This window comes from Solea senegalensis, linkage group LG21 (genome assembly GCF_019176455.1).
Source record: "Solea senegalensis isolate Sse05_10M linkage group LG21, IFAPA_SoseM_1, whole genome shotgun sequence".
Classification (NCBI taxonomy): Eukaryota; Metazoa; Chordata; class Actinopteri; order Pleuronectiformes; family Soleidae; genus Solea; species Solea senegalensis.
Genome location: NC_058040.1, coordinates 15,799,295 through 16,023,285, shown reverse-complemented (window position 1 = coordinate 16,023,285; position 223,991 = coordinate 15,799,295). Strand labels below are relative to the sequence as shown.

General features: G+C 41.3%; 10 protein-coding genes across 21 annotated transcripts; 7 read left to right on the top strand and 3 right to left on the bottom strand.

Annotated features, from left to right (window-relative positions):
• Positions 1-2,950: 2,950 nt before the first annotated feature.
• Positions 2,951-101,889, top strand: whrna (whirlin a). 2 transcript variants are annotated; one of them, XM_044011958.1, is made up of 14 exons: positions 2,951-3,124; positions 5,007-6,652; positions 44,033-44,251; positions 47,415-47,540; positions 63,648-63,856; positions 66,006-66,042; positions 78,535-78,747; positions 80,741-80,962; positions 81,857-81,889; positions 85,853-85,927; positions 87,669-88,254; positions 88,980-89,149; positions 91,610-91,732; positions 99,970-101,889. In XM_044011958.1, the coding sequence occupies exons 2-14, from the start codon at positions 5,891-5,893 to the stop codon at positions 100,150-100,152; spliced, it is 2,958 nt and encodes a 985-aa protein (XP_043867893.1). In that variant the 5' UTR covers positions 2,951-3,124; positions 5,007-5,890; the 3' UTR covers positions 100,153-101,889. The 2 variants fall into 2 exon arrangements, with proteins under 2 accessions (XP_043867893.1, XP_043867894.1); XM_044011959.1 differs by lacking the exon at positions 81,857-81,889 and having other exon boundaries at positions 2,952-3,124.
• A 4,622-nt stretch (positions 101,890-106,511) lies between these two features.
• Positions 106,512-123,802, top strand: akna (AT-hook transcription factor). Of its 6 annotated transcripts, XM_044012647.1 has the most exons (21): positions 106,512-106,910; positions 108,556-108,625; positions 111,164-111,375; positions 111,978-112,252; positions 112,496-112,727; positions 112,812-112,886; positions 113,571-113,772; positions 113,864-113,928; positions 114,360-114,419; positions 114,495-114,613; positions 115,043-115,514; positions 115,710-115,816; positions 116,491-116,988; positions 117,928-118,037; positions 118,170-118,308; positions 119,174-119,283; positions 120,304-120,408; positions 121,566-121,640; positions 121,767-121,883; positions 122,101-122,236; positions 122,565-123,802. In XM_044012647.1, the coding sequence occupies exons 4-21, from the start codon at positions 111,987-111,989 to the stop codon at positions 122,806-122,808; spliced, it is 3,132 nt and encodes a 1,043-aa protein (XP_043868582.1). In that variant the 5' UTR covers positions 106,512-106,910; positions 108,556-108,625; positions 111,164-111,375; positions 111,978-111,986; the 3' UTR covers positions 122,809-123,802. The 6 variants fall into 6 exon arrangements, with proteins under 6 accessions (XP_043868582.1, XP_043868583.1, XP_043868585.1 ...); XM_044012648.1 differs by lacking the exon at positions 108,556-108,625; XM_044012650.1 differs by lacking the exons at positions 106,512-106,910; positions 108,556-108,625 and having other exon boundaries at positions 110,914-111,375; positions 121,569-121,640.
• A 1,308-nt stretch (positions 123,803-125,110) lies between these two features.
• On the top strand, positions 125,111-131,291 carry pkn3 (protein kinase N3). Its single transcript, XM_044012923.1, has 10 exons — positions 125,111-125,133; positions 128,178-128,289; positions 128,598-128,689; positions 128,850-129,026; positions 129,452-129,514; positions 129,595-129,671; positions 129,755-129,897; positions 129,992-130,099; positions 130,190-130,270; positions 130,809-131,291. The coding sequence occupies exons 1-10, from the start codon at positions 125,111-125,113 to the stop codon at positions 131,007-131,009; spliced, it is 1,077 nt and encodes a 358-aa protein (XP_043868858.1). The 3' UTR covers positions 131,010-131,291.
• zdhhc12b (zinc finger DHHC-type palmitoyltransferase 12b) lies at positions 131,288-137,223 on the bottom strand. 2 transcript variants are annotated; one of them, XM_044012862.1, is made up of 5 exons: positions 136,816-137,223; positions 136,014-136,153; positions 134,785-134,877; positions 133,432-133,598; positions 131,288-133,357 (listed from the first exon to the last, which is right to left on the bottom strand). In XM_044012862.1, exons 1-5 carry the CDS (start codon positions 136,910-136,912, stop codon positions 133,042-133,044), a joined length of 813 nt encoding a protein of 270 aa, XP_043868797.1. In that variant the 5' UTR covers positions 136,913-137,223; the 3' UTR covers positions 131,288-133,041. The 2 variants fall into 2 exon arrangements, with proteins under 2 accessions (XP_043868797.1, XP_043868796.1); XM_044012861.1 differs by having other exon boundaries at positions 134,785-134,880; positions 136,816-137,222.
• A 1,301-nt stretch (positions 137,224-138,524) lies between these two features.
• On the bottom strand, positions 138,525-143,539 carry uap1l1 (UDP-N-acetylglucosamine pyrophosphorylase 1, like 1). The gene is made up of 9 exons (XM_044012193.1): positions 142,995-143,539; positions 142,020-142,224; positions 141,760-141,935; positions 141,081-141,253; positions 140,795-140,988; positions 140,310-140,450; positions 140,036-140,224; positions 139,367-139,433; positions 138,525-138,883 (listed from the first exon to the last, which is right to left on the bottom strand). The coding sequence occupies exons 1-9, from the start codon at positions 143,275-143,277 to the stop codon at positions 138,797-138,799; spliced, it is 1,515 nt and encodes a 504-aa protein (XP_043868128.1). The 5' UTR covers positions 143,278-143,539; the 3' UTR covers positions 138,525-138,796.
• Positions 143,540-147,884: 4,345 nt separating this feature from the next.
• slc25a25b (solute carrier family 25 member 25b) lies at positions 147,885-158,433 on the bottom strand. Of its 3 annotated transcripts, XM_044012192.1 has the most exons (11): positions 157,495-158,433; positions 152,841-152,967; positions 152,565-152,652; positions 151,518-151,553; positions 151,260-151,371; positions 150,353-150,511; positions 150,123-150,275; positions 149,919-150,026; positions 148,607-148,774; positions 148,381-148,531; positions 147,885-148,160 (listed from the first exon to the last, which is right to left on the bottom strand). In XM_044012192.1, the coding sequence occupies exons 1-11, from the start codon at positions 157,813-157,815 to the stop codon at positions 147,976-147,978; spliced, it is 1,608 nt and encodes a 535-aa protein (XP_043868127.1). In that variant the 5' UTR covers positions 157,816-158,433; the 3' UTR covers positions 147,885-147,975. The 3 variants fall into 3 exon arrangements, with proteins under 3 accessions (XP_043868127.1, XP_043868125.1, XP_043868126.1); XM_044012190.1 differs by lacking the exon at positions 151,518-151,553 and having other exon boundaries at positions 157,495-158,431; XM_044012191.1 differs by lacking the exons at positions 151,518-151,553; positions 157,495-158,433 and adding an exon at positions 154,786-155,775.
• Positions 158,434-159,307: 874 nt separating this feature from the next.
• On the top strand, positions 159,308-163,010 carry naif1 (nuclear apoptosis inducing factor 1). The gene is made up of 3 exons (XM_044053696.1): positions 159,308-159,883; positions 160,951-161,001; positions 161,617-163,010. Exons 1-3 carry the CDS (start codon positions 159,445-159,447, stop codon positions 162,174-162,176), a joined length of 1,050 nt encoding a protein of 349 aa, XP_043909631.1. The 5' UTR covers positions 159,308-159,444; the 3' UTR covers positions 162,177-163,010.
• A 2,191-nt stretch (positions 163,011-165,201) lies between these two features.
• Positions 165,202-175,528, top strand: fam102ab (family with sequence similarity 102 member Ab). The gene is made up of 12 exons (XM_044013079.1): positions 165,202-165,385; positions 166,279-166,557; positions 170,044-170,164; positions 170,958-170,987; positions 171,467-171,583; positions 171,672-171,718; positions 172,021-172,181; positions 172,363-172,455; positions 173,335-173,551; positions 173,972-174,093; positions 174,455-174,521; positions 174,608-175,528. Exons 2-12 carry the CDS (start codon positions 166,412-166,414, stop codon positions 174,651-174,653), a joined length of 1,167 nt encoding a protein of 388 aa, XP_043869014.1. The 5' UTR covers positions 165,202-165,385; positions 166,279-166,411; the 3' UTR covers positions 174,654-175,528.
• Positions 175,529-182,617: 7,089 nt separating this feature from the next.
• Positions 182,618-185,937, top strand: dpm2 (dolichyl-phosphate mannosyltransferase subunit 2, regulatory). Its single transcript, XM_044053702.1, has 4 exons — positions 182,618-182,685; positions 183,591-183,680; positions 185,026-185,128; positions 185,239-185,937. Exons 1-4 carry the CDS (start codon positions 182,683-182,685, stop codon positions 185,292-185,294), a joined length of 252 nt encoding a protein of 83 aa, XP_043909637.1. The 5' UTR covers positions 182,618-182,682; the 3' UTR covers positions 185,295-185,937.
• A 126-nt stretch (positions 185,938-186,063) lies between these two features.
• pip5kl1 (phosphatidylinositol-4-phosphate 5-kinase-like 1) lies at positions 186,064-211,967 on the top strand. Of its 3 annotated transcripts, none has more exons than XM_044053528.1 (10): positions 186,064-186,114; positions 187,556-187,834; positions 188,660-188,710; positions 189,151-189,305; positions 190,860-190,984; positions 192,712-192,746; positions 192,836-192,891; positions 193,000-193,112; positions 206,503-206,665; positions 210,906-211,967. In XM_044053528.1, the coding sequence occupies exons 2-10, from the start codon at positions 187,556-187,558 to the stop codon at positions 211,312-211,314; spliced, it is 1,386 nt and encodes a 461-aa protein (XP_043909463.1). In that variant the 5' UTR covers positions 186,064-186,114; the 3' UTR covers positions 211,315-211,967. The 3 variants fall into 3 exon arrangements, with proteins under 3 accessions (XP_043909463.1, XP_043909465.1, XP_043909464.1); XM_044053530.1 differs by lacking the exon at positions 186,064-186,114 and adding an exon at positions 187,199-187,269; XM_044053529.1 differs by lacking the exon at positions 186,064-186,114 and adding an exon at positions 187,372-187,454.
• Positions 211,968-223,991: the final 12,024 nt, after the last annotated feature.

The following is a 223,991-nucleotide window of genomic DNA, read 5'->3' as shown; positions in this document are numbered from 1 at the left end:
ACGTTTAGATCACAGAAGCTACATGTGCTAATTATGCTAAATAACATTTGTTTACATCACAGTAGCTGTATGTTCTAAAGCTATATAGTACATTTAGATCGCAGTAGCTATTTAGATCGCAGTAGCTATGTGTGCTAAAGCTTAATGGCACACTTCAATGACATCAACTACATGTGCTAAAGCTAGCACATTCAGATCGCAGGAACTAAGTGAGCTAATGTTAAATAGAACCTTTAGATCATACGAGCTACATGTGCTAATTATGCTAAATAAATTTTTTTTACATCACAGTAGCTGTATGTTCTAAAGCTATATAGTACATTTAGATCGCAGTAGCTATGTGTGCTAAAGCTTAAAGGCACACTTCAATGACATCAACTACATGTGCTAAAGCTAGCACGTTTAGATCACAGGAGCTACATGCGCTAATGTTAAATAGCACATTTAGATCACAGGAGCTAAATGGGCTAATTATGCTAAATAACTTTTTTTACATCACAGTAGCTGTATGTTCTAAAGCTATATAGTACATTTAGATCGCAGTAGCTATGTGTGCTAAAGCTTAATGGCACACTTCAATGACATCAACTACATGTGCTAAAGCTAGCACATTCAGATCGCAGGAACTAAGTGAGCTAATGTTAAATAGCACCTTTAGATCACAGGAGCTACATGGGCTAATTATGCTAAATAACATTTGTTTACGTCACAGTAGCTGTATGTTCTAAAGCTATATAGTACATTTAGATCGCAGTAGCTATGTGTGCTAAAGCTTAATGGCACACTTCAATGACATCAACTACATGTGCTAAAGCTAGCACATTCAGATCACAGGAACTAAGTGAGCTAATGTTAAATAGCACGTTTAGATCACAGAAGCTACATGTGCTAATTATGCTAAATAACATTTGTTTACATCACAGTAGCTGTATGTTCTAAAGCTATATAGTACATTTAGATCGCAGTAGCTATGTGTGCTAAAGCTTAATGGCACACTTCAATGACATCAACTACATGTGCTAAAGCTAGCACATTCAGATCGCAGGAACTAAGTTAGCTAATGTTAAATAGCACCTTTAGATCACAGGAGCTAATGGGCTAATTATGCTAAATAACATTTGTTTACATCACAGTAGCTGTATGTTCTAAAGCTATATAGTACATTTAGATCGCAGTAGCTATGTGTGCTAAAGCTTAATGGCACACTTCAATGACATCAACTACATGTGCTAAAGCTAGCTAAGTTAGCTAATGTTAAATAGCACCTTTAGATCATACGAGCTACATGTGCTAATTATGCTAAATAACATTTTTTTACATCACAGTAGCTGTATGTTCTAAAGCTATATAGTACATTTAGATCGCAATAGCTATGTGTGCTAAAGCTTAATGGCACACTTCAATGACATCAACTACATGTGCTAAAGCTAGCACATTCAGATCGCAGGAACTAAGTGAGCTAATGTTAAATAGAACCTTTAGATCATACGAGCTACATGTGCTAATTATGCTAAATAAATTTTTTTTACATCACAGTAGCTGTATGTTCTAAAGCTATATAGTACATTTAGATCGCAGTAGCTATGTGTGCTAAAGCTTAAAGGCACACTTCAATGACATCAACTACATGTGCTAAAGCTAGCACGTTTAGATCACAGGAGCTACATGCGCTAATGTTAAATAGCACATTTAGATCACAGGAGCTAAATGGGCTAATTATGCTAAATAACTTTTTTTACATCACAGTAGCTGTATGTTCTAAAGCTATATAGTACATTTAGATCGCAGTAGCTATGTGTGCTAAAGCTTAATGGCACACTTCAATGACATCAACTACATGTGCTAAAGCTAGCACATTCAGATCGCAGGAACTAAGTGAGCTAATGTTAAATAGCACCTTTAGATCACAGGAGCTACATGGGCTAATTATGCTAAATAACATTTGTTTACGTCACAGTAGCTGTATGTTCTAAAGCTATATAGTACATTTAGATCGCAGTAGCTATGTGTGCTAAAGCTTAATGGCACACTTCAATGACATCAACTACATGTGCTAAAGCTAGCACATTCAGATCGCAGGAACTAAGTGAGCTAATGTTAAATAGCACCTTTAGATCACAGGAGCTACATGGGCTAATTATGCTAAATAACATTTGTTTACGTCACAGTAGCTGTATGTTCTAAAGCTATATAGTACATTTAGATCGCAGTAGCTATGTGTGCTAATGGGTAATGTCACATTTCCTAAAATTCTTTTCATGAACTAAAAGTTTCTGTGTGTGTGTGAGAGAGAGAGAGTGTGTGAGAGTGTGTGTGTGTGTCGGCGCAGCATAAGTCAGTGTGACATAACTCAACAGTCTCGTGACTAAAATGCAAAGAGCTGCAGTTTGTTTTGCCCGTTTATTTTCTCTGGTGTCAGAAAGGCGGGGAAGTTAATCTGGACTCAGCTGTTCTGTTGATCCATGGGTGCGTGTGTGTGTGCGTGTGTGTGTGTGTGTGTGTGTGTGTGTGTGTGTGTGTGTGTGTGTTCTGCTGATCCATGGATATGAAGAAGAGAGACTTCTGCCATCACTCCACACCTTATTTCACCTGAGCAGCACTGTGAGCGACACACTGTTATCTATCACTCCACTGTGTGTGTGTGTGTGTGTGTGTGTGTGTGTGTGTGTGTGTGTGTGTGTGTGTGTGTGTGTGTGTGTGTGTGTGTGTGGAGGAGAGAAGGCAGATGAAGAGGAGGAAACAAAATTCATCTCTGTGAATAAATTTAAAATGTGTTTCGTTCATGTTTGACCTCACAGGCTGAAGACTTGGCCTGATAAAGGGATCATTCAGGTGTCAGCCTTAATCTCAACCGTCTGTAGTCTATATGTATATATATATATATATATATATACATGTATATATATATATATATATATATATATATATATATATATATATATATATATATATATATATATCTTAACAACATGTTGACTACTTTAACTCACCTTTAGACAAACTTTTTCCGACAGGAAACTGAAGTTTGTAAACCTCTCGTTCTCCTGCACCAAACCCCAGAGAGAAAGTCAGGGATTGTAGCTCACAGGTCACAGGAGTTGTTGATCCACTGCTGCCTCCATCGGTGAGTAAATATGTCATATTTGTTTACTTGGGCATTTGAAATCCTTTGTTCACATTAACCTCAGTGAGCCAAATCTGCTGATTTCCTCGATGGACTTTGGTGCGGGAGAGTAAACCGCTTTCAAAGTGACACAAACCAGTGAACTGCATCTGAATGTGCATATTTGTACAGTAAATTGTTGACTGGTGTCGTCTCATCCGTGTAGATCACGTGACTGTGAGAGCTGTGAGCAGCAGCAGCATCAAATAATCAATCACTTTAAAACACAGGGAGCTATTTTTAGACATGGATCAATGTTTGTGTGGTTTGATGTGGATCAGTTTTATTTATGAAGACTTTTAGGAAGATTCTGTATTTTCTAAGCTTATTTAATCAAATATTGTTTTATAAAAACATGTTTTTTTATGTTTGTTATGATGATCTCTTGAGAAATAATTGATTTGTTGAGTCTTATTGTGATTAAACAACCATTTTTGACTGGAAAATGAAGTTTATCAACTGCTCACTCTTCCACACCAAACCCCATGCTGGTCCTCTGCTGCCTCGTGTGGTCACTTTGTGTCACTGAGGTAAATCGGAACGAAGAATTTCAAAAATAAGACATTTGAACTTATGAATGGAGACTCCTTCTGTGCTGTGATTTTCTCTATGGCTGATGACTGAGGATCTTTGAGGATATTTAAGGTGTTTTTTCACATTTTAACTCTTCACTTTCTGCCTCATAACTCGGACAGAATGACTGTTTGGTTTTATTTTGGAGTGACCTCTGACCTCTGACCTGATGATATCACAGCAGAGAAACAGGAAATTAAAAAAACGCTGAAGAATTCAACAATAAATTAAATGATCTCTGATGATGTTATATCTTGTAATTAATATGTTTTTGTTTGTTTTATCTGATCGTTTTAATGTTTTATCTCTTTTTTTAAATCAATAACTTTAATCTCATTATAATGAGTTTGTATCAATGAATTATGACTTTTCACCCTCAATATATTAGTTTTTTTTTACTCTTATCTCATAATTTCAGATTTGTTTGTCACATAGCTATGACTTTATCCCATAGTTATTACATTAAACATTTTTAACTTTCTTACCTCAGATGTTTTTATGGCTTATATTTCATATGAAAGACTTCTCTCATGATTATAAACTTTTATGTCATTATTTTTGATTATTTTACGTTTTATTTCATATTAATTACTTTTTAATCGTATCATACAGTGATTATAACTTTTCATATCTCATAATTTCAGTGTTTTGATTTAATAATTTTTACATTTTATTTCACATTAATGACTTTTCATCAACTTAGAGAAGACTTTATTATCGTTACACATTAGGGTTTAAAGAAATTGTGGAATATAATTATTATCATTATCTTGTAAATAACTTTTTATCTCATCATTTCAGCTTTTCTATCACATAACTATGACTTTATCCTGTAATTTCACATTTTAAGTAATAATGTTTAACTTTCTTACCTCATTATTTACATGTGTTTATGTTTTACATGACTTCTCTCATAATTTTAAACTTTTAAATCATAAATATTATTTTGTTATTATTTTTTTACGTTTTATTTCATATTAATGACTTTCTATGGACTTTATTGCCGTTACACGTTAGGGTTTAAGAACATTTATGAGATTTAATTATTATAATATTATATTTGTCAAAGTCTAAAAAATATTGACCTAACATGACCTGAGAATTCTAAGTTGTTTTTGTTTTCTGTTGCTGGTACACCTGTGTTTCCATGGTAACCACCTACATGTTATTTAATAAATAATAAATCAACAATAAATAGTTTTTTTCCCCGCGTGAATGTAATGAATTATGTGACTTTAACGTGATTTTGTTACACAAAAAAAAAATATAGCACACGAGCGGACCTCGGTGACGCACTACTGTGGCTTCACGCGCTGACGTCACTTCCTGTCAGGGACAGCGTGAGAGCCGCGGTTTGTCAGTCTCCTCTGAGCTTCTGTGGAGGAGCAACGTTCCGCTGCTGCTGGAGACACCGGAGACACCGACGACACCGGAGACACTGGAGACACGGAGCCGTGGGTCACAACTTCACCAACGGGAGGAAACAGAACCTGGTTCCGGATAAAAACTCTGGATTTTCTGTCGTTTGGAACTAAAAGCGTCACCGGAGCTGATGTTAGGAAACTCCTGAGGACTCGGAGTCAGCACCGGAGGATAAAAACAACTTTTATCTCTTTTTATTCTATTTTATTTTCTTGTGTTTTGTCTTTTTTTGTTTGTTTTTTTTTGCTGTGGAATAAATTCCGCGGCTCCGGCTCTCGCTGCTTTCAGCGGCCGCGGTTGTGGTTCTCTCCGCCCGCAGCGCAGAGCAGGTGGTGACGGTGAGAGACACCGGAGACTGTGAGGTCACCTGACCTGACCACACACACACACACACACACACAGAGGCTCAGGCTCCAGGTTTGACGCATTTTTACGCACGAAGTTTCTCAGAATATAACGAGGTTTTTGTTTTTTTAAGTCTGAATCATGTTCGTTAATGAGTTAAGATAAAGTGGAATGATTAATGATTTGGATCAAACGGTGAAGTTTCAGAGGAAGTTTACGGATCGTCGGTGAAGCTCAGAGCCGCAGAGCGCGTCCTCCTCCCGCCGCCGCCGCCATGCGCAGCGCCGCCGGACTGAGCCCGCTCCTCGCGCTCCTCCTCCTCCTCCAGCCCGCAGCGGCTGCCTCAGCTGCCCTTTAACACGCACCGCCCGCCGCCACTGCGCCACCATGAGCAGCACCGACCTGGAGCGCGTGTCGCTCAGCTCCTCCGCCAACTCCGTGGCCTCGTCCAGCGCGCGCACGCTGTCGGCCAACGTGCGCAAGCTGCACAACGCGCTCAACCTGCTGCTCAACGACTTCGAGCGCGAGCAGTTCATCCACTGTCTCAACGTCTACCACTCCAAGCGCAACGTCTACGACCTCGTGCAGACGCTCCACGTCATCCTGAACGCGCCCAGCAAGCGGCAGCTGCTGCCGATGCTGCGGCTCGTCATCCCGCGCTCGGACCAGCTGCTCTTCGAGCAGTACACGTCGGAGGGACTCTACCTCAAGTCGGATTTAGTCGCGACGAGCAACGGCAGCGCGGAGCCCGCGGCGGGACTCGACTTCCCCCGCAGCGCGAGCCCGACTCCCCCCGCCGCGCACCTGTCGCCCTCCGGAGCCGCGCCGGAGCTGCAGGTGGCGCTGCGCGGCTCCCCGGACAGTTTCAGCACCAGCAGCGACGGGACAGCTCCGCTGGTGCCGCTGCTCGGCAGGAACTTCATCCACGAGCCACCGGGGGCGCTGCGCCAGGTCAACATGAAGCGGCACAAGAGCAACGAGGGCCTGGGCTTCAGCATCCGCGGGGGCTCGGAGCACGGCGTGGGCATCTACGTGTCCCTGGTGGAGCCCGGGAGTCTGGCGGAGAAGGAGGGGCTGCGCATCGGAGACCAGATCATGAAAGTCAACGACAAAGTGTTTGATAAAGTCACGCACGCGGAGGCTGTCAAGGTAACAAGTTTTCTCTCTCTCTCTGTGTGTGTGTGTGTGCGCGTGTGTGTGTGAGCGCGCGCTGGGTCATGTTGTGATGGACAGGTGCGTTTCAAGAGGGCGGGGCCTGACCATGTACATGAGTAACAACTGAACAAAGAAAACAGAAACATTCTTCGAGTTTTATAAAAGAGAGAGGATAGTTTGTGCTTTTTAAAACATGGCTGCCAGCAAGGACACAAACAAAGTTTGACATAAGAACTAAGTTCACGTCTTTATCTCAACAGGAAACTGAAGTTTCTCACTCTGCCACACCAAAGTCCACAGAGAAAACCATTGATTTTATTAACCTCACACACACAGGAGTTGTTGATCCACTGTTGCCTCCATCACTAAGTTCAGATGTGTTCTTTTGTGATTTTGGCATTCACTCTGATTTAACTCAGTGACACAAACCGACCACACGAGGCAGCAGTAGACCAGCAGCTCCTGTGTCCCCGTGAGCTAAAATCACTGATTTTCTCCATGGACTTTGGTGTGGGAGAGTGAGTGGTTCACAAACTTCAGTTTCCTGTTGTAAGAGAGTCTAACGGTGAGATAAAGACGTGAACATGTTCTAAAGACATCAGAGATAATACATTGACCTTTGTGCCTCAATAAAACGCTCACTCTCCCACACCAAACCCCATAGAGAAAATCAGTGATTTAAGCTCACAGGGACACAGGAGCTGCTGGTCTACTGCTGCCTCGTGTGGTCACTTTGTGTCACTGAGGTAAAACTGAATGAAAAATTTCAAATGCAGAAGTCACAAAATAACACATGTGAACTCACTGATGAGGCAGCAGTGGATCAACAACTCCCGTGTCATTAAGAGCTTAAATGGCAGGTTTTCTCTCTGGGGTTTGGTGCAGGAGAGTGAATGGTTTCCAAACTTCATTTTCCTGCTGTAAAAAGCTGTTTAACAGTGAGATAAAGTATATTTAACATGTTCTTAACATATCACAGACCTTGTCTGGCAGCAGCTGTTTTCAGTGAGAGCGATTCTCCATGTTTGTTTGTTTGATTGACGACTCCACAACTTCCTGTCAGGAGGAGAATGTCATTAAAGCGTGCAGGTAACAAGACACTTGACAAGGCAGGTGGTAACCATAGACACACTGTGTGTGTGTGTGTGTGTGTGTGCGCGCGTGTGCACGCCTCGCTGCTCTGCTGTTGTGAACTAAGAATAAAAACTGGGACGACTTCAGTCCAGTTTGCTTTGTTGTCGACACAAGAAAGTGTAAAGATTCAGGGCTGAAAGTTGTGATTATTCTGTTGATTATTTTCTTTATTAATTGATCGTTTGGTTCATAAAATGTCGGAAAATGTTTCCCAAACCTCAAAATAATGATGTTCTCTAATATCTTTTTATCCACAAAGCAAAAACTGTGTATTTAAGTTTACTCTTATGGTTTAATTAAGCCTTTCACAAACTTTCCTTTTAAAGTAATCATTTAAAGTGGAAGAATCTGCCATAAAAGCCATGAATATGAAACCTTAATAGTGGATAATGAGAGAAAACTGACATTCACTGAATTTTACCATCTATGAAGTAATGATTATTCTCATAGTTGATTATTTTCTTGTTTTTTTTGTCCATAAAATGCTAAAAAAAATCTTCCTTATGTCCATAAACCAGAATGATCCAGTTTGAATGATTTCTTTGTTACACGGAGCAAAGAAAGCAGGAAATATTCATGTTTATAAAGCTGAAAAATCAGAAAACTGGTGTTTAATCATTTTAAAAAAAAACCACATGAGAATGGACGAGTCGTCGGTTAGTTGTTGAAGTTTATTTTCCACTGAGGTGATGAAAGAGCAGGTGTGAAGACTGACGAGTTAGACAAAGGCCTCACAGGATCAGTGGTTTGATGAGTCTGTTATTCACCACACTGAAAATGAATGAATGAATGAATGAATGATGCTGTCTTTTACTGTAAACACTCATAAATCTGAGGTTTGTGGTTTTTTATACGTGAGGTTAAACGACTTATGGAGATCAATAGTGTATGTTATATCGATGTTTTCTTCTTCTACGCACTTTAAAAGCAGCATTTAAAGGGCGTTGTGTGTTTTTAAGTGTACAACAAAATACATTTTAGCCACTTAGCTTAAGTCTAATATGTGTTACGAATGGGGATGTCCTACTTTTTCACTTCCGATTCGATACCGATATTGATCTGATACGATATCAGCACCCGTGTTTCACAGGTAACAGCGTGTCTTCAGAGAACACCCCCTTTGTTTTCATTATTTTGGATTAGCCCAACCCACACAGGGTGAGTGACTCGTCCCGCAGGTAAACCCGGAGCCCTCAGTCGTACTTAGCTCCGTGTGTGGAGCTTCAGGACACATTTAAAACACACAAAGCTCTTGTCATGGCTGATTTTTGGGGTATAATTAACAAACGGAGGTTGTTGAAAGTCGACAGGTGGCGCTGGTTTACGAAATAATGTTGTTTTAGCAGCTTGCCTCGGGATGAGCTAGCATGGTGCTAATGGCTAATGGAGGTTAAAGAAAAATGTTTCACCTCTGAAATAGCAGTAGCGCACACACGCTGTTGTTGTGATCATGTGATCTACATGCATCCAACACGCAGAACCACAACGGCGCTGCTGGATAGAAGTGTTGTATCGGAGATTTTAGAGGCACTCCGATATAATCCGATATGCGTATTTTGGCTGATATTGGACCGATATCAATATCGGATCGGGACGTCCCTAGTTACGAATATGTCACATGCCACATTATTTCACTGTCCAACAGGAAACTGTAGTTTGTAAACCGCTCGCTCTCTCACACCAAAGCCCACAGAGAAAATCATCGTTTTTAGCTTGCGGGGACACAGGGGCTGCTGGTCTACTGCTGCCTCGTGTGGTCAGTTTGTGTCACTTCAGTTAATCTGAACAAAGGATTTCAAACGCTGAATTTTACAAAATAACACATGTGAACGTATGAAGGAGGCAACAGTGGATCAACAACTCCTGTGTCTCTGTGATGTAAAATCTTTGATTTTCTCTATGGGGTTTGGTGCAGAGAGTGAAGGGTTCAGAAAGTGGTACAAACTTCAAGGTTTCCTTATTTTTATACTTAAATAATCCCCATATTAGGGGATATTAGACGTCTGCATGTAATCCACCCATCTCTCTATCTACTTTGGTAAAAAGCCACATATGTGATTTATTTCCACGTACAAATGAGGCTTAAACCCTTGACAATAGTGTCAGTTTGTAAACGCAGCCGTGAACCTTCTGTGTGCGTTCACCTTCAGCGCTGAACGTCATCTCAAACTGTGATCACTTGAATACTAATGAGTGAATCATCCATTCACACAATCCCAATCAATTTTGTCCACGTTTAATCCGCCGAGCAGAGATTATCGATCTTCCCGAGTCGTTGTGATGAAATCAGTCCAGACCTCAACCAACGTTCATCTCTCTTCTTCTATTGTGTTTCTTTTTTCCTTCTCGTCGTCTGTTTTCTTTACGTTCACTAAATCGTTCATTGGTGGAGTTTGGTTCAGAACAGTTTCTATGTCTCCATGAGGAATAATCACCAGCGGTTCCATTCTTTGGCACCCTTCACTTTCAGGGTTTCAGAGTGAAATGGTACGGTCCAGTCAGGGTGACAAAATGTCTTCTTAAACAGATAAAATATTTACCGTGTTGTTGTCTAATCTCGAACGAAGAGGGATTATTGATCGTGTCTCTGCTTAGATTGAGTTCAAACAGGAAGTCAGTGTTTTTAGAATCACAGATCAATAATCTGTCCACAGTGAGAAAAGATGAGAGTTTAAAACTCTGTTTCTTTGTTTCTTTAATTACACAAAGTCAAGATTCTACGACGCAGAGGAAACGTGTGTGTGCGCGTGTGTGCGTGTGCGCGTGTGTGTGAGGTCAGAAAGAAAAGATATTTTTTGTCTTCACTTTAATTCAGTTGTGTTTATTGCACACATTTCAGAGAACCCGAATGTTTTGCTGCTGTTGTCTCGTCAGTTGAAGTTCCCCTGCTTATAGTTACGCCCACTTGTAGCCCCGCCCTTGTCTTTTAATTTGCATTACCACACCCTAACCCTGGCATGACCCTGATCAGAGTCACTGAATCTCTGTGTATCTGTGTGTGTGTGTGTGTGTCTCTGAGTATATGTGTCTGTGTGTGTGTGTGTGTCTCTGAGTATCTGTGTGTGTGTGTGTGTGTGTGTGTGTGTCTGAGTATCTGTGTGTGTGTGTGTCTATCTGTGTGTGTCTCTGAGTATCTGTGTGTGTGTGTGTGTGTGTGTGTCTCTGAGTATAGGTGTGTGTCTGTGTGTGTGTGTGTGTGTCTCTGAGTATCTGTGTGTGTGTCTGTGTCCTGTGTGTCTGTGTGTGTGTCTCTGAGTATCTGTGTGTGTGTGTGTCTATCTGTGTGTGTCTCTGAGTATCTGTGTGTATGTGTATGTCTGTGTGTGTGTTTGTGTGTCTCTGAGTATCTGTGTGTATGTGTATGTCTGTGTGTGTGTTTGTGTGTCTCTGAGTATCTGTGTGCCTCTGTGTGTGTGTGTGTGTGTGTGTGTGTGTCTCTGAGTATCTGTGTGTGTGTCTGTGTGTGTCTGTGTCTGTGTGTGTGTCTCTGAGTATCTGTGTGTGTCTGTGTCTGTGTGTGTCTCTTGATAAAGGCTGCAGGTTGTCGTTTCCTGCAGAGTCGATGTCTCGCAGTTGTGTGTGTGTGTCTGTCCCTCTGTCTCCTAACAGTCTGGCTTTGGCTCACGTCCCCGTTAAGATGCTGTCAGTTTTAGACTCTCCGTCCGTCCTCCTCGTCCTCTCGGTGACACACCGTCATTACCTGTGATTGTCATTATGACATCATCATTTATTTTATTAATAATTATTCTGTTAGGAAAAACAAACCTCAACTGTTCAATTCTTTGATACAGTACTGTCAAGTGATTAAATGTCCTCACTTTAACAAAATGTCCTCACTTTAAGTGTCCTCACTTTAACAAAATGTCCTAAATTTTCTGCCTTAATCAGACTAAGGCTTTAGTCAGACTAAGTCTACATGTGTAGGAGAAAATGTATTTATTGTCCATGTACGTCTGACTCCGCCTCCACAGGTGGCGTTGTATCTGTCTATTAGCCAATGTAGCTCTGTATGTTCTGTTTCCTGTCACAGAGGTCAAACTAAAACTAAATTAAAACTAAATTAAAACTCATCCCTGGAGTATTCAGTTTCTCCAGACTGGAGACAACCTGCTGCTGCGTCCTCTGCTCAGGAGACGACAGACGCCGCCGCAGTAAATGTGGTGCAGTGGCTTCAGGCTTCACCTCCAGACTCATGATGTTCATTCACGTTAGATCTTTAATAACAGTGAGCAGCAGAGTTTGGACTGTTTTTCTTCTTCTTCTTCTTCTTCTTCTTGGAGTAAACATGTAGCCAGTTGTTGCCTGAAGGCTCCTCCAAGGTTTAACACTTCACCACAGCACAGATGAATTATTCCTCTTCCTTTTAACCCCTGACTGACCATGAGAGAGACTCACAGGGACTCACAGTTTTCAGCTGGCAGACGTTTCTGGACAAACAGACTCACTAAGAAGACTAAAAAGTCCATACGTTGTTGTTTCTGCAGCCTCTGTCTTCTTCTGTCTGCCACAGATGCTTTTATTACAGTCTGTAAAAGCTCATTAGTTTATAAAACCACTCACTTTAAATGGTGTTTTACATCACAGGAGGCTCGTGGTGTTCAGTGTGTTCAGAGTCAGAGCAGCTGCTGTTAGAGAACCACACTGGTGTTTTAATCTGAGGCCAGTCAGTACTCTCAGTACTCTCAGTACTGATACTGTACTCTATATCACTGATACTACACCCTGAATATTCTATATCACTGATACTACACCCTAAATATTCTATATCACTGATACTATACTCTGCATACTCTATATCACTGATACTATACTCTGCATACTCTGAATACTCTATATCACTGATATTATACTCTATATCACTGATACTACACACTGAATACTCTATATCACTGATAATATACTATACTCTGCATATTCTATATCACTGATCTGCATACTCTGAATACTCTATATCACTGATATTATACTCTATATCACTGATACTACACCCTGAATACTCTATATCACTGATACTATACTCTATATCACTGATACTATACTCTGAATACTCTATATGACTGATACTACACCCTGAATATTCTATATCACTGATACTATACTCTATATCACTGATACTATACTCTATATCACTGACACTATACTCTAAATACTCTATATCACTGATACTATACTCTGAATACTATATATCACTGAATACTGTGCTCTGAATACTCTATATCACTGATACTATACTCTGTATCACTGATACTGTACTCTAAATACTCTGTATCACTGATACTATACTCTAAATACTCTGTATCACTGATACTGTACTCTAAATACTCTGTATCACGGATACTATACTCTAAATACTCTGTATCACTGCTACTGTACTCTGAATACTCTGTATCACTGATACTATACTCTCAATACTCTGTAATACTTGATATGGTGATGATGGAATATTTGGAATCCGTGGTACGATTCTTGGTGTCAGAGAGAAAATGATGAAAGCTGATTGAAGAGTGTGCGTCAGCTTCACTGTCGACTGTGTGGATTTATTTTCAGATAAAAAGAAGCAGCATTTTTTCACTGACTCATGTTTGGGTCTGAATATTTCTTCCTTCACGGCAGCAGAACATTTCTGACATGATATTTCTGAAATGTCGGGTTATGGCATCAGCACCACCGTGTTCTGAGCAGCTGAGATTTTTGGTTTTATCCACAAACTTATTCAATTTGAATGATTTCTTTCTTTTATGGAGCAAAGAATCATTCGGATAATATTCACATTTCAGACAGTTCATCATTATTTTGAAATATATTGAAACATTTGATAAAATGATATTGTGATTTATCGTGACGCTGAATTATTGCTCAGCTGTAAACAAAGTTGTCAGATATTTGCGTTTAACAAACAGTCAAATGAAAGGGTGAATCTATATTTGTAATTTTTGAAACTGGTGTTATTAAAGTGTCTCTCGGGGCGCAGCAGCTGTCCGTCTTTAACGTCCAGGAGCAGATTGAAGAGTTGGACCCGCTGCAAATCTGATTAAATAAAGTGCAAACTCACAGTTGCTACTTGAGAAAACTCCGCGTTGCCCTTGAGCCCCCGGTGGAACACTTATCACCTCACCGCTCCAGCGGCTCGTTTGGCCACCGGCTCGTACTGGCCGGCGTCCAGTCGTGAGGTGTTCGAGTATAAAAGCAGTCATGGCTTGTGTTTGGACAGTCAGCATTTCCTACTCTTCTTCTTCTTCTTTTGCTTCTTTTAAAGATGTTGGCAGATTGAATTTGTTGCTTCAAGGACGGAAGTGAAAAAACAAACAAAATACATGAATGGAACATTGAGCCGTCGTGTATCGAAACTCGTCTGTAACGCGTAATATCGTAAATACCCGATATTAATTCTTACATCAAGTTTCCTCTAGTTAGTTAGCCTATTGTAGGGCTAACTAACCAACGAATTATTATTTCTGCAATTGATTTGAGTATTTGTGTTACAGTGATTTTAAAACCTCAAAATTATATTCTCTAATGTCGTGTTTTCTCCTCAAACCAAAATGATTCCGTTTAAATTATTTATTTGTTAATATGAAACAAAGAAATGAGAAAATATTCACTTTTAGGAAGCTGAAAAATCTGAAAACAAACATTCAAACTGATTAATTAGTTAATGATTAATTTAGTAATCAATTAATAAGATTTGGCGTGGCTAGCTTTGGAGCTAACATCTAAGCTAGTCTCAGAAGTTAGAAAGTGATACTAATGCAGTGATAAAGCTAACAAATGCACAGCACTGTCTCAATTTAAGTGCGTTTGGAGTGGTGCTAACAGCTAAGCTTGTTTCTTCTTTTCTCAAATGTGATGCTAACATGGAGTCTGGAGTTACTACCTTTTTAACTGTAAAGATTTAGCTAGCATAAGACGGGCTCCCATCAGCATCAAAGCAAATAAGGAAGGAAGGAAGACTGAGGACACAGCAGCTTTGCTAAAGCTATCAAACACGCTACACAGCAGTTTTGTAGACTGTTGTGTTTGTATGTGCGTTTTAACCTTTTACTCACAAACCACTTTGTTTATATGTCAACAACACTTTTGTAAAACAGTAGTACAAGTCTTGGCTGTGTTTTTCCTCACATGGCTAGCAGTGGAGCTAACAGCTAAGCTAGTCTGAAAAGTTAAAAAGTGATGCTAATGGAGTGTTTAAGCTAACAGACACTGCATTATGTGGTTGGAGTGGAGCTAACATTTACGCTTGTTTCTTAGGAACAAAAAGTAAAAGTTGTTAAATGTGATGCAAGTGTGGAGTCTGGAGTTAACTACCATCATATTTTAAAGTTTGGGACACAGGAGGACACCGGGATCAATTTAGAGTGTCCAATTAACCATGAGCAATGGGAACTGGGTTACAAGACCAATTCCCTTTCGCTCAACCCTTATTTTGCACCATATTGAAAGTTTCTGATAAGCACCCAGCACTAATGGTTGCAAGACTTTTTAGACATTTTTCCCTCTGCTGCTCGTCGGCCAAAAGTTTTAAAAAAAACATAAAGAAGTCTCTTAATCCGGTAATTAATGGTGAGTGAGTGCTTTAAGTGGATGAGTGTGTGTGTGTCCAGCTTCTGCTCAGACAGGAGGACGAGGAGATTGTGCTGAGATTGAGATTGAGTGTTAGTTTGCGTCTTTGGCTGCAGAGTGAACATTTGGCAGCGTGAGAAGAAAACAGAGCGAGAGAGAAGCACAAACACAACTGAACTGAATGTGCTGATGAAAACGGAGGAAAAATCAAGTTTTCACTCTAAAAGAGTGGAAGAGTTGACCTGTATTTTTATATGATAACGATGAACCCAGATACATCCCTATCCGGCCCGCGGTATGTCAGTCATAAACACAGATGAACAAGTATTTATGCTGTGTAGCTTTTATTTTGAAAAGCCTGACGTAGCGACATGTGACGCTAGCCAGTTACCCCGACCTCCTAAAAATGTCGAATCACGTTAAAAAAAGCAAAGTTAATTCCAAATGGCGCGTTTTCAACAAGACTTGGACTGCTTAATATTGGGGGTGTAGGGGTCGTGGTCACTGCACTGCACCACAGTAGTATAGTATAATAGTATTCATTATATAGTGTAGTAATTGGATATTTTTAATAGAGTTGATTAGTAATTGTGTTTATTGTGTGTGTTTGTATGCTGCCAAATTGACTGCTTTTTTAGATAAAAGAGATAAAATTAAGTTAAAATTCATTCAAATTTGGCCCGGCCCTCAACAATATTTTTGGTTTCTCATGTGGCCCCTTGGGGAAAATAATTGCCCACCCCTGTTCTAAACCATTCACTCTCCCACACCCAATTCCATTGAAAAAAATCTGTGAAATTCTTCTTCTTCAACTTAATTTGAACTAATTATCACATTGAATAAAACTATCTCCACTATCTTCAGTCTACCGTGTCTTAAGAATAAGTTTTGCCACAATATTTTCACTGTTAGACATAGTTTACACTGACCCCTCACTTTGTAAATGGCTCGCTCCCTGCACCAAACTCCATTGAGAAAATTGGCTGTTTTAGCTCAAGGAGACACAGGAGCTGCTGGTCCACTGCTGCCTCGTGTGTTGAGTTAGTGTCACTGAGATGAACCTGAACCCTTAGACATTTGGACTTATTGAAGGAGGCAGAAGTGGATCAACGACTCCTGTGTCCCGTGAGCTAAAATCATTGTTTTCAATGGACTTTGTTGTGGGAACATCTGTTTCACATAGTGTACTCTTAAGTTGGCGTTGATATTATAAGTTGAGTTTTTTAGTAGGATTGTTGTCCTCATATATACCTCACACAACCCCACTTCAAAAAGTCCTGAACTACCCCTTTTTAGTGGCGTTCCATTCCTCCCTATAATTACCATGTGAAATATTTAGAATTTGCTTTAATTAAGTGGGCGGCTGCTGTGGCAGGTCTCAGAAGTGTTGTTTGTTCCACGCATGTCTAATGAATATTAAAGTGTTTACCGGCGTGGGAGGCTTAATTGTGTCGGGATGAGAGACGACGGACGGAAACAAACCGTCGACGATGTCTCACTCGTTTTATTTAAACCTATATTTAAGCTTTTAGACTTGTTGATGTTTTATTTTGCCCTTCACTGCCTCCTTTTATTCTCGTGTCAGGTTTGTTTTTATCTGCTATCATGTGTTCACCACTTCATTTTGGTCGTGAGACAGATTTTTTTCCTGATTTCTGCTGCACCAAATCCCATTGAGAAAATGTGCGATTTTAGCTCATGGGGATACAGGAGGGTGCTGGTCTACCGCTGCCTCGTGTGGTCAGTTTATGTCACTTACGTAAAATCAAGTGAAGGAATTTAAACACAGAATTCACAAAGTTACACGTGTGAAGTTAGTGACGGAGGCAGCAGCGGATCAACAACTCCTGTTTGCCTGAAATCCTGCCTCCATCACTAACTTCACATGTGTTATTTTGTACGTTCGGTGTTTGAATTCCTTCGTTTGATTTGACCTAAGTGACATAAACTGACCACACGAGGCAGCAGTGGACCAGCACTTCCTTTATCCCCTTGAGCTAAAATCATACATTTTCTCAATGGGATTTGGTGCTGGAGAAATGTAGTATTTTTTCCCTTTGCTCTTCATACTGTACTGTACAGCTCCTCCCCTCCTCTCCCTGTGGTATCACATACCTCATCATTCTGTCCGTCAGCGTTAGCCCCCCCCCCTCTGGTCGTCACACCTGGGTTCCGCTGCCAAAGTGAGACTTCATTGTCGCGGGCTAATTGCTTCACGATGGATCGGCCAAATGCTCGAGTTCACGTTGAAGGTGTCCCTAATCCATCACCCGGCCTCCGCGGCACTAAATCACCGGAAGCAGCCATTAATATCTGGTCATGGAGCGTCTGAGTCTGAGCTGCGTTTCTGCTCGTTCTCTGTGTGAAGTTCAGTGAAATGATGTCTGACTCTGGGAGAACCACAGTTTGACACCCGTGGTCTAATGGTGCATTTACATCGACCGCTAAATGATTCTCAAGCAGTTTCAGACTGTGATCGTTGAGACTTTCAACTGACGAGTCGTCATCTGTGGCTCCGGCTGAAGTTCAGGAAGTTCTCGTGACACAGAAAGAGTTCTGAAATATTCTACACAAAAATGTACTCAAGGTACTTGGTTACTTTTTTAACAAGGTTGTTGACCATGTATTGTGTCGTATCATATCATATTGTACCGCATTGCGGTGTTCCATATCACGTTGTTCCGTACTGTATCGCATCGCATCGTATCATACTGTCGTATCGCATTGTATCACGTGGTACTGTATCGCATTGTACTGTATTGTACAGTATTGCATTGTACCGTATCGTACCGTATTGTATCATATCGTTCCTTATCGTATCGCATCATATTGTGTCTTAACCTGCAATCTTTTATGCCCGATCGCTGTTCTTCAGATTTGCTTAGGACGTCACTCTTCGTAACTTACTGTGTTTATACAGCAAGGTGTTGTCATGGAGACAGTTACAAAAAAACGTAGAGATTATATTTTTTGCAGAAAAGAATAGAAAGTTAAAAATTGTAGAAACATAAGACCTTAAAGATAGGGATGTCCTGATCCAATATTGATATCGGATATCTGTCCAGTATCAGCCAAAAAATGAGTATCGGATTATATGGGACTGCCTTTAAAATCTCCGATATAAGCGCTCCGATACAACAGTCCATTCCGCTCCAGCTCTTCTATCCAGCAGCGCCGTTGTGATCACGTGGGCTCTGCGTGTTGGATGCACGTCGATCACATGATCACAACAACAGTGTGTGTGCTACTGCTATTTCAGAGGTGAAACATTTTTCTTTAACCTCTGAATTCAGAGGCCATGAAGCCGCACAGAGAGCACGAGCTAGCCATTAGCACCACGCTAGCTCATCCTGAGGTGAGCTGCCAAAACAAATTTTTTTCATAAACCAGCGCCACCTGTCGACTTTCAACAGCCTCCGTTTGTTTATTATACCCCAAAAACCAGCCATGCCGAGAGCTTTGTGTGTTTTAAATGTGTCCTGAAGCTCCACACACGGAGCTTAGTACGTCTTAGCTGAGCCCTAGGACCAGCCCTGGGCTCCGGGTTTACCTGCGGGACGAGTCACTCACCCTGTGTGGGTTGGGCTAATCCAAAATAATGAAAACAAGGGGGGTGTTCTATGAAGACACGCTGTAACCTGTGAAACACGGGTGCTCTGAAAACACCCCCATTAGCACTTGGTACTTTCCTCCTGATGAAACTAACTACAACTAACTACACTACATGGCCCTGCGATGGACTGGCGAACTGTCCAGGGTGTACCCCGCCTGTCGCCCCATGTAGCTGAGATTGGCACAGCCCCCCCGCGACCCTCTGGTGGAGGATAAAGCGGTAGATGATGACTGACTGACCGACTACACTACAAAATAAGTAAAGTATGTATGAGTCGTGCTGATAGCGTATCGGATCAATATCGATATCGGCCAATACTCAAGGCTGCAATATCGGTATCGTATCGGAAGTGAAAAACTACTTAAAGACCTAAAAAAACTAACAATAAAATACTGTAGAAAATATAAATAAACAAATAAAAACAGGTAAAACCAACGTCTCACACTGAGTCTGAAGCCAAAGAGTAAAAATGTTTTTTAAGATGCGTTCGCTTAAACATGGTCGTCATGGTGTCACTGCAGCAGCTCTGCTCTGAATATCAATGAGCTCACATTCTTCTAACGTTCATTATTATTTCACTTGTGACTGTGGCTGCCTGACAGGTGTAATTATGAGACACACACACACTCACACACACACACTGTGAGCTGTGATGGACCTGTGTGTGTGTGAGTGTGTGTGTGGGCGACCAAAATGACTACACAGACTGGAAGTTCACTGGCCCTTAGGTCATTTTGAGTTTGAGGCCCCTGAGTTAAGATTTAAGTGTGTATGTATTTAAATTGGTTGTAAAATTACTTGCTAGATTATGCACCAATTTGCTCTTGTTGTGATTTATTTTGAGCAATGAAAACAGAAAATATTCACAATATACAGTATACAAACTATATATATATATATATACAGTTAGTTTTTTAAATCCCTAAAACTTGAAGTGAAATAGTTTCCCCTGGTATCTTATGGAATTGTACTGTACCCGGTTCTATCGTATCACATCGCATCGTACGTAATTTTGCAAAATGACATACATATGTAAATAATGTAAATAATAATGATGTTTCTCAAATGTCTTTTTTGGTCTACAAGCCAATTGTTTTAGTCATTTATTTGTTATATGGAGCAAAGAAACCTTTGAATGGCAGGAATCAAAGTGTATGATATGTATCTATAGATGTAAAGAATCTCACCTCATTGAACAGTTTTGCTTTTTAATGCCTGAAATGGTTTCCCCGGCCACTGCACAACTCCATTACTGCGCGGCGTAATGCGTTTGACACCGACTCAATCCCTGAAGTGTTTTTAAAAATGACTTTGTCAAACCTGAAAACCTTTTTCCTCAGACGACACAAATCGCCAGAGAAAAGAAAACACAATGAGGTTAAAGCCTGACATTTTGCGTGGTTTGAGCTCATGTCAGGATTTATTTGTACGTGTGCTCGTGTTCAGGTGTAAAAACATGTTGTCACCGGGGGCAACAGACACACAGACACACAAAAAGTTTGTGTCACTTTGTGTCCAACGCTGATTCTCCTGCACCAAAGTCCATCGAGAAAATCAGTGATTTTACATCACGGCACATGAGAGTTCCTCTGCTGCCTCGCTCAACAAGTTCAAATGCTGTTTTTGAAATAGATTAAGATAGATAAAATAGGTTAATCTAATAGATTATATTAACTTCAGTGACACAAATTGACCACAAGAGGCAGCAGTGGACCAGCAGCTGCTGTGTCTGTGAAAGCTAAAATCACTGATTTTCTCTATGGACTTTGGCCCTGTTCATAACTTCTGTTGTAGGTAGTTCTTCATTAAGAGGTGACAAATTCTTAATCTCAGTTTGGTGTTCTTAAAATCAGTTTAATGTTCTTAATCTCAGTTTGGTGTTCTTAAAATCAGTTTAATGTTCTTAATCTCAGTTCAAAATGCTTAATCTCAGTTTGGTGTTCTTAAAATCAGTTGAATGTTCTTAATCTCAGTTGAATGTTCATAATCTCAGTTTGGTGTTCTTAAAATCAGTTTAATGTTCTTAATCTCAGTTTGGTGTTCTTAAGATCAGTTTAATGTTCTTAATCTCAGTTCAAAATTCTTAATCTCAGTTTGGTGTTCTTAAAATCAGTTGAATGTTCTTAATCTCAGTTGAATGTTCATAATCTCAGTTTGGTGTTCTTAAAATCAGTTTAATGTTCTTAATCTCAGTTTGGTGTTCTTAAGATCAGTTTAATGTTCTTAATCTCAGTTCAAAATTCTTAATCTCAGTTTGGTGTTCTTAAAATCAGTTGAATGTTCTTAATCTCAGTTTAATGTTCTCAATCTCAGTTCAAAATTCTTAATCTCAGTTTGCTGTTCTTAATCTCAGTTTAATCTTTTTAATCTGAGTTTAATGTTCTTAATCTCAGTTTGTTGTTCTTAATCTCAGTTTAATCTTTTTAATCTGAGTTTAGTGTTCTTAATCTCAGTTCAAAATTCTTAATCTCAGTTCAAAGTCCTTAATCTCAGTTTAATGTTCTTAATCTCAGTTCAAAATGATTAATTTTAGTAAAACGTTATTAATCTCAATTCAGAATTCATAATCTATGTTTAAATTCCTTAATCTCAGTTTAATGTTCTTAATCTCAGCTCAAAAGTTTCTCTCCAGACCAGAAGTTCGCTCCTCATATTTTCTAGACTTCTATGTCTGAGAAGCTAATGGTTCCTCCTCTTCCTCCTCTTCCTCCTTCATTGCAGGTAGTCATTCATCTGAAATATCATTCCACATATTTCCCTCCACTTTAAACCCTCATAATTTAAGATGACACACGCGCACGCACACACACGCACACACACGCACACACACGCACATGCACACGCACACACACACACACACACACACACACACACACACGCACACGCACACACAGTGACTGCAGGGTTCTAGGAAGATTGAAAACTCAAGGGCGATTCAGGTGACATCACGTAATTCGCCCTGGGTTGAATCCTCCGCTGTAATATTTCTATCAGACGATCAGACGTGAGAACTCGCTCTGATTGGTTCAGGGTTGTTTTTTTTTATTCCCAGGGTCAAAAACAAGCCGCTGATGATCGGACACAGATTATGATCCTGACAAGGTGGCGAGAGACTTAAAATCTGCCACAGAGCACACGGATAATTGACTCCATGTTGCTGCGAGATGATTATTATTTAATCTGTGGGTTGTTGTCTGTGTTTTGGTGATGGATTGAACAGACGAGGAGGAAAAAACTGATATGAGGAGGAGGAGGAGGAGTGAGGAGGAAGAGGAGTGAGGACAGACAGCAGCAGATTGAGCTGGACCTTTTTCATCCTTTCACAGAATCCAATTCACAATTTTCACTGACATCCCTGTTTCGTTCTCTGCTGATGGATTTATTTGAACTCTGCAGGAGAGAGAGAAGAGGGAGAAGATGAGTGGACAAGAAGTCTTAAAGGGAGAGTTAAGGTTTTTTTTAGGATTGACTTTGCTGCTTTATTTCATAGTTTAACGACGTTTTCTGACAGGAAACTCAAGTTTCACTCCCCCACACCAAAGTCCATTGAGAAAATCGTCATTTTTACGTCACAGCACTCGGGAGTTGTTGATCCACGTTTGCTTCGGTTGACTAAGTTCAAATGAGTCTCTTTGTGATGTCAGTGTTTGATAACCTTCGTTCGGAGTTAACGCAGTGACACAAACTGACCACACGAGGCAGCAGCAGACCGGCAGCTCCTGTGTCTCCATGAGCTTAAAACGCTTGTTTTCTTAATGGAGTTTGGTGCGGGAGAGTGAGGGGGTTCAAAGTCAGATAAAACTTCAGTTTCCTGTTGCAAGAGACTGAACCTGTGTGTCTTATATTAGATCTAGACCAGGGTTCTCAAACTGACCCATGACCTTTGCATCCGAACATCTCGTCTGGCCACTAACCTTTTTTTGAAAAAACAACTATTCAGTAGGGTTAGGCAATATGAGCTTAAAAATATCACAACATTCCATTCTGATATTCCAATAAACACAAGTTTGTTGTATTAGTGGTAAAATATGACAGATATTTGACAGAATTTCAAAATAAAAGTGTGTGTTCATATGGGACCATACATAGTTCACAATAAAAGTGTGTTTATCATTCAAAATGAATCTATTACTAAAACAAAAACAAAACCATACAGAAATAACTCCATGTAATTAATTGGAGGGCCACATGTGGCCCACGGGCCTCAGCTTTGAACCCCTCTGCATGATAAACCTGAAGTTTGCCTTTAATGTTTGTGAAGAAGCAGGAAAAGTAAAATAAAATGTCTGTTTGTTACCTCGTGTCATGAACACTGATCTGGTCAGGACCAGGAAGTCCACATGGAGACCAAAAACCTGGTCCTAATGAGGCAGAACCTCATCTGTAAAAGGGAACTGGTTAAGTTTAGGGCTAAGATTTGGATTGTGGTTAAGTTAAGTTTAAGGGTCTGAGGAATGCATTAAATGAGTGTCCTCGCTAAGAGTGATGTACGCGTGTGTGTGTGTGTGTGTGTGTGTGTGTGAGACGTTCTTCCACATGAATAAGGGACATATTTAAGTGTTTTGTCCTCTGCTGCAGACGTTTCTCAGATTAAAGACAAAGTCGACCATGCTGCCTATTTAAAGCTGTGCTACGTAACTTTGGTTGTCGTTGTTGTTGTTACTCAGACTATTATGGACAATTATTTGTTTAGTGTATGTGAACACAGACTGTCAGGCAAAACTACCAGACCTGACTGAGGGAGTGTTCTGGTTGCTCCTTTAAACAGACCTTTAATAGGGTTTTAGGATCAGGTTCATGTTAGATTTAGGTTACCTGGTTTTCCTTATGTTGTGGGGACCTTGATCTGTTCAGAGTAAGTCTCCAGGAATGTGATGTCCTCTAAAGTCATGGAAACCTGTGTGTGTGTGAGCGAGAGAGTCAGTCCAGATTCAGGACGAGTCAATCGTTGTGGACATGAAACACTCAGTGTGTTATTGCCTTCTAACTCCAAACCCAAGGCCCCACACACACACACACACACACACACACACATGCACACACACTATTTTGCATGGCTTTAAACTTTTTAAACTTTGAGGGGACTTCAAAAATGTCCCCTCACTCACAAACACACACATATTCTCAGTGAGGACACTGATGGACATACTGCTTTTCTGAGCCCCTTTAACCCTTAATTGTAGCCTCATTTTAGTTCTAAAACCAGGTCTTTTGACTCTTTTTTTTTAGGAAACCTGTTACGTACTGCAGCTTTAAACGGGCAGCTTTTAAGAACCAGCTGCTGTGTCTTTAAACGCTGAGAGATGACTGCAGCAGAGGGGACTTAAAAAATGTCCCCTCTTTATGTGTAAGGACGCTGGATTCCACTGTTGGATGCACACACACACACACACACACATAGGCTGTGTCTCTGTGGGACATTTTCTCCTCTGTGCCTCAGGTGCTGAGTGGCGTCATTATGAAAGCAGCTGGAATTCTCATTTGCCTCTTGGTTTGAAAAAACCACCACAGCTCTATTTTCCACTCTGACGTACTCGTCCTCGTCCTCATCCTCGTCCTCGCCTTCGTCCTGCGTCTGCCGCCGTTAGCTTAGCGCGGACATGTGTGGAGACGCTGTCTTCCCATGTGTCGAGAGGACGCTGAACTTGTCTCGGCTCCAGTGAGACAGCGTTTGCTCCTGTGATGTCTCACAGAGACGTTGGATCATCGGCTCCCCCTGTGGGCCAATTACCACAGATTATGTCTTTGTGGGAACACACACACACACACACACACACGTGTGTGGTCGTATCAAACAAAAGTCTCACCAGATTAAAATGATATATGTTAAAGCTGCAGTACGTAACCTTTTGTAAACACATGTTGTGACACTAGTTTTATATTTTTCTCTTTTTATTCCATATTTTGCGTTTGTATTTTCTTGTTTTATGTATTTTTTGTTGCATATTATATTTATAATTCTGACCCTTTAGCTCAGAGGTCTCAAACTTGTGGCCCGTGGACCACATGTGGCCCCCTTATCGATTTTGTACGGCCCACCACTCAATATCAAGTTATAGTATATAGTCTTTTATTTAACTTTGCATCATGAATTATTCTTTTTGTAGATTGTTTGATTTTGAAATAAACACTTTTATTTTGAAATTGTGTGACATTTTGCGACAAACATCATTATTATTATTATGGTGATATAAAGAAGTTTAATCCTTCACCTCCAAACAGGCTCTGTGAGGCAAAACTATCAGACCTGACTGACTGAGGGAGCGTTTGTGTGTATACAGCAGCAGAGCAGGGGCGGGTGGAGACAATATGTGTTTGTACCATCAAACTGCTGAACGACAGGTTTTTTTAAAGGGACCTTTCTTGGACGCTTCTTTGTGTTTTCAGTCTGTTTGCATTCGGCTCACTTTACTAGCTCGTTGTTGCTGTTGCCGCCTTCTGTTGTGACGTAAAACAAATCTTCCTGTGTGCAGTGCAGGCAACACAACGTCAGAACGCTGCTACACACAGAGAGAGAGTTGCATGAAGTATGAAACGGGCCTTTGTTTGTACTTGAAGGTTATGCACTACAACTTTAAATCGATGATATTTAAAGGTGTAAAGAAGACGTTTGCAGAATTACGTCACAGTTGGACTTTTCTGACTTTATAAACCACTCACTCTCCCACACCAAAGTCCATAGAAAAAATCAGCGATATAAGCCCACATGGACACACGGGCTGCTGGTCTACTGCTGCCCCGTGTGGTCAGTTTGTGCCACTGAGGTAAATCTGAACGAAGGATTACAAATGCTGAAAACACAAAAATATCACGTTTGATTTTACTGATGGAGGCAGCAGTGGATCAATAACTCCTCTGTGCTGTGATGTTAAAATCGATGATCTTCTCTATGGAGTTTGGTTTGGGAGAGTGACGCTCACTTCACAAGTGGTTACAACTTCATTTTCATTTAAAAACAAAATGTTTTTTATGACTGGATTAAAAACTGTGTCTCATAAAAGAGAAAAAACTGCAAAATAAACCAATTAAGTTACACAAAACAGAGCTTTATATATATATTTTTATTTATTTACTTATTTGAGGTAAGTGTGATGTGCCTGCGTGACATTGAGAGTGAATAAGCAGTATTTGAGTTGACGCCTCCGCAGTGTCAGCGCTGGCTGGATTCTGCTCAGAGGCAACAGTTTTGTTTGTGTTTGTGAATAAATTTAGCCTAAAGCTTCAGTATGATGTTTGTGTGTGTGTGCGTGCATGTGTGCATGTATGTGTATGTGTGTGTGTATTTATAGCTCATGCTTTGAGAGCCACTCTGTGTTAACTGTAAGTGTTGCAGTGCATGAAGAAGCCTCTCTCATGCACAAACAGCTGCTTCTCTTTCAGCTCGCTGCATGTTCAAGTGTCATAACCAAAGAGATGAAGTGTGTGTTCACACACACACACACACACACACACAGAAACAACAGCCCACACATGAGATGAAATGATGGAGGATTTCACAGGATTAGGGACAAAATCCAGACAAACAGGCTGCTGCTTTATGTTTCACCTTGACTGTCAATCACATGTGACTCTCTGCTCTTTATCGTACGGCTGAACAATTACTGCAATATTTGTTTTTCAAATCACAGGGGCAGCGATATTTCTTAAAACCAAACTATCAAGTGTCGAAATGACTCTGAACTTTCTTAAATGTGTGTTTAGATCGACTCTTTAGTTTTACCATTATCTTAAAGTCTTAACCGTAAAAAAAGCCCTTTAAAGTTGTGAGAACCAGACAAAATGTTTTTTAGCATTATTGCTAACCTTAACCATAACTAGTTAATATCTAACACTAACCATAACCAGTTAATGTCTAACACTAACCATAACCATAAGTAGTTCATGTCTAACACTAACATTAACCATAACTAGTTCATGTCTAACACTAACTTTAACCATAACTAGTTCATGTCGAACACTAACTTTAACCATAACTGGTTAATGTCGAGCACTAACTTTAACCATAACCACCAATTAAATCATAGCTCTAAATTTAATTTAAATTAAATGAGGTTTTGTCTCATTAGGACCAGGTTTTGGTCTCCATGAGGACTCACTGGTCCTGACAAGGTCAGTGTTTATGAGAAAGAAAAAATGTCGCACACACGCACGCACAGACACACACACACGTGGGAGGACAGGTGACGCACTCACAGACGGGAGCTGGCACTCGTTGAATCGCAGACTGTGACACTAATGGACCTGGAGAGACAGACAGACAGACAGAGAGAGACAAAGACAGAGGGACAGACACATCTGGACCTGTTACCATGACACTCAGCCAACAGCAGCAGCCACAACACCCATTTAGAAACAGGGAAACACAACGAAGTGTTGTTGTTTAAACACAATTCAGAGCGACTGTGAAAAACCTCGTCTGACCTCTAAAACATTTTATTCCATCGTTTTCTGTGTTTTCTGAGAGTGAACGTGTCTCAATTATGATTCAAGGACATTTATGCACTAAAAACAGGATGTTCTAATATAAACATGAGGACGTACAAGACATTCACATCAGCTTATTAAACACGGAAATGTCAATAAGTGACGTCAAATGTTTAAATAAATAGCTTTTTCTGCCTTTTTCCGCTCCACAGTGACAAAGAATGACGATCAGATACGATCAGTGACAAACAGTTACGAACCTTCAGTGACGAACAGTTACGAACCTTCAGTGACGAACAGTTGCGAACAATCAGTGACGAACAGTTACGAACCTTCAGTGACGAACAGTCAGTGACAAACAGTTGCGAATGTTCAGTGACGAACAATCAGTGATGAACAGTTGCGAACGTTCAGTGATGAACAGTTGCGAACGTTCAGTGACAGTTGCGAATAATCTGTGCAATCTGTGACGAACAGTTGCGAACAATCTGTGACGAACAGTTGCGAATGTTCAGTAATGAACAGTTGCGGACGCTCAGTGACGAACAGTGACAAATAGTTGCGAACGCTCAGTAATGAACAGTTGCGAAAGTTCAGTGACGGTTGCAACGCTCGTGACGAACAATCAGTGACGAAGAGTTGCGAACTTTCAGTGATGAACAGTTGCGAACGATCAGTGACAAACAGTTGCGAACAATCAGTGATGAACAGTTGCTAACGTTCGGTGACAAACAGTGACTAACGTAACAGTTTGAACAATTAGTGTAACAGTTGCGAACGAACAGTTGCGAACAATTAGTGACAAACAGTTGCGAACGTTCGGTGACGAACAGTTGCGAACGTTCGGTGACGAACAGTTGCTAACGTTCGGTGACGAACAGTTGCTAACGTTCGGTGACGAACAGTTGCTAACGTTCGGTGACGAACAGTTGCGAATGTTCATTGACGAACATTTGCGAACAATTAGTGACAAACAGTTACAAATGTTTGGTGACAAACAGTTGCGAACGATCAGCGATGAACAGTTGCGAACGATCAGTGATCAGGTTCATGTTCCTCAGTGTAAACACACGTGTGTTCTCTTCATGAACATGTGACGTGTTGTTCTTTATCGACGTTCAGCAGCGGCTGCAGTGAGGTGATGATAACTTTATAGCCCTCGTTCACTGCAACTAATCCATTCTCACCCTGCTGGTGGCTCCTAATGGCCCTGACACACACACACACACACACGCACATATACACACACGCACACGCACACACACACAGGATGTTGTGGGCGTTCTGTCCTGGCTCAGATATCGAATCCACATCGATGAGCTCGGCCTAATTCTCCTGCCTCCGTGTACAGAGATGCTTCACAGTGAGAGCCAATAAAATCAAATGCTGCACTGACACAGGCCTGTAATGTATTCATACACACACACACACACACACACACACACACATAAGGACGTGTCCACAGACATGTTTTCTCTCTGGACACGGATAATGTTTCCGTTTAAGAGACATTTTCAGCTGATGTTTGAGTCCTCTCATCTTAAAAGTTCATTATATATCATCAGTATTTGCTCACTCGCGTAGCAAATCATGAATATTTTCATCATCTGTTTAACTGGAGATTATTTTCTTGATGAATTTATGCATTTTATTTATCCAGAAAATAATGGAAAATGACTATAGTTGTTTTCCAAACCTGGAAACGACAACGTCTTCAAAGATATTCATGCTCCTTTCTGTCTTTATCTTTTATATCACAATCGTAACATCCATCAAACGTTATGACAATATGACCTTTTGACCATATAGTGCAGAAAAAGCTGATTTTATCATGTTAACAAAAGACTCACTTCATGTCCGTTTAAGTCTACACTTTCATATAAACAGTCACCAAAGTCCATAGAGAAAATCAGTGATTTAAGCTCACGGGGACACAGGAGCTACTGGTCTACTGCTGCCTCGTGTGGTCACTTTGTGTCACTGAGTTTAATCCGCACAGAGGATTTCAAATGCCGAAGTTAGAAAATAACACATTTGGACTCAGTGATGGAGGCAGCAGTGGATCAACAAACCCCTGTGAGCTGTGATGTTAAAATTGCTTATTTTCTCTATGGGGTTTGGTGCAGCAGGGAGAGAGAGTGAGTGAGTGAGAGAGTGAGTGAGTGAGTGAGTGGTTATGAGGCAAGTTTACATCACAGTATATACAAAGTTCAGACTCTTGATTAATAAATAACTTTAAGACGGTGAAGCCTCCAGTGTGTGTTAAAACTGTTCCAGACAAAGCTGCTAACAGCTAAGCTGATTAGCTGCTGTAAGCGTGTGTGTCTTTAATGTTCATTATATATTATATATATGTTATATAATGTGTTGAAAACACTGTAGCTGGATGTCTTTAATGGCTTCTCTGCCTCATTACACTGCACTACACTTAGCATTTCAGCCGTTAATAGCCGACTGTTTTCCTGGAATGTCTGACGTTGTAATTACAGTTATGACCACCAGGACTGTAAAAGTTTTATTTTGACGGGAGCATACGTCGACATTTTGCTTGTTGTTTACGTAGTGGCTCATCTCACTTTCTACCCACGACAAACGCGACGACTGATGCTACGTGTGTGAGACGCCTCCGCTAACTCTGTTAGCTCTGCTAAGCTAACAGGTGAGCAGATACTTTCACACACTGTTTTAGTTCATTTGGTTTGTTTGTGTCAGCTCACAGCGCCTCCCTGCTGGACAACTTGGTAATTACTTCAGACAGAATGATGCGCTTCTAGGCCACATTTGTTTTCAGGTTATTTGATTAATCAATTCAGTGATTGATAACTAGCTGTCATGAAATAGTAATAAGCACACGTTAAAAAAATAAAAATAAAAATTGCTTTAGTGGTAGATAAATAGCACACACACATACACATGTCTGTAAACAGTCCATCTTCCTCGCTCAGTTTCTGTCTTTTCGCCGCTCCGTGTTCTTTTAACCAGAGCCATCTAGTGGTTGGAGGCTGAACTACACACAATATCACACGTCAATAAAGTGATTAAAAAAACAATTGTATGCAGTATTATGCCATGAAATATTGCGATATTTTGATTACGTTAGCATAGATGAGCTAACGTAAGCCTCCGATGCTGCTGATGTTTGTGTGTGTGTGAGAGAGAGAAACATGGATAGAGAGGTAACACTTGGAGGTGGAGACAGTTTATTTTGGCCCGTGTTGATTCCGCCGCTGCCTCTGGAGTTAATTTTCTGCATAGCTGAACACTGAAGGCTTGAGGAACAGCTGTGTTTTGTGTGGAGATCGCAGCACGTGAGACAGAGCAGCACCGCAGAATGCTGCAAAGGCTTTTCTCTTTCTTTTTTTCCTTTTCTTTGGCGGCGTTTGAAAGCCCCGAGGACGTTACTGCAGTGCTGCCGTCTCACCAGCTTTGAATTCCCAGGACTGTGTCCTGAGGTTCATGTCAGACGAGGTCAGGGAAGCAATTTCTCCGATTTTTCATCTCATTCATGAAATATTTGTGTCTCTGCTCAGAACACCAGGATACATAATAAACACACACACACACACACACACACACACAAACGTTTGCCCGTATGGTTGCTTTCAGAGTGGTCAGGTGGAGACGAGTGTGGACGTGTTTGCTAATGAAATAGTAAATGAAGTGTGGAGCCATGTTCTCCATGAGCGGTTTGACTGCAGAGGAAAGAGAAATGAGTGATGATGAATAATGTACATGAGTGGAAATGTCGTGTGTGATAAGAAGCACATTTGAAATATCGGCACGATCCAGCCTCACAGCGTCCAACGCTTCTGAATTCAAAAAGTTGTAGCAACATCACAAACACCGACATAGGATTACAAGATGGCTGCCAATCACGTAAAAACACAGTCCTACTCGAGTTGTAATGTAACCAAGTACAAATACTTCCTAACTGTACGTTCACATTGAGTATAATTATTTGATGGATGTACTCGTATTTGTAAAAATGTTACAAGAGAAGAGAAAAGAAAAGAAAGAAGAAGAAAAAAAGTACGATTTTAATGGCTCCAAAACCATCTGACCTGTCCTACAGGCGTCCCTCAAGGTTCTATCTTTGGACCGTTTTTATTTTTGAATTCCTTCATTACTTTGCAAACTGTGATTGCTGTGTATTTTTGTGTACTTGTACAATTACTTTCTCTTACCTGCTGAGTGACAGTTAGCAGTAATGTGGCATATTTACATCTCCTATGTACAACTTAATTGTTAAGTAGCTGCACTTAACAAAATAAATTAATATTTTCAGGTTTCTTTGCTCTTCCGTGAGGGATTTTTTAAATAGTGATGGATATTTAGTGCCAGGGCCCCAAACGGCTTCTGTCAAGAAGAAATTTCCTTCAGATTATTTTTGTTATTATTATAGTCACAAGGTTGAAAATGTAAAAGTTATATTTCTTATCATTATTACTCCAAATGAATCAGTTTTTGAGGCCTTTCCCAAGCCCTAAAATTCATGGATTTATGCGACCGCGGCCGTCGTAATTTGTTTTACGTCTTTGGGGAATGTGCATCCAAAATTGAATGAGGGAGGAGCAAATATGTGCGCCGCCCAATGTCCAAATTCACCCTGAACAGCATGTTTGTTGTACATGCATGATAACTGGTATCTTGGATTGAGCACTCACTTTTGGCGATTTTGGTGATTTTGCACCAAAGGTATTTGAACAAACTTGTTATTGTTGTTATTATTTTTATTATTTCTTGCTGGTTTATAGTGTTTTCTGACATTTTATTAATGACCGGATGAATCAGTCATTATCAAAAATCCCAAATCAGCCACAGTTGAAGAAGATTAATCCTCAAACAAAAGATTTTAGGATGCGTGAGAGACGCTCGTTTCTGCCGAGTTTGACTGGAGCTGATGGATTGAGCGTCTCAGATAATGGAACACCTCCGATCAGAGAGCGCGAGTCAGCAGCAGCAGCAGCAGCAGCGGGGAATATCGCACTTTTAGATGGAAGAGTGGAGTATCGGAAATCACTGCTGCTAATGGGAGTCAGGGACGCTAAACACTTCACAGTGACAGATGGTTTTAATGAAGACAAAGACAAACAAGTCTTGCGTACGTCTGCAAAGATAATTAGCAAAAAACGAGGAGGGGACACTTTGTTTTCCCTTAACTGTCTGTTTCCGTTTCTCATTTATTTAACATACCATTGCAGAAGCAGGTTAGATGGTATGTTTTCAATCATGAAACTCATGAAAACAGACTCTTAATGTTTATATTTTAGCACAAAACGTCGCAATTTTCTAAGCTTGTCGCATTAAAAGTTTATCATAATGACATTGAGCGCCCCCTACGCCCCGAAACAAGCAGGTACACAAGGAAAAACTTTGATTCTTATATATAAAATCTACACAAGCGTCAGTCTAAGATATTTTAGGAATATTTTTGTCACTTTTCTGACTGGAAATTGAAATATGTAAACATTTCACTCTCCTTGCACCAAACTCCATAGAGAAAATGAGCGTTTTTAGCTCACAGGGACACAGGAGCTTCTGGTCCTCTGCTGCCTCGTGTGGTCACTTTGTGTCACTGAGCTAAATCACAGAAATCACTAAAATGACACATTAGAACATAGAGATGGAGACAGGAGTGTAACAAACACATCTGTGTGCTGCCATGTACACAAAGTGACACACACTTCAGTTTCCTGATAGAATGTAAAACTAACTTAAAAATGACATTCACAGCAGCTGTTATTTAATACTTTGTACATTCAACATGAATTAACATTATTTTATGCTGTGTAAGTGTTTATGAACTAAGTAATCAATGTTTTTATTTAAATTATGTTATTTCGGTTTATGAAGTCATTAATTCTGGGGCCTATAAAATAAACTGTGAACTGACAGTTAAACATGACATTTAAGGCTTTTAAGTAGCTGTAAGTGATTTTCTTTCTTTTAGTTAACATTTACAAATTTCCCTTAAGTGACACTTTATTTATGTTTAATAACACTAAATAATCAAGCATTACTGTACTTCAGAATCAATTTATCTTTACTTAATGTAAATGGGTCCCTTTACTTTGACTTTATAGATCACATGTATCAAACTGGTGGCCCGGGGGCCACATGTGGCCCTCCAATCGATTACATGCGGCCCCCCGGCCCACTCACCACTGTGCGAGGTGATGGAATACAGACAGAATATAACTATGACTAAATGTATTTGCCGGCAATATTTTTATAATAGTGATAAGACATTCGGTTGTAATTACATATATTTAAGCTGTCTTAATCACAATTATCCCTGTCATTATTTGCTAAATTTCGAATTTAATTCTCGGTTTTTGTGCATCATGTGAATCATTTTATATCAAAACAAGCACTTTTACTTTGCAATTCTGTCTAATATCATAATGAATATATTATATTGCCCACCGGCTACTTAATAGTTGTTTTTTCCACTTTTTTTTGCCCTCTATGTCGACCCCTGCTTGACCAGACTAGATGCTCATTGGCCCCCCAGGTCATTTGAGTTTGACACCCCTGTTATAGATGTATGGAAGTACAAAATAAGCCTTAACTAAGCATTATTTAACCATTACAATAACATAAAGTCATGTCCGTTAATGAACAGTTACTGTAAAGTGTTACTTTTTAAACGTTAGAACATTCTTCTTCTTCACTTCATAATTTAGTAGAAATCATCTGTACGTGTGTGTGTGTGTGAGGATTGTGTAGGTGTTTAATGTCGTCAGGTTCACAGAAGCTAAGAAACTCACGGGTTAATGCAGCATTATTCATGAGCACCTGTCCTCCGCTGCCTCTGCTGCTGCTGCTGCCGCTGCTGCTGCTGCTTCTGCTGCTGCTTCTGCTGCTGCTGCTGCCTCTGCTGCTGCTTCTGCTCACTCTAATTGGTTGCGACCCATAAGTGTCCTCCGTGGACCTGGATGGCATCAACTCCCACTTAGTCCTGAGTGATGGTTATTTATCGGTGCTGACTGCAGGAGTCCTCCTCCTCCTCCTCCTCCTCCTCCTCTTCGTCCTCCTGGCTCCATAAAACAGCTTCCACATGTTGTTCATAAACTCATATTGAATTAACACACTAAATGGCAGGAACACAGTGTCTCCGCCGTGTTCTTCCTCGCAGACTTGTTTTTCTGTTTGTTTTGAATCATTCAGAACCTTTTAGTCTTCACTATTCATAGGACTTTATTCTGAAAAACGGAAATGCTGCTTGGTTTGGACCGTTTGAGCAGAATTTATGTAAGGAGAGAATATTGACGCACAAAAATGAAATGTTACTGAAGACGGAAATTCAAATCTGTGAATATGTTTGTAATTTATGACAGACAGAGATGACAGAGGATATTTTCTCCTCTTACTTTTAGCGAAAAGCATAAAAATTAAGTTTTTTCTGTTTTCTTGTGTGAAGCTCCTCCCCTTCCGGGTTATGTGATATCTGACTTTTTCTTTCATTTTAAGGGTTTAATCTCAGAATTCTGACTTTAATCTCAGAATTCTGATTTTAATCTCAGTTTTAATCTCATTATTCAGATTTTTTTTCCTCAGAATTGACTTTTTCGGTAATCTGAGAATTCTGAATTCTGACTTTAATCTGTGACCTAATACCCTTCCATAGATAAGAGAAAAAACAAGTCATTATCCAGTTTTTAATTTTTTCATTTTCATTTGAAAAACGAATGATACACAGATTCTATATGTTTGAAAAAAAATTTTTTTATAACATAATATAATCCTTTATTAATCCCACAGTGGAGGCATCTGCATTGACACTCAAGGTTATAGATGATAAATGTGCATTTTCACATGTGTATAGAATGTGAAATATAATATTGACAAATAAAATTATAGAAAAATACAACAGAATGTACATTATAGACTTATATAGAGATTATTTATTTAATTGTTGATATTTACAGAGTAAAGATTTTACACTTTTGTAAATAAAAGTCCTCGTATTGCTCACATGGGGCAAGTAAATAAAATCAAAATTATCTAAATTAGATATAGGGACATTTTTGTGGTCTTCTTTTTTAGTGTTTTGGAAACTTTGGCAGCCATTTAGTTTTATATAGTATTATATAAGCCCCTTTTTTGTTATTAAACTGTCATATTTGATCAGATTTAGGGAAAATCTGCATCATATATTGGCCGTCAGCCACAGGAGAACGACAGAGATGCAGGTTCTCTGTGAGTGGAAGGAACGAGGGAGAGAAGAATGAAAGTAAAAGAGATGAAAATAAAGTGAATGTGTGGGTTTTCGCTGAGGCTCTCAGCCTATTTATAGACGTACGGCAAAGCTGACACATCACAGCGGACATCAGGCCACGTGTGCTGAGATGATTCCTCACCACAGACCACAGACTTTCTTCCACAGATTAAATCGATAGAAAAAAACCCAAATCTATATCAATGTGCTTTATGACTGAGTGATGCTGTTGCTTCCAGTGTTTTATTCTTCCAGCAGCAGCAGCAGCAGTTATTCTCTCCTCTAACGACGCGTGTTTTGATAAACGATGTGGTGTAAATGCAGGATAATGCACAGGCTTACAGTTTTACCACAGGGGACTCGGTTTGTGAGTCATTTTCTCTGTAACAAAAGACATGAGAATAAAACAACAATCTCTGTCTCTCTCTATCTATCGTTCCCGCTCTCTCCCTGATTTGCATCCACTTCCATATTATGTCCTGTATCCTCTCTGCCGTGTGATCCTTAATCAAATGCACATTAAATCAAACACGTGGAGGCTGCCGAGGGTCACATGACCTCCTGCTATGGAACATTTTCTCTTATAGAAATCCATACCTGTTGTTTTTTGAGTTTGCTAGCATATTTTACAATAGCTAACTAGCTAGCATAAATAGATAGACTGTATTGATTCAAAAATAGAAAATAAGAAAAATATGTGTGTTTGCGAGCATATTTTGCGATAGCTAGCATAAAGAGAGATTTTACTGATTCAAAACTAGAACAAGTTTGTGTTTGCTAGTATATTTTGAGTTAGCTAACCAGCTAACATAAATAGAAAGACTGCACTGATATAAAAACGAGGAAAAATGTGTGTTTGCTAACATATTTTGCGATAGCTAACCAGCTAACATAAATAGAAAGACTGCCCTGATATAAAAAACGAGGACAAATGTGTGTTTGCTAACATATTTTGCGATAGCTAACCAGCTAACATAAATAGAAAGACTGCACTGATATAAAAAAACGAGGAAAAATGTGTGTTTGCTAACATATTTTGCGACAGCTAACCAGCTAACATAAATAGAAAGACTGCCCTGAAATAAAAAATAAGGAAAAATGTGTGTTTGCTAACATATTTTGCGATAGCTAGCATAAATTTATAGATTTAAAACTAGAAAATGTTTGTTTTTTGCTAGTATATTTTGCAATCATGAGCTAGCTAGATAGATTTGTTGTATTTGTTGTTGTTTTTTTCAATGGATATAAACATTTTATTGAATGCAGCCACCAAACGAACACTTCTAATTTTACCGTTAAATGTATGTTCAGTCTAATTTACATATATTCATAACTAGCCTGATATATGTTTGCGTTTCCGACTTCTCAACTGGAACATGGTGAGCTTGGGGGTGACATCACTCCCAGTTCCAACTTCCGATGTACGTAAATAGAAGCCGACATTAGTTTCTCCTTTAATGAACCTGTTGAGGAACAGATTGTGTTTTTCCTCAGTTCTCTTTGACTCAGTTCCGTCGCTGTGACGGACGCTCTGATGTTGCGCTCCGCCAGGAGCCATCAGAAACATATTTAATGGTCTGTTTTTAAGTAATTATTGCTGCTCCGTCGGAGAGACACGCTCAGATAGAGTGAATCACAGCGGTTACAACAATCCAGAGAGGAATAAAGGAGCGAGGGACTTAAACTTTGCCTTCATTTACATTTTCAATTTCACAGTCTTTCATGAAGCACGGTGGAGTCAGGCGACGCATTCCGGGCCAAAGAATAAATTACGACGACAATGGGCTTCAAGATAAGAGGCGTAAGTGCAGGACAAAAACATGACGGCACTAAAAAAGGAGATGAAAATGGATGAATGGTATCAGAAATAACGAGTTTGAAAATATAATGAGTGATAAAAAAAATGCACACGAGAAAAGACAAATTACACGACAAATGGAGAATGATCAAAACGCATTATGATGATGTCTTAAAAAAATCACCACGGTTACATTTTTAACTGTATCTATTGCCACTTTTCCACAACAGTTTTTTTTTTTTTTTGCTTTTCCATCAGTACCTGGTACCTGATGGTCATCTGGTGTCAGGGTTAACGTACATGAACAAAACTTGGTACATGTGTTTATTAGGTTGGGACTATCAAAAAAAAGTCAATAATTACCTGCAATAATGCTCTAAACCCAACAGAATGGCCGCCATCTTGGATTGAATGCTCATTGGAGGTGATTTGGGGCGAGTTTGCACCAATGGGAACAAACTTGTCCTAGTTTCTGATTTATTAAAACGTGGAAAACTCCACCACAATTCCATAAATACCCCTTAATCTAATCTAAATCCAAGTGGCAAACATCACCCATAATAATCCTGTTTACATCTAAAACAGTATATTTTTTTTTACAAATTTTGATTTAGTTTCAATCCAAAATGACGGCTTTCCATCATTGACACGATTAACGCATGTACCAACTTTTGTTCATGTATGTGAAACTTTTAAAAAAAAAAATCAGCTAACAAAAGCTTTTATGTTTCCATTTTCGTAAGCCCCTCCCACTTCCAATTGTCCACGCTTTTTCACCGAATTTTTCACCAGACCTGATGATGACTTTTGGGGCACGATAGGCCCTCGAAAATGTGAAATAAAATGATAAATGTTAATAATTATAACGCCTTCAGTTTCAATTTCCTAATTAATTCTCCTCAGTGTTGAGAGCAGTGTTTTGTCCGATCCCTTTTTTTTGATGTGTCTTTTCTTCCCTGTACATTGAATATTAATAATAGGTTTAACACGTGATCCATATTAATTTTGACTTCACAGAGGAACCTTTGCAGTTTCATTTTCACTTTTCACTTGAAACGTATGAGACAAGACGAGGATCCTTTTTTAAAAAAAATAAAAAAAACACCACCTTTTTTATCCCAGAGAACAGAGAGCTGCAGGATTCTCATCAACATTCCTGTCAAATATCAAGCTGAGTCCACAGGGGGAACCTGAGGTCTGACACACACACACACACACACACACACACACACACACACACACACACACACAGAAAAATGAAAGGCCTCCTTCACAATGTCTTTTATGCTAACACACACACACACACACACACACACAAGCATATGCCGTACAGTTCGAGGTCACCTTTGATGATTCAAGATAAATTATCACCAATACACAATAACACAAGCCAGCGAACAATGAAATAACCAAAGGTTTGTGTGTGTGTGTGTGTGTGTGTGTGTGTGTAGGTACTGTACCTACGAAATGACGACACTTTTACAATTTGAAGGAAACGGTGAATGACGAGCCAAGCAATCATTATTATTTGTCATCTAGGTAGTTATTTAATGCAAAAACAGTGACTCACACCAAACGAGAAGCAAAAATCCTTCATGGCAGGAAACACAACTAGGGCTGCAATGACTAGTTCATTATTAATTAATTACTAATTAATTAATCAACTACTTTTCCTTCAACTACGTCAGTTGAAGGAGAAAATTTCATCCTATTGAAAATATAAGATTATGTAAAAGTGTGTTTTTTCATTTGTGGAAACTGGAATGCGTTAAAATGTAAATCATTTTTATGTAAGAATGGGTTGTGATAAAGTTCTCATTTTGTACCTAAATTTTTAACTAAATGTTTTTGTTGGTTTTGTCATTTTTCCCCTTTTAATTAACAGTGACTAACCAAACAGTGTTGATAATGATGCATTTAAAATAAATACAGATAGATGATCTATGCTAGCTATAGCAAAATATGTGAGTAAACTCAAACGTTTTCTAGTGATTAATCATTAAAGTCTATATCTATGCTAGCTCACTATTCCAAAATATGCTAGCACACTCAAACATTTTCAGTTTTTAGTCATTAGTCTATCTATTTATGCTAGCTATTGCAAATCATGCTAGCAAACTCAAATGTTTTTAGTTTTTAATCAATAAACTTTACCTTTTTATGCTAGCTGTCGGAAAATATGCTAGCAAGCTCAAACATTTTGTAGTTATTAATCATTAAAGTCTATCTTTTTATGTTAGCCATCGAAAAGTATGCTAGCAAACTCAAACGTTCTCAGTTTTAATCAATGAACTCCATATTTTTATGCTAGCTGTCACAAAATATAGCAGACTCAAACATTTATTAGTTAGTAATCATTAAAGTCTATCTGTTTATGCTAGCTATCGCAAAATATGCTAGCAAACACAAACGTTTTCTAGTTATTAATTATTAAAGTATATTTATGCTAGCTATCGCAAAATATTCTTTTTATGTGGTTTATTTTTTAGGTTTAAATATATTATATATTATATACATATATATACACACACATGTACATATAGGACATGGCACAAAGAAATAAATAAAAACACCCATTAGTGTAAAGTGGCGTAACGTATTGTAGCTACTAAACAAAAGTCTCACCTAATAAAATCTACATCGTCTTTTAATAGAAAGTTTGACAAACATTTCTGACTGGAAATAAAGTTGGTTTTGTGTCGCAGCTCACAGGAGTTGCTGATCCACTGCTGCCTCCATCAATAACTTCTTATGTGTTATTTTGTGACTTTGGTGTTTGAAATGTTTCGTTCAGATTGACCTCAGTGACACAAAGTGACCACACGAGGCAGCAGTAGACCAGCAGCTCCCTGTGAGCTGATAGAGAAATCTATAGACTTTGGGGCAGGGAGAGTGAGTGGTTTACAAACTTCAGTTTCCTGTTGGAAAAGTCTGTCTAACAGTGAGATAAAGACGTGAAAAGGTTCTTTAGATATCACAGACAATAATACATTCAACTTTGTGCCACTTTATAAAATGCTTACTCTCCCACACCAAAGTCCATAGAGAAAATTTGTGATTTTAGCTGACAGGGACACAGGAGCTGCTGGTCTACTGCTGCCTCGTGTGGTCACTTTGTGTCACTGAGGTGAATCTGTAATTAAAAATGTAAAATAAAATAAAAAGAAGTCACAAAATAACACACGTGAACTTACTGATGGAGGCAGCAGTGGATCAGCAACTCCTGTGTCATTAAATCACTGATTTTCTCTTTGGACTTTGGTGTGGGAGAGTGAGCGCTTTACAGTTTTGAGTCGTATCATAGAACATGCAACAGGAAAACACGTCTTTTATGTCTGAGAAAACCAAGAGAAATGTGATTAAAGCAGCTTCTCAGCGTCGGCTGCTCTCTGTTATCTGTCTTGGCTCAGCTTCACTTGCTCGCTCTCAGTTTGAGTAAATATCCGTCAAAGACGTCCGACGTCCGAGTCCGGGGAGGAGACGTCGTAAATAACGGCCGCCGAGTGATACCGCGCTCAATACAGGAGACATGAGAGGGAGGGAGGGGGCGGAGCTATAGGAGGCCACTTTGATGAATGAGCTGGTGTAAAGAAACAAATAGTGACGGGTGGATTGATCCATGAAGCGCTCCAGCCGTTCCTGATGAACTACGTCTGTCCACAGAGTGTCCATGTCGATGACTGTGCAATTACCACTCATTAGTCATCGTTGTTGGGTTTTTTTTTGTTTTTTTTAATCTCACATGCGCGCCCCTTTAATTTCTTCTTGTGTGAGACAAGGATTTGGTGACAGGTCATTTTTCTTTTTTCCTCGCCTTTCTTTCCGTTTTCATGAATATTTCTCTCTGATCGCTGTAAAAAGAAGATAAATAGAAAGAAGGATGATGATGTAGATCGTATGTAGAAAATATCTACATTTACACTCTTTTATGCGTCACAGTCATATTTCACCTTAGTCATTGTCTTGTTTCTGTACTTGTATGAGTGCTGCAGGTGTGTTTGTGTGTGTAAATGAACAGGAGGAAGTGAAGTGAGCGATGGATCGGGAAGGAAAAGGCAGCACGAGTGTAGATGTGGCTCAGATGAAGATGTTTTCCTGCGGCTAATCCCTGAGATTGATGACTTGGTTCCATTAAGTCTCCGTGTTGGCCTCCTTGTCAATTACTCATTAATCCTTCTAAAGTATTTACTTCATTTGCAGTCGGACTGCGGCGCTTGCTCGTCTCTGTCCGTCCTACAAATGTCCACGTGCAGACACACACAAACACACACTGATTTAAAGACACTGCAATGATTTCCATTAATTTGGACAAATTTAACAAAAGCCTTAATCCCTGTCGTTAACCATAACCAGTTAATCCTTAACTCTACTTTAGTCTTAATCTTATCCAGTTCCTCAGAAATGAGGTTCTCTCTCATTAAGACCAGGTCTTTGTCTCCAAAATTGTGATTAAAAAAGTAAAAATAATGAGATTAAAGGCAAATTTGTGTCTGTAATGAGGTAAATGTCAGAAATGTTAGATAAACTATTTGTAATAAGTTTTGTAAGAATGACGAGATAGAAAGTCCACATTATCAAATAAAATGTCAAAATTGCAAAAGTCAGAATCATAATTATGGAATAAAATTTTGAAATACTAAGTCAAAAGACTGAGAATTGAGATAAAATAGCAAAAATTACAAGTCAACAATGATGAGAAAGGAGTTGTAATTATACTGATATAAAAAGCCATAACTATGAGATAAAAAGTAAGCCATAAGATACCAAGGTCGTAATTATCAGACAAAGAGTCATAATTATGTGATTAAAGGTTAAAATACTGTGATAAAAAGCCATAACTATGAGATAACTAGTGAATACTTATAAGATAAAGTCATATTTATGACATAAAAAGTAAGTATTATAAGTACAAATTCAAAAGTTATGAAGAAATAGTTGTAATTATGAGGTAAAATGTTGAAATTTAAAGGTCAGAATAATAAAAAGTCATAATTATGTGATACAAGGTTGAAATACTGAGATAAAAAAGCCATAACTATGAGATAAAGTCATATTTATGACAAAGTTATTGGTGCAAAGACAAACATTTTGAGAGAAGAGTTGTAAACATGAGATAAAAATAAAGAAACTATAAAATATAATGAGATAGAAAGTCTCACGATCCATCGTGCTCTGTTGTCGACTCTGAGCGTACGCTGATGATATTCTTCTCCTAAACCAACTTTTATCACAGTTTAAGTGTCGTCAGCGCACATAATTAGTATTTACATACGTCATAATTATTAAATTATTGTTATTATTAGATGGATGTCACACAGTAGGGGGCAGCAGCGTGACAGACTTCCCAAAGCTAGATAATAAATCAGGTAAACTTTTGTGCTTGTGCTGCAAATATTCAAACAAATATAACACGTCTCTTTCTCTCTTTCTCTGCAGCTAAAAGAACAATCATTGATTCTGCTGCTGAATTACCTTTAATTTTCTTCAGTGTGTTTTTTTGTCGCTGCTGAGATTTGTGGGTTTCACACAAACACAGATTAAAGTAATGAACCTATGTGCTCAGATACTCGGAGCTGTTTTATTTTTCAGTTTTTTTGTTTGAACCAGAAAATCAATGTTTTTACTCGCGGCTGCTCTGTGACAGATTTGTGCTTCTCATGGCCGACACGTGGATTCTAAAGTGAGGGTTCAGGGTTTTTGACATGAGGATGCAGGAGTCAGTCGACATTAGTTAAAAACTATTAACTAATGGTTTTAGCCACTTAAGCACCAGATTTATTTCTATGATATCTTAAGAGTGTGTTTTTCACTTTATTTTGCTGTTAGACTGAGTTTTTCCCACTGAAAATGGAGGTTTGAAAACGGATCACTCTCCTGCACCAAACCCCATAGAGAAAATCATCGCTTTTAGCTCACGGTGACACAGGAGCTGCTGGTCTACTGCTGCCCCGTGTGGTCAGTTTTTGTCACTGAGGTCAATCTAAACAAAGGATTTTAAACACAGAACTCACAAAATAAAAATTAGGACTCACTGACGGAGGCAGCAGTGGATCAACAACTCCTGTGTGCTGTGATGTTAAAATCGCTTGTTTTCTCTATGGGGTTTGGTGTGTGAGAGTGAGCGGTTTAAAAGTGAGAAAAAGCGGCACAAACATGATGTCGGGGGAATGTTGTTCTGTGCTGTGGTTTGAATGCAGAATAACGCAGTTCTTTTGTGTTGTACATCAATTTTTGCTGTTTTTTTCCCCTTAAAAACAAGAGAACAACAAAGGGAAAGTGAAGCTAATATAAATGTGGAGGTTGTTTATTATTGTTTAGTTTTAACATTATAATGAGAAAGTTTTGCTTCTGCCACTGTTTGGTCTCCGTGAGTCAAAATGATGGTTATTTATGTTTCTGTTTGTCTTTTATCTGAAAACCCATGTCATACACTTTATAAAATCTTATAAGATTTAAAATATGCTTTTTAGGTTTGTTTACCTCATCAATATTTGCATCTAAGACTTTTGTGATTGTGCAAAATTCACTTAAAGGAACATTAACCGCCTTATAACGTGGAATAAAAAGGATTAAAGTGGGAGTATTGTGATAAATCCTGACCTCTTCTCCCTCGTCTCTCCTCAGGTGCTGAAGGGCAGTAAAAAGCTCTGCCTCTCCGTGCGCTCGGTCGGGCGGATTCCCGGCGGATATGTCACCAACCATGTTTACACATGGGTGGACCCTCAGGGTCGCAGTGTGTCGCCACCTCCTGACCTGCCGGAGCAGCGCAGCGCCACGCTGAAGAGGAGCGACAGCCAGCGACGCAGCAACATGCAGCTCCTGCAGGAGGGAGACGAGAAGAAGGTGAGAGGAGGACATTTGAAAATATTCACATTTTTAATCATATGTTCCCAGAATTATGTTAATATTTTATATATGTGCTGGTTGAGAACATTTAATAAACTTCTAATAAGCCATTCACCAAAAAAATCAAACCAAATATGTGCAATTAAGATGAAAGATAGACTCATGTGTAGCTAACAGCTAAGCTTACTGGTGAGTGTGCAGTTTTAATCTGAATCTTCAGATTTTAAGCTAATAACTAAACTAACAGGTGAGTCTACAGATTTGAAGCTAATGACTAAGCTAACAGGTGAGTCTACAGATTCGAAGCTAATGACTAAGCTAACACTTGAGTCTACACGTTTGAAGCTAATGACTAAGCTAACCGGTGAGTCTACAGATTTGAAGCTAATGACTAAGCTAACAGGCGAGTCTACAGATTTGAAGCTATTGACTAAGCTAACACGTGAGTCTACACGTTTGAAGCTAATGACTAAGCTAACAGGTGAGTCTACAGATTTGAAGCTAATGACTAAGCTAACAGCGAAGTCTACAGATTTAAAGCTAATGACTAAGCTAACAGGCGAGTCTACAGATTTGAAGCTAATGACTAAGCTAACAGGTGAGTCTACACGTTTGAAGTTAATGACCAAGCTAACAGGCGAGTCTTATTAGGCAGATTACGTGTTTCGTCTGCCATTGTTGGGTAAACTTAGTGGGTTACTTTGGTAACTCATTGGTAACAGGTTGAACAACTTTGCCCAGAGCTCTGTTTTAACCATGTGGTGTTTGAGCTAAATGTATAAACGTGATTTGATCGGCCGATGCAACAAAATTTGAGCATTTGTCAACTTGTGACGCATGGACCCACAATGCAGTTGAATGAGAAGTGTTTGAGTCGAAGCCTCCACCACAAACATGTGAGTGACCGGCGGGATTATAATAAAATAATAAGTACAGTATTGGAAAAAATCAAACATTAGAGCGATAACAGTAATTGGACCTTGAGTCCCCACGAACCTCCACCTTCAGTCAGCACCTCCTGACCTGCAGGGAGGAAACTGTCAACATGTGCTTAAAGATTTATGACACAAGAAGTTTCAATATTTCAGCAGCTGAGAGCCACACATTAATCTTTAGCGTCTCAGCCACATTAACACAGGCTGCAGTTTTAATGCTGTGCTGATAAAGTTTCAGATATTTTAATCCTGCGCCCACAGAAGAACCTTTATTTACTTCTTTATTCTTCTTCTGTACTTGTGACGGTCACATTTTTCAAAAAATCCACTTTTATATTAAGATATTCAGATAAGTCCCCCACCCCTACGCTCCCGTCTACATGCTGACATTATTATCCTACTTACTATTAGTAGCTTTCTGCCACTTCACTTGGGTGGAGCTAACAGCTAAGCTAACAGGTGAGCCCACAGATTTGGAACTAAGAGCTAAGCTAATAGGCATGTCAGCAGATTTGCAGCTAAAAGCTAGGCTAACAGGCTTGTCAGCAGATTTGCAGCTAAAAGCTAGGCTAACAGGCTTGTCAGTAGATTTGGAGATAAAAGCTGGGCTACAGGCGAGTCCACAGAGTTTGAGCTAAGAGCTAAGCTAACAGGTGAGTCAGCAGATTTGCTGCTAAGAGCTAGGCTAACAGGCTTGTCAGCAGATTTGCAGCTAAAAGCTAGGCTAACAGGCTTGTCAGTAGATTTGGAGATAAAAGCTGGGCTACAGGCAAGTCCACAGATTTTGAGCTAAGAGCTAAGCTAACAGGTGAGTCAGCAGATTTGCTGCTAAGAGCTAAGTTACAGTTGAGTTCACAGAATTACAATTATTGCACTAATATTGCGAATCGTAATTATTATTATGGCCTTCGTTGTTTGCAGTGTGTGAACTGTGTTTATAGTTCAAAGTGTCGTTCTGAGACAATGTGGTGGTAATTTAGAGAAAAGTCCCAGTTTAGCTGTTGCCCTCCGTTCCCTGATCGTAATCCAGTAATTATATTTAATTAAGTTAATTTAGCATGAATAAGTGCGGCTGTGCTGATACTCGGCTGCTCACAGAAACATGAAGACGCTGCAGCAGAGGGACTTCCTTTCACGCTGAATTGATGCCGTTATTAGAGGCGATGCCAGGGAACAACACAAGTCTTAAGACCCGCCAATAAAAGCGGGATGAGTCTGCTAATTAAAGCTCCTCTCTGTGTCCTGCATAAATGTCAGAGGGAGCATGAATGGCTCCATATTTCCTGCTGAGGAATAAAGGTGAGTTACTGAGGCACCGCAGCGCCATCGCAAATAATTAAAGGAAGACTTGTGTGGCAGGTGCCAAAATCTGCAGCTGCAGGGAAATATGTGTTTGTTTAATGGGATATTTTGGACTCAGTGTCTCGCTTTCACACAGTTTAGCGATTTGCACTTTTTCAGCCTTGGCAAGAGTTTTTAATGCAATGTAGAGAGGACAAAGAATCATTTAAATTTTGTCTCAAATCTGAAACAAATCTGAAATAATGGATTTGTAATAGTAGTAATGGACATTTGTCGTGATTAAAAATGGGTTTAATTGCAATATAGTGAGATTTGTAAACCGCTCACTCTCCTGCACCAAAGCCCATAGAGAAAATCTACGTTTTTAGCTCGTGGAGACACAGGTGGTACAGCTCTACTGCTGCCTCGTGTGGTCAGTTTGTGTCACTGAGGTAAATCTGAGTGAATATTTTTAAACACAGAAATCACAAAATAACATATTTGAATTTACTGATGGAGGCAGCAGTGGATCAACAACGCCTGTGAGCTGTGTTGTAAAATCGCAGTTTTTTTCAATGGGATATGGTGTGAGTGAGTCATGTCAAAACGATGTAGATTTGGAAGAATTAATCAATAAACCCAAACAAAAACTAATCATTAAGAAGAAAAGTTCAAAACTCTTTCTTTGAGTTTAATAACACACGTGGAGTTCCCCAAAGATCAATTTTAGGCCTCTTTTAGCTCTTTATACTGGTCTTAGTGCTTGATCACGATGAAAGAATTATTCTGGAATTATTGATCAATAACGGCTAAAATGTGTTGCCTGTTGAATCTGAATGTATTTGATATTAGTGCTGAAACTCTCTCTGCAGAGTCAGTGCAGACTGAAAACATCTTTATTATTAAAATGTCTGTCTGTGTGTCTGTCTGTCTTTCTTTATCAGGTCAACCTGGTCCTGGACGACGGCCGCTCTCTCGGGCTGATGATCCGGGGCGGAGCGGAGTACGCTTTGGGGATTTACATCACTGGAGTGGACCAGGGGTCGGCGGCAGAGTGTGGTGGACTCAAGGTATCACTGCAATCAATCTGTCTCACACACACACACACACTTACGTACTGCAGTCTTAGTGAGGACATTCATAGATTTAGGCTGCATTCATTCACACCAGCTCCTTCTTAATGGAACCCTGGTCCGTTTGCTCGGAAAGTCCGGTTCGTTTGGGGAGGTATGAACACGCAACCCAACTCTGATTAGAAGGGAACTCTGGTCCGCCTTAAAAACGTAGGTCAAAAAAATGCAGGAAGCGAACTACAACGCAGGGCATTGTGGGTAAACACAACCACATTAGCATAGCATGGGAAAGCGCTTGAGCTGCAACTAATGATTATTTTTATAATCAATGAATCGAGTTATCGTTTGGTCCAAATGTCAGAATATGTTGACAAATGTTGATCAGTGTTTGTCAAACCTGGAAATGTCGTTTTTGTTCACAAACCAAAAAGATTGAGTTTGAATGATTTTTTTTGTTTATATGGAACAAAGAAACCAGAAAATATTGACTATTATATTTAAGAAGCTGAAACAATCAGAACTGTTGTTTTAATAATGAAAAAACCCTCAATTCATTATCATTATTTGAGTATTAGTTTCAGCCCTAGAGTCTGGTCAGTCTGGTTTACTCAGATGATTTTAACGATTTAAAGCAATAATGAAGTCAAATATGCAAATTAGCAACCGCCATAAAAATGATTCAGTCGTTTTGTTTTTTCGTCGGATTCGTGACGTCGCAATTCACGCACTTGTTAATCACCTTTTTTTAAGCACCTTCAAATCCCACGTTAATTAACCTACAAATCTTATTTTTGAAAGAGATTATCGTGGTTTTGTTTCTGCATTAAAATCCAGATCCTCGGGTCTCACTGAGCTCCAGCTGCTTGTTGCCACGGTGACGGCAATGGACAAGAAGACTTGTCTTTATCTCATGTCTGTTAGTGATGAGTCCACCACCTACCTGCCAATTACACACACACTCATGCTAATGTGAGTGTTGGTAACAACATGAAAAGACAGCTTATTATTTAAAAGGGCAGAAGAGAAGACAGACAGGAGGCAGCAAAGGTTTAAATGTCAGCGTGTTCCTGTTTTTCCTTTTGTACGGAACTCATAAATAATAATTTTATTATTAATAATAAAAATAATAATAATACTACACAATACATGGCCGTGACAGAGATAATGTCACAAATACTCTTATAATCAATATATTGCAGTACAATCTCTCCGTGAGAGAAGATTGATGAAGAACAAACACAACCAGACAATAAGAGAAAATGATGTCATCAAAAGTAAAGAAAAAAAGGAGATAAAAAGGAAAAAACTAATTAGAATCATTAGATTAAAATACATGTCTATGTAAATATGTAAAGTATGAGATAAAAAGTCATAATAATGAGGGAAAAATGTTCATTGTGTGATTGAAATGTCTACATAATCAGGTAAAAGTTTTTTAATCTCATCGACTTGGATTAAATGTGACAATGATGAGGTTAAAAAGTCAAATCTATGATTTAAAAAAATAATAACATTAGATTCAAATGTATAATTTTGAGTTAAAGTAAATGATGTGACTTGAAAAAAGTACGAGGTAAAAAGTCATTTCTGTGATTAAAAGTATGAGATTTAAGTCATAATTAAATATAATTGAAAATGTCAATTATAAGATTTTTTAAAAAGTCAAAATTGTGAGGTAAAATGTAAATGATGTGATTTTAAAAAACAAAAAAAACAAGGCCAAATTATGTTTGCTAGATTTTTGGTGTTTGTGTTTGAGCCAACTGTAAACTTGTGGTTGTGTCTCACCCACACCACATCCCATAGAGAAACAATGTGTTATTTAGTCATTTCAAAGTGACCACACGAGGCAGCAGTAGACCAGCAGCTCCTGTGTCTCTGTGAGCTAAAATCACTGATTTTCTCTTTGGTGCAGGGAGAGTGAGTTTCCTTCTGTGTCCCTGCGACCATGTCTTTTAACCACGTTTTAGACCGTATACAGTAAATGTTGGCGCTTGGATGAGTCAGCAGATTTTGATCATTAGCTCATTCACGTCAACGTAAAGGAGAAGGAGAAAGGTCAGTCCTGTCCGGTCCCGTGGCCTTTTAGTTGACATCTGTCTGATTTAGTTTATACGTGATTGAATTGAATTAAATCTAATTAAATTTAACAGCAGAAGGTTGCGTCAACATGCGAGGATAGTCAGAGATAAGCTGTTATTATAGATATTATAAGATACTGTATGTTTGTTTCCTCTCAAAATACACACACACTGTCTCACACACAGAGAGCAACAACATGTCTAACTGAATATAAGTGAGAGTCAAACGTGGAGGTGGCTTAAGGCCAAGTATTTTCAATCTGCACAGAGGTGATTTTTCCATCCTCTGATAATAAAGCAATCCTGCTGAAAGAGCACAAACAAACCAGGACAAAGAAAACACTCGGCCAGCTACATGCTGTGTGTGTGTGTGTAAGAATAGAATCACCTTAATCCATCCAGATAATATAAAGAAAAACATTGCGGCACCATAATGACTTTTAACTACATCACGTTGGTTAGTTTTGCTGACAAAGTGTTGTATTTTTGGCTCGGCACACGGAGAACTGACATCTAACTGGAACATCGTGACGTCTTCTTAAAGCAACAGTCGCCGGGAAACGCTAGAGAAAAATAGCTGATGTTTAAATGTCACTGGCTGGTGATTTAAATTCTATCATGAGCTCATCTCGTCACATGGACACATTATTAAATATCGGATATAAAAATGTCCACAAAGTTGGACAAAGTTGGGACTGTAGCTGTTAAAAAGAAAAGTCAGTTTGAATGGAAGTCTGTGGGAAAATTAGCTTGTATTTCTCACTTGGATATACAAAGATATAACGTATGTCGATGATGTTCTCTTCTATATAAAAAAAGTGTCAGCCGTAACAATCCGAACTTAAGTTTTGAAGCCTCCAGAATCACGATATTAGCCAGCGCTAGGTTGATATTTACAAATCAATTGAAAAGTAGAAGAAAATTCTTCCATAGTCGTTCATTCAAGTTCTTTTTGTGACCAGTGGAGTCGTCCCCTAGTGGCTATTCAATATACTCTAATTTCCTTGTTTGTGAAATGGTGATTTTGGAGGCTTCAAATAAATCAAAAGTTTATCAAAAGACTTAAAAGTCCAATATTGGAATTGTAACGAAAAACACAAAAAACGTCCCCTCGCCGCGACATAATCCATAAAATAAGTCTCCAAAATCGCAATTTCACCAACGTCATGTCAACAGAAGTTCTCAAACTTCACAAATTGACACAGGAAGTTAGAGTATGTTGAATAGCCACTAGGGGGCGACTCCACTGGTCACAAAAAGAACTCCATTGTAATCAAAGTCTATGGAAAAATGAGCTTCTTCCTCTCACTTTGATTTCTCGACACAAACATATAGAAGAGAACATCCGTGCAAATGCGATTTTCAAAACATTAGTTATCCATCTGGACGCCACAACCACACAGTCACACGATGGTTTCCTGAGGTTGTGATATATTTATCTTATATTTAGAGTTTATGGATATATTGGATTTTACTTGTTTTTTTCCGATCTAATTATCATAGAATGAACGCTAGTCAAGACCCGCTGCCATTTGGAGGTCCCTAAAGATTCCCATCGCTCTTACATATAGATAAGAACGTTGTCTGCATATTGTTTGACAGGGAGGCTGATAATTGGGATGATATTTGTAATTTTTTAAATCAGCCAATTATTATAAACTACACATTTATGTTCTCAAAAATGTCACTAAAACTTAAATTTTCCCCCCCAAAATCTTTTTTTTCCCATAAAGAATTATATTATCCCTCATAAAATCTTGATTTTCCCCCCAAAAAACTTTTTTTTTAAAACATATTTGATGACCTGTTTTATAGTTTTAACATTATTTTTGTATATAAATGCACTGTAAATGTAGATTGGAGGGAAAGATTATTGCTGTTGTTCAATAACTGTTGTATTTTATCAGATCGAAGAAAAAATGAAATCAGATAAATATATGTTCACCAACAGAATCAATCAGTTTTGGACAAACCTCCTGTTTGACCTACGTACTGTAAATCTTTGATAAAAACAACAAACACTGCAGGAACCAGCTGACGTTCACAAAAGTATTTGATTGTACGATCTCTTCTGTTTGTTTGTGTCCTTGTAAAAATAAATAATTCATAAACCGAGTGTCATGGCATAAAAAAACAAAAAACCCTCGCTGATCCCCAGCAGAGAGTGTTTGAAAATCAAAGCCGCGGCGTTCTCAGAGGAACAAACGGACGGAGCTGCAGGTTCCACGTACGGCGCGAGCTCTGCCTCCGTGTTCCTGCTGTGTGAAGTGGAAATGGGCTCCGTGTTCCCTTACACTATTTCTGGCGGCGCGGCTGGAAAAGCACTTAAAAGGCAAAAAAAAAGGCCATTTATTCCGACTTATTATAGATACAGTACACGAGGGTGCTTGGTGGAAAAAGAACGACCTGCTGTGCCGAAAACAAAGAGAATTCAGTACCTGGGATTCAAATAGGAGACGTAGTGAAAGTGTGATTGTTACCCAGAGGCTCGTTGATCAAAGTGTGGCCTGTTGACAGGCAGCTGGGCTTCCTCATTTTCACCAAATCACCAGGGACCGTTGAGGAGTAAATAACAACTGCTGCACTTCACATAAAAACCACGCCTGCTTTGTCCAATCTGCTCTTTCTACCCTCGTCTCCCGCTGCTTAAACCAAATAATTACATTTTTAAGGGTATATAGTTTAAATGGACACGGATATACAGCAGAAGGGTTTTAACCACTTAACTAACATAATCATGCACTAATAGTATATGTTGTCTTAAAGTATGTTTAAGGCTTTATTTTCTCTGTAGACAGACGAGCACTCTCCCACACCAAACTCCATTGAGAAAATCATCGTTTTAAGCTCACTGGGGCACAGGAGCTGCTGGTCCACTGCTGCCTCGTGTGGTCGGTTTGTGCCACTGAGGTAAATCTGAACAAAGGGTTTTCTATGCCGAAGTGACAAAATAAGTTTAAACTTACTGGTGGAGGCAGCAATGGATTAATAACTCCTGTGTGCTGTGATGTTAAAAACACTGATTTTCTCTATGGGGTTTGGCACAGGAGGGCGAGCTGTTTACAGAGTGACATAAACATTGGTTTTCAGTTTGGAGGGGCTGTCTAACAGCAAGATAAAGCTGCAAACACATTCTTTAGTGTAGATATTTCTGCTTTTCAGTCCTGGCAAGATTATGATGCAGTGGAGGAAAAGAATCAATTAAAATTTTGGCTCAAAGCTGGAACTCACAGCGATGTTATAATGGATTTGTAAAGAAATTGGAACAATGATAGTGAACATTGTCACAATTTATTGTGGGTTCGGTTGTAATATAGTGAGATCATTTTTTTTGTTTTGTCAGTATGTTTACCGTTCACTCTCCCACACCAAACTCCATTGAGAAAATCATTGTTTTTAGCTCACGGTGACACTGGAGCTGCTGGTCCACTGCTGCCTCGTGTGGTCACTTTGTGTCACTGAGGTGAATCTGAACAGAGTTTCAAACACAGAAGTCACAAAATGACTCATTTAAATTTACTGATGGAGGCAGCAGTGGATAATTAACTTCTGTGTGCTGTGGTGTTAAAATCACTGATTTCTCTGTGGGCTTTGGTGCAGGAGGGTGAGCGGTTCACAAAGTGACATACACTCTGGTTTTCAGGCAGAAGAGGTTGAGATAAAACTGTAAACATATTCTTTAGACATCATAGGCATAAGCTGAGCCTTAAGCTGAGGCTCAGTGTTTATGCCAGAAAAGGTCTTAAGAGGTAACAAATACAAGCACACACACACACACACACATAAGGGGGTGGGGGCAGAAATAAACCCCACCTGTTTTGTCTGTGATGCAGTTTCCTCTGAGCCAGACTGTCGTTAATGTATCTGCTGGCTCAGACGACAAAGTCACAGCTCTGCCACACAAACACAGCGGAGGATAAATGGATAAGACGAGTGCAAACTGCATATTTTCTTTCTGCGAGATGAGTCACTAACTAATGTACTCTAATAGTCCTGTTTGCCAAAAGCCTCACACTGTAATATCCAACAACACAGATGGAACAAATGCACGCTTAAGTGAGCAACTGAGCGATGAACGTCAGCGTGGAATTTAATGACATCTCACAGCGGCTCTTTAGATACTGACAAAGCACCGGTGCATATCGATATCGGGGAGTGTTTGGATGCTCGATGAGTGCATGCTATTACCTCTTTTACACCAAATTAACCAGATATATATATATATATATATATATATATATATATATATATATATATATATACGACATAGAATTTTAACATAGAATAAAACAGAGTAGAAAGACTTTGTTGTCGTTGTAGAAGGAATAAGTGGTGGACTATTCAGAAATCTGGCGTGATGGAAAAGATTCCAACACAGTAACAAATAAATAAAACAAGTATTAAATGCTGTCAAAAGCATGCCAAGCCAACAGGTGGCGATATAACCATAACTGTGAAACCCTAATGATAATGAAATAAAAAACCTCAAATCTGGCACAAATGTTTTCAAAAACCTAACCCACAGAAAAAACCTGCTTAAGTGTGGACTTAACTTAAATAAATGTGAGTTGTTTTATCTCTTTTTGTCCACTGAGTCACGTTCAGGGACACTTAAATGCTGTACGTTACAAATAACTTTTTTTAGGAGCTTAGAGATTTTTGACCTCACATCATCTGCATATTGAACAATGCATCAAACATTACTTTGCACTTTCCTGCTCATGTCAGTAGATTTTTTTTAACGCTAATTCATAAAAAGTTAAACGTTTCTTTGTAAAATCAGTATATATGTGCATGTATATGTATATATATATATATATATATATACATGTACATACATATATATGTTCTACCAAAAATTGATTTTTGGTAGAACAAAAGCGATATCGCCATGCAGAATATTGTGATATATCACCGTATTGATTTTTACCCTAACCCTTACCAAAACGTCTTTATATTGCAGTCTTGTCAATGCACAGACAACATGGGCAACTACATTTTAGCTGAGTCATGTTTTGGGCTACTTGTTTTTTTGAGCCGAGTCATTGTTACACAACTGGAGAATTATGTATTTATAGGTTTGTTTCAAAGGTCTAAAATGTTTGTTTTGGACTGGTAACTAGCTAATATTAGTAATGTCCTCAAAATGTCGCAAAGAGCCATGAGTCGTCTTTTAACTGAAAGATTGTGGGTTTAATTCCCTCAAATCCGTTCTGAATCAAGGATTGACTGGTAAAATATGGCTTAGGCAACTTGGTTTGGCCTAAAATTAAATGTGTTAAAATATATACTTTTTAAAGCAGAATTAATTGTGCTTAGTGGTTAAGAATATGCAGAAAATGTCTGTTTCTGATATCGGTATTGGCCGATACTCAAGGTTGTGTTATTGGTATCATTATCGGATGCAAAAAAGTGACGTCGTACCATCCCTATTAGCAACTAGCTATTATTAGCAAAAAAATTGTGTCTTTAAAATGTTTAAACTGGAAGGTTGTGGGTTTGATTCCCGACTTCACTAGTCTACAAGACACTTAAAACTAGAAATAGAAAAGTGCTCTATAAATAAAAAAAGGTGTCAAAACTCCATCATGTTCATGTGTAGATATGAAAATAAGTCACGTAACTTTGGTTCAGAAAAGTTTAGTTCCATGTTAAAGTCATTTTTTTGTAGAGAAAAGGCTTCAGTCACTGCGTGTTCCTCCTCCTCCTCCTCTTCCTCGTCCTCTCTATGAATCTATTTTCCCGGCTTCGCTGATCCAAACATCGATAGCCGGCGTTTTCTCGTCTCGTCACATTCTCCGGCTCGTGTTGTAGGTTTTGTGTTTTTTTCTCCGTGAAACCTCCTTCCCTTCCCGACGCTGAGGACGACGTCTGTGTTAAAAAACACGGTGACGAGCAGCGGAGAAGAGACAGTTCCTGCAGTTCCTGACGGCACAAAGTCTGGCTCCTCATGCAAATCTTAGCTGTGGGGCTTCTGGGCCGTGTGAAGCAGTTTAGCACGCGTTGGAGGGATTATTGTCGTGGATGTGTGAGTCATCGTAAGCTCGGGCAGGATCGTCAGTGCGTCCGTCGGGGGCTCGCGCTCTCGTTCTCGCCCGTGTCCCTGTTTCTCTGCACGTCAGTGCTGTCACAGCTGCATCATCAACATGTTCCTCCTGCTTCACACCTTCTTCCCTCACTAGTTATAAAAGTGTCCTTTATACAAACACAACGAATACACAGACGATGAAAACCATAAATATGAACATTTACTTTGGTTTTCAGAACATAAAATAACAAATGTTCCTCCTTAAAACCCAGTTTTGTGATTTATCCACAGACTACATCAAATAAGACGGCGTCATGTTGGTTTTTGAAACAGAAAAGTTCAGACGTCACTGATCAATAATTACATAATAAACTTATTTTAAATCAAGTGATTTACTATTAAAAAAGAGGCCTACAATCCATCCCTGAGGAACTCCGGAAGTGTTTTATCCTCAAACTAACTGTTTTTTCTCCATGTATTGAAGAGTTTTAAATTTACTTAAAACCTTTTTCAACATGAAGTTTTCTTAAGTTAGTGAAAAGCCACAGCACAGCATGGGGGATATAGCGCCACCTTATGGGATGTTTACAATGAAAACACAAGCCAAATAAAAATATAAGCAATATTTCAGAATACTTTATTGTATATATATATATATATATATATATATATATATATATATATATATATATATATATATACATATATATATATATATATATATATATATAGATAGATATAGATATTTGTGGGACGTGTAAGTTTGAATCTTTGTGATCCAAATCTTACCTCATAACTACAACCAGTGATTTTATATTTATATATTATAATAAAATAAAAGGTTTTTACAACTGTTTGGCTTCTACAATTATAATAAAATATAAGAAAGAGCCAAGTCTTTAGAACGGTTCTTTGAAAATGAACGACTCCTCAAGATCCAGCTCCCTTCAAAGAGACAGAAATGAAAATATTACAGATGTTATCTGCTGTAAAACACATAAAAAATGACTAATATTAGTCGTTAGTCATTAGAAAAGTGAGCACTTTATCAAAGCAGAGCTGATTCTGAGAATGAAGTGAACCGCGACGAGAGAAACTCTGTGAAATTTTGAAACCAGTGCGGCCGTCGCGAGGTTCACGTTCAGTGAGATGTTTCCCTGAAGATGAATGGCTGCAGCTGCAGCTGCAGGAGGCGGAGACAAAAGGGAAAGGACGAGGACAAAGGTGATGAAATGTATAATTATGGGAATGAAAAATGTGCCGAGTTTAAAAGAATGTACGAAGGGAGGAAACTGCAAATGAGGGAACGGGGAAATAAATGGAAGAGGAAGGAGGGACTGCAGGAGAAAATCAGGTTTGATTAAAAGTTACCGGACTTTTTAAAAGCAGTAAATCACAAATGACTCATTAAACCAGAGAAATGACGGATTAACAGAAGAGAATCATAAGAATTCTCGTGATCCAGGATCTCACCAGTGTCATGTTGACGTCACCTTTAACCAGGCTCTGATAGGAGCGTTGAATATGAGGTCTTCCAGGACTTGTAGGATTATGGCAGCACTTTCTCAAGGCTCAGAGTCTCATTTATCTGAACCGTGGTTTCCACTGCGTCCTCGTTCTTTCCGGCGAGTCACGCTCAAGTCTCGATCGAAGGCTGAGACACCGATGACGAGTTGTGCTCCACTTGGTCGGGGTTTTGTCTACCCGTGCCACTCCAGCATGCCGTAATCTCTCTGCGATACTTTCGTCTGTTTTTGAAGATGCTCGCTGAACGTACGAGCATGTTCTTTGCACAAAAACGGAAACAATCCTTTGGCTCCATTACCATTTGCTGTCTTACAGGAATCTCTCCATCAAACTGTTCCACACCTCACCGTACGTGAAACACCATCAAACATCTTGATGTCGGTCTGGTTTGGTTTGACTCAACAACACAAAAGACGACTGAAGATGTGACCTATAAACACACACACACACACAGGATGTCCATATAAGGAGTTGTAATTATACGTTAAACATATAAACGTGATGTTTTTCGGCTGAAGCTTGAAAACGCTCAAACATTTGACGCATTCGACAAAGCAAAGCAACAGATCCGTAATGAAGTTAGTTTGACATAAAGGTGCTAAAGGGTTTAATTAAAGTGTAAAATCATTAAGGTTTTTTTAACGACTTTGCCAGAATCCATACGCTCCAGCTACTCTTCTTTCTTCTGTTTGGAGGATGCATCACTCACGGCCCTCAATTGTCCCGAGAAGCCAAAGGTTCGGCGGTTTTCTGGACGGATGAGCGCGAGCTGAAGTCTAATCTGTCCTCTGCTGAGGGACAGACGCAGAGCACAGGGAAATGTCAGGGGAGCTGAGATATGAGCGGCAGCAGAGAGACGGGACGGGTGGTCCACATTCTGCAGAGACAAAGACAAACAACACGCGTCGGATGATTGAGCCGCTGTAAATGCTGCCGTGATGGGAGATGTGTTAGGACGACTCCACAGGGATTCACAGCTGCTTACACTCGTGATACTTTGAGACAGACACGGAGTGAGTGAGGCTGGAGACGCCGCCAAACACTGACCGGGCCACGCGAGGACAGAGTCCTTCAGGAGTCTGAAAACCTGGTGTAAGCAGCGTGTTTGCTGTGAACGATCGATAACTGTGAGGATATCAGAGGAATGTTCCACTGTCAGCACCTGAGCTGAGCGATTCCACCGAACATCAACCTTTGGACCCGTTTCACATCCACACTCACTCACCGCCGCCTGCGATCATCCCTCAAATTTCTGGCAATTACCAACAAAAAAAATCAATGGAGCCGTCGTTCGTCTTTTAATGTCAGTGAGTGTGTGTGTGTGTGACCACCGCAGCGAAGTCAGCGGCAGACAAAAACACCACAAAACACACAAAAGTCAAATAAGCAGACAAGACAAAAGACGAAAGCGTTGTTTCTCTTTCTGCTCGGCTGCTTTGTAAATGATCGTGTAAACAAAAGAGCGTCTCCAAATATGCAAATTAAAGAGACGAATCATATCTGCTCTGTTTGTTTTCTTTTTCTTTGAGGTTTACGTCTCGTAAACATCTCCAGGACTAGTATTCACTGATCACTGATTATTCCAGTGGACTTCAGACTTCAGAACCTCAGTTAACTTCGCACTAAACGTTGGTGAAAATGGATGAAAATTGGCAAACCTCAAGCCTCCTAAGGTGAAAACCCCGGTAGGACTAAGTCAATAATGTCGCAGCCCAAGACGAACAAAAAAGTCTACCGGCACCATGGCCTCAACTCAACAGGACGTCAATGAAGAACATAAAAACGTGTCAATATGTACTTTTTCAATGCTGCGCGTCATTTACTCTGTTTGAAAACTTGACGACGTGTACATGCAGTCACAGTCAGACAAGTTGTTAATTATAACGAGACAAAAACGTGCGTCGAAGAAGCCGATAATGGCTGACGATGCACAAAAATGTATGTTTTGTATGAATTCAGCAAAGGACCATTGAATTAATGTTGTCCCATTTCAGTCATATAGTTAGTTAGTTAGTTGGTTAGTTGGTTTAACATCTCTTCACCATTTTCCTGACTGACTGGACTATTGACTCTATACTGCCCCCACAGTTTCCAGTGGTATTGCTCCATTTTGTCGGTAATTGCGAGCTCTGCTGTGACGTATGAAATGAGCTGCTTGTGTGATCTTCTAAAGGACGTTGACGGTTCTCTGCAGCCTCTTGTTGTTTTTTCCTCCTCGTATTAAGTCGACATTTTTCCTTTCACGGCGTCATTGATCTGAGCTTTACTCGCAAAGCGCCGCTGCCACCGGTTGTTGTTGTTGTTTAATTGCCCAGAATGCCGTGCTGCGACGGCGCCTCTGGTGCGAGGCGGCGATTGATCCCGACCAAGTGCTCGTGACTCTGCAACCGGGGCCTCGACTCCGCTCAAGTGTGGAGGTGTAATAAGGCCGAGGAGGTGCGGCAGCAGCAGAAGCAGCGAATAAGTGATGGGGAAAGAACAATCTGTCGTGAGCCATTAGAAAAACACAGACATTATTAGAGGGAGAGGAGCAGATTCCTTCCTCTGTAATTAATAGGCTGGCTTTGAATGCTGTTTCCAGGGTCATAAAACTTAATCAGCGCGTAATTAGAGTCACATTCAGAGTTATATTCATTTGTCAAAGCAACAGGTGCAATAACCTGACTCCATTAACTGCTGCTGCTGAAACACCGAGGCTTAAATATAATCTGGGCTCCACACAGAGACGCTTGTTTAATAAAGTATCACCGGGTATTTTCTGCTCTGTGTACGTATTATTTGTGTGTAAAAACAAGCCGATGTCATCACCATCGTCCTCGCACTAGACGCTGAATAAAAATATATTCTCAACAGCCTGAGTATGTGACTACAGTGTCCTCTGGCCTGTTACATAAGTCATGAAGCTCTCTGTCGCCATGGCAACTAATGCATGTTTCTCACAGCGGGAAAACACAAGTGTCAAGAAGTGCTTTTTTTTTTATCCAACAAATACACACAAAACCACCACAATAATGTATTATTATTAATATTAGTATTAGTAGTAGATGACCTGCATGTTCCCGTGTGTGGGATTTTCATCATTTCTGTTACAAAACACACACAGAATTTTATTTCATTATTTAAAAAAAGAAAGGCCCTCAACTGCACTTCACCTCTCACTCAAACAACTCTCTCAAACAAGACTTTCTCTGTAATATTTTACTTTAATGTATTAAAAATAATAATAAGAATGAAGAAATAAAAGCATTCACTTCCCAAACCCAGGAAAGGTAGAAGATTGTTTTAGCTTCGTGGGGGGCGTGCCTATGTTCCCTCATTTCTACTACTTTCTAAAAAAACAACACACATTTGTTCCTATGGACAAAAATGTCCAATTAAAAACCTTTGAAAATAAATTTTTTTTGATACCACATCTATCTTAGCATAAACCAATTCATTACCTTACATTAAGATTTCATGTTGGACTACTAGCATTCAATTTTGAATTTTTATATTTGTCCACCAGGTGGCCCACTTTTTTTTGCCTTTTATGTCCAATATCTGTCCTGACTCATTTAAAGTGGAAAAAAATATTAATATATAATATTTCTACAGCAGTCTTTGGGGAACAAATTAGCCAGTATTTTAAGATTTGAGGACAGACAGCAGCACATTCAGTATTTATTACACAGTGCAACAGTAACATTTTACAGAGTTATGTAGAATGTATAAAATATTTATTCAAGAGGAAAAATAAATTGCTAAAATGTCAAAATATACAGCGGAACATTCACAGCACTCCACGTGGTTCAAAGTGAATTTTAAAGCACACGTTTGATTTCATCAGAAGTGACGGCGACAGGAAGAAGGACACGAGTGTTTGTGTCTTTTTAGTTAGCGTTCACTTCACAACCTCGCGTCAAAGTTTCCCCGGGAAACGCTGAACTGCAGCTCCGAGGTTTTCCTCGCGCACCGCGACAAAATCCATACGAAGCAGAATAAATGGACGCGTTTTATTTCACAAACAGCTCGTAATCTGTCTTTGAACGCCACGCGTCTCTCGTCTCTGATGACAGAGTGTGTGAGCGGGGCTTGTTAGCGTTGATTGATAGTTCAATTCAAATCAATTCAATTTTATTTGTATAGCGCCAAATCATAACACACATTATCTCAAGGCACTGTACATAGACAACATCAAGGAGAGCAGAGAAACACAACAGTTCACACAATGAGCAAACACTAGGCATCAGTGGAGAGAAAAAACTCCCTCTTAACAGGAAGAAATCTCTGACAGAACCAGACTCAGAGATGTGCGGTCATCTGTTGGGGTGAAAGGAAAATGGGGGACAGTGGAGAGGTGGGGGACAGAAAATGGGGGGAGAGAAAGGACAAGAGGGAGATGAGGTAGAGACAGAAGAGAGAGAGAGACCAGGAGCAGATACACAACAACTGTATCAGGTTACAAGTCGACTTTTTAATTATAAAACAATAATAATGGTGATGATATGAGTAGCCTCGAAAACTGGATCTGGATCCTACAACCTGCAAGATGAGAATACAGAGAGAGAGAGAGGGAAGGAAGGAAAGACACAAACTAGGGAGAGAAAGAGACAAGGTTATAAAAAGACATATAAAAATCATAATCAAATGCTGAGTGTGAGAGAGTGAATGTGCGTTCACCACAGGAAAATCCCCCAGCAGTTTAGTTCTATAGCAGCATAACTAAGAGATGGTCCAGGTTTCCCTGAACCAGCTCTTACTATAAGCTTTATCAAAAAGGAAAGTTTTAAGTCTAACATTAAATACAGAGAGAGGCTCCGCCTCCCGAACTGTCATTGGAAGCTGGTTCCACAGGAAAGGAGGAGCCTGGTAACTTACAGACTCTGGGAACCACAAGTAAACCTGTATTTTGTGACCTAAGTGGTCTGTTAGGGTGATAAGGTAAGACTAGGTCTTTCAGGTATGAAGGGGCGTGACCATTAAGTGCTTTGTACGCGAGGAGGAGGATTTTAAATTGAACTCTAAACTGTAGTATAGTGAGTAACTACTATATCAACTTTGATATTGTGTCCTTGGCTGCTTTAATGGCCTCTGAGCTGTGGGTGGAGCTGATGCAGGTGACCGACCTGGTGTCCAGTCTTTGGAAAACTCCCAAGAAAATGTTTTCAAACTGGCGAGAGGGAGCAGAGACACGAGGATGACGTGACATTTAGGGTCTTTTTCTAAAAACGCTCGACCGTACATCAACTCTTTAAATGCCACACAAAAGAATTCATGACATCAGCGTTTAAGTGCCGCTTCCTCTTCAGGGTAGGAAGTGATTTAAGTTCGGCCGTTAAAGTGAATATTCATTTTCTTTACCTTTTAATGTGTCGTAACATTTTCTCCAACAAAGGTGGGATTGTTGGCGCTGCATTTGTGTCATAATTAATAGATCTTTTATCACATATTGTGGTGATTAATCGGCGTAGAGGTGGTTAACCCTTTTACACCTAAGATTATTTTAACCATAAAAGGTCAGTGAATGTCCTGTGAGTTAAGTGCTTTTGCCCATTTTACCAGAATAACTTTCAATATCTGGCAGTTATTTAGATCTGCTAAAATGAAAATGCTAATTTCAGGATCACAATCAAATGTTGTTGAGGATGTGAGGATGGATCATGACCATTTCCTGGTGAGGAACGGGATTAGGATTAACCTGGTAGGTTTCGGGAATATACAAGAACAAATATATTTTGTTCTTCAGCATCGTAACATCATTTGCGTAAGAACACACCAGTGTCTCTGAGGCTTTCCATGATTTTATGAAACAATAGATGGTGAAAAACAGTGATCTCTCATAAGTTCGGAACAAACGTCTTTTTTTTTTTACCAGAATAACTTTCAATATTCAGTTATTTACAATTTACTGCCATTTAAAATGAAGAAAAACTGTGTTAAATTTGAAATTTGAACAGTATAAAACACATTTTTTTTGTAAAACAGTAGATTTTAAAATTCATGAAAAACAATAATTATTATATTGTAGCATTAAAAATATCATTTAGAAACACAAAAAAAGGATTTCAATAATCACCAGTGATGTTAATTTACTGTTCAGACTCACAGATGAACGATCCAGACGGTGCTTTAGCTTCACGAGGTTTCTCTGCTCCGCTCGGCCCCGGGGACGTGACCTCGTCGCGGGGGTGCGTTCACTGTGTGGATGAAGTCATTATTCTGTGCTTCAGTCTCCTGATAGAATGAGAAATGACTCATAAATCACATAATTCAACAGCTCTGCTCCTGAACCTGTCGCTCACTTTAATCTCTGTGTAATTATTCCTGCACACATTTCATCTGTGACACCACTTCTCTGCCCCGTGATCCGCTCCGTCTTGATCCCCGTCGCATGCATGCGTCACATGACAGGCTCTGCCCGCCCCGCCCTCGCCGTCTTGCTCGGCCCCTCCCACCACGCCTCTCTGTTGTTCCCTCCCCCCCGCGCAGGTGGGCGACCAGATCCTGGAGGTGAACGGCTGCAGCTTCCTGAGCGTGCCGCACGACGACGCCGTCCGCGTGCTGAAGTCGTCGCGGCACCTGATGATGACGGTGAAGGACGTGGGGCGGGTGCCGCACGCCAGGACGGTGGTCGGCGAGACCAAGTGGATCGCCAGCTCGCAGATCGCCGAGAGCTCGGCCAACAGCAGCGTGGAGGGGTGAGTTTTTACTGTGGAAAACTGTGTTTTTTGCCTCTTAGCATCGTCACATCATCTGCATAAAAACACACCAGCGTTTCCTCGTAACGTCACAAACGTAAATACGTTCCTGTACCAAATTTAAAACACACACGTTCACATCAACATGATATTGTAAAGTACTGGAGGTGCAGCGTCAACAACCGTCGCGTAATTACGATAACGCAAAGTGCGCAAACGTGTCGTCTGCGATACGCTCGCTGTTAAAGGGTTAAATAAAGTGTTTTTTTGCATATACACACAGTGGCACAGGGGCTCGAATTGTTGCCTCACAGTACATCTGAACATTTTCTAACAAGGTTCACAAAGGAGAACTACAGTAATACGTGTTTAAATTACACGTTTGAGACACTTTACCAAACGTCACATTCACTATATAAGATTGTTTTTATATATACGAGTACAACATTTCCTGCGGTTCATAAAAACAGAGAGAGAGTTTCCTGTTTTGTGTGAGACGAGGCTGCAATAATGAAATCTGGCACAAGAGTCGAGTCTCAGATTTGAGAGCAACGGAGCGGAAAACCAGACTTCAGGGCGATAATGACGAGAAGTCTGCAGAATTACTGTACGTCGTCCTCTGCTCTAAAGATGACTCGGCAGTTTTTTTAAACCACAGTGAGTGGACACCTGTCTCAGCGAGGACACCTGAGTGACCTGAGTGAAAATCAAGTCTAACAAATTCACTGCAGCTGTGTGCGTGCGTGATTTCTTCATTTCTTCACATGGCGTTTGAAATGTGCTGGAGGTTGTGTCGCAATTTGGATTCAAACTGGTGACCTTCACTCTGTGAGGCAACAATTGTAGCCACTGTGCCGCTGCGTGCGTATGCAAAAAAACACTAAAATGTGTCGTTTGTTGAGTAACTTAAACCTTTATTATTTTTAAACGTATATACAGAGGTTATAATAATGTGTCTCATATACTTTTCTTCAGCACAAACTACAGGCAACATTTTCACCAACTCTACAAACAAACAAACCAAAATTCTTTAAAATCAGGTTGAATTTGTGAGATTTGGAAAAACGTCACCCGTTTTTGTGAACAAAATAACGCGATATTAAATGTATATAACTTACCAACCATAACTGATGTGTGCCGCGTGAACACTGAGGGTTAAAACCTCAGTGTCAGCGTTTCTTCACAACGTCGTCGTGTAAATTAAAACTCTTCTCTGCGTCAGATTTGATTGATGAAGAGTCCTCTGTTCAAACTCCGCCCCCGTGGCCAAAACATCAGCATTATCCTGAGAGCGAGCCCCGTGTCTGCGATCCATATACATTTGCATGGTGTCATTTTTCTTCTGTCTCACTTACGCCACACGTTCATTTTTAATATCATGACTCAGCAAAGTTCAGCCAAAGAAATGTCACAGACTTCCAGAGTTCTTCTCCAGAGCAAAGCGAGCGGACTGAATCACGCAGAGTTTACCGGGCCGTCGCAGGTGGAAGAGCGGCTCTTTTTTTTTTAAAATTGTGATTAACTTTTAATTCCATATTTGAATTCTCCATCATTCCTCTGCTCCCTGAAGGCAGCAGCAGTGTTCTTAGTCGTCTGTTGAGACCTCATTAGTTTTTTTCTGAGGGTAAAGTCACATAAACTGTAGCACTGACACATATTTGAAGCCTCTGTGGTGTATTTAGAGTAAAAGACCGTGGCCTGCATTTCAATGTCTGCGCCTTCATTTCATTAAAACGCCTCTCGCACTCTCTCTTCTGGAAGAAGAAGAAGAAGAAGAAGAAGAAGAAGAAATTTCACAGTTTCTTGTAAAAATTCCAGCAGTTTAGTTTCTGCCGCGTCATGAAAAGACGAAACCAAAGATCCGGAACAGAAACAATCTGTGAACGTGTGCCACGCTGCGTTTATGAGCCTGCGATTACAGAGGATTACATTTGAGATGAAACGCTGCCTGTCGAGATGTTACAGACCCTCTTTTTCACTCAAAGAAACACTCACATATGAAAGATTCTGCGTGTCTTACAGTAGCCGGCGACATTTCTGTGATGTCACAGGTCAAACACAGGTCATATAATAAAGAAACGTACAGCAAATCACAGCAAATCTTACGTTTCATTTTACATTTTCCGTGTTTTCTTCCGTGTTTCTGCAGCTTCCCAGAAGAACAAGGAGCATCTGCAGCAGGAAAGGTGAGATTCATTGTTTTATCCTGGGATATAATCTTCTGTGCTGGGATATAATCTCCTGTCCTGGGATATAATCTTCTGTGCTGGGATATAATCTTCTGTGCTGGGATATAATCTTCTGTCCTGGGATATAATCTTCTGTCCGGTCTTCTGTGCTGGGATATAATCTTCTGTGCTGGGATATAATCTCCTGTTCTGGGATATAATCTCCTGTGCTGGGATATAATCTTCTGTGCTGGGATATAATCTATAATCTTCTGTCTGGTCGTTGTAAAAATGTGAATCTGTCTCAAACGTATGGGCTGAAATATGTGCCACCACAAACTGAATCTTTTATATTTGAATTGATATTGTTTAAAGGAAGGAGGAGCAATCGAGCGCAGATACACAGGTCTCCTCTGCAGCCAATCAGCACCAAACTGTGCCGTATCAGCACTCGATTGCTCTTCCTTTACTAGAACCCAGATGTCTGTCACAGTAAATTGAAATTGAATTTTGAGAACTGAATTTGAAAATACATAGAATTTTTCCAATGCAATTTTTTCAAATGAAACCATACACATTCAAATATAATGATTTTTTAATGCAATTATTCAAGTTTAGCAACTGAAATTCAAATAAAAGTGATTGAAATCCAGTTTCTGGTGGCACATATTTCAGCCCGTACAAATGTGTTTTCCAGGCCACCGTAAAAAGAACCTTCCTTTAAAACTTTTGCCACAAATTTGGAAGCTTCTAAAATGTCTCGGTCTGCTGAAGCGTTCGTTTGGACACCAACAGCGCTTTGTTGTGTCCACACAGTGGACGTGTGTCTCATACAACCAAATAATCCAGAAGGTTTTTTGACTGACTTGGGTTCATGCAGCGTTTCCAAACACAAGCCAGCGGCTCATCCAGACTCCAACTGTCTTCACTGTTTACCTTCATTGTCTTCACGGCTGACTTTGACAGTGACTTTGAAAATGCAGGAGAGGAGCGGGTCAGGGTGGAGGAATGAGGAGGAGGAGGAGGAGGAGGAGGAAGAGCTTCATTACTGATACTCAGTCTGACAGTCGTAGCCTGACTGAAGGTGGGGGCGGCGTGTCATGTGTAATGTAAAAGAGTGAATACAGATGAATGTGGGAGGTATTTTGAGACCAAAGGGAATCACGATTGCTTTGAATTGAATTCATCGGCGTAGTTTAGCATAAGCGTTGGTGTCTGTGATTACTGCCCTTTTTTGTCAAAGGTGCCCTTTTCACACACAGAGACTTAAGATGGATGGTGTCAGAGCTACTTCTGTCTAATCTGGAGCTCTAAAGAAAAAAGAAAAGCCAGCATCAATAAGATTCACCGTATTTGGCCGCATTCCATTTCTATCTAACCCACCAAACCAACATACAGTTTGTCTGCGTTCCAATCTGATAAAGATGAGTCATTTATCTGAGTCTCCGAACTTCTGCTTAAGTTTGGGTAACAGTAACAAGTGCAGGAAAACTGGCATGAAATAAAACGCTGTCAATTCCAGAAATGTTTTTTTGCACGTTCTCAGCAGAATTTTGCGAGCGTAATCAGCAAATATTAGCAGAATTTGTCACCAAACCATGTGATTTTGTTGACAGATTCACAGTTTGCACTCTGAAAGAGCGCTAACCAACACAAACCATCTAGCTATTATGTTTCTCGTGTCTGACGCTGAACCTAAACCTAAACCTAGTCCAGTGTCGTTAAACTTTATTGGTCCTAATTTCCCTGATTTTAGTCAGATGTTAACTTCTATACTAGATTAGATTAGAGACTAGATTGCTTGTTAGCAAACCTTGCTATAATGCTAACATGAAACCAACCAAATATAGATAATCTGTTTTTAAGTGTGAGATAACACATCATTTGATTATTAAATGGACTAGATTAGCTTGCTAGGTAGCAAACCTTGCCAAAATGCTAACATTAACCAACCATATATAGTTAAGGTGTGTTATGTATGAAATATCTCATCATTTGATTATTAAATGGACTAGATTAGCTTGATATAATGCTAACATCAACCAACCAATTATGGTAATAGTGTTTACGTGAAAATATCACATCATTTGATTATTGAATGGACTAGATTAGCTTGATATAATGCTAACATTAACAAACCATATATAGTTAAGGTGTGTTATGTATGAAATATCACATAATTTGATTATTGAATGGACTAGATTAGCTTGATATAATGCTAACATTAACCAACCAATTATGGTAATAGTGTTTACGTGAAAATATCACAACATTTGATTATTAAATGGACTAGATTATCTAGATATAATGCTAACATTAACCAACTAATTATGGTAATAGTGTTTACGTGAAAATATCACATCATTTGATTATTGAATGGACTAGATTAGCTTGATATAATGCTAACTTTAACCAACCAATTATGGTAATAGTGTTTACGGAAAATATCACAACATTTGATTATTAAATGGACTAGATTAGCTTGATATAATGCTAACATTAACCAACATGGTAATAGAGTTTAGAAAATATCACATCATTTGATTATTGAATGGACTAGATTAGCTTGATATAATGCTAACATTAACAAACCATATATAGTTAAGGTGTGTTATGTATGAAATATCACATAATTTGATTATTGAATGGACTAGATTAGCTTGATATAATGCTAACATTAACCAACCAATTATGGTAATAGTGTTTACGTGAAAATATCACAACATTTGATTATTAAATGGACTAGATTAGCTTGATATAATGCTAACATTAACCAACTAATTATGGTAATAGTGTTTACGTGAAAATATCACAACATTTGATTATTGAATGGACTAGATTAGCTTGATATAATGCTAACATTAACCAACCCATGTCTGAAACTTTCCGAGGCAAATTGAAACACAATATTAGCTGAATGAGAATGAACAGAGAGAACAGACTGTTGTAAAGTGTCCTTGAGTGACCTGAAAGGCGCTTTTAAATTAAATGTATTTTTATTTATTATTATTATTGTTAGCTCCAAAGAGTCTTCGTCTGTCTGTTAATCACATAAATGTCCAACAATTTGTTTGACAGGCTTGAAACAAACTTGGCAGATGACTTAGTGAGGACACCAGTGTGTGTGTGAGTAGAGATATTGGTCGAAATGTGACAGATACATACTGTATAACTGTCTATGACTAAACAACAGTGCTGATGTAATTATTCAACTATGTCATTGTTTGTGATCGTCATCATATCAATATTTATATTTATGTTCCATGTAAAAATGAAAAAGGAAGTTTTGTTGTGTAATGGTAACAGTGGCCGTTCAAACACAGAATACTCCAACAACAGCCACATTTGATTTATTTTGTATAGCGGTTACTGCACTGGTTCAGTCAAAGTGGGTCAGGACTTGAGGGCAGAACGACTGCAAAAACACTGCAGACAAAGCTGTTTTCACTTCTGTCAAGAAAAGTTGTGACGCTTTCCACAGAATGCAGTAAAAAAAAGTACGAAATCTGTCATTCGCTGAATCATTTGAACCTTAAATTGAAAGATTTCACACTTTTCACTGACAAAGTTAACAGAAACATACAGGATGTTGAGCTACAGCCAACACGACCGCACATAAATAACATACAATTTCAAAATATTAGTCTGGTTTCACGTGAAATTCTGTCAATTCTGTAAAGTCGAGGACTTTGTGTTTATCAGAGGTGGACGCTACACTGAGTCCAGTCGTAACTCAGCCGTGAAAGTCACTGCTCTTCGTCCGCCGGCCGTCAAAGACAAAATATCTTTGGAGAGCATTTGGACGATGCTTTCATTTTTCCGGTCTTTATGTCATAAAACTACTTTGTTATTGGTGCGTCTTCCACAGCATGAATAATAATGTGATCTGTGTGTGTCTCCTGGCTCGCGGTGCTCGTGTGTGTGTGTGGAAACACAACTCTGCTCTGCAACAGCCTCCACTATTCAGCCAGGACAATTTATGACCACTTCATCCTCTCCAGGGATTTACTGGACACTCCCCCCCCCACACACACACCCACACAATCCAGTCTCTTATCTAGTGTGTGCCGATAAATAATGCAAGTCCAGCTCTTTGTGATGAACTGTGAGCGGGGACACATGGCAACAGTCGAGCTGGGACTGTGGCCTGAGCCTGTAAAGAATAGAGTTGGCGTCTGCAGGATAAATCACTGCCCAATTTATCGAAGTGACACAAACTTAGCAAACGAGGCAGCAGAAGACCAGCAGCTCCAGCGTCCGCACCAGCTTAAATGGCTGTTTTTCTCAATGGACTTTGGTGTGGGAGAGTGAGCGGTTTACAGAAACCTCTAATGCCGTTTAGGCTGCATTCACTCCAGCGCCTTCTTCATCGAACCCTCGAAAGTCTGGGTTCGCTTCAAGCTAGCCACATCTTTGAAGCTGGTTACAACGCAGGGCATTGTGGGTAAACACAACCAAAATATACGCACGTGTAGAACGATAGCTGGGAGAAATGGCTGAGACCATTGTTGCAAAAACAATTTGATGCAGCTCCATGTTTTTGCTCTTGTGTGCAGGAAACAGAAGTTCTTCTTGTTCGTTGTTTGTCTCGTCTTCTCTTTCAGTAATTCTTGATGCAGCGCCGCCTCAGGCGAGGAGCGGAATATGTCATTCAATAGATGTCGTACCGAGTCTGGCGTAGACTATCAGGTGTGAAAACGACCTTAATGACAAAGTATAGGACCGAAAACTATGGGCCCTGGTACACTTCTGCACACACCACGAGCAGACGCAGCGCACACCATGCGCCTGACATGAATTGTGTCATCAACGTTCAGATTTTGGAACCGTGTGCAAAGAGCTTGTTGGGTGCTGCGTGAACCGAACTCCCGCCCCACCAGTAGGTGGAGTATAAGCGCCGCTCACCGAGCAGAAAAAACATTTAAACAACAGAAGAAGTCGTCGCCAAGGAGAGTCACCCGACCCTCAACCTGGCTGACGTCCTGACTCACCTGCCCGATGTGAGCCGCTCAAACCAGACGTGTCCAAGGGAGCTGTAGCATCGCTCTCTTCTTCTTTGGTAGGAATGCGTCCAGACTTGTACCGCCACCCGATGGTGTAGTACAGGACCAAACCAGGGTCCATGATATGTGATGCGCACTGCAGTGCACACGTAATTATACCACGGTTACAGTATGAGTTGAGCCTTTTCGTTGAGTGGCTAAAACTAATATTACAATAAATTGACAATAAGGGGAAGAATCTTGAACTCTATAACTCACATTCCACAATGACACAGAATGACATTTATACGCCTGTTCTCTTGTACTACAGCAGCTCTATCAGACACAGTTGTGCTCCCAAAAAAAATTAAAACCTCAAAGTGTACAAGCTCAGAATAGACCAAAAACAACAAAAGTACACACAGCTGAAAAATCCAGCTGTGTGTGGGAGAGAGAGGGAGAGAGGCGTTAGGTGAGGAGGAGGAGGGGAGGAGGAGGACACAGATCCTCTGTTTCACACAGCAAACCTCACACAGCGACTAAATCATGTCGTCGGCATATATATGAATCCTTCATAGAGTGATTTACCAGCCACTGTTTAAACAAGCAAACAGCTTTGTGCTTGTCTCATAATTTCTGCTTCCACGCCCCACACACACACACACACACACTGTCCTCCCTCCGTCCATCACAAAGGCCAAATCCGACCACTAAGCTAATTAATTAAGAATAGGTCACACAGCGATTCCCAATCGTTAATTTCACTCTGACCCCGTTCACTTCCACATATGCTACAAAGCACACGGGTAAATATTGCTTTTGTGCGGCAAACACAATTTGTTTATCGCCGCCTGCAGCCGTTTCCAGTTTCCCTCGGCAGTCGGTAAACATCTCGTGGACAGCGGAAACACGACCACATGACAACGTAAATTTTGCAACAGTGCACACGTACTGTAAGACACTGAAATGTTCTCGCTGAAACCTGAAGGCGTTTAAAGATAAAATAAGAACAGCAGGTGGTTAGAATTGCAAGCTGAATGTTTCCACATTTATCATCGATATAAAGCTTTTAACTTTGGGAAATGATGGTGTGCAAAGCTGGCAAGTGTAGTTCTCTGAGCAGCAGCAGCAGCAGCAGCAGCAAAGACAGTTTTTGGCCGCCTGCCCGCGGACGTCCAGGACTTATGATTCATTCAGAGCAACAAAACAAACTAATGATTTGCTGTGCTGGATTCTCGCTGCTGGAAAATAGGCTTTAATGTAAAATCCACTGTTTTGAGTGAGATGATTAAAACTCTGAAATGTAAAAACATCAGATTATTTACTGGAGGGCGACACTGCAGAGAAATCTTTTCTTTATTCTGTTATTCGTGCATCATTTAGTCAGCGCTGGAATCCAGAACCGGTGATATTCTGATCCCACTGGATCTCAAGCTCCATTTATTCTCTGCTGCTCGACAAAACTGAAAGGGTCGCGAAAGGTTTTCGGTAGTCTCCATGGTAACGGAACACTATCCTCCAGCGGGCACATGAAGTTTCATTCCACCCTCCTGTCTGGTACAGTGTGTGCTTTAGTCAGCATGTTTATGGATTTCATGAAGTTACTGACTTAAACTGCAGAGGAACAGATTTTAAACATTTTCAGGTCGGGTGTTTGGTCGACTGAGCCGAGCAAGAGCGCAACGAGGAGGACGTGTTCGGGTCCAATTCCATCGTGTGTCAAAATTTCAATGCTGTACGTGACATTAGGAAAGTTCTTCATGCGTGGATCAAGAGAATCAGGAATGTGTCGACACTTTTATCTGTCGGAACTACGGCACTTCTTCAAGTGTTGAGCAGCACTTTAGCAAGTTAGCCTCTAGTGCTGCTTTTGACACCTGTGACCATCCATCTTCTACCGCTTTATCCTCCACATGAGGGACCCAGGTCATGAACCCGGGTCTTCTTGCTGCGAAGGCTAAAGAGTGCTAACCACTACACCAACCGTGCGGCCCCAGTTTTGACCACAACCCATTTTGCCCATTTTGACCAAACATGAGGATCAAGATAGTGGCACTTCTGGCAATGATGTGGCACTACTAGCTTTCAAATGTGACCTGATTATCCTTAAACAAATGTGGGTCTTTTTTGGCAAATATGTGGATTCGCACGGCCAAATCATTCATCCCATTTGGTTTGTTGGCCAAATGAAAATGATGAAAGTGAGGAAAGTGGGCCAAATCTGGGCTGTGAAAATCTTTTGTTGTTGGTGGTGGCACTGACTTACTTAACCTTTTATAGATGTGATTTTTATCCTGTGGGGTTCCTCAAGGTTCTATCCGAGGCCCGATTCTGTTGTCTGTCAACCTGCTGCTCATGCTATAAAGAAACTAGTTCAGATTCCGTTGTCTTCTGCTTATCCGGGCTCCGGGTCAGGGGGGCAGCAGCCTTAGCAAGGAAGCCTTGGAAGCCTTGGCCTGGGCAGTCCTCTCCCCAGCCACTTCTTCCAAGGCGTTCCCAGCCCAGCTGAGAGATGTAATCTCTCCAGCATGGGTCAGGCCCAGGGACTCCTTTCTGAAGGACATGCCTGAAACAGGCGTCCAGGAAGCGTCCTAACCAGATGCCTGAATTAAGCAGATAACTTGGTTGGAGTCAACACCAGATCAAGAGCTGGACTACCTATTTCTCACTGCTGACTGGACGCTCACATCCTGTGTACTCTTAGTGCCATCTGCTGTGGAGAAAAACATGAAAAATAGAAGCAGATGAAGCTCAGCTCTTAGTTATTACAGTAATCATTGTTCCACCTGATAAAGTCCACAAAAAACCCATCTGTCCTCCACACACACACACACACAGAGAGAGAGATAAAGCATAGAGAGGTTTTCGAGATAGTGATAAGAAGTGGATTATCTGTCCTATACTGCGATAAGAAGTCTCTCCGTTTCATTTGTGTGCGTCGTGTGCAGAACGAGACGCTGAGGCTGAACCTCATCATCAAACGAATGATGAGATCTGACTCAACCACTTCAGCACTTGTAACTTTTTATGGTTATTTTTATCCAAGACTCTTATTTCTGAACCTAATGGAGCACAGGTTTGTCTCATAATAGTAACTTTTAATAACAAGTGTTCCAAATGAGGAGGTGACATACCGGCTGCTTTACAGCGGCTGACATCCGTAACGCTGCGCTACTGTCTCCCTGTTCCTCAGCACACGAGTCTCTGTTGAGGAGAAACTTCCTGGCACTGAAGTGAAGTCAAAAAGAAATCCAAAGATCGCGAGGGCAAAAGGGTAACGAGACAAACTGACATGGAAACACGGGGAGCAGGGAAACTGATGCACCAGGGGACGGAACAAGACTCGGGTGATGCTTGAAGATAAAGGTGAAACAAAGGTGAGGGACAGACGAAGAAGAAGAGTTTGGGGACAAAATACAGGAAGGAAACCAAGCCAAAACTCATAATATCGCAGATATCCAGATCTGTGTTTGAGGTTGACCACAATCAGGAGGTTCTCTATGAAAGTTTTTATGCTGCTTCTTTCTTTTAGGCTGCAAAAGTAGCTCCAGACTTTTTCTGGCACTTTTCCTAAAAAAGGGATAATGTCAGAGTGAACCTCTGGGACACGGCGAGAAGAAGTGTCCACCACCTCGTGTGACCTGATGCGGACCTTTTTAAAATTCGATCCAGATCTGTCCCTGAGTCCATGGGTGACACAAAAACTGCTCTGCAAACACAAAGTGCCGGGACGTGAGAAAACAAGGGAGACGTCACTTTAACAAGAAAGTACACAAAGAGAGTCTGAAGTGGCCGTGTGTCTGAAGAGGCTGGTTCACTGCAGCACCGCCTCCGGAGTCCGGACGCAAACACCATGGAAATGATTTGGGCAGAAAGTCAAAGTCGAGCAAAAACACAAGAACAACACATTTGTGCAAATATTTGATATTTGAGAACATCACACGTGTCCATGTGCTGCACAGCGTGACCCTCGTGTTCCACTCAAAGTTTATTTCAGCTTTTTTATTTGCTTTGTTAAATGAAGTGGAGCTGTGTCGGAGAGAAAACCCCGCGACACTAACAAGTCGCAGTGCTGCTTTATCTGACTCGCCCTCTATCGACTGCTGTTGTTGTTCAGGAGCTACAGTAGCTGCTTATCTTTTTGATAAACTCGGACACACGGGCCAGAGAACGGCCTCAGAGATGGACGGGGTCCAAAGCTCTGGACCGGCGTCTCCTCAGTGTCCTCTGCAGGAGAACGTGTGTGTTCCACTCCTGTTGACTGACGTCCGACGTCGTTACCTCGCCCTCGAGTGTCCATCTGTCCTCTGATATTGTGATGTGACAGTGAGGGACAGGCGTGAGGGACAGTGAGGGACAGCGTCGTGATGTGCTTTTCCTTTGATTCCACATCGTCCTTGAGACACTGGAGAAGATTCTCGTGTTAAAGCACCGTGAGGTGATTAAGATTCAGGACGGGTCGCAGCACAGTTCACCTTGGACACTTAACACTTGGTGGCTCTGCTCGTTCTGGGACAGGCAGTCAGAGAAGCTGCTGCTGCGGCTGTTACTGCTGCTGATGATGATGATGTTACTGCTGCTGCTGTAACTGCTGCTGCTGCTGCTGTTACTGCTGCTGATGTAACTGCTGCTGCTGCTGTTACTGCTGCTGATGATGATGATGCTGCTGCTGATGCTGCTGTTACTGCTGCTACTGCTGCTGCTGTTACTGCTGCTGCTGCTGATGATGATGATGTAACTGCTGCTGCTGCTGTTACTGCTGCTGCTGATGATGATGTTACTGCTGCTGATGTAACTGCTGCTGCTGCTGTTACTGCTGATGATGATGATGATGTAACTGTTGCTGATGCTGCTGTTACTGCTGCTGATGTAACTGCTGCTGCTGTTACTGCTGCTGCTGATGATGATGTAACTGCTGCTGATGTAACTGCTGCTGATGTAACTGCTGCTGCTGCTGTAACTGCTGCTGCTGTAACTGCTGCTGCTGTTACTGCTGCTGCTGTTACTGCTGCTGCTGCTGTTACTGCTGCTGTTGTTACTGCTGCTGTTACTGCTGCTGCTGTAACTGCTGCTGCTGCTGCTGCTGCTGCTGCTAACTGCTGCTGTTGTTACTGCTGCTGTTACTGCTGCTGCCTGCTGCTGTAACTGCTGCTGCTGTTACTGCTGCTGCTGATACTGCTGCTGCTGTAACTGCTGCTGCTGTTGCTGCTGCTGTTACTGCTGCTGCTGCTGATGTAACTGCTGCTGCTGTTACTGCTGCTGCTGCTGCTGCTGCTGCTGCTGCTCACACCCTGGACAGAACCAGACTCAAAGATGTGCAGCATCTGCCAAGACAGGTTGTGGTGAAAGGACAAATGTTGTATCAAGTTTTATAGTATGATATATGTATAACATTATGATATAGATATATAGAATAATAACTTTTGTGCAGTTTATTATCAAACAAAGTCATTTTTTTTATCTGTAAAAATTCACACATCGACATGGAATAAAAGGCCACTTTTACAGAGCAGATAGAAAATATTCTCCTTCTTCTAATCCTAATTTCTGACAGGCTGATAAAAGCTGTAGTGATGCTGTCCTCCATCGTCCAAACTGCTTTCTCATCTCATCTCAGTCTCTTAAATCACATTTCAAAGTTCTCCTTCATCCTCAGTCTTTTATCCTACCATCCATCCTTGTTCCTTAATCTTCCCGGATTCTTCTTCTTCTTCTTCATCTCTCTCACGCATCTGAAACGAAATCTGCGTAAAATAGTCAAAGCCGAGCAGAATTATATCTGCACAACTTTGCGTTAGGTGGAAAAATCAGGAAACTCTGGTTATCTGTTTCCTCGTCTCCATTCACTGCACTTGTTTTTGCAGTGATGTGATAATGAGTTTGACACACACACACACACGCACAAACGAGTGTGACAATGAGAGGATGAGGTGACGGCGACGAGAGCGAGTCGAGGTGAGGAGTTTGTGTCTCGTACTTAAAGCCGACAGACTCACATCCTGCAGCTGCAGCTTTGAAGTTTGCTCTTTGATAATAAAAGAGTTAATTAAGGAAGAAAACACCACATGCTAGTGAGCAGATAACAGAAGAAAAGAAAGAGGAGGAGGAGGAGGAGGAGGAGGTGAGGGGAGAATGAGAGCAGATATGGAGCGTGGAAGTGTTATTGACAGCTCACCAGTTTCTCAAGTGTCAGAGTGGAGTTTGTGTGATTGACAGGAAGCTCACAGTCTGCACACAGCAGAGAGAAAGAAGAAGAAGAAGATATATATATATATATATATATATATATATATATATATATATATATATATATATATATATATATATACATATAGTGTGTGAACACTTTCTGTTCAGCTGGCCTGTTTTACCTCGTTTATACCTCGTTTATACCTCGTTTGTACCTCACTGTGTGGTGAAAAACAGACAAAAGCCAACACCAGGGGGCAGCGTCTCTGCAGCACAGAGTGTTAATGATGTTTGCTGATTGTGGGGCAGCAGGAATGAAGATAATGATTTAAGGACACACAGTGACATCACTCTGCTGACCTGGCTGTGTCTCTGTCCGCCCGCTCGTTTCCCTTTGTCTCCTTCACTTTCCCCTCTGATCCACTCTTACAGTGTGGGGCCTCTGTGGTTAATTGCCCCCTCGATCCATCACTCCTTCCTTGATTTACCACCTCTCACTTTTCCCTCACAGCTGAATGAATCTCCGTCGTCTCGTGTGTGTATTATGTTATTTTATCAGTGAGAGTTTACACAGACGTCTCTTGTCCAGCAGAAGCAGGAACAAAAGAACTTTTTGTATCCATGGTTACTCCCAATTTGAGTCTCTTTTTTAGCATTTTGAAAAGGGATATTTCAGGGTTGTTTTTTTGAAGTGTGGTGGCAACAATAACCTGCTTTGAGACACGGACGCTCAGTGAAAACTCAGTGAAAACTCAGTGAAAACTCAGTGAAAACGTGTTTGACACCCTTTTGTGACTAGAAACTGGAGTTTGTGTCACTTTGTAAATCGCTGCACCAAACCCCATCGAGGAAATGGACGATTTGAACACCACAGCACACAGGAGCTGTTGATCCACTGCTGCCTCCATCACTAAGTTCAAACGTTTTACTTTGAAACTCTTTGTTCAGATTGACCTCAGTGACACAAAGTGACCACACGAGGCAGCAGCGGACCAGCAGCGCCTGTGTCACCGTGAGCTAAAATGGCTGTTTTTTTTCACAGAACGTTGTCAAACCCACTGTCCTCTCTTTTTTTCTTCTCTTTTGTTCTACATTAGCCTCACAATCCCCCTTTCTTCCAACCTTGCTCGCCACAATCAATATTTCTTCTCTTTTTTTCTGCTCCTTGTGTTTTCTCCTCATTTTGTCTTCATTTGTCCGTTCCATAAAAGAAAGCAATCCAATCCCGTTTTAGTGGCTCCTCCGCTGCTCTCCCTGACCTCGCTCCATCATCTGCCCAAAACATAAGAAATGAGATTGTTTCTAAATCTTCAAATGTGCTGTGTCTTTGTGTTTTCAGCCGGGCTTTTATAAAGGCGTCGCGGGCTCACAGGTGACTCTGTCCAGCCTGGTGAACCAGTCGCGGGCCATGCTGGAGGAGAAGGCACGCCACCTGCTGACGGAGGCCGAGCGGCAGACCATGGGCTACTACGTGGAGGAATACCGGGACGGACACATCGGGGCGGAGCAGCTGGTCATGGCGCTGTTCGAGCTGCTCAACACGCACGCTAAAGTGAGGCTTTCATCGAGCTGTGACACTCTGTGTCCCTGCTTTAAATCATTTATATATACTGTATATGTTATTATATATATTATATAGAGATGATTTCAATGGACTTGTGGCAATATTATCAAATAACACTTTTCTAAAAGCAAACAACACTTTGTAAACACCAGTAAAAAATACAAATTACATGCAAATTAATTATCCATTTAATCATTCATGAATTACTGTGTTTTATTTGTTTGCATCGAAGTTTCACTTGCTGCGACTCTGTTTGGTTTTCTGTTTACAATTCTGTTCCAAATTCTACTTATAGTTCCAAATTCTACTTATAGTTCCAAATTCTACTTATAGTTCCAAATTCTACTTAAAGTTTCAAAATCTACTTAAAGTTCCAAATTATACTTAAAGTTCCAAATTATACTTGAAGTTCCAAATTATACTTGAAGTTCCAAAATCTACTCAACAGTCCAAATTATACTTATAGTTCCAAATTATACTCAAAGTTCCAAAATCTACTCAAAGTTCCAAATTATAGTCAAAGTTCCAAAATCTACTCAAAGTTCCAAATTATACTTATAGTTCCAAATTCTACTTAAAGTTTCAAATTCTACTTAAAGTTCCAAATTCTACTTAAAGTTCCAAAATCTACTCAAAGTTCCAAATTCTACTTATAGTTCCAAATTATACTTAAAGTTCCAAATTATACTTATAGTTCCAAATTATACTTAAAGTTTCAAAATCTACTTAAAGTTCCAAATTATACTTAAGGTTCCAAAATCTACTCAACATTCCAAATTATACTCAAAGTTCCAAAATCTACTCAAAGTTCCAAATTCTACTCAAAGTTCCAAAATATACTCAAAGTTCCAAATTCTACTTAAAGTTCTAAATCCCTCTGATTGGTCAGAGAGTGTCGTCACTGAAGAGTCATGAGTGCGACGTGTGACACGAGGATCAAAGTTAAAAATGCTTAAAAATCCTTTAAAAACGTGTGTTAATCTCCATCATTTAGCAAAGGAAATGTCTAAAATCCTAATATTTAACAGTCTGGTGTATTTACTGCTGAAAGCCGGCCATCGTGAGCTGGAAATCCTTTTTAATTTTACTGATTCTAATGAAAAGAACTCTCTATAGAACGATAACCCTAAAGAGTAGAGTAGAGTAGTTGAGTCGTGCTCGAGCTGTAAAATGGAAAAGCAGCAATTTAGAGTTAATTCAAGCACGAATGAGTAAATCCAACTTTGTTCTTAGAATGCACCATAAAATTGAGCGGAGGCCGGAGTGAACACTGCTGCACATTTATCTCAGCTCATAAATACAACACCCACGCTCAGACGTATGAAAAAATGTTTAATTGTTCTTCACGGAGACAGAGAGAGAGAAAAAGTCTGATGAGCTTCATAAAATGTGAAGACGGTCAATTCAGAAACATCGTAAAACTCCCATATTGTCAACTCTCATGTCTTATCTCACAAATCTACGTGTTATTTAGCTTCAGCCGAGTCACTGCACTGCACATGTGCTTTAACAGAGCTGGGATTCAAAGAATGGTTTAAAGAGAGTGTGCGCCATCTTGAGAGCATGTTCTCTTGATATTAGACAACAGTTTTCAACTTTGTAAACGTCTTAGTTCCCCGCACCAAACCCCATAGAGAAAATCATCCATTTTAACATCACAGCACACAGGAGTTGTTGATCCACTGCTGCCTCCATCAGTAAATTAAAATGTGTTCCTTTGTAAAATTCTGTGTTTGAAATACTTAGTTCCCATTCACTGAAGTGACACAAAGTGACCACACGAGGCAGCAGTAGACCAGCAGCTCCTGTGTCCACGTGAGCTAAAATCAGTGATTTTCTCTATGGGGTTTGGTGTGGCGTTTACAAACTTCACTTTCTTGTTCAGTCAAACTTAGAGATAAAGCAGAGAACATGTCCTTAAGATGTCATAGACTTAAGATTGTGTAAATAAAGACTGTTTGTTGTCCTCTCTTGTCCTCAGTTCTCTCTGCTGTCCGAGGTCCGAGGCCTGGTCACCCCGCAGGACCTGGAGTGTTTTGACGGGATGGTGCTGCGGCGTGAGATTCAGGCCCTGAAGGCTCGTCAGGGCAAAGCCGGAGCCGCCGCCATGCAGCCGGACTCCCTGTCCATGGTGTCCTACCCTGACACCCTGACCTCGTCTTCAGCCAGCTTCATGACCAACACCACCCTCAGCTCTGCACGGGTACCGAACCTTTATCACACCCTTATTATTATCCCTCTTTTTACCCCCGACTTTTGCCTTTTAGGGAGTAACCGTGGGTAATTAGCTCAGTCACAATCAGTGATTACTCACCTGCGGCTAATGCTGGAGCTACGTACGATCACGGTGAAGTGAGGCCAACAGGAAACTGAGGTTTGTGAACTGTTTGTTTCACGCACCAAAGCCCATAGAGGAAATCATCGATTTAACATCACAGAGACACAGGAGCTGTTGATCCACTGCTGCGTCCGTCAGCGAGTTCAAATGTCTTATTTAGTGACGTCTGTGTTTGAAATCCTTTGTTCAGATTAGCCTCAGTGACACAAAGTGACCACACGAGGCAGCAGTGCACCAGCAGCTCCTGTGTCCGTGCAAACTAAAAACGCTGATTTTCTCTATGGGGTTTGGTGCGGGAGAGTGAGCGGTTTACAAACTTCCGTTTCCTGTCAGCGACGGTTGTCGGAGTCTCAGCATCATTTTAAATGTTGCAACAAGAAACGTTAAATTTAATATATTTCAACAAAAATGTGACCAACTGTAAACTCACATCGTCCACTTTGACTTAGTTTATGATGTCATTACGTGCACAAAGCACGTATGCACAAATGTTGATGGATGGAGCTCTGACTCACTGTGTGTATGTGTGTGTGTCCGTCTGTGTGTGAGTGTGTCCGTCTGTGTGTGAGTGTGTCCGTCTGTGTGTGAGTGCGTGTATGTGTGTGTGTGTTTTGTCGGGTTGAGCAATGACACGTTTCAGCTTCTGCCCACTGAGATTGAAAAGTCTTCCTGCTGATGTGTGATAGCTTGTGTTTGTCTCCGCACTCCACAACCCCCCACACACACACACACACACACTGTCGCCCCCCCACTTCATAGGAGAGACTGCTCTGGCTGATAGATATGATGGAGGTAGGGATCACTGCTCTGAGAGAGACAAATACTTTCTAACACAAAGTCACACATGGATACAAAGAGAAGCTGAGACACACACACACACACACACACACACACACACACACGCACTGCCGCACGCTTACACACACACACACACACACACACGCGCCACACCTTTTTCACGCACACACGCATTACGCACGCTACGCAATACATGCACACACACGCATTACACACGCATACACACACGCACGCACACACACACACACACACACACACACACGCGCACACGCACACACACACACACACACACACACGCACACGCCAAGCGCACACGCATCACACACACACGCACACGCACATACACTATCAGGGGCATTTAATGCCAGCACACTATAGTAAAAATGCGTGTACAGCGTCTCTGCGATGACATCAAACCTCTAACATGTAAATTCATTCACTTTCAATGGACAGACGGGCGTCACGTAGACGTCACGCAGACACTGCACGCGGTGAACTACGCCTCAAATACGTGACATGAAGTCCACGCGTGACTGTTGATGAGCGTACAGGCACACACTGTGTAGTGTTTGTGGAAATAAACAGCGAGGGGGTCATTTGTGCCGTGCCACGTGCGCACGCAGCGGACGCCTGTGCGCACGCTCGTCTCAATGTACAAATAATGATTTACTTTATTTACAAATGCTAATATATTTATATATGTATAAAGACACCACACAGGTGCTGAAAGGTGACACGTCACAGACACATGCAGGTGACCAGTGACAGTAACATCCTCGACTCGGCAGCAGTGGATCAACAGCTCCTGTGTCTCTGTGATGTTAAATCGATGATTTCCTAAATGAGACAAGCGTGTGCACAGGCGTCCACTGCGTTCACACGTGCCATGACACTTATCACCCTCACCTTTCTTTATCTCAAGTTAACGTCTTTATGCAGACAATGAAGGCGTTTTAGTGTGCTGGCATAAAATGCCCCTAATAATGCTCACACAAACACACACACTCATGCTCACACAAACACACACACACATGCTCACACACACACACACACTCATGCTCACACACACACACACTCACACAAACACACACTCATGCTCACACAAACACACTCATGCTCACACAAACACACACACACATGCTCACACACACACACACTCATGCTCACACAACACACACTCATGCTCACACACACACATGCTGCACACACACACACATGCTCACACACACACATGCTCACACACACACACACACACACACACACACATGCTCACACAAACACACACTCATGCTCACACACACACACACACACATGCTCACACAAACACACACACAACACACACACACTCATGCTCACACAACACACACATGCTCACACACACACACAACACACACTCATGCTCACACACAAACACACACACACATGCTCACACAAACACACCACACAACACACACATGCTCACACAAACACACTCATGCTCACACAAACACACACTCATGCTCACACAAACACACACACATGCTCACACACACACACTCATGCTCACACAACACACACTCATGCTCACACATGCTCACACACAAACACACACTCATGCTCACACAAACACACTCATGCTCACACACACACTTCACTCACAAACACACACACACTCACACACACACACACTCATGCTCACACACACACATGCTCACACACACACACACACATCATGCTCACACACACTCACACACACACTGTCACACACACACATGCTCACACAAACACACACACACATCATGCTCACACACAAACACACACACACACGCCAAACAAACACACACTCATGCTCACACACACACACACACACTCACAGTCACTTGTGTTTGCAGTGATTTTGTTTGCCGTGTTTTTCCTGATTTAAAAACTTTAAACTCTGATGTGTAACCACAGTCACAGAGGAGTTAAAGGGACGGTTCAGGTGTTCATGTGTGCTTGTGTTGTGTTGTGTGTGTGTTGTGTTGTGTTGTGTTGTGTTGTGTTGTGCTGTGAGCAGGCAAACCTTCAGGCTGTCAGTAGAGGACAATATTATGTTTTTTTTTTTGTTTTGTTTGCTGTTTTTTTGCGATGCACAGAAGACGATATTGTCTCACCTGCACTGACAGCAGAAGACACATCTGGACGCTCATTAAAAAAGAGAGAATTCTCTACACGGCAGGAGACGCCGCTCTCGCTGGTGCAGACACACAAACGCAGCGTGCTGTGATTGCTCGCAGCGTCTTCGCTCGTAGGAAGCCGATCAACCGTTGTGATAAATTGATTGTCTGTGAGCGCAGCAGCTACAGTACGAGGGCTAATTAAGCTGAAGTGACGGTGCTTTTTGTCGAGTCAAAAGCAGCTTCCCACGTCCGAATATATCTCTCACAGGTCCTTCACAAATCACCTCCTCCTCCTCCTCCTCCTCCTCCTCCGCTGCAGCAGCAGCAGCAGCAGCAGCAGCAGCAGCAGGGACTGAGCCTCCAAGTCCGGCTTTGAACTGATCTCATGAGTGTCTATTCATTTCTCAGCACGGCACCAGGTTTTTAATCATATTTACAGATCATTTCAGAGTGAGAACACAACAGGAAGGGTTCCATAATACTTTCTGTCCTCCATGTCTGCAGGGCTGCTACGTATTTCCTCTTGCGCGGACGTGAATATGGTTCCATTCGTACTAAAGTGAGGGGATGCCTCACACACGCGTACTAGAGCTCACGATTTCTCACCGGGAGTTCATGCTCATTTGTATTTCCTTGAATTCTTGGAGTGACAGGTTGTACGGGTGGATTATAAGGAATAGGTTCAGGGCAATAAGCGACATAGAAGTAGGAAGATAGGAACAGTGCCGAGGTGGATCCAAGTGTGGAAGGAGACTGTGCAGCTGAGGGGGGAGGGGGTAAGGAGAGACAGGCAGCGATTTGGTAGCGTGAAACGACACATGAAAAGAGTCTGGATTGTCTTGTGTTGGCCAGACGACAATCCTTTAATGGACGGAGTAGTCGAGGGGTAATTTAGGGCCTTTAGGGGAGCATTTAAGTGGGTGGGAGCAGGTTAAAGCTCGTGGTGTACTTCCATTGCGCGGCACATGTAGCGGACGATGGTATACTAGCACTTCAGGGTCCTGTAGTATCCAACCTCGCCACCGGGTAGCGGCACAAGCTTGGACACATTCAAGAAGAAGACGAGAACGATGCTACAGCTCCCTCGGACAGAGGAGTCGGGGTGTCGGCCGGGTCGAGGATCGCCGGGTCGAGGCTCGGATGACCATTCTTCTGTTGTCTAAATGTTTTTCTGCTTGGTGAGCGGGGCTTAAAACTCCACCTACCCGCTGGCGAATGCGCTGTCCACGTGCAACCAACGTGCTCTTTGCACTCGGTTCCATAATTGAAGTGCTTAACTCTCTTCAAAGCTAGCATCACGGTTATCTTCTTTGACCGAGACGAGAATCCGTGGACAGAGTTGTTCGGAATGTTGTCGGCAGCTCGTGTACGTCAGCAGACGCGGATCATCATGCGGACCACGGTGGACCTTTGCTAACTCTCTGCGAGTTAGCGGGTGTTTGGGCTCCTGCAGCTCCAGCCAAGCTCCATGTTTCCATTTGAGTGACCGAAGTCAACGACAATAAACCGCTGCTTCACGTTCATCTACTCAAGTGTTTGGACTGACTTTGTTTGTGATGAATTGCTTGTTATGTTACTGGACGTTCTCCTGCTGGTAGATAATCTTACTCATGTGTAAACAGCAAACTCTAGAAACTCTAGAAAACGTCTGGACATTTTATTTTTAGACAATTCATGCCTGAAAATGGCGTTTTCCACTTGCAGAACATTCACCAATTTAAAATCCTTTGCCATTTGCTTTGGGATAAACACATCACTCTCCCTCCCTCCCTCGTTCCTCCCCCTCTTTGCTTCTCTGTCTCTTTCCTGCGTCTCGCAGAACGACAGCGTGGTGGAGAGTAATGGAGAGGATCCTCCGGAGAGTCTGAACACGCTGCTGACTGACATCTCTCTGGTAAGGTGCCTGCGTCGGCCTGATAACGTTGGCTAAGACAGTGAGGAGCAATCGGGAGACGGAAAGGAGGGAAATCGAGACGTGGCTGATTCTGTAGGATTTGTACACAATGGTACGTTCCAGTTGAACTGGGAGGTTGGAATTTTCCCAAGGTGCAACAAGGAAAGTTGGAATTCCAAGACTTTAAAGGCCCGTCTATACACAGATGGAGCCTTTTCGTCCATACTTTGTCTTCATCTTGGACGAAACGGAGCAATACCACTGGACATTTTGGGGGGGGGCAGTAGAGGGTCAGTAGTCCATTCAGTCAGGGAAACAAGATGTAGAGTTTGTACAGGCATTAATTCAAGGGTCTATCTACTGAAGCGAGTTGTAAAAAGTTGCGGTGGACATATGGACATATGGACATATTGAAATTGAAATCTCCGTCATCTCCATAGTGTAAATGTCCATCTGTAGGGTAGTGACGGAGATGACCTTTGGACGAGTGTAAGTGTTCCTTAACGTGACCATGTTCTGCATCCACACTGTGAAAACTGTCCCTTTAACTCTTTTGTGTCCAGTTTAATGAGTCATCCACACGGTGTTGTCCCACTGGTGTCTGTGGACGCGTCACTGCGGTCTCTGCGGTTACTTGTCTCTGTGGAACATGGAACGCAGAGTCTAATCATGATGTTCCTCCTGTTCTGTGCCAAGGCTCCTCCTCCGTCTTAATCTCCTCTTAATCTCTGCAAGGACAAGCTCAGTGTTGCACCTTAAGTTGCCGATTAAGTTAAAGACTGCCGGGCGACCTCAGTTTCCACGGCAACACAGCGAGCGATATCACGAGTACATGTCATTTGTTTGTAATGAACCACAGCAGACGGAAGAGAGGAAGGTCAAATCATTCACTACTTTTCTTTTGTGAAGTTTATTTGTGCTCATTTGTTTTTCGTGTGTTTCTCACGTCACTGTTTCACTCTTTGAGTTTGTGCATATTATGAAGAGGAGAAAAGTTTTTGCAGCGTTTTTTCTGCTGCACAAAGACTCGCTGTCGTATCTCTGTTTAGAAACAACAGGACAAGTGTGAAGTCGTGCAAAGCGCTCATTAGCCTCTCACACCAAACCCCTCAGTAAAACACGCAGCTCCTGCTCTGTCGCTCTGCCGCTGCCTCACGTTCTACGTTCGTGTCACTGAAGTAAAGCCGAGCAAAAGTTTATCAAACGCAGAAGTTTTAAAATAACATATGAACAGAGCGATGAAAGCAGCGCTGGATCAATGACGTGCTGCATTTGTCAGTGGACCCTGGTGTGGGCTGTTCTTTCACAAACGTCCCTGTCTAATGTTTAATGATGAAATAAAGAGGCCAAACATATTCTGAAGAGGAAGGTTTTCTCTGTTGTTATGGCAACAGGCCCTTTCACGCTCCTCTCTGATCACATACCCTGGTAGAAACTGTACAGTAGAACAGTTTTATCACCAGAGACAGAAAGGGTTAAAGTGACGGGTTGAATCCGGCGCCGGTGCTGTTAATGACAGGAACGAGTCACGTGACATGAGTCATGTGACATGAGCAGCTCTACTGGCACACAGAGCACAGTGACACTGACCTCACACAACCTCACTTTAATGTATGCAAACAAACGTTCCGCAGATTACAGCTCCATCACTCATGCGCTCACATTTTCTATTGCAGTATATTGTGCTACAATAAACTGATTCACCCCCTAATCAATGATGATGAATATCCTCTCACTTCAGGATGATGTACAGTCCGCCGCCACCGCCGAGCCCCCTCCCTCCTTCAAGCCCCCGCCCCCTCCCGGGGTGCAGAGGCGCCAAAGTAGACAAGAGCTGCGCAACAAAAGCGAATCCTCCCACTCAGGCTTGTACTTCACGGCCCCGCCTTCCCACGGCCACAGCAGAGAGGCGCCGCGCGCCGCAGCCCCGCCCTCACCTGCACCCGCACAACACCACAAACGACAACACCCCAGGGACCCGGCGGCGTCTCAGGACTACGCGGCCGTCAGAAAGAGAGATCTTTCCGCGCCGTCCAAGAAAGAGCAAATTAAAGCCGCGCAGTTGTCCAAGGTCGCCGCGCACAACATCGGCCCGTTTCCCAGAGTCCAGTCCCCCAGCAGAGGCCCCAAACCCGCCGCCCCGTCCCCGTCACCACCGCCGCCACCTGCACTCCCGGCTCCCCAGCCTCCCCCGTCTCTGCCCCTAAAGTCAGCGTCCCTGTCCAAAGCCTCCCCCGCGTCTAAAGCACAGTTTGTCACAGTGGAGGTTCACAGGCCGAACGCAGAGCCCGACGTCAACGAGGTGCGGCCGCTGCCACAGGCCCGAGGTGAGGAACCGAGATCACAGGAGTTGTGTAAATCCATGATTTTCTCTTTGGTGCAGGGAGAGTGACGCTAACTTCAGTTCCTTGTGATAAAACAGTGAGATAAAGAAACTCACATGATGTAGAGTTTATGTGGTGAGAACTGTCCCTTTAATGTGTAAATCATCACAATTTCAGTGCATCAGGGCAGAAAAATATCCCAAAGTGTCGAGTGTCGTGTGAGTATTTTTTCTTCAGTATCTGAATTTATGGTGCGAGACGCTCCGTCCTCGCCACTTCACTGGAGTGTAACTGGCTCCAGAAAGAATGGACAGACCCACTTTCCTTTTTCTGTTTTTTTATAATGCACTGGAGCTGCACATGCTGACCGTGCTGGAAAATGTCCGACAAACTTTTGAAGCTTCTTCTTTAGTTTGTAGACGTGACACAGCGGTGTTTGTCGTATTTGGATCTTCGTCACTGCGCTGTAGTTTCAATTAGAAGTCAGACGCTATTTATAATCTCTCTCTTCTATAATGTGGTGGAAGTAATGAGCAATCTTCCAGAACATTGTGTTCCATTACCACTGGAGCACTAATCTTAAATTAAATCTTAAATTAAATCTTTCTTCTTTGGTTTTAATGGTCAGTGTGTGTGTGTGTGTGTGTGTGTGTGGCAGTCGCTGATCAGTGTGATGTGACCGAGATTCCCTGACATCGTGTCTGCCTGCTCCCCCTCCCCTCCCCCAGGTGGCGCCCTGTCTCAGCTGTCAGACAGCGGCCCGACCCTCAGTGAGGACAGTGGCGTGGACATTGCTGAGTCAGCACACGTCAGCAAAGACAGCAGCCCCCATTCCTCACGCACTCGCCTCCCCCCGCGAGACACCCAGGGAGGCGGGGGGGACAAGCCCTCCAAACCGGTGAGGGGAAGGGGGCGGGGTTATTATCAGAAGAGCTGTGTCAGGGATTTCTTTTATGTGTGTGTGTGTGTGGTTAGAATACTTAAACATGGACGGACGGTGGACGCCATGTCAGTGAAACATAGTTGTGTCCAAGACAAGAGAAAAAGGTTCACCTTATAAAATCACCAGTTTATTATTATTGTGCTGCTTTTCTCCCCCACACCAAACTCCATAGAGGAAATACACGTTTTTAGCTCACTGGGACACCTGAGTCTCAGGGTGACTGGTGCCCCCTTTTGGTGAGTTTGTCGCTCTACGTAATAAAGACAAACTATTTCAAACACCGAAAGTTACGTAATAACACAGTTTAACTTACTGAAAGAGACGACAGTTGATTATTAACTCATGTGTGAAGTGATGTAAAAATCACTGATTTTCTCTATGGGGTTTGGTGCAGGGAGAGTGAGTAATCTACAAACACTTACCAGGTAAGTGTAACTGGAGTGATAAGACTGATGAAGAATGAAAGAAGAAGAAAAGGGGGAAACGACAGTGGGTTTGACAACCTGAACCACTCACTCTCCCTGCACCAAACTCCATAGAGAAAATCAGCCATTTTAGCCAACGTGGACACAGGAGCTGCTGGTCTGCTGCTGCCTCGTGTGGTCACTTTGTGTCACTGAGGGGAATCCGAGCAAAGAGTTTCAAATGCAGAATTCACAAAATAAGACATTTGAATTTAGTGATGGAGGCAGCAGTGGACCGACAACTCCTGTGTGCTGTGATGTTAAAATCTCTGATTTTCTCTATGGGCTTTGGTGCAGCAAATCACAAAGTGACACAAACTCCAGTTTCTAGAAACGTCAGCAACATAATGCAGAAAATAGACTTAAACTTACATAGATAAGCCGTTCTTTTCTTTTTTTTACATATGGTTGCGTTTTCTTGTCGTAGCCATGTTTGACTGAACCCGTGACCCGCCCACCTGTGACCGTATCTATGCACCAAACTCATCATCAGATCTTCTGGATAATAATCAGTGTTTGCAGCCACAGTAAAAACCATGGGTTAAGTTATGTTAGCTGAATGATGCACACGTTGATGAATCAGTGTGATTAACTGCTAATTAACTGCTAATCTTTCACCATAATCTGAGCTGTGATCGTATCCCTCTTCCATCTGTCTTTTTTTTGTCCTTTTTACTCATGTCATTAATTCACTCACATCACATCATCATTCACTGTCACTGCAGAGAAGCGTAATCAAAGATTTTAAATCACCCTCTGGTTCTTAATCGGTGTAGAATTATTTTACTTTAAGAAAAAGGTGAATGATTGCCGTCCAGTGGCTGTTTCACTGAGGCAGGAGGCGTAAAACATTGACTTGTTTTTCCTCTGCAGTTTTATGTACAGTATATAATATTTTGAATGGGTGTGGAGCACCGGGCCACCCCACAGCTGACATTCATCTAAAAATAATATTATGTGCAAACGCAAGCTCAAAAACACACAGATGAGGGAAAAAATCCCCAGCTGAGTTACAGAAGCCAGTGGAACAGCGGGTTTACAATAAAAGGTCATGGAATAATGGAAACACCGTTGCATTGTGGGAAATGCATAAATGGTTATTTAATGCACCACCAGGACTGAACATATACATGTAAAAAAACAGTAAATCCACCTGAAGACGACTGTATGGTGCGTTCCGTTAGCAGTCGGGATGCGGAATTTCCAGCTCACAGTAAATCAGTCGTACACATAGTACTGTTCAATTTTTACCCATAGACATGTTGTTATTGAGTAACAATAACTAGCCTGGGATACTTTTATGTCTGTGTATTTTCCCCCGAACGCGATGAACATAAGGGTATCGTCAATCCCAGCTCCAACTTCCGAGTTCCAAACTGTAGCCGTGTTTGCACCAAGTGGAACGGTTTGATTTTGGTATAATACAAGGTTTTTTGCGTTTCCATTAGGAATAGTACCAAAATAAGTTCTTTGGCAAACTAAAATGGTAGGATACGGTCAGTCTAGCTCCACCCACAATATTCAACTGATCGGATGGCGACAGAAAAACCTCACTCCCTTGCGATTGGTGTAAATATTAGGGGTGGGAGTCACCAGAGACATCTGTTCTCATACGAAGTTTAACGTCTTGTTGAGACAAACAGGACAGAGAGCTGCTAGATGTCCTCCTTTGTTGTCTGTTGTGACGCGTTCAGTGGCGTTGTTTGTTGTCGTCGTACCGGTACGACGTCACGCTATGCGGCCAAGTTAAGGTACTGATCTCAGTCGAAACGCAAGCCTGACCCAGCGATTACCATACTGTACCAAACCCAACCGTACCATGATGAAAACACAGCATTAATGCAACTACACAAAAGGACGGCGTATAACTTTATGTTCAAACTGGGTTTAAAAAAGGAAGCATAAAATAACATTTTTCTTTCATTATAACCTGTCCTCTTCCTCGCTGTAGCCGGGTTTGTTGGAGCCCACCTCTGCACTAGTGCGGGTGGCAAAGAGCGCCACCACCCTGGGTATCGCCATTGAAGGAGGAGCCAACACTCGCCAGCCGCTGCCAAGAATTGTCACAATACAGGTGAGTCACGTAGAAAACATCATGTTCATAAAAACAGCAAAGAAGAAGATAATACTTATAAAAGCACCTTTTAGTTCACCTCCATTTGAGTGGAAATGACCCACTGAGCAGTTTGACCGTGGTTAGTTTCATTTTGCTCTCAGGCAACGTTTAGCACAATAATCAAACCTGATATTAAACTAGATTTGCTTTATAAAGTAAAACTATTACTCTCTTTTTAACGGGAAGCTGCCATCACAAGAAGGTTGAGCCAGTACAGGTTGCTGTAGCTTTCTGGATAATTATGAATAATAATAGTAATACATTTTTTTTTCAGTAGTAAAACATGGATAAAAGAAGATATATACAAAAGATTAAAAACAGAGAAGAAAAGACATCATTAAAATAATGTGGAGTGGGTTCATGAGGGGAAGGACAGTCAAGAACAGGTGTTTTTTTGAGTCTGGATCTAAATGGATTTTTGTTTGAAAGGTGAGAAAAGGGCGATTAGAAAGAAGAAGCTGAGGAGGCTCCTTTTGGATGTTTGAATGAGTTTTTATTGCATTAACAATGTCACCAAACTCATGTTCTTGTCCATCCTGTAAGAGGACTTCACAGCAGTAACTGTAGCTGCTAGCTGGAATTTGACTTTAGCATTGAAGCCAAATGCAGAGTAATCTGTGTTTGACTTTGGCAGCTATGGAGCCAGACTTTGTGGCAACAGGATTTAACACTAGCAGCTATTGTAGCTGTAGCATCAGTGTTTAATGTTAGCAGCTACATAACTAGACATTGTGGCATCAGTGTTTATAGCCTTAGTGGGCTTCAACTGACATCTTTATTTGACTTTAGCAGCTGCTGGAGCCAGACGTTGTGACATAGCAGCTAATACACTAGCAGATGCCATATTAGCCACTTACATAGCATCTACAGTATCTGTTATATACTGTAACAGCTACCGTAAGTGCAGCTACCGTAAGTGTGTGAGTCTGTTGTATCAGTGTCGGACATTAGCAGCTGCTGTTGCCAAACGTTGTGACATTATAGTTTTACTTTAGCAGCTAATACACAAGCAGCTACTTGCTATTAGCCACCATCATAGGCCTAGCATCTATTTGACAGCAGCTGTTTGAATTTAGCTGTTCTCTGTATCAGTGTTTAACATTAGAAGCTACTGTAGCGAAACGGTAATGGTGGCATTACCTTTTAACTTGAGCAAAACTAGCAGCTGCTACGTTAGCCACTACTGTACATTAGCTGTTTGACTTTAGCAGCTTCTATAGCCAGAGTCTGTTGCATCAGTCTTTGATGTAGCAGCTTCTAAGCGCTATTCCATTAGCAGCTATATTACGGTAGCAGCTACTGTAGCTGTTTTACTTTAGCAGCTACAGTAGCTGTTTTATTTTTGCAGCTACAGTAGCTATTTTATTTTAGCAGCTACTGTAGCTGTTTTACTTTAGCAGCTACTGTAGCTGTTTTACTTTAGAAGCTACTGTAGCTGTTTTATTTTTGCAGCTACTGTAGCTGTTTTATTTTTGCAGCTACTGTAGCTGTTTTACTTTAGCAGCTACTGTAGCTGTTTTACTTTAGAAGCTACTGTAGCTGTTTTATTTTTGCAGCTACTGTAGCTGTTTTACTTTAGCAGCTACTGTAGCTGTTTTACTTTAGCAGCTACTGTAGGTGCAACAGATGTTTTGAGTTCTGTGTATCCTCTATAATATCTAAAATATCCAAATATCCAATAATTTAAGCTGAAAATGTGACCTCTGAAAATAAGTCATTGTCATATTCCTCTGTAATTTGCATGTCAAAAAGCCTTCTATTAACTCAGAACCATCTGTAGCACTAATCATGTCCTAACCACATAGAAAATGAGGAGTCGCTATTTAAATATCAGAGCAACAGGCGTCCACGGCCCAGAATCCACACCACGCTCGGAGCTGTCGCTCAGTCTCTGACTCTGCAGAGATGGTGATTGAAATAAAAGAGGGTTGCTGATTGCAAAGGGAGGGATAAAAGGACTGGAAATCAGCACGTTCTTATAATCAAAGAGTGTGCACTGGAGGAAAGAGGGCAAGGTAGATGTGAAGGATGCAAAAGCAGCGAGAGAATTGTCTAAGAAGAAAGCAGCGATGAGGGTTTAGGAACGAGTGTTTGAATGTCACGTAGGTGGTGGGAATTGTTACTCTATTTGGAAGAAATAACAATAAACATTTTTAATCCCGACGTCAGGTCGCAGAGGGAACATTTTTTTAACATTTTTTCCAGACGCCCCCCTCCCCTACAATGCTCTCTAGCTCCAACATGGTGTTAGTAGGCCATGCTAGATATGTAATCCATCCAGTGGGTTCTGGTTCTACCCCAAGTTCTGATCGTGCCTTCAAGGGAATTCTCTTCAGTAGTTGGCTGTGGGCAACTGGACTTGCTTGAGCTGAGTTGAAGACATCTGACTAACTTATGAGAAGATCCAGGTATTTAATAACCTCTGAGGCTGATACCAGGAGTCCAGAGAGCAACTAAAGCAAGTCCCAGTTACCCACAGCTGACTGCTCAAGAAGAACATGACCTGGATGACTGAGAACCTTCACCAACATGCCTTCAATGGAGGTTGTCCAGGAGACTTCCTGATCAAATTCCCTATGTTTTACTCCCAGCTCTTCCCTGATCCTCTCTCTCTATGACTGAGTCATCTGTCCACCCACTTTCTACCATTTCCTCTTCCACACAAAGGCAGGGTACACCCTGGACAGGTCATCCGTCCAACGTGCAGAGACAAACAGAACGTTTTAGAGTTTTAGGATTGTGGTAGGAAGCCCGAGACCCAGAGGGAACCCAAGCAAACTCTGGACAAACCACATAAAAAGGCCCTTGGTCAAACCGGGATCTGAGCAGCTGACCTTCATGCTGTGAGGCATCAATTCTAGCCACCACACCAGCAGCCACTGTGTGAAGAAAAGTTATTTTGTCAGCCTGTAATTGAGACCTGATTGTTTTCCAGTCACTACCTAAAGCCCACGACTGTAGGCGAGCGTAAATGGACTGGTGATTTGAGAGTCATATAGAATGTTATTAAATGCACTTTATTCCCAAGAGCGTTTTCCAATCTTTCCTTCAAAAAAAGTAATTTTTTTCTATATGTTGTTTCACGAGCAGAGAGGGCAAGAATATTTAATCTAAGACTAATAAAAATAGAAATTGCTGCTTGCGATGAACTCGTTCCTTGTAAGTGACAAATAGCTGTAAACAAGGATTAAATCTAATGTAACAGAAATTAAACCAGTCTGACAAATGGACTGAAACTTTAATCAGGTTAAATTATTGAGCAGTCTCTAAACTAATGGCTCTGAGTTTCTCTAATTGCACGGATTTCACCTGAACTTCAGTTTGCTTGGATCCAAACGCGATCAGTCACAAGTGACACCGGGCCAGAAGTTCCCTGACACCGCTGCTGCATCCCTGAACAATAACCGCGTTCTGGCTTCCTGGTTATTTAAAGACATTAATAAAAGCTTCAGCCTCAAGGTCACTTGTTGTAGGAAAAACAAGATGACTTTTTTGCACAATGTTTTAAGATGAAAAAGTAAAAACTTTGCTGTCACCTTGGGGAAGCTAACTCAACGTTATTAGACCTCAGAGCAGAAGTGCACACGGCCTTGGGTACTTCAGGAAAGCGGTGGAAGCGAGCTTTGGTTTCTGGGCGTCCTGACCGGTGAATTATCGTCTCTGTGAGCACAGATGTGCACAAGGCTGCAGCAGAACAACTCTCTAGCTTCTGTTTCCCCCAAATCTGTGCGGGCACGAGGCCTCCTCACCGGAGGATGAAGTAGCCAAGCGTTATCTGTCCCCATCGCCTCCTCCCGAGGTGACAGCCCGCTGTCATCGCCATCTTCCCATCAGGACGACTCCTTGCTTCACCGGCCCGAGGTAATTGTTGTTGGCTCAGTAAATAAGAGAGGTGATGATGATGATGGTGATGCTGATGGTGGTGGAAGACACTGCTGGTGATAGAAGCCTTAATAAGGTCAGCTCCAAGAGGAAAAAACATTTAGGGAAGAACATGTTGTTTCTTATTTTGTGTTTCCAGGTCCGTGAAATGTGTGAGCTGTAAATTCTCCTTTTACAATTGGTTTTAAAGAAGCGTAATGCTGGAATCGACCGTTCTAAAGGAGCTGTGAGTCGTCGCTATGGCGTTTAAAACTGATTGCAGGGCATAATGGTGATCCATCCATGTTTGTATTGATCTGTAAGGTCCCTGTGAAGCAAATGCACAGATTCTCCTCTTCTCAGGTTATATATATATATATGTGTGTGTTAGAAAACAGCAGCTGAGAACATGTGAAAACATTTACAACCGTGGAGTAAAGACAGAAAACAGTTTTTCAATTGTATCTGAAAACAATGACCCAATAACTCACTGGAGTCAAAACTCAGCGAGCTTTATCAGCAGTTTATTGTTCACACACCTGTTCTGACTCTACTGTCTTTGGTTGGTTAGCTAGCTGAAACGTCTTTGTCTTTACAAGAAAAACACAGAAATCTCTGACACTTTACTTAAATTCATCCTAAAGATAAAGGAAATGAAGTAGGGAAGAAAAACTGAAAAAATAAAAAAAGGGTAGACTGTACTGCTGTGAGGCTGCAGTTCCATTGACGGACTCAGAGGGAGACAGAGAGCTGGACTGTAGCTACACCAGCTCTGTGTTTGCTTGTGTACATTATGTTTGTTAAAGTGGCACCAAAATGGTGCAAATGTCACTTTGAGGCCAGAGAGTTTACGTCAATGTTCCGTACAAACACTTACGAATAGTGATGTTTGCAGGCTTTGGTACTCACCGAAGTTTAAGATATTTTCCTGTTATGATGATGTTTCCACACAGGTTCTGGCTAATCCAATCATGTTTGTTTGCCCCGCCCCACACTAGAGGATAATTGGGCCAGATTTCAGTCCTGATCTGGCCCTTCCGACAATCGTGGGTGTCTTCCAGTTTTGGGGCTGATTTGAACAGATTATCTGGCCAAATTATCCTGTAGTGTGAGGGATTAACACACATCAGAGTCTTCCCGATTCCGAAATCGCAAGTATTGCGTACTTTTGTCTAGAACTGTAACTCATACGAGCAAAGTGGAGTCCGAGATGTGAGTCCCTAAATCTCCTCCCTGACTTAACGTCTGATTAAACCAACTGGATCATCTATAGTCCGTGCTCAATTTCAGGATTAAAACGTTGAAAATCGCATACAAAGATCGTTGTGTCTGTGGTTTCCCTATGTTTTTAAAATCGAGTCCTCTAGTGTTGGACAGACTTTATCTCAAAATGGACACAACACAACTCAGGCCGCTCAGCTGGTTGCTGGTTGTAGCGAGTTTAAACAACTACGTCTCCATCACTTTAGCAACAATCTCAATTGTTATCGCACTGCTTACTTTACGAAAGTCGTAAGTTTGGACCTTCTCAACCAATGTCCAAACTAATCTCTGACTGGTTTTCTCAACTTTCTATATTTGAATTTGTGTAGATGCAAATGTTCACATCCTTCATGCTGCATTATTCCTGCAATTCATTTTTCTTTCACTTTCATCATCTTAGAAAGCACTTGTTGACATGTTTGGTGTGAACGCAGCGTCACCCCAACAAGATTTTGGGCAGATTTCGGTTTTCTCCTGTCAGGACATCATTTCTTTAATCTGACAGTCTGAAATGAGCCGTTGCTCTCTGCCAGCCACTGAAAAACATCAAGCTCTTTAGCTTTTAAATGTTGTCTTTATTGAGCAGTTAGTTCCAGACTGTCGTGTTTTGGAGAACGTGTCGTGGACACTGAGCCGCGCTCTGTTGCTTCACCTTCACACTGTCATGTTTTTTTCACAGTCCTTGCCTGGATGTGGCGGTGACATGACATACATGTTCCTCCCGTCACTTTCTGTCAGACTGCATCAGCTGTCATAAAAGGCGTTCACGCATCGGTTGGTTCCGCCTCGCGCCATAAAACTGCTTCATTAAGTGAGAGTTGTTCGCCGCCGAGACGTCCAAAACATCGAGGATGAGAACAACGTCTGCTGTGATTAAAATGCTGGCGTCTGTCACGACTTCTTCACTTTGACGTGAGCTGATGAGGTCACTTTTAACGACCGAGACATCAAGAACTCACAGAGCAGAGGACACACTTTGTTAAGTGAGCTCAACTGTGTCGGTGAGTCGTGGAACAAAATGTCATTACATGAGTTGTTCTGACTCATGAGATACAATAATCGAGATACTGGCGACAAATGTCGATATAACAGTTTGGTTTGGTTCGATACTTTTTGTGTGCGTTTCCATTAGGAATAGTACCAAGAAAGTAACATCTTTGGGAGCCTTTCCTTGGGGTACCAGAGTAACGTGGGACTAGACCCACAACAGTCAGCTGATTGGGCGACAGAGAAGCGGCACTCCCTTTGGCAACCGGTGTTTCTTCAACACACGCTGTCTATTCTCATACAAAGTTTGACGTCTTGTTGAGACAAACAGCCAGAAGCTGCTGGAAGTCCTCCTTTGTTGCCCGTTGAGTCACGTTCTATGTTGCCGTTTGTACACCAGGACAACGTCAGCGAGATACGTAGCCTGGCGTCTATCAGGCTCAGCTCTCACACCGTCTCCTACCAAGAAACGTACTGTTCTCAATCGAAACACAAGCCTGAACCAGGGCTTTACCGTTCCAGACCATACTGTACTGTTCCAGGATGGAAATGCACCCTTTGATTCACTGTATGAATCTTCAGTACTAGGTTTTGACTTTTATCAGTCTATCCCTACTCCAAACCCCGCACTTTTATCGCAGGTCATATTTGGGGTACCATATTATGAGTAACCTTGCGATTCCTGCTCCTTGTCTCAGATGTTTACGAGCCACCCTCAGCCCGGGGGCCACTGACCCTGAAAGTGATGTTGTTCCAAAGATTTACAGATCCATCTGGGTCTCGTTGGCGCCGCGGTCTGCTCGTTCATCGCTGCATCTCCAAATGTCACCGCCGTGCAGCGGAGACGTACGGAGTGAGTCATCGCGTGTGTCTGAATAAATTTGTGGTGTCAACAGACGACGCGTTCCTAAAAGCGTGTCTGAAAAGTGTGCGAGGGTGTGAGTGTGACTACGGAGCGGAGCAGGTCAGCAGATTAACTGCTCTGAGGCTCACAGCTCTGCACTGTGTGTGTGTGTGAATTTATGTAAATGTGGGCCTCTGTGACAGGACGTCTCTATCTCTCTATGCTAATGAAGTCATATTTGATGTTTAAATTCGAGCTCGGGCAACGAGACAACTTCATTTATTTGGGCGTAATTGAGAAATTCTCAAACATACGGGCGGAGAGTCAAACTGGAAAATAGCCTCTGAAAGCCTCAGTGCAGCTCGTCAGGTCCAGAGCAGATGGAGGAGTTCTGTATTTATCTCCTTTGCTCTATGGAAACAGAACTTTTCTAATAACATCTCTCTCTTTTTTGTTTTTTATAACGTTTTGTTTTGTTGAATGTCTTCATACCAGAGATGTTCACGAGTCCAAGTCAAGTCTCAAGTCTTTGGTTGAAAATGATCTTTCTCTGTTTTGATCTAATGAATTCTAAGCATGTTCTGTACTTTCACCAACTGTCTTTGTCCACATGTGAGGATTGAAACTGTCCTTGTTGTTGTTTAACAACAAGAAAGAATTAGGAAATAGGCTACACAGCTAATATGTACACAGCCCAGTTAGCTAATTAACTCTGGAGGCTGGCAGCAGCTAGCCTAGAACTGTTGACTGTTGGCTTCACAGGGTAGCGACAGTTGAACTTGAAGGCTTGGGAGAGGTAGCCTTGGAGGCTAGCTACAGTTAAACTCAGATGATTGTGACAGTTAGCCCTATTGGCTAGTGAAATTTAGCCCCATAGGTGAGCAACAGTTAGCCTCTGAGGCTTGTGACAGTTAGTCTTGGAGGCTGGCGACAGTTACTGACACCTACTGGTATAATTAAAAACTGTCCTCGAGTCCAGGTCAAGTTGAGTTGCAGGTTGAGTCTGAAGTTACTGTTTGTGTGACTCAAGTACGATGACTAGAGTGACATCGTCTATGCTTCACACACAACAACAACAACAACAACACAAAAAAAGACTGCTGAATGCTGTAGTACACATGCCAGGCCTCCATGTGGTGCTGTAACACTGCCACAGAAATACATCAAAACACAGAAAATGGTCTTTATTGTGGTGCAGCTTTTATTTGTATGATTGATTCTCGTTGTCTCTCTCCCTCAGAGAGGCGGCTCGGCTCATAACTGCGGCCAGCTGAAGGTGGGTCAGGTGATCCTGGAGGTGAACGGGGTTTCCCTGAGGGGCCGCGAGCACAGGGAGGCGGCGCGTATCATCGCTGAGGCCTTCAAGACCAAAGAGAGGGACCATGTGGACTTCCTGGTGACCGAGTTCAACGTGGCACTATAGCTGAGCGGAGGACGACGAGAGCGGGACACGGAGGACAAGTGTGGATTTAAACGGCACAACTCTTTTTAAAACTGGAAAAAAAACGCCGCCTCCTCCTCTTCACTGAGACTCTTTCTCTTTACACTTAATCTTCCTGAATCTGGACACACGGTTCCACTACATTTGACAGGTTTTTATCTCCACTGTGAACTTTGTTCAGGATTCTCCTCAACGCGTTACCTCCCCACTGTGAGACCTCATGCACTACGACGGGAAATAAAGACCTTCTGTGCGTCTTTCTTTGTCCTCGGTGTTAAAAACTCGTGGATTTCAACTTGCAGCGAAAACCACTGGACCTTCCTGTAGCAGTCCTTCGTCCCGAGCTCCGATCTTTTTTTAATTTATTTATTGATTTATGGCTTTAACTGGGAGACGACTGCACACCTGAGACACCTGAGACTGATTCATGCCTGGGTTTGTATATGTACAAAAATGAACAAATGTAGATACAGATGCAAATATATATATATAATGTACACATAAAGATACTCCTATATGAATTATAAAACCTGTATCCTCTGTTGCATCAACAAATAGCGGTTATAAATATTTATATATTTCAAGGACGATGATAAATCAGGCACTTCTGGGAAAATATGTGTTTTTTCTACATCATTAGTTACGCCCCCTTTTTTTTCTGACACATATTCACCTGTTTTCTCTCCTGGGTATGACACACAATTGAGATCACTTTTAAAGACTGGACACATGGTTTTAGTAATAAGTTCATTCAAATACCATTGGTGCAAAATCGCCAAAAATTGTTGTTCAGCCCACGATGGCGGCCTTCCTGTAGGACTTACGACAAAGTCCTCATTGACTATTTGGACCGTCCTGACACGATTAACACATGTACCAACTTTCATTCATGTACGTCAAATTTCTTTTTTTCATTTTTCGTGAGCCCTCCCACTTCCAAATGTCCACGCCTTTTCACCGAACGACTTTCACACGTAAATTTCCATGAGGATGGATACGGGTGCAAAAATCCTGTTAGTTAGTCTTGGAGGCTGGAGACAGTTACTGACCCCTACTGGTATAATTAAATACTGTCCTTGAGTCCAAGTCAAGTCCGGAGCCCTTTGAGGTCGAGTCTGAAGTTACTATTGTGTGACTCAAGTACGACAACTAGAGTCACCATCATCTCCGCCATGTTGAATGTTTACAAAAGCTATGCGACGTTGCTTCTAAACACATTGGTTCCTCTTTTCTTTTTCTTTTTTTTTTGGAGATTCTGGCGTTGGCTAAAGCGGCTAACATCCTCGCCGGACGGCAACATCACATCAAACTGGGCTATGTTCGCCCAGGTTAGCACCACTTCACTTTATGTCCTCTAAAGTGTTTGTTTTTGACAGTAGTGTTTCACCAAACACAATCAAAGCTGTTTATTGGCGAAAACAAGCTCTTTCAGTGGCCATAATGTGTGAAAATGATGTGAGTCATGCTCCTAAAAACCACTGAATCCTGGCATCGGCATCTTGGAATATGCCAGAAAACCTCCAGTAGATTAATGTTGTCAGCTGAACCTCAACCTGACCAACCAACTCATCTAAATACTAACGTGATATGTTTGTTTCCTTTGGCCGGGTTAGTGTGTATATTTTCACATGTGTCCAGTTTATGTGGCGTTAACTCTCACAGGGGTTAGAAAAAAAGAAGAAAAAAAAACCTCAGTTGAGTCCGTTTTGGTTCTCTCCTGCTGCTCCCGTTGAATAACAATGGATGATTTGTATTTTTTAATTTCGTTCTTTTAATCATATTCACCCTGGGGAGCGTTCCTGATGCCAGACTCAGTGCAGCAATTATGCCTAAAAAGAGAATAATGAGACATTTAGAGGACGACACTGCCCAAGATTTTACAGCGACTCCCTCACACATGCAACACGTGTGTGTGTGTGTGTGTGTGCACATTTGATTTGTTTATAGAAAAGCATTTAGGACATTAGTAAAAAGGAAGAGAGGGAGAGAGTGAGACAGAGAATGAGGGAATGATTGAAAGAAACAAATGTGATTGTTGTTGTGGAAATGATCTGATTTCCCTCAGGCGGAAAGTGAGCGCGGAGACGACCTACGACACAAAAGCACACCTCCACGTGTCAATCCAGAGACTCACACTAAGGATGAAGTGATTCATCTGAAGTGTGTGTGTTTACACGGATAGTTCAGGTTTTCTGAAGTGCTGACTGCGTTGTAGCTTCCCCCGATATCAGTATCGGATGATATTGGCTTTAATATGGAATGTCCGAAAAAAACAGTCCAATGTCGTGCGTCCCTACGTAAAGCAACTGTTCAATAAGGGTGGGCAATATTATCTTAAAATGATATCACGATATTCCACCGCGAGTTTGAGACCTTTGATGTAGAGCGCTGGCTAGACTGAGATCATATTTTTTTCCGTCTTCTCCGCTGAACTCCCAGTTCTGACTTCCGATGTAAACGTAGCGCATCATGTGGACGCTCACTATTAACATGGCTGCCAGCAGGGACGTGAGGACAAGCAGATATTTACTGCTGCTGTTAGCAAACCAGATACCACAGACAGCAGTTAGCATTCATGATGTCATGTTACCACCTTCCCTCTGGATGACTGTGTTTATAAATGAGATTTAGCATTAGCCCCTGAGGCTTCTTTTTAAGCAAGCTGTTTCACGCGCTGTGTTGCTAGCCGCTGTACACTCAATAGTAAGTAGCTAAAGCCAGCCTGAAAAGTTGCTCATCAAACGATAATTAGATTAGACTGTGCTTCATTCTTCCATTTGTCTATATTTTTTTCAGTAGAATTACCAACTTTCTTCCTCAGAAAGTAGCTAAAGTTTGGCCAGAAAGAAAGGGCGGTGTGAAAAGTTGCTAGCTGTGGTCAGAACACGTTGAACGCTAATTAGCATGTTTGTGACATCAGAATTGAGAGAATTGATGGAATTGCTGGCTTTTTTTCCTTAGGAAGTTAGCTAAGATTTGGCCAGAAGGATTTCCCGCTAGTTGGGAGGGGGGGATCAAATGATAGATAAATCTACATTTATTCACAGGGTCCCACCTTTGATCGTTTAAGTGTAATGTGAAGTTGGTAAAAACAAAACAAAACCGCTGTGTGCCCTTTCAACTAAAACACTTTACAGTCTGTCTATAAAAAGGAGCCTCGTCTGTCCAGACGGACAAAGAAAGAATCTCAACATCTCATGAAGATTCAGCTGGAGCAAAGGCTCCATGAATCATTCATAAACATTCACTGACTAAAGGGAAAAGAAGAGAAACTGGAGGAAAAACAATGGATCAGTCAGAGGTTGAAGTGAACACAAACTTACTGATGAACAACCGCTAACTGCTGTTCACGACGCTGCAGAAAAGCTAACACACAGGGACAGAAGTCTCGTTCCCTTCATTCACATTGTAAAACAGATTATTTGGTCAATAATGACAAATAAATGTCGCCTGCACCAGCTTTAACAATAACATACAGTATTGTGTGTGTATATAAAGTAACATTTCCATGGGCAAAGTTGACCTTGATGAACAGAGCAGTTGGTGCAGCCATGCAGTCAAAAAGGTCCAAGTCTTTTGACTAAATTCATTAAAATAATGAGTCAGAATTTGCATATTCAGCACATTACAAACGGGAATCTGGAAAATAATGAGCTCACTGCAACAACACAGTCAAAATTCATGATGCATAAACACAGAGTGTGTGTGTGTGTGTGTGTGTGTGTGTGTGTGAGGTAGAGGTGGTTGACAGAGATGAGAGCAGGAGTGTGTGTCCTCTCAGTGGAATTGTCCTCTGATAAACAAGCTAATCCTGAAAGAATCAAAGCCACGCAGGCTTCTGCTCGAGCGTTTGAAATGAATGTCACTAATGAAGGCTGCCTGCAGAGAGAGAGAGAGGAGACAAGAGGAGAGGAGACAAGGGAAGAGGGAAGGAAAGGGAAAATGTTACTCTCTGTCACGTATGTGTCAGAATGTGCTCAAACTGAATCAGAATGATTTTGAAAGCGATGTTCAGGGTTGTTCCAGTGTTTCTGTTCTGTGTTTTCTGCTTCATGTTTCTTTTTCTTTTTTTCAATTTTCAACAGAAAACTGATGTTTTCATGACGCTTTCTAAACCACTCACTCTCCCACACCAAAGTCCATAGAGAAAATCAGTGATTTTAGCTCACAGCTTACGGGAGCTGTCAATCCACTTCTGCCACCGTTATTTTGTGACTTCAGTGTTCGAAATCCTTCTTTAGGATTTACCCGAATGACACAAACTGACCACACGAGGCAGCAGTCGACCAGCACCACCTGTGTCCCCCCTTGAGCTAAAAACGCTCATTTTCTCTATGGGCTTTGGTGCGGGAGAGTGAGTGGTTTACAATGTTAAGTTTTTAGCTTATAAAAAGTCTGTCTAACTATGTGATGAAGCCAAATAGCAGAGTTACAGATGGAAATTCTCCAGTGTGTAGGATTTACATTTTACTAGCACGCTAATGTTGCCGGGTGACACAGGATATAAACACTCTTACGAGCGAGTTTAGGAGAATCCACAAAAAGTATTGTATGGTTTTGGTATCTTTTTTTTTTTAATCCACACAGATCCGACATTTTGGAAGTGCTAAAATTCTATTTTTGGAAACAGGGGAAAAAGCCTTAGCGTTTTCACGTATACAACCAACACGCCACTTTGGGGAAACTATGACTATGTCTATAGTCCCATCTCTCCAGGTCTTTTAGAGTCATTTTTGGGGGACATGAAGACATTTCTTGAAACGATGAAGTGTTTTCGAAGAAACAGAAAGATTGTGGATAACACCTTGAAAACACAGAGAGTCATTTACGAACTAACTTGACAGTGGTTTGAATGTTACTGACGATTGTTTATGTTTAAATTGTTTTTCCCCGACATCTCGTGCGGTAGACTGTTACATAGTGCACCTTTAAAACGACAGACAGAGACTTCTCTTTGTGATGCCTCAGTCTCGGCTTGGCCCCGCCCCTTCGTTGACCCGACATCAAAGTTCTGCCCCCAGGAGGAAAGGGAATGATGGAGGGAAGCGATGGAAGCCGCTGACACTCTCATTAATCAGACGCCAAAACACAGAGAGGTGTTCGGCCTCGACTCCAGCACGAGACGCGACAGCTCAGACTCTGACCACCAATCACTCGCTCTCCTGCAGAGGTCAACGCCAGCCAGCCAACGCCACCTGTTGACCCCCGTGCTGGTAACAGTTTATTTGTTCCACTGAGTGTTTCCTGCCTCATTTAGTTCAAGTTTATTTACACCTCATCAACACCTTTTTCTTTGTTTGTTGGTTGAGCTGCCGTCTGTCATTCCATCCATCTTTTTACCCACCGCCTTCTTCTCCTCATTTCAGTGAATGTTATTCAATGCGGTTTATACAGAAAGTGTATTTAATTTTTCAATAAAGATAACTGCACAAAAAATAAGATGGTTGTCTGCTTTTATTTTGAACTTTCTCTTCACACAGCCACAGTGGAAGTGTCTGAAACCTGAAAATGAACTTCTCACTTGGGTTATAGCATCAGTTAACATTTTTCCTGAGGAGTTTATTGTCTTAAACACTACTTTCAAAACAGGATGATTCATGGGATGGAATGAATATTTGCTATTATTTTTCAGTCAGGGGTGTTTCCAGTGGAGCTGCAACAGCAAAGCTGATAGGAGGGGAACTCTCCTGCTGTTGAGCTAGACAAGGGTCAACATATGTTAACATGACATCTACTATTTTTAATGAGAAAAAAAGACTTAGCAATGAACATGTATGAAGAGGGAAAACTGTTTTTTTCAAATGTATGTACATGTTCAGAATCAAAACATTTTTTTTTTATTAATTTCTAATTTTATTTTTGGGCATGTGTGAGGGATAGTTTTTTTAAAAAAAAGGTATTTGGGCCTAACAGAATTTTAAGATTTTTAAACATTTAGGCTTTACCAATCGTTTATTTTATTTTGAAAATCCCCCTCCCCCCAAATGCACTGTGTTGAAAGGTTATAAAATGGCGCCCTCTAGTGGCTTTTTATCTCAACCGCACCTTCAATTTCCTCAACAGCGATCCAGGCTGGGCACCGCCCACTCGCAGCTCACTCTTTGGTTTCAACGGGCGAAAAACACGAACACAAATGACCCTGATCAGAGTCTGACAGGCGACACCGCTCGCAACAACCTCCACAAATCACGTTAAATGTTTAAATTAAGGTAATAAACTGTTTTCGCGAGGGTACAAGATGCTGTTTGGACAAATGTACTAATGTGTTCGCGGTGTTCTGAGCCATGCCTGAGAGGCTAAACACGGGGCTAAAACTCATGAAATAGTCTCATGAAATATCACAAACAGACGCTTGTGTGAACAAATAAACTCGTAGAACTCATTCAAACTAACACAACGAAGCTCAAACTATGTGTTTGACGTGATTTGTTTGTGTTCGTTTCGAGGATAAAGCGCGCTGTAAAGTGTCGCGCTAACTTTAAGCTAGCTCCGAGGAACCGCCTCCTGCCCGTGACGCCATGAACGTAGAAACCCCGCGGGGGGTGAGAGCACGGAGGGCTGGGGACTGAACCCTCCTCGGCTCGGCGGTGGTTTGTTGTGGTGAGTGTGTACCATGGTGACAGAGGCTCCAGCATCTGTTCACTTTAGTTTAGCGGTTTTCACGGCAACAGAGGAGCGACCCCTGCTGCTGCTGCTGCTAGAGTGTGTAAATCTGCCACCGTGTGTCCTCAGAGAGAGAGGTAAGTGCTATATAAAACTTTTTTACTCCCTCTGTCCACGACTGTGGTGTTTACATGTCAGTGTTTTAGTGTTTAAAATCATTTAAACGGAGAGAATAAGAAGATCCTCAGCTCACCAGACTGACTGGTTGGACCTGGTGAGCTGCTGGATGCTGTTGAGCAACTAACTCCTTTTTTTCTCCCGTAATCTTCAATGTTACTCGAAAACAAGTGTGAAAATCCCAGTATTCTTTGAAAATGTGAGTGATACTGATAATATTTCACGTTTCCTCTTCCTCTGCTGGGCATTCACTGCTAAATTCGTCCTGTAGCTTTTGAGAAAACCCCAACAATTTGGTAAATATGATACTTTAAGTGTTTAAGGTGACCATGGCTAAGAACATTTAGCAAAAGATTCCCATAGGCATAAATGGAGAGCAAAGATAAGCCCAATCAGCAGGCGCACGTTCAACATTTCTACTTATTCTTCCTCTTCCATGAGAACTTTGCTGCAAAACTTATTTAAGAAAACCCTAAAAAAATCATAGTTAGCACAGAGATTCCCATTGAATTAAATGGACAGCAATCCAATCTGCAGGCACACATTCAAAATTCCTTGTTATTCCTATTCCATAAGAACTTTGCTTATTCTAATAAGCTAATCATAGCTGGCTTTGGCTTTTCTGAGCATTTCGAATACATGTAGTGAAGAAATGTGCATTGCAAATAAATTCCCATTGGATTAAATGGAGATCAAAGATCAGTCCAATCAGCAGGTGCTCACAATATCTACACGTTTGCTGCAAAACTCATCAGTTTTAAGAGAAAGCGCAGGAATCATCAGGAGAGGGGCGCTAACGTTTTTCTCATAAGAGTTTTGAGTGACTGCGGCAAAGAAAACTGCAAATTATTGCACACATTTCCCATTGAAATCGATAGGGAGTGATGTTCTTTTAAAATGTCCATCTCTTCGTCCTCTTTGCTGTAAATCTCGTTCTGCAGGTTTGAGAAAACAAAAAAATCAGACATCAGAAATGCTCAATTCAATCAGGAAACGTGGAAACCATTGCATAACTAAGCATTTTGAATAAGTTTTGTGAAGAAAATTGTATAAATATTGCAAACATTTCCCCATTGGAATGGGTGGAGAGTGAGACACTAAAAATGTTTAGTTCTGGTTCCACTTTCACCAGCATTTTGCTGTAAATCTTTGAGAAAACCCAACAAATCAATGGATTGGAGAGCTGTGGCATAACTAAGCGTTTCTGAGTAACTGTGGTGAAAATAAATTGCAAAAATTATGAAAATAAATTCCATGGAGAGCAGAGATTAAAGGCAGATGGAATTCTGTACATCTTGTGTACCTAATAAAGTGGCTAGTTGGTGTTCTTTGTCAATTGGTGACATTTTACAGATATGAGCTGAAATAAAACCAGAGCACAGAATCTATACAGAACTACATCAAAGTGTAGCATTAGAAATTTCATTTCACAATAATATCGTATATTGTGATTATCTTGGTCAGGATAATTATGAGAAGCTCACAGGTGATTAAAGCCCCCTGCTGGCTGCATGTGGAGCTGCACCTGTTCCATGTTCTGGATTTATATGAATAATCATTGTCTGTTTACACTCGGTGAAGCCCCCCCCCATTTAAATCTTTCAGAGCTGCTTAATTCCTTCCATCTGGCAAATGAGATAAACCCATTGGAATAAACAGGGGGGAGGAGCAGCAGGTGAGCGTCTTCTTAGATTATACTAAATATAGGTTTAGTTTCGTGAGATTGTTGCTTTCTGATGATGCACAGTGAAAATGAGTTACTGTAAATGTCCAACAAGTGTGTGAGACAGGTGTGTGTGTGTGTGTGTGTGTGTGTGTGTGTGTGTGTGTGTGTGTGTGTGTGTGTGTTAAATTAGAGACACTAAGAGGTACCAGACTAATAATCCTCCTTGAGTTAATCTTGGTCAAGATGCACAGTACCTACTTTTCCTAATGAGACTCTGAGTGCTCAAGTTATATACAGTATGTAAAATATTTTTTATCCAGTTAACAAAAGTTCTTACCTCATAAAATCTTTGTCAGTTTAAGTCTACAATATCATAAGAATAATGTTCATGACTTAATCTCGGCCTTTCTGACAGCCTTTTGCAACAGGAAACAGGAAGTTTGTTTCATTCACTCTCCCACACCAAACTCCATAGAGAAAATCTGCGATTTTTACATCACGGCACGCAGGAGTTCTTGGGGCCCTTACTTTTTCTGATCTTTATTGATGAACTTGCATCACACTTGAAGAATGACCTCCACCTATTTGTAGATGATTCAACTCTACATGTCATTATAAAAAATCCTGGCCTGAGAGACACATGTGCTGCGAGTCTACAATGTGATCGGACAAAATAAACAAGTGGGCCTCTAACTGGTGTATAACATTCAACGCAGGTAAAACTGAGGAGATGATTATAAGCAGGAAACGAGAAGAGTTCCATCCTCCTCTCAACTTAATGAACGAAGAGCTAAAGCCAACACAGAGTATTACTCTTCTCTGTGTCACCGTCACCAATACTCTGACCTGGACTCCTTTCATCAAAAGTCTTGCCAAGAAGACAGCTAGGAGGTTATATATCCTTGGACGCACCAGAGACCTTTTCCCTATTAAGGCTTGGATTACAGTATAAGGCGTATATCTGTACCCTCATGGAATACGCTTCCCCAATATGGAGCGGAGCTGGCACAACAGCTCTAAACCTACTAGACAGACTTCAGAGGAAAGCTCTACGGCAACTCCAAGTATGGGACCCACAAAGGGCCGGCATCTTCCCCTTAGACCACAGGAGGAAAGTGGCCAGTCTTAGTACCTTCTACCGGCACATCTTCCTGCAACCCTCTGAGGAACTCACAAAAATCCTGCAAACACAAGCAACTGGATTTCGAGTAACCCGATCAAGTGGTCACCCACGCCTCGTCAACGTCCCAAGATCCAACACTCCGCTTCATTTATCTTCATACTGTATGTACCAAGAACAAGCAGGCTGTGGAACGCACTCCCAGCCTCGGTTTTCCCTGCTATTGCAAATGTAATCACTTTTAAGACTACACTTAATAGAGTCCTCTTAAACTCCTCTTAGGTTTATGTCATTGCATGTACATGACTGTATGACTGATGTTAGTGAGTTATTGAGGTAATGACAATGCGGATGTCAATGTGAAAGTAATCTCAAGACGAGATTGTGATGTGATACATTCTGCTTTATTCTCATTAGTATCAATTTGTAAAATTTGATTTACTTACATAATTGTTTTCCTGTATGAGTCGCCTTTCATCGTTAAACGATGGTAACACCAGGCTCCTGTTGGATCATATTAAAAAACAACAACAAACGTGTTTTTAAGATGTTCTAGAGTCACGACGAAGTAGATTTGATGAGATAGGTGATTGTTGGTGGTTTTCACTGAGTTTGCCAGTTGTCTGTACCTTGAACTACAGTACATGCTAGTAAAAGCACTTTCTGTCTGAATAAACCTTAATTAGCAACAAGCGTCTGCTGCAGAACATATCAGGGAAATACGTTGAGATTAAAACTTTTTAAGGTGATCATTTTTCCCTCTGTGACAAAGCTGCCGAAAGCCAGTTTAAATTCCTTCCAGCGTCGGCCGTGCAGCTGTGGAGACCTTTGTTGTACTTTGGTCATTTTACTGGCCCGGGGTTTGTATTGTGGTGTTGCCACAGCAACCATTGCAGCTCCAAGCACTGCAGTGAACTTCAGTCTGTCTTCTGTTACAATGAAGACTGGCAGAGTCTGGGACTAAGGCTTTAAAACAATAACAAAAACGACTGCAGACTAGATTTCTCAGGTAAAAGTTTGATAAATCAATATATATTTAACAGCCTTCAAAAAGGATCTGAGAAGAGCTGAAAATATTGTTATTTTTAAATCCAAAATAAGGATTAAAAAACCCAGAAGAAACACAATAAGACATTTGAACACAGCGATGGAGGCAGCAGTGGATCAAAAACTCCTTTGTTCTGTGACGTAAAATCAATGATTTTCTCTATGGACTTTGGTGCAGAGACAACAAACGACATTAACCAAACAAATGGCCACGGACAGAATAAGCAACACTACTTTGATACACAACTGTAAGCTTCTAGTTAATCAAGGTTATGCCAATTTCTTATCTTTTGAACAAAAATGTCCTCCAGCTCATTTATTTATGTCTTGTTAACTGCAGTCAATAGTAGTTAATACCCAGCACTGCTGTGATGTGTCAGGAACAGCAGAGGCATCTCCTCGTCCTCAGGACTGACAGATGGGTCCTCATCCTCGTCTGAACCTCAGCACTGACCTGCAGTCTGCACAAAATCAACATGTGACAAGTTCCACGCTGCGTTCAGATTCATGAGGATGAAGATAACGGGCGCAGGTGAAGCCGGATGAGGAGGAGTTTGCTCCTGTCGCAGCCGCAGACGAGCCATGTGAAGAAGTAAGTCAGGTGGGAGATCTTTGACTCTTTATGTAGCTGCCTCACTATTAGCAGTGACCTGTATCTGTCGTCCAGTGTGTTATCGTATCGCCCTTTCTTAGTTTCTATCTTCTGACGGTTGGTTGGAAGGTTGCAAAAACTATAAATCTGTTGCATTTCTCATCCAAACACCACCAAAGTGGGCACTGCACACTAGTATGACCTTAGTAAGTCACCTGCCACTTTTGAAACCTGTCGAGTGAAACATTGGACGGACATTTAAGCGATGAACAGACTGACATTCCTTGAATTTATCAAGAGAGAATCTATCTATAAACTACTGTAGATTAAAACTGCAGGTAGCATTGACTGGGCCCGCCGGCTGCCATTGATCTGGGTTGCTGCGGCAACTGAGGGAGGGTGGAGCTACCGTATCAGAGCTGGAACCCGGTCTCCTGTACGAAGTTCTGAGCAGATCTGTCAACGTACAAAAAAGTTACAGGGCACTTCCTGTTTCAATTTGAGGAAAGTGCCTGACATGAAAGGAAACACTTTCCTTTCATGTTGCCTGTGTTCTACAGCAGGTCTTCACGTCACTCATGGGCTTATGTTTGTTTGTTTAGTTTGTGACTATGTCACATCACCAGTCTCCTCATCCGCCAGGGATCGACGCGGAAACGTTTCCAAACATGGACATCGCAGAGAGCCTCGGAAGTCTTGAGTCCAGTCTTCTCGAATCTGAAGATGAGGAGGAGCTGCATCTGGAGTCTTTCACGGCGCCGGTCTTCACAGACAAACCAAAAGTGATAAAGTCCGGCAAGCGGGCGTCTCCTGATGCTTCCTCACGTCAAGAGCCGAGGACACCTGGAGCCACGATAATGAAGTCTGACTCGCTCAGGTGAAGCACGTGCTTCTGTAGTTCTGGAGTTTTGTGATCATAGTTTTAAGTTCTGTCCTCCTTGTGTCAATGGTTTCCATTTGCAAACTTCAAGAGAACTTCTTTAATCTCTATGTTAATCATCAACTTTAATAACTTGTGCTGCTATGTTGTACAAAAATGTGTTTAAATAGCCACCTTATATAGTCTCTCCTGACAGAGACACAAGCACCAACAATGAACGTTTGATTGTGTCTCCTGTAGAAACTTGTGTCTTCGTAAGACGCCAGACTTCTCCAAAGTGCTGCCCAGAGTCCACGTCCCCAAAGACAGCAAACCTAGCGTGTGCAGACGCCCGTCAGCGAGGGAATCCCCGTCTCCCGAGCTCCACCTGAACCCGGCCGACTACGTGAAAGAGGCCCTGCTGAACACCTCTGACGTCGTCTCCAACCCCAAGGTGCAGAAGACCATCATCACGCTGGTCGAGCGGCTGCAGGTACTTACAGAGAGACACAATAACCTGTTCACCTGCCCTTTTATGTTCATCTTTACCTTGTTTCCATTTGTCCTCTCGCTGCAGGAAGACTACAGCAAGCTGCTGATTAAACATGCAGAAGCGGAAAACACCATCGATCGTTTGCGTTTTGGAGCTAAGGTAGTAGATCAAGAGATGACACACTGTTTTTTAATTTAAAAGTATTTAATGAGGTTTTTTTTTTAAGTTTTTCTTTTATATTTTTGCAAAAATATCCCACAGTCCAAAAACATGCAATGTGGGGAATAGGTAAATTGGACACTCTAAATTGACCGTAGGAGTGAGTGTGAGAGTGAATGGTTGTTTGTCTCTAGTTGTGTGTGGCCCTGCGATGGACTGGCGAACTGTCCAAGGTGTACCCCGCCTATCGCCCGATGTAGCTGAGATTGGCACAGCACCCCCCCCCGCGACCCTCTGGTGGAGGATAAAGCGGTTAGATGATGATGACTGACTGATTAACAAAAATATCATCAAAATAACCACTCACTCCCCTGCACCAAAGCCCATAGAGAAAATCAGTTTTAAAAAGGCAGCACACAAGAAATGTTGATCCACTTCTGCCTCGTTAAGTGAGTTCAAATATTTTAATTTGTCAGTTCGGTGTAAAAAAAAAGCCTTTGTTCAGATTTAGCTAAGTGACACAAACTGGAGTTTGGTGCAGGAGAGTGAGCGGTTTACAAACTTCAGTTCCTAATTGGAAGAGGCCATTTAAGGTTGAGCTAAAGCAGCAAAAACATGTTCTTAATAAAGCGCACACTTTACCTTAGGTGGATAAATGAAAGAAGTCTAACTGCATTTCTGTAGGTGAACCTGTTCTCTGAGCCTCCGAAGCCGAGCTGCTCGGTGCCGTCAGAGCTGAGTCAGCACGCGTCCAGGTCCATGACGCTGGACTTTCCTCAGGCTCAGAGACCGGAGCTCGGCTCAGCTTCTCCTCAGACAAACGGACACGGCGCCGAGCCGAGTTTGTTCTCCGATACGTCAGCTCTGAGTTCTTCAGCTCATCACGGTATTAACACACACACACGTCTGTGTCAGTGAATGTATTGTAGTTTCTCTGAATGTGAACGTGTGTTATTGTTTATTATTCTATAAAACAGGCCTCAACATGGGACAACACGCCGCTCAGACTCTCCACAATCAGGCTGCCAAGTTCTTACAGCAGGTAACGGCTGCATTTATTATTATTGAAAGGACCAGTGTGTAACGTTTAGGAGGTTTTATTGGCTGAAATTGAACATGTTTGTGTAAGAATAAAATGACTTTAAAGTAACAAATCATTTTAATTAAGTATTAGAGCAGCGTTTTATTTTGAGGTAAAGGCCTTGGTTTTTGGAGGCAGCCATCTTGTGCCGCCAGTTTTCCACAGAAGCCCAAATGGACAAAATAGTGAGTTGAGCGTGTGTACTTTTGTAAACAGAGGAAGAATGTGAAGGTGTGGCGTTGCAATCTGCAGTCTCACCACTAGATGACACTAATGCTTACACACTGGACCTATCTTTTAAGTCACAGTTCAAAATGGATGAAAATCCTGTCAAATGTGTTCAGGAAAGTGATGAAAGAAACATAAACCATGATCCTGGGATTTCCTTTCAGCTGCTCACCTTTGAGGATCTCCTGAAGACCAAAACACCTCCACCGTTTCAACAGATGAAGGTAAGAGAGACACACAAACTGTGACCAACACAGTGAACTGGTGTCCACACTCACGTCTCCATGCTGTCTCCTCAGGGTCTCTTACATCTCTTTGAAGAGCTCAACTCTTTGGAAATGGGCTACCTGTTGGCGAGGGACGAGCACAAACTACAGCAGCAGTGCGGGGACGACGTGACGCCATTTGACTGTGAACGGTGAGCGTCATGTGCCAGATATATAAAGATTCATGTTTGTGATTGTTCTGGTTATTTGAGGTGTGGTTCAAACACACCAGCCTTAAGAACCGGCCTTGATCACGGATTTAAAAAAAGGTTGACATAATGAAATCAATGCCTGCTTCAATATCTTAAGGATACTTTTGACTGCTGTATCTTACTGTTATACAGCCGTTTGTTTTTTAAAGCTACACAAAAGTAATTTTCCTGTTTGAAAAGGCTGTCTATCGGCGAGTAGAAGTGGCTTAACATATTCTTATTTCTTAAGCAGACTTGTACTTTAGTAATTGAGGATTTAATTATTTATATTTTCAGTGAGTGAGTCTCAGTGTGTCTCTGGTTCTACCTCATACAACCACAACCAAAAATGTCTTACTTGATATTTCATTCCGTTTTTGTACGTGTCAGTGACCTGGAGGAGCAGATCCACCAGTTCCGACTCCATGCGGAGGAGCTGAAGGAGCAGGTGGAGCAGACGCTGCACAACAAACCCACCTGTGAGACTCCGCCCTCTCCACCTCCTCAATCCTCACCTTCTTACGTTCACCCAGAGGGGGAGGAAACCCGGGGGCATCCACAGATCTCACCTGTGTCAGGAGCAGCTGAATCAGACGGTCAGGAGTCTGCTGTCAGCAGCAGCAGCAGCAGCCCACAGTGGAGCTGCACGTCCTTTTCACCGTCACACGGAGCCGCCGCCGCCGCCGCTGCTGCCACCGCCGCTCAGTCCACCTCACCGTCCGTCCATCGTCAACATCACCACATTTGGGCGGAGCTGAGAAAGTCGAACAGCAGCAGTCTGAGCAGCCTGGCAGAGATTCCTGCTCCTGAGAGGAGGGAGAGCAAACTCCAGCCCGGGAGCATCAGAACAGCGCCTCCTCAGGTCAGTGTTCGATTTTTGGTGAATATCCAGCTATAATAGTAAGAGAAGCCATTTTGAATTGTGAATTTGAGCCTTTGAGGAGTTCACGACTTCAAATTATAACTGGAACTCAGTGTAAACTGGTTTTACTTCAGTCATTTCCAGCGTGATGCTGGGATATTTTCCTCATTATTGTTTGTTTGTGTCGTTGACCAGGACGGACTCATCTCTCCAGAGATGGACAGTGGCTTCGTCGGTTCAGAGAGCAGCCGTGTGACTCCCGCTGCAGCTCACAGTCCTCTCCACCAGATGGCATCACAGAGGTACGTCACCACACACACACACACACACACACACCTTCAGATTATTATTCTATCCGTGGCTTTGCGGTAATTTTTTAGAGCCTAAAAACTCTTGAAACTTGGCATGGAGGTCCAGTCTGGTAAAAATGCAATATTGGCACAGTTCCCGGACCCGTGCGTTGCTCAAGGGCTCTACAGCGCCCCCCTAAGGTGAAAACAGAGGCAGAGGTGCGAAGATGTTATAGACCAAGACGCATCAAAAAGTGGACTGTAACCATGGCCTCAACTCAAAAGGAAGTCGGCCGTTTTGAAAGGAAAAATTCATGGTGAAATAATAATTTCATGTGCCTTATTACAATGCAAAAATCCACTGTTGTAAACTGTGTAAACTACTGTGTAAGAACGTTTTCATATCAATATATAAATATAATATAAATATATATACTCTATAAATGGCCTAATATTATTTTGAGTTTGTAAAGCATATATTTGTTAGAATAATGTGATTTATAATGTGTTTTATGGACGAGTTATTCAAAAAAATCTCAAGTAAAAGCCTGAAAAATTCAGTGAATTGAAAAAACTGTCTCATGCTCAGGCTATGAAATATTGTGACATTTTAGTGTATTGTGTATTTTCTTACATCTCTCATGCTCGGCTATTTTAACCGCTGTTTCCACTTTTGTGCGACTCAGGGATCTGGAGCAGCTGATCTGTCACGCACGACTGTGTACGAAGAACCTGATGGAGATGATGGAAGGCAAGATGCAGGAGGAGTCCGCCTGTGAGACTCCGCCCACTCCACCTCCTCCTCCTCAGTCCACACCGCCTTCGTCCGCTGTTCCCTCAGAGGCTGAAGAAGCGCGGAGGTTTTCACACGTTCTTCCTCCTCCTTACGCGTCTCTGAAGGTCGGCCCAGGAAAGACTGAGTCAGACGTTCAGGAGTCGTCCGTCGTCATCAGCAGCGTCAGCAGCAGCGTCGGGTCCAACCCAGCGTCACACAGAACCTCTGTTCACTCCACGTCACTGTTCACTCACCCTCACCCTCACCCTCAACCTCAACCTCAACCTCATTCTCATCCTCGTTCTCGTCCTCGTCCTCGTCCTCATGCTCATCCTCACCACGTTCAGAGTTCAGAGATGAGAGAGTCGCCGAGCAGGAGCAGGTCTCGCCACCAGATGGCGTCACAGAGGTGAGTCTCCACATTATCCAGTGTCCACCAGGCTGCGATTCAGTCATTATTTATTCATCAAATTTACAATTCTGTTCTGTGCCATTTCAGAGATGAATCCATGAGATGAAGTCAGAAAATGTTAAAAAAAAATGTTTTGTCAACAAGTTTTTTGTGAATTCTTTGTCATATGGAGCAAAGAAAGCAGAAATAATTCACATTTAAGAAGCTAAAAAGTCTAAGAACTTGTTGTAAGTAGTCAAAAAAAATACTTAAAGAGCTGTTTCACCCATTTTTTCCCACTTGGTCGAGTATTTTTCACATCTTTTACTCATAAAAGTTGTTATAATTGACGGAAACACAGGGAAGAGCAGTGAAGCGGTGCTTTTATTCTTTTTGAAGGAAGCGACTTTGACGTTTTATTTCTTCCTCTCAATCCCAACAATGTCCTCTGTTGTTGTGAGAATGAGACTCAGTGTCTCAGCAGACAATGGACATTTATATCTAAAAAACTCTATATTTTTATGGGTGAATGGATTAAAATAGCTCACTAATCAGATAACAATAATAATAATAATTGTTGTAATACATCTCATATCTTTTTCATCCGTACATAACTGCGTGTTGACGGTATCTGTCACATTTTAATGCACCGTGGGATCAACTTTGTGCAAGAATCTCAGTTTTTCCCTCAGTTTCAGTTATTTTAAGCAGGTTGAGAGAAAAATGTGTTGAAAAGTTTGTAAAATTCATCTTATACACGTCATTAGTGCAAATAACACGCTGATGTTTACCTTTCTGAATTCACCTGGTGTTTTCAAGCACAACTCAACTGAAACTGAAGGTTGTTTTGGTCCAGTTTTTATAAAACTCAGAGAAACTCGAGTCTTTCGACAGGAGGAATATTCAAATATCATGTGTTGACGTGGATTTCATTAGTTTCTCTTCTCATTGTTTCAGGCCTGACGAGAGAAGCTGGAGCGACGAGTTCAGTGAAATCAGACAAACGTCCTGGACGCCGCTGAAAACCTCCAGCGTGGTCAGACCGAAAACCCCACAGAGTCGAATGTGTAAGTAAAGATGAGAACGATGATGTTAAACCTCCTATTTATTTATTTATTCATTTATTTATTTATTTATTTATTGATAAAACTGTGTCTTTTGCTGTGTATTTAACACGCGCTCTTCTCTCGTCGCTGCAGCTGAAAACAGTCAGAGTGACTCGTTCACCAAGTCCTTCAACTCCCTCTACAGCTCCCACCTAAGCTCCGCCCTCCCGACACCGCATCGCCATGGTGATTCTCTCAGAACTACAGCATCCAGACAGGTGGCAAATCATGAGTAAGTGTGTGTGTGTGTGTGTGTGGCTGGCAGCAGTCTCCATGGTGACAACTGTAAACAAGGTCATGTTTATGGCTCCCTGCAGAGATTTCACAATGAAAAGCTGATTTATTGTTATTATGATCGGATTACACGCTTATAAAAATAGTTTATACATACGTAAGATATAAGAGGATATAAAGCTGGGCACAGCGTATTGTTTGTTCTTCGCATAGAACAGGAACAATAGATTGTAAAATAATGAAATAAAATTTAAATTAAAAAGCAAATATCAACCCTGAGGAACGCAGTATTCTAGCTGTTTATCGTCTTTATGATCTTTATAACTTCGTAATTCTGATTTATTTGGCCTTTGTAATTTCTTTACAGTTAAAAGGAAAAGTAATATGGCTTATAAATACAGTCTAATTCTGCTGTAGCACAAATAATTGTAATTAATGTTTCATTTATTACAAACCTAACTATCAGATTTGACTTTAAACCCTGGAAAATACACAAATCACATCAGATGTACGTATGTGACATGATCGACATGAACTTAGATTTGATATTATTATTTTGTGTTCATTTTATTAAAAAGGAACCATTCTGAAGAATATTGCCAAATAAATACACGATACAAATGAACTGTGAAAAACGAACCCCTTTAAATTTACCTGCTGTTAGTAAGAAACACTGAATCTGAAACTTTAATGAGAGTTCATGCAGAAAAATAACATTACTTTTCATTAAACTGGGAAGATTTGCACCTGAATCAACAAATAACGTTAATAAATATGTGTTTTTTACGCCTGAATAAAGTGGTTTTAAGAGTTTAGTTGCACTTAAATGATGTGTGTTTGCTTCAATTCCTCTCATTTTTCAGACCCGAGGAAATCTGTTCGAGCGATGAATTCAATGAACTCAGGCGAACTGCTCGCACGCCGCCGAAAGAATCTCATACAGTGGGACAGAAAACGCCACAGCATCACAGAGGTAAGTTTATCCGAACGCTCACATTTACCGTGGATCTGAAAAACCAGAGCGGTTGATTAAAGTAACCTAACAAAGTTGTATTTTTGTGGAATCAACTTTTAAAACTTGGAGAGAGAGAGAGACTGACTCACAAGCCCCGCCCCCTCCCTGTTCCCCGCCTCCTCCTTCCAAACACATGTTTCTAACTGTTTCACCAAAACTGGTGAAAAACAGAGAAAGCAACGTGTTTTGAAGTTGTCATATTCCAAGGACGGTTGATGACAGAGAAATGTGACAGAAATGACAGTTTTAAAATCACCCTCAAGCGCCACACACAATCATTATAAAATCTGAAAAACGTCAGAAAAAGAAAAAAAAGAGTTCAAAACTTAAACTGCGATTGTTTAAAAATCGTAATAGATATCAACACTTTGACTTAGGTGAGAAACGTCGTAAGTCTTGTGCGTTGCTTAAGTTCCAACCACGTCTCTACGTTAAAGTACGACGACACTGTGACTCCAAAGTGGATTTTTATCGCCATGGTTACTCGAAAAGTTACTTAGAAAAGTCATGGCGCACAATTTTTATCAAAACTGTGGGAGGAGTTGCGCGCCAGAGAAGAAACGTGGAATAATAACAATTCAATTCAATTCAATTCAATTTTATTTGTATAGCACCAAATCATAACATACATTATCTCAAGGCACTGTACATAGACAACATCAAGGAGAGCAGAGAAACACAACAGTTCACACAATGAGCAAACACTAGGCATCAGTGGAGAGAAAAAACTCCCTCTTAAGAGGAAGAAGAAATCTCTGACAGAACCAGGCTCAGAGGTGTGCGGTCATCTGCCTCGACCGGTTGGGGGGAAAGGAAAAATGGGGGATAGTGGAGAGGTGGGGGAGAGAACAAAACAAAAGATGCTTGCTCTGCAATACTGAGCAGGCACTCTAATAACTATGTTCTCGATGTTTAATCTGTCCCTCAGTGAAGAGAGGAAAAGCTAACCCAGGTCACATATTTGTTTTTTATTTACAGGCAAGCCGAGGCTGGCAGTTTCTTTTATGCAGCCGTCCACGTCGTCGTCGCAGTCCCAGCCTCAGATGAACAAGGGTCTCCACTCGTCTCCTCCTGCTGCACCAGGCAACTGCTTTTCACACTCTAACAGCGTCCAGAGACGGAGACAAATACCTGCTGCCCTGCACACACACGCAGAAATACACTGAAGGATTCTTGATACCCTATTTGTTCAATTCAAACAATAAATTCAATGAATTGAAACATAAACTCAGCCGAATTTCAAGATCTGCTTTTTTTAATCAGTCAAAACTGAATTAAAAGCCGGAATTTAACTGCTCAGATGTCTTCAATAAAACTTCATGCTGCTCACAATAACACAATCACTAGTGGAAATGTCTTTATTTTTTCTAATCCTGGAGACAGAGACACTATGGTACCTACAGCACTCCAGAAAATCCAATATTGGTTCTGGTGACATTATGGGACTTTTAATTTGAAATTTCTCTAAAACTCGACAGCAAAAATGTATGTATGCAAGTAGTCATGGATGTCCTGAACACAACCTCGTCAGGCCTGGTCAGAACTTGTGAACATTTTTGTTTTTATGACATCTCAAAGTTCACCATTTTCTAATTAAAAAATTAGAAATTGATAGTAGACATTGATTTCCTGAACACACACTAGTCAGTCGTGGTCTTGTAATACATTTTTACTTTGTATTACATCTCAAATTTTAGATTTTTTTTTTTATAAAATGCTAAATATCGAACTTTAATTTGAAATTTCTCTAAAACTATCCAGTAAAAATGACTGATTTGCAGTCTGCTAGTAGTCATAGATGTCCTGAACACAACCACGTCAGTCCTCGTCAGAACCTATGGAAATATTTGTTTTTATCACAAATACTGGACTTTTAATTTGAAATTTCTCTGAAATGATATGGTAAGAATTATTATTTTGTAATATGCTAATAGACAATGAACGCAACCTAGCCACTCGTGGTCAGAACTTATGAACATTTTAGTTTTTATTACATGTCAAATTTGAGATTATTTAGATTAAAAAAAAAAGTGAATATGGAAATTTTAACTTGACCTTTCTCCAAAACTGTGCAGTCAAAAGACTTTTAATTTGAAATTTCTCTACAATTGTATTAATTCAGCCTTTAACTTAACGTTTCATGATCTCTATCTTTTTGTTTTTGTGTTTTTTTTTCCTTTTTTTTGTTTGTATGTTTTTTTGCTGTGTGTGTGTGTGTGTTTGTTTTTTGTGTATCACAGCAGATGAAACTGACAGCAGAAATCGTCAAGCTCCACCATTTTGTGTTGAATGTTCAGCACATCGACGATCTGAACGTAAGAAAACTTTTTTTTATTTGTCAGTGAAGGCAAACGACCACTAGGTGGTGACTCTAGTTATTTTATGTTCAGGTTTGTCGTTGATTATTCTGGGTTTTTATTTGATCTTTTTGTTCCGTTAAGGACAAGTTCGAGGAAACAGGACGTCGCCTTCCTCCTCCTCCTCCTCTTCGTCTTCCTCCAGCTGTCTTCGATGTCCTCGCTGTGGACGCCTTCAGCCGCACAGAGACACAGAACCAGGTTTGTCTGACGTGATTCTGCTCACAAACTTTGCCGTGTTAAAACAGTCGTTTACTTTGTTAATGATCTGTTTCACAAAAGCTCAATCATTTGTTTCTTCAGTAACTGACGTGAGAGATACGTGCTAACGTCGCTGCTAACGCCGCTGCTAACGTCGCTGCTAACGCCGCTGCTAACGCCGCTGCTAACGCCGCTGCTAACCTTCTGTTTGTCACAGACTCTCGCAGACGCCCTGAATCGCGCACACACACACGCTGCCAAACTGCGGAGTCGCCCGACGGAACGACAAGGAGCCGACGCGCCGTAGCTCCGCCTCCACTGCCACACTGCATGATCGTGGGTCAACCTTTACTGTAAGTAACATACGCACTAACAATTTATCATTTATGAATCTGAATCTCAAAAATGAAATGACGCAAATTAGTAAATCAGTAAGTCTGCAATAGAATCGTTGACGAGCCATTTTATAAAGAAAGTGAAGTAAATGTTGTTGCATTAAAGTATAAAAGATAATATTTTATCGTTTTCCGTTTAATTGAAAAGTTTTGTATCATGGAAAATATGAATATATATATTGTATATGTATATATTTGCATCGTCCTTGTACGTGAATTGGTTGTGACGGATTTTACGTCTTTTTTCACGTCGTTTTTCTCTTTTTTTGGTTCATTCTCATTTCAGCGTGTACCCACTGCCCGTCCACGTTTCTCCTAGCAGCAACAGCCCGGGTTCATCACCAGGGGTCACCAGAGGTCACGACGTAAGCCGCTTGCCGCCGCCGCCGCCCGTGGATCAGCTGAGCTCTCTGGACTCTTCTCTGAACAGAGCCATCAGAGCGGCTCGACGCATGAGACACACGTCCAGACACATGGCTCACTCTCAGGCTCAGGGACTGCACTATCACAAATTGCTGAGTCATTCCTGAAGCCCCGCCCCCTCAAGCAACAAGCCTTCAAAGATAATTTTTTTTTATTGGACAATTTCTGACTTCTTATGGACCAAACACATTGATGATGATATTTAATGTGAGTCAATGCCTTAGTTTCTACATTTATTTAGTTTCTCAGGGGTGCACGGATCTGTGGTAAGCACCAGTGCCTCACAGCAAGCGGGTTCTAGGTTTGAATCCCGTTTCGACTGCCGTGTTGTTCTTATCTCAACAAAGGTGCTAAAATCATGCAGGACTGTAGATCAGTTTCATTGAAAATGTTGTTAATCATATTGATTTTCTAACTTCTGTTCAAATATTGTGGTTGTCATGAGTTAAAGGGATAATTCAGGGTTTTTTAGGTGTGTTTGCATGAGGCATTGACTCACACATTCAGAGCTGAAGCCACCGAAAAACAAACACATTTTAGCAAAATCGTTAAAATCAAATCGCTCTGGCACCAAAGTCCATAGAGAAAACCAGCATTTTTAGCTTGTGGGTGACACAGGAGCTGCTGTTCGTCTGCTGCCTCGTGTGGTCAGTTTATGTCACTCAGCTGATTCTGAGCAAATGTTTTCAAACGAAGACGTTACAATATAACACATTTGATTTTACTGATGGAAGCAACAGTGGATCAACGACTCCTCCTGTGTGCTGTGATGTAAAATCACTGGTTTTCTCTGTGGGGTTTGGTGTGAGGACAATTGATGGATTAATGGTGAGTTTTACTTGTGTTCCCATGCAGGGGGCGCTCACCACACTTGTGTGTCGTCAGTGCCTCACACCAACACAATTCAAAAAGACTTTTTTATTTAGAGGCATTTGTTGATCATGTGATTATATTTTTGATAATTATGTGCCACATTTGTGTGCAGTTTGTAGAAAGAACTTTGCTCAGGATTTTGTTTGTATTTTACTTGTTTATGACATAAAACTGTGACTCTTTATGAACGTTGTTATATGTCCATACAATCCAGATATTTTTGAACAACTTGTTGTTGACTTTTTTTGTCACAAGTAAGTATGTCCAAAAATGGGACAAAAAAGTCATAGTAACTTATGTCATCCTAAATGTGACAAGAAAATCATAGTTTAGTATGTCGTCCAAAATCGGTCAAAAAAGTCATAGTATAGTATGTCGTCCAAAATCGGTCAAAAAAGTCATAGTATAGTACTAAAGTATGACTTTTTTCTAATTTTCGACCACGTATCAAAGTATGACTTTTTTCTAATTTTCGACCACGTATCAAAGTATGACTTTTTTCTCATTTCGGCCACATACTAAAGTATGACTTTGTCAAATTTTTTGTCTCATTTTGGAAAACATTCTATAGTATGACTTTTTAGTGACATTTTGGACAACATACTAAAGTATGACTTTTTGTGACATTTTGGAAGACATACTAAAGTATGACTTTTTGTGACATTTTGGACGACATACTAAGGTATGACTTTTTTTTGTCAAATTTTGGACAACATACTGAATATGACTTGTCAAATTTTGGTCGATTTTTTTGTCATGTTTGATGACATACTAACCCATGACTTTTTTGTCAAACTTTTTTGCCTCATTTTAGACCACATACTAAAGTATGACTTTTTTGTCAAAATTTGGACGACATACTAAAGTATGACTTTTTGGTCAAATTTTGGATGACATAGTAAAGTATGACATTTTTGTCAAATTTTAGACGACATAGTAAAGTATGACATTTTTGTCAAATTTTGGACAACATACAAAGTATGACTTTTCGGTCACATTTTGGATGACATACTAAAGTATGACTTTTTGGTCACATTTTGGAGGACATATTGACCTTTGAATTGAATTGAATTTTTTGTCAAATGTTTGGCATCCAAAATGTGATTAAGAAAATCAGTGTAGTAAGACATCCAAAATGTGTCAAAAAAGTCATAGAATACTAAGACGTCCAAAGTGAGATAAAAAAGTTAAAGTGTAGTAAGATGTCCAAAATGTGTCAAAAAAGTCAGAGAATACCAAGACGTCAGAAATGTGTCAAAAAGTCATAGAAAAACCAAGACGTCCAAAATGTGTCAAAAAGTCATAGAATACTAAGACGTCCAAAATGTGTCAAAAAGTCATAGAATAAGGAGGCGTCCAAAATGTGTCAAAAAGGTCTGGTATACTAACACATCCAAAAATGTGTCAAAAAGTAATAGAATACCAAGGCGCGTCCAAAATGTGTCAAAGTCATAGAATACTAAGAGCGTCAAAAGCGTGTAAAAAGTCATAGAATACTAACCGTCCAAAATGTGTCAAAAGTCATGGAATACCAAGATGTCCAAAAATGTGTCAAAAAGGTCACAGTATACTAACTGCGTCAAAGTGTGTCAAAAGTCATAGAATACTAACTGCGTCCAAAGCGTGTCAAAAAGGTCAGTATATAACACGTCCAAAGTGTGTCAAAAGTCATAGAATACTAAGGCGTCAAAAATTGTGTGAAAAGTAATAGAATACTAAGAGCGTCCAAAAGCGATGTCAAAAAGATTCACAGTATACTAACTTTATACATCCAAAAATGGGTCAAAAAGTCATAGAATACTAAGACGATCCAAAATGTGTCAAAGTAGATCGTCCAAAATGTGTCAAAGTCATAGTATGGTAAGACGCTCAAAATGTGTCAAAGTCATAGAATACTATACGTCCAAAATGTCCAAAAAGTCATAGTCCAATCCAAAATGTCTCAATAAGTCATAGAATACTAAGAGCGTCCAAAATGTGATTAAAAGTCATAGAATACCAAGACTTGCGTCAAAATGTGTCAAAGTCATAGTATGGTAAAAGGCGATCCAAAAGCGTGTCAAAAAGGTCACAATGCTACTTTCGTCCAAAGTGTGTCAAAAAGTCATAGAATACCTAAGACGCGTCCAAAATGTGTCAAAAAGTCATAGAATACCAAGAACGTCAAAATGTGTCAAAAAGGTCACATATATAACACATCAAAATGTGTCAAAATGTGTCAAAAAGTCATAGAATACCAAGGCGTCCAAATGTGTCAAGGTCATATACTAACACATGAAAATGTGTCAAAATGTGTCAAAAGTCATAGAATACCAAGAGCGTCAAAATGGGTCAATAAGTCATAAAATGCCAAACGTCCAAAATGTGTCAAAAGTCATAAAATACTAAAACGTCAAAATGTGCCAGGGTACTAGAATACTAAGATGTCCAAAATGTGATAAAAAAAGTCAGAATACTAAGACGTTCAAAATGTGTCAAAAAGTCATACTAGAATATAAGAGCGTCCAAAATGTGTCCAAAAGTCATAGAATATAAGGCACGTCAAAAGCGTGTCAAAAAGGTCAGTATACTAACACATCCAAAATGTGTCAAAAAAGTCATAGAATACCAAGACGTCCAAAATGGGTCAAAAGTCATAGAATACCAAGGCGTCCCAAAATGTGTCAAAAGTCATAGAATACTAAGACGTCCAAAACGTGTCAAAAAAGGTCACAGTATACTAACACATCCAAAATGTGTCAAAATTTGTCAAAAAAGTCATAGAATACCAAGATGTCCAAAATGTGATAAAAAAAGTCAGAATACTAAGATTCAAATGTGTCAAAAGTCATAGAATACTAAGGCGTCAAAGCGTGTCAAAAAGGTCATATACTAACACATCCAAAATGTGTCAAAAAAGTCATAGAATACCAAGACGTCCAAAATGGGTCAAAAAAGTCATAGAATACCAAGGCAAAATGTGTCAAAAATCATAGAATACTAAAAGCGTCCAACGTGTCAAAAAGGTCACAGTATACTAACACATCAAAATGTGTCAAAATGTGTCAAAAGTCATAGAAATACCAAGGAAAGGCATCAAAATGGGTCAATAAGTCATAGAATACTAAGGCGTCCCAAAAATGTGTCAAAAGTCATACAAAATACAAAGCGTCCAAATGTGTCAAAAGTCATAAAATACCAAGGCGTCAAAATGTGTCAAAAGTCATAGAGATATAGATGTCCAAAATGTGATAAAAAAGTCAGAATACTAAGACGTTCCAAAATGTGTCAAAAAAGTCATAAATACTAAGGCGTCCAAATGTGTCAAAAGTCATAGAATACCAAGACGTCCAAAATGGGTCAATAAGTCATAGAATACTAAGAGCGTCCAAAATGTATCAAAAGTCATAAAATACCAAGAGCGTCCAAAATGTGTCAAAAAGTCATAAAATACCAAGATGTCCAAAATGGGTCAAAAAGTCATAGAATACTAAGATGTCCAAAATGTGATAAAAAAAGTCAGAATACTAAGACGTTCAAAATGTGTCAAAAAGTCATAGAATACTAAGAGACGTCAAACTGTGTCCAAAAAGTCATAGAATACCAAGGCGTCAAAATGGGTCAAAAAGTCATAGAATACCAAGGCGTCCAAATGTGTCAAAGTCATAAAATACCAAGGCGTCCAAAATGTGTCAAAAGTCATACCAGGAATACCGAACTCCAAAACGTGTCAAAAAGTCATGATATACTAACACATCCAAAAATGTGTCAAAATAATGTCAAAAAAAGTCATAGAATACTAAAAGAGCGTCCAAAATGTGATTAAAAAGTCATAAATACTAAGGCGTCAAAATGTGTCAAAGTCATAGTATGGTAAGGCGTTCAAAATGTGTCAAAAAGTCATAGAATACTAACACGTCAAAATGTGTCAAAAGTCATGGAATACCGAGGCGTCAAAATGTTATTCAATAAGTCATAGAATACTAAGAGCGTCCAAAATGTGATTAAAAGTCATAGAATACCAAGGCGTCCAAAATGTGTCAAAGTCATAGTATGGTAAGAGCGTCCAAAGCGCACGTAAAGGTCACAGTATACTAACACGTCCAAAGTGTGTCAAAAAGTCATAGAATACTAAGACGTCCAAAATGTGTCAAAAAGTCATAGAATACTAAGACGTCCAAAACGTGTCAAAAAAGGTCACAGTATACTAACACATCCAAAATGGGTCAAAAAAGTCATAGAATACTAAGACGTCCAAAATGTGTCAAAGTCATAGTATGGTAAGACGTTCAAAATGTGTCAAAAAGTCATAGAATACTAACACGTCCAAAATGTGTCAATAAGTCATAGAATACTAAGACGTCCAAAATGTGATTAAAAAAAGTCATAGAATACCAAGACGTCCAAAATGTGTCAAAGTCATAGTATGGTAAGACGTCCAAAACGTGTCAAAAAAGGTCACAGTATACTAACACGTCCAAAGTGTGTCAAAAAGTCATAGAATACTAAGACGTCCAAAATGTGTCAAAAAGTCATAGAATACTAAGACGTCCAAAACGTGTCAAAAAAGGTCACAGTATACCAAGACGTCCAAAATGTCACACAAAAGTTATTTAAGATAAAGTGCGTCAGAATTGTTGTTGACTGCAAATCTTTGTGCTGTTTTCAGAGATGAAGTTCTGACGATAGAAGACTTCAGATGTATTTCAGTGCTGGGCAGAGGTCACTTTGGAAAGGTACTGTCGTGACCTGTTGACCTTTTTAACACCTGAACAAGAAACTGTGACATCATCCACCAGTCTCTTCCTCCTTTACTTCCTGTCCACATGTCTGTGAAATGTATAAGACAAATAACTTTAAAGGGACAGTTCAGTTTAGAGTGTTACATAGTGACTGCGTTAAGTGAAACAGACAAATCCTGAATAAAATGTGTCAGTTTTAGGGAGGTATTTAAGTGTCTCTGCATCTTTCTGAAGATAGTTATAGACTTAAACATATTTTACTACTAGTGTTCTTGTTATTAAATGATAGTCACTCATTTCAGGTGCTGCTGGCCGAATATAAGAAGTCGGGTAAACTGTTTGCCATCAAAGCTCTGAAGAAAGGAGACATCGTGACACGAGACGAAGTCGACAGGTGAGAAAACGGCTTCTATAAATCTATCAAGTCAAACTGAAATCACCTCACCTTAAGTTTTGGTCTTGAGCGTTGTAGGTCGGATATACATCTTTTGGAGAATCATCTCATTGTGAGTGTGTGTTTTTATCTAATCCTGACTTTTGCTGCCGCGTCTCAGCCTCATGTGTGAGCGCAGGATCTTTGAAGTGATCAACGCCTCGCGTCATCCCTTCCTGGTGAACCTGCACGGCTGCTTCCAGACCGCGGACCACGTGTGCTTCGTGATGGCGTACTCTCCGGGAGGAGACCTCATGACGCACATTCACACCAGCATCTTCACCGAGAAGCAGACGTTGTGAGTGCACACACACAGCGGGGGTCCCATGGGTCCTTGAAATCCTTGAAAGATTGTGAAAGATAGACATGGGTCCTTGAAAGTGCTTGAATTTTGTGCATGAAAGAAGTTGATACTTGCTTGATGTATGTAGACTGAGGGCTAAATAGGACACTTGTGTTGGGGACACTGTCCACTGTCTCTCTGTCCGCCGTTGACGTGAGATTCCTCACAGAACAACGAGCGAGTAAAGTTAAGCAAGAGAGCATAAATGGCGACGTGATGCCTGGGAAATGAAAATAACAAGTTGTCCTCCCCTCCTAAGCTGTGCCATTCAGTCCTTGAATTTGAGGGAACGGGTCCTGGAAAGTCCTTGAATTTTATGTCAACCAAGGTGTGGGAACCCTGACACACAGGGTATTGTCCTAACGTCTCTCTGTCCTCAGGTTTTACTCGTCGTGTGTGTTGCTGGGTCTGGAGTTCCTCCACCAGAACCGCATCGTGTACAGGTGCGTCGTCTTCTTCTGTCGTCATCATGACTGTTGTTTGAAGTGTGCGTGACATCACGCGGTGTGTTTGTGTTCATCAGGGATCTGAAGCTGGATAACCTGCTGATGGACGCGGACGGTTACGTCAGGATCGCAGACTTTGGTTTGTGTAAAGAAGGTAAAAACCTTTTTTAATTCCTGTGACGTCGCGGTGAGAACATTGTCGTGTGTGAGGCTGAAGTCTTACCTGCGGTTCTGCAGGTATGGACCACGGCGATCGCACCTCCACGTTCTGTGGCACGCCGGAGTTTCTGGCTCCCGAGGTTCTGACGGACAACAACTACACGCGCAGCGTGGACTGGTGGGGGTTCGGCGTCCTCGTCTATGAGATGATGGTGGGGGAGGTCAGTGTGATCTCAGGCCAGGCTCCGCCTCCTTCACAAGTCACAGAGTGAGATGTTCTTCTAACATGGAGTCCATAACTCTCTCTGTTCTCAGTCGCCTTTCCCGGGTGAAGATGAAGAAGAGGTGTTCGACAGCATCGTCAACGACGACGTGCGCTTCCCTCGCTTCCTTTCTCCTCAGTCCGTGTCTCTCATTCAGAAGGTGAGTCTCCTCCCCGATGTTCCTCAGCTCTTCACGTCGCGAGGGTTACGCTCGCTCGCTCACTTCCGTCTCTTTGTCGTTGTTCTCCAGCTGCTGCAGAAGAATCCGGAGACGAGGCTCGGAGGCGGGGAGGAGGACGCCACGGGAATCAAGAGACAGAAGTTCTTCCAGGTGACGAACTTTAACAGAAACTGTAGAAAAGTTGTTCACCACTTTATCTTGATGTAAAACAGCCTTTTCCAACAGGAAACTGAAGCTTGTATCGGTTTGTAAGCCGCTCACTCTCCCAGCACCAAAGTCCATAGAGAAAATCTGTGATTTTACATCTCAGCACACAGGAGTTGTTGATTCCCTGCTGCCTCCATCACCGAGTTTAAACGAGTCATTTTGTGACTTCAGTGGTTGAAATACTTCGGTCAGATTTACCACAGTGACACAAACTGACCACACGAGGCAGCAGTGGACCAGCAGCTCCTGTGTCCCTGTGAGCTAAAAACACTGATTTTCTCTATGGACTTTGGTGCAGGAGTTTACAAAGTCACTCAAACCTCACTTTCCTGTTGGAAAACACTATTTCAAGATGAAATCAAGCAGTGAACATATTCTTAAAATATCCTAGACTTACACTGAGTAGAATAAGAGGCTAAAATCTTTAGTTTTACTGAGCCTTTTAACACTATTTTGCCTCCTTCTCCTGTTGCCTCGACAGGGGATGAACTGGGACGCTCTGCTGGCCAAGAAGCTGAAGCCGCCGTTCCTGCCCGCCATCAAGGCGCCGCAGGATGTCAGCAACTTTGACGAGGAGTTCACCCGCCTGAAGCCGGTGCTCACGTTGCCACGGACACCGTGCGTCCTCACCGCCGAGCAACAGGAGATCTTTGCTGACTTTGACTTCTCCTTCATGAGATGATGACGAGTCGTCGTCTTTGTACCAGTTCCTGCTTTTATTTATCGCCCATCCAACTGACAACACTGCCTCTTCCCTGGACCACGTCCTCGACGTCTCTGTGGCGTCTCCTGCTCACGCTGGCAACAAAACTCTACCTTTTTCTATTTAATTATATAAACCTTTTATATCCGTCTCATGTTGATGAACGTATAACAAATAGACGCAGTTGAATCAAACCCAGCCTGTTTAAGTGTAAACACAACATGAAGGAAATATGAATGAATAAATGTGACCTCTGCTGGATGTTCAAACATGAATTTATTGATCGTTGTAGTAAAAAACAAAAAACATTTGCATGATATTATTGCATAAAACCCAGAGGGGAAATGACTTTAATTTAACACCACATTTATTGCTGTGACGAGGTTTCTATTGCACGACAGGGAACAGAAACGACGCGTCGCTCTCCAGCTTCACTTCATTTATTCAAACACGCACACATAAAAAAATCTATAAAGACGTTTTTCCCTAAATAGCTTAAAAAGTATTTACAGTATAAAATAGCTTTAAATGCTGTCCGTCCAATGAAAGGTTGGAGTAAAGAGCAGGGAACTTTGAAGTTTTTAAAATAAATAAAATAGCTGGTCAGACTTTATCGTCTGATGTTTGGACCCTGTTTCACTTCTGTAAACGACGACAAAGTCAACGCTAAAAATCACAAAAGAATAATATTCAACAACTTCAAACAGTTAAGAGGGGAAAAAAAGAGAAGATATGAAACGTCCACAAACAATGATAATGAGTAAATATTAGTGCATTTATCAGGTTAGGGGTTTAATCTAATCTCTTCACATTCATGCGACACAACTTTCAGCCTCAGTTTCTAGAAGTTTAGGGCAATTTTTTTTTAAAGATACGAACGATGTGGACAAATGTCTAATCTAATAGAAAACGGATCGGGAGTCTGCGACATCTGGACATGTTCAGATACAAGGACGGGCAAAAGTAGTTGGAGAGATACGAAACTAGAGAATTCAGAAAACAAAGTATAACGTTAAAATCAGCTTACTTTCAAACATCATATCCTGTGTTAATGCGCTCATTAACTTTTATTGGTGCTTCCAACTACGTCGGTAGATCCTGGTACTTATTTACGCACCACGGGGAAATCATCGTATTTTGACCAGTTCGTTTGTCGTTTCGTGGCAAAAAGAAATAAATTAGTGCTTATTTTATTACAAATAAACTGCATTTTTGTCACAGTACCACTTGCTGTCGATAATGAATTTTAAAAGGTTTTTAGTACGACGAACGGAGCAAGAGATTTGCACGATATGTTGACGCCGCAAAATAAAGCGTGGCGATTCTTCTGATGTCCAGGTGTCAGTAGCTGTACGCGAGTAAAAAGAGAAAGTGGACTATCGCTTAACCTTTAAAGGTCACTTGATTCAAGCGGTTGGTCCCAACTCACCAAATATGAATCATTTGTTTGCTGGCAGTAGAAAGCGCAAGTTAACAGTGGACGTCACATCCGAGAGGGGTTTAGTCTGCGTTCCAGTTGAGAAATCTGAGGGGGGAGGAAAACTTGCGGACGCAGACGTATCTTCGGTTAGCCATTGTTAGCGATATAAAAACTCACTTCACGGTACTTTGCTCACACAAACAGTGTAGTAGTAGTAAAATGGAACAGTTCCTATGTCTACGACAGAAGTGCAATTAACAGTAAAAGTAGGAGTAAGAGCGTTTTTACTAATGACGCGAGTGGCAGCCATCTTGGAATCCTATATCAGAATATTTTTAAATCAGAAATCGGACCCAAGGAAATTGCGACTTTTTTTTACGTCCGGAGCAACTCTTCTACAGCCGTTCCCGGCGATTTTAGGAACACGTAACACGCCTCACATGTTAGCATCGTAAAGTGCAGCGAACATTTGTGTCTAAACAATGCAGAGCTGGTGTCTCCCCCTGGTGGGAGGAAGGAAAACTGGAACACTGAGAAAAGGGGGGAAAAAAACGCACCCAGTCATTGTTTGTCAAGTCTGTGCGTGTGACTTCACACCTGGTCGCTGCCCTCCCTGAAGTAGACCTGCTCCCACACCACGGTGCCCCACACGCAGAAGAAACCCCACAGGTTGCGAACGGTGCCACGGTCAAACGGGTTCTCGTCGGCGCCGCAGTGCTTGAGGTAGGAGATGCGGTGGCGGGACATGAACTCCCAGGTGGTGGTGTTGAGCGAGACCAGGTACAGGTGCGAACAGACCAGGAGCAGCACGATGAGCGACAGCAGTGCGAGCAGCGCCGCCACCACCAGCAGCACGCCGTTGGTGCGGAGCCACAGCTGCCAGGAGGGGGCGTAGCTGAAACCCGTCCTGTGGAAACAAACGAGTGATGAGAGAGAGGTGACGACCCCGCCTGGCCCGCCCACTGATGACATCATACTGACCAGGAAACGTGCAGCCCCCACAGCAGCACCAGCAGCTGCACGGCCAGATAGAGCACGAACCAGCGGTGGTTCCTCTCGCCGACGCAGTTCTCGATCCAGGGGCAGTGATGGTCGTAGCGACGCACGCAGTGCTGACACGTCTGACAGTGCTTTGACCTCATTGGCTGCTGCTTGGAATAAAAGTCATTGTGTTAGAAAAAATTGAAAAAAAGTCAGTGCTGACATGAAAATATAAACAAATTGTTTCTGTCTGTTCACTCCCGGTGGAGGCCGAGGCCTTAAAGTGACTATTTGAGGTTTTTAAAGTGTAAAATCCACTAAAGTGTAATCCACTGCTGCCTCGAACATGTTATTTTGTGACTTCTGTGTTTCAAATCCTCCCTTAAGATTTAACTAAGTGACACAAATTAACAGCAGCTCCTGTGTCCCTGTGAGCTAAAAACGCTGATTTTCTTGATGGATTTCAGTTGAACCTGGACTATCCCTTTACCCGAATGTCATGTGATGTCACATGTTTATTGCAGGTTGTATAGGTGTGTGAGCCGGATGTTATTCTATACGTCTGAGGGATCGGTGTCACATTTCACCCTAAGATGATGAGTTAAAGCCTCACTCTGCGTCTTCCTGTTTCCCTCCTCACTTCTTCTTCTTCTGTTCAGCTCATGTTTAACAAACATATATACTGTATGTTATATATATGTTATAGATATATATCTATATCTATATAGATATATATCTATATCTATATAGATATATAACATATCTATATAAATATAGATATATATATACATAAATAATATCACATTCTATTCACGACTATTCTACCGTTAACTTCCATTGACGGCACCCTGTGATAAGCGCCACCTTCAGGAGTCATGAAGTAGTGACGCTGGTGAGTCGGATATGTAGCAAAGTAGTTCTGCATTTATCCAAATAAAATATAAATATTTGGCTAAAGCACATTGATAATTTTGCCTAATTTCAAATCACAAGAGCAAGAGGGGAGGGGGGACCTGCAAGTGGGCGTGGCTCTTAGCAAGAGGGCGGAACTTCAACACAGAACCACACGAGAAAAGAAAACAAAAGAATAAACACAGATCATGTGATGAGGGCTATCTGACTGAAAAGTTATTATCTACACATAAAAAAGGAAATTATATGCAGTGAAAGAGAAAAACGTCACATATAGCTAAATAATATGTGTAAATAATCGTCTTATCTTGATAAAACAAGATCTCAAATGGACTCTCGAGAAAGGTTCTATTGGATCTCTGCAGATGACTAAACTGGTTCTAAATGTTCTAAATGTGAAAAGTGTGAAATAACCACAGGAGGAGGTGGTGGGTGACGTACCTGCAGCAGACAGTGACCGCAGCGGCGCTGTCGCAGTGGTTTGGTGGTGGGCGGGATCATGTCCTGCTGCTCCTCAGTCACTCCCAGTGTGAACTGCTAATAACAAAGAACACAAACCTGGTTTCAATTACAGTTCCAGCTGTTTTCAGGACTTATTCATTCACCAAAAGAGGTTAAATCTGAGCAAAGGATTTCAAAACACTAAAGTCATGTATATCACATTAGAACGGCATGGAGGCTGTGAATCAACAACTCCTCTGCTCTGTGGTGTTAAAACATTATTTTTCTTTATGGACTTGGGTGCAGAGTGGGAGTGGTGTACATCAGTTACAGTGTATACTATCTTAATAACTTGTTTATAGCTTTTATCAACAAGAAAGTGAAAGTCTGTGTGGCTTTGTAAACCTGGCACTGCCCAACACCAAAGTCCATAGAGAAAATCATCGATTTTACATCACCACACACAGGAGTTGTTGATCCACTGCTGCCTCCGTCAGAAAGTTTAGAGGCGTTATCATGTGACTTCAATATTTGAAATCCTTTAGTCAGATTTCCCTCTGTGACACAAACTGACCACAAGAGGCAGCAGTGGACCAGCAGCTCCTGTGTCTCCTATGAGCTAAAATCACTTATTTTCTCTATGGACTTTGGTGCAGGAGAGTGAGCGGTTGACAAAGACACATTAACTCCACTTTACTCTTGAAAAACACTGTCTTAATGTGAGATGAATCCCCAAACATATTCTTAGCACTGCTGTTGCTAAAAATAATTTATTTAACTTTTTATGACAATTTTCTATTTTGCTGCCATGTTTTCACTAAGCTCAAATCAGCCCCACCCACTACTGCTTATCAACACAGAGTTCAGTCACCTGTATGTAACACACCAACTATGCACAAGTGCCTCATATAACCACATCCTGATCTATCCCTTTAAACCCAATTTTTGCCAAATCTGAAACTACTAATATGACTTTAATTTGGGAAACAATGTGTTGTGGTAAATTAAAAATATACAAATAAACCTTTACTACAAGGTTGGTAAAATTCTGGATTTTTTTAGGACCACAAAAAAAATCTCTGGTCACCCATCTGTGGGTTCCTGAACCGGACTTTGGGAACCTCCGGTCTTACTGGTCTGATGTGTCCACATCCTCCAGGAACAAAGTATGACAGGAGACGCTACAGAGTGGTCACATGACGGGAACACTGCTCATCACCATAGATCACCTGTAGGTGGCGGTCTTCAGACAGGATGAAGCCTGGGTCCATCAGAGAGACGGCAAAGTAGAGGAGGACAGAGACTAGCACGAGCAAGACGAAGAGGACAGGCTGGACCAGCTGACCTGTCTCCTCCTGTTTCCTCAGCTCTGCATAAGCACACGCACACACACAGTCATTTATTATCATGACTGTTATCATCATCATCATCTCCCCACAATAATATGTTATTCAACAGACTGAGAAACACCAACACAGCAGGTGAAGTTAAGACCAAAGACTATGGAAACCTGAATAACTCAGACTATGTTTACATGAACTGCAAATAGAAAAATCCCACATGCATTTAAATATACATATGTATGTATACATACATACATATGTATGGACACATACAGACATACGTATGTTGTATGATACATGTATACAAACACATTTGACATACTATGCACACACACACCTACATAATAATGTGTGTGCATATAGCTATGTACTATTTCTTTTACAGTACACAAACATGTATTCAAACCACCATACATGTCACAAACACATACATACACCAACATCCATACATTCACATACACATACACACAGAAACATTACACATAAACGCACATACAAGACAACATATAGTTTATGTACATACCTTGACACACAAACATACATTTAAATATATACATACACACACAAACGCATACATCCAAAAACAAACATACATAACACTCAGTATACATTCCTACACACACACACACAAACAAACAAACAAACACACACACACACACACACACAGCTGAGCAGTACCGTAACTTACCCGTGTCGTAGAGGAACAGAATCAAAGTGACGACCCATGTCAGAATCACATGAGCTGTTCTCACCAAAAACCCGGAACCGAACACATTCTTGAACATGTTCCTCGCATGTTAGAGCGTCAGTCTGTCCGTCTGTCCGTCCGCTGCGGCTGCTGCTGTTAGTCTGAGCTAACGCTAATGCTAACGCTCAGAAGATGATGTCACCTCGAGTGTCGCGCGACTCAAGCGAACGTTTGAATGAAACACGAGCCGTAAAACACGACGTGTGACTGTCGCGGTGTTTGGTGAGCGTTACTACAGCAGGTAACTGTGATTCTGTTCCGTTTAAAGCGTTTGTTATTTTACTGTCGACTCTGTCCAGTCTGCACTGTGATTGGCCGGCGGCGGTCATGTGACAATGCAGGGTACGGAAGCTGAGAGGGAGGGAGGGAAAGCGCGAAGGGATAGATTTGAAAGGCGACATAGACCGGAAGCTCCAATTGACGATGCGTGTGTGTGTATCTGCGTAATTGCCTCGTTTATGAAACCCTAAAGTTTCAGAACGAACAGTTCAGCCACTGCTGAGAAAATAGGGTTTTATTGTTTTCCTGGGCTCTGCGAAGGGGATCGGCACATCCGTAGGTTGATGATGTCATCAGAAAACCTCACCACCGTAGCACCTCCGGGCACATGTGTATATTCCACCGCAGAAGAAGAACTACGCTCGTTGTAGCTGCTGAGATGCAGAGCATCCACCGTGCCAGAGGGGGAGCTGTGTATCTGAGAGCTGGCCTATCTATTACGTCACTTCCAGGTACCTGGCCAATCACAGGACAGTAGGAAAGCTCTCGTTGGCTGGCCAATCACAACACAGTCCACATTCTGGGGGTGTGGTTTTGGTCTGACGAGAGCGTCAGTGAGGAAATATTTTGATCGGCTCGTTTGCAGCGATTAGGAGGTTTTTAACCATAAAAGCAAGTTAATATATGTAAGTAGACCTCCATAACTAACATATATGTGCGATACAAGCATTCTATGTCACCACGTTTATTTTGAGATAATTGGTTTTCTTTTCGATATATTTTCATCAACTGAAATTAAAGATTTAAGTTGGAAAACAACACATTTGTTTGTGTTGTTTTCCTGTTTTCGTTCTGTTTATTTAATTTTTTTAGCAGTCATCTCCCCCTACATTTTTATTCTTCTAATCAATTCTGGCAGGCTGTAAACTCAGAGGTGTAATGCTGCCCTCCACTGTTTGAAGTTGTTCATCACAACTTGAACATCTTTATTTATCACAGGTCAAAGTCCCTCAACTGACATAAACACTTTATCAACCAGCTGATTCGTCAAATGTGTCCATGTCAGTGTTTTGGATGTGGAATAAAAGCTATACAATGTATACATACTCAGCAGCACCACCTCGAATGTTTCAATAAAGAAGTCCTTGCTGAACATTGGACCCATAATTATTATTATAAATCAAATTAATAATTATTATTATTACACAGACAGACATGGCAAGATGACACAACATTTCCAATGAATAATATAATTTGTTTTTATACAAATATCGTTTCTGAAACATAAAGCTTGAAAATTATAATTAAAAATATTTGAATTGATTACTTGACTGACACTGGTATAGGAACAAACAAAGCAAAATATTTTTTGCACACATAAATATTCGGCCCTAGGAAGAGTTTTAACAATCAAACAGAGGACACAAGAGTCAAGAATAATGATTGTTTTTATTTGATGTCAAATAAATCATTAATATAAATCACATAGATCCCTCATTAGTTTCCCAGTCACATCCAAGTCACATGAGTTGTAGCCTAAATACAAAAAGCCACAGTTACAACAGATGCATGAAATGTTTTGATTTTCACATTAAAAGGTCACATTTTGTCATTGTAAGGCAGAAAGACAGTGTGTGCTGTACATCACTGTACAGAAATGTCTACTGTCAATCATACTGAACTAACACTGTCTGCTGATTGGTCAGTGACCCTGAAGCTCTTTGGCCTGTTTTTGGTCCAGAATAAACGGAGTGGCCACTTTCTTCCCCTTCAGCAGCGACTCCAGGCCCTGGACAAGGAAGCAGATTTAGTCAAAAAGGAAGAAGTGTTGTAATTAATAAAGTACAAATACTTTGTTACTGTACTAAAGTATAATGTTCATGTATCTGTACATGACTTTGTTATTTATATTTCTAGCAACTTTTACTTTTACTCCATGACATTTCCTCTATCTATCTTCGTTACTACCAAATAAAACCAGAAGAAGAAGAGTTGGTATTATGGTATATGGTTTACTTTTACTTGGTAACACAAATATCCCGTCAAGGCATTTTATACAAGACTGTTCCCTCTTACAGATATGTGAATTTTGTACTTAAGTACAGTAACAACAACACTGGGGAGAAAAGACTGGAATGCTAACAGTAGCAACAAACAGGAAGTTAGCCCAAATGAACATCCCTGAAAGCAGCTTCAATCATTTTATTAACAACTTCTAGCCTTTGAAATCTACATTTGCATTATAACCACAGTGTTTGTGTGTTATTGTTACCTCTCCAAAATAAGAGACCAGTGGTGAAATCTCACACTGAGCTGGAGGACGGTCAGCATCTGAAACACTACAGAGGAAACACACATACACACACTTGTATGTTTTACGTAGACTGACACACACATCACTAAATAAGCAAATATGATTGTGTAAAATGACTTAATCGTTTTCCAGGTACAAGAAGAAAGTTTCAGTAGGAGCTCATTTAAACCCAATTCAAAATGGCTGCTCCTCATCAACAAAGTGGAAAACTGTAGTTTACCCTTGTTTTTAAGTTTTTTTTGAGCACATTCGTCTTTTTCTCATGTTGTACTAACAGAACTAGGTTCTGTGGACTGTGTTATGGTGCTTTTATGTATGAAATACAGCATTATGTTTTGATCAAATGGCTCAAATTAGCTTGTTAGTTAGCAAATCTAGCCAAATGCTAACATTAACCACCAAATAACCCAATTGATAATGTTCTGTGGAAACTAGAACACATCTAACTCATGTATAAAGCCTTTCTAGTCGCGACTTTTTACTTCAGTGGCAAATCATTTGAATGGACTTATCGTTTCAATAAATCAACTTTTTTTTGTTTTCTGTCTGAGAGATGATGTCTGTTTGTTAAATGTGAAGCTGAATGATGATCAACTGCAGTGTAAACACATGAACACATCATCTGACCTCATGGCTGCAGGAGGAAGTGGCTTCCCGTGTTGGTCCAGCAGTGTGGCTCCAGCAGCCGCGGCCCAGCGACAGTGCTGAGCCAGCAGAGCGTTTCTCGCTGTGGTCGGGTTGTCTGAGGCTGCGCTGTTGGCATTTTTCAGAGGAGAAAACTCGTCTTCTCTCACCACCTCAAATGCGACAAAGTTCCTTTTAAAAGACAGAGTGAGATGTTTGCCATCACAAGACGGTATTTCCTGTTCAGTAAAATGATGGATGTCAACCAAACTAATACCTTGAGAAGGGAAAGACATCAAAAACAAACTTCTCCATTTTTATGCCGTTGGGTTTGGTTGGTTTGACTTGGTTTCCTTGTGTGTCAACGAACTGCACTTTCTTTAACGCAACATGTTGTTTCAGTTGGCCTTCAAATTTACTGGAAAACATCAAAATAATATTTTTAATTGACAACCAGCTTACATGCAAATGTATTTTGTAGACAAAAAAATAAAAGTTGTCCCACTTTGTGAACTGCTCACACTCCCACACCAAACTCCATTCATTGAGAAAAACAGCAATTTAAGCTCAAGAAGACAGAGGAGTTATTGGTCTACTGCTGCCTCATTTAGTAAGTTTGTGTCACTGAGGTAAATCTGAACCATAGATTACACCAAAGTCACACAAAAATATGTTTAAAACACTTTTAAGAGACCTAAACTGTCCCTTTAATCAAAGTCTGGTTACATTTGCTGTTATTATTGATTGATTGAAGGTTCTTACTCTGCCACGTCCTGCAGGAAAGCTCTGGTGAAGAAGTGGTTGCAGATGTTCCCAGCGCTGTAGACCAGCTCTCCTCCGGGTCCTCGGAGTTCAGCTGTCTCTGGTTGGATCTCGCTGTATTCCACCACCTGGGCGACACCCTTCACCCTGCAAACCACGCCCACTGGCTCCGCTGGGTACGCCTTCTCCACCACCTGATAAAAACGATATAAAAGTGAGAAGCAGATGGGAAATTGGGTACAATTTTCGCACGTGTTCTTGAAAAATGTAATTTCCTGTGATCTACCTTGGCTCCACAGTCGGCACCTTTGCTCACGCAGAACCCGATGAACACCGGGTCGGCCATCTTGACCAGGATGTTGTCCACACAGTACACATGCAGGTACTCCACCCCCCTCTTCTCCATGTCCTCCAGCACCTTATTGTCCACCAGTGCCTTGTACAGACCACCGTTACCATCTGACAAAGAAGCAGATGATAAATTAAAGGGATAGTTCAGAGCTGACACACAAGAGAATATCCTCAGAATGTCTTTACTGTTCTTTTTATATCAGGAAACTGAAGTTTGTAAACCGCCCACTCTTCTGCACCAATAGAGAAAATCAGCATTTTTAGCTCACAGGGACACAGGAGCTGCTGGTCTGCTGCTGCCTCCTTTGGTAAGTTTGCGTAATGATGGTAAACTCAAACAAAGAATTTCAAACTTCAAACGTGAACATTTGAACACTTAAAGGTCGGAGGCAACCGTGGATCAACAACTCCTGTGAGCTGTGATGTAAAATCAGTTGTTTTGTCTATGGAATTTGGTGTGGGAGAGTTACAGGTTTTAAAAAGGGAAACAAACTTCAGTTTCTTTGAGATAAAGCAGGTATCATGTGTATAAGATGTTGTAGACTTCACCTGACATGGATTTCATTAGGTGAGTTTTTTGCTATGTGGCTAAAAACAGCTCAGCGTGTGCATACCGGGAGCCATGGCGATCTTCCCTTTACCCTGCAGGATGACCTTCCCGTCAAAGGTCACCGCCGGGATCATCCTCTGCTCGAACATAATGACGTTTGACGGCTTCAGGCCAAAGTAGTCGTTCTCCTGAAAGAACGCCTCAGTGGGAGCCAGAGTGAACTCGCTGGTCATGATGTACCTGACGAGGTGCAACAGAAACACAGCGTTCAAACGACACGTCAAATTTCATCAAACTGGGTTCACCGGAATCGACCCATTGTACCAGGGGACGATGCTTTTGGAGGCGTATTGCATGTCGGCCAGCTCCTGGACTCTGTGAATCCGCTCTGCCTGGATCTGATACAAGGTCTTGCCGCTTGGCAGCTCGACGTTGTACATCCCTTTGGGATACGGAACACCCAGGCGTGTCCCCTGACCGCCGGCCAGCAGCAGGACACCGACATGGTTCTGTGAGATCTGCAGGAGACCTAGGAGAAACAAGCAGTGACATAAATTAAAGCTGGAACTAAAGGAATCGTTTTAGATAACAAAAAACTGAAGTTTGTGTCACTTTGTAGACCACTCACTCTCACCATACCAAACCTGTGATTTTAACATCACAGCACACAGGAGTCGTCCATACACTGCTGCCTCCATCAGTCAATTAAAATGTGTTATTTTGTGATTTTCTGTGTTTGAAATCCTTTGTTCAGATTCACAACAACAACACAGATGTATCAAACATGGCAGCAGTCGATCAGCAGCTCCTGGGTCCCTGTGAGGTTAAACACTGATTTTCTCTATGGACTTTGGTGAAGAGAATGAATGAGAGTTTACAAACTTAATTTTCCAGTTAGACTATTCAGACTATGTATTCATATTATGTTTACATAGGAGAAAATATTCTAATTGTAACCTGAATAAGACAATAGTCTGGACGACTTGTTACGTAAACAGTATGTTCTGACTGTAGGTTAAGGTAAACAGTATATACTTTTTGAGTCTTACTAAGAATATAATTATTCAGATTATGTCAACATGGACAACAATAATTCATTGGTAACCAGATTAAGACAATAGTATACTCAAACTCATAAGAAACAGTATAGTCAGAATATGACAAGTCTTGATTCGAATTATTGTTTTAATCGGCTCACATCAGAATACCGAAGTTAGTGATGCTAGGAAAAAAACGCTAACTTCATGTTGTTGACGCTACACTTTTACCGTAATCCGCGTATAAGAGGCGCGCACACACCTTCTCTCTCCCACTCCGCCAGACTGCTCTGCTCGCTCCTCCGGACGCTGCCGATGAGCTCTGCAGGCACCGGCTCGATGTGTCGATCCAGGCTGGCTGCAGGAGCCGCAGCAGCCGCCGCAGCCTCCTCGCAGTGTCCCCTGAGTCCGTCCAGGTCCAGCTGACTCAGCTCCTGCAGGAACAGCTGCCGCTCGTCCTCACTCAGCTCCGGCCAGAAGTGCAGCAGGTGAGGCTGCCCGGCGAGCTCCAGCCTCCGCTTCACTTCCTCCAGGGGTACAGTCATCCTGAGAGTCGGTAACCGCCGCCGGGGGAAAAGATCGACCCGCGCAGAGAGAAGTTACAACCGAACTGAGGCATCCAACTTTCCGATGTGACGCTTTTAAGCGGACAGGAAGTGACTGTGAGTCTGGAGCAACTCGTGATCACACAGACCTGAACCCTAATCCGGATCCTGGAGCAGAAGAGGAACCAGGAAATCCTTCAGCGGAGGCCGAATCAGAGGCGTGTTTGTGCGGCTTCGAGTTCATCAGCTGACTGTTCCTCCACCACCAGACCCGTGATCTAACCACACAACACTGACATTTCCGAGCACAGGGAAAGTCCCTGAAGTACACACTATATTACAATAATAATAATGATAGTAAATTCACTAATAATCAAGTTTTAGACCCAGTTAAGACCGCCCTCTAATCAACATACAGTAATAGACATTCTAAAAATATAGACACATAAAAACATTACAAATAAATGTGGACAAAAATAAATAAACAAGAAACATGCAAAACAAATGAATATAGAATTGCATAGTAAAAATGTAAATGTAAAATAAATTATAAAGATAGATAAAAACACTAAAACAAATTAATGTAGAATTATATAAATGTAAAAATACAAATATAAATGGATAAAAGGGAAACTGATATATATATGTGTGTAGAATTGTTTAAATAAAATGCATTTTTTTAAAGTAAATGAATACATTAAAAATACATAAATAAATGTTAATATGATTCATGTAAAATCCTTTAGAAATGGCTTTTTCAAAACCAAAATGCATGCATTGTGTAATTATTTTTGTGTATTCATGTATCTTTGTATACATATAATTTCATATTTAGTTTTTCTTAAATTTTGGGCAGTTTCCAGACCTCAAAATGTAACTTTTTATTCAAAAATAAAATAAAGAAAGAAAAAAAGGTGGACAGGTTCAGAGCTGAACTGCTTTATTAAACAGCTGATCTCATACAAGCATAAATATCGCATTCACCGTCACATTCTTTCACAGGAGGCATCTTCAAACTGTGCTGCACGAGTCCTCACATACTCATTATTTTACAGCTAGAATAATAAAATAAACTAGAAATATATATGTGTGTGTGTACTAAATGTGTTTAGTAAACAACACGCCACCATTAAAGAATAAACACTGCAGCCTTCAGTGAGTCGCATAGTTCCAGTAATAAGCAACGACGAGGGCTACTTTTAACACGCTAACAGTACGACGTATGGAACATAATATATGTACATGAAGTGAAGACACACTAGTGTGTGTGTGTATGCATACAGTATATGACAGAGTGAATGTTCATGTTAAGAGGTTTTCGTGACGGAGTGCTAAATGTAAGTCGTCATAGTAATGGAGAATATTACATTTTCAATAATTCTGTATGTCCACTGCGGACAAAATGAACGCAAAGTATGGACGAAGGGCTTGTTGCGCGGATTATAAATGGGCCTTTATTCTTATAATCTTAAATCTTATAATCATAACAAACTGCTGATGTGAAACGAGAAAAAAAAACGTCAGAGAAATCTACATTATTTCAGCTTTTCAATGGAAATGGAGTGATTCTAAAATAAATGATCGCATGAAAACATTTACAGAAGACAAAAGAAGCAAAAAAAAACATTTGTAAAAATTGTTTCTGAATTGTTTTTTATCACTACGTTTCTTGCTGAACAAAGCTGCTTCCAGATTTAGCATGTAAGCTTCTGTTCAGCTCAACATTCAAGTACTTTTAAATCCTAAACTTTAGCTAAAGAATATTGCTAAGCAGTTAGCAGTTGAGATGATAAAACAGGCTAAACCAACATCTCTTGAATATTGTAATTATGGCTCCACAAAGCTACAAATGCTAGCTAGTGTAGCTGGCTAACTAGTCGGAGTGTATGTTGGGAGTGTATAGTTAACTCAAGCTTACCTGGTTCCTCGGTGGTTAATTTTAGCATTATAGCCATACTGGCGGTAGTAGCAGCAAGCTAATCTAGTTTTGATAAACTCAACACCTGGTATTATACACAAAAACAACATGTCCACAGTCACTTTTGGGACAGTTTGTACACGCAAAAGATACATGTTAGCAAAAAAACAGCTGTCACTCTTTGAATTGTAAACTTGGTTCAGGAGGGGTTTGAATGAGTCAACCATTTGGAAGTACAACTTCAGGGAGCGCTTGAGTCTCAAAGTGTGATGTACTTTTTTTTAAAATTCAGCATCAAAAGCACAACAGAAGCAGCTAACTTTAGCATCAACAGCTTTCTGTGCAACAGATAAGCGCAAGGAGTCTTTTTGGTGTAATTTGGCTGATGGACGAGAGCTAGTCAACACTGCTAACACTCACTCTGCTCACACAAAAATCTAAGCTAACACAATGACCACAGCTAGTTAGCAGCTAAGTCAATAGCATAAATGTAATTTTTATGCAGAACCAATAAAAAAAAGAAAGAGTAGATTATTTTTATTAGCCTTGGCAGCCAGATAGTTGAATTTGCCATTGGTGTTTACTAATGGGTGCTAACTAGCCAAATTTTGTAGAGATCTGTGTTTGTGTGTGGTGGCGTAATAACTCAATAAAATTAAACAAAATAAAACAACATTTTCCAAAAGTTGTTAATTTAAGTAAAAAAAAAAGTCTGCAAAAAATATAAATTTCATAAAAAATAAGTTGAGTTTAGAGAATTTCTCCAGTTATTTCACATATTATTGACTCATTTATGCATTTTAAACAACGCATGACTATTCATTTTGTTCCATTATCCAAAGTTTTCAGTTTGTTTCTCCACAGGGTGACAGCATAAAATAAAAAAAAGAAATTTAAAAAATCAATATCAAAACAAAGTCATTATTTTGTCTAGAAAAGGATAGATGAATCAATAAATAAATGGAGACATAATAAATAAATAAAAACAGGAAACATTTGCATTAAAGTGCATTCACTGTCCCACAGACTCCGCCTCCTGCTGCGCTCAGGTGTGTTTATGTCAGAGAGGCTTGGCACGTAAGGCACTAACGTTGCCCCCTACTGTTCACGGACAAGCATTTCTATAAGGTTGCGACTGCAGCAGTTTCTTTTACCAACTGGGATTAGTGACCAATAACCACAACAACATTTGTCACATATTAAACACAAAGTTAACGCGAAAGAATATGCCAAACACGAGAAGATGCAAAATTCTAGGGGTGGGGGGGTGAAAAAAAATCGGTACAGTGAAATATTGTGATATTTTGCTTGCCAAAATTATATCTCTTTTTAGAAACCAAGTATGGATTTAACTGATGTTAAAAATAAACATACTTTTTTTTGTGGATAAGCATTAAATAAATAATAATAATAATTAGATTTTCATTGACATTTTAGTCCACTAGATGGTGCCAAATGTTCATTCTCACTATAGAGCTGTTGTGTGAGTATATCTCAATTTATGGATTCACAAACACTTGGTATTTTGCAATATTGTATTGTGACTTAAATACTGCGATATCATATTATCGTGACTTAAATATTGTAATAATATCGTATTGCGATCTGCGCTCAATGTGCATGCCACATTAAAGAGAGGCACAATGAAACAAGTGTCAGTATAATGTGGGCGGAGTCTGATGCATTTGAGGCACACGTCTGTCTGTGCTCATCTGGTGGGAGGAGCTTAGGACAGAGAGCCTCCATCCCAAAAAAACACTTTCAAAGCAAACATCGCAGTAATGGAGTCTTTAAAAATGAGACGGTAATTCATCGTTCAACTCAAGCGTAGTTGAACGATTGCTAAAAAAAAGTTGCTAAAAACGTCCTTGCCTCACGTCAAAGTCAGTCAGTCATCATCTACCGCTTTATCCTCAACCAGAGGGTCGCGGGGGGTGCCGTGCCAATCTCAGCTACATCGGGCGATAGGCGGGGTACACCCTGGACAGTTCGCCAGTCCATCGCAGGGCCACACACAGATAGAGACAAACAACCATTCACTCTCACACTCGCTCCTATGGTCAATTTAGAGTGTCCAATTTACCTATTCCCCACATTGCATGTTTTTGGACTGTGGGAGGAAGCCGGAGAACCCGGAGAGAACCCACGCACACACGGGGAGAACATGCAAACTCCATGCAGAAAGGCCCTTGTTCCAACCGGGGCTCGAACCCGGGTCTTCTCGCTGCAAGGCGAGAGTGCTAACCACTACACCACCGTGTGGCCCCCCTCACGTCAAAGTGTTCAGAAAAATAACTTTTTTTTACTAACTCACTACTTTACTAAGTGAAACCATGACTCAGCTGGTGAGACAAAACCAAAAGCTGTGCAGCGTCTCAGTCAAGTATCAAGTATCACATGCACAAACTTTCCTGCAGAGGTAAAACAAAACAAAAAATAATCCACCTCAGCTTGGATTGACCTGCAGTCATATGACTTCTGATATGTTTCACCTCAGCAAAGCCCTTTAAGAAAAAACACAGAGCAGGACAGCTCCTGCCACAGTGTGGCGCTGTGGCACCAGTAAACACCAGTCACTTCAATGTAAACGAGAGCAGAAAAGCTCTTCTTCTTCAAAGCCTCCTCGCTCTTCATTTTACATCATGTCAGTTTTTTTCATTTATACCCTGAAATCTGATGATTTTTCATTTTTAAATGTGCAGAATTTTAGCTCCTTTTTTTCTTCAGTAAACAAAAAAACTAGCTTTGGCCTCTGTTTTTGGGTCGCTCCACCTCCCTCCTCACTTGGACTGAGCCCCCAGTGCGATCTTGAGGTACTCGTACACCACGTAGCTGATGCTCACAGACGGAATCACCTTCATGAAGTTGGGGGCCAGGCCACGGTACAGTCCCATCGGGCCCTCTGTCCGGACGATGTGTTTGAACAGGCCCGTCATAGTCATTTGAGGACCTCCTTCAAGAGTAGCTGAGGAAAACGGTTCAGACTTTAGAATCTTTGAGAATGAGAATCACAATTTTTTACATGAACACAAATTATACAAGTCTTATTGAGTAGCAAAAATTTGACTCTGTTGAGCCTGCACTCTGTCCAACCCAGTCTGTGTCTGTTTGTAACCTTACATCATACAACCACACTTCCTAAAAAATATCCCTTTATAAATGGCAGCAGCTGCACAATGACTGACCTTGTGCCTGCATGCGAGTCCTGACCAGGGCCAGCGGGTAACTGGACAGCTGACCACATGTGCAGGAGGTGGTGCCGCAGGCCAGAAGCACAAACACTCCTGGGTCTGCGCTGTCGGTGGCAAAACGCTGCAGCCACCAATTCTTCAGAGTCTGAAAGAGAAGAGCAGGAGTGAGCTATAATCTGAGACACACAAATAACACAAACAGAAACAAACACACACACACCTCATAGATGGCCAGGTCGATACCAGCGTACGGGATGATGCCCAGCATGTTGGGGACGTAGCCCTTGTAGAACGCAGCCATGCCCTCCTTCTGGAAAATGTGCTTGGCACAGTCCAACATGCCAGAGTACTGACCCGTCCTCCTCAGGGCTAACCGTGTCTTCAGGACCTGAGGGGACATGAAGTGATTTCAGGACATCAGGTGACAGGAAAAACTTCTCATTTACTTTAAATGTGGTGTCAGATTTGAAAACATTAGGTGTCACACATTCTTGAAGTCTCTAATCAGAGAGTTCATCCTCTTCCTGTAGTGGAGCAAGTGTGAAATTTCTGTGACCTCTACTCGGCGTACAGGCAGGAGATGAACTCTCTGATTAGAGATGCATTCATGTTTACAAACAGCATGTTACTGGACTGTTGCACCAGGGGGCACTACACAGAATACAGATCTCAAATTAGCAAATTTTAAACTGAAAGATTGTTAATTTGGAGTAGATTATTTTAGGTCTTGGCTCCTTCATACATCAATGACGTTGTGACACAGGCTTTACTGACTCTGCACTGCCCCTACTGTTCATTTACTGTTCAAGTATTGCATCTCACAGATGTTCATTTCTTAAAGACATGCAGAAATGATGCACCATGGATGGCGGGTACATGAGTGAGCCTGTAAGAGCTAAAACCTCAATTTAATTTTATATATCCGATTTTGGCAGATGTCACTTCTGGTGTTGGGCACAGGGGGTGTGGTTTCACTGATAAATTCACCGGTTCACATTTTAGTTTTTAGACAATGAGGGTGAGTGTGGCTCACTTTACATTAATGATATCCATTATGTATATATATATATATATATATATATATATATAAATATACATATATGTACATATATATACACACACACACACACATATACATACATACATATATATATATATATATATATATATATATATATATATATATATATATATATATATATATATATATATACATATCTCTCAAATTAGCAGATCGTATGCTTCTATATATATATACACACACACACACACACACACATATACATACATATATATATATATATATGTATATCTCAAATTAGCAGATCGGCGTTCTCATTTAGGCTTTGTTGTCACTACAGAGCCACATGTAAGTTTATCTGCGACAGTACATGGACAAACATCTTCAGCATTAATAACCTTGCTCATGTAAATGACGTGTCAGGTCACATGACAGTTTCACACAAGGCAATCTAGGCCAAATCAGCACCAATGCTAACATTTATGTCAATAGTAAAAAGCTTACGACTCACCTCCATGGGGTAAATGCTGCTCTGAGCGATCGCTCCGGCCAGAGATCCGGCCACCAGCCTCTCTGTGATGCCCAGCGTCTCCTGGTTACTTCCAATCAGTCGCTTTATCTGAAAGATGGGACATTTTTTTTCTATTTATATCACATTTTAAAGTCAAATGTGATATAAACAGAAAATGAACAGTGTCTCTGAGTCACGGTTTACCTGTTCATAGGCCATAAACTTGATAGCAGACTCAGGAGCTATTTTGATGACGTTGATGCCGTTCCCTCGCCACAGTGACCTCACACCGCCCTCTTGGATCATGTGGGTAAAGCCTCCGGCTATATGCATGCTGTTCTTCTTGGAGGCGTGAACCTGTGCGGGACAGACGTGTCAGCATGTGTTCACAGTGCAAGTCTCTGAGGCTCAAAAACCCCCGCGATGACCCTCACCTGCATGAGAACTTTGAGCCTGTCCAGCGGTGCTGTGCAGGTTCGAGACACCGCTCCAGCTCCTCCTCCCGCCACTAGGTGGCGCCAAAGCATTCCCGTTTGCTTCTCTTCTGCTGTGAACTCATCGGGCACCATCAAACTCTCGCCAACGTCCAAGATCTGTGGGGGACATGGAGAGTTTGTTTCTCTCTCTCTCTCCCAAACCAAACCCCATACAGAATATCAGAGATTTCACATCACAGCACAGCGGGGTTGTTGATCCACTGCTGCCTCCATCAGTTAATTAAAGTGTGTGTCGCCTTTTTTATGATATCATATACTTCCCTCAGGGCTGCCTAAAGTGGGACCAAGGTTCCAAAGATGGCCTGCTAAGGGACTTTATTTGACCGTCACTTATCAATATATTTTAAACATATTTGTGTAAAAAAAAATCTATAGTCCCACTATTTTGCGAGATAAAATGATTAATGCCGCAGCCAGACAGTGACAGTGGAGGTTGACCAATGTCGATGCTGATTCAGGGGCGAATAAGGGCAGCCAAGTTTGTGACTCAACATTTATCAAGTTTCTGAGAAGAAGATTGTATAAATAAATCAGCCGCTGCTACTTATTAACTTAACTTGACATCTGAAAAGTCAAGGACTTTCCTGCACTTTGAAAACAGACGTGTAATATCATGTAGACACCTTGTAAAAATAGAGTTTCTTTTAATAGAAACGTACAAGAAGAAAGTTGTTATTTAACTGTAAGGAACCTGGGACCCCAGTGTTTGCTTGCATCTAAATATACAACAAATTATGTGTTTACTTCTGGCCTGTGACACACTATGAAGTTTAAATGTTGACCCTGTGCCGGACTCAGGACTGTCTTGAGTGTTTTCTGTCGTGTTACTTGGAGGAACATTTACCGTGGAGTGTTTCCAGTGGAGGATGATCTCCGGAATGTTCTCTGCCGGATGCAGCAGGTGATAATCCCGCCACTCGTTCCAGTCGATCGTCATTGTACCGCCTTTATCCATACTGCGGGATTAAAGATCGCAGGAGAGTGTGTTTTTTTTTTTTGACAAAACAAACTCAATATTTATTTATTACACTACAAAGCAGCAGCTGGTGATTGATGCGGGACAGACTGAGCGGGCAGACGAGACAAACAAACCACTACTTACTACAAAATAGGGGCCCAGATATGACCCTGCCTTATTCTGAGACGCACACAGCAGAGGTAAGAGACAGACAGACAGACAGACAGACAGACAGACAGACAGACAGAAGGTTAGAGGAACGAGACGAGAATCACACTGAGTGTTAATACATGACAAATAAACTAAACTAAAGTGTAAATGTGTGACAGTGGAGATGAGGAGGCGGGAGCAGTAAACACTCGTTGTGATTGGCCGAGACTGAATGTGTGTGTTTCTGTCAAATATGTGAATATTTAGATACTTATTACTCTTATTGATGCTCATGACAAAATCTGCCTCAGTTTATTGACAGTGCACTTCTCTGTTCTGACTCACATGTTTACAACATGAAATGAAATGTGAGGACCGAGCCACAGGGCGGTTCAGGATTTGTAGCGTGTAATTGTAAATAATTAGTGTGTTATATGTGCTCCCTGTGCTGAGAGGCAGCTGTGTTAAACCACTTTAACACAAGGTTCAGCTAATAAAACCAACACCAGCTGATCTTAAGAATAAGCTCACTGCTTTATCCAACTGTTAAACAAACTTTTCCAATAGGAAATTTAAGTTTTCTATCACTTTGTAAACCGCTCACTCTCCCACCAAACTCCACTGAGAAAAACAGTAGTTGTTGTAGTTTCCTGCTGCTTTTCTTTGTAAGTTTGTCACTTTGATAAATCTGAGCCAAGGATTTCAAATCTCAAGGTCACAAAAGAAAAGGTTTGAACTCACTGATGGAGGCAGCGGTGACTCAACAGCTCCTGTGTGCCATGATGTAAAATCACTGATTTTCTCTATGGAATTTGGTGTGGGAGAGTGATTGGTTTACTAACGGACACAAACTACATCTTACTGCTGTCTAACAGTGAGGGAAAGCTGTGTATATATTCTTAAGGTATCATACAGCCTACACTTCAGCCTTGTGTTAAGTGGCTTGAATTACACAAGCACTGTTGGTAAAACCCTGAAAATCCCTTTTAATAGCAGGTGCGAACGGGGCCCTGACGATGATGATGACAGCTTCACTCTCACCTTCGAAGAATCTTCTCAGCCTGTTCCTCAGAGATGTTCAGCCCCAGGTCACGCAGAGACTGCATTATCTCCTGTGAGTCGATGTGACCTAAAGCACAGACGTTCAAAAAGAACAAAAAGAAAGTTTAAACTCTTCATACCAAGAGTGTCAAACAAGCAAAACTGAGTTTGAAGTTAACATTTACCACTGAATAACCTGACTTTCTGTGGAGACTGGAACACACTTATCTCACCTGGAATGCATCACAAGTCATGAGCTGCCATAAAATTCCTTACCGTCATTCTTCTTGTCCAAACTCTTGAAGACCAGCCGCAGTTTCTTTTCGTGGTCTCTGAGATAATGGACAAACTCCTCGAAGTCCAGCTGTCCATCCAGGTCTTTGTCTCCTGCTTTCACTATTTTCTGTGGGGGACAGAGAAGACATGTTTTTGCCAGGATCCACTCACGGGTGTCTCCACATTATAAGCGTGATTCATTCCCTGAGGATACAGTTGCAGAGAATATTATCTCTGACTGATTGGCCACTGTTATTCCACCATCTGTGCCCTGTTGACTCAACCTGCAGCAAAAACCACTTAAGGGCCATCATCACCACACAGGTATCGGCCTTTTTTAAACAATCCAGGCCACTTTCTGCTCAAACACACTGCTCAAACAGCTGGAACGCTTTCAACAGGAAGCAGGTACCTGCATGTCTTTAACTGTTCAATATTTTACTAAACCACTTGCTCCTCCAACAAGGACAGAAAAATGACCGAACATCCATCATCCACTCATAATATAGCGGTCACTTCTTTCCAGAGTCCAAAGACCTTACGTTCTCATCTCCAGTGAAGCTCTGGGGACATGATTGTCCTCTCAGGACGGATTACATTCCTTAGCACAAAACTCAACAACAACAACAACAACAACAACTCAGGATGGTGCCTGCTCACTTAATAATTAAATATCCGCAACAACTACCTTACGTTTCTAATGAATTCAAAGCAGGTCAAAGGCCAAGCTGCATTCACTGCACCCCCTGCTGGACCACGCGGCAATTACTTCAGATGGTGTGATGGGTTTCTAGTAGGGCTAATCGATTAATCGTTTTGAGTTATGTTATCCAGTACTTAAAAGTTTTGCTGATTCTTCAGCTTCTTAAACATGAATATTTCCTGGTTTCTTTGCTCCACATAACAAAAAAGTCATTAAAGGCCACATAGACCGGAAGCTCCAATTAACGCTGCGTTTGTGTGTGTGTATCTGCGTCATTACCTCGTTTATGAAACCCTAAAGTTTCAGAACAACAGTTCAGCCACTGCTGAGAAAATAGTGTTGTATTGTTTTCCTAGGCTCTGCGAAGTGGATCGGCACTTCCTTAATTTGATGTCGTCATCAGAAATCCTCACCACTCCTCTCACCACCGTAGCGCCTCCTGGTGCGGGCACTAGTCCGGGCACATCCAGTTGCGTACATTCAACCGCAGAAGAAGAAGAACTACTCTCGTTGTAGCTGCTGAGATGCAGAGCATCCACCGTGCCAGAGGGGGAGCTGTGTATCTGAGAGCTGGCCTATCTATTACGTCACTTCCAGGTACCTGGCCAATCACAGGACAGTAGGAAAGCTCTTGTTGGCTGTCCAATCACAACACAGTCCACATTCTGGGGGTGTGGTTTTGGTCTGAAACAGCGCGGCTGACGAGATCGTCAGTGAAGAGATATTTTGATCGGCTCGTTTGCAGCGATTAGGAGGTTTTTAATCATGAAAACAAGTTCATATATGTAAGTAGACCTCCATAACTAACAGATATGTGTGATACAAGCATTCTATGTCGCCTTTAAAACTGAACCCTTTTGGTTTGTTGGACAAAAACTAGACGCTTGAGAACATCATCTTTTCCAGACTTGAGAAACACTGATCAACATTTGTCAAGATGTTCTCAACCTGTGTTTGTAAGGACTAAATTAAATTGTTTTGGTGATCATTTTTTAACAGACTGAGACTAAAACAACCATGTAAACACTTCTGTAAGCCCGTACCAGAGACATCACTGACATGAAAAAGACAGTGGAAGAGTAGAGTCCGTAAGGCCACAGTAGTTTTGATTTTTATAGCAGTTATAGATTCAAAATTTGTCATTCACCAAATATATTCCATCTAATTTTACTTAGAGATTTCCCCCTGGTGGCTGCACTTGGATGATGAATGTACGGTTGGACTGGATATGTTGAGCCCTACCTGTTGAAGATGTCCAGGTGGTGCTACCATGATTAAGACTGTGGTCTTCTTTGGAGTAGCATGACTGCTGCTCGTGTCTTTGGTGTCAGAGGAGTGTGCGGTCGTCGGAGCAGCCTGCAGCTCTCCACCGTCCGCAGTCGTCTCACCATCTTCTCCCCCCGGCGGCTGAGTTTGAGCGGGTTTACACTGCGTCCAGCCAAAAAGTCTGTGACTCAGGAAAGCCAGAATGTTCTGCAGCATCCTCAAAACCTGCGTCTGCCTCACAGTGCTCTAACCTGACTCGCCAAAAACCACACTCCTCAGTGCTGAAGATTTGAGTGAAAAGGGCAGCTTAGGACACGGTGAAGCTGCTGCTGCTACAGCTGCTCAGCATCTGTGTCACCAATCACCACGGAGACAGACATACACACTCAGCAGGATAAACACTCCAGAGACATGATCCGATCTCCATTTATCAGACTGGGAATCTCGCGCTGTGAGCAAACAGCTCACGATGATGGCGGTTAAATGATGCGGCAGCAAATGAGACGTAGAATGTTTCAGCGTCAGCAGAAGAGAGAAGGTCCAGAGAATCTGCATCCTCACTGCAGCTGAGTCTGACCAATCAGGGGAGACGATACTGCCAGAGACCGAGCTCCTCGGCCAATCAAGGGCAGCGGTTCATTCTCTTAATTTCTGTCAGACTGGAAGGTTGAGGGTGAGGGTGAAGCAGAGGGTTTCCCTCCGTCATAGAGAATCTGCTGAGTGATGCCTCACTCATGGTTTTATATAAAGCAAAGTATTCAGCAGGAAATCACCAAACTCCAACACATGTTAATATGTCAGGTTTATGTAGGTTTATGTAGTTCTGGGCTATATATTATGTCAATATTGTGACATGAAACAAGATATAAGTTTACAATTGTTGATATCCTCATGGGATGACTTTTCCCAGTTTTAAAGCCTAATTATTTGTTACAGCAAAGTTTGACCATATTTATATTTTATAGTTAAAAATCCTATGTTTAACATTAAAACTAAATAAAGCACGTATTGTTTGAAATGAAACGGAATAATAAGTGTATTTTAAACAGTAGATATTTCATTTTAGAGTGTATTTAGCAGCTTTATATCCATGTATATCTCCTATATCGGGATATAAGACTAAGAATATACAGATATTATTCTTGAAACATATAGCCCAACCTTTAAGGTTTCTTCCAGGGGTAACTAGCATGAAGCAGCAGAGCAGATTATTCTCTTGATATAATGATCTCATCACTTATTAGCAGCTGGTGCTGGAGCGGATTAGAGCAGATTTGCCACCTGCAGAGTTCACTCATCCCAGAGGAACAGGTTTAATGAGAGCAGCGTTTCTCCCAATATTTATCTGGAAAGCACCGGAAACTTACAGAACAAGGACAAGGCTGATTTTATTCCGATAGTTAATTAACATCGGTGAAAAACATTGTATAAAGAATATTGAAAACATTGAAAAGCATTATTGTGTAAAGAAAAACATTTCCACCTACATCATTGTTTATTTGACCTAGCTTAGTTTTTTGTTTACCTGCTTACTAAAGTTTCTCAAAATTCCACAAACCAAAATTATACTGTTTTTTTGATGTCTTTGTTATATGGAGCAAAGAAACCAGAAAATATTCAAATTCAAGGAGCTGAAAAATACAAGAACTTGTTCAACGAGTGCTTCTGGCCCTTTTTTCGCCCCAGATCAGTATCGGACATAAAAAAGTGGTCAAACACATGCCTGCCTGAAATACACAAAATGAAAAGTTGAAAAACTAATTTTAAGTGGGTCCAGAGAGAACATTTTTTTTTTTTTATATAAGTGTACAATCACCAGATTGTATGAAATGTTTTTCATTACTCTGGAACTGAAGGCTATGTATTGTAGGTTCTGAAGGGAGATACATATACATATATATATATATATATATATATATGTATATATATGTATATATATATATATATATATATATATATATATATATGTATATATCGTGAAGTAACTTCACCAAGAAACATGCCTACATTTTTACATACTGTACCTACAAGTTACGCAATTCTGAGCATTATTTGTCATTTTAAAAACTGCTGTATTTTCTCACATGGAGGAGAAAAGGAGAAATCTGACAAACACATGGGTCAAAAATCAGCAAACACTCATTTCTAGTCTACTTATAATTACATATAAACATAAACATATGAGCTCACTGATGACAGTAATGTTGTTCCTGCTACAACACTATGTAGAAACATGATAATTAGGTTTTGTCACCCTCCTGCAGTGTTGTAATGTAAACAAGTATAAATCTGTACTTTACCTTATTTGTATTTCTTGCAACTTTTACTTTCACATTTGCTACAGCTATCTTTGTCATATGTCTTTGCTCAAGGACACATGTAGACTAGCAGAGCCAGGAATTTAACCCACAGCCTTCCAGTTGAAAGACAACTCCTCCTACCACTGAGACACCATGGCTCAATCCTTACTCCTCATTTTTTTATTACTTTTACTTCTAAAACTTATCATAAGACTTTTACTTAATCAATATTATAAAAAGTGAATTCAACATCTACCAAAGTTATTTTCTAGTAACATACTTGTACATTTACCCTAAAAGTATCACCTTTAAAGATACTTTATACAAGACTGTTCCTCCTCGACACATGTGATTATCAATTATCGGTCGTAAAGCTGTCACTCACCATGAGGTCGTGCTCGGTGCGGTGAACCCCCAGCTTCTTCAGCCCGATGGTCAGGTCGTTGATGCAGATGCCTCCGTCTCTGTTCACATCCAGCACCTGGAACAGAACTTTGAACCGGTGCTCCTGCTCCGGTCCCCCGCAGATCTCGCATGACTGGTCACCGGTGGCCCGGGTCGGCGGCGCCAGGTGTCCTCCGCCGCCGCCACCTCCTCCTCCTCCTCCGCCGTGGTCGACCCCCGGGTGGGCGTCTGCCGCCCGGCACTGGCAGTAAACGTCATTGAGCAGAGCGGGCATTAATGAACCGTGCTGCTGGTGCATCATGGATGAACACTTTCCGTTTTGTCCGTTACAACACGCTCGATTACCGAGACCACGTCACATGTCCCTGTAAACTCACGGACCCGCCTTTCCAGCACACACACACACATACAAACACTCACTCACTCACCGGAGACCACGGCAGCCCTATGTCGTGGCCTCACGTGACACAAGAGCGTTTTTTGCACGTAGACAAAATTCCACAGAAGCCGGTGAATCCTAGGCAGCTGTCAAATTCTCGGCTGCCGCCGATTCAAAACCCGCTCGTTACGCGGACTGAACTCCTGGGTCGGGCGCAACAGCTGACAGAGCTCCCAGTTCAAACGGCGGCGTGGAAACGGTGCTCAGTCCGGTATTTAGATCCGTTGACCGGGCGAAAAACTGAAGAAGCGGCGAACTGAGGCTTCTGGATTCCGGCGTGGCTGAAGTCTCGCGAAACCACGCGAGATTTACAGTGTAAGCGTAGGATGCTGAAGGCGTGCAGCGCAGGTCAAGAGGACAGACACTAGTCATCATGAGTGAATGAATGAATGATTAGTTTAATGATTCACGAGAATTAAGATATAGAAAACTCGGAAGTTGTTAAAAACACAAGAACACTGGCGCCATCTTGTGAATAACTTCATTTTTGCTGGAAAAACCCCAATAAATATATCTATTTGTAATAATCTATAAATAATAATGAAAAAGAAAAAATATCTGATATTTTGTAATATGTACGAACAGTACAACATAAGATATATGCATTATATAAATAACAAAATGCAAAAAATACATTAAGTTAAGTGTAGATGAGAAATTAATCAAATCCACATATATTACTACTGTTGTGACACAATATAATTTATCCTATTTGCTATTTAATCCACATAATTCATTTTTTTCTTCTCTTCAGCCTTTATTAAAACCGGAATTAATATAAAGTGTATGTAAATACTGTTTCATAATGTATTTGTAACAGATTTTGTGGAAAAAACAAGTAAACAAAACTAGACAATTAGAAAACCACATTTTAAAGAACATTTTTTCTTCACTGTCGAACAAATAAATGCAATGTATAATCTATTTTTAAATTTATATATATATATGTATATATAAATACATTTTATCACTGTTTTGTTTTTGAACAAGTGTTTTTAACATGTTTGTAAGTGTAACTTTTATTGTCCTTTTTTATTGAAACACTTAAAGTGATTCCATTAAATCAAGTAAAACACAATTCAAACGATGAAACATGTCGCTATGTTACTTAAACCGCTCTGCCGCTAAAAAAAAAACCTGTGTTGATTTTATGTTAAACCAAATAAAATATGAATAAAAAAGTCAGATTTATCAACTACCACTGAGATAACGGTGTTTCCCTTTGTTTTTTAAAAAAATTACGTAGTTTGTTTGGCTCATGAGTGATTGGCGTTTGAATCAGCCAATAGCAACATAGCATGACGTCAGGTACCAACCAGTGGCGCGCGAGAGGGCGGGACTCCGGGCACAGCTACGTAAGCGTTGTCAGAGTTGAAGAAGAAGCCGATTCTGGAAGCCATTACGTTGCGCACCTCAGTTAAGTAAAATCGTACTACTTTGACGTACTATACGCACAATTCGCTGTCGCGAGGACGCGGCGCTCGAGCAGCGATGGCATCTGCCTCCAAAAAGAGGAAAATGAATTTCTCTGAGCGGGAAGTGGAGATAATCGTGGAGGAGATAGAGAAACAAAAACACACACTGGTGAACCACTTCAACGCCGGAGTCACACACATGGCCAAGAATCACGCGTGGATGGAGATCCTGAAGAAGGTGAACGCCGTCACCACCTGTCCCCGAGAGTTACTGGAGGTGAAGAAGAAGTGGTCCGACATGAAGACCGAGGTGCGCCGGAAAGTGGCCCAGGCGCGAGCTGCCATCGAGGGCACGTCCGCGGACTGTACCCCGGTGCCGGTCATCCTCACCGCGATGCAGCAGCGGATCTGCAACCTGCTGGGCGAAGCCACTATCATCAGTTTACCGCCAGGGGACGCTGATGCCGCGGAGATCACTTTACCTGTGACGGTGAACACCGCCGCGCTCACGGAGGGTAAATTAACGGGACGATAAGCATTATCGTGACCCGAATATTATCATCATTAATTAGTTGGATCAAATGTTTTGAAACTCTTTAAATCGCCATAAAATACACTAAAAGCATGTTATATTACATTTTGGTAAGAAATGTACAACTTTTTCTTTAATTTTGTTTATAAAAATATGGACTTTTGTCTGATTTTATGCACAAATTCTTCAAAAAAAGAACAGATACAAAGAAAAATTGTTTAAAAAAAAGATATTACAAAAACTAGCATCACACAAACATAATGTAAAGGCTCCAAAAAGTACAGTAAAATAATTATTTTATTATTTTAATAATTGATTTATCTGTCTGATTAATAGAGTATAATTCGGTCCATGTCAGAAAATATCAAAATAATGATGTTTTCAAACGTTTTGTTTTGTCCACAACCCATTAACTTGGAATCATTTCTTTCATATATGGAGCAAAGAAAGCAGAAAATATTCATATGAAAGAAGCTGAAAAAAACCCACAGAACTTGTTTCAATGATTTAAAAGAAACACACAAACTGATAAATCAATTATCAAAATACTTTGATAAGTATACTAATAATCGTTGTAGCCCTATGTTACTAACGTAACAAAAAATGACCTATGCAATTGTAGATATATGTCCATTTCAAGTAATTTAACTGTTTTTTTTCCCTGTAAATTCTTACATTCTATTATTCCCTTATATTTATTGTCATATCACTAAATAAGTCATGTCATGTACTATAAATACTTTATGTTGAGGTGTATATTTTGTCTGCTGCTAATATCGTGGTTTCTTAATATGATATTTCTTATCTTCTGCCAGGACCAAATGTAAAACACACCCAATAACTGCAATAATTGTAAAACTCTTGCTTTAAATGCAAAAAAATGGCACTGAAATCGCTTACATTACTTACATTAAACTTACATTAAGTTTAAAGTCACTTTTTTTAGATTTTGAAATCAAACAGCTGAACCGTCTTTTCTGACTCTAACTGTACCTTCATTTGTATTCATATATTGAAATTCAGTGCTGTGTTCTGTCTGTATCATTCCAGCTCTTCCATCTGACTCGGGTTCAGTCTGTGTTGAAGCAAAGTCACTTAACAGTAAGTGGTTTTAACCTCATCTTAATACTTGAATGCTTGAAAAACGCGTGGCAGTGACTGTGAGCGAGTGTCGAGAACCAGCCTGAGACACTGAGGCTCACCTACTAAAATCAACATCAGGCTCAAGTCTATGTGATCTCAAGTACGTGTTCACAGCTTTATGTCACTGTTAGACATGTCATTTCCAACAGGAAACTGACATTTGTCTCACTTTGAGACTTTAGTGTGTCACTTCAGTGCTCACAGGGACACTGCAGCGGCTGATCTACTGCTGCTTTGTTTGGTAAGTAGGTGGATCCGAGCAAAGGATTTCAAACCCAGAAGTCACAAAATGACTTAGTACTGGAAGTGATGGAAGCTTCGTGGATCAACAACTCCTTGTGCGCTGTGATTTTTTCCTATAGAGTTTGGTGTGGGAGAGTTAGCGGTTGATGAAAGGGACACAAACTTCAGTTAGCTGTTTGAAAAGTCTGTGTAACAGCAAAATAAAGTGGAAAACATACTCTCAAGATATCGTAGATGTTGATTTTTTTTAAAAACTACATTTAAAATTTAAAAGGAGGGTTCAAATGTAAACTCACTTCACTGAAAACATCTTTTTCGCACTGTCACCAGCTGAAGTGACCTACACTGTTGAAGAAGAAGGAGTAGTGGGTTACTGCACCAGCAGCGTCAGCAACTCTGCCCCCACAGTGGTGACGACCGTCGAGACACCAGTGGAAGTGTTGGTCTCCGCCTCGGAATCTCTACCGCCTCCCCGGATCCAGGCCAAGTCTCAGGAGCTGAAGAGCCGCATCGCCCTGAACTCGGCGCGCCTGCTGCAGGAGCAGAGAGTCACCAACGTCCACATCCGGCAGATCGCGCAGCACCTGGAGGGACAGAACGAGCTGCTGCAGATGATGCGGCGCTCCCAGGAGGCGCAGGCATTCGCGCAGGAGAGACAGGCCCTGGCGCTGGAAGGGACGCAGGCCGCCCTGCTGGCCCTGGTGCAGATCCTGCGGCCCGCTCTCAAAGACCTGCGGAAATTCCTACAGAGCGGGACTGAGGTCGCCATCGCCAGCAGCTCAGCGGCCGCAGGTGTCACTGACGGGTCAGGGACAGAGGAGCAGAGCCGGCCCAAAACACCACCAGCAGCACCTGCACCTCCTCCAGAACCAGCCGAGGGGACGCAATAGACTGTGTGTGTGAGAGTGTGTGTGTGTGTGTGTGTGTGAGGAGCTTCAGAGGACAATGAGGTTTTGTGTTACTGTTGGTTTACTGTACTGACATTTTATGAATTGTTTATAAAAGTTACGTTGACACTGTTTTTATTTTTTACACACTGTTAATAATGACTCTCTGTTTGTTATTAAAGGGGTAGTTAAGGTTTTTTTTTGAAGCGCTGACACACACTGAACCAGTCTAATTCACAGATTGGGAACAACACGACAGATTTTTAGCCATTTAACAAAATGCTAACTTCATAACATCCAATCACTTTAAGTCTGTGACAACTAAAGACTGTGTTGAATGCTTCATTTCGACCTTGTGCAGCCCTTTTTCACCAGGAAACTTAAGTATCCACCTCTTTGTGAGTTGCTCACTCTTCCACGACAAAGCCCATAGAGAAAATCAGCAATTTTACATCAGCACACAGGAGTTGTTGATTCACTGATCAGTAAGTTCAAAATTATTTTGTGACTTCAGTTAATGAAATCCTTTGGTAGCAAAATCCTACCAAAAGAGGCAGCGGTGGACCAGCAGCTCCTGTTTTTTCTCAATGGTGTGGAAGTTGAAACTGAAGTTTCCTGTTGATAAAAACGGTCTAGCAACAAAATCACATGGCAAGTACTATGTTCTTTTTTCATTTCATGATTTGTGCCTTCTGTTAAGTGGCTGAAATCTGGTTTTCTGCCAAAAGTGCTGACTCTGTGTCAGTTTTTAGGGCAAAGACGCTGAAAATGACTCCCTGGTGTGTTACTGTTCAATTGTTTCAGTCACAACTCAATTAAAAACTGGAAAGAAACATAGAACAGTTTGTTCAGTATTTTCCTCTCAGGCTGCATCACTTATATTCAGCCAGAAGAGGTCACTGTGGGCAAACAGTTCATCACTTGTAAACCAGCTGTGACGAATCAAGTCATATGGCGCATTTCCACTCGGCACAACACGTCACGATTAGGTCGCATCTCCACCTAAAAGGGGACATATTATGCAAAATCAACTTTTTAACCATTTCAATACGGTTATGGCTGTACAGTGGAGCACAGTGTTTTACACAAACTTCCAGCCTCAGAGGATTTTATATATGAAGCTAATGTGCTGGATAAAGTCAGCAAACGTGTGTTCGTAACTGACCATTCTGACACGTCCTAATTAAACATATTTGTTCAGTACGTCCTCCATGACCGAGTACAGACTCAGTCTGATACGGTCACATACAGCAGCAGTTTATGCAGCTCGCCGCTGGCGATCAGCGATAGCGATCAGTGGTGCTGTCCCCAAGTGTTTTTAACTAATTTACAGTTCAGCAGTGTTCGGCTCGACCCTTATGTCGGACGTCTCTTCCTGTGACGGCACTCTCGCTGTTTTCCATGCACGCTGCCATGTTGATATTGTCAGAGAACTAGTGGAGGGAGGGGGAGAGGAATGAGGGGAGGGAACAGGAGCTGAGCGAGTGAGCGCTGTAAAGAGGACAAATCAGAAACCCCCTGGAAGAAGTGGGTGTGCGTTTGCCTGTGTCTCATTTGCATATAAAGGGACCATGCACAAAACCGAGCATTCTGAAAGGGGTGGGTTTAGCAGGGTTATTGAACTGCTATGATGCTTCATCCTTATGGTATTTTGACCAAGGCATGTCACTGACATGTTCATTAGGACACCAGGGAACTATTTTAATGGGGGAAATAGGGTATAATATGTCTCCTTTAAAAACACTTAGGGACAGCACCACTGATCGCCAGCGGCAAGCTGCCTAAACTGCCACTGTATGTGACTGATCGCAGCCAGCTCCGGAGCATACAGTCACCGGTCTGAAACAGTCACATACAGCAGCAGTTTATTCAGCTCGCTGCGCGCTGCTGGCGATCAGCGGTGGCGATCAGTGGTGCTGTCCCTAAGTGTTTTTAACTGATCTACAATTCGGCACTGTACGGCATGATTTCTGTCCACACGTCTCCGGAGTACAGCCTCCTACTCCACAGATTACAGCGGCAGTGGTCTGTGATGCTGCATGCGATTGCCGGCACTGTCCCTAAATACACCACTCCACTTTAAAAGACTCTTGTTAAATATAGAGGTTTCCCTGGTAGTTGTTGGAGATTAACCCATATTTTTAGGATTGTTAAGTAGTTTTAAGTGATCTACAGTTTGGCACTGTTCAGCTTGATTTGTGTGTGGGGCGTCTCTTCCTGTGACGGGACTCTGGGCAGTGAGTGGCAGGAAGTCTGACCAATCATTGCATAGTTCCTGCTACCAGCACGCTTGGAACCTGGCAGGAGCAGGTACTAAAAATAGTACCTGGTACCAGGTACTAGGCTAGTGGACACGCTACTTAAACTGTGGCGTGGCAGGCGAGTAGAGACGGATGAAATGCACCAATAGTGAGTGGAAATCAAATACTGCAGTTTTTATATGTGGTGTTTTGTCGTGTCAGTATTATGTCAATATTACCATCAGGAGTTTGTGTTGACTTCCATGATGACCTCCAATGAAGCTGTTAGAACAGACACACACACAAAAACAATATATGAAAGACAGAACTATGCTATTTCAAAGAGCTTATACAACAACAAACCCATGGTCTAAAAGTCAATAAAAAAAAATATGTGCAAAAATTGTACAATAGGGATAGGGTATGTGTTTGTGTCTGTGTAGACATGTAGCAAAGAGTTTTCGCTAACATGCAAATTAGCAAGCGGCAGGAAATGATTTTGGTTTCTTTATGACCTCGTAAAATTGATACATATTTAATTGTTTATTTCTTGAAAATCCAGTTTTTGTTTCTATGTATTTTACTGTGCTGTTATATTGTCATATATAATACATGTGATTACATAAAGTATGTATTATTATTATTGTTGTTGGTTAGCCACGGTAGTGTTACATGTTTAGCTTTAATTTTATTGCATTAAAATGTTTTCTTCCTTTTCTTCGTTCGCCTCTGCTCACACACTTTGTGGACAGTCCCTAACCGTGATGCGTTCACGGACTCTCTCAGGCTGTTGTAGTGAGAAACAGCGAACACACACACACACACATACACACATACAGCGAGAGAAAAAGAAAGAAAAGTTGGTGAAGATGCGGTGAAGCAGCAGCGAAGCAGCCGGACTTTAGTTCAGTGTGGCGGGGTTCAGCTCTTCTCTTGTAGCCGCTGTGAGGAAGAGGATGACGGCGGGAGACGGTGAGTTCTGAGACCCGGGCGGTAGATTTCACACGAATGTGTGCGTGTTACGCTTCGCTCGCTCTTCGGTTTGGTTACGTTGTTTGCGTGGCAGCTGTCAGCGCGCGCTCACATACACACACACACACGGAGTGAGCGTAGAAAGCGACGATGCTAAAATAAATACATTAACATTTGCGAATTAATGACGCAGAGGTGGAGGTTTCGTCATTTGCGCGTAACGATAGAAACACAGAGTGCGCACGGCTGACAATTCACACGCAGATGATAATTAATTACAAATAATAGATGTGTCGGCATGACAATTTTATATCACGATTTTCAATGAAGGGGATTCACGATATTATTGCGATAATTATGGAAATCTGCTTCAACACTGTTATTGCTTTAAGTTACACTTCAGAGGTCAGAAACAAGTAGGAGGTGGTTTAATCGCAGTTATTACAGTGAAATAAAGACGCAGGCTCCACCTTGTGGCACTTGAAGACAAATCAACAGCATTCTCCGATCACTTGTAAAATATTAATATTTGACTTAATGTCATGATACGAGATTTAAGTATTGATACAATTTGATCATATTTAAGTCATTAAACGGTTTAATCACGACTTAAGTCATGATGTGATATCGCGAAATTGAAGTCATGATACAATATAATCACGATATTTAAGTCACAGTACGATATTGTCACGATAATTAAGTCACAGCACGATATTGTCACGATATATAAGTCATGATACAATTGATATTGCAAAATATTCGCAAAATATTTTTGCGAAATCATATATTGTGATATTCTTACACAACAACTCTAGTGAGCACTTTTTTTATTGCAATGCACAATAAAATCATTAATCATCCGATTACCTACAGTGTCTGTATTTCATTTCCAGGTTCAGAGATGACTGAGGTGCACGTGGATCCTCATCGTCCACTGTGAAGCCTCCACATCACTTTATTTATTTTTAGTTTTTTTTGTTGTTGACCTGAGTTGTCGCAGCAGCAGCTGAATTTCGGAGGAGGATCATGTCTTTTTTAGTGAAGAAGAAGAAGTTTAAGTTTCAGGTGAACTTCACTCTGGAGGAGCTCACAGCTGTGCCGTTTGTCAACGGAGTGTTGTTCTGTAAGATCCGCCTCATCGATGGAGGAGACTTCGCAATCCTGTCATCCAGGTATTCAAAACAAACCCACACTTCCTGGTTGTGGTCCAATCTCCTTTTGGAAATCCGAGGTCAGGAATGCCCCCTGACCTTGAATTTCCAAAAAAACGCATTTATCGTTATTTATAAATTCATTAAATAGTATATGATATTATCACGATATTTAAGTCATGATACGATATTATCACGTTATTTAAGTCATGATATGATATTATCACGTTATTTAAGTCATGATACGATATTATCACGTTATTTAAGTCATGATAGATATTATCACGATATTTATGTGATACGATATTATCACGATATTTCGTCATGATACGATATTATCATGGTATTTAAGTCATGGTACGATTTTATCACGATATTTAAGTCACGATACGATATTATCACGATATTTAAGTCATGATACGATATTATCACGTTATTTAAGTCATGATATGATATTATCACGTTATTTAAGTCATGATACGATATTATCACGTTATTTAAGTCATGATAGCTTATTATCACGATATTTATGTCACGATACGATATTATCACGATATTTACGCCACAATACAATTTTATCATGGTATTTAAGTCATGGTACGATTTTATCACGATATTTAAGTCACGATACAATATTATCACAAAATTTAAGAAACTGAAACTTTAGGGGTTCATAAACGAGGTAATGACGCAGATACACACACACAAACGCAGCGTTAATTGGAGCTTCCGGTCTGTGTGGCCTTTAATATTTATTTGTAACATCGGTTCAAAAACTAGATGTTTAAAAAACAAAAACAATACATGGTGTCTCAAAAGGGATATAATATCAGCACACAAAATACCGCGATATGTGCGAGCAAGTTATGTTATTGTGTTATTGTGTTTTGACCCTCATGTCTTCTGGGAAAATGTCCTTGTGCTGTGTCTCAGCTCCGCCCTCACCGTGGGAACGCCGTCGCACAGTCGCTCCATGGGGGAAGATGTTGAGGTTAAGTGGTTTCCTCAACTGCTTAATTTGCAGTAATTTAGTAAAAAAAAGTCAACCACATCAGAGTCCGTTAATGTCTCTTCTGTCTCACGCACAGTCGAGGACAGTCTGGTGCAGGCAATCGTACCTGAAACCTGTCTGGCGATGCTGTAAGCCTTTAATCATCAACATTAAGTGGATCAAACAGTGCGTGATGTCTCCTAATCCCACACGTTGTCCTGGAAAGATCATTCACTGTGACTTACTAACAGGAGTTAACTACCACATTAAAGAAGAAGAATTAAAGGACCACTTTGAGATTCTGCATGTCCGAACCCATTCTGAGCAGAGCTGTTATAAAAACCAGTTTGACCTCTCCCTGTTTTTGAATCATTTTGAGCCACTTCACAAAAGCCTCACTCAATAAAATCTCTTTCAGCTTAAGTCCATGATATCTTTAGAATACGTTCACACCTTTTTCTCATTGTTTGACAGTCGTTTCCAACAGTTTCTCTTTGTAAACCACCCTGTCTGCCACACCAAAGTCCATAGAGAAAATCATCAATTTTACATCACAGCACACAGGAGTTGTCGATCAACTGCTGCCTCCATCACTTACTTTCGCCTTAGTTGTTTTGTAACCTCGATACTTAAAATCTTTAATTCAGCTTCACCTCAGTGTCACAGAGTGGACCAGCAGCTCCTGTGTCCCCGTGAGCTAAAAACAATGATTTTCTCTATGGACTTTGCTGTGGGAGACTTAAAGGTTTACAAAACAAGACAAACTTCATTTTCCTAATATCTATGCCATCTTAAGTTACGATATCTAAAGAGTATGTTTGCTGCTTTATCTCGCTGTTAGACAGACTATATAAAAAAATACACGGAAGTTTGTGTCATTTTGCAAACCACTCACTCTCCCTGCACCAAAGTCCATAGAGAAAATCATCAATTTTACGTCACAGGGACACAGGAGTTGTTGATCCACTGCTGCCTCCACCAGTGAGTTCAGATGTGTTATTGTGTGACTTTCGGGTTGGAAATCTTTTGTCCAGACTTACCTCAGCGTCACAGAGTGAAACAAACGAGGCAGTGATGGACCAGCAGCTCCTGTGTCCCTGTGAGCTAAAAACGCTGATTTTCTCTATGGACTTTGGTGCAGGGAGAATTCTGACAAAGCGTGACAGACTTCAGTTTACTTTGTCAAATTTTATAATAAGATTTTATCAGGCGACTGTTTTATGAAGTGACTAACACAATTCACAATTCAGATTTCACGGCTGCTCCCCAGCACGGGGACCACACATAGCTCAGTCACCTTTATGTAACACACTAGCTATGTATGACTAACTCCTATTATGACACTTAAAAGGTTCCAAACTGTGCCTTAAAGCAGTAAAAGTTAATAACCCTGCACTGGACTCATTGTGAACAGTTGCTGTGACCCAGCAGCTATGTTGAGACAGAAAGAAAGCGCTGCCTGTGTGTACCTGTGTGTACAATGGCGTGTTTGTGAAGGCAGGGAGGTTGGGCCTGTAAGAAAAGAAGTGGCAGAACCTGTTTGGCCGTTTTCCATCTCTCCTCCAGGTTTGTTTTCCAAGCTGTAAAAACGTCAGGTCACCCACCTGATAAGAAAGAAACATTCCTATCAGAGAGAAGTTAATGTTAAAGTAAATGTGTGTCTTTATCGCTGCCGGGCACTGAAAACAAAGAAGCGCGAGAGTCTCTTTACAGTGGGAACGCCGAGACGTACATGTGAAGAAGGAGAGATCAGACAAAAAGATAAAAAAACAAAAAACACACAGCACAGAACGACTCAAAGGCCTCAGACGTGTCCGAGCAGGTAACAGATCTGTCTCAGGTCTGAACGCACCTGTGTCTGCTAGTTCACACTGAAACGCAATTTGCAGTTTTCACATTAAAAGTCTCAGTATCTGTCTGCACTCATGCAAAACACAACTGCTTTCAAAATAAAAGTCCCAGTTTCTGCTTGTCCACACTAAAACACTACTCAGTTAGAGCTTGAAAAAAGAAAACACATCCTCCACCCAACAACAGTGGAAAACCCCTGATGACATCATCATCATCATCATCATCATCATCATCATCATCAACTGGACCCTGACATGCTCAGCCCGGTCCACTGAAGATTTTCAAAAACAAACAAATAAATAAATAATAAAAGGCAGGGATTACGTCACACACACAATAATGACTCTCCTTCAACCTGACATGTTTAAAAACATGTTTGAACACATTTGATCTTCATCACCTGCGACGTGTTTGGACTGTGTGTGTGTTTGCTGCAGGACACAGACAACATGTGTGTGTGTGTGTGCACGTGTGTGTGTGCACTTGGTGTTCCTAATGTTGTGGGGACTTAAATCAGTTTACATAGTCACATTATGGGGACTTGTCTTAGGTCATGGTCAGGGTTAGAGGTCAGGAAATGAATGTGTGTCAATGCAACGTCCTCTGAAGTCATGGAAACCTGTGTGTGTCTGTGTGTGTGTGTGTGTGTGTGTGTGTGTACACAGGGAGGAGGTGCAGCAGAACTGCGTCCGGTGGAGGAAGAAGTTCTCCTTTGTGTGCAAAATGAGCGCCAATCCGATCACGGGCGTGCTGGACCCGTGCATCTGCAGAGTCTCTGTCCGCAAGGTACAAACTACAACTCCCATCAGCCACCTCTGCTCACTCCTTTACGTCCATGTGAACAGTGGGAAAATAACAACTCCCCTGTTTACACGGCCGTGAAAAATAAGTCATCTGATTTTGACGTGCTTATTTATGTAAGCATTTAATTGGAATAAACCATTTTAACGTTTTGTTTACATAATACAAACGTGTGACAATAAAAAAAACAGGAAGTCTTGATTGGAACAAGTGTTTATACGAAGACAGATCGTAATGAATCGGAATATTTGTCTACAGACTTCCCTCACAAAAAAACGCACAGGACGGAGGCCAATCAAAAACTGGCTCCGCCTTTCAAACAGTGACACTGACTCCCGGTGAAGCTGAGCTTCCGTGGAAGTGACATTGTTTTTGCCGCATTTGTCCGATCGGCGTCGAGCTCAGGAAATATTCTGTGCCATCCCATAGAGAACAGTTGAAGCAGAGCTTCAAGTGGTTTTAATGCGTAGGCTGCTACGGGAATACGGAAATCATGTAAGAGGAACCGTGATAAACAGCTGATTCTGAAAGAACTATAGTGACACTAGCTCTTATCGCATTCCAGCACACGTTTAGTATTGAAATGAAATGACATGACATCACTTCCTGTGTGCAGTGAAAGGTGACGCCAGATCTACACACAGCTGTGCCGAGAGTCTGTGTGAACTCATTTGACAATGATTTGCATGTAACAGACGTTTGTTTTCATTTAAAAGTTGCGTAATACGACTGAAACGGAGGAAATTATAATTGTTGTTCTCGTGTTGTTTTGTTCCAGGAGCTTAAAGGAGGGAAGGCCTTTTCAAAGGTAATGTGATCTCATGATAATATGACGTCAGAAGTGACCTTTAACCTTGCCCCGTAAAGTTAAGAGTGCCGCTCTGTTTCCCCCGCACACAGCAGAGTTTTGCTGAGTCAGCCGCTGGCGGAGCATGTTTTACGAGCTTTTTCACGACATTTTCAGGAACATTAATGAAACACACACACAGCAGCAGCAGAAATTTGCTGACTCAGCAGAAAAAGCAGATTGCAGAGGTCAGAGGAGGTCACTGGCCTCTCCTGTCTGTCTGTCTGTGTCCACTTCCTCACACGATCACAGACGTGGAACCTTGTGTACAAACTTTCTGCTGACTCAAAGCTGTGGAGTAGTGTTGATGTAATCCTTTTTTTTTCTTAAAGGGATAGTTCAAGGTTTTTTTTTTGAAGTGTGCACATGTAAAAAAAAAACGATTTAATTGTTTTATCGCACGTTTTCACGTTGTCACTCTCTCTTGTCCCCTCGTTAAGCTCGGCTTTGCCGATCTCAACATCGCCGAGTTTGCAGGATCAGGCTTTATGGTTCGCTGCTGCATCCTGGAGGGTTACGATACGAAAAACATGCGTCAGGACAACTCCATCCTCAAGGCACGACACACACACCCTCTCTCTCTCACACACACACACACACACGTACTGAGCTTTAGTCACATCATAATCTGTGTTTTGTCTTCAGGTGATGATCGCGATGACCCTTCTGTCGGGAGATCCCTGCTTTAAAACGTGAGTTCAAGTTTGGGTTTTTAAGGCTGAGTCCACACTGACGCGTTTTCATAAAGATTGTAAAAACTGTTCTACATGAAGTTTTCTGTTCATCTACACTAAAAACATTAAACGTCTCAGTATCTGTCTGCACTCAACACAGCTGTTTACGAAATAAAAGTCTCAGCTTCTGTTCGTCCACACTAAAACACTATCATGCAGTTTTCAAAATAAAAGCAGTGTATTTCCTATAGATGTTGGCCTCACATTGACTTCTTAAAAAGTGCTGATTATGTTTTGCCTGTGTTGTTTTCCACCGTCAGGCCTCCCAGCACGGTCAAATCCGTCTCCACCAGCGACGAGGACCCCAACCTGCAGCTGGACCGCAAGGGCGAGAGCACCGATGCCACGTCACAGCCACTGGGGGGCGTTGTGGAGGGATCCCGCGTCTTCAAACCCCGACAATCATCAGTACGGAGCGCAGGTAAACGACTCGGCATCGCTGTGTCAGTGTTTACAGGGGAAAGGACTTGATATTTCTATATTCTGCTCATCATCATCATCTAATCAAACAAATCCAGCAGCTGCTCGGCATCTATTTTCAGCAGTGGATTAGTTGGGGAATTTGTGTGGGACCGAGTCTGTGTGTGTGTGTGTGTTCTCAGGTCTGCCTGATGAGCGAGGGAGTCCAGACGACGTCTTTCAATCCGGTCATTTCCGCAGCTCCAGCTACGCCAGCCAGCACAGCAAGATATCAGGTGAGAGAGTGAGAGAGGAAGAGAAGTTTCCCGCCTTCTGCCTCCATCAGGCCCCGACATGTTCACGTCCTCGTGCTAAAAGCTGGGGACGCTCCGTCAGAGCGTGACCTCTGGAATTCTTAAACATGTGACCTAAAAACATGTGGCAGAGTAATCAGGGGAGAGGATAAGGAAGTGGTGGATCCGTTAACCAGGTTAAAAACAACCCACTGAGACCGAAATCTCTTTTCCATGGGTGACCTGGCCAATCAGATTAGATAAAGGAGAGGTTACAAACACGTTTGCATGACATTTAAAGTGCAGGAGTCGAGTTCACAGTGAAGAAGTAAAGAAGAACGTACAGACTGTAAAACATGGCTGCCAGGCGGCGGGGACTTTTGGAAAAACTTTGTTTTAGCCTTAACTTAAGAAAAGCTAGAGTCCATGATATCTGAGGAATGTAGTTGCCCTTGGTCCGGCAGCTTCTTTTAAACAGGACCAAACCCCACAGTTTTCACATCACAGCACACTGAAGTTGTTGATCCACTGCTGCCTCTGTCAGTCGGTTCAAATGTGTCATCTTGCAAATTCACCGTTTGAAACCCTTCTTTCTTATTTCCCTAAGTGACACAAACGACCCAAACAAAGCGGCAGTAGACCAGCAGCTCCTGTTTCCCTGTGAGCTAAAAACGCTGATTTTCTCAATGAAATTTGGTGTGATCCTCATATCCCTTTAAATGACCCCATTATTTGGGGTCAGTGACCCATAAGTGGTGAAACTACACCCCCTAGTGTCATAATCCAGAAGTGTCCAAGCCATAACTCACCGAGGGGGGAAAACAGGAGTCCACTCACTCTCTTATCTCCTCATTTCCTCTCCTCATCTCCTCTCCCCTCCAGGCTACAGCACAGGTCACTCCCGCTGCTCCAGCCTGACCGACCTCAGCCACCACAGGAACGCCTCCTCCAGCAGCAGCGCCTCCTGCGGACCCACCCACTCTGCCCAGCTGCCGCCGCCGTCCACCCCCACTGATTCCCCGAGGCAGGCGACGCCCACCCGACCGGAGAGACCGCCTCCCCCCTCTGCTGTCGCCCTCATGTCCAACAGATCGTCCAGGTAGGGTAGATACAGACACACCTGCTCTGCATGGTTCCCTCAGAGAAGCCCAGAATTCCCAGACTTCTTCCGGCCACTTCCCGAGGCGTTCCCAGGACTTGCTGGAGAGACCTGGAGAGTCCTGGGTCTTCCCCGGGGGGCTCCTCCTAGTGGGACATGCCCGGAACACCTCACTTTTCACTCAAGTTTTCATTTATCCAATGAAGATGTAGCCTGTAGTTGGAAATTTACGAGTTCCTAGTCAGATCTACTATCTACTTGGAAGTGGGAAATTGTTGGTGCAGTCCAAAATACACGACCGTGTGGACTCTGCATGTCCACAAAGTTCCAGGTGTAGAACGTAAAAGGACTACGTGGATCCTTTTTTTCGTGTTTTGAGATAATCTTCAGTCGGTGTTTGTCCTTTTTTTCCAACGACAGGAGGAAGAAGGACACCGTGGAGAGACAGCCGAGCTGCGTGGACGACACTCGGATCGATGCCGACGACATCGTGGAGAAGATCGTCCAGAGCCAGAACTTCTCTGACAGCAGCAACAATGAAGGTTGGACACAATAAAAAAGACGATACCAACGATATCTTAAGAATAAGATATACTCTCCTGAGAAAATCTGCTTCTTTTTTTTAGCTCACTGGGACACAGGAGCTGCTGGTCTACTGCTGCCTTGTTTGCTAAATCTGTGTCACTTAGTTAAATCTAAATGAAGAATAAATGAATTTCAAACACCAAAGTCACAAACGGACACATTTGAACTCACTGACGGTTGCAGCTGTGGATCAACAACTCCTGTGGTGCCGTGATGTGAAAATCATTGATTTTCTTTGATGGACTTTGGTGCAAGAGAATGAACATCATCCAAAAAAGCCTTGAACTATCACTTTAACATCTCTGTATTGTCCTTCAGACAGCAACCTGAGACTGTTTGTCAGCAAAGACGGGACCACGGCCCTCAGGGGGACGCTCGCCAGCAGGTGCGTGCGCAAACTATTACGTCTTTTTTAACAAACTTTTCTTCATATTATGTCACGTTATTTTTCTTTCTTTCTTTATCCTCCAGAGGAACTCCTGGTACGTTTGAACCGGTGGTCATCGAGACTCACTGAGACACGGACACATCTGTGAGATCTGATCAATATAAGACGACTATGATACAGATGATGATATATTAGGTACCAGATTTTCCCAAATAGAGTCCTGTTGAACTGGAGATGCTAAAGCCACAGTGTGTTGGATTTAGCAGCATCTACTCACCTCACTCTTCCCTTCTCAGCATGTAGGTGAAACTACGGTGGCCTTCAGTTGTCGTTTAAACTCTGTTTTTAATTTGTCCACGAAAAACACGCCACTCCAAATTTCTCCACTCCTGACGTAAAAAATATAACATATATATATAAACAGCTCATTCTGTGGCAATGAAGACAACAATTCTTACAAAAACATTTTATAAATAATCTTACATAAATCTTAAACACTGGACCTTTAATAGAAATATTGCATATATTACATATTGTAATATTGCATTTTGGTGCATATTGGACTCCAGAACTTAAAGGTCCAGTGTTTAACATTTAGGAGAAATTACGTTTTATTTATTCATGTTTCTACAGGAGCCCAGAGAGACCAAACCAGCAGAAACCGATTAAAAAAATGAAAAAGAAAGACATAATCTCTGTAAAATGGAGGCGTGAGTGAGAGTAGATCCTCTCTATTTGTCGCAATCTACCGTCTGACCACGAGATGTAACAAATTCTGACGCTGCGGTCACACCTGAATGTGAAGTTCTGCATCGCGTCCTTTTAGGCCACAAAATCGTCTTTGTGTTTTGATTGACCAGGAGACTCCAACAAGTAGCTTGCAAGTCCCTTTCCAAGTAGCTTGCAAGCTACCAGTAGCTCCTAGTCCCTTTCCAAGTAGCTTGCAAGCTACCAGTAGCTCCTAGTCCCTTTCCAAGTAGCTCCCAAGCTACCAGTAGCTCCTAGTCCCTCCAAGCTACCAGTAGTTCCTAGTCCCTTCCAAGCAGCTCCAGTATCCCCAGTCCCTTCCAAGTAGCTCCCAAGCCACCAGTAGCTCCTAGTCCCCTTTCCAAGCAGTCTGCAAGCCACCAGTAGCTCCACAGTCCTTTCCAGTAGCTCCTAGTTTCCAAGTAGCCCCCCTCACCAGTAGCCCTAGTCCCTCCAAGTAGTAGCGTCCTAGTCCCTTTCCAAGTAGCTCCCAAGCTACCAGTAGCTCCTAGTCCCTTTCCAAGTAGCTCCTAGTCCCTTTCCAAGCTACTACTAGTAGCTCCTAGTCCCTTTCCAAGTAGCTCCCAAGCTACCAGTAGCTCCTAGTCCCTTTCCAAGTAGCTCACCAAAGGTTTCAATAATCGACATAAACCTGCTTACATTTTCACCCAATCTCCCGTTCAAGGTCATTCTGTTTGTTTGGGTTGAAATGAGCTATGAGAATAATGTTAAAAAACGTGAGTAGTCGCCGCGTGTCAGGTGTGTCAGGTTTGACCGCAGCATCACACACTGGACCTTTAACGTCTGGACTCTATTTGAGAAATGAGCGGTAAATCACTTTATCACTGGGTGTGTGTGTGTGTGTGTGTGACAAACAGGCTTCACTGACAGGAAGTGACATCATAGACTCTTTAGAGTGGATTATTCCAGAGCCGGTCTCTGAATCTCTTTAGTTTTTCCTGAACACAAAAGATGGGTCTGAAACACGCCCAGTGAACGTTTGACCAAACGCCGTTACTTGAACAATTAATCTAAAGAAAACAAAGAAACACTGCAGTGTGTGAGTGTGTGAGGTGTAGTGCAACACTGAAACTACTGTAGATGCTGCGTTCAAGGAGTCCTCGTCGCTTCAGGTTAAAGCAGAACTTTGTTAATCTGGTCACCTTTTTTTCTCCACAGAGCTCCCCCTACAGTTTCATATTTTTACGGCACCACTGTAAACATCCATCCATCATCTACCTCTTCATCCTCACTGTAGTAAAAACTCACCGCTGACGTTCCTGCCGATTTGAACATGTGCCGATTTCATCCTCGCTTCCCCCCAACAACTGGCCGGCTCTGCCACAATGAACATCTAAAGTAACACTCGTGAAACAGATTCGCGTTTCTCGCGAGACCCGACACCCCGCGATTCCTCCCCATTCTGAGGACTCCGGCACTGACCTTGCAAGGCTGGTTTTCCCACTAACAGACAGTAGGGGGCAGTGGAGACAGCTCGCAACAAGACATTTAACCGTCACAAAGACTCTGAATCTGTTAACTAATTTAACAGATTCAGAGTCTTTGTGACGGATAAAAATCCTGCATAGTTCTGCTTTAACCCTTCTGTTACCATCATATCAGAAGGATATCGTCGCAGACAGGATTTGGCATGCGTACTTCTCATTACCGTAACTTTCCGATATCTAGAAAATTAAAAAACGATGCCAGCTGAGATTGGCACAGTGACCGTGGTAGAAGTCGGATGGATGGATATACCTTGTCATTACGGTAGAACCCTCAGGACTTCCAGCGGGAACGAGCGTCCAATCACAGACGGATTCACAGGCCCGCCCGTCTCGTGATTGATTTACGACTGTTTACGAGTTGACCAGGAGTCCTTGAACGCAGCACAAAAAAGCCTAAAGAGACATTTCATTGAGTTCCAAACTCGAAAGGAACAGAAGCTTTTTTCATTCCTCCTCGTGTGTAAAATTTGAACGTGATGTGACGACTGTGTTCATACTTTTATTTTACTGGACTATTTTGCACATATAGAATATATATATATATGTATATATATATATATACATATATATATACATATATATTTATATTTATATATATATATATATATATATATATATATATATATATATATATATATATATATATATATATATATAAAAATCTCAGAAACCACTACAAGGAGCCAGTGACCCGCGGGGGTCACAAGCTCCTGCCACAGCGACCCAGGATTTGATTCCACCCGCGGTCATTTTACTGCATTTCCTCCTCCTTCTTTCTTTCTTTCTTTCTGTCCAAACTAAAGTAAAACCACTATAAGGAACAGAGAGGCACATGATATTACAGAGTACTTATATATATACAGTATATGTGTATGTATATATACATATATATATATACATCATTTCTTTATTGCTTATTTTCGTGTATTATTGTCTCAGTGCTGTTGCTCTCACTACAGCATGTGTTCATGTGGCTGGCCATAATGTAACGTCCTGCACTTAACTCACGACGAGCTCCTTTAAATAATCTGCGTGTCTGACTCTTAACTGCTGCTCATTCATTCATTCATACAGACACTTTTATGACATGGTAAGGGTGTTAACGGAGCGCGTAAATCATGGATTGGTTTGGAAGTCGTGGTTGGGTATGTCGGAAAGTCTGATAGCCGTGCTATAGTTGGCATTTAGTTTTGGTACGACCCACTTTTCTTTGTCGGAAGCAGAACTGTCCCTATGAGATCTTTTTCCTTTGTTTATGCCCAAAGTGTCTCTAAGCGGTGTAGTAGCTATGCCAGGCCTGTATGTGGTGCTGCAACACTGCCACAGAAAGCTTTTTTAAAAATGTCAAAGTAAAAGACCGTTTTTTGGATTGGACCCTATAATCTCAAAAATGAGATTGAGAAGCAGCGTGGTGTTAGCCAGGTTAGTCCAAAGAAACTTTTGTGAACTTCAGTGCGAGAACAAACTCCATTCTACAAGCGCAGACTTGAGTTCTTTTTTAGTTTTTTGTTACCTCCAGAATGAAGATACAAGATTTGGTGTAATTGTATTCATCCCTGACCGATGATCATATAAGGTGCTTTTCCATCACGCAGTTCTAGCACCACTCAACTCGACTCTAACACTAACCCTCAACGTAGGCGGGGTCGTCGTATGTCGATTACACACGACACAAACACACAGTGACTTGTAAAGCAGTTGTTTTGGGTGTAACTGAATCATTAGAATCAGTTCATTAAAAAGATTTGTTCCCAGAATCGTTGAACGACTGAACTGAAATACCACCGAACGTGGTCGTGGTTCAAACTCAAGATTGAACGTTGGCTTTCAGCAGTGCTGTCCCTTAACACATCAGACTCCTCTGTTAGATATTGACATTTTTAAAGCATTTTCTTTGATAAATGTTGGAGATTAACACTTTTGTCTTTGTTTCACGATGTTTAAGTCTTTTTAACTGATCTACACTTTGGAATTTTTTTGTTTTTTTTTCTTGCGTCGGACGTCGCGCTCATGACTCTTCCAGTGATGACACTCTCTGTCATATTTTAGTATCGCCTCAGCTCTCGCTTGGAACCTCGTCAGAGCAGGTACTTAAAAAAAAAACACCAGGTACTATCACTGATGGAAAATCAAAGAAAAAAGCAAGTAGAGCCGCGCCGTGCTAGAACTGTATCGTGGAAAAGCGTCATCAGGGCTCGTTTCCGCAACACAGTTAAGTTGCGTTTACACTAGCATAGTACCTAGTACCTGGTACTCTCTTTAGTACCTGCTCTGGCGAGGTTCCAAGCGAGAGCTGAGGCATGACCGGAGTACTTCCTCCATACTGTACAAATAGTTTTTAATTTAATGATTCTAATGATTCAGTTACACTGAAAACAACTGCCTTACAAGTCACGAGTCACTCGTTTGTGTGTTTGTGTCGCGTGTAAAAACAAAGGCATGGCAGTTTAATGACTCTGCCCACTTTGAGTAGGAGTGGAAAACCAACCTACACCGCGCCGTGCCAAGCCGAGGCGAACTGGGACTGCAGGTGGAAAAGGGGCTTTAGTGTCTGTAACATAAAGAGGAGTTATCGAGTCAGACCAACTGTAGACGAAACCTCAGCCAGAAATCTAAGCACTTTGTCCCCCCACACACACACACACACACGTGTCCCGCGTGTCCCTGTCACTGACAGTGAAGCTGCACAGCTGAGCGTCCCACAGCTGCAGCTGCAGCACAGAGCTCCTGTTGTTCCAAACTGACAATACACAATAGAGGGGCTCGCCCTCGTAGAGACTGTGTGCGTTTCTGCGATACATGTGTGTGTGCTTGTTTATGAGCGATCTACAGTACGTGTATGCCGGCCGTACATGTTCATGTTCACTAAGCCTCGCTGAACTCTGGGTAAATGTACCTTTTTTCTTTTTAACTGATGTTGAAAGGGGGATAGTTCAGGGTTGTTGTTTTTTTTATATGAAGTGTGTCTGTCTAAGATTGTCCATAAACTACTGAACTATCCCTTTAAGCTTTCTAAACACGGCGCACAGGAATGTATGTACAGTACAGCACCTATAGAACCTCGCTGAGCAACTGTCAAACTGTCAGTTCTGCACCTTTTAAACAGATCAGGGTCATGTGACGATTGTTTCCTCCATGAATCGGTTTGTTGTTTGTTGGTCGGAAAATGTCGGAAAAAAGAAAATACTCACATTTGAGAAGCAGACAACTCAGAGAGACTCAAACCAACGAATTGATTATTGAAATAGTTAATTTATTAATTCCTTAGTAATCAATAAATTGATGAATTAATCGTTGCAGCCCTAAAACTGATCAGTGTCATTAACTTTAAACAACAACTGAACTGTTTTCAATCTCTCTAATAATCCATCTGCTAACTGAAGTAGAGGATGAGGAGGAGCTAGAGATAGGAGGTGCTATAGGTGGGCAGGGCTAGAAGCTAAATCACTCAGAACCCCACATGACGTTGGAAAAGAAGTAGCAAAATAAAATAATTTGCGTGATAAGGGTGAGGGTTCGGTCACGGTTACGTTCCGATTAAAATTGTGCTTCCCGCCAAAATAACATTAAAATCATTTAAATCGGAAGTCGGAACTGGGGAGCCCCCTGTAACCCCACCTCTCTTGAGTTCAGACCAGCAGGATCTGGTCTCAGATCAGGATCAGGACAGTAAAGGGAAACCACTTTTCATTCAGTGAATTGTCTGTAACTGTGATTTATTTGTTTATTCTATCCATAATTATTATTTTTGCACTTGTGATGTCATTATTATTATTGTTGTTGTTATTATTACATGATTATATGTGTTTTTTTCATGCATGTGGTGAAAGGGGGACATTTTACTTCCTGATAGTCAGAACTGACACTGAATCGTATCATTTCAGCGGGATTATTTGTTTGTTTTTTAATTATACTTAGTGGTGATGTAATTTACACAGGACAGAGGTTATATGGTGAAGAGAATAATATGAATAATGATCTACTTTAACTTTTATAAATGAATATAAGTCAGATGACACTAAGGATGTGTTGGACGTACACAATAATAATAAATATAATATGTCTAAAAAGCACAGCATTAAAATGTTTAATAAACACTGTGTGTTGTAACTGTGTGCCTGTATCATTAACACATTTATAACCAGAGAGATTATATGGGAGTTATATATATAATAAATTATAATGGCTGTTAATCCACACACATGGACCAAATAATGTAGTTTTGACATATTAATACTTTTTTATGATGATAATAATTGTGCAATATATAATGATATATTATTTAGAGAATGAGGGAACGACTGTTCTGAAAAACAAATCCCAATTATTTTGTAGCATGTTTGTGGGTTTTTTTTCAATGGGATTTTGATTTTCTTTGAAGGTTTTTGGTTCAGTGTCAATGTTATGTTAAAATATCCAATTAATGGTCAGGGTCATATATTATAATAATGATAACAATACAGTTTTTCCTCAATTGCTAAGACACATTTCTTGAAAGCTGCTCTCCTTTTCTCTAAACTGTGAACACAAAACCCAATTTTCAAGCTGCATTCACAAAACCTTCACCTCAAAACAGTTCAATCTGTGCTCAAAACTGAACTATGTTGTCAAATTGTGCCCCGAGTCAATCAAAATTAAGAACACTACTGAACAGTCACTAAACACAATGCTCAGCACATGAAGCTGGAGAAATAAATGTTTATTGTTCACTGTAGGCTAAATGCATGTTGCAAAACAAAAAACCTGTCCATTTAGCACTTGTACAAAAAACAGAAATCTTATGCATTTGCCACTTATGTACAGTAAGCCCACGTAAAAATAAAGTACAACAATATACAAATAAGTGCATTACTCTTTAGGAAAGGGGGAGTACGGTGGAAGGCAAAGATTGATAAAACCTTGGTTCATATAGAACCACGCTCTGTGAAAACTCACATTGGTTGTACCCTTTGTCCGGCCTCCCTCATCCTCTCACACAAACTCTTCCTCTCAGATTTCTATCCATCGTAGGGCCTCACAAACCAGTGCTCTCTGAACTGGCTTATATGTTCCCTCACATCATCAGCCACAAGTGTGATCAGTTTTGAGTTGTTGTGTTCAAGTGGTGACACCTGTGCTTTAATTGTGTTTGACTTTTGTCACCTGTGCTCACCATTATGCAGCACGGGTGCATCACAATGAAAATGTGTTGGCAAGTTGTGTCTAAACAGGTGAAAAGTGCTTACGGTTTTGCCAAAAGAGTGATTGATTCAATCAGTGGGTTCAGGCAACTGAGCATTTGGTTCAGACAATAGGGTTGAGTGTTTTAGCAATTGAGAAAAACTGTAATACATTTTATTTATAGGCAACTTTCAGGACATTCAGTGTTGCCGTTAAAAGTATTAAGAAAGTATATACATTAAGTGTGTGTGCATATATATATACATATATACATATACAGTATATAAATATCAAGGCAAATAAAACAAAAGCATTTTATTTTATTTCAATTTAGGGCGTTGTGTATGGAGGACAATAAATTACATAATAATAAATGAAGAAATTAAATAAAGACCATTAAAAACACGTTGATAAATTCATTTATTAAATGTATTTTTGTATTTATTTATGAATTTATTGTTTTATTTAGTCATTCATTTCAGTATGTATGCGTTTATTTCTGCATTCATTTATTTAATCAACTATTAATTCATTTATTTATTGTTACGTCATTTATCGTCCTCCATAGTTGGGTGTGTGTACATAAAGTTCCAGTACCTTTAGTCCATGATCACAGGTGACAGTTCGCGTGTTGACCAGCAGGGGGCGGCAAAGGCGCGTCTGTTCATCTGATGAGCTCCCAGTTATAAAGCTCAAAGAAGAAGTTCAGGCGACGTCAGCAGTAAAGCAAACGCTGGTCTGTCATGGTAAGAGAAACAAAAACAGAAACGTTAAAGGGATTAAACTTTTTAAACAGAAGAATCTCAATTTTCCTTGAATGAAAACTTCGAAACAACCGTTGAGAATGAGAAGAACACACAGCAGACGGTCGGACGCGACAGTGAAGCTAACACATGCTAACACAGAAGCGAAACACGTCCGTGTCAGTGTTAGCTTACAACGGACGTGTTGTTGGATTTAAAGCCCAAAAAGAGCTTTTCCTGGAATATTTTTCCTCGTATTCTTCCTGCCGAATTGTCGACATAGTTGTGCTGGCTGTGTAACATGTTGCACTGCTTCCCTATGTCCATTCTTAATCAGAATAATTGTTAAATTCTGAAATATTTGAAGGGAGTTTGGTTTGGATTTATGTGTAGTGCAGCTTATCATGCAACATATTTCATATTTACCATATTTAAGTATTTGATTGTTCAACCAATCTTCGTTTCGATTTCACAGTTTTTTAAAGCCGATCATGAGTTTTTAGGGCTGAAACTAACTATTATCTCGATTAATCAAGTACTTGTTTGGTCCATAAAACGTCAGATAATGTTGAAAAATGTTGTTTTGTTGTGGTGTTTAACAAACCTTTTTAATGATTTATTTGTTAAATAGAGCAAAGAAACCAGTAAATATTCACATGTAAGAAGCTGAAAAAAATTAAAAAGCTAGTTTTAATTATAAAAACACTTAAACTGAACTTTACAATGACAATGAAGCCTCTGTTCTGTTCTACATTTTTTGGAAATTGACAATGTAGTTAAAAAAATAATATGAAATAATTATTAATTAATTCAATATAGACAAGGAAATGTTATGACAGTAGTAAACATATGTAGACACTCCCTCTACTCTCTCTACTCACTCTCTTGTGTTTTTGTTTTGTTTCCAGGCGTCAGGAGTGGATCAAACAGTCGGTATGAGCCTGGTCGTCTTCAGCCTCCTTTTGTTTACGTATTACTCAGTTTGGGTCATCGTCCTGGTATGTTTTCCCTGTAATTAATAAAAAAAAAAACATTAAGTCAGCTGAAGCTGAAGCTGAGCTGCTGTGATTTTTGAAGTGAGGTTCAAGTAGGAGGCCACACGGTTGGTGTAGTGGTTAGCACTCTTGCATTTGCAGCAAGAAGACCCGGGTTGGAAGTATGCATGTTCTCCCCGTGTGTGTGGGGGTTTTCTCCGGGTTCTCCGGCTTTCTCCCACAGTCCAAAAACATGTAATATGGGGATTAGGTAAATTGGAAACTCTAAATTGAGCGTGAGTGTGAGAGTGAATGGTTGTTCACTCTCTGGACTGGCAAACTGTCCAGGGTGTACCCCGCCTATCGCCCTATGTCAGCAGAGATTGGCACAGCACCCCCCACGACCCTCTGGTGGAGGATAAAGCAGTAGATGATGGATGGATGGTTCAAGTGCAGGAGGGTCTTCACAACAACACGACCTGTCAGTTAGAGCAGTGGCCCTCCCACCCCCAAACCCCTGTCCACACACACACACACACCAAAACAAAGGGAATAATAATTACAAATGTTTATACTCAAAAAGAAGCGTGTAGGGTTTTTGTGCCTATTCTTAAGAGTGTATATGGATAAAAAAGTGTCCTGTGCTTCGGTAAAATCAATTCTTGAACATTGCCTTGTTTTCTTTTTTTGATTCCGGTGAATCTTTGGTCTTCTTCTGGAATATTTAACGTTTCACAGATGTGATATTTTGGTGTGCAGACAATTGGCACATCCGGTAGAAGGTGGATGGATATTAAATGTGATCTCTGGCGCCCCCCTGTGGGCGGCTTGGAACCCAGGTTGGACACCATGGAGTTAAAGAAAACTGTGGTGTAAACATATAATAAATGAATGTATAACAACTAAAAGTAAGTGACAATGAGCGGATTAGCGGAGTTTACTATTTACGACACAACATTGAATGCAACACACACGATAAACATGGTGGATGCTTATCCCGCCCAGAGCTGAAATGATTACTCCGATTACTAAATTAATCGGCAACTATTTTGATAATCGGTTTGGAGCTTTTGTCATTTGACAAACACTGATCTTTAACGTTTAACGTTTTCTGAAATTCTATGGACCAAGTGATTACTTGATTAATTGTGTGTGTGTATATATATACATATATAATGTGCGTGTTTATGGTGCTTGTAGTATAACTTTTGTCATTTGCCTAACTTTGCTAACGACCACTTGTGTCCCGAGTGTCAATACCTCAGACAACCACACTTCAAAAAAAAACACAGTAGTAAAAACACATAAAATAGAACTTTAAATTAAATTTATGTTGTTTTTTTAATGTATTTGTCATTTATTTTTCCAGCCGTTCGTTGACGGCGATCACATTCTGCACAAGTATTTTCTTCCTCAGGAGTTTTCAGTCATTCTGCCCGGAGCTGCAGCCGTGATCATGCTGCTCTGTATAGGTGAGAACGATAATAATAATAATAACAATAATAATAATGATAACATATATGTTTTATATTACAGAAATCATAAAAATGGCTTGTGACACTAAACTTCTCTGTCTTCACAGGAGCCTTCACTGCCGTGATCATGTGGAAAAGTGGCAAACCAAAGAAGGTGGACTGATGTGGCAACGTTAGCACGACTGTAGCTTTAAAGTTAAATGAACAAACAAAAAACAACTTCCGCCCCCACAAATAAACCCCTCCTCCGTTCTTTAACAGTAGCTGCGGGATGAAGACGCTGATACTTTCAAGGTTATATATTTTTCTAAAAACAAAGTGTCTGCCGTATGTCGATGTCTTATTTTCATTTCCTGTGTTTTATTTGTAAAAAAAGAAGAAAACATTTGACTAATTTGAAGATAAAATACCATCACCTTGATCGTATGAATTTTATTTGTTGTTCTTTAGCCCAGAATGAGCCTTTAGTCGGCCATTTTGTTTTTACAGTAGCCTACAAGGGACAAACTAAACATCTAAACAATGTCACTCAATCTTACATGCTGTATCTTTAAAGACACAGTGACTTTAAAGGAATATTTAAAAATGAATATTCTCAGATATGTTTGTTACTAAACACAACATTGTATTTCTGATATTTGGGCCACTGAAACGTGAGCATTTCCAAGGTTATTGAACGCAGCACGGGTACGGACACGTGTAAATACTGTGACATAATGTATGTAATGTGTAGGAGTGAGTTTTTTACTAGAGTGTGACTGTGGTTCTTCTTCTCTGCTCAATAAAATGTTGAAAGAAAAACAAAACCATGAGCGATAGAATAATGTGCACATTCACACACACACATATTTTCACACATTCCCACACACACACACACTCTCTCTCGCTCTCTCTCTCACACACACACAGGCTCTTTCTCTCTCTCTCACACACACACACACACACACAGAGTCGGCCTGCTCTACGTTGATGATCACCACCAGGCAAGTAAAGGCTTCTTCCTGTTCTACTAACAGTGATTTAATGATGAAAACAGCACAGTGTAAATGACCAGCGCTGCTGGATTATTGATTATTACTGATCTATTACCTGTTTATGAAAAGATTTTAATTCTAAACCGATCTTTTTAATGTGCTGTAAATTCTCAGCGATGTCAGTGAGTCATGACTCAGCATCAAACACAAGCACATACATAAATAAAAACACACACACACACCTGGTCTCTGGGTCTGTGGGTCTATGTTGTTGTGATTCTGTGGTCTGTGATTCTGTGGGTCTGTGGTTCTGTGGTTGTATGATTCTGTGGTTCTGTGGTTCTGTGGGTCTATGTTGTTGTGATTCTGTGGTCTGTGATTCTGTTCTGATTCTGTGATTCTGTGGTTCTGTGGTCTGTGATTCTGTGATTCTGTGGTTCTGATTCTGTGATTCTGTGGTTCTGTGGTTCTGTGGTTCTCTATGATTCTGTGATTCTGTGGTTCTGTGGTTCTGTGGTTCTATGATTCTGTGGTGCTGTGGTTCTCTGGTTCTGTGGTTCTGTGATTCTGTGGTGCTGTGGTTCTGTGATTCTGTGATTCTGTGGTTCTGTGGTTCTGTGGTCTGTTCTGTGGTTCTGTGATTCTGTGATTCTGTGCTGTGGTTCTGTGGTTCTGTGATTCTGCTGTGGTGCTGTGGTTCTGTGGTCTGTGGTTCTGTGGTTCTGTGGTCTGTGGTTCTGTGGTTCTGTGGTCTGTGATTCTGTGGTGTCTGTGTGTGTGGTTCTGTGGTTCTGTGGTCTGTGGTTCTGTGGTTCTGTGACGCACCATGAAACAAATCCTGCAGCTCCACCCTGTCCACAAATCATTCAACTGCAGCATCTGGATTCTGGACCTGGACCAGAACCAGGAGAACAGTGGAGGTTATTTGATGTCACAAATATCAGAGGCTTGTCTCTCTGCTCTCAGATGTCACGGGACGACAAAGCAGGACAACTGAGACAAACCAGGACAACAGACAAACCTGGACAAATAACTGCAGAGAGGGACTGACCGGGACATGTGACAGCAGAGAGACAGACCAGTATCTGAGCTGTCTGTCTTTCAGACTCGAGCACGGTCACGTTCAGGAACAGGACGCTTTTGTGTGATGGTGACAGTGGAGCTGTGAGTGTCAGTGGCTCGTTGCCATGCCAACAAACTCCCCTGCATTGGACAGACTGCACCTTTAATTGTTGTGTTTCTGTGCATAGACGGGGTTTGTTTGTTTTTTTTGGATTGTGGAGACCATCAGCCACAGTGGACGTGGCTATTATCCCTTTTATGTTGGTCTCCACGGTAACCAGGCTCAGGTGATGGTCAGCTGTCCTTTGTGTTTGACACTGGCCTCTTTGGTTTCCATGTGTGGCTTTGATTTTCCCGTAAGCCCCTGCTCTGCTGTGTGTGAGTGCAGATGGAGTTAGCAGCAGCAGCAGAAGCAGGTAGTGGTGGAGGTCCTGATGGCAGTGAAGGAGGTCCTGATGTCGGTGGAGGAGGTCCAGGGACGATGCCAGGCCTCCGCCATCGCTCCGGCGCCATGAAGCGGAGGAGGAGGTGGGGAGTTTTGAGGCAGCAGTGGAAACTCTTGGGCCTGTTTGAGATCGACCAGCAGCACGAGTTCTTCAGCCTGACCTGCATGATGAAGGAGGGACTGGCAGCAGCCATCGAGAACACGGTCCACCACGCGTCCACGGTGAGTGCGCACCAGCAGGGGGCAGCATGTGGGTCACATGACACAGCTCAACTCATAAATGAAAGTTTTTCTTCTGAGCAAAAGACAATCGAGATCATAACGTACAAACCTACCTTTGTGAGGACTTTTTTATCTGGGTCCTTAATGAGACAAGGTCGACTGAGGCAGACCAAGACGACTAACTGCAGAGAGACAGACCAGGATGTTTGAAACAAACTGGGACATCCAACACCCAAGAGACAGACCAGGACAAATAACTGCAGAAAGACAGACTAGGCCAACAGAGACAGAGCAGGATTTTTGAAGGTGTGGCTGCATGAGGAACTGACCCAATCTTCCCACACCATAGAGAAAACCAGTGTTTTTTGCTGACATGGACACAGGAGCGGTCTGCTGCTGCCTCGTGTGGCCAGTTTGGGTCAAGTTTGGGTCAATCTGGGAAAAAAAGGTCAAACGCTCTATAGAGTCATATAATAACACATGTGAACTTAATGATGGAGGCAGTGAGTGGATCAACAACTCCTGTGTGCTGTGATGTAAAATTGCTGATTTTCTCTATGGGGTTTGGTGTTTGGCGAGCGTGTGGTTTGTGGTTCTCAGCTGTGTTTGCTGTGAGAGTGATAGTCCGCGTTTTTCTCAGATCAAACTGATTTTCACTTTTTTAGAAGAGACACTGAAGCAGCAGCAGCAGCAGCAGACTGATGACTCGTCTGCTGGCAAACATGAGTAATCATGAGCCACACTAACCCACACACACTGTGTGATGTCTCTGTCCTCTCTGTGTCCTCTCTGTGTCCTCTCTGTGTCCTCTCTGTTTCCTTTCAGACTGAAGCGTCAGACGATGACTTCAGATCGGAGGACACCCACATTCATAAGGTAACCCGTGACCGTGGGAATGTGTGCATGTGTGTTCTTGTATTTTTTGCCACTTTTAGGACATGTTTTTCTGGACCTTATCCAGGGCCAGTTAGCGCTCATGGAGACAAAACTTGGTCCTAATGAGGCAGAACCTAATTTCTGGGGAACTGGTTAAAGTTTAGGGCTAAGATTTGAATTGTGGAAAAGGCCGTACACAGACTTGGTATTAAGGTTAGGGTTAGAATTAGGTTTATTTTTTTATATTTTTTATATATTTTCTATTTTTGTCATCCTTAGATTAAAGGTAAGGGTGAAATTAAAGGTTAAAGGTTAGGGTAAATGGAGAGGGAATGCATTATAGTCATAAGTGTCCTCACTAAGAACAATTGTGTGTGTATGTGCTTGTATATATATATACATATTTGTGAGGAACTCTCCCTCCCTGTGTGTGTGTGTAGGACTTCACCATGCAGACGTTCGCAGGCCCGGTGTTCTCCAGCCTGCGTGGCTCTCTGGGACTGACAGAGCAAGAGTATCAGCAGTCGCTCTGCTCTGAAAACTCTTACCTCCAGTTCATCAGCAACTCAAAGAGCAAGGCTGACTTCTTCCTGACGTGAGTCACCATGTCACCACCAACTACTGACCACGCTTGTTGACACACCGCTGTTCCACCGCTCTCATAAGGCACTATTGTTTTGGACTGAGAGTGAAAAGGCACCAAAGCCCATTGAGAAAATGTGTGTTTTTAGCTCACAGGACGCAGCATGTGCTACTGTTGCTGAGTTTGCTCAGTGTGTGTCACTGTGGTAACTCTGAAGAGAGGATTTTCAAACGCCGGGAGAGTGAGAGGTTTTGTAGGGGAGGAAATATCTACTACCAAGTAACAATCTCTCCCCAAAAAGTATTCTGTCTTTCCGGCGTTAGCAAGAGGTTTTCCAAAGTAAAGTAAAGTATAGTAAATATTTATTTAATCTGACTCCATTTAAACAACAATTAACTTTACTTTTAAATATTGTTGGGAATTAAAGTTAACCAATCATTTAAAATGTAAACCCTTTAAGAATTCAATCCTATTGTCAAGAAATCTGACACTGGTCTAGTTCAGGGATGGTTTATATTATAAAAACCACTCAGTGACCTTTTTCCACATAGAAGATTAGCCCTAATGCCTAGGTTGAAGTATTCAGAGGTCAGAAATGTAACACAACAGTTTACAGGACATGATACTCAATCTTTTCTATTCAACTCAGAGGTGGAGGGAGGAGGAGTGTTAAATCTCACCATATAACTAGACTAAATGAATCTCCAATAACAGATTCTTAACTATTTAGAACAAAAATCTCAACCAGGCAATATTAGAAATGAAGGGTTAACATACCAGTTTATTGAAATGTCCAGTGGTAGAAAAATACAGCCAGGAAGTTGTATGACACACAGTTGATGTGTGGGAGCTTCTGTTAAGCAGTCCAACTCCCCGAGGAATGGGAGCTCTGTCCCTTATATCCAAGATATCCCACCAGAACACAGACACCTTATATTTACATATCCATTGTGATTTACTCAGGAAGGCTATTTCCTTCTGGGGACCTTTTACTCACCATGGGGTCTTTTCACATGACAATTGAGCCACCTTGACTTGTCTACTTCCTGCACTGAGACGCAATGTTTACACTTCAGAGTGGTGGGACTGTCCCCACTGGTGAGGTTTGCACCTAGTTGATTAATTCAATCAAAGAGCAGAATATACACAGTGATGACGTTTCGTCTAGTGTCTACAGGATGTGGTCTCACTGTCTTACAGTTTCACAAAGTGAGACAAGGTCTTCCAGCTTAAGTGTGCTCTTCTACATAGCCTACAGCTATTGCAGTTGATGAATATGTAACCAGGGCAGTGGTTTTTATTATACATTCCTCAGATGATCATTATCTCAGGGCAGGTTTTCATGACGAGCAGGTCTAAACAGATGAGAGATGTAACAGCCCATAGTAACAGAAGACGCAACATTACAGTATGTCATCAACAACCAGTGTCTGGTTTCTGCCCGTCATGACAAAATTGATTCTTGGGAAGAGTGCTCAGTCGTCTCTGCTCACAACATCACATGGTTTAAATAGTTGATTGTTTACAGAGTCACAGTTTAATTACTAATTACTAAAAACCTTTCAGGAACGACAAACGCTTCTTTTTAAAGACCCAGAACAAACGAGAAATCAGGTTCCTACTGGACAATCTGAAGATCTACATGGAGCATCTGAGGAGGTTTCCTCATTCACTCCTGGTCAGGTTCCTAGGTATGAACACACACACACACAGCTTTGCACAGCTGTACATCCAAGGGCTCTGTCCCTAACCTTAACCATAACCAGTTCATGTCCAACCCTAACTTTGACCTAACTGTACAACACGTCTTCACCTTAAAATGTAATAATTTACGTTTTGGGGACTTGATTTTTGTCCCCATGAGGAAAACAAGTCCCAGTAACGCGAGTGTGAAAACAAGTCCCCGTAACACGAGTGTGAAAACAAGTCCCAGTAACGCGTGTGTGAAAACAAGTCCCAGTGAAAAAGTGTGAGTGTGAAAACAAGTCCCGTAGTGTGTGAAAACAAGTCCCGCGTGAAAACAAGTCCCAGTAGCGTGAGTGTGAAAACAAGTCGCGTGAGTGTGAAAACAAGTCCCAGTAGCCAAGTCCCGGAGTGTGAAAACAAGTCCCCAAAGCAAGTCCCGGAGTGTGAAAACAAGTCCCAAGTGTGAGTGTGAAAACAAGTCCCTTTAACGTGAGTGTGAAAACAAGTAGAATGTGAAAACAAGTCCCCTTAAAGTGAGTGTGAAAACAAGTCCTTTCAAGTCCCGTGAGTGTGAAAACAAGTCCCTGTAACGTGTGTGAAAACAAGTCCCCGTAAACAAGTCCCAGTAGTGAAAAACAAGTCCCCAGTGTCAAAACAAGTCCCTGTAAGGAGTGTCAAAACAAGTCCCGTAGCGAGTGTGAAAACAAGTCCCGAGTGTCAAACAAGTCAAAACAAGTCCAAAACAAGTCCCGTAGTGAAACAAGTCCCGAGTGTCAAAACAAGTCCCAAGTGTCAAAACAAGTCCCCGCGAGTGTGAAAACAAGTCCCCGTGAGTGTGAAAACATGTCCCGTGAGTGTCAAAACAAGTCCCCGTAGCGAGTGTCAAAACAAGTCCCGTAGCGAGTGTGAAAACAAGTCCCGAGTGTCAAAACAAGTCCCGTAGCGAGTGTCAAAACAAGTCCCGTAACGAGTGTCAAAACAAGTCCGAGTGTCAAAACAAGTCGTGTCAAAACAAGTCCCAAAACAAGTCAGTGTCAAACAAACAAGTCCCAAAACAAGTGTCAAGTCCCCGAAAAAAAGTGTGAAAACAAGTCCCTGTAACGTGAGTGTGAAAACATGTCCGTAACAAAACAAGTAAAAACAAGAAAACAAGTCAAAACAAGTCCCATGAAACAAGTCCCGTAAAGTGTCAAAACAAGTCCCTGTAACGCGAGTGTCAAAACAAGTCCCGTAAGTGTCAAAACAAGTCCCGTAGCGAGTGTCAAAACAAGTCCCAGTAACGTGGTGTGAAAACAAGTCCCCTGTCAAAAAGTGTGTGAAAACAAGTCCCGTCAAAACAAGTCCCGTAGTGAGTGTGAAAACAAGTCAAAAACAAGTCCCCGAAAAAAGTCCTGTGTGAAAACAAGTCCCCAAGTGTGAAAACAAGTCCCGTGAGTGTGAAAACAAGTCCCAAGTGTGAAAACAAGTCCCAAAGTGAAACAAGTCAAAGTGTGAAAAAGTCCTAGTGTCAAAACAAGTCCTGTGTCAAAACAAGTCCCGCCAAGTCCCTGTAACCAAAACAAGTCCCCCAAAACATGAGAAATAACTGAAACATGCACACAACATACACACACCCTAGAAAAATGCCCTGAATTCTGTCTATTTGGGTCCTCACAAATACACAGAATAATATGAATAAACTCATGTTTAAACGTTACACTGGACTGAACTGTGTCTTTACTGTGTCCTCAAGGTGTTCACAGGATTATAATCCCACACAGACCTAAGGTAACACACACACCATCACTCTTCTCTCACACTTCAACTACTGTAACACAACATCACTGAGGATTCTTGAATCTCCTTCTCCTTCACAGAAATACTTCATCGTTATGCAAAGTGTCTTTTATCCAGATGACCGAGTCAATGCCAGGTGAGTCTGGTTTGCGTGGTGGACACACAAACACAAACACAAAGTTAACACTGGTCTTGGTGCAGCTTCAGTCATGTGTGTGTGTGTGTGTGTGGGTGTGTGTGTCAGGTACGACATTAAAGGCTGTGAGATGAGTCGCTGGACAGAGCCTCCACCAGAGGGGAAACATATCATCGTGGTTCTCAAGGATCTCAACTTTGAAGGCCAGTACATTGAGCTGGGTAAGAAGCAAGAAGAGTTGGTATTATGGTCTGTATTTATATCGAGCTGTTCTCTCCTTGATGAGCTGCTTTACACTACACTTTTCACCCTTTCATACACACATTCACACGCTGCAACATGGGGTTAAGTGTCTTTGCTCAAGGACACATATAGAGTAGCAGGGCCAGGAATTGAACCCACAAGCTTCCAGTTGAAAGACAACTGACCCTACCACTGAGTTCAATCCTAACTTAAGTACAATAAATGTCATATACTTTAAGGCTTTTACTTAAGTTTTACTTAAAAAACATACTTGTACTTTTTGTTATTCGTAATAAACACGACGTTTATTGCTCAGAAACCCTTATTTAGCGTACAACCAGAACACCACTTGTCCGCTCCCATCAACACTCCCATGTTCCAAAACACACCCACCGCGCATGCGCTAAACCATACACACTTGTGGGAAAACAACATGTTAACAATCTCCCTGTTAAATTAAACAAAAAGAAAAGAAGATATAAATAAAAATATTGTATATATGAAACTTATACAACAAAGGCGAAAAGTGTGAAACAAAATAGTTGGTGCATATGCAATAAAAATGTTCAGTGCTTTCAAATAGTTTAGTGTCCACAGTCCTTAAAGCCCACATAGACCGGAAGCTCCAATTAACGCTGCGTTTGTGTGTGTGTATCTGCGTCATTACCTCAGAAGCACATGTTGGGGAATCTTTCTGCAGCTCGTGAATGTTAAGCTCTTCAAAACTTCTGGCGACAAGTCGTGCGTTGGGCACAATACCATTAGGAGTTTCTTTGAGACTACAGACCCATCTGGTAGAGACACACTTTTGACCTGCATCATCAACTTCCTCCAAAACATTGTTTTTGTGCCAGTTTTTATTATTATTTCATCCTGTTTGGCTGCAACAAATGAAATGTCTTTTGTTATGAGAACATCAATCTCACCATCAATTGATTCAATGATTATCAACACATGACATGTCAAGTGACTCCTTTTGCCCATCACTGCCATCAGGGTTGACATGCTGTAGATTAAACCAGCTTTTGTGTTTTGCAGAGGCTTTGCCTGCTCGACCTAAAACCTCTGTAGACCACTATCATCCTGTTTCCTAAATGTTACGGTCTGTCCTGTTTTTAACTTTAAACCAACGAGTGAGACAGGGTTTCTACAAACGTTATGATCTGTTTCAGTTTGTGTCATGGTGGGATGAACCACTTCTCTTGTAGTCACCTCCCTGTCGCTGACTGAGCTTTCTGCTACTTTGTTTAAGCTGTTGTCTTGCACTCTAACAAGTATCCCCCCCATGTCTTACAAACATTGGTCCATCCTGACCAATGACTACCCCTGGACCCTTCCATTCAGGACAGTCTGCTCTTTTGTAATATACCTTGTCTCCTGTCACATACATGTCATCTGTTGTCCTGAGTTGCTAACGTAGTGCCCTTCTTATCCGCTCAGAAGACTCTGCTTCTGTGAATGCTTTCCTCACAGTAGTACCTTCTAGAGCAGGTAGTTTATCAACTAATACAGAAGGAAGGTTAGGATACTGTCCAAACACTAACTGGCATGGGCTGTAGCCATGAACATTCAACATACTGTTCTTTGCCATGAGGGCCCAGTCAAGGGCAGTGTGCCAGTGTTTGACCTTCAGGATGATCTCGGAGAATGTTTGATTATGTCTCTAGGGACTGTATCCTTCTTTTCAGCCGTGTCTCTGATCTCTTGATTGTTGAATTCTCCACCATTGTCACTGTCCAGCCTCCGAGGGGCTCCATGGACACTTATCCATGTGTGAATGAAGGAGTTGACAATATCAGATGACTTCTTTGTTCTCACGATGTTTCCAACTCGTGCAGATCCACTGCTACTGTCTCGTTATATTCCGAAGCCAAAGGCATCCCCACTGCAGGCTTTGTCCTTCTGTACTTCTGGCATATTTCACAGTCATATACTATTTGTTGTGAAATAGTAAAACATTCTTTGTCCTTGTTTCCTGAACTGTGAATGAGCCTCTGTAGCCCTTTCTGCCGACGCATGACCAAACTGTTTGTGGAGCTTCAGAAGAGCTTTACGTTTTTCATCTGGGAACATATTTTCTGTCACTGTTAGAACTTCCTCTCCAGTTTGACCTTTGTTAGTCTCTTTGTCTCTGATGTCAACACAGTAATGTCCAGAACTAGTGAATTCAAGGGGTATGGATTGTTTGAACATCACTGCACTGTCCTTTTCCATGTCCAAAATGGTCCCTAACTTCAGTTTCAATTTGACATTTTGTCAGTCCTATTTTAGCTGGTAGTAGTACACCAAATTCCCATCTCCAAAGCGAAAAGGTCTGCAACTGGAAGTTTCTGTTTGCATCAAACTGTTCACTTGATCTTGGGTGAGGTCATCAATATGGTTTTCCAGCCATTTCTCCCCACACACAGTACCGGTACATGCAGTATCAATAATCGCTGATCCCAATGATTGAGTCATGAATATTTCTGCATCTGACATGGAGGCCTCTGTAAAGTATGTAATGTTGTATTCATCTGTATGTGTATCTTCAGTTTTCTTGAAATGTGCACTGGCAAATAGCACATTTGGATCTCTTACCAAACTTATCCAGTGGATTAGTCCCTGGTAATGGCTGCTTTGGTTGCCCACTTTACAACGTTGTATTCCATTTTCCTCTTGCTTGTGGTCTTTGGTCTGTGAGAAACGCCACGTCCTGGTTCACTTGTATTCCGTTTGAAGAGCTTGTCGATTTTCCCCCGAAAAATCCTTTTTAGAGTCGATTTCACGGAGAAGAACGTCAACTCGGTGCAGGCTTTCAATGCTATAGTTGTCTGCTTTTCTCGTCGAGGCAGGCCGTGTCTAATAGCTTAAAAGATAGCACCGCATCAGGAAGCATCATATTATACTTTTTCATCCGGTTGTATCGCTGTTCAAAGTCAATTACAGTATGTAGTCCGCCATGGAAACTGAATTAACCTTCGTATGTCCTTCGTACCCTCAGTGTCCAAATCTTCCGCAGGTATTTCCATCACCATTTCACACGCTCTTCCTTCAAGCCCCAAAGTGACAGCTTGGGGCTTGTTTCTTTTTGTCATGCTCGGTAACCCGCGTCCAGATATAAACTTAATTTTTTCCAACACTCGTATGGTCTGACTTCATCAAACTTCGGCAGAACTTTGTAACTAGATGCCATTCTGAACCGTCCTCTGCTAACAATGTTATTCGTAATAACACTCTCATGTTCCAAAACACACCCACCGCGCATGCGCTAAACCATACACACTTTTAGGCACCTTGTGCCGTAAAGAACATCGCTGTGGGAAAACAACACGTTAACACTTTTACTCTATAAGTATCTGTTTAAGGTACTTTATGCAAGTGACTGCTAGTGTGGCTACATCCTGTCGTGACAGTTCAGCAGAACAGAGAACAGCAGTGTCAGCTATAAATGACTCACACACACACTGTCGGAACTTGCAAGAAAACATTAAATGTGGTAACGTTTCAGTTCTAGACTGACAACATATGAAGTATTAGCGGTAGATGCTATTTAATTAATCCCAGAGGGGAAATTAGGCCACACTGAAGACAAAATACAAAGACAAAACTTTTTTCCTCGTAGAATCACAACCTTTCTCTTATAACACATTATTTTCATGATAGTACAACTTTTTCCCATAATATTTCAGCTTTACTCTCGTAATTTTTTATCCACGCTATATATAATATTACAAATTTAAAATATGTAATATTGCAAGAAAAAAGTCAGAATATTGCGAGAATTAAGTCGGAATATTGCAAGAAAAGGTTGTAATATCACATGAATAAAAGTTGTAATACTAGAAGAATAAATTCATAATATTATGAGGAAAAGGTTGTAGTATCATATGACAATCACAGGTCATAATATCATAAGAATAAAGTTGTGTTATGAGAAAAAAGTCGTAATATCCAAAGAATAAGGTTGTATAATAATGTGATGGCTAATTTTGTATTTGCTGCAATTACTTGCGACACCACATTTCTTCAGTTTATCATAAGAATCAATATGACATAAAGCGTTGGCTCTGAAATTGTCGTCAGAGACGCTGTGCGAGACGCTGTGGAGTTCCACTCCACCTGCGTCTAAATCATAAATCGAATTGTTTCCCAAGAAATCGTCAGTGAACAAGTCCAGTGAGAGCTTTGTTGTTAACACCATTCCAGTCATTTCCTCTTCCACAAAAGAGAGGATTTCCTCAACCTCTGTGTGACTCTTTCTTCACAAGAGTTTCCTCTAGCCATTTGTTTTAGTTTTTTTTAATTCTTAAGTGAAAAGTTAGGTTAGGAAAAAGAACCTAAACAGGGCTGAGGCCAAAGTGAGTGTACGAAGGCTAGGGCAGGGGAGGGATCCACCAAAGAAAAACACCACAATAATCACCAGGCACACGTGGTAGACAATCTCAGTGACGAAAACCCGCTCCCAGGAACACAGCAAGACAAGACGGGAGGATGCCACCACCAGACCACCAGCACCACCACCACCTGCAGCAACTGAAAAAGGGGGAGGATAACAACAAATTAGTGGGGTTTCATACATTCAAAACAGAAGGAAAACAGAACTCCAATGCTTAACAAAACTAATAACAACTGAACTACTGACAAAAGAGAAAATGAAAGAAAACCAAAACAAAATCCAATTACCTAAATTACAGAACACAATCTCGAAATTAACCAAATAAACTTACATAAACAAAATCCTGTTTAACCCAGACACAATACCCAAACATAATATTTCCCACTTTCACACGCACACACACTCATTCACTCTGTATAAGGGGGAAAATCCCCAGTAAAAGCAGTCGGGCTGGCAGTCAGCTGTGAAGTTTCCGACGACCATCGAGTAATGCCGCACGAGCCCGCAGCAGCCACCAACACGACCAAATCACAGTGGCTACAAAGCAGCAGCGGTCGTTCGGTGGTTAATGACACCTTCTTCAAGTTCTTCCATCCAAATATTCTCCACTTCTTAGAACTTGTAGATGAATGCTGTGCATTCCACATAGAACGACACTCCTCCTCAGTTATTTCCATGTTTAGTTCTTTCTTCCATTTTGCTTTAATGTATCCTGTATTGATCCCATTCTGCTTCTGAAGACCTTGATAAATATTAGATATTATTTTTCTATTCTTCTTTTTATATGCTACAGTCAGGGTATCTACCACTGTATTGCCCTCTTTAGACAATGTTGGTTTGATTCTTCTCTCGTAAAAATCTCTTAATTGCAGGTATCGGAAAAAATCGTTGTTTTCTAGTCCAAATTCCTTCTGTAACTCACTGAAACTTTTTAAGAGCCCTCTGTGAGTCATTGTACATATCGCCGTGATGCCCCTGTCACACCATCGCCTGAATCCAGCATCACTAATTCCTGGTTCGAATCTGGGATCTAGTGCAGGCCAAATAAATAATTTGATGTCTCACTCCATTTTATATTCCTTTACCATCTTACTCCAGATAGCCAGTGTTTGTTTAATAATTTCATTTTTGCTTTGTTGAGCCAATTTGTTTCCTATGTCCCCTAGTAATGCCTGAATCTGGAAACCTTCCATCTTGGTCTCTATGTCTTTCCATCTTGCCTGATATAGAGGGCAGCATGTAGAAACCAGGAACTTTACTTGAGCTGCGTAAGAGTACTGTTTCAGATTAGGCAGGGACAGCCCCCCCCTCTTCTTTTGGTAGTTGAAGTGTCTTATACCTGACCCTCGGTCTTTTTCCAGCCCAGATAAATCTAGATATAAGTTTATCCCAGTGTCTGAATTGTGTATCTGGAATCATCTGGGGGATGGACTGGAAAAGATATAACAGTCTTGGTACCACATTCATTTTTATTACCTCGATTCGTGTCTCAAAGTCCATGTTAAAAGCAGACCACCGCCTGATATCTGTCTTGATATTATTGTTAATGTTTTTACAATTAATTTCAAATGTTTTAATGTGGTCTTTTGTCAAAACCACACCTAGGTATTTAATTACTTTGGAATTCCATTTTATTTTACATTTTTCTCTAATTTCTCGGCCTGGGGAATAATTCAGTGTAAGAACTTGTGTTTTTGCTATGTTTAATTTATAGCCTGAGTATTTACCATAATCTTCTAATGTTGACATCAGATTAGGAAATGTCCTATCTGGGTCTTGAAGGGCCACAATAACATCATCAGCGAAAAGCCCTATCCGATGCTCCTGCTGACCTATATGAATTCCTTTTAGGTTGTTACTTTGTCTTATCAATTGTGCCAGCGGCTCAATAAATATAGCAAACAAGGTAGGGCTAAAACAACATCCTTGGCGAGTTCCCCGCTGTAAAATAAATCTGTCAGTTAGGTGTCCGTTAATTTTTATCCTCGCTGATGGCTCTTGGTAGAGGCCCTGGATACATTGTATAATTTGTTCATGAATCCCTAGTTTTCCCAAAATCTGATACAGAAATCTCCAATTGACACAGTCAAAGGCCTTTTCTGCGTCGAGGCTCACTAGTACTGTGCTCAGGCCCTGTCTTTGGATCTGATCTATCATGTGGAGAATTCGCCTAATGTTATCCTGAGTCTGCCTGCCTGTTATAAAACCTGACTGATCCTCATCTATTAAGTCTGACATAAAATGTTCGAATCTTTTTGAAATTATTGAAGTAAAAATTTTATAATCCACATTTAGTATTGAAATAGGTCTATAGGATTCACAGAGTTCTTTATTTTTACCTTGCTTTGGAATAACTGAAATTATGGCCTCTTTCTAAGAGGGGGGCAGTTTGCCCTCTGTCAGAGTCTGATTGAAGGAATTCAGAAGTAACGGGGTTAATTCCTCCCTAAATGTCTTATACCACTCGCTAGGAAATCCGTCACTACCTGGCGTTTTGTTTGATTTTAATCTACTAATTGCGACATCTAGATCTTTCTCCGTGATGCTGGAAATTAATTTTTTATTTTGCTCTCTTCCAATAGCAGGCAAGTCTAAAGAGTCAAGGAATTCTTTCATTTCACAGTCACTTTTTGCTGTGGGTTGGGAATACAAGTTTTCATAATAATTTTTAAAGACCTTTTCTACTTCTTCAGGCTCAAATAGTAATTGTTTGGTTACAGGGTCTCTAATCTTATGTATTGTTTGAGAAGCTTGCTGGACCTTAAGTCTTCTTGCCAAATATTTAGTTGCTTTCGATCCAGATTCATAATATGTCTGTTTAGTGAATCTTAGTTTTTTCTCAACCTCTTGATTTAAGATGTCATCTATCTGTCGTCTGACATTGATTATTTGTTGTAAAACCGGATCATCTTTTTTATTTTTATGTTGTTGTTCCAGTATTAATAATTGTTTAACCAAATTCTTATAATCTTTCTCTCTAATTTTTTTTTGGTAAGCTGCCCTCGATATTAACCTCCCTCTCATTACAGCTTTTACCGTGTCCCAAAAAATGGTAGGATCCACTGGGCTGTCTAAGTTGTCCTCTATGCAGCATTTAATTTCTTTCTTAATCTCCTCCTGTGTTTGTTGGTTATTCAGCATACCCACATTTAATCTCCATATTGTATTTTTATTTCTCCTAGATAAATGGATATTGAGATAAGTAATACTGTGATCAGATAAGTCAGTTACCCCTATCTTACATTCCTCTACTCTATATCGGTCTATTGTGTTCATAAAAAAATAGTCTATCCTGGAGTACACCGAGTGTGGAGCCGAATAATGCGTGTAGTCCTTCTCAAATGGATGGAGCTCTCTCCAAACATCAAACATCCCCAATTCAGCTAGAGAGGTGCTGACAAGCTTCGATAGATGAGTCTTAGTTCTCTTGTTGTTAGTTGTGTCCAGTTTAGCATTCAAAATCATGTTGAAATCCCCCGCACATATTAGAATTCCCTCGTTTTCCTGGGCCATAATCTCAAACAGTAATTTCAAGAACATTCTATCAGAGTTAGGTGGCACGTAGACATTGACCAAAGTAACTAAATGATTATCCAATTTCCCTTTTGCTATTACATATCTCCCTTCTTTATCATTTATTTCTTTGATGAGTTCAAAATTGACAGAGTTGGAAATTAATATGGCGACTCCTCTCTTAGGACCTTTCTTAAATGAACTTGAAAATGTATTTTTAAATCCAAATTTCCTCAGTTTATCATGTTCTTGCTGAGTTAGATGTGTTTCTTGTAAATATATCACTTGAATTTTTTCTTTCCTAATTTTTGACATTACTTTTCCTCTTTTAATTACATTGTTTAAGCCATTCACATTTAAGGACGCTATTCTCACGTTGTTACTCTGTATCATTCATAAGAATAAAGACAAAAGAAAACATCAGTAGCCCCACTAACAGTGCCAAAACGGTGGCATGGAACAAACATATCAAATATAACAGGTGAACTTCCAAACAGTTGAGGATCTTACTGGCCTCCCACGATCTGATCCCGTTGGTGGATCTAGGAAAAAACCCCTTAGATAAAGAGGGGCCTAACTTAGAAATGACAGGGCCTACAGTGAGGGTTATAGTCATTCTAAATGAGTCCAACGTTAGAAAAAATAAGTAACCCAGACCTCCGACAGTCGCTTTTCTTTTAGCATAGGAATAGCATGGTAACCATTATTCTGACAACTAAAAACACAGATTATATCAGAACATTTTTACCGGGTTTGCTTCGTATAATCATTGGTCTTCAGTCAAAGAATCTTCGGAACTCTTGCAGCTTTTCCTTGGCTCGTGCGGCTGCTGTTGAGTAGTTCCTCCGTGATCCCTCATTACGCTGCCACTCCACGGCAGAACTGAGCCGTGACTCCAGCCCGGCCGCCGCCGTGGTCGTCGGTGTCGCCGGTGTGGCGAGTGTGTATTTGCTAAAGATGTCCATCATCACCAAGACATTTTCCATACCATTTCTAGCACGATCCAACAGGGTGTAGTCAATGGCCAGAATCCCCATCCCTCTCCACAAGTCGGCTCCAATGACGCAGCAGGATGAGCGCAAGTGAGGAGAGTTGCTGCCGCTCTCCATAGCTAGGACGCCGCCCCCTCTGGAGGGCACGGATATCTGCAGGTGTTTTGTGAGGCAAAACGGTCACAGTTACTTGCGTTAGCACCGTGTTTTTCATTTTCAGGGCTTGCTGGAGAGGTTTGGGAAGCGAGGTGCCGGGGAGCATTGCTTCGAAGTCTGATGGATCGGGTGAGTGCTGACGGGACAAAGCATCTGCATTTCTGTTGCTTCTGCCAGATCGATATTTCACCTCAAAGTCAAACTGTTCTACAGCACCAAGCTTTGCAGAGGACAAATGACTGAGTGGATTATTGTCCGTGTAAACGATGCAGCGATGGCCCAACATGTACTCTCTGTATTTCTCACTCAGCGCCCACTTAAGGGCCAGGAACTCCAACTTCATCTAACTATAGTTCGACATATTATACTCAGTGGGCCTCAGTCCTCAACTAGCATAGGCTATAGGCCTAACCTTGCCTTCTTGCACCTGTGAGAGCACTGCTCCCAACCCACCATGGCCGGCATCGACCTTGAGGATGAATGGCAGAGAGAAGTCTGCAAAGGCGAGCACTGGGGCAGTAGTGAGCTTTAACCTTCAGCGCCTCGAAACTCCCTCGGCACTCCTCTGTCCAGTTCTCGATGGCATTCAGTGTGGACCTCCACTTGGGCCTCCACGAAGCAGCAGTAATAACTTGCATATTCCAGGAAGGACCGAAGCTCAGAGACTGTTTTGGGAGGTGGCCATTTTGCCACAGCTTCTATCTTGGATGGATCTGTTGAGACACTATTAGTAGATATTACATGGCCCAGATAATGCACCTCTCGCTGGAAAAAGGTGCATTTGGAGAGCTTTGCCTTTAGTCCTTCTGCTGAAGCTGACCGGTCCAAATGGCATACAGTTCCATTCAAACATACCAAAGGGAGTGCAGAATGCAGTCTTGGGCTGATCCTTCTCAGTGACTGGGACCCACTGGTCAGGTCCATGGTGGAGAACCAGCGTGCACATGTTAAAGCATCCAATGACTCCTCAATATGTGGCAGTGGAAACGCATCTTTCCTGGTCTTGCTTTTGAGCTGCCGGTAGTCACACATATGCAGACTTCCATCCTTCTTCTTAACTAGCACAATAGGGAGGCATAGGGGCTGCTACTTTCTCTGATCACCTGTGTGGCGAGAAGCTGATTTATGTGCTCTTTTACCACTTCATAATCAGAAGGACGGACACGTCTATACCGTTGTTTGACAGGGGTCTCATCTACAAGAGGAATGTCATGAGATAATAGATTGGTGCAACCTAAATCGCTGTCGTGAGCAGAGAAAACAGGTGTATATTTCCTAAGAAGAGACCTCACCTGACCCTGGTCTTCTAAAGACAAGGAAGACAGATCTAAACCCTCAATCTGATCCTGCATTGTAGATTGAACCGTCTGGGATGCTTCAGTGACAACGGTGGATGGAACCTTGTAACTCCTGCAGGTAAGCTAACAACATTGACCAGTTTTAGAGTGGCAACAACAGTGCAGGGGTATAAAGATGGAACCAACATTAACTATAGGTATGTATGCTGTACCCCCAACCACCCTAACCAAAGATGGAGAAGCCAACAAGCCAGCAGGTAAACCAGAGTCCAGGGGTTCAAACAACACTGTAGTATCCAAACAATGCTCTGCACGGGTAGCTGCTACTACTTTCATCACACCACCTGAAATACGGCATGCATGCCTACCTCTGACCTTTATCTTTCCTGTCAGCTCTGGAGGGAGCTGAGTGGTCACTTGATGACTCTTCTGTAACACCTGTGTGAGGGGTTATGGGGCTTGAGCGACAGAAGACTGTTCAAACAAAAAGCTCCTGGTAGCATTTACGGATCACATTCATTCTCATCACACCAGGGACCTAAAGGGACGCACTGCCGGGAGGGTCTTTCACTACCAAGACACCGCACTGTGAAATTGACCACACAATTCAACATTTAACTCAAAGTAACCAAGGAAAGGAATATCCAATCCATTTGCTGCCCTAAGCTTCAACCAGTTACATGATTTAAGGCGCTATTAGGAAATATTACAATCTAGAAAGTATCAAATATACAATAAGAAATTAGTTAGTCTTAGACTTACATCAATAATGCATCCACTCTTACTTTCCTCTCTTTAGCAAAGGATTAAACTCAGGAATGTAGTATAATGAAACACAAACAATAAGTAAATCTTCAAACAATATGTAGTATCACCAAATGAATCATTAAATGAGTGAACGTCCATAAAACTCACGGCCAGTGTCCCTTTGTTCTCGTGGATTGTTTGGAGGGAAAATAGGGGGAGCAAAGGGCGGAAGGGGCGGGTTATATAGGATTAGGGGTGTGGTCCTGGTAGGTGTGGCAGTGATGAGGCAGGTGAGGAGGAGACAGGTGAGGTGGAGACTTGGGATTTTAACAGTAACAGAACCTCAGAATTATGCATTACGCTGCCTTACCCTTTCCCTAAGACTCATTAAGGCGAGGGCTAAAGCAACATAAGACTCAGAACAGCCATAGAGTTCCTGAAGTATCGCAATTATCCTAGCTGAATCTCCACACTCTACACGAGAACGGTACTTGATCTCTTCACATGCTTCCCCCTCTAGATGATTGAAGAGAAAGAAAGCCTGATCAGCTCGGGACAAATGACAAACCCTAATACATGCCTGCACTTCCTCAATCCATTCGCTCAGCACTATCCCCGATCTTCCCCTGTACATGGGACACTTCCTGTCACAAGGCACAAACACTAACCTCTCTACTGCAGGGATGCCGACGCTGGCACTAGGCACCGCTGATGATACCGAAGGCATGGCACTAGGGGCGGGTCCAACAGGGGCCTGCTCTTGACGCAGCCTCTCATTGTCAGCTTTCAACTGTGCGACCAAATCTTGCAGCTCTTGCATTTCCTCCCTCATGAGCGGAGATTATAATAACAAACCACTGCTGCTTTGTATCAGTGCCAACTAGGAAAAAATGAACCAACTAATAGAACATGTCTCTGCCCTACTTCTACAGTAACATCCTGCCGACAACGCCAGGTTTGTGGCGAGGGTAGGAGATAAAGTAAGAATTTAGACTCAGAGATGCGCAGTCATCTGCCTCGACCGGTTGGGGTGAAAGGAAAATGGGGGACAGCAGAGAGGTTGGGGACAGAAAGGGGGGAGAGAAAGGACAAGAGGGAGATGAGGTAGAGACCAAAGAGAGAGAGAGACCAGGAGACCAGCAGATACACAACAACTGTATCAAGTCAGTGATATCGACTTTTTAATTATTAGCACAATAACAATGGTGATGATATGGGTAGCCTCGAAAACTAAATCTTGATCCCGCAACCTGCAAGATGAGAATACTGAGAGAGAGAGAGGGAAGGAAGGGAAGACACAAACTAGGGAGAGAAAGAGACAAGGTCCTATATATTAACCACCGGCCTGCAGCAACTGAAAAAATAAATCATATAACAACTGAACTACCGACAAAAGAGAAAATAACTAAATTACAGAACACAATCTCGAAATTAACCAAATAAAATGACATAAACAAAATCCCATCAAATGCTGGCCAAAATCTTCCTTTCTCACAAAGACTTTTGTGCAAAACCAACAGTGATAACGGCTGCTTTGCACACAGTCATGGTGGCATTTGTAGACACTGTAGGAAAATTGATTCAGAAGTTTCAAGAAACAAACAAAACAATCCATGTTTTTAAACCCTGTCTGAGAGGCAAATTGTTACATTACTTCTTAATGAAGAGGTTCAAAGAACAATCATTATTATCAGGGGCATCTATAAAAATGCAGGAATCTTGCGTCTTTCTTGCTGTTACAATTGCTATCATTACAGCATGCAGACATTACTGGTTAGTAAACCAAACTGAATTGATGTAATGTATACAAATAATCATATAGTGGCATGTGTGTCGTGTAGTGGGTCTGCGGGTCTGCAGTTAGACCCTTCTCACTAAAGGCCCTGATATCCTGATAGCAACATCCTGCGATACGCGACACGCACTCCGGTGTGCAGCGACCTGTGCGCAGCTACACTAATAATGAATGACCGCAGCTAACTTTAGGTGAAGGAACTAACCGCAGTTCTCTGAAACACGAGTGAGGTGAAATCAATGTTGAGGTCAGTCGTTTCTTTCATGGAAAGTGGAGCAGAAGTGACGCAGTGTTTTGGTCACTGGTTTTTGCCACTTCTGAAGTTACACACCACAGCTTTGAGAGGTAAAACAGCTGGGGGGGGTTTCCTGTGTCCCAGCGTCTCGCTCTGTCTTCACTGAGAGATGCCAAGAAAGACAAAAATATCCTGCACATGCATGTTTTGTATTTTTAAGAAGTCAGGTTTGACTCATTTCTCATGTTTGCTTTCAGACCAGCAGCGTTCCTGGCTCCTGCGTCAAGTGGAGGTTGACACGCACTTCCTGCAGCAGCTCAATGTTCTGGACTACAGTCTCCTCCTGGCTCATCAGCCCCTGCACCGAGACGAACGCCTCCAGAACCTCTCGTTTGCTTCCCTCATCGTCAGAACTAAAAGGTCAGTGCCTATGACTCCAGAATTTTCTCCTGATCCTGCATGTGATAGGCACCAAGGTGCAAAAAACCCACAGCGCCTAAGTCAACAAAGTGACTCACACAGTCAAAAGAGCAGCAGCAGTGTTTGCTGGTTAGTCAGTGTCTGTTTTCATAATATTATATGGTTTCCCCAGTGCCGGCCCGAGCCTGAGCCCCCCCAGATCCAGAGATACTGCAGAAGCATGACATCAACAGGCCAATCAGACAAACAGATTGACAAGAGAAAGCATTTAAATAACAGAACACGTTACAGATTTAACTCTTTCATATACTCGACAAAGGGAGGCAACACACTGGCGTATGCGTCACAGGAACCCTTGAGTGTGAGCCTTATTTTTTCCTGCTGGACTAGTGATAACATCTCCTGGATCCACCTCCTGAAGGACGGGCATTTGTTAAACTTCCAATTCATTAGAATCACCCTGCGGGCTATGAGGCTACAGAATGCTAATGCACTCTTTTGAGCATTAGTGGTATATATTTCTGGGGATATGCTTCCAAATACAGCACTGAGCGGATTGGGATCCGCTCAGGATCCATCGAGAGATGCTTTGCGTAAAACTGATAAACAATCGAAAATAGAGGACCAAAAATCCACTAGGGAAGGACAGGACCAGAACATGTGGCCCTGGGCCGCCACACCTAGGACAGGTGGGGCGAACAGATGGGTATATTTTGGCTAGCCTGTCATTGGAATATTGCAACCTGTGGAATACTTTAAATTGAATCAGCTCATGCCTTATACAGATGAAGTATGAATGTTGAGGACGCACTTAGCACAGACAATATCAGGAATTGATATTCCCAGGTCTCGTTCCCAGCTTTCTCTGGTATGATGGAGGGTCTATATTGTGAATAATGTTATATGCCTTGGAGATCAGACCCCTGTTCCAAGGATCGAGATTTAGCAAATCATACGTGGAATCTTTGTTTGGCGGTTTAGGGTAGGTTGGGAAATGTTTGGAGGCAAAACTGCGAGCCTGAAGATATCTGAAGAAATTAGATTCTTACCAGGGCTTCGAGGGACAGAAAGGAAATGTTATCAAATAAGTCATCAAAGAAAACCAAACCGCGTCAATGCCAGCCAGCAAAGCACTGATCTGTCTGAGAGGGAATGAAGAGATGATTGAAGGAGAGAGGGAGGAAGCTATTTATTTGATCAAGATTAAAGTGCTTACGAAATTGCGCCCAAATTCTAATTGGATTAAAAAGAGTCTTACTATTAGTCTGAATAATCAGTGGGGCTGTTAGCATGGAGATAGGGGATACTAACGGGTGTGATGAAAGCTCCATTGTAGTCCAGGTGGGTCCACTTTGGTCAGAAAACAACGACACCCAATATGCCAATTTCGAAATATTTGATGCCCAATAATAATGGAGGAAGCTTGGGAGGCCCAAGTCTTCTTCCGATTTAGATCTTTCCAGATAGATCTTCTTTGTTCGGGCAGTGGCATGGTTCCAAATAAACGACGAGACTTACTTATCCCATTTAACAAAGAAATGCTTTGGGAGCCAGACAGAAATTGTTGAAAACAAATACAGGAACCTAGGTAAAATAGTCATCTGACGGCATTAATTAGCGAGACAGGGAGACAGGACCACCGCTCTATTCAATTTTAAAAGGAAATGCTTTATAATCAAGTGTTCTGCTTGCGTCATTTATGGGAAAGAGTAGGTTTTTAGATAGGTTTATATAAACTCCCAAATTCCTGGAGTAATTGCAAGAGGTGGGGCACAGAGTGGCTTGGGTTAGTGATAAAGAGGAGCAAGTCATCAGTGTAGAGCGCAGTCTTGTGGGTTGAGTTTCCTCTTGTGATGCCCATAATCCTCTCATCAACCCTGATTGCAATGGCCAGGGGTTCCAAGTTAAAAAGAAATGGTGGAAAACAGCAGCCCTGACGTGTGCCTCTAAATAACGGGAAATATGCTGAAGTAGAACCATTTGTTTTCATGGCCGACATTGGGCTACTATATAAGATTTTGATCCACTTTCTAAATGTTGCTCCAAACCCGAACCTCTTCAAGACTGTATGTAGATATTCCCACTCTATTCTGTCGAACGCCTTTTCGGCGTCGAGTGATAGGAGGACCTCTGGCTCCCGAGAGCAATGAGTAGAGTACATTACATCAAAGAGCCTTCTCAGATTGAAAAAAGACTGTCGACCACAAATAAAGCCGGTCTGATCACGATGTATGAGAGATGGTATCACATCATTCAATCGGATTGCTAAGGCTTTAGTCAAAATTTTATAGTCACAACAAAGGAGACTGATAGGTCTGTAAGACGAGCAGTCGAGTGGGTTTTTATCTTGCTTTAATATTAATGAAATGGTTGCTTGGGTGAGAGTAGAAGGCAGACAACCAGCTTCCAATGCTACATCATACATAGATTTAAGTAGAGGTACTAAATTGGATGAAAATGTTTTATAATATTCAATTGAAAAACCATTGGGGCCAGGAGACCGCCCACTCTGCATGGAGTAGATTGCAACCTGGATCTCAGTGATAGTGAGAGGTTGATCGAGGGAGAATCGGAGGTCTGGGTTGAGAGAGGGGACATCTACAGAGTGCAGAAAGGCTTGTAATTTAATTGCGTTCATGTCCGTCTCTGACAAATAAAGATTTGAGTCATAGTTTTTGAATTGGCTATTTATGAGTTCTGGGTCACTCGTAGTAACACCGGGGTCAACGTAAATCTCAGCAATTTGAGAGTTGCTGGCTGTTTGTCGGAGCTGATGTGCGAGCATTCTGCCTGCCTTCTCAACATGTTCGTAAAATTTCTGTTTAGTTTTAAGCAAATTACTAACCACTCCTGCGCTCCTTATGTAGTTCTGGTGTGGAATGTATTGGGCATTTTCTATTCCAGAAGACGTTTATTTTGTTCTTTATTTTTATGTGCTACATATGAAATGATCTGACCTCTAATATAGGCTTTATGTGACTCCCACAATGTGCGGCGAGAAATGTCCGGGTGGTCATTACATTTTAAGAAAAAGGTCTATTTGCTCAGCAACAAATGTCTTAAAATTGCTGCATAACAAAAGAGAGGGGTCAAGCTGCCAAGTTCGCTGCAGACAGAAGTTATCTGGAAAATGAATACGGGAGCGTGATCTGACACAACAATACTGTGGTACTGGGAATTGGTAACAAACGGGAGGAGGTTGTTATTAATTAAAAGAAATCTATCCGAGAATAACTTTTATGAACAGGTGAGAAAAAGGAGACTTGTTAGGCATCGGGATTCAGTTTCCTCCATGGGTCAGTAAGCTTGTAGGAGTGCATGAAAGAGTGCAGGACACCTCCAGCTTTGGATAGTTGGCTGCCCAGTTTAGGATTGGACCTGTCCAGATGTGGATGAAGCACACAATTCAGATCTCAAATGTGGTTTGTGTATTAAGATACGACGTATTTATAGTTTGGCAGCGACGGTATCGGAGGTGATCAGCCCCGGCTCAGCGGACACTCGCTGCGTACAGTGTGCGAGGCAGAGCAGCGTTACCTCGGCCTGTGCTGATGGAATGATCCGCTGACTTAATACACAAACCACATTTTTGAATTCTAAATGACTAATTTCAAGATTTGTTCACAGAATCATTCAGTACTTCCTGCATGACCGGACTGAAATGCCACTGGCAACGGGCTGTGATTTGGCTCACGATCACCAGCTTTCAGCAGTGCTGTCGCTAAATACCCTGGACTCCTCTGTTATATATTGACATTTGAGACATTTCCTTTGCTAAATGTTGATTAACACATGTTTTGTCTTTTTAACTGATCGGCATTGTTCGTTTTGATTCTTGTGTCAGACGTGCTCATGGCTCTTCAAGTGACGACACTCTCTAACCAATCATTGGCTGGCAGGCTGACAACGGCACGTATAGTGCCGGCTCAGCTGGCTTGGAACCTCCAAGTACCAGGTGCTAAGTACCTAATGGAAAAGCACAAAAAGCCGTGGCATGTCGAGGCGTGCCGGGATTGTGCAGTGGAAAAGCACCAAGTGTGAACATAAGAGTGAATGGTTGTTTGTTTCTATATATTGGCTCTGCAATGGATCGGCGACCTGTCCAGGGTGTACCCATCCTTACGCGCAGCCCCATGACCCTCACATGGAAGATAAAGCGTTAGGCAATGGACAGACAGATGTATGTATGAATGTCTCAGTTTAACAGTTGAAGCTCTCTTTGCCGTTACTGTCTTTGCAGATCTGTGAATCCAGGCTCCAGCCCCGCCCTCACGGACGTAGCTGCCCCTGTCCCAGGAGAAGTCCCGGAAGATGACTCCATCTCACTAATGTCAGAGAGGGACGGAGGGTGTTTGAAGAAACCGAGGCCTGGAGATACCGCGCAGGGAAGTGACGCAGCCGAGGCTCTCGACTTCAAGGCCCAGAACCGCCGTTTGCTCCCCAACTTCAAGAATCCTCTGCACGTCATCGACGGGTCTGAGCAGCGCTACTTCATCGGCATTGTGGACATTTTCACCGTGTACGGTATTAGGAAGAGGCTGGAGCATTTGTGGAAGAGGCTGAGGCATCCAGGCCGGTCGTTCTCTACCGTCAGTCCACAGACTTACTGCGTGCGCCTGTGTCAGTGGGTACAGGATCATACCAAGTAGCCCAAAGCCGTGGTTCCATCAATAGGAACGGTCGTTCTGGTACAGTACGGTACGTACGTAAGAATCGTACCAAAAAGTCCCATTTTTGGAACTCTTCCCTTGTGGTACCAGAGTGGTACGGTATGGTCAGGGTGGAACTAGACCAGTACCCTGACCCAGGGCTTTACCATTCGAAACCGTACCACACTGTACCAAACTGAACCGTTCCATGATGGAAACACAGAACAAGAGTCACTCAAGCCAGTTCCAGACATGAACTCCAAACAATACCCGGGACATTTAGTTTTTTGTGCACAAAAGTAGAACGCAGCAGTATAGTGACCGGGTCACGCCTTCACACCAGCAGGAGAGTGTCCAGGTGATGGGGGGGAGGGGCTGGGTCACACATGCAGCAGGTAGAACACTCACTGGCTGTTCTCACGTGGGCTCAGCTGGACTTTACCTGGAGATTAGACTGGGAATCTGGTGGAAGAATTTGAGGTAAATTTCGGGGGGGGGGTGACTGTTGACGGACATTTGTGTGCTCAAACATAAAAGGCATAATGAACTAATCAAAATGGTTCACCATGTTTTGTGTAAAGCTTGAGCCTCGTGTCTGGAAATAATGATCTGTGCCGTAACCTGAGTCTAATGGATAAAGGATGTGGAAGAGATAAGGTCTTTGTCTCAGATTCATTTCCTTTGTTGGTTTTCACTGCCTCACACTGACAACATGAGCAGATCTGCAGTTATTTCACAGTGAAACTCAGCATTACTACAAATTATGAAAAATATATCGTAAAAAAAGAAAGATAATGTATATATGTGTGTATATATATATATATAACACATACATATACACACATAAACACATATATACATACATTTACACATACATATTCACACATACAAAAAAACGTATCTCAGGCTAGCGAATTGTTAGCCAGTGTTAGCCAGTGCTAGCAATACCAGTGGATAACTATGCTCTACATGTCATACTGTGTGCACAAACAACATAGCTTAACATGTCTACAGTGAAAAATGAAATGGTATTCTCTGTACGTCGAATAAGACGAGCACAATTAACAGTAAAACTGGAATTCCTCAAAATGATGACAGTTTCAGTACAACGGAAGTGATATGATTAACAGTACTTTTGCACTTGGGAATGTCAAACCCAGAATGTCAAACCTTTTTTTTTTTCAATATCTATTGGGGCTTTTCCATTATACAGATCTAGCACAGCTCGGCTTGGCTCTACTCTACATTAGTGGGTCAGTGGCGGACTGGCCATCGGTGCACGGTGGCCTGATGGTCATCCTGGCCTGACTTGAACAGTCATCGGACTGAGTTTACTGACTGGAATCACCGGACTCCCGGGCCAATCAAATCAATCCATCTAGTTAGATATGGAGGGACAGAAGAAAAGGAAAGGTGGAGCAGAGAGAGAGGGACAGAAAACGGAAAGCCCTCGCCACAGACGCAGCCAAATGTTGCAAAATAAGTGACATGTTCACCAGGACGGAAGGTCAGTCAAAAACGCTATAGCTTTCATTGTGTTTATCGTTCAATCACCGTCACCACCGCAGACTGTGTGTCTCACTGAGGGTTAATTCCATCACCTCTTAGGCAACAATAGTGGAAGTCACATGCTCCGCCCCAGCCCCCTCCACACACACACACACACACACGCGGCCCGACAATCAATCCAGAATACCTAGAGATGAATGAAAAATATGATTTTGTTGCATAATGTTTGAGCCACTACAGGGTAGTTTATACATGCTGAAATAATAAATCATAATTAAATACAGCTAGGTTTTTTGTTTACTCCTAATCTATTAATTCTGCACCATAAATGATAGTTTGACTATCATTATAATATATACAAGCTCTATATAGTACGACTATAAACTTTATAGGCTGTGTTCACAGACACCTGTCTTTCTGGGTTGTGTGTGCAATCATTAATAATATAAAATCAATCAATGACAATGAACATATATATATGTATACACATAGAAGTGTGTGTGTGTGAATATTGTATTATAAGAAGTTCTATTCACTTACATTGTTGCTTGTTAAATTTAAAGAAGTTAATTTATTCCAGTTTGGATAAATATAATAAGTTTGATGCTTGAAAGTAAAGTTAATTATTGAACATCCAAGCTAGTATTTCTCTCTCTTTTTAAAAATATAGGCCCATTGTTTTGTGTGTCTTGCCTTGTACATTTGTGTATCCTATGGCTGCATGAGTTTTTAAGGATTCACCCATTGCTATAACATTTGAAAAAAGGGTTTTCAATGAAAATCATATATTATATCATATTTCTTTTAACTATCAAATAGGGTTGGAATACACAACTAGAGGTACGGTGGTCTGCATGAGAAGGGTGGCCTGGAATGGCATCAAATTCCCGGCCTGAATTATTGTCCCAGTCCGCCACTGGTGGTAGTACCTGGTACCTGGTGCTTTTGAAACTTCCTTCTTGTACGCTCTTTATTTGTAACCCCTCTCTACTCCGCACCAAAGTCCATGGTGTAAATCAGGACTTGCTTATCCACTGCTACCACAGTCAGTTGAGTTGTGTCATTTTGTGACTCTGGTTGTTTGAAATCCATCCAAACTGGTCAAATAAGGCAGCAGTAGAGTTGCAGCTCCCGTGTCTCTGTGAGCTAAAAATGTTTATTTCCTCTACGGACTTTGTTGTGGGAAATGACAAAGTCTCACGTGTCAGTTTCTAACATTGACGTAAAACTTTTTGTTCCCTGCCAAAAATCCAATTGGCTGCCATGGGCGCCCTTGGGGATCGTAGCGAAGGTGGATACTCATCGCACTGTGAGTCAGCGCCTCACACAACCACAGCTCCTCCACAAACATGAACTGGCTATAACTTAACATACCTTAGCATTTTGGACTGCTTTTATACATAAGAATGCAAATGTGCAATATAGAGCACAACCTAGGCTCATTTTCACCAACCTGAGCAAAAAGTACTCAAAACGTTTAAAAAAACGGATTGAATTTGTGAAACTTGGCAAAATATGTCAAAGTTCAAAGTTGACTTGGCTCGTTTTTATGGAGGAAAAGGAAAGAAAAAAAACAGTCCATTTTGTGACTTCTGCACAGTCATCGCTTCTTCATAAATCCTAACTTTGACTACTTTGCCATCAAACATGAATCTGTGGAACATAGCCAGTCACAACAGCCTGCTCCTGAACGATCTCCAACCCTGATGTTTACTATTTTTTTAACTCTGAAAAGCCATTACAGACACAATAATCCCTCTGAACCACTGTTGCTACTGTTGTATGATGTAATGGGGTTTCCTCACGTCCATTCAGGGTTTGTCTTCAGTGATTGGAATGTCATGTTGGCACTGAAGCGAGAGTTGTAGCTAAGGCTCCTCCTCTCCTCTGCCTCCATCAGCAGACAGGGACAGGATGAGGTCATCCTAAACTGAGGACCGTTTAAATAAAAGCAGCAAAGAAGAGTGGTATTTTGAAGAAGCATTTTAAGAGGAGAAGCCACTGAACAGCTGAGACCAAGATCATGATGGGACCAAATCCAGCCGGGGGGACCTGTGGAGGAGATGCAGAGCGGAGTTTGGGTAACTGCGACGACACCGCCCTAATCCTCATCAAACACTGCCGCAACATGAGGCGACAGGATTTGCTCCTCAGACTCATCAACCTGCTGGTGCTCACCTGCGCTGCATTCTTCATCTGCTCCACCTGTGCTGGTTCATGGACTCGTCAAAGCTCCGGGGAACAGACAGTGAGTTCAACCTGAGCATTTCACTCTTACAGCGGCATCATGTTACCAAAACGGCAGCAATGTCAAGCCATTAAAGGCATAAGATGAGATGAAATTTACACTGTCACAGCGGCAAAGGCAGTAAAGATGAAGTTGATAAATAATAAACATGCATTTCCAAACATGTGAAAGTAAAATATGTAAAAACATTAGCAATATGACTATAAAAAGGTAAAGTAGAAAGTTCATTTGTAGCTCATGGGGCACAGGAGTAGCTGCTGATCTTTGGCTGCCTCTTGTAGTAAAGTTTATGTCACTGACGTAGAGCCAACCATTCAAACACATGAGTCGCAAAACTGCACATTTGGACATTTGACACATGACGGCAGCAGTGGATCGACAACTTACGTCCATCACATACACTGGCATATACAGTAGAACAGTAAGTACCACCAGAGGTCGCTCACATACCACTGGTGGTACACGTACCACAGTTTAACGTTAATGCAAAAACAGACTTGACTAAAATGAATAAAAGCACCTGAAAGTGTTCTTTGTTCATTAGAGCACCGAAGAGCAGCGTGCCGTCTCCTTGAAGCAGGAGAGCCAGTTTCCCTCAGGTAAGCTAATCCATCATCATCTTTAAGAACATTGTTATGAGAAACAAAGCAAAGCAGCGTTGATTTGAGACCATTTCTTCACGCTCTCTCTCTCTCTCTCTGCAGAACCTGCTACGACTAAAAACAACAACCAAAGATTCAACATTCAACTCAGTATGTTTTTTTCTCACAAACTTCCAATAGATATTGTCCTAACACTAAACTAATGAACTAACCAACACTAGACTACTTCACAAAGTGCACCTTGGCCCTGAGTTCACCCTCAGTTCAACCCGATTGAAAATCCACTACGCGTTCATGGCTAGCGCTGTTTATCTTGGCTGCCTTTATCTTCTGGAGCTGTGTGTGTGGCTGTTTAAAAATGATTTTCTAAGTGATTTTCTCTGTGCTCTTCATCCTGCAGGGTCTCTGTCTGACAGCAACACTGAGGTGAAATGGGAGGTGGAGAATTTAGACATGCGCAGCCAGTACAAGGAAGAGCGGCGAGCCATCGTGATTCCTCACGATGGCGTCTACTTCATCTATGCCAGGTTTCAGTTGGCATGCCACAGAGAATTTCCATTAAAGTTCAGCCCATTGTGGGTGGAGTTGAACTGGTGGAGTGAGGCTTATGGTCCACCGCAGTCTCTCATGCAAGTCAAGGACGGTTTGCTGTGCGAGAACCGTTCCATGGGCGGGGGGTACAGGAACGTGTTTGTGGGGCAGCTTTTTAATCTGACGACAGATTATCATGTGAGTGTCAAGGTCGTAAAAGGCTACGAACTGATCACCATGGCATATTTCGGAGCCTATCTTACATAAAGTATGTCATTTCTGCCACGGGGAGGGGGGGTCTCAATTAAAGCAATCAACCAAAGACTTAGTGCGCCTCTGGTGGCAGAACACGTGGCAAACAGTAATGATTTGTTGTGATCATACGCAGTAAAATAAGCAAAACTCAAGACAACACACTGAATAACAAGTAGAGCTGGAATATTTCCTTCCTCATTCCTCAGTGATATTAAAGCACGTAGCCAAAAACAAACAGCTTGTTACTTGGATACACAGATTTAATGGATTTAAAATGTGTAGAATAGTTGTTTTTTTTTCTAATAGTAGTACAGTACGCAACAAAATTTTTAACATTATTCTCATTATTTTATTTCAGACATTTTACATGTTATATCTTTTATAATGTATTTAAAAAATAATTTAATTAAAGAAGACTTTTATTTATATATTCTTATTCACTATATATTTAGGTCAATAACGTAACAAAAAAATTACGTTAAACTGTGAAAACATGGATTTGAGTATATTCTCTGTGTTGTTATTGTTTGTTTTATTGTTTTGCCTAATCTAATTCTTCAGTGTTTGCTGCAGTGAAATAAATACAGTCATGATGTTACATGCTTGTCGTATTTCTTTCTTTTTTTAACTGATTTTACATAGGATAAATCTAACATCAAATTTTGGCCTGCACCATTTGTTTGTCATTTGTTGCTCATACAAACAGCGTAGCAAAGTGTCCACAGATAAAAAAAGTTAAACAGTATGTGTACGAACAATTCAATGTGAAAAAAAAACTTTCCATGGAACTCAGTTTGACACCACTGATTTAGAGTGTGCAGCACTACGCAGGATTTGTACCAAGATTCAACATCTTCAGAGTCATTTGCCGCTTTTCCACAACGCACCATGCGGCAGGGCGACTCTACGCGGTTTGGTTAGTTTTTCATTACTATAGTTCCTCCTCGACGTGGGCTGAGACATCGTAGCATGGCTGCACAGAAACTGCCGTGACGTTGTTTTCTGCGCGACACAAACACACAAACTAGTGACTTGTAAAGCAGTTGTTTTGAGTGTAACTGAATCATAGAAGTATTTGATTGACGTCACATTTTAGTATTGGAAAAGCAAAAAAAAAAAAAAACATAAATGTGCCGTTCATTTTCTACGTCAAAATTCAGTAGAACAATATTTCAGATTTTACCACAAGAGGAAACTGGTGGAACCACAGTTTGAGAACCATGGATTTAGATATAGCTTTTTTAGGTAGGTATGTGTGTAGGTAGGTAATGAGGGAAGGAGGTAGGTAGGTAAGGAGGGATGGAGGGAGGGAGGAAGGAAGGATGGAAGGTAGGCAGGCAGGCAGGCAGGCAGGTAAGGAGGCAAGTAGGTAGGCAGGTAAGTACGCAGGGATGGAGGGAGGAAGGAAGAAAGGAAGGAAAGCAGGTAAGGAGGCACATAGGTAGGTAGATAAGTAAGCAGGGATGGGGAGGAAAGAAGGAAGGAAGGAAAGCAGGTAAGGAGGCAGGTAGGTAGGTAATAAGGGAAGGAGGTAATGTGGAAGGTACGTAGGTGGGCAGGTTGGCAATTAGGGAGTGAGATAAGTAGATCAGCAGAAAGAAGAAAAAAGGCTTTTTTTTTCTTAAATAAAAATATTGCTATTAAAGAATATTACATGTGTAAAAATAAAATAAAAAAATAATAATCTTGAATAATCGAATGTTGATTCCACGTATTTTCAATATGATATTCAACTTAACATCATTAATCTATATCATGAATGACATGTCATGAATAACTTGAATCGGTGCTGCAACAGCCTGTGAAAACAGGCGATACTAAGATTCAAAGAGAGGAGAGATGAAGTCATCCAAAATCTTCCATTAAACTGGTCTTTGTGGTCCATAACCTGACAAGTAACAGCATTTTTAATTAAAAAAAAAACACAAAAAAAACACACACACACCCTTAGATGTGATGAAATCTTCTTCACTAGCATCCTGCATGACTCACCCTCATGTAAGTTCTAAAAAAAAATACCACAGTGGTGTAATATCACAAAAGACCAACAGCTTCATGTTCTCATCAAGTCTTAGATCATTTCACTGTAACCAGTGAGGACATGTGATTAAATGACTGTGATGCAGTCAAACAGACAAATTCAACACAGTGAACAGAGTTTAGAATATAGAAAAATAGTACACCGAATAATTCAGTTACACCATAAACAACTGCTTGTCTAAAACCGTGGTGAAATCAGTTTCAGGTTGGATATTCAACGGACATTCGCTCCAGATCCAACGACACCACTCTCCCTCTCCACCCCGAGATAGGTGCACGATCACGGCTTGCTCAAAGTCCGACCCATCGCTCTTGACTTTCGTGGTCTTATTTAGGGACCGTCAAAAAATTACTTTTGAAAAGCCAATATTTACATAGAAATTGAGAAAAACATATATACGAGGTACTAAAATGGAATAAAAACAGGTGTGTCCTGACTAGGCAGTCTAGTACTATGTTTCTGCACTGATTTGGTGTCTTTAGGTCACATGGCCTGGAAGCTATTGAGCTAAAATGCTAATATTTACATTAAAAAAATTATAAAAAATTTGGGAAGTATTTAAATGGAATAAAAAGAGGTGTGTCCTGACTAGGTAGTCTAGTACTATGTTTCTGCACTGATTTGGTGTCTTTAGGTCACATGGCCTGGAAGCTATTGAGCTAAAATGCTAATATTTACATTAAAAAAATTATAAAAAATTTGGGAAGTATTTAAATGGAATAAAAAGAGGTGTGTCCTGACTAGGTAGTCTAGTACTATGTTTCTGCACTGATTTGGTGTCTTTAGGTCACATGGCCTGGAAGCTATTGAGCTAAAATGCTAATATTTACATTAAAAAAATTATAAAAGATTTGGGAAGTATTTAAATGGAATAAAAAGAGGTGTGTCCTGACTAGGTAGTCTAGTACTATGTTTCTGCACTGATTTGGTGTCTTTAGGTCACATGGCCTGGAAGCTATTGAGCTAAAATGCTAATATTTACATTAAAAAAATTATAAAAAATTTGGGAAGTATTTAAATGGAATAAAAAGAGGTGTTTCCTGACTAGGTAGTCTAGTACTATGTTTCTGCACTGATTTGGTGTCTTTAGGTCACATGGCCTGGAAGCTATTGAGCTAAAATGCTAATATTTACATTAAAAAATTATAAAAATTGGGAAGTATTTAAATGGAATAAAAAGAGGTGTGTCCTGACAAGGTAGGTTAGTACTATGTTTCTGCACTGATTTTGTGTCTTTGGGACACATGGCCTGGAAGCTATTGAGCTAAAATGCTAATATTTACATGAAAAAATTATAAAAAATTTGGGAAGTATTTAAATGGAATAAAAAGAGGTGTGTCCTGACTAGGCAGTCTAGTACTATGTTTCTGCACTGATTTGGTGTCTTTAGGTCACATGGCCTGGAAGCTATTGAGCTAAAATGCTAATATTTACATTAAAGAAATTATTAAAAATGTGGGAAGTATTTAAATGGAATAAAAAGAGGTGTGTCCTGACTAGGCAGGCTAGTACTATGTTTCTGCACTGATTTGGTGTCTTTAGGTCACATGGCCTGGAAGCTATTGAGCTAAAATGCTAATATTTACATTAAAAAATTATAAAAAATTTGGGAAGTATTTAAATTGGAATAAAAAGAGGTGTGTCCTGACTAGGTAGTCTAGTACTATGTTTCTGCACTGATTTGGTGTCTTTAGGTCACATGGCCTGGAAGCTATTGAGCTAAAATGCTAATATTTACATTAAGAAAATTATTAAAATTTGGAAAGTATTTGAATGGAATAAAAAGAGGTGTGTCCTGACTAGGTAGTCTAGTACTATGTTTCTGCACTGATTTGGTGTCTTTAGGTCACATGGCCTGGAAGCTATTGAGCTAAAATGCTAATATTTACATTAAAAAAATTATAAAAAATTTGGGAAGTATTTAAATGGAATAAAAAGAGGTGTGTCCTGACTAGGTAGTCTAGTACTATGTTTCTGCACTGATTTGGTGTCTTTAGGTCACATGGCCTGGAAGCTATTGAGCTAAAATGCTAATATTTACATTAAAGAAATTATTAAAAATGTGGGAAGTATTTAAATGGAATAAAAAGAGGTGTGTCCTGACTAGGCAGGCTAGTACTATGTTTCTGCACTGATTTGGTGTCTTTAGGTCACATGGCCTGGAAGCTATTGAGCTAAAATGCTAATATTTACATTAAAGAAATTATTAAAAATGTGGGAAGTATTTAAATGGAATAAAAAGAGGTGTGTCCTGACTAGGCAGTCTAGTACTATGTTTCTGCACTAATTTGGTGTCTTTGGGACACATAGCCTGGAAGCTATTGAGCTAAAATGCTAATATTTACATTAAAAAAATTAGCATTTTAAATAGCTTATGTGACCTAAAGAACCAAATCAGTGCAGAAACTAGTACTAGGCTAGTCAGGACACATGTTTCTGCACTAATTTGGTGTCTTTGGGACACATGGCCTGGAAGCTATTGAGCTAAAATGCTAATATTTACATTAGAAATATTAGCATTTTAGCTCAATAGCTTCCAGGCCATGTGACCTAAAGACACCAAATTAGTGCAGAAACATAGTACTAGCCTACCTAGTCAGGACACACCTCTTTATTCCATTTAAACTCCCAAGTACAATAATTTTTTCAACCAATGGCAAATATTGGCATTTTAACTCGGCACTGCGGCTGCACGGTCGGGACGCACCTCTTTGCTGCAATTCAGTAGCGCCACGGGTGCCTGACGAATTTTGCTGTCAGCCAGTATTGGCGTTGCAGCGGCCAACCGGGCAGCGGAACGCCAATTAGTCTTGAGAGCTGCTGGTGTACTGCTGTTGAAGTTTTGCCTTATTCCGATTCGGCAAAAGCGCCACGGAAGTTTTCAATGTTGGCGGTAACCGAAGTCATCGTCGACTCAAAGCATAAAGTGCTAGACTGCCTTAATCAGAACACACCTGTTTACCCATTTTAGTACCTCGTATATATGTTTTTCTCAATTTCTATGTAAATATTGGCTTTTCAAAAGTAAGTTTTTGACGGTCCCTAAATAAGACCACGAAAGTCAAGAGCGATGGGTCGGACTTTGAACAAGCCGTGATCGTGCACCTATCTCGGGGTGGAGAGGCAGAGGGGTGTCGTTGGATTTGGAGCGAATGTCCGTTGAATATCCAACCTGAAACTGATTTCACCGCGGTTTTACACAATCACTGCTTTGTGTCGCAACTCCATCCCGGTTGAGGACATACTATGAAGTCATGGGAAAACAACGCCAAACCGAGTTATAATCGTATAAGTGCCAGCTTGTTAGCTTTAGAAACTAAAGCTAACATACATGTATAACCTAGCACAACAATGACAAACTTCGCATGAAAAGCTATCACTGCCATCCCAGTTCAAAACATTATTACATGGAAGCCAAATGTTCAGAAAAAAACAAAAAAAAACAGTACGATAAATGTCCGCCGACGGCGCAAATGTGAGTGTGAGTGTGTTAGCTAACCTCGGCTAGCGTTCTCCGATGAGCTTTCACGTGGAGGAGAAAGGCGCCCACTCTGGCATCTGTTGGCACACTGAGCCTTTGTAGCTTAGCACACCGAGCTAGCCGCTCTCCGCTGGCATCCCGCGCATCGAAAACGATACGAGCTGCGAGACTTTGAAACGCCACAGCAACACGCAAACATAAATCGTGGAAATCTGACATTATCGTGAATATTTTTAATACTTTAACACACGTTTAATCTCTGATGACATCATCATGGTCATTTTTATCTCACATAATAGCAAACTTTAAAAGACAAGAAGAAGAAGCAAACTTTGGACAAAAAGCAAACACGAGCACGACTGTAACACACATGCACGTTTATTGTACAGCCATGAACCGGAGGCTAACAAGAATGTGGAGACAGTGACACACGCTAAATTCAAAACATGACCAAAAAAAACAACAACTCAAAAACGTTAAGACACGCGCACGCACGCGCGCACACTGTGAGCACAGAACATATAATACACATAGTTACACTTTCTCAAAAACACCCTAGTCGCACGAACATGACTTTAACTGAACTTGTTCACATATACTTGTTGAAGCAGTCACACACACACACCCTCACAAATGACCTTGGGTAGGTCACGCACCCACACACATCCTCACAAACGGCCTTGGGTACCATGCACCACTCTCCCTAACTTCTGCCTCCTGTTTTTCATGACGCACACACAAATAAGGCGGCGACTCACCTGAAGACTATAGGATAACACCCCTAGACATGAGCAGATTCTTCTTGTACACGACATTGATACATGTACTGTACTTGAACTATTCTCCGCACTTTGCAAACTGCGCAATAAATCTGTATAATTCTTACTCCGTCTTCTCCTGGTCCTCCTTTCACCGCATCAACGGACTCGGACAAAAGGCTGTTTGACCTCAACAACACACACACACAATAAATAGGGTGTTTATTGAAATTCGCGCAAACATTTTTCCGACAATTTTCATGCGACAAATTACACACATTTCTTAGAAAAAGAAAAATCCATCAATGTAATAAAGTAAATAATAACCCATAAGCCTTTTCTTTTCCAGGATCACATGATATGCATATATGGAGACAGTGTGTGTCCACTTCAGTTTATTGCCAGACTCAAAGTCCAAATTATTCAAACTCAGTGTTTTGGAAATAGCGTCAAATCACGAAAACCACGAGATTAAGCCCTGGAAGAAGTTGGATATACTCACTGGCTCGCCTTTGTGTCACTTAACGACGTTAAATAAAGACGGACGCTAATGTTCAGAAACTTAAAAAATATATTTTTTTGACATTTTTATATCATCAAATATAATGATTCGATTAAAATTGTCCAGAAATATCAAGAGATCAATGTCTCGTCTACTAACATGGAGGGGGTATAGGATCCATACCTCAGGCAGCCACCAGGGGGCGACCAGGATTTTTGGGCTTCATCTTTGGAAGCCATCTTATCGCAATGTCACTGGCGGAGCTGTGGTTTGTGTCGGTGTTCGACGGCAACGTGAACAGATCACAATCTGATTGGGCAAACTTTTTCATCGCGGACGCGAGTAAACATGGAGCAGAAGCTACGCGTAGCCGATCCAATTCAGCTACGTAACTACAAATTTGTAGCGACGCAAATACGACTCGAACTTGCGCTTAAACTCTGTGTAAAACGACATTGTGACTTTAGCCAAGCTGGATGTGTGTATCCTGAGGGTGGCGCTAAAGGAATGCATACATTAACCGGGCTAATTTAATGCCATTTTAAGGAGTTTGTTATTTTTGAATTTTTCTTTATACACCAGAGGTCAAGGGGGACGGAATTAAAAACTGTGTCCACAGAGTTGAATAAAAATATCAACATTGGAGAAATGACCCACTTTCCTCTGCTGTATTTCTAGTAAAAACAGAGAACCCCTCCCCGCCCGCTTCCGGCTCCGTCTGTGTTTATGAAAGGGAAAAGTGAAGTCATT

Excerpts from the sequence above, each read along its gene's own strand:
- whrna (XM_044011958.1), top strand. The coding sequence starts at position 5,891 with ATGAGCAGCACCGACCTGGAGCGCGTGTCGCTCAGCTCCTCCGCCAAC. Across the intron at positions 66,043-78,534 it reads GAGCATCTGCAGCAGGAAAG|CCGGGCTTTTATAAAGGCGT; the intron begins GTGAGATTCATT and ends TTGTGTTTTCAG. Across the intron at positions 91,733-99,969 it reads CAAGAATTGTCACAATACAG|AGAGGCGGCTCGGCTCATAA; the intron begins GTGAGTCACGTA and ends TCTCTCCCTCAG.
- fam102ab (XM_044013079.1), top strand. The coding sequence starts at position 166,412 with ATGTCTTTTTTAGTGAAGAAGAAGAAGTTTAAGTTTCAGGTGAACTTC. Across the intron at positions 170,165-170,957 it reads GCAGAGTCTCTGTCCGCAAG|GAGCTTAAAGGAGGGAAGGC; the intron begins GTACAAACTACA and ends GTTTTGTTCCAG. Across the intron at positions 174,522-174,607 it reads AGGGGGACGCTCGCCAGCAG|AGGAACTCCTGGTACGTTTG; the intron begins GTGCGTGCGCAA and ends TTTATCCTCCAG.
- uap1l1 (XM_044012193.1), bottom strand. The coding sequence starts at position 143,277 with ATGACTGTACCCCTGGAGGAAGTGAAGCGGAGGCTGGAGCTCGCCGGG. Across the intron at positions 141,254-141,759 it reads GAAGATCGCCATGGCTCCCG|ATGGTAACGGTGGTCTGTAC; the intron begins GTATGCACACGC and ends CTTCTTTGTCAG. Across the intron at positions 140,225-140,309 it reads GATGTCTTTCCCTTCTCAAG|GAACTTTGTCGCATTTGAGG; the intron begins GTATTAGTTTGG and ends GTCTTTTAAAAG.
- zdhhc12b (XM_044012861.1), bottom strand. The coding sequence starts at position 136,912 with ATGTTCAAGAATGTGTTCGGTTCCGGGTTTTTGGTGAGAACAGCTCAT. Across the intron at positions 134,881-136,013 it reads CTGAAGACCGCCACCTACAG|CAGTTCACACTGGGAGTGAC; the intron begins GTGATCTATGGT and ends CTTTGTTATTAG. Across the intron at positions 133,358-133,431 it reads TGGGGGCTGCACGTTTCCTG|GACGGGTTTCAGCTACGCCC; the intron begins GTCAGTATGATG and ends TTGTTTCCACAG.
- slc25a25b (XM_044012192.1), bottom strand. The coding sequence starts at position 157,815 with ATGATGCACCAGCAGCACGGTTCATTAATGCCCGCTCTGCTCAATGAC. Across the intron at positions 151,554-152,564 it reads GCTGAGAAGATTCTTCGAAG|AATAAGGCAGGGTCATATCT; the intron begins GTGAGAGTGAAG and ends TGTGCGTCTCAG. Across the intron at positions 148,775-149,918 it reads GCAGCATTTACCCCATGGAG|GTCCTGAAGACACGGTTAGC; the intron begins GTGAGTCGTAAG and ends ATGTCCCCTCAG.
- pkn3 (XM_044012923.1), top strand. The coding sequence starts at position 125,111 with ATGTCCAAAAATGTGTCAAAAAG. Across the intron at positions 130,100-130,189 it reads CCGTGTCTCTCATTCAGAAG|CTGCTGCAGAAGAATCCGGA; the intron begins GTGAGTCTCCTC and ends GTTGTTCTCCAG. Across the intron at positions 130,271-130,808 it reads AGAGACAGAAGTTCTTCCAG|GGGATGAACTGGGACGCTCT; the intron begins GTGACGAACTTT and ends TTGCCTCGACAG.
- akna (XM_044012648.1), top strand. The coding sequence starts at position 111,987 with ATGTCACATCACCAGTCTCCTCATCCGCCAGGGATCGACGCGGAAACG. Across the intron at positions 114,420-114,494 it reads CACCGTTTCAACAGATGAAG|GGTCTCTTACATCTCTTTGA; the intron begins GTAAGAGAGACA and ends CTGTCTCCTCAG. Across the intron at positions 121,641-121,766 it reads AGCACATCGACGATCTGAAC|GACAAGTTCGAGGAAACAGG; the intron begins GTAAGAAAACTT and ends TGTTCCGTTAAG.
- pip5kl1 (XM_044053528.1), top strand. The coding sequence starts at position 187,556 with ATGGAGTTAGCAGCAGCAGCAGAAGCAGGTAGTGGTGGAGGTCCTGAT. Across the intron at positions 188,711-189,150 it reads AGGACACCCACATTCATAAG|GACTTCACCATGCAGACGTT; the intron begins GTAACCCGTGAC and ends GTGTGTGTGTAG. Across the intron at positions 192,892-192,999 it reads GATGACCGAGTCAATGCCAG|GTACGACATTAAAGGCTGTG; the intron begins GTGAGTCTGGTT and ends TGTGTGTGTCAG.
- dpm2 (XM_044053702.1), top strand. Across the intron at positions 183,681-185,025 it reads CAGTTTGGGTCATCGTCCTG|CCGTTCGTTGACGGCGATCA; the intron begins GTATGTTTTCCC and ends TTATTTTTCCAG. Across the intron at positions 185,129-185,238 it reads GATCATGCTGCTCTGTATAG|GAGCCTTCACTGCCGTGATC; the intron begins GTGAGAACGATA and ends CTGTCTTCACAG.
- naif1 (XM_044053696.1), top strand. The coding sequence starts at position 159,445 with ATGGCATCTGCCTCCAAAAAGAGGAAAATGAATTTCTCTGAGCGGGAA. Across the intron at positions 159,884-160,950 it reads CACCGCCGCGCTCACGGAGG|CTCTTCCATCTGACTCGGGT; the intron begins GTAAATTAACGG and ends GTATCATTCCAG. Across the intron at positions 161,002-161,616 it reads TGAAGCAAAGTCACTTAACA|CTGAAGTGACCTACACTGTT; the intron begins GTAAGTGGTTTT and ends CACTGTCACCAG.